The sequence below is a fragment of the Ammospiza nelsoni genome, chromosome 5 (genome assembly GCF_027579445.1).
Source record: "Ammospiza nelsoni isolate bAmmNel1 chromosome 5, bAmmNel1.pri, whole genome shotgun sequence".
NCBI lineage: Eukaryota > Metazoa > Chordata > Aves > Passeriformes > Passerellidae > Ammospiza > Ammospiza nelsoni.
The window spans coordinates 13938131-14226488 of NC_080637.1; the positions used below are offsets into that span (position 1 = coordinate 13938131).

General features: G+C 40.6%; 4 protein-coding genes and 1 long non-coding RNA gene across 8 annotated transcripts; 2 read left to right on the top strand and 3 right to left on the bottom strand.

Annotated features, from left to right (window-relative positions):
• Nucleotides 1–674: 674 nt before the first annotated feature.
• Nucleotides 675–111856, bottom strand: ATXN7L1 (ataxin 7 like 1). 3 transcript variants are annotated; one of them, XM_059472305.1, is made up of 12 exons: nucleotides 111698–111856; nucleotides 111133–111201; nucleotides 76271–76375; nucleotides 33533–33755; nucleotides 25200–25483; nucleotides 20304–20386; nucleotides 19196–19452; nucleotides 16409–16601; nucleotides 13957–14078; nucleotides 10404–11355; nucleotides 6472–6546; nucleotides 675–3318 (listed from the first exon to the last, which is right to left on the bottom strand). In XM_059472305.1, the coding sequence occupies exons 1-12, from the start codon at nucleotides 111810–111812 to the stop codon at nucleotides 3277–3279; spliced, it is 2520 nt and encodes an 839-aa protein (XP_059328288.1). In that variant the 5' UTR covers nucleotides 111813–111856; the 3' UTR covers nucleotides 675–3276. The 3 variants fall into 3 exon arrangements, with proteins under 3 accessions (XP_059328288.1, XP_059328289.1, XP_059328287.1); XM_059472306.1 differs by lacking the exon at nucleotides 675–3318 and adding an exon at nucleotides 3361–3770; XM_059472304.1 differs by lacking the exons at nucleotides 675–3318; nucleotides 6472–6546 and adding an exon at nucleotides 6630–9177.
• A 247-nt stretch (nucleotides 111857–112103) lies between these two features.
• Nucleotides 112104–115177, top strand: LOC132073322 (uncharacterized). Its single transcript, XR_009418495.1, has 3 exons — nucleotides 112104–112239; nucleotides 112475–112614; nucleotides 114798–115177. It is a non-coding gene; the product is annotated as an uncharacterized LOC132073322 (long non-coding RNA).
• Nucleotides 115178–134191: 19014 nt separating this feature from the next.
• CDHR3 (cadherin related family member 3) lies at nucleotides 134192–167924 on the top strand. The gene is made up of 19 exons (XM_059472963.1): nucleotides 134192–134237; nucleotides 137006–137208; nucleotides 141579–141747; nucleotides 144059–144144; nucleotides 145126–145220; nucleotides 145325–145429; nucleotides 149379–149527; nucleotides 150857–151046; nucleotides 151350–151512; nucleotides 152959–153058; nucleotides 153217–153315; nucleotides 153920–154146; nucleotides 155642–155813; nucleotides 157392–157636; nucleotides 160683–160864; nucleotides 162214–162227; nucleotides 163658–163689; nucleotides 164726–164774; nucleotides 167420–167924. The coding sequence occupies exons 1-19, from the start codon at nucleotides 134192–134194 to the stop codon at nucleotides 167647–167649; spliced, it is 2556 nt and encodes an 851-aa protein (XP_059328946.1). The 3' UTR covers nucleotides 167650–167924.
• Nucleotides 167925–180763: 12839 nt separating this feature from the next.
• SYPL1 (synaptophysin like 1) lies at nucleotides 180764–186112 on the bottom strand. The gene is made up of 5 exons (XM_059472464.1): nucleotides 186010–186112; nucleotides 185233–185351; nucleotides 183896–184100; nucleotides 182886–183074; nucleotides 180764–182010 (listed from the first exon to the last, which is right to left on the bottom strand). The coding sequence occupies exons 1-5, from the start codon at nucleotides 186076–186078 to the stop codon at nucleotides 181894–181896; spliced, it is 699 nt and encodes a 232-aa protein (XP_059328447.1). The 5' UTR covers nucleotides 186079–186112; the 3' UTR covers nucleotides 180764–181893.
• A 28223-nt stretch (nucleotides 186113–214335) lies between these two features.
• NAMPT (nicotinamide phosphoribosyltransferase) lies at nucleotides 214336–245515 on the bottom strand. Of its 2 annotated transcripts, XM_059471787.1 has the most exons (12): nucleotides 245367–245515; nucleotides 233221–233377; nucleotides 231843–231946; nucleotides 228942–229070; nucleotides 228328–228486; nucleotides 227863–227999; nucleotides 225832–226057; nucleotides 224586–224705; nucleotides 222080–222097; nucleotides 219237–219377; nucleotides 218956–219090; nucleotides 214336–217248 (listed from the first exon to the last, which is right to left on the bottom strand). In XM_059471787.1, the coding sequence occupies exons 1-12, from the start codon at nucleotides 245424–245426 to the stop codon at nucleotides 217135–217137; spliced, it is 1500 nt and encodes a 499-aa protein (XP_059327770.1). In that variant the 5' UTR covers nucleotides 245427–245515; the 3' UTR covers nucleotides 214336–217134. The 2 variants fall into 2 exon arrangements, with proteins under 2 accessions (XP_059327770.1, XP_059327771.1); XM_059471788.1 differs by lacking the exon at nucleotides 222080–222097.
• Between the last annotated feature and the right edge of the window lie 42843 nt (nucleotides 245516–288358).

Here is a 288358-nt window from a genome sequence, read left to right on the forward strand (position 1 = left end):
ATTGCTTGCTTTTAAAAAAGGTACTGTAATTGTGAGCATCTTCCCTACAGTATCTCCAAGACAGTTTCCAGATACTTCATAAAAGGAGCATGAAAATGCCCATATTTCCCAGATTTGCAGAAGAGGGTGGCTGCAAGAGAAAAAACTGCAATCCTCTCTGCAGAGCTGTCGAGCCAATGAACAATTTAAGTCTCATTTGATCTGTAATTGGAACAGGCTTTGCACAGAACAAGAATCTTAACGCCTAGATAAGAGCTGCGGGTTTAGTATTAATGATGATAAAAAGACTGGTTATAAATTTGTCCTGCCCATTGAAGTGAGAATTCCTAAATCTAGCAGCTGTAACAAAGTTAATTCTTACACTGATAAGGAATGAGAAAATGCATTCAGCTAAGCAAAGGAATTTAAAAATGGTTTATCAGTGCAAAAAACCTCAGTAGCTGATGGCTGCACGTGTCTTGACATGTAAATACAGAAACATTTCAGACATGAATGCCAAAAATAATCCCAGGGCAATTCAGCCCTGTACAGAAAGCTGGGCAGATCTTTTGAACTACTGTGGAATTCTCAGGGCAGGGCATCTGCCAAGTGTATTTCAGCCTCTGGGAAAAGAAAGCAATACACACCATTTTTGCTTTGCAAAAAGAAATAATGACAAACCCCATCTGTTTCTTACAAACATATAAATTATTTTATTTACAAAGCCATGTTACAAAAAAAAATAATAATAAAGCAAAAAACAAAAAATACAATCGCTCACTAGAGAATATCTCCAGGCCCGGTGTTGAACCATGGCAGTATCAATCAGATACATGTTTGTTCTGGTTTTCCTTTTTTAAACTGTAAGCCATAGAATTTACTATTTACACCTACTTTAGACATTTATTCTGCTTACAATTATCACAAGCATGGAATGAATTCTATTTGATACTGCTAATACATAAAGGTGCAGGACAAAGAATGAAAATACTTAGTGTTACAAAATATGGATTGTAGAAAAGAAATTGGCTGTACAAGTATGGCATTTTTTTTCTTAGAATGATTGGACATGCTTTCTTCAAAAGTCTTCTGGAAAAGGTTCTAAAATCTGTAGTAGGAAAGCACAATATAGCAGGTGCAAATTCATTTCTGTGCAACAACAGTTATTTAATATATCCCATGACTGACCAGCTATGCAAAACCCACAGAGTTTTGTTAAAGTGCCATGGGTCAACAGCATAACAAAATATAAGGTGTAAATAGAAAAATTTCTTTTTTTCTTCTTTTTTTTTAAAACAATAGTTCACTGAGAATCAGCAATAATAGAATATGCTGTATAAACTATTCTCTACAAAGGTCGATCAGCACTATTTACAATTGTTACATCGATACAAAAGAAGGCATACAAGTTATCCAAGTCGCTTTTTATGGCTGACGGGCCTATGCATTGCGTATGTGGAACAACCAAAGCTTCTGAGCCTCTATTGCTGGAAACAAATCACAAGGTTTTCAGGCAAATGGGGAAGAAAAAGAACTACAAGTGAATGCTACACTAAGAATGCATTATAGGCTGGTCCAGTTTGTATCCACTTTTTTCCCAAAGGTTTACTTCCATTTCATTTTGCAGGCTAAAATTTCCGATACATTTCATTAAATAATGATTCTTTGATGATGAAAGAACACCACGAGATTTTACTTCGTGCTTAACTTTCCTGAAATGCTGTCAGGTGTAAGCCAGTTGAAAATAAAATTTAAGCAGCATTCAAAGGACAGGCTCCATAATTCAGCTTTCCAATTAAAAGATGCATGGAAACAGCTAAAGCTTCCTAAAACTACAAAATTGCTCCTTCAGTCACTGATTAGCATTATTTCTCAGAAGCAACCACTGAATCTCACAACCACTGTTTTCCCTCAACAACTAGAAATAGCAGTTCATTGATTACAGAGGATGACTTTGTTACTGAGATTTTTAAAATCCTGCAGTTTTATAACTCAAAATAAATTAAAAAAAAATCAACATAGTACTGCTCCTAAAACTGAACAAGACAAAAATTGTGCAAAAATAACAAAGATATGTACACATTTTTCAGTCTGAAGAAATGTACAATAAAAACATAATTCAAAGAACATTTTAAAAATATAAACATTGCTTAAACTTTCCTAAGTTTCATACTGTTTCTGAAACTATACCGGTCAGTTAGCTCTGAAGTATAGCAAAACATAAATTATTACAAAATTAACACTATAAAAATTTATTTTAAGAATATTTCTAAACTTTTTTCAAAGGGTCTAGCCTTGTTTATAATTGCTTAAACATTTTTAGTCTTAAAATTTGCCTTAACCCTTCTTTTTTTAAAAAAGAAAGTAGTAATAATCTCCCTATTTGCAGTCTCTCGCCTTTCCCCAAGATGTAAATAAACCAGCATATAAGTGCACTTTTAACACTGTAGAAATAAAAATTAACTCCTCTGTACTATTGTTCCAGTACCTAGTATTGGCTTCCTGATTATAAAATCTATATTTTATTAAAAAATTATTCAGTAATCCTATAAGAAACACTGTCAGTGCAATTCTATTAATGCAAGCCAATCTGCTCAACTCCTGTCCTCGCAAACCAAAACTGCTCACTGAAGTTATCAAGTGCTGTGTTCTTAAGGGTCTGGAAATCCCTCAAGATATGGGGATTTTACACATTGGGCCCTGATAACAGTAATTACAGTTTGGTGCAAAATTCTGCTATGCATTGATTGAAGTATAGATTCCTTAAGAGCCTGATTCTGGAAGAGGCTGAACACTCAGAGTTCCCACTGAAATTATTAAATGCTGTAGGTACAGAGCACCAATCAGGATTAGTCCCTAAAGTTGCAGTGCCCCAGCTGTTTGCAAATTACTAAGAAATGCACTCAATTTTTATCCATAGGACAAGCTTAAATACAGAATTACTGTAATTTTTATTTAATGAAAAAATTTGGAGAGCCTTTAAATAAATTCAAATCATGGTCTGGATTTTTGTTTTGTTTTGGAATGTCCATTGTGTTCTGGTTAGGAAACAAAGGGAGCATTGCAACGCTAACAGCTTTAAAAGGCATGAAACATAACCAAGCAGAACGCACAGATCAGTGGCAAATACAAGTGGAAAAACTAAACAAATCACTATTACAGTTTTCTGTAAATTTAATTCTCATTAAAACCACAAATTCATAAAAGATTAAATCCATCTGCAGGACATAGAAAAGAAAAACCCTGTGGAGTAGGGCTGCTGAGAGCTAGAGATTATAGGCTGGTTCCTTTTCCTTGTTATGGAAGAGTCCTTATTCTACCAGTCCGGTTTGATGTCTTCTAAAAGAGAAACCAGAGCCAGGTTCAAAATCACACAATGTCTTTTGGTATAAAACACTTCAATAATGTCTGTGGCTGACAGTACTCAAAGCAGGAATTTATTTCAAGTCCCTGAACTAAATTTCCTCCCTGTTTACTGATTACATTAGACCTTTAAGAAAAGGAACTGCTTTGAATAAACGGCATATTTCCTTTTGGGACGGTCTGATCTTAGTAAGCTTTGGTGAATTTCATGTTCATTAACTTGGTTATCATTACAAATAAAGAGCAGCAATTAGACGACAACTCTGAAGAATCTTTTCCTCTACACAGCATGTTTTCATGCACAAGGAATCCTCACACAGCACACACGTTGTCACCTTCCCTTAATAAACTGATCTAGTTATTCAGTATTTAAAAACCACCGCATACTGAGGTCTTGAAGTGTTAACACTTTCAGGCACCTAAAAGCACTATGAAGACAAAAAGACTTGATTAGTTAAAAACCTAGAACAAGAATAAAATCTGGAGAAAACAAACTTTTAATACATACAGGCACAAATAATTTGACTGTAAAACTATCATTCCATTAATTATTTTTAAAGATCAAGTAGTTTTTGTAGGGAGAAGTAGAATTTCTTTTACTAAAGCAACAATAATAGTTGGAAAAACAGGCATGCTTTTATGTATACATTCCCTAATTCAGGTCTCAAAGAGGGGCAGGAATATTCATATTAAACATTAATTGAGAAGAATCTGTTTGAGTTCAGCCTGATGGAGTTTAACACAATGGGATGGAACTGACAGGCCCACAACAATTCTCATCATCCACCAGTCCCACAGGAGAACCCGAGTGAACTTCAACACATGGAGCAAATGACCAAAAGCAGCTACTCCTGTGACATCAGAACAACTACAGGCCACCTTCAGCTCACAGCTCAGTAATGAGAAACACTCAGTTATGGGTGGCAGGTGACTTCCACAGCACTGCCATGTGTCTCTCACTGTCACTGGCTGCTTTGGGAAGCCACAGGAAGCTCTCCCAGCCGGACTGCGCCCGGGCAGTCACAGCACAAACGAGACTGGGGCGTGGGTTGGGTTTACAGCCCAACACAATTTTCCAAAAGCCACATTCATTCTCACCCAGCCACTCAGCCCTGTGGTGAGTTATGGACCCTCTCCCTTCTCTTGAGAACAACAATCCTCTCCCTTTGGCTGCCCCTCTGAGCCAGCAGACAGCTCCGCCAGGCTGCCTGGCCAGGGAACACAGCGGAGGCAGCCCAGAGGAACTGCTCCATATGCACACTGAGCTCAGCAGCTGCAACTCTGCTTCCAACTGCATTGTTATGAGTCTGTTGTTGTGATGTATTCATGAAAACTTGCCAGATTTTTCCAACTATAAACCCTGGTGTATAGCAGAGATTGTCTCTGCCTACAGACCGTGCTTCACTTGGACTCCCTGATTCTCATGGTTATAGTTACACTAACATTCAAAACAGGAGAGCTCAGCTTGCACAGCAATACCTCTACTGACACAGCACATACTTGTAGGTCCACTTATTGTTACCTAACTATTAACACCTTTATAATGAAATATTACAGCATAGTTTAAGGCAGAAATTTTATTTAGGGACTATTCAATTTGCTAGATTGGAGATAAAAGCTGCCAACAAAGCAGCTGAAATTTGACAGTGACAAGCATTTATTAAATAGGGAATCATTACTCATGGTTCCAAATACTAAACACCTGTGTAAGTTTAAAAAAAAAAAGTTTAATAGAATTTAGTATCAACTTGATTTTTTTGTATTTATACTTTGAGCCCCAAATTCAACTACCAAACTGACAAGCATTTTTAATAAGCAAGAATTTGTGGGGCTTAAAACAAGCAAACACTTCTATTTTTGATAAAGTTATGAAAACAGACAGCTGAAAAGCTCTGCAATAATCTCAGTTTACATAGAGCTGACACAAAATTAATGTTTTGTACTCTGAGGTTTTCCCCATGGGATCTAGGCAACAGATCCCAAGAAGTTCTGCTCCTCGGGTAGTGTCTATGTTATACTAACACAGGAGCAAGATGTTAAAACAAAAACAGTTTTGCACTTCAGAACAGTTTGTCACTGGCAGTTGGATGACAGTGTCAGACAGGAAAATGCCACTCCTTAGAAGCATGAAGAAACTTTCCACTTTTTCCCTTCAGAGTAGCTCTTCCATATTTATTTGCATTCAGCAGTGAGAGAGAAAAAAATACTGTTTGGCAGTTCATCTAAAGATATGAGAGATTCAGAGTATTTTGAATGGGCATAAAGTGTGAGTGTGGGTTATCATTATTATTCTTTTCCTGCATCTACACAGCAGAAACTAACAGCACAGCCATTTGGAATAACTATTCATGCATAATTTAGCCAGAATACATAAACAGAATTCTAAGACACTGGCTGTATAGAAAAACCCTCTGGATTACATGTGACTACACCTTGCTGAGGTGGGAAACCTTTTCACACTAAAGAACTTGATATTATATTCTTCATAAAGTACTCAACTTGGGAGAGTCAAATAGTAGGGGCCATATTAAAATAAACCAGGGTATCAGTCCTCCAGACAGATGAGGGCCAGATCAAAAAAGCTGAGTTACAGCATTTATTATCATTATCTAACTCAGAGCCTGTTTAAGAAGAACTCACATTACACATGAGTTAGTTATGCTTTCAGATTAGTTTCTCTGAATAGTCAATTGCCTCATCTTCTCTGTCCTGTTTCTGCTCTCCCTTTGCTGCAACACTTCTGGCCTATTTTTAAATGCTCCTGTGCCAGTCTGGGGACTCTGCTGTGCCATCTTGCTCAGCACGAGAAGTGGGATAGAAAAAACAACAGCGATCTGCTGCTGCTGCTGCTGAGCCTCTATCACCAAAGCAACAGCCAGTGAGCAGCACATGAGCCAACGTGAGCTATAATACAGGTGGTGAAAAACAACCAAAAATGTGTAATTCATAATTCTTGGAGGGGAAAAGAGCTGGAAAAATTATATGAGAGGAGAAATCTATTACTAGCTCACCAAAAGGCAGCTTCTATAAATAACTGGATTCATAAAGAAATTTTGAAGGTTTTATAACATAAAATGTTTCAAAACTGCTTACAGACTACTTAAGTACACTTTTTTAAAAGCAACTTACTTGTCTGTTGTGTACTGGGTTTGATGTACTCGAAGGACTGGATTGTGACAAAGCTACACTGCTATTTTTTCCAATCTGAAAAACATTAATTGAGCAGTATTGAGAGGCATATTTGTCAGTTGAATTCAGATGCTGATGATGGCCTTCCCTTCCCTGTGTAACGTGGTACTAATCATGTTGCATTTGGAACACAGGTATTTTGCTATTGCAAAAGATACACTTCAGATAGAATCACCTTTATCTCTCAGAGCCTGTATAATTTAATAGTCTTAAAAGGCACATAAATACTGTTACAGGTCAGAAAATAACATACAAAACAGTAGCTGAAGGAATATAAAGTGCAACCCCCCACCTCTCTAGACTGAAATACTGGTTTCTCTAGTTACTGGAGTCACTTAGGGCAGCTGCTCCAAGTCATGGGATCCTCCCCAGGAGACCTTCCCCACTCCTGGGGAGCTCAAACCAAGTGGCCAAGCACCACAGCATGCCCTAAATTATTCCATTTTTCCCCCATATATCATTACTCAATAAGTAAGTATTAATCAAAAGAATGAAACTCCAAAGGTTCAAATTTGCATTTGTATCCATTTACTGCATCAGAGAATTTCTTTGGGAATGAGTGTAAACTGTAGTACACATACATACATTTTAGAAGTACTTTGTTATAATGCTACAAATATTCCAACAGCTTGTTTCAATGTTTGTGGGTTCACAGCACTCTGCAAGAGCAGCCTGTCATAGGTTTTTGTACAATGACCTGTAAACATGGTGTAGATATTTCTGTTGTGATACAAGAAGGGTCACAGCTGCTGAGTCACAGCAGTTAGTTCCTCAGGGGTTACAAGACTGATAAAACTGAACCATGGACACCTGTCTGTAAATGGCAGATGACTGCAGTGTGAATAGTTGTTTACAAAGTCACTGACTTCAAGTAACATCATTTTAATCCTTTGATGGAGAGGTAGCAAGGACCTGTCTCCTAAGCAGTGAGAAATGCAGCAGCCAGTTCTTACTGACTTGGGGCTGAGGCATGGGCTGGCAGGGCCTGCACAAGAGCAGCTTTCTCCTTCCCTTCTGCAGCACTGTTGGTTATTCTGCCATTTCAGATTCAGAGTGAAAGGTAGCTTCTCTCCTCCTCTCCAGACCTGCCCTTTCTCACAGAGAGACTGAAACAGTGTTCTCTGCTCACACTCTGTCCAGAATAAATGTTTAAAGTTTTTATTTGCAGCTAGTTTTGAAGGTGCTCCCGTGGTGCGCAAAGATTGAAAGGATGAGTCTTTGCCTGTCCTGCTCCCTTCAGCTTGTTTTGCCTGTCTCAGCTGTTCTCTAGAGGATAACATACCTCAGCTACAAATCTTCACTGAAGATACACAACCTTTTATCTTTCCTGGTCATTCAGAACACTGGGACACATCTGCAAATCTTTCTTCTCTGCATGAACCATTGCAGCATTCATAAACCCCTTCATAATAAATACATGTCCTCCTTTTAAATGGAGAAATAGCCACACAGGCTGAACAGGTACAGCACTCTGAAAGGAAAGAAAGTTTCCCAGATGTCTTGGGTCTTTAATGATGGGAAACACCATTTCAAAAGGATAAGTGGGAGGCCAAAACGCAATTTTTTTTTTTTGCCAGTGTCCTTTAAAAATAAAGTGTACTTCAAAACCCAATGATTAACATTTCCAGTTACTATCTATCCAGTCTAGAGTTGAATTAAATAAGAAAACTCTACCTGAGCCTATCACCTGTTGCTGTGTTCTTAATTTCTTCAATTTCCCCTATTACATGAAGGAACAGGAGTAAGATTTTAAGATTTTTTTTTGGGTGGGATTTTTAATGTAATTGTATTTCTAGAACACATCAAGTCAAACAGCACAGCTTAAAAGGGAATTTAAGTGTTGTATTCTCCAGAGCTTCAATATACACATGTAGAGTATGTAATATTTGACCCATATGCTTAAATGGGTTCAAATTCAATTTATTTTGTATTGCATAGAGTATCTTTGTCACAAAGACAGTTAGCTGCAAGCTAGATTTCTGAAATACAATTAACTCCATTTTACCTCCTATTTTTGAGGAGGTAACATGTTTTAATAGCTGTATCATATTTAATATAATGTTTTAACATGTTTAAATGACTGTATATTGTAACACTCATTACAAATATTTAACCTCTTACTTAAGAAAAAAATACTAGCCAGAATTACATTTTTACAAATATTCAGCAAAGACCTCTGATTGATTTCTTGTGGTTTATTTACTTCTATTGCTGTGCAACATGATGAAATACATCACAAACTGAAACAGGGATGACACACAGGAACAGATTTGACCCCAGGGGAGCTCAGGATTTGAACTCAGAATCTCTGTAAGATTTCCTCACACTGTGCCAGCTACAGACACGGTCTGTGTCCTGGGAAAAGATGATACAATTCATTTCCTATTACCCAAGTTTGCACCAAAGCACCAATTCGTACTTACTTTTTCTTTCCATTAGACACCTTAAACCTCAGGGCAATTTAATCTTTTTGGGGACACATGTTTCAAAATTCAGACTGAGTGACAGAAGGAAGAATTTACAGCAACCTCTGCTGACTTCAGTTACTTGAAGATCAGATTGCAGGACACATTTAAGAGGCTTACAATAGAAAGACAATGCCACTTCCCATTTTAAAAAGCCAAACAAGTAATCTCTGTTGCACCTCTGCTGGAAGTAGAAAAGAGAAAATATACTTGCTAGGCCATTCTTTGAAACATTCATTCTGTCTCCTACAGCAGTTTTAGGATTCTTTTATTCCCTTTTTCCTCTCCCATCTCTGCCACATTACTTATGGATTGCTTTGCCCTTACTATCTTTTCAAAACTCCACTTTTTTTTTAAATGTGCAATATCCTAAGGAAATGAGAGTTTCAGAAACAAAAAAAATCCAAACCAAACTAAACCAAAATTTCCTAAGCTACCTTCTCTGGATTCTCTGAGGTATCCTATTTTCTATGGCTTTGTCTTCCAGATGCCAGGGCCAAGTGTTGTTTTATGTGCACAGCACAGCACTGGACACAGTAGCAGAATGAAACAGTAGATCATTATAAAGATCATATTTAGATCATTATAAAGATCATATTGGCAGCTTTCCCACCAGATCTTACTCCACATATACTTTTGTTCTTGTGTAGCACCACTGAAAGAGGAGCCAAAGCTCTGCTGCTATCAATGAAGGAAGCGTGTGCAAGCTTATCTGCTGCACTGAATTCAGTATTCTGTGAACACAGGAACACTGAAAAAGTAACCAAATATCCCCTAAAGGTCATCCAGTTAAGAACTTAATTTCTTGATTTTTCCAGTTTCAAACAGGGAACACCTCAGACTCTCTCCAGGAGAAAGGTTGATGTGTTTTACATCTTTACATCAGAAGACATATAAAGAGACTAGCATAGCATTAGGAAATTAACCAGCAACAAGTTTGGAAAAAGAAATAAACAGAAATTCTGACTCTCATCTTCCTATTTTCAATAATACAATTTATTTCAGAGAGATGAGAATTAAGAAAAATTTTTTTTCTAAAAATTATTTATCAATTCTGGACATTCAATTTTACTTTCAGAGATACAAATAGGTACTTTAATAATTCAATAAAAAAATCTCATAAAAATATTTTGAGAAAGTATTTATATATATACATATATATATATATGTATATATATATGTATATATATATGTATATATATATATATAAAATTTTTTTAATTCTCAAAACATCTTTCTATGACGGGTACAAAACAAATACAAATATGTTTCTGTATTAACCTAGAAAGTAAGTTGTGTGATGAAAACCCATCTGAAGCAAATGTGGTATTTTCTTTTCAGAATGGATGAAATATTTCAAGGAAGTCAGACATGATCTGCAAAGAAATAACTGGAAGAGTCCCTTACCTGCCGAGAGATGGAGCTGCTTGTAGGATCTGGCACCGCAGAAATAAGGTTGGCAGTGCTCTTTCTATGAACACTATTCATACCAGGCATTTTAGTGATTTTACAGGCTTTGCTACTAGAACTAGAGTTTTTACGTTTTTTTCCTTCTGATTTGTCAAAAGAAAGGGGTAGAGAAGACACTGCGTTGTGTGCTCCCAGGGAGTGGTCCCCTGAGTGGTGCACGAGAGAAGATACAGACAGGTTAGAAGTGTCAATACTGCTCACTACCATGCTCATGTGTTTCACTGAGTCTGCTGAACTACTTGACAGTGAAGTCCGTCCTGAGGGCTCCGATTTGGCACTGAGTGGGCTTGTTCCATTATTGGTATTGTGCACAGACACACTGTTATAGGAGGATGTTGCCTGATAGGAGTTCAACGTTGAACTGGGGTTCAGGACACAGTTCTTTTTGTGGGACCCTGAAAATGAAGATGAGGAAGATGTCTGCAAAGATAATGAGGATGAGGACGACAACGAAGACGACGACTGCGGCTTTTTCTTTTTGTTACTTGAAGACTCATCACTCCGAGATGACAGGTCTTTGACTTTTGAGGATTTGCTGGTTTTTGTTTTGGATGGCTTGTGGGATGGGGAAGGGATGACTGCTGGCACTGGTGACACAGCTGATGGCGCCTTAAAAGTTGAGTCCATGATACTTAGGCTTGCAGCCACGTGAGGGAAAGCTGTGGTGTGTGACATTATGGAATTCGTCTCTGCCGTTGTCACAAAGGCTGCATTTGATAACATGGCTGATGTCATTATGTAAGAAGAAGTGATCCTTGAACTGATAGGTGTTGAAGGAATATACACTGCACTGGGGTTGCTGAAGGGCTGTAAGACTGATGCTGGAAAAGGAGTGGAGACATGTGCTGCTGGAGAAGGCATGGGACTGTCTGCCGCAGGAGGGATTTTCCTAAACAGAAAAAGAAAGGGAAAAAAAGGAGATAAATAAAAAATTCCATCCAAAAAATGCAGATAGGAAATAATTTCCATTAACATATTCAAAAAGGCAAACCTAGTTCATTGTAATTTTGATTCCTATTCTATTCATCACATACAGCAATTAAGTACACAGTATTACAATTTAAACACAGTATTACAAATTTCATTTCCTTTTTCCTTCTCTTATTTTACCAAACAGTTAAAAATGCAAATAAAATGCCCGACAGTGGCACCTATACATATCCTAGTCACTATGTTTCATTAATTACATATATTTTGCTTCAAAGTTCAGATTGTGGAACAGTTTCAATATCAACCTAAACTCATAGGTTAGATTTCATTAAGGCAGTAAATGAGCCAGTCTGGGGGGTTGTGAAGCACTTAATCATTGAGCACAAAGAGGTAAGATCACCTATTTCCAAATGCAGTGCTATTCCCAACAGCTCATTTGAGAGCTGGTTAGGTGGAATTAAACGGGCAAATTATTGATTAATTTTCACTAAGAGTGAAACATTGACAAGATATTAAACAGAGCTTAATAATAAGCTTTATAAACAGCTGAATACTCTTTTGAGAAGAAAGTATAATAATATTACCTGTGAAATCAGTAGGATGTATTCAAATTCCTTTCCATTCAGCCATCACCTATTATTTTACCTAATGTGGTGTTATTGAAGAACCAGACCTTCATAATGTTGCTTGGAAAACTATTATGTGATCTTTTCCAATTATTTAGACTTATATTTAATCCACAGTTTAATCCTATTTCTCTTTTCTAAGAGGCTGTACAGCCCCATAACTCTGCCCTTGTTATCCTCACTACTGACACCTTTCCCATTTTTAAAGGCTTACTCTTGCCCTCACAGAAGTATGATAAAAGAGCAGCCCTGGGTGTGCTGTTTTATCATAAATCAAATCCTAACGACAAGTGTTCTCTCCAGGTATTCCTCCTAAGGAGATTGTTGGACAGAACACAGTTTATGGCACAGTTACACAAGGGATTCCATACAGTCCATGCTGTCAGAAGTGAGGAAATCCTACTGCCTGCCACTTGCAAGGCAACACAGCTGCTTATCAGAGCTGTCCTTCAGGTTCCTTTTAAAGAATGGCCAAAAATTCCTACCCACCTTTGCAAAGTACTTAGAGAGCTAGGGATAAAAGTAGTTTGTTAATGTTAGTTCTGAGAACATGGCCCTGCATCCCTGCACCTCTGGCCACAGCTGCAGAGCTATGGAACAGCAGCCTCACACCCAGCTCTGCCTGGGGAGCACAGGGAAAGGTCAGCCCAGAGGAGGGCTGAGGACAGCAGAGGAATAAAACAGGGGTGAGGCACTGTCAGCCTCCTGTGCTACACAGACAAGTGAGTATGGCTGGGGCTCATTAAAGTATTAGAGATTACATAAACAGCTAAAATTTGGGAAAACTTTTAAAATCAGATTTAGTGGGAGCAGGATAAGGCCTGTTTACTTCTGGTTTCGAATAACTATTATAGAGGTTTGGTTTTCTGTACTAGTTTGTACTAGTGGTGGTATGTATTTTTTCAGATGCCCAAGCATCTTTTCTCCTGACAAACAAAGCCAATAGGTAACAAATTTTAATATTCCTATATAAGGAAACTAAAATATTTTTATTTGTGGAAGGTGACAGACACTAGTTTACAAATTTACAAAGCAGATTGAGCATGATCAGTCTCTGAACAGACATGAAACTGACCCTTTTATGGCAGAACCAACCATTTCCAAACTCCTAGCACAATGGCACCATTATCATTAAGTTACTAGGATAGTCAGACAAGCCAAGCTTTAGTGCTTAAAAATATATATTTAAATAAAAATCAAACCTTGTTTATCTAATGGCTGGCATCCAAAGAATATAACACAGTCCTGATAATAAACAGTGACATGAAACACTGCACTTTAGCATCATTACATTCAAGAAGAATGCATATTCTGTAGCAGAATACCCCCAAAAAATCAATCCTATCTGTCAATTCCATGAACTTTTAATTAATTTTTTTTTAAAGAACTAACATTTATTTTAGAAATGCAGTCTATTTCAATGGCTCTGTGTAGTAAAAGCCTATAGTGCTTGGAACCTGCCTATGTGATAGAGAGGTGCTTCAACAGTGAGTAATAATCAGAATTTTAAGATCCCAAAGGCAGTAAGGGCACTATGGATTAAAAACCTATCATATTCCATCTTACAGACAGATGTGCACCAAGTTCCTTATCTTACAACTCCTGAGTCTTGCACAGCAAAGCCTGAATGGGTGATACAGGGGCATGATAAAGGCATGAAATTCTAAGCAAAAATCTTCATTCTTAGGGACTAGAAAGAGTCCTAAATCTGGCAGAAACTTACATCAGAATAGGAGATTATTCTATTGGGCTGTATATTCCTTAACAGAGAAGAGAAGATTTGTACACAGCTTACTGCTATACCTTAATAGAGGTAATTAAGAGATAATTAATTAAGAGGTAATTTTACAAATGCTGGCCATGGAGTGCTTAATTTAGAAGTTTTACAGAATGAAAAATGTAAATTACCCACCAAGCATAAAAATCCCACTTACTTCCACATCTGTGAGTTCAAGTGTTTTTCTACCATGGAGTTCAGTGCGAATCGAAAATGGTCCCATCTTCTGTCAAAGACATAGTACCCTCTGCCCATTAAGCGACTGCCATATGAACAGAACTGAAAGAAAAGGTATTTCAGTGTTGCTTATAAAAATGTATTTCTACATTATGAAATATTTATTGACTGATCAATAAATCAAATAAATGAAATGCTGTAATATGTATCATTCATATAAAACTTATTTTAAAACGTGGTTTTCATGATCTACAGCAGAGTTTTTTTAAGAATTATGAAATATGGGCATAGTATTTCAGCTTAGTGTAAAGTACATTTCATATTTCATTAAGGAATCAGTGCCAGAGAAAGAGTGTAACTGTTCAGGTACTTTTAGAGAAAAAATTCTTACTGCCTCAGAAAGACAAGTTCCACTGTTCTGGGTGTCTTAAATCTCATAATTCCATGACAGCAATAAAAATATAACTGAAGAGGAAAATAAGTGCAATGGGAACATCTTTAGTATCCACTTAATAAACAAACTTATTTTATACTGACATTTCAGTATAAAAGCAAATTATCATACATGGCATCTGTGCTACAACAGAACATGGGATACACTCTTCACAGTGCATGAAAATCAACTGGAGGAGTAGTATTTTGAGAATTCTGCAGAGCTCAGGAGTACTTGCACCCCTTCCTCTGGAGAGCTTCCTGAAAAGTCCTACTACACTCAGATGTTACAACCAGGAATCTGCTCTTGTTTCAGCTCAGTGTTACTGATCTAAATGATGCAATGCCTGTTTGTAGGAGAGAAACCTGTTAGAAACCATCCTCAAGAAACAAGACAACTCTCCATCATACAAGGGACCCAGTCACAGAAATTCTGGCTGACAGCAGAAGCACTGATGTGGTAGAAGAGCATCAGTTCAAAACACTTGTCAGTTTAATGGACAGCAAGTGGAGACTGCAACTGCATTTAAAGTCTGTTTCATGACAAGGTTAAACAGGTTAATTAAAACCACCACCTCAGTTCACAAACTAGCCTCAGCTCCCAGTGAGCTAAAACTAACATCAAGTACCACCAAGAGGCAATTTAAGTAGCTACTGACTTTCCCCCTGTTTAATTGTTACCACCTGGCCAGGAGAGGGACTTGTAAGGAAAACAGTATTTTTTAATACAAAATTCAGCAATTTAGCATGATCTGGAGGTGATTTACATTATCTTTTCTGACTTCACACTGATACAGACCAAGAACTGGTTTCACTGCCAGTAACTGCTTCAGTTGAGAGATGCTAACATCTCAGAGAACAGATGAGTCAGTGGGCTTGCCTAGAACTAGGATCCTAAACCAAAATGGCTATTGCCAGCCATGCCTCACTGCTGAGGCATGCACAAGAACTGGCTGCACTCAGATTATTTTTTGAATTGTGTGGGCACCCATGCAGTGAAACTTTAGTTTTTAATTCATAGAGAAGCAGCCAGGAATACCAAAGTAGCTTACAATACTAGCAAGGAAACAGGAGGTTTCTGCATATCCCAGTATTACGTGGACTACAGTAATTCACATTTTCTCTGTAAGAACCAATGCAGGATTTTGTCTGACAGTCATTTAATGTTTGGGTCATACTTTTTTTCTGGAGTCTGACAGTAACAAGGTCTCCTTTGCTCTAGGGAATACAAACAATGCTACCAGTTATCACAATGTTTGTTTTATTCTGCATATCATATGGAAAACACGTAAATGTATTCCTTGGCTCAATTTTTATGAGAAACAGCTTCTAAGAGTTTCAAGAGTTCTCCCACTGCTTCTTGGTTTGAACAGCGTAAACAAATTCACACTGCAGAGACAATACCACAAAGCAGCTTTTACTACTTACAATGAATTTTCTCACTAACATAGGAGAAAGACAAAACCAGCTGCTCAAACACATACTTGAGCCACCACCAGAGCCTTTCCATTTTGAGATAAATGAAGCAATAGTTTCTAAATCCACATACACTCACATAAATGACATTTAATTACCGCTTTAAACCAGACTACAAAACTCAATGGAGCACTGTACTAGCCTTCTGCCACCAACTGCAAGGTACAGTTTTGTAGGAACTGCAACCAAGAGAATATCTGCTCATGTCGCATTTAAAGCAATGCAGCTTTCCTCAGTTTAGCAGAACTACACCCAATTTGAGGTCTACCGAGACGACAATCTAAAAAGAGAAATTCTGATTTTCTGCTGTCCATCCCGTCCTACATCAAGGTATCATGTGTACTGACCAGTGGTCTCCTCCTATCTTATCCCATCCTTACCCTTTTCTGTTAAAAGTATTTTTTCTCTTTAGAACAGTTTTCAGAATGTAAGGTCTTCATTCCTTACCTTCTTATTAAATTACTTATTTGTTCTCCTCTCCCTAATTATGCAAGAACAAAGGCATGCCAGAGACTGACACATACCCCAAGAGGTCTGGGATGGTGTCCAGAAAAGTGACAGTCTAATTTCTCAGATTCTTCAGCTCCATCCGCTTCTCCTTCATCACTGGACAATCTGCTTGCGACGTCTCCTCCCATGGAAGGCAGTGGCAGCTCTGGTACATACCCACTGTGGTTTGAAGAACTGGTGCTGTTTATGCTATTTGCAGATGAAGGTCTAGAAGGAGAATATATACATTTAAATCATCAGTGTTCAAAGGCTCTATAAACCTACCTGCTGACATCAAGCATCAAAGCAAATGATGCCAGAAATGATCAATGTAAACAAGGGCAGTAAAAGAACTGAATAGCTGACATTTCATCTTGTCAGAAATGTACTGTGGGGTCGTGTCCTGGTTTGAAAAGGAAGTGAGGTTTTTGGGATGCTGTGGTCAGACCAATAGGTGCTCAGATTTTAATATTGGCACCTGGTGTGGCCACTGAGGACATGGACATACCTCTGAGAACACAGGGGGTTAAAAGCAGAGAACTCCCAGGGGGAAACACAGGAGATCTCAACTGTGTTTCCAGGGGAAGCCTACTGTACAAGAGGGACTCCTCTCCTCTTGATGAACTGGGAATTGATTATCTAGAGGGTGGTGATGGACTGAGATTTGGTGATCTGAGGGGTGGTAAGTGAATTGAGAATCCAAGGTTTTGTACTACTGTGATGTATTGGAAATTTGGTGGGGGGGGAGGAATGTTTTTGGAATGTTTTCATTCTGAGTTCTGTGTGTGTTTCTTTTTATATATAGTTGTAGGTTAATAAAGTTTTTCTTCTTTATTCCTAAGTTGGAGCCTGCTTTGCTCTATTCCTGGTCACATCTCACAGCAGACACCAGGGAGAATGTATTTTCACGGGGGCACTGGCATTGTGCCAGCATCAAACCATGACAGGTTGTCACCAAGTTCGTGTAAACAAAAGCACACTTCTATTGCTTGAAATTTTAAATTTGTCATGAAGTTGGATTTCAGATCATGAGAGACAAAGTATATTTAAAACACAAATAAAAATCAGGTATAAAAAAGTCTTCTTACACTGAACCATTACTCTGCTATTTGATTAATCCCAAGGGTCCAATTACAAAAATCCTACTAAAATCAGTGTACTAAATATAAGAGTGTTTAGCTGACCCCCTCTACAGGTAGATTACTGAGAGCAGTAACAGGGAGAGCTCCTCACAGGATGTAAGTTTTCTTTACCTTTGTCTAAAATGCAATAAAACAAAGAAGGAATATCTTTGCACCACAGGGTATGATGGTGCCTTGCCTTTCAAAAGTGGTTTGAAAACAGATTAGATTAGAAGTGGGGGTGGAAAGGCTTCTCAATTATAGTCTGTACAACCAAGTATGTATTGAGAGCTCTGAGACTGAGGAGATGTCCACAGTGGGCAAAATCTGTAGATGATCTTCTTCAGCCTCATGAGTTCCTGCTCTCAGGACAGAGCAGCCCCCAAGCAGCAGCAGCAGCAGCAGCAGCAGCAGCAGCAGCAGCAGCAGAGCCCCAGGCTCGCTGGCCAACACAGAGGCCACAAGGCTTCCATGGCTGCTCTGAAACGGGCAGGACAGCCCAACAGAGGCACTGCAGCAGAAACAGAAATGCAGACTACACACACAGTGTCTGACTGCTAAAATCCTCCTCCTCCTCGAGTACTGCTACCTCTGCAGTTTCTGCAGCTGACTCTCATGGAATTGCACTCCAGTTTTGCTACTTTGACTGTTACACCTACTGAACCCCATTTCCACCTGTCTGTCTGTGCTGCTCTCTGTGTAAGGTCACTGCTTTTACAAGAATTAGGCAGAGAAGCAACAATTCATCTGTGGGTATTCTTTCACTGTCTTTCACTCAAACCCTACAAAGCCCATCTCTGCCACTGCAGGAATGAAACTGCATTCAGGCCTGGTGGCCACACAGAAAGCATTGGAAACATCTGTCTGACACAGCAAATATAAGAAATATCTCTTTGATACTTCATAAGGACTATCAGAGTAGGAAATAGGGACTATCGTAGTAGGACAGTCCCAAAATGAGCACCCAGTCTTCACGAAGGTTTTTGCAAAGAAATGAATGATGAAAAAATATGAAGATCAAAAAAGCCAACTAATTTAGCCCTATGCACTCCAGCCAAAATTAGTACCAAAAAAATCCCACAAATGAACAAAACATATGGGAAGTTTTCAGAGGATAATTAGAATTCAATAGATCAAATACCTCACACTGTTTTTTGCAAAAGGATGCCTTCAGAAGTTTTCATTGTCCTTCTGAAGAATGTTTTTGTCCTTTCTAAGAAAAATCTTCAAAACAAGGGAAGACATACTATGGATAGTTTCATATCAATAGCTTTAAATCAACACTAAATTACACTGTAATGGGAAAAGTATTTCTGGAGAAAAATTCTATATAAATGTACAGAATTTTACCACTAATACCTACACTGATTCATGTAAACAGACTTTTCTTCTCAGTTGTGACCAAATGAATTGAATATAATCTTTCCTAATTATAACTACCATTTTAGTGAAAAAATGCAGCTAGTCTGAGATTCTGAGCCAAGGGTGGACACTATTCCTTTCCTCATTCCCAATTAGATCACAGGCTACCATGGACAGAGTTCAGCTAACATAAGCTAGCAGAAGTTCTTATATTAGTATGTTTTATTGTGTAATAGCCTAAAGAAGTATTAAATACTTATAAAATGAGCTGTATGAACATCTAAGAAATTTCTTACAGCACCTTCAGAATGCAACATTCCACACTGGAAAACTGCTTACCTTGGAAGTACAGAATTTGGTGGTCTAGATTTTGCAGGAGATGTTACTTTAGATTCTTGCCCAGAGTTCACTGAGGATCCTGACAGAGAGTCTTGTGCTGGTGTGGGCTGGCTCTGATAGCTTTCCCTTGCAGATGGTGGATGCTCTTTGTCTTTTGCAACTTCTTTTTCCCTGGATCGAGCTTTGTGTTCAGCTAGAAGGATGTCAAACTGTTTTTTACGGCCTGGAACTGCTCGTCGATGATTAAGTGAATGAGTCTAAAAATAGGGTGGTTAAAAAGCATTTGTGTGTGCATGACATTGTTTATGAGTCCTCTACACTTCTGATACAGCACTACTCTAAAAGATAAAATCTACTTCAAACAACTTTAGCCACAGTTATGGAAATAAAGCTGCTATTCCACATTATCTTTGATAACTTATAAAGTCATTCTTAAGAAATGCCAACATCAAGGCTAAAATTACTTTTTGCAACAATTTTTATATAATAGAGACTATTGACTTACCTTTTTCAAGATGGAAAATAGAATTGCAGTAATTTAAAGATATTAAGAAAATCATTGTAGCTTTTAACTTACAATGAAAAACTGATTTCATTGGATTGAAAAACATGAATAGATTTTAAAGCAAATTTAGCTGATGATGTCTACTGACAGGCAGCACATACACATACAAATGTTCATTAGAAATGTCTCACATTGCAGCTACTTTTTGATGCAGGAGTTATTACTATCACAAGGGCAGCCTCCAAGTAATTTATTATACAAAAATATGGTAATTTTTTTACTAAAAAGTGACTATACTTTAACATTGTTGCACACATGAACCAAAAAAGAAGCATTTAAAATAACACTTGTGCTTCTACATGAAACGTTAATGCTTTTTGCATAATAAAATGACATGAAAAAAATCTTTTTAGAAATATCAGTGGAATAATGCAGATGCTCTGATTCAAAGAAACAGAATTACACAAAAGAATTACCTGAAGACAGCGCCTGAATACCATACCCATTGTCTGTAAGACAGGAGCAGGTATGACCTCTCAAACTACTGTGGTAGGATTTAAACTACAACAAAGCATCTGATATTTTATCTTCTAAGAAAAATACCTTGCAGGTGAGTGATCTTGTGCAAGGTTTCTTTGTTTCAGGATCCAGTACTCCACAGTGCTTATTTGGGTCAAATTCTCTTTCTGTTTAGTGGGAGAATGGGAAATGAGAAAAAAAATAGATTATTATAGAAGTTGTAAGCAGAGTAGCTTATAATTTTTGCCTGTTAGAATTTGGTTTAAACAGGCTCAACCTGAACCACTGATCCCAACCCCAGCATCCCATAACAGTGCCATGTGCATCACTCATAGAGCTGTGTATTTTTTTGCCCTTGCATGTTTAAAACCATTTAGAGTAGGATTTCAGCCAAAGACTTCATGGAAATTAGTCTGCTTACAGTGGAGTGGCCCAAACAAAGGACAAGCCAATTCCCTGTGACTTCAGTTCCCTCTCTGCCTGCCTCTGAGGCTATAAAATACAGCATTTGCAGCTCTGGCTCCAGAGCTGGGCTAAGACACAAATGGTACCACAAGTGCTTTAAACAACATTTCTCTGACATACTTAGAAACTCTAGAAAACAACCCATAGTTGATTATTGTGGCATTTTAAAAATAAAATTTATCTAAATCTGTCCCCTAAATCTTTATAAAAATCACATCTATGTTAGTTTTTACTTCCCCATGTGAAGGGAGAGATGGAATTTAAAGTTTGCAGAGATTATGAGAAAAGGCATTTACATGAGTTCTACTCATGATTAACATTAAAAGGGCATTAATATTTAATATGCTGTATCTGTAGATTTAATTTCATTAATAATTTACTATTTCTATACCACAGATAGCATCACTTCCCTTAGGTTATGTGAATATAATTTTAGGGTTTGCATTAAAAATTGTAACAAAACTATGGACACACACTTTTTAGTTTATGCCATCAAAATCCTTTACTTTTACCTTCACAGACCTTGACAAATCACGGTGTAATTGGCAGATAGGTTTGCTTCTGTTTGGTAGGGGAATACAAACTATTTGCCAAATCCTGTTTTAACTATACAGTGGTGTTACATTCAGATACAATAAACATCCTGTACTCAAATACAACATTTAATCAGAGGATTTAAAAATTCTTTTAAACAAACAAATGGGAGCTCAGAGGAAAACAGTGATTCACAGCTGTGTTACAATGCTATGACAGCACTACAGCAAGGAGAACAGCTGGAATAAGAAAAGTAAGGAGAAGTAGCTTATGCTGGACAGCAACTAGCCTCCAGATAGCACAATTTCTAGCAGTTTTATGTATTCCGCTATCTAGACTTAAAAAGGCTTATGCAAACATTCAATGGTTATATTATGAACCTATTAGCAGAACCATACAAAAAAGGGAGCTGGGAAAAGACAGCTGGCATAGTTTTTTATTTGTGAAATCTAGAAAGGAACTGAAATATGTTATAGGCAGTTGTAGTTCCTTTGGCATTTACAACACAACAGAAACACAAAAATAGCAGTGTGTGACTCAATATAATAACTATTTTTTTCTACTTAATAGAAGAAAACACATGTTCATGAACTAAAGGAGCTAGTTGTTCGTGGGGTTTGAGTGTAAGATGTTCCCATTACAGTTTCCTGAATGACCCACCTAAAACCTTCAATGCAAATTGAAAAACACAAACTAAGGAGACAAAATGGACTAATAAATATGCCTTCAAATGAAAAGTCCTGAAGACAATTATAAGGCTATGGAATGTGTACTGAAAGTTACCAAGCAAGGACTGTTTTGGACCAACAGGGAAACACTTAAAAAATTGAAAGTGGTCCAGATTGGTACTTGTCAGTAAGTGGCCCAACTGACTAAGACTTGTAGGACTGATTATAGCAAAGTCAGTTATTAGGAAAACATATACAGATAAAAATCAACATAAGGAGTTGTAAGAGGAAAGAGTGGAAGTCTCTGCCATTGACTGAGCAACAAAATAATATTGTTTCCCTGAGAAACAGAAAATACTGAACAAACAGGAAACCACTTCTCCTGGCTGAAGCATTTATGGCTGCTCTGGAGAATCCATGAGCATCTAATTGCCAGCTACAGCCACGCCTGGTTTGGGCAACACACTACATGAAACTTACCACCTTCTTATCAGTAACAAAATGCAGCTTCTGCCCACTGTTAGGAAATGTGGAGTGTGGCAAGGCCCAGAGCCCTGTGCAAAGGCACAGCTTGAGGAAGCTGCTTTTCTGGAATGGATTCCACTTCTTCACGTTCAGTGGACAAAGTGAAGAACATTTGTTATAACCTCACCAAGAGAAGAGCAAGGGCCAAGACTGAACTGTCAGAAACTTCTGTTTGCAACAGAACAGTTTTTCTTGGCATACACTGGGCATCTGCATTCTTTAACATCACCCCAAAGAGAAGAAGAACTAAGGAAGATTTAGGAAAAAAAAAATTTTTTTTGCAGTTGCTACTAGGAAACACTGATCCAATTATGCTGGGCAGCTACAGACTGTCTTTTGTGGTTCCACAAGCTGTTTCCTCTCTCTCAACAAGGACAGTGCTCCTGAAAAGAGGGCAGGTTCATTCATCACACAAACAACCACCAGCTCTCAGCAAAGAAAAAAACCAACTTCTATCACAGTCAGGGAAATGGTGTGAGAGAGAGTAGAGGTTGCTAAAAAGGGAAGGAAACAGATGCAAACTGGCCAAACTTATTAGGGAGCTTCAAAAATTAACGTCTGTACAGCTCAAGGGCAGCAGACTGAGGGAAACCTAAATCCCTTGGCTGCAGTTTCATCCTTTTCATGTGAAATGAATGAAATTATGGGATAACTTAAATAATCATCTCATTGACCTTCCAAGATCTTTTTATCAGCCTTTGCACAGTCCTGTATAATAATGGAGAGAAATACATCACAGTGACACACAATCTACAGGCAATTCATCTCCAGGGCTCTCAGGCCTTCTACGATTTGAATAATCCCTAAATTACTGCATTGCTGCATCAATACTCAAGGCAGTAGGAGTAAGACTGAACAGATCACAAATCTGATCATGACAGAAAAGCTGTAAAAAAAAGCCTCAGTTCTGTGTATTTGTTAACCATATAGAAGTAAACACATGCCTACCCAGGTGCTCAATCAGTCCTGTGCAGAAATTTCCACCGTGTTCCCTAGCCTAGAAGACACTGCAAGTCAGAGCTTAGAGAAAGAACCGTGCCAGAGCCACCTACACAGTAAAGCCAGCAAGCTGTAGGAAGGCCCTACAGAACTGATTCTCCTTTATGAACACATTTCTGCAAGCACTTGCACAAAAATGTACAAATATCACCCGCAGCCCTGCAGTGGTAAATGGCGACATGAGGAAAACCACTAACAGTTTAAATTGCTCAAGAAGGAATTTTGAATTGATTAACTTAATTAGTTAAATTTCGCATCTAACCCATTATGGGTTAAAAGGAAGCAATATTCTAAAATAACTGTAAAATATAGAGAGTTTTTATTAGAATAATATACTGGATCTCAAAAAGCGAAATATAAGGGTTAAAGCCTAATCTTAAGCTACCCTCTTGTAACATTTTTTCATGTTGTGAAAAGTTATAAATGAACAATGGTTGTGTTTTCTTATATGCCACCTTCAACTAGTTAAGAAAGCAATCAGTGTACTGAATCCTTTCAGGCAATGGCATTGTTCCATGCCCCACACAGCCCTAGCAAACACCTCACACTGGTCTGAAATCCAGCCAAGGTAGCAGCACCATAGGCTAACTGCCAAATCTGAGAAAATGAACAAAATAAACCTGATATTCAGGCAAAAAATAGGACACACTCATTAACTGGAAATGAAAGCATTTATCTTGTACAACTTATATTGGTTCATAACTAGTGCACATTTAGAAATCACGTGAACTAACTTGGTGCCAAAGTGACGATCTAATGCGGATCATGCTGCCATTAGCAAAATTAGCCTTTCAGTACACACAAGAAGTTCCTGCCCCAGTCACAAAGTACTGCCAGCTGATGAATAGACCCTGCACAGCTTCTTCAGCTGTAAATTTGAGTCAGTTACTTTTGCTTTAAAAAAACATTAAAATAAGAACCCTCATAACACTTTTTTCCCCTTCATTCAGAGCAAAAATCTGTTTTCTGCTTTCAGGGCTAAATTCTCTCCTTGCTGCCCAGCAGCTGACATGGGTCACCTCTAGGGAACTCCACCGAAAATAATTCTTCCTCCCAGTGGACAACAACCTTTCTAACAGAGCCTCTGCCCTCCCACAGTGTGGTGTTCTGTGCTTTGGTAGCAGGTTTCAACAGGGACCCATATCCTCAAAACTACCCTGCCTAAGGCCATCCAGGGCATTTCCCATTTAATGTCATTTTCTCAACTCCACTGTCCTGTCTTCCTGGGTAAGATAAAGATCCTCCTGCTAGAAACATTGCCACTCATATGGGAATTGCAGAGGGAGGGGGCTGAAAGGAAATGATGGCTTTTAACACTTCCCCAGCATTTCCCATATCTCCTTAAGAATTTCCTCATATCTAAAACTAAAAAAAAAGAGTTTTTAAAAAAATAATGACTTGGAGGATAAACCAATGTCTTAAACCTGTTCAACTTGATCATGACTAAACTAAAGTCACCCAACCAAGGCACATTTCCCTTTGTTGTAAACAGACTCAAATCCCATAATGGCTTAAAGAAGTTTTCTGCCTTTCTGTTTTAATGAATTTACTTCCTTAAAAATTTATTTGGCCTGTTGACCAGTAATTTCAAGCTAAACAGAATGTGTACTTTAAAAATACTTTACACATGCTAAGAGTGTGAAAGCCTTCATTTTCATACATGCAACCCAGCATCTTAGAGCAAAAAAATCAAACCAAACCCAGCATTTTATTAGCTGCATTATGAGCTATAGAAGCATGAACAAAGAAAAACAGACTGCCACAAAAGGTGAATGACAACATCACGTACCTGAAAGTCTTTTGTAAGGCTTGTTACTGCTTTTAGTGCCATTTTGGTGTTTCTTGTCTATTGATGGAGCTACAATTCCTTTGCCGTTCAGAATCTTTTCTGGTGATGGTGGCACTGACTTGGATGTCAAACCAGATTTAACCAAAGTTGGAGCAGGTATGGTGGATGAAGAAGTTGAGGAGGAAGTGATGGTGGTAGTGGTTGCAGAATTCATTTTAACATTGGCACCATCTGCCTTCACTAGGTTAGGAATTTTCTCTAGACTGACTACTGGAACAGGAACACTGCAAGATCAAAGGAAAATATTCATGTGGTATTTTCTGCACCAAAGATTTACAGTTACTTAATCCCTTTCCACAGATACAAAAATTTCAATGCAAGTGACACAGCATCTTAAGACCAGACTAAAATGAAATACTTGGTACCAGTATTGACTATTTTTGTTCAATCAAGCATTTACAAAGCCAGGAATCTTTAAAGCCCAGCAATGAAGAGAATTATGAAAATGAACCTCTGTATTTTTTTTAAGATCCAATCCCCTACTCTTCACAAGCAAAATCAGTATTTGGTACCAAGCAGAACATACTCCTTACAAATACAGTCTCATGCCTTTAACACAAGCACATACCAGATATGTGTATGCTGTACTAAACTCACCATGATAATGAAGCAGTTTGCTAATAATATTAATATTTTTAAACAAACACAAAAATAATTCATTTGCTCAGATGTGTCTAAATGACATACAAGTTCTGGAAACAAGGAGAAAAGAAATTTTAAGCATAGAAATATTTACAGCTGTCCCTTTAAAAGTATTAAAATCCTTGATGACTTGAGCAATACTACAATGTATTTTAATAAAACCTTAGGGACTTAAAAATAAAAATTCTCAATATAGTTATTAACTTAGTTGGCCCTTTTCAAAGTAAAGTTTGCAGTAACTAACTTACTCTAACTTAACTACCACCATTGCATATTTGTGACACCAATAAATACTACCTTCTCAATTTGCCAGCAAAACAGATTGAGACAAATTATTTTCAGCTGCAACAGTATTTTAACATTTCTATCTCCACGAGGAAATATCCAGTGATATTATCTGCTCAACAACTCCAAAACTGGATATCTTGTGACCACCAGTTAATATATAAGTTATATACCCCTCCCTACTGAAACAAACCCAAATAAAAAATATAACATAATGCATGTATGGTTAGGGAAATCCCCCCATTCACAGCTCACACAATTTCAGTCTCTTGTGTCTGAAAAATGGCACCTTTGCTGCACCTTTCTACAGAAGGAATGTTTACAGCTGTGCAGTTTTCACAATCAGAAAAAGATGACTTTGAGATGGCATTCTCCATGGGACACACTTTAGAAACATCAATGCAGGGTTCAAATAACTCAACTCTTGACTTTCCTGAGCTCCTACAAACGTCTGCTTCTCTGTAGCTGCTGAACATGATAAACCTTATTCTAAGAGTATTTTAACATAGGAAAATGTACCAGCATTGATATAAACAATAAGTATACACAACTGTGAGGAAGATTTAGACACCAAGACATCTTCTGGAGCTGAAATTAAATTATATAAAACTCCTGTGTCCTGTGGTACTATAAATGTAGCAGTTAGTCAGAATACAGATGCAACTACAGTAATGTGTAGAGCACTGGCCAGTAATTAAGCAAAAAATGTACCTTATTCACAAAATCAGAAATGAATGCAAACGTAGCTATTGAAAGGGAGGGTTTGATTCTCTCCTTTTTTAAACTGCTCTGAATTTATTAAATGGCAGGCAAAAATTTTAACACCTCAGCAAAGGAATTATTTTGGTTTTGTCCTTAAACAGATGGCAATTACATTATCTGAAAATAGGAGAATTTTACATTAAGTAGTTTTACTATACATAAACTATATAAAAACATATGAGCAAATCTTCCTGCCCAGTTTCTAAGAACTGTCTTAATTCTATATACTGAAATTCAGTGAAAAAAAATTAAGTGTATGATCTGGTTTAATCGTGAAATATTGTTAATACAAATGGAGAGGGTTTCTCTGTTTTGCAGTGTTCAGAATCTCAAATCCTAGGGCACATATGGTTGGATCACTGTAATAATGAAAAATGCCCATGGGAGGGAATATTTTTGCTTCATTTTGTTACAGATCAACAAGTCAGCCTTCATTATGCATTTCACTGTAGTGTAGAAGAGAAAATAAAAATATTCCTGATGCCTTAGTTTTAGCTTTCATATTTTTTAGATTCTGTACTGCCTTAGTGTGTGACTCTGAACTTCATAATAAGCAATAGCAAGTTCTCTTCACAGTTTAATTAGACAAAACAATCCTTTTCTAGCCTGAGAACCAAGGACATCATTGCAGCTTCAGGCCCAAAAAGTATAAAAACCAGCAAACTGGGGAGAGAAATCTGGGGGGATGGGAGTGCATAACCTGAAGCTGTAATTGGACAATTGAGCTCAATATGTAAATGGACCAAAACTTCTAGAAGTGTGAAAACTCATGACCGTTGCCCATTTTGGGTGTAGCCTTGGCTGGGCTTTTGTGCTGCCCAGGGTGTATCCTCTGAAGGCCCTTCAATAAATACCTACTTTATTCCTTTAACTCTGCCTAGCCTCTTTAGGCATCACTCCACTACCTGTGGGTATACACATTCTATAGGATTTCTGGTACTCTATAGTAAATTATTTATGATTTCAGAAGCTACAGATTATAATTTCTCTCTCTTTTACTGCATTGAACGGTGAGGACCTCTAGTTTAGACTTAGCACAACATACAAAGAGTAATTTATTACCAAATGGCAAATTGGAAGGTCCACAGGACCAGTGACTGGAATAAACTATTAAGGTCTTAAAAAGTAAATAAATCACAAATGTTCATATTTATATTTGGTAGTTAGAAATAATTCTTTTCCCAAACAGAGTTTTTTGAGTAAAAATTTGAGGGTTTATTTCAAAGTTTTTTAGAAAAAGAAAAAAACCAGGTTTTTAGTTTTATTTACTGTATTTTAAAAGGAGTTTTCTAACAATAAGATTGTTTTGATTTTTTTAAAAGACAGCTGTTGAAGGGGACAATTAGAAAAGCAACATGCAACAAACATAAAAAGTGAGGAAAAAAATTTATTCAGTAAAGACTTTTTTAGACAAAAGAAACTCTAATAAGAATAGCAGTATCTACCCATCTACCTAACAGGCAATAAAAGCTACTACCAAAGCAAACACATCAGAAACATTCATTATTTCTTCTGCACTAAGAAGGAAATAGGATAACTCTCTCCAGTCAGATAAAAATGCTTTTTGATTCCTTCAGTAAGTGCCAAGTGCCAGTTGAAAAATAATGATTGATTTTTTTCTTTTTACATAAGGGAATCTGCATAATGCAACAATGGGTTACAAAAGAGTTTGAGCAATATTGGGTCTCAGCATATTAACTTTTAATTGAATCTTGTAATCTTAGAGAAGCTAGCTGAGTGCTGCTCTTTCATCCATGCTGAAAACTCAAACCAAGGTGTCTTGGAAGAAATATTAGAAAAGCTAATAAAAATAAACTGATAAACAATAAGTTGACATGATTTTGCTGAGGATCAGATTCTGGCAAACAAATATGGTTTCAGTTTTTGATGAAGTTACCAGTTAAGCTGACAAAGATAACTATGAAAATGTTCCAGTTTTTGAAAGGCATTATAAAACACAAATAAGAATTATTTAAAAGCAAATGTTAAACAATATGAAATTCAAATCTAGTTTTTATAAGATTTATGATTCATTAGGGGTGTTTTGCTAGGGGCATTTTTAGCCATCATTACCAAGTCTGACATGACCAAAAACTTCAATGGACTTGAGAAATAGAGATAAGATTGTTGGTGATAACATGTGCTGATGGAATCAGGATTGACAGGACCTGATTAATGCAGAGATAAAGTTATAAAAAGTAGTATGGAGTGTCTGGTAAAGTTCATTAACTCAAAGACACATTTTAATACCAATGAATGTAAAGTTACACATGAAATAACAAGCTGCTCAGTCTGCAGTGAAATACAGGGAAATAACACACTGGAAAACAGTGACACAAATATTCAGTGGTCACAATGAATAAGGGATATGAGGTTTTATTTTACTGTTGTGCTTATATCAACAATGGGATATGGCAAGTAAGAAATAGTTTTCACATGTCCCTGGTTATACTGATATTGGATTATGGCTTGTAGTGTTGCTGACCAGTGGGACAATACCAGTCTTGATGAATTGGAAAGCAACCAGTAAAGGCTCAAAAATGAGGACTACAAAAAGTGCATGGTCATGACAGGCTTTAGAAGCTCATTCACTTTTCAAATAAGGTAACATTTCCTTCTGTTTTCTTGTGCTTTGTCAGCCAGTTGGACTAGATGAGCATTGTAGGTCCCTTCCAGCATGCAAGAAAAATAACTGTAGTATGTCACAATACTTTTCATACCTGTAGTTCCTCTTACTTCTGTTTTCCTTTCTATTGGCTTTTAAAAATTATTTCTCCTTCCCATTATGTAATTTTGCTGGGTTTATGTTTTGGTCATTTGTAACTATATTAATTCTAAAAGCTCAGCCACTCATCAAACACTTCAAATTTGTGAGAAAAGAAATTCACAAACATTTAAAAACACAAAACATAGCTCTATTCTACATTACTGGAATTGCCTCTAAAATGTACAAAACATTTGTGATTTAATGTTAGATTATATGTCCAAGTTAACCCTGCTGAGTTTTGCTTTCATGCTGCAATAGGAATATCCTTAAATCACAACTATCTTCACTTTCTCAGCCTCAGTATGAAAAATGATATCTCCTTATAAAAATAAAGGCCAAGAGATTATTAAAAAATACTTTGAAAAGTGACATTATAAATTTTAAAGGATTGCCCAGAGGTATACCTTTGATATCCTTTTTCTGTTTACAGAAAGAGTCGGTTTTCTCTGTATTGATGAAAATCACATCATTGCCATCTCATTTTTTTCATTCTCAGAACTTCTGGCAGGCTAAACTTTGTGGAGGGAGGTCAAAGAGATCTGCCTCAGCTGGTTTCTCAGCACTAGCTTACTTCAACACTTTACCCCAATTTCATGCTGCCTTAGGATCATGGACAGGTGGAAATGAACACCCTGTAGTATCACAACACCTAAATCCACCATGGCAGCACCCAGAAGCTGAGCTGGGGCACAGCAAGTGAAGCAGCATCCTTTGGGAAGGTCAGCAATGAGGAAGAGATCTCCCCTCCTTTGGGCAGGTCAGCACTGAGGAAAAGAGCTCCCGACTGTAGGAATTCCTTTTATAACGGGTAAGCATATGAGCTATGCTTACTAATTATGATCACTTGTTCATTACTATTGTTATTTCTACCAATTCTTTGCCCTTTTCTCCCCAGTTTCTACCCTTCTGCTATACCTCTTACCACCTTGACTGCAAGCTGCAGAAAATGATGGCTTGCATTTATCTTGTGCACAGTGCAGTGGTGCTCCAGCTCTGCTCCATCTCTAAGCACTGCTGTATTAATAGCAACCATACAGAGAGATACAGGGGGAAAAAATCAGAACTGACAGATATTTCTGGATGATGTATTCACAATAATACTTTATATTCCAACTACAAGAAGGGAGGTAATAAAACTGCAGCTAAAAAATTAAACAGTTCCAGATCTCTTTTATCTGATCATTCCAATAATGATTTTTAAAGTGTTAGCCGTGAAGCAACCAGAACCTCTGGAGCACATCTTAGAACAACACAGGACATGAACAAGAGAAAGAGCTACTTGGTCAATGGCTAAGATGATGCCTCAACCAAAACTATTACAAATATAACAACACAAGTTGGATCTACATGAAGGCAGGCACAGCAACAGATCTCCTGGGCTATGCTGTTGCAGAGGTGAAATTCTAGCTGTAACAACTAAAATTTAAAGGAGATGCTGTACAAAACAATCTGGCATGCCCAACAAAGGTTGTTCCAGGTCTGAAAAGCAATCACTAAAGTGACATAATTCCTGAAATAAGCTGATTTGACAACTGTCTGGAAGAACTTGGGTCAAATAAATGCTCAGTATGAGATTACAATGTAACAGGCAAAAGCAATGAAGACCTGGAAGCTTCTGAGGATGACAAACCACAACACACTTGGATGCACCATGAATCCTATTTGCATTTTTGAGACAAGTGTTTCTGTGTCAATTGAGTATTTCTTTCTAAAAGCTAAGACAAGAAATTCTATGGCTCGTGCAGCAGCTGAATGGATAACAGAATCTTAAAAAAGAATAAATTTTATTAATAATTTCACCTTAAATCAGATCTGCTGAATATTTTCTAGTATTCTAAATAAATATTATAATCCTCTAATGGAATAGGAACAAACACTTGTCAGCTCTCAGCTGTCAGCTCTCTATAACCTGTGATGATTAGCAGATAGATTTTATTCTTTAACAAGTCATGTAATCTAAGGCACTTAACACTGTATTTTGCAAGAGAATTTTATTGATCTTCACTTCAGACTGTTTGTGATTTGCTATGTGGTAATTACAGTATCTTTAACTACTATATGCCTCATTTTTTCCCAAAACAAAACAAAACTGCAGTATGATCTCCCAGCACGGCTGCAAGAATGATGTAATTCTTGGTACAACTACTGTCATATTCACTGCCAAACAATCAACAGAGCAGTACAACACTTCTGAATGGTTAAATCTACCTTGTCAATAATCATCAGTAAATATTTAGGATGTTACCAAAAAAGGGAAAAGGGATTGGTGGAAATGCTCAGTTATTTTGTTCCCTTCCAGCTTTTACTGACTGCCAGAACGACATCTGTTGCCAGAACGGAAGATATTGTTTATAGATTCAGTGAGTCTGCTGAAATGTGGACATGTAAGTTGCTGTCTGTAACATGATGAAAAATAGGTTTACAGTCAATAGTATTAATACTCTGAAATCCTTTCTGAATTTCTTTTAATTAGACTTATAAAAGAATCCCCCTCTTGTATAAAATTCCCCTCCAACATTCAGAAGAAAAAGTCACCATTCAGTCAATAATATTTGGTTTCAAGTAGTTAATGAGGTTACTGAGACAGGCTATTCTGCTAGTCTAGTTAATGTGTGAGTGTAAAGTCTAACAATCAGATTTCCTATTTTCAGAATTTCATACCATAATTGCTCACAATACTCATTATGCTTGAAAAGATGGTAGGTCCAGATTTATAGAAAGAATAAATTTTTTCCAGGGCAAGGTAAATTCTACAGCTAGGCTGTCTTTGAAATCATGCCAACTTGAGCATGTTTCAGGCAGAAACATGAGTTATGCCTTGAACATAATCTGAGCTTATTCTTTGTCTCATGAGTGAATGCATTGCATTAAATGATTTACTGTTTTAAGGAAGTTCTGTCCAGAAACCCTACCTAAAATCATGACCTTCTTATGCTAGGTAATACATATAAAAGGGAAGGATCTCTAAAGTAAGTAGATAAATCTTAAGAAAAAGGAAGTCTCACTATCTCAAATTTACAGACAGAGAACTGAAGCTGAAGAGACCAAGGCATAACAGAACCAGGAACTCAACCCATATCTCAAGTCACCAACCTAATGGCCTAATCACAAAGCATCTTTCCTGCAGATAATGAAGACAAAACAGTTTCCTAAGGGATAAAATAGTGACCCAGTTCTGCTGTCATTTATATTTTTGCAACTCTGCTGCTATCGTCACAGTCACGGGAGGATGGGCACGGCAGTCTCAAAGCTTGTATGTGTACATATATCACAGTACATGATGTAAGACACCCCCAAAATAGTGACTTTTGCAGCCAGAATCTTCTTGTCATCTTATAAGGCATCAAACATTATCAAAACACAGAATGAACTCCAAAAGCAGCTGCTATTGAAGATAATTGACTATAACCAGTAAGTTTTCATGAACATCAGTTAAGCCAATATTAAGAACTCTGCAAAAATTATCCTGTTAAACTGTTTAAAAGCATCAGTTCTAAGGGCTGATAGTGTAATGGAAGATGAACCTTATAGATAGCAAATTGGGTCAAAACCTCGCTTGCTATATGCATCTTAGAAAAACACATCTGATGGAACATTGAAAAAGTAATTCAGTCCTTCTTGCACTTCCTATATATAATTTCTTTTTCTTCATTAAAAAATATGCCAGTTTCCTCCCTTAGAAATATAGAAGCTTAAACTGTAAACTTAGGTAAAATGAGAATTTGGATTTTTTAAATGATTGTTATAGATATATATATATATAGATATAGATATTCTGAACACCAATATCCTTGGTAACTATTATTTTGGTACTTACCATGGTTTATCCCGTGACACTTTTGAAGGAAAGACTGTGTGCTGTTTGCTACTGGAGGTAAGTAGATTGTCTTTGGGCGTTTTGAATGGCTTTGAGTTGCTGCTGACAGGGTTATGGCCGCTGATACAGGATTTCGGTTTCATCTGTACTAGGGATGTCCTGGAATTACAGGCTGGAGAAGCTGGAGAAGGGGAAGGTTTACACATTGAACTGTGTCTTCGTTCTGTAACAGAAAAGGAATTAATTTTACAATATGTCATAGGTTAACATTAAAAATACAAGTTGGGAAAGAGGAAATTGTTCTTTTCTATGCCAGGTACAATGATTTTCATCACTCCAAAGAACACCAGTTCATTACTGTTGTGAATGTAATCAAATCAAATGATAATTAGACAAAAGTCAGCTTCATAAAACGCTCTGAAAAAAAAAAAGTAAAAAATAGTAAAATAAATGGCAATAATCTATCAGAAAATTTGCATTTGGTGTCCCAAGTCTTTCATGCCAAGAAGAAAGGAGAGTATGTAACAGCTAACACAACTCAGTAAAATGCTCTGTGACAGATATGTGATTGCTCCTAAAATGGTTTATGATGAATTCATCTGACCTGGTTATTGGGCAGTTTACTTTATGACTATCTTGTTTCAATTTTAATGAGAAATTGTAGGAAAACAACAGGAAGACTGGAACGTAGCTCCCAGCCCTGCCAGAGAGGCAGGCTCTGCCTGGTTCACTTGGTTATCTCCAAGCACCATTCAGGGTAAAAAGTTTGGGGCTTTTACCACATAGAGAAAATGGCATGTGCAAAAAACCCAGGAAATTTATGTCTCAGTAACAAATGTGGCATCTGGAGGTCAGCACTGCTCACGCTCACACCAGAGGCCTCTCAAGCACTGCAAAAAAGCAAGGCCTGACTGATCCTGCACAAGACAACCAGGCTTCAGTGAAATTGTTTTGATTGGGTCATTATTAGTATTTTTTAAAATATAAATGTCCTATCCCTCCTATTGTTAAATAAAAAGACTGTTTTGGCCATTCTTTACTAACTATATCTTTCTCCAGGGTAGAAGTGCCAGTGCTTTGCCAGCCGGCTGCACCAGTGTGCAGCAAACAACAGGCGTGTGCTGTGAACTCCAGCACAGCTACAAAATCCTACAAGAGACAGGAGTTGTAAGATTTTTGAGGGGTGCTGTAAACCTTGAACAGTGCTGTTGGCCCCATTTGAGAAGCACCCCTTCCCCAGCCCCAGTGCTCCCTAGCCAAAGGCAGCGGCGGGTGGCACGGAGGGCCTTGGGGAAGAGGAATTTTCCGGTCAGCAGGGCCTGGCTCCTTGGCACTGACTGCAGTGTGCTGGTCCCAGACACCAAGGGCCTGATCACAGCAGGGATCAGATATCAGAAAGGCACCCCAGAACCAACATAGTAAACAAATACAGCGAGCAGAATGTAAGCATAGGCTGAGTACTTCAGACAAGCTGGAGTTTCTCATTCAACATGCAGCAATTTTTCTTTGTCTAAAGCCTTCAGCACTTAACTTGAAGAATCCAAGTGGGTGCTACTCTTTGAGTTGACCACCATCACACAGTCAACCAAGAGCAGGGTAAGGAAACACCAGTGACCTGTACTACATGGGAAGGTTTTGTATTTGCATCATCAACCCTGCACTCGCTAGTTTGATATTTCAAGGACACCTAAGAAAAATTTTCCCACAGAGAATCAAAACATGACAATTTGTCTGGCATCCTCACAAGTAAAAACTTGCCAGTAGCAGAAGGATTCATCCATGATTAACTTGCAATACGCAAATACCTCAAGAACAAAGAGAAATGCTTAAAAAAATTCCAAAATGTTTCTATTAGATCTCAAATGACTGAATAAAGTAAATTTTTATTTAAAATCAAGCATTTCCATATCTTCACATTCACAGCTTTAATTACCAATGCTGGAATTTCCTCCAGATTCTCCGGCAACTGAAGAGCAAAACAGTCTTAATTTTTTTTCAAATACAAAAGAATCTATCCTTACTCCCAAAATGTTTCCTATCATTTGCCACTTCTCACCCTACCACACACTTCAGTGTGCAGCCTCTGCCTTTAAAACTCCTTTGCAGGATGCAGTGGATTTACATTCATTTCACCTCATATTTGTGGTAACACCTGTGTAATCTACACACCGGATTCAGAAATGCATAGTTCCATTCACAAGCTATTTATTTTATTAAATAATAGTTATTGTTTCAAGATTTACCAATCTTCTCAGCACCTATTTAATCAATTTTAAGTAGGCTAATCAAAATTTGCAACTTTCCCATTAATTAAGGATGACTGATGAAAAGGAAATGCTATGCTACCAACAAAATCAAGCTGTATATAAAGTAAAACTTGAGAGAAAACATGTTTTCCACACACATACTATATAAACTTAGGATTAATTACTCCAATTTTCAACACAGCTACTGGTTTTCTTAAACCTGACTGCTTTCTAGTAAACTGTGTCTTCAATATGAGACCTATGGATATGTTTAGAAATTAAATATATTACTCTTATTAAAATTAATCTTCTGGAAAGAAGAATGTTCAAGATACTGACTGGTGGTCATTCTTGTGATCAGAACTGACTGCTATAATTAGCATTTCCTTTTAATTTCTGAAACTCCTCTTTTCCCCCAAAACATGGCTACAGAAAGTCTTCTACCTTTTAGACAGACTCCAATACACATTTGAGACAGATTTTCTTCAAATTTCTTAGAATGGAAATGGAAACTGTGACCTCTGCAAAGTCCTACAGGAGTAAGAATGTAAATAGCCAGTGCCACACAACCAGAGGTGTTCTGAGACACTGCCTGGATGGATAAAATCTGTGCATTTCCTCACAAAAGTTGATGTCACTTCAATGTCAGCAGAAGAAGATGGCAGCAACACCATGCAAGAATGGCAGAGTGGAGAGCTGGAAGAGTAACTCCCTCCAAAGGGGCACAAACTCCTGAGCTGGGCAAGCATGCTTGCAAGAGGCTGTATTTGACAAAGGTGTGAATTCTCAGACAAATCTCAATGGTGAGTGCATAAATTGTAACTAAATATTGGTGTATATTCCTTCTCAAGAACTATCAAGTTGCCTCTTAATTCTTCATTCCTTACAATGTATATGGTAGTCAATCACCCTTAGATACTGGTAATATGTTTCAGAGAAATAATGGGAATATATGACAAAAAAAGGGCTGTCAGCTGTCAAAATCAACTGCTTAAACCAGGGTGGTGGTGGCCTCCTCTGTCAAATTGACTTTCGTGGTCAAATCTGTTTTAAACATTTTTTACTAATTTGTCTGCTCCTATTTTACATATGTAAAAGGAATGACACACAATATCCAAATCTATTATTATACAGCCTATGCAATAAATTAATGTGTGAATAAAAGACATTTGCACATCAAATAGTTGTGATAAAATTAAATATTCACATACTACCATATCAGGAGACAATCAGCTATCTGTGTAACACTTTCTAAGATCATTTGCAGTTCCTGTGTAGACAGATTAGATCTAGTAAAGCAGGTGAACTTGTATTCATACAGCTGTGGACATGGCTGTCCCTATTCACATACACCAGTGATACAGCCAGTGGACATTGATGAAAATAAAGAAGAATGAAAGTTTGTGCCCCTAGAAATGATTAAATGCAGCATGGCAACTAGAAAACCAGTTATCATCACTGGTAAGATACTAACCTAAATTCTGTACACATTTCAGCAATGCTATGAATACTTGCTCCAGTTTAAAAGAGAATTTTTCTGATTCATTTAAATACTTCCAAATGAATGCTTACGTTCCCCATAAATAACAACACATATTCTGTTTTGTTTCTAAATACCAGGTGCTGTCAAATCCAAGAGCACAGGAGCACAATCAAAGTTACAATCCTCTTTATCGCATTAATCTTTCTGCAACCTCTCAGCTTTCTCAGCGTGGCCACTGCAAGCAAGTGACAAGGAACATGTGACTTCTACTGTCAAACAGTTAAGGTATTAATGGCATTAATCTCAGAGGAAAGTTTAACACTCTTACTGAATTACCTCACTTTCCATAGAATCAATTTCAGATCAATATCTTGTCCGAAAGCCTGGTGCTCCATATAGTTCTAAGGGGCATTGCAAACTCTGCATCAGTAGCATTGCAAATGATCTTAAACTATTCCAGGAGATTCTCCATGTCCTATGGAAACATGGATATAGTCCAACTTTCTCAGCCAAATCTGAATTGTTTGTAGATGTGAAGTCCTTATGTTGTTGGAGACCTAACAGTCCAGTCCCTGAATCTCCAGAGCTTCTCTCCTATGCCCTTATACTCCATTTTTAATCCTCCTTCCTGCCTCCAGCACAATGCAACGCCCTGCCTTTCCCCAGATCTCTGCTGCAGCTGCCAAAGTCCTCTAGGTCTGCCTTTAAATCTGTAATTCCACTGGATCCTCTCTGATGGGTCACCAGGGAATACTAGCAGCTGTTTTGCAGGAAACGCCACATCTTCTAATCATAAGCAAAAAAAGCAAAGCAATATAGGGGCAACACAAGCTCCAGAGCCACAAGCACAGCGTGTGGGAAAATGAGGCAAAGCCACATTCTGAGTAGAAAGTCTCTTTTCCAATTTTTGCCTTGACTCTTATATGCAACATCAAGCACTCAGCTCACAGCAAACCTAACAATGACACTACAGCAAATATGATGCCCATAAAACATGTCAAACATTGCAGTTTCCTACCTAAAAAGATCTTTATGTGATCCTGAAACTGTAGATTATCTCTTATCTGGACTAGAAACAAAAACCCATTTCTTAGTATATCCCACCTGCATCCACATTCTCATCCAACATATGCTACTCAAAATGGACCAAATCAAGTGAAAAGTTTTTGCCCCAGTTAGTGCCTTCTCCATCCATATTACAGACAATCATGGAGGAAAAATGTAAGGATATAATTTGAGCATAGAGAAAGATAAGTTTTTCATCTCTCAGTGTTTTTTTTTCTTTTCAGATACTTTAAACAAAAAAGGAAAAAAAAGCCCTTCATGTTGTCAGAAGACAGACACTAAAACTTCGTCAGCACGAGTCATTTTGAAACATTACTCTTGTACAGCATGATTTGACTTCCTGTGTACAAGAGGCCCAAAGTAAAAATCAATTTTAGGTTGACCCATGAAAAACTCAGAGACCCAGTGTTATGGATTATAGCTTGATATTACACTTGGTAAAAACAAACAAAATTCAATTGCTAAAACTCTGATAGGTAAGAAAGTTATTTACTGCTAGTAAACATTTATGGAATAATAAAACTCCTTTTTAACCTTGTATTCATCACAACACTTGAGTTCATGGTCCTTTTACTTGGAATAGCATAAAGTAACTGATCCAACTGCCCTTAAAACAATATGAATACTGTTACTCCCCATTTACAATATTTAAGCAGATGGTAATGAAATTTAGTATCTCATAGTCTTGTTGATGAAGATGTTACTCATAGTAACTCACACTGCCTTAGCACAAATTACAGTTTTTCTATTTACATTATATCCTGAGGTGCTTTGTTGCACAGCGTTTCACTGTGCAAAGTTGAGCAATGTATACTTACAATTTCAATAAATGGTAAATGAAACCGACCACCTTGTACTGATCCCAGTTCAAAGTTTGCAAAAGTACTTGGCATTAATCCTAATAAAACCAAAACAGAAAAAAACCCACACATGCCCGAAAAGCAACAGCCAGCAACCAGAAAATGAACAACCTAGACTCTTGCAGAAATGTGTCATCTTGCAGGAACTGGCAGCTGGTTCATAACAAGAATTCATAAACACCTTGTAAGCAGTTTCATTTTGCAGCCACAGTCTGAAAAAACACTAGCAAAACCCGGTACGTGAGGTTAAACAAAACTAAAATTGTATTTGATGTTAGCAAACTACAGCATAATATTGCAAGATTGAAGGATAACTTTACCAGCTTTTTTGACAAAACACTATTCCAAGTCCAGCTGAAAAAGTTTGGAAATAATATCCACAAACCGTTCCACCCTTCTTGCACTGCGCACTGGAAAGGAAACAGCACAGTCGGTTTCATTTTGATACTTCTTGTAAACTGACAAAGGAAATAAACTGCCAGCTCCAACCCCCGGACTGATCTGCTGCATAAAACACTGCTCAACAATCACAAGCTTCATTCCAGGTCAAATGACATAATTGGGAAATTATCAAGTGCTAAAATAACCACCGTTCCGCTGGTGTTTATTTACAATAAACACAAGCTTCGCTTTCTGACAGAAACCCACTAAAACCATTCTCCATTTCACAAAGTCTACAAGTGAGTAGGATCAGCAAAATTATGCAAAACATCCTGCTAGAAGAAGAAATGTAAACTGAGCCACTTACAGAGAGAAGCAGGCTGCCAACTTAATCTGATTCTACGACGACTGTAAACATGTACTTTTGGAACGTGAAGCGATTCACATTGCCACAGATGCCGTCAGAGGAGCACAGCAGCGTGATTAGGTATTCTGCACACGGGGGGAACTCCGGCAGATGACCTGCCGCAGCAAACACACATCTCTGCTCCCTCACACCAACTGTTTTGACTACAGGCACTTGTTAAGCACCAAGTTTCGGTCCTACCAGTTGGACACCAGAACTGAACCTGTGCCAAGAACAACACGAGCTGAAAACGGCTGCAGGGCTTTTCTTTTTTTTTCTTTTTTAAATAATTGTTGATACAACTCAAGTAACTGTAGAAAGGAACCAAAGTGCAAAATTGAAAGCAGCAAAACCCACAAGTGTACATTTAGAAGAGGACACTGAATTTTTACTTCCTTGAGCCAGGAAAGAAGGAGAGTGTTTGTGTACAACACAGTAGGATGAACTTGATGTTTTCCTGAAAATTCTTTTATTTATGGAGTAATCTGGCATTTGTCAGGATAATTATAAAACACATGAGAAATAATCTCTAGACTATCACTATTTTACATTTACGCAGCCAAATATCTAAAAAATGGCAATATTTCCATAAAGAGCCATACACAGCACTTCCCAGAACACTATTATTCCTCGTAAGTAAAAAGCATGAAGAGAAAGAAGGGTCAAATGGAACTCCAAAAAATGCTTCAAATAGTGCAATTAATTATCCTAAATGTAAACTGAAGCTTCTGGGTACTTGCCTACTTCTTTCATAAGGATTCTGAGATAGAAATATGAAGCTCCAAGGTATCACTGAAGTATCAGACAGACAGAAAAACATCAGAAGTGTGAATACCCCTGTCCTGGTGACAATGTCAGTCTTCACATCATTGAGCAGGAAGACCTAGATTTAACTGTAGTGCCAAGGTCTGTTTCTACAGCTATAAAAGGGGATATTAATGATTTAGAGTATTAACTTGATTAAAAAGGAATTGAAGACTTAAGTAGGAATTCATCATTCCTGTAATGACACAATTCTACACGTGTAACCAGCATTTGCCACCTGACACATTGCTACTGCAGAAAAAATGACAATTTTCATCTCTATATTTCTCAGCTCAGCTAGGCCAAAAATCCCCAGGCAAAAAAGTAGTAACAGAGCAAGTGAATCTTGGGTACACACTTTTGTACCCAAGTGACAGCCTACCAAAGAAAAGCAAGGAAAGCTTAGGCACAAAAATTTCACATTCTGCTGGAGGAGATGCACAGTTAAGTTCAACATGAAACGAGAGCTTGAGCTAAATAACACCTCAAACCTTGTGTCCAGCACCACAAGGACAGCCCTCACCAGCCTTTTGCACGGGTATCTTACTACCTGCTGACCCACATTCCCACTATTTTTGTACTTGGAGGATGGAAATGCATTATCAGCCCTAAACTTAGGAGAGACATATCAGGTGAAATGCTGAAATATTTCTAGCAATAAGCCACAGTACTGTCAAAGGTAAATAGTGCCAACAAATCAGAATTTTGTGGGTGATTTTATATGAGAAAATTTTTATTTCGTTTTATTTATATTGGCTAAATGTACAAATTTATAAACAATAATCTATTCTTTTATTCAAACACCCGACTTAAATAATAAATAAACACTCCAGATTGTTGCAAAATAGAGGAAAATTTAGTATTGTCATTCTCTCATTCTTTGTACCATGTAATAGACCCGTTCCCTCAGGCAGATCTTTCACATTCAAGGTCATCTAATGACACATATTTTTCTTCATTTATACTTATGAGGAAAAATATTTCACTGCATCTCTATTTCCCTCTTTACTTATTTCCCTTAACTATATTTACATAACAATAACAAAATAAAGTAATTTATGTGCATAGTTGCTTTAAGAACCAATTAAATGTTTCCCCTCATCTATCACAAACCAGAAATGTTTAATGTTTCTTTAATGTTTTACTTAATCCAAAAATATATAATGTCATTCCTTTTTACTGTTAAGAAAAGATTACCCATTGCAGAGTGAGATGGGACTAGTGAGGTGGTTTGGAAAAAAAACCAATGCTCTATCATGATTCTGAGAAAACAGGCCAGCAATTTTAGGTGACATACTCTTCACCTGGCTCTGTGAAAAACATGGTACCAGATTTTATTCAATATCAAGATCTCCTACAATTATCTCATTTTATCATTCCATACAAATAACTTCTAGAGAAATAGTAACTTCACTGAAATGAGCCCAAAATAACATCTTTGCAGCGCTTGCATATAAGCTGTTGTTTAAACCTTCTGGCTTTTTCTGTTACTTGGGATCCAAACCCAGCACCTGGTGAATCAATGTGCTCCTTAACAAGTTGTTTTTTAAGCACAGAAATAATGGAATTTTTATTTTCTATAAATTCACAGTAAATTTTTTCTATAAATTCATGGTAAATTGCTCCACCTCTGTTACTCTGAGCTTATCTGCCCCCCAGCAGCCTCATCATTTCATCCTGTACCCACAGCCTTTGTCCCTCTCCCCAAGGGATGAGCTCTGTTTGGTCTGCAGGTAGACATGTGCCAGCTGTCAGTACAGGCTGCAAATGTGCTGCTGCCACATGGAATATTGTTGTCTGGGCCACATTATTTAAGCTGTCTCCTCACACTTGCTGATTTTCAAAAGACTGCTGAAACTTTGAATTTTTGAACCAAACCAGCAAAGAACTAAAAATTCTCAGACAAAACAGAAAATAGATACAATCACATAAGGTTTATTGCTATTATTTTTTTTACTAGTAGCATTATTACAATAATTATAATATTATAGGAAATCCAAGCTAAAATCTACATAGGATTTGTTTTTACTTGGTTCTCTGTGGTTGCCACTCCTCATGGGTATTCCAAGGCATCAAATGAATTCCCTTGGAATATTCTGACATCATTTCAAAATCCAGGGAACCATACAGAGCTAGGGACACTTGTTTTGTTTTTAAAAATTGAATGAGTCGATATTTAAGTTTCAATTTGCTTTATCAAAACCTTCTACAAAAGCAGCATAACTGCTGTCAGTTCAGAGTATTTCCTCATTCCAGACATTTTAGATAAATCAGTTCACTCATCTTTCAAGCATGTTATTTGCCAGAGGTAAGAAAATCTATTATTTAGAATGCTGCATGAATAACCACAAGTGATTACCCCTTAATACACAGCCTCCAAAATCAATGTGGAAAAACAATTCCTGAAGAGGTCACTTGTTCATGTTTCCCTCATTACATACAATAGCTCTTACAAACAAGAAACCAAACTCTTAACCTTCTACTGAAAAAAACTCAAGAGACAACATACCCAAATAAAAAAGTGGGTTTATAGGGCATTTTTATTCTGTTCCTCTCCCTTTAAAAAATTCTTTAGTTCTGTATTTACATACAGCTTCTTAATTCTGAAGTTGGTTTTCACTTTAACTTGCATCATTTATGACTTCTAACTGTGCAAACTAAAGAAACTCAGACCTAACTGCACATGAATGAAATAAATGCAAATTAACCTCTGAAAGTCCAAGTGACAACTACTTCATATTCTGTCTCTTCATGTACCCCTGGATCATTCATCACTGCAATGAACTTCTCATAATACAAATTACTTCTTTTGCATAAACTATTTCTCCATTCATAATTTAATAAATTTACCTTCATTGCTTATGATGAGAGTCTTTTATGTCTACAATATTAAATGTCTGCTATACCTAGATAGATAGATAGATAGATAGATAGATAGATAGATAAGATTTTTTCGTCAGATAGGTGTTTGCTCAGTTTTTTTCAAGTTGAGTTTTCCAAAGTTTGTTGAAGCATGGTCAGTGTTTCAGATGCAGTGTGAAGAAAGGCATTTTCCAAGGTCACACAGCCATTAGAGTGCAGATCTTAATTTAAAGCATTCCAAGTTTATTCACCCCCTGATGTTGCCTCTATTTTAGAACAATGTGGCAGGAATGACACAGGGAGAAGAGACAGGTGATTTCCAGTGCAACTATTTACCAAGGTGCATGAACTGCTGTGACAGCACAGCTGTGCAATTCTGTTTTCCCTTCTCCCACTGCCAATGTCCTGAATAAACTGTCACCCAGTGTGGATGGCTCTAACTTTCCATGGATCTGCCCAGAAGCACATATGTACCATATTTTAGAAAAACTTTTGGAAAAAAAATTGTAGGTGCTCACCAGCTGAAGACACAGGATATTTTTCCTATGAGGCATTCTAATTACTTTCTATAAGCTAATAGAAAAACAATCTTATTAAAGCAAGGCATAACTCAGAACAATTCTTGTGAATTTTAACATGGACAGGAAGCAAAGATGATTTGAAGCAAGTCCATACAAATGAACCAGTTTCACCTGAAGACATTTAACTATTATATATGTAAAAGGATATCTCTGAGAAGAAACATGCAATAAGTATCTTTCCAAGGTATCAAATGTTTCATGTGTGTCAGTCATTTGGTTTGAACCCCAACAGTCAATTGGAGCATATGTAAAACATTAGGATGATTACTTCCTACTAGGACTTAGCTGGATTTTTATATTGCTAGAACCTGGTTTCACCATGCTTGGTGTAACATTTCACTTCAGGTGGGAAGATATGAATAGGACATATGTGTGCCAAGACATGAGAGTAACCCTTGGTCAGCCAAGAAATGACTACAGAGAGTAAGCTTGGAAGCTAACAGGAAGAAGAGAAAACAATTTTAAGACAAGGATTTCAAAGTGCGTTATTTATAGAGTCAACACTCAATTATCCATGGTCAGATTATCTGTACCAGAGATGCAGAAACAAATCAGCTCCAGCTGGGCTCATTAGCAGAGGGGCAGCTCGGTGCAAATGTCCCTACACTTCTAGGGACACTGTGGGTTTAAAAATTACACAGCATCTTTTTTTCAGCATAACAGTGAAGTCCTTCTTTCAATCTAAAGTGAGTCACTTGGGTTGCTTCTGTCTAGCATTCCAAAGGCAAGAGCACTGGGGAAAATGGCAAAGACTTCAGACAAAGGCACTGCCTGGCAGTGTTACCCCCATGCTCTGGGTCCCAAGAAGCTTTGTGAACTCAGGCCCAGCGTCAAGCCCGAGCTGGCCGTGTGCATTCCTGCACTCTGTGTCAGGGCTGCGGCCTCCGGCAGGAGCTGGGTGCAGACAAGCACCAGAGACTGGTGACAAAGCAGGAGCCAGGCATCAGCCAGCATGGCCAACAGCAGGCACCTCAAACACAGCTGGGGTGCCCTCTGTGCAGAGGGACTGAGCTGTGAGATCCCTTGAGATTACCATTTAAACTTAAGTCATTTAAACCAGATATTCTAATGAGGGGAAAATTAAAACAAGTACTTTTCTAACTTCAAGAAAAACCCAGCCATAGCAGTATCAATCCAGCTTGAAGCTGTTTTCCTGGCCACAATGCCAAAAATGTAATTGACAGTGAAATACAAAGGTAGATTTAAAAAAGGGAAGGAAATGGAAAAAATTCAACATGACATTTCTTACCTACCAATTGCTGCCTCTGAATCAGACTATCTGTGTTCTTGCTCAAGGACTGAAACCTTTCTCCATCTGTCAGGAGACAGCAAACTCCAGAAGAGACTATGATCTTCTGGAAGTTGTCCCTTCTCATCAAATTCATGTTCTATAGTTGAAAGAAATCCTACTGTTTAGAGATAATAAAAGATACTTCTAAGTTGGAAGAATTTGAGATTCAATTTGTTTTTTTCCAGCCATGGGATTCACTTCACCAAAGAGACAGGGAAAGGACAACAAGCAGGATACTGGCATGATAAATCTCAGCTATAATCAACTGACTCCAGCTTGATTACAGAGGAGGAACTAAACTCTGTATTTGGCAAATGGATCACAGAGCAAGTCTTTTCTAAAGCTTTTTGCTGAGTCTGACAATTGTTAGCTAGACAGTACAGCAGATTTAACCAGCAATGGCTAACAAGTGAACCAAAACTAACCATGCCTGAGCTATCGTCCCTGGGATTTGCCTACTGTATCTAAGTACTGAGAGAAAAAGCTTTATTTACACTGAACTGCTCAAGTAGTTTCAAATAGCAAGAAACAGAGGATCACTGAGTGCAGGATGAGATAGAAGAAGAGGGTTATCTATCCCATCAGAAGATCATTGTAACACTTGAGGAAATCTGCAGGTCTAAATCTCCAATTTTATTACCCCCCTTCCTTTCCTCCTCCCTAGTCCCAAATTCCTTGACTTTCTAAGTTGCTTAAGGTCTGAATAAAAGTAATTCAAGGAAAAAAAAACCAGTTCAAAAGCACATTCACTATGATAGATATTACTTATGAGAGAACTCTGGCAGTTTTATTTGTTCTTATTTCTCCTTACATTTCAGATCCCTAAATGCCTACTGCATAAAAAGTGATAGCAGGGGCAGTTACCAAAGGTCTGCTGTCTGTCTTTGCTGTTTTGCCTACGGACATGAGGTCTAATCTCAGTATTAGGGACTAAAATATTTTGGAAGGTGTAACATTCAGCAAACAAAACCAGAGAACAGATCTTCTGCTGTGCAGTATTTGCAAGTCTGGTGTATGGTATTTATCTTGGAATACACACTAATGAGGACAGCAGCACAAGCACTACAAGGGAAAAGACTCAATTACTGTAAACAACTGTGAACAAAAGACTCTTAAACATTCAACAATCACATCAACAGAAGGTTTAGAAGTCTTTACCTCTTGTTTACTGTAACAAGATTAGGTCAACACTTCCCTCTGCCTCTTAGCCTCATCAAACTAGGGAAGACCATAAAAACAAAACCACTGCACTAACTCACTCATTCACTGAAAAAACTCACTGCCCTGCTCAAAGCATGGAAAGATACCAAAGTATCTGGGGCCACTGCCACAGTAAAAGTCAGCCTGTAACTTCCAGCTAATCAGCAGCATATCTGTCAAGCACATACATGTGAACCACTCTTACATAAACTTTCTGCTCCCTTACTGCTCCTCCCACTCCAAGATATCAATTCTAGCCAAGAATTTGATTAGCAACAGACTATGAAACACTTTCAGAGAACATCAGAGGTGGCACTTACAAAAGGACAGTGAACTTTTATGGCCTGAAGGCCCCAGAGTCAAGTGTGGCAGCTGTATCAGGCATTGCATGTTACAGCTGCGGTCGTACCATGCATCAAAAAGAGATGCAATTTCTTTTTCTGCTCTTCTTCCCTTTCAAAACATTCCTGGCACACCTCTGGCTTCAATCTGGTGTTAATCCATGGTTGAATTACAGTGTATGGATGGATACCAGGCACATTGTATAACACAACCTTGAGTCTTTTAGCATTTGCTTCCTAGAATAGACTGCTCTTGCCCTGCAAGTACAGTGTGTATTGTTGTCTCCAGATGTAGCCTCATAGAGTCAATATACTTGAAAAGGCCTGCTGAGCCCTCTTTCACAAGCAGTCTTGATTCATCCTTTATCAGGGACCTCTCTCTTTATAGTAATTTTATGCCAGTTAAGGAGTTGCAATTATTACTTACTCTCCCACCCCTTTCTGGCTAACTGTAAAATTATTAAACATCAGAGTTACATGGACTACTTTTGAAGGACTTCTGTCTTCCTCTTTATAATCATCTGTCAAAATCTGGTACATAGTGAGTTTTAAACAAATCATTCTATGCTGGTTTTATATTTTAATTAAATATAACGCAACATTGGTTAGATACCTCGGGACATTTCTCACTTTGCAGAAATCAGAGCTCATTTAACAGCCATAGTATTTTACAGACTTAGACAGACACCTCTATCAGGTAACACTGGTTTCAAGTAAACATGTAGGTTTTGTTTTTTTCCCTGAAAAGTCTAATGAAGTTTTCTAGTTTCACTTAGATTCATAACCATTTAGAAAAATGTAACAGAGATATAGAACGTTCTGGTTTTCTCCTTTTAAGCTCATTAGAACAAATCCATGCACACAGCAAGTAATCCAGCTGTAATTCATACCACAGCATAGCGGAGGTAAAGCAGTAATGCCAACATTAAACCTGATACTATTTAGCCCTTAAAGCTTGCAGGTAATCTCTCTCTTTTCAAGAACTGCACACTGAGAGAAATCAGATATATTTAAAGAAAAATTCAGTATCATGAAAGTTTTAAATAAAATTTAATTTAAATTGAGCTTAGACATCTAGAGCCATACTGAGGCTTCCAAAAGCAAACACTCAGCAACTGCCTTGTTCTTAATTTAAAAAGCTCTATAGAATACATATAAAACATAGCATAAAAAAGTTGACAGCTGTCAATTCAAGAGTCAGCAGTTCCCCACTGGCATATTTTGTTTAAACTGCTTTGGTACCACTGTCATGTTATTAACCAAGTTTAAACTTCTCCGTATATTTCTAAAATACTACCCACTACCAATGTAATCACAGTTTGCATTATTTTTTAACCACATTGCCATATATAACCAAAAATGGCACAACAAAACACAGAACATACAAACACATATTTAAGGGAAAAATCAAGGTGACTTCTTGAAAATATGGGTCTTGCTGAGTTTCTAGTTGCCTGCATGCATTTCTCTTTAATCTTTCTGAGGCTGCAGCAAATAGAGCTTAGTGTCTGCTCTCAAGCTAAAAATCTTTGCAATAATTTGTGTAGATTTGTGCAGATAAAAATAAAAATCACAGACTGTATTAGATTCCAAGACTGTAAGCAACACGAGCTATCATATCTGCACAACAGCATGCTGATATAGTTGGGAAAAAAAGTAAAAATAATCACAGCACAGATAACCAAGGGTCAAAGTTCTGGTTATGCATGAAGTTTCAGTATTGGCACTTCCTGTTCCGAGTCTAAAATACTCATAATTAAATATATTTTTTCCTTCTTTTGCTAAAGTAATGAATTGCTATTCCCTCCTCTCTTTCATATATATATATATATATATACGCACACTTGATTTGCTCACTTACATTACTGTGAGCCATGAGGCCAGTTTTAAGAGCCCTGCGGTGCACCAGAGGCATTGGCACCCTCAGTCCCGCAGGCCAGGGCTGCGCTCGGGCAGCTGCACCAGGCTCAGCGCAGGAGCCGCTCCCGGCGCGGGGCGGGGGCTCGATGCCATCCTCGCACCCCGCACCGCCTCGGCTGCTCCGGACAGCGCAGGTGCTGAGGCAGCCCCTCCACACGGGTCACCTCCCTCCGCACCGCGCAGGGATGTAACGCTGTGCGTGTTTTTCTCCAGCAACAGCTGCGTCCTACAACCTCGTGCGGCTTCTGCACCGGCTTTCTCACGCCGCTCGAGCACAGCAGCGACAAAGCAAGGCAGCATCTGTAGCGACCCTCACTCACATTCAGCCCGCCGCTGCAAAACCCACCAGCGGCGCCTTCCCCTGGCGCGCTGACAGCTTCGCCTGCAGGGCTCCGGGCCGTCCTTCGGCGGGGCCGCCGGGCCGCAGGCGCCGTCAGCGGCCGGGAGGCTGCCGGGAGCGGAGGGCCGGGAGGAGGCGAGCAGCGAGCCGGGAGGGGGAGAGCGGCGGGCCCGGAGCTCCCCCTCCCGGAGCCGCCGCCGCTGCCATCCGTCCTGCTCCGTACGGCCCTACTCACGCGACCAGCAGGGAAAGCCCCAACAGCGAAAGGCCAGGAGCAGCAGAGTTAAATGCAAAACTCGTTTCACACGATTTTTCTCCTGCAAACTCGTCAAACTTCTAATTTAGTTTTGGAAGGCTTAGGGAAAGGCAGTCCTTCGATCAACAGTGCCACAGCTTCAGCCACTGCTGGCAAGGATACACATACCGTCCACATTAACTTGAAATTCTTGTTCTGAACTCCACACAATAATGTATGGTAACTGGTAATAAAAAATTAAGCTTCTGAGGATCTGATTATCTTTGATTTTTACACATTGGAGTACAAGCGGACCAAGCAGATTAAGATCCTGTTACAGTCAGCTGCTGGATAAACACAAAGGTCTTTATCACTTATTTTTCCTCTTACAAGTACTCCATACTCGCAAGTACGCAAATATCAGAGCTATGGTGTCACCACCCAAAATAAAAAGTTCAGTCAACAAGCTTCGCTTCGCTATGGCACAGCTCTGTGTGTTAAAGCATCCCTGTGCCAAACCCTCAGCCAGCTGACTGCTGCTGGAAAAGGTGGGTTCCCCATTAACCAAAAATACTTCCTTTGGCATAACTCTCAAAATTTGGAATGGCAGTATGTTTAATGATACCATTACAAGTAATTTGTTTCAACTATATTTAAATGGTCAGCCATTCAGCTCTTCTCACATACATGCAACTTCTCTTGCAGCCAAGGAGTTGCTGGCTTGTCCACTAAACCCAGCCAAACCCACCAATTTGCAGCAGACCAGCATGAGACCTCAGTTTAAATGCAAATTTATTCTCACAGCTGTGTTCAACATGAAACATACCAACAAATGTTAGCTCACACTGCAAGGTATCATACAATGTTTCAGGATCAAAGTCCATATATTTGAGCACATACACTGAGTGGTGTTCCCCAGGAAGTTGAGTAGAAGTTTTCTACGGAGTGCTGCGTTCCCTGGCTGTGCACCCTCCTGACTATGCAGAGATCCCAGCGGGGCAGGAGCAGGAATGGCCCCAATTTATTCAGGTTTCTGTTTTAATCACAGAATCTGCTGCCTGAGGCCTTGGAAAAAGATGGGGAGTGTGAAAACAGAACCAGAACTCTCAAAGATTACTTACAGTAAGTAAACTCTTCAGAGGGCAGTGTGGATCCTCCTGGCAGTGATTTCTACTGGACAGAAGAGAGAACTGGATTCAAAATATCCTGATCCACTGGACCCAAAGATGGAGCCCAGAAATTTAGTCAACAGATCATTGAATGTGCATAACCAGTAGTCTTCTGGCTTTGTTTGGTTGCTTTGTTTTTATTTAATTTGAACATGGGACTTGTAGTAAAAAATAAGCCCCCATATTTTTGAAGCATAAGCCTAGCTAAACAAAATAGCCCTGAATGCTTCTGGGATTCCTATTTAGGAAATCATTCACTGCAGGTGTACATGCTTCACAGAAGAGGCAATCACTGATGCCAAGGAATAATGAGACACAATAAAATATGAAAGTATAAATAAGCAGAACAAACAATAATAGATATAGAAATAATAGGCAAGTAATATCAACAGGCAAATAAATAAGACAAATAGGTACAATGTTTAAAACTGACTGGGGAAAAAAGCCAGCAAAAAATGTATGCTAGTAAAAAGTTCCAGCTAAGCTGAGAAATAGAAGGTTGAAAGGAACTAGTGGTTGTGTGGTATACCTCCATCACTTTATGGTGAGGACATTACACACTGCTAATACCTATTTGTATATCTCAGATTGGTGCCTGTGGAGCAGCTGTCAAAGCATCTTGTAACACATAATCCTGGGGATCCGCAGGGCTGCAAGGCTGCTATAAAGTGAATGGTGATTGCTGCCCCATGTCAGCTTGTGATAAAGGTCATATCAGAGGTTTTGAACAGCCAGTAAGGCTGATTGAGTGATCATGAAGATTTAGAATATAACACAGGGAGAGTTAACTTCTATAAAGAAACAAAACAACACATCAGAATTTGGAGGCGGTGGGTGGGGAATATGCATAGTAACCATGCAAACTATCTAGCAGAAGTAAATTTAAAGTAATGCTTTCACTATCTGAAAAAAAAAATTACATCTTCTGAAAACCAAGGCTGATGTTAGCTTTTGTTTAAAACAAAATCAGGATCTTGACAGTTTTCTGTACCTTAATATTGGGCATCTCAAGTGATCCAGCAATAAATCACCTAAACCAAATGTTTCAGGAAGTGATAATCAATGCTTTAGTTTTCAATCTAAAATGGGAAATTTTTAATGTTTAAATAGGAAAGGACTTCTACAGTTGCGCTGAAGACCACACACATTCATCTTATAGATTAACTTATGTAAATAATTATCTTTATACAATGCAATACTAACAGAGACAGTTTGTGCTAATTGTCAGACAAGTTCTACATTTAATCATATTGAGAAAATAGTGCACAGGAAATAATTATTTTCTAACTCTAGAATCTTAATACAGAAATTTCTGCACAGAAGCCACAATCTGCAGAAAGGTTAAGAACAAAACTAATCAATAGTTAAAAGAACTATTCATTGTAGGTAATATGGGGAAAGGATTTTTTTTTTGGTGAGGGATCACTTTCTTTGCTCATCTTGCAAGCATTAATTAAGTGGCTATGAAATAAGGAGTAGCTAAGAATGATTCTTTTGTAACCTGTTTTCAGGCTATAAATGTGTTTCTGGTTATAGTAATACTACATATAAAACCATTAATAAAACTGCCTACTTACCAAAGCCTAGATAGAAACATTAACTTGCCTGATGTGAACATGAAGTTAGGATATCAGGGTGTATTTAAGCTTATCTTGAAAAGAAAACATCTGATCTTTGTAGTTAGCTTTGTACTGATGAAATTGGGTTTGTGTCTATTGAAGAAAAAAAGTGATATGCTAGTAGCACTTTATGGTGACTCTTTAATGCTGTGCATCAGAATACTCCCATAGAATTTTCAACATGAGGCCCAAAATTTAAATATTAAGTGCTTTCCTGATTGATACTGGCATTATCAGACAGCTTGCACATTTAAGCTACTTGAACCCAGGAACACTTCTTGGTACTCAGCACACGGAGACCACTTAGTCTGGAATGTGTATTGGGACTAAAACTTCAAAATCCAGAAACAAGAGTCCAATCTGTTGGGAGTGCACATGTTTCTTGCTAAAGTTGAGAGGGCCTAAAACAGTGCTAAAATTAATTTTGTTTCCTTGTACTGCTAGGTAGGTCATCATGCAGGATTTTTTTCCCACCTAGAAACAAGGCTACAGCTTTGGCAATTCAGCACCAGCAAAACCAGAAGAGACTTTAGGCAAAAGACTTTAACCCAGTAAAAGACCAGCATGTATATTTGAGTAGCAGCTGTATGTAGCATTTTGGGTTTTTCTGTATCTGTATGTTAATCTCACTCTGAACTCCAAATCAGTTTTCTTATATTTCAGTACCATGGATATTTCAGCACCAAAGGACAGAAGAGGGGTGTTAGAGAAATGCAAGTGAGAGTGCTTGAGAAAGTCAAAATTGTACTGATTTTGCATGTGGAGATTATTTCAGATGAATCTCTGAACCTCTAGCTGATAATTTCTGCAGACATCTTATCTTAACCACATTTAGCAGAAAAGAAGACAGAGGACCCAGATCGCTATGAATTCCAATTATCCTGACTCAACTCCTCCAACAGATCAAGCACCTGATCCATTTTCAGAACCACACTCTACAAAGCTGTGTTTGTGGCCTGTAAGATAATCCTTTGACTCTTAAAGCATTGCAGACCTTCATAAACAAATCAAACTGTTGTACTGAGGAAGAGTACAAAGCTCTGACTAACAAGAGGCACTTGACAGACACTCAGTTATGCTTACATTACCTTACAGATGAGACTATTGCCTCAGCATCCCAACTTTTCACAGCAGCTCCTCCAGAAACCCCATAGGATTCTGGAGTCTTGTTTAATCTCTTGGAAAAATGAAGAACACTGGTTTACTTGAGGAGCGCCTTAGTCCTGCACAATCCACTCCTAAATCTATAAATTAGACTATTATTTTTGGGAAATCCTAGAAGGACTGACATATATCCATACTCTGAGATAGTGCCTTATTTTTTCTGCTTATCATCTCGCTGTATCAGAATTTGTCCATATTTGAGGCAGGGAACTCCATTCCTTTTCACTTTGATTTCAGTCAGACATGCATGAAGTTTGCTCCATCCTACTCTACAGAGATTAATGACAAACAGGGTTCTCTCCTTTTTCATGACCTATCCAGTCAAGAAGGTGTTGTCCATATAGGTGTCAAAATGTATGCAAATCACAGTTTAGAATCAGCTTCTAGCAGTGTAATAAAAGACAACCTACCCCCTGCTTTCTTAGGACAATACCATCTTTTCAGAAAGTGTTTATTTAATGTCTAGCCCAGGATTTCTTGTTTCTTAGTCAGACCCCCTAGGGGCTCCTAAAGACCAGTCTGTCTTATTAAAGATGAACTATCATAACAACAAAATTAAGAATAAGTTCTGTTTCCATTTTGAGCTGGACACAGCTTTCTTGCTGTAAACCTTCAAACCTAATCTAGACAAGTTGAAGTACCAAGAAGTGATCCCACTGTCTTTCCAAAATATCTAGAGTTAATATTGTGCAATCATGTAAAGCTCAGTCTTTGTTCTCAGTTGCTTATAAATGACTTCAAAGCCTTGGGCACCTCACCAGGGCCATGGGTTCAGCAGTGCCACTGCAGGTGGCTCAGGTACTTCACTTAGGTACACACCATGCTTAGGCTCTTCTAGGATAACCAGTGAAACTAACCAAGGGAACATACATCCCTCCTCCTACACCTAAACCTCAATTCAGCAAGTGAGCTCATGGACACAACACATCTTCAGTACTTCTGTCATACAACTTTTGCCACTGCTCTATGTCTCTAAAAGTTTTTGAGTACTTTAGAATAATATTACTAATTTAATAATGCTAAATGATACAGAAAGAATTAATGAATACAGAAGTAAAATATACAAAAATAGTATTTCTTAAAGGAGCAATGCTGCTGTACCTTGAAGTGGTTTCTGAAGTTTATTACTTTTGTCCTCATATACACACACTGCTTCCTTAAGGTGTTACAGGGTCTCAAATGTATCCTTTAACTTCCTCTAGCAAACAAGAACAAATCTGTCGCTTGATGTGTGCAATGCTGCTCAGGCCTTCATAACCACCTTAGCATTACATCTCTTAGCTGTGAAATTTCACAATCACAGGTACTAGCTGGTAGCTCTTACTGACTTAATTCAACTGATAATAAAGGGTTTATTTCAATTAGTCTCACATTAGAATCAGTGATTTAGATTTAAATTAAATTCACATAATTTTCACGTCCTGTGGGTATGCATGTTTTGACAGTACTGCAAAAACGTGCTGCAAGTTGCATAGAAGTTGATTGAAACCGTCAAACCAGTATTTAATTGCTTGCTGACATGTACCTCAAAAATAGTCCAGAGTGGATTTACCTGAACATACAAAAGCACATGCACAAAACACATTTTCATGACATTTCCATGCATCAAAGAAATACAGGTTTTATTGCTACATTTTTAACTCCTGAATCAAACAACACAGCTTTTGGCTGTCATTTGCTGTATTACCACATGCATCACCTCAGACTTCAAGAACTCTTTTTCCCATATAATGCGTATTATAAAATAATACTTCCAAAATTAAACAAATATTAAAAAGAAGTTTTAAATATAAAAAAGTCCTTACTTTTGTTCTGATCCCCAGCCTCTGGAAATCTGTAACATCTGTGCAGTCTCATTAAATACATTTGCTCAGATAATGTACAAGGAAAGCACTTCATAAGCATTGTGTAAAGTTCACTAAGTTTTTGCAGAAACTTTATGCAATCTGTCATTTCTTCTCTCCTGAATTTGCTGCTGCAGAAAGCAATATTCTGGACATGCAGTCCAGCAGTCCTCACCACTTTTTCTCCACTTAAATCTCATTTTCTCTAATTTTACTTTAATCCTAATCAGTCAGTAAAGTTTTAGGGTTGTCCTCTAGACTTTCTATGTCTTTTAGTAATTTTAACAGGCTTACTTCACACATTAAAACCTACTCTTCACCACATCCCTATTTAGGGCTGTGAATTCCTGCTAGAGAAGAGTGCTTTTGGGAGAAGAAAAAAAAAAAGGCATGTTGCCATCAATTCTTAGATCACAGAATCAGAGAATGGTTTGGGTTGGAAGGACCTTAAAAGTCATCCAGTTCCAACTCACTTGCCATAGGCAGTGACACCTTCCACTAGACCAGACTGCTCAAAGCCCCACCCAACTTGACCTTGAACACTTCCAGGGACGTGTCGCTGTCTCGGCTGTTTTAATGACCTGGAAAGGCCCGGGGTGGCCTTGGACAGCCCGCGCTCCAAAGGACGAAAAGAGGCTTCAGGTGTTTTCTCAGTCTTCAGTGTTTGTTAGTTTTTTATCTAAAAGATTTTCTCTCAGCCCGACAGAGGTCTGCACAGCAAGCCAGCCATGAGCACACTGAGAGCCCCCAGGGCGGTCACTTATCTTTATATTCAAAACTACGTATACGATATTTACCAATTTTCCCCAATACCTTTCACCCTTATTAACCAGTGCACTTTTAGTAAGGACCAATCCCAAAGTGCCACCACCACCACAGAAGATGGAGGCCAAGAAGAAGAAGAAGAAGGACAGGACACGCCCCAATTCCTCCATCTTACTTCTTTAGACCCCCCTGTACAGAAATTCTAAACCCTGTGTCTCACACTCTAATTAACTTATCCCTTCACCATTTACCCCAGTGAAATCCTCCCATCCTCATACAGGTGTCGTCTCCCGTGCAGGATCAAAGTCCAGCCACCAGACACTTCTGGCAACATTCCAGGACTCGCGAGCCCCCCAAGGGTGGTCTCGGTCACTCTGCACATCAGTCCTGAGGTGCTGAGATCCCACAGGGACGGGGCAGCCACAGCTTCTCTAGACAACCTGTGCCAGTGTCTCACTGTATAGAATTTCTTCTAAAAGCTAATTTTAACCAGCCATCTTTCAATTTGAAGCCATTCTCCCCTGTTCTGTCACTACATGATCCTGTAAAAAGTCTCTCTCCAGTTTTCCTGTAGCCCCCCCTTGGTACTAGAAGGTGCTCCAAGGTGTTGCCAGAATCTTCTGTTCTCCAGGCTGAACAACCCCAGCTTTCTCAGTCTGTCTACACAGCAGAGCTGCTTCAGCCTTCTGATCATTCTTTGTGGCCCTTCCTCAACCTGCTGTCCATGCTGCTTTGGATGCAGCCAAGGATATGGCTGGCAATATATCAATCTAGTTATGTCAACAGCCTGTAGGTACCAACTTAAAAAAAAAACAAACCGCAGATCTGAACAGACACAGTCCTGAAAAAGACCACCTTAAGATAAATTCAAATGGTAAATCTTTCATCTTCAAGGTCAGGTGTCCTTTTCAAAATATATGCTTTTAAGATAGCAGTTTAAAGAAGACAGGCAGAGTTGAATGAATAATTAATTGTGGCTGCTGTTCCCTGTGCAAGTGCCACTCAACCATGCATTCTGATCCATGCTTTTGCCTTGCACCATCTCTGGCATTCACCTGCTGCCCTGATGGGTGAGCTTAGCTTGCTAAGCGGAAAACTTACCAAAGAAAGGGGGAAAAATTGCTAAACCACAAATAACTGAATAGCTTCCTCCTATTATTCAATAATAAGTTGAATAGTGTCACAACAGGGTGAGATGAGCAGCAGGGAAGGAAGAGGATCCCTGGGCTGGGTAGGAAGGGTGGGGTGTGAAGAACACACTCTGCCCTCTGCCGCAGGGTGCCTTCAGATCCATTTGGGACACCCTTCCACAGTGACAGTTAACAGAGCTGCAGAAAGGGCACTGATGTCACCAACAGAGACAACATCCCAGAGAGATGATCATGTTTTAAAGCTACTGGAGGTCTTGCTGCTGTTGAAACAAGCTCTTGCTTATTTTAAAAAGACCATGGCTGCCACTAGGTTATCAGTCCTTGCTGTAAAAGAACACTTGCTGCACCTTGTGACCTGTGGCTGCTCTCACAGCTGAGTCACTAACCCATCTTCTCTTCCTCCAGTCTTTACCAATCGAGGCTTAAGAGTTTATTCTCACAAAACATCACTGACCACTGTTCTATTTCAAACAGTGTTATTCTGGGAAACAATAGCAAGTGTGGTAGTCTGGAATCAACTGTGTGATACTTGTACCACACTGACTGGTCGTGGTTAACCTATCTGCCTTCAGTTATGGCAGCAGAGAGTACATGACAAATAAGTAATAACAAGTAACTAATATTTTGAGAAATGTGATGAGGGTTCTGTAAAGAACTGGATAAAAAAATGAGAGAAACTTCACTCACTATCATTGTGTATTGTAAAGAAAAAACAAACCTTATTTTAAAGAACAAAATACTAGAAAAAATTACATCTGCTGAGCCTACTGGACACTGCAGACCTACTTAATTAGTGACTTCTGCATATCTCAGAAACTACTATTAGAAAATTAATACAGAATATGATTAATTTGTCATAACAGTCCTTCATGACTAGAGACTCAACACTATTATAATATTGGTACCTTCCTTGAGAGACTAATACAGCTCATTAAAAAAAAATCTAATCCCGACAATGAAAATTCTCTATATCCTAAACTTTAAAATAAAAGCATTTTGCATATTTCATTTGCCCCAAAGTTTTCAAATAAAATATGAACTAGAAATACAACTGTTGTACTATTTATTTTCTCTCTTAGTTACTCAAGCTACGTTTTTTAGTTAAAATAATTCTTAAAATAAAAGATTGAAGAAGAATAATCTTGCTACATTAAAATTAAGTTCTACATTTAAAAGAAGTTTCACTATACCAAAATTGACAACATGGAATAAATAAAACATAGGTTTCCCATCAAAAGAAAAACCAGGGTGCAAGACAGTGTAAAACTGTTAGTAATCTTCATATGCAGCACATTCAAAGTGATTATTGCATTTCTTACAACACTATATGAATATTTCACACATCAGGAAAAGAAAAACCACGAAAGCAAGAGACACAAGGAAGCCAATCGATGTAAGAACAAATGGATTACAATGTTAAACAAACAAACTGCTACAAGACGAGACCTTTTCTGTAAGTGGCTAATCCACATTAATAAAACCACTACTAAACATCACTGCAGGTAACAATTCACTTTAGATTAATATCACCTAAGCCAAAACATATTTTAATGTAACAGCATGGGTTACATTTTAAAACAGTTTAGTCATTTTAGTCATCAGCACAATCCAATGTTTCTAGGAATGCAAGTCATTTTTATTAGGCAGCCAGCTGCAGACATTGCTGGAACTAAAGTTCCAGAAAAACTGGGAAAATTACCATTCATATGCTTTCAAAAGCTTCCCAAACACATGAATGGAAACTGTGTTTGAAAGGCAGAAGTCAAACAATTTGGAAACCAGATTAAAGGAAATAAGTAGTGATTTATTTGCAGTGTATCTTTTCATTCCACATAAAACTGCTTGTGCTTAGTGACCAAGATTTGCTCCATACTTACAAGAAGATACTACTGCAATGATGTATTATGAAATAATCTTTGAAAAAAAAGAACCAGGAGCAACTGCTTTAAAGAATTACTTTCCTGCACACAGCATCAGGCAGTGATGACTAAGGGGGAGAGGCGCTGCTGGGCCAGCTCAGCCGCACAGTGTGGGGGAGGCACTGCATACCAGGGAACGCTTGCAGGGAATGTGAAGCAGAGACTCTTGTATTGCAGGGAGATAAACGGGGCAGTAAGGCAAATAAAGCTGCTCAGCCTTTCCTCCTGTAGTATTTAAAAAATAGAATTAAAATAAACTGCTAAATTTTAGTGCAATCTTAAGAAAATTCCCTTTATTTCCATATGTAAAGCTAATACTGAATGGGTTTCTTACATATAGATCTCTATACTGTATTCACCTTAAGAAAATTAAGTCCAAGTCTCCATGTCCATTACACATTATTATATGTGCAAAGTCCACATGATAAAATCTTAAATTTTTTAATAATATTGATTCTAAAACTTTCATCATTCATTCTTCCAATCAAACATTTTAGGCCACAGTACAGCCTCCTATACAATAGTTATCATAGCTGTCATTCTTCAATTCGAACAAGTTATTAATTATTAGAGCTTTACCCAGCAACACTTCTCATTAATATTTCTAGATGATGTAAAGAAAATTCTTGTTCTTAGTTAAAAAACCCAGAATTTAAGTTCTTTTAAATAGGTATACTTTTTAAAAAATAACAGTAAAATAGACAATGTTTCAAAAGAATATCTTCAGGTGATCTGAATGAGACACTTAATACATCCCATTGCTGTTTCTAATTGCATAAGAAGGAGAATTAGCTAATGTTATGTTGACCACACTTTATCCTCTCAAACATTAGAGAAGTTACATGGAGGTTCTTGGCAGAAACTTTGTAGACTTGGAATCCTCAAGCCATTTCTCCTAAATAAGATCAGTACACATCCTGCTAAGCAAGGGGATCTCAAAGAACTCAGCTATACCTGCACATAACCTGTGCAGAACCATGGTTCTGCTTCCACTTGGATGGTTCAATTATTTAGGAATAAACTGACATTCCTAAAACTAACCATTAAATGGAATATTTTAAAACCCAAGTGGGACTATCTGTGTGGCTCAGCTGAAGCTGAGCTTTAAAATGAAACATATCAGAAAAATGGGAAAAGCAAAGCCTAACAAGTAAAACTAGCTTAGGTCAACAAGGATGTTGTTTCATCCAGTGTAAATGTCTTATGTGAATCGCACTAAAAAAAGAATCCTACTTGAAAGGGAAAGAAAGAAGAAAAAAAAAAAAGAAGGGTCAGACAGGGTGAAATAGAGCCTTTAAAAGCCTGGAACAATTTGCAACACAAATACTGAGAAGCAAGCAGCTTCCTCTTTGAATGAAGCAAGGGTTTGACCCCTTCCTGTGTCACAAGTCCCCACACTTATTATGCTTTCTACTGGCAGTAAAATAAACATCAATTCTATCAGCTTTACAGACATGTGTGCACCAAAAAAGACACCATATTGTATTCCATCCAGTTTTAGAAGAGATAGAGGATATATTTGAATGAGCATTTTCAGATCTTTGTTGCCTGAACTGCTCCATAACATTACTTGTGATAAAACAGCTCATAACTTACAGCTCATAAATAAATATTAACTTCACTTTTTAAAGCAGATTCTGTAATAACCTAAGAACACAAAATAACTGCTACAAAATTTACAAGAAAAACACATGAAGATAATGGAGAAAATGGTAGCTTGGCAACTCCTGCAACTCCATAGTACACCTTATAATGCTGAGTTAAGCTACACTTTATGTATTAATTTCTTTCATAGACGTAAATGCCCAGGTTAGATCTGCAGCTAGCTGACTGTTACACAGACACCCACAAGTTTCAGATGAATATTTTAATTGAAGCTATGACAATTGTAATACTTTTTCAAAAAATGAAAGTAGCAGTGGACCCCTCAAAGTCCTGTCTGGACAGATCTGAGTGAAGCACAGTTTGCAATCTGCCACAGCTAAAGAAGAAAAGGCTGCAAAGTGCAGGTATGATGTGCTGCTACAGCAGAGACAGGTGTGTTAGATCATACACACATAAAAACACCACCTGTTTTACCTGTTTAACAGTTGATATTATGCAACTCTGACTGCAGAGAGTCAGCTGGCATTTGTATATTCTCTGCCCATTAGTCAGAGTTTTCCAACAGATAATTCTAAGTGTTAAAAAAAATACACTGTATTTTCTTTTTTGTGTAATATGTATGTTTTGGGGAAGAATAAAAAGGTCAGTCTAACTCTAAATTAAACATTTAAGTCTAAAACAACAAAATCAAGACATTAGGCAATTCTAAAATGACATTAAACTAAGTTAAAAATATTTCTGTTTTATAAAATGCAACTATGGAGCATTTATCAATGAAATATAAATAGTTAAAACAAAATCTTGCATTAGATTGGCTGGATTTAAGTGCTCAGTGGAATGAATTTGTTTCTATGGCTTTCCTTTTTAAAGTGTGGTACTTGAAGCTCTATGTATCATTCATTTGAACTTTGTTTCACCTCAGCAATACCATCTTGCTAGAATTGTCACTTTCAAACCCAAGTTAAAATACAAAATTAAACACGAGTTATTTTCTTACTGAGTGCTTCTGGTACAAATGCTTGCAAGAACTTTGTAATTCCTTCACAGAACTGCATCACACGATAAGCAACTGGAAATAAAACTGTCCTAAGGATACTGAGTACCTTGGATCCCTCTGCAGATGAAAGCAAAGCAGAGGCTGAAGTCAGCTTTGCCACATTTCACTGACAAAGATATGACCATGTAAGAAGACAGACAATTTACTCCTTCCTGCCTGCATTTCCAAAATTTACCTTTGTACTTTGACTTTTCACCACACAGAGAACCAACAGGCCACACAAGTTCAAGATGACTGGACATGCTCAAATTAGGGCAGAAGCAAAAATTCAGCTTTGTTCCCTTATGCCTCCCTCTATCTACTCATTCTGAGTGCTAAGAGAATCACCATGAGAAGGCAGGAAAGCACATGGATAAACACTGGCATGAAGTGTTGAAGGAGAACAACCTCAGAGCATGCATAGGCAAGTATTTTCATTTGACCCATGCTAACCATAAGATAAAATCTTTTCAATTGTCTGTTTCTAAGAACTCCTGAATTGGAGGATGGCTGAATAAGTATCACAGTGATCTCAAAACTACTAATGTCTGTGAGACACAGTAGTTCAGTCTATGTGGTTTTGTTTCTCTAATTTATGAAAATAAACTAGAGTGAAAGCTCTGAAGGTAACATGGACTGGATATGCAAATATTCTGACATGTCCCTCTTCCTAGTTACAACAAAGAAACCCCAAAGGCTGCTAAGTGTGTTCCTTGCTGCAGGATTGCCATTGACCTTTCATTCTTGTCCCTTTCCAAATGCAGCCAGGCTAATTTTGAGTTACTTTATTTCCAGTCTGCCAGACAATGTTTATGGAGCAGTAGGGATCTGGGACACATAAGAGAAGAAAGGCCAAAATACTCCAGTTCTTCCCATGGCTGTCTAACAAACACTGGTTGAAGTTTTCATGACTCCCAGGATTCCAAGCTAGAACATGTGAACTCTGATACTGGGATTGTGTGCAACAACCTCAGGCACCTCATCCTTCTGCTTTTGGGAGACAATATAAAGGGGTTTTAGTTTTTTTGTTGTGGTTTGTTTTTTACCCACCTCCCTGCCCCTTTCACCTCTGCAAGAAAAAGACTCTGACCTCAACATGGCAAGACTTAAAGGGCACCTGTAGTATTATCAAGCCATATGTTAGGGGATATTGAACTCAGAGTATGTATACCCCATAGCTCTCTACTGGACCAAATGGACATGAACAATGTCATGGAATTGTAAGGGAATCCTCAACCAAATCACTGCTGGTAACTGCTGCCTGAGCCTTCATCCTGTCCCCAAAATTATTTCATATTCACAACTCATCAGTAGTTATCACTAGACCAGTAAACACAGCAGCTGATATAATATGGCTTTTCCCCCTCAAATATCAATATACAATCCTCTGACTATTTTGTAACTGCCTTTGTTTCTACTTTACAGTCAGCTGCTTTGGCTTGGTTCAGAGAGTGGATTCATATCTAAAATTCTGACAGAATAATAAGTATTTCTAAATACATTTTCTTATTAGAAAGCCATTTACTGCTAGGTCTTTAAACAAGACCAAGCTGGTGAAAGGGAGATGACTACTTCCCTGATTAAAGCACTCACCTTCTTGTCATCTGTCTGAACTTGAACCCAAATCTTCCCCTCTTCATAAAAGATCTCTGACAAGGATAAAGCCTTGTGAAGGGTGTTAAGGAGTTGTTCTCTCTCCATCCTGCTGAAATTATTTCAGCCTTTCATAAACACATTTCCTGAACCACAGTTTGGATGCCAAGTATCTTACTTGTCAAAGTTAGGGATGAATTCCCCCTCTTACTCTGTTCAACTGCTGTTACCTTATGCAAAAGAAAAACACCAAAAGGAAAGAAGAAATAAGTGTGACTATAGCTAGTGTTTTCCAGTAGCAGAAGCCCCCAGTCTGCAGGTAATTCTGTTCCTCTCAATCATTTGCATTCCTTTTCCATACAAAACATGCAACAGGAGAAGCAGGCAAAACCTCACAAGCAGAATTGTTCCACCACACCCTGGCAGATGAGATACCCTAATTGTCATTACCATTTCTTTATGGAAAGGAGAAAAAACACCTATCAACACCAGGCAGCCTGCTTAAGGCTCAATTCAACTCCCCTCAGATTTGGCAAGAAAACTGTTCTAGTCACCCCACTAGTGGCTAAAGGAACAGAAATAATTTTGCAGACTTAGAATTTAATTTCCTCTGGGCTTTTTTTTTCCCAGTGTCTTAAAAGAGATTTTACCTCAGGCCAAGTGCAACACTTTACCTCAGTGGCCATGGAAATTATTTTGGTAAGAAAATGAGAGAAAGATTTGTTACACTCAAGCCATTTTTTAAAACCTCTGTGTTTTATTCTTCAGCATGCTATAGGAAAAATATCCTATTCTTTTACCAATTGTATCTACTCAGGAAGTGGCAATAAGCTACTCCCTAGCAGGTATTACAGAATTAAGGCTACAACTGCATTTGGGGTGCAATGGACAGGTCAGGCAATGTAAGTGAATACATAGAGCAATGCATACACATAGACACTTATGCACAAATAAAACTTTGCTTTGCTTATAGTCATGACAAAAATTATCTTCATGGTCCAGATACCCCAAAGGATTTAGAAAACCCATCTTCAACTGAACTAGTGACTTGACACAAGAGAGACCCAATTGACACAGTCTACTCAAACATGTAAGTGAAATGAGACCGTTTCTTAAAGATACACATTTCTTAAAGATACCTGCTGTTGAGGCAGAATGTTGTTGCAACCCTCACCCAAAGGCTACAGAACTACTAACAGGGCAAGGAAAAGAAGGTAAAAACAATCCTCAAAGAAAGCATTTAGCAATGGCATGCAGCAAGGGCCTGTATTAGTGCCTGAACTACTCAGCATATCCAGAAATGACTGAAAAAATGTGGTGGTTAGTGAGAGAACAAGATCTCTGGTATATAATTATTTAGAGTACTAAAGATGAAAATCAACAGATTGCAGAAAGACTTAATAATGACTAGTGTAATAAAACAGGAAATGAAATTCACTGTAGAGAAATGTAAAGTGACAGACATGGAAGAAGAAAAATATCTTCACTTTATATATGAAATGATGGTCTTTCAATTATAATTACACAATAATGAAACATTGGTCTTGTAACAGTTCTATGAAATTATCATCTCAATGATTTGTGGTGGTCACAGAAGCAAAACAAATGTTAGGCAAGGAATACAGCACATCACACCACTGCTTCCATCCCTTCAAAAATTGTCTAGAAGAGTTAGGCAAGATACAAAAACACATAGGAAAGACACAGGGAGTTTCCACAAGTGACAATTAGACCAATTTGGACTTGTCAAACTGGATGAGTGATGACAGAGGAGGGTTATGGTGTACATTTATTATGGACAGGAAATGATAATTTGTTGCTGGTACAAAAACAAACAAAAAAGTGAGGTATTTCTCCACACAGCGTACACCTAAGTTTTAAGAATCCTTTCCAAGGGACCACATAGCTCTTAAGTTTCTATTAACTTCAAAAAACCCACTGTATCAACAGAGTTGTTTAGCAGCACAGCGACAAATACCAGATTTTTCTTTTCAAGGTGTCCTTTTTTGCTGCACCATTTCTATACTCATTTAACTAAACATGCAGTTCTGCACTGTGCCCTTCCTCACAGACTCATCTGTCTGGTATTCACTATGCCCTTCCTGCCCATGCAAAAATGCTGAAACTTTTACTGCCTGTTTCAGCATTCCTGCTACATACACCTGGTATTAGACAGTGATATAAAGATTTATTTAAACTGCAAACAAATCCTTTGTTGTCCTAGCCAGATTCAAAAGCATTACTTGCACTCACATTTTACACTCTTCATCTATCTAGCATCACAGAATGAGAAACACTTGTTTTCAGACTTGTTAGGACAAGCACAGTACTTCCACAAGATACTTCCACAGAGAAAGCCTAAAGAGCACACAAGGATGCACTGGTCTCCCCAGTTCCTGCAGTCCTGTCTCCATCACATACAAACAATCTATCTGAAATATCTATAATCAATGTAGACTTTTACAGTCTTGTTGGCCAATTTCTGGACCAAGTGTCAGCTTGTACAGATGTATTCCTGCTTCAGTATTTTTGGGTAGAAGTGGCTCTGAAAACAGTCTCCTCCCTCTCAATCCCAACCAACCGAATTAAAAAGTGAAATTACCAATCTCAAATCCAAAACACGAAACTACACTTAATTAAAAAAATTATAAAAAATCAAACTTATCTCGTTACCTAATTAGTAAAGCACAACATTGATGAAATACTCATGAAAAGAATACCTTATAAAACAGAGGGAACAAACTGAAAGGATGTGTACCAAGTAATGACACATTAATGCTTGCCTTAAATACATTTCTCACATGCAATGCTTGCTATTTTATATAAATATGCTATTAGTTATACTTCACTAGTTGTAGAGCAGATGCTAGGCACAATTTCACAGAAACAAGAAGTCTGTCCAAAAAAGCAATTGGAAAAAGATGTTATTTCCCAGAGCACTAGTCAAAGAAAATGTTCCCAGTTTACAGCATCACTAATCTCACAAACATAAAATAGTAATGAGGCAAGTTTTCTAAATTTTATTTAGACATCTTAACAATAGGTAGGTTTCAGTGCAGAAAGCTAAATCAAGTATTTGAAAATTGATCATAATGAAAATATGCACACATTAAAGTGAACCAATAGTCCATCATCATTTGTGCAACATTTTAAACATTTCTTTCTTACTGCATCATGAGTAATATAGTTTTTTAATCTTGCTAAATGAACACAAAAAAAAAGTATTATGAAAACAGAAGCCTACAGTGTGTCTAACCTACCTGCAGTAATAGAGCAAGGTCTAATTCAGTATTTTACATTTTAATGTGACAATTATTACATTAACATCACCAGTTAAAGATAATAGTAACAAGCCATTAAGATAATTATATGAATCACTAAAGGGGTATGAAATGGGAAATACAAGGAGCTTCAGATATATTTGAAATTATGAGAACTTTAACTACAGTATTGTATGCCCACAAATAAAATGTTTTGAATAGATTTGACACTAGTCAGGTACCAATAGGTTGTGTACTATTATTACAATGAAATAAACAGAACTCAATAGTTTCAAACACAGGGATGTGACAAACGTTTGCATACTAGATGAAAAAATAATATTAAAATAAGAAGAAATATTTTTAAAAAATAACAGGTACACAAAACCTAGGATAAATGTTACTACTGAAAACTGTGGGAAAAATAATTTGCAAGCCTTATACTAGTGAGTTTATCACAGCTGAGATCTCCCTCTAACAAAAATAGAAATTTTTTTAAAACACTGAATAAAAAAATATTTCTTCATGAAAAGGCATTTAATGTAACTACTTCCAGCTTGACAAAAAAAAATCAAGCTCTTGAAATACAGCCCAATATTTAATTTAATTGCTCTCCATTGCACACCTATGAACAATACATAAGACTACCCTGTCATCTGCCTGCATGCCAATGGGATTTTTGTATTCCTCACTACACCCCAAGTGGCCTGTAGATGTTAGAAAGGCAACACAAACATTGCTGGAAATGTCTTGGGAGCAGCACTTCCAAACCCTAATAAACTGCCATTCCAGTTTTCTGTCCACTCACCAGTGTCCACAAGAAGGCAGCTGGGGGGGCACAGCTGTATTCTGTATTCTGGGGCCATCCAGCTCCTCCCAGGCCTCCCCAGCTCTGAAGGAAACCCTTGAACACCCAAGCCAAGCTGCAACTCCAGCCCCACCTGCCACCTCACTTGCAGGCTCAGCAACCACAAGTCATGGCACACGAGATGTTCAGCTGCCAGAGAAGACACTACCCCAAAAAAGTGCTACTGCTTATGCAAGGAAAAGCCCAATAATTAATAGACATAAATCAAATTTATGAGCCAGCTTACAGAAAAAGTTAATACCAAGACAGTAAGAAATTACTAGACTTTTCGTTTTTTGCAAGAAAATGCTAAATGATAACACAGTAGAAATGACTACATTCAGAAAATTAAGTAAACCCAAAATATTCAGTCAACTACTAAAAATCATGGTCCATGGGGAGGGCTATATGCAGACATGACTTCTACAGACTTGAAATGGAACTTACAATATTTACTAGTAGCTAATTCAAATGTTAATTACCTTCTGTAAAGGAAACACTACTGTGTATGTGAAGTGAAACACTATTACCAAAAAAATCCTACAACCCACATTAAAAAAATCCACCATAGAGACTTCTTTGTCTAATCACAAGCAGGAAGTACAAAGAGATAACAAAGAGACAAGACTTGCTCTTAACACTTCTGTACTTCTGAATGCAGTGAAGAAGCAATGACTTCTTATTTGGGTATTTGGCAAATTCAGGTTCCACTTCAAATATTCTCTTTTTAGACTACACCACAATTTGATATAAGAATGAATTTGATCTTGCTTATTTTTACTCACCAAAACAGTGACTTAAAAAAACTCTTAATTCTATTATGGACTTTGTCTACGAATAGGACCATAAATTCTTTATAAAATTATTTTTAAAAAGCATTCCTTCTCTAAGATGGAAAGCATCCACCTTACTCAGTAAGACATGCTATGGAAGACTTCAAGCCAAATACTCCCAATTTTAATTTTGTCAGGTTTTTACAGATTATGACAGAAAATTTTCACTAACTTCTCTCCTCTCTCCCACTATCACAATCCCCATTCCTCCACCAATGAGGCAGCCAAAAGACTGATGCACTAAACACAGCTCTGTAAATAATAGTATGTAGGAGATTAAACTTAAGCCTAATGCTACAGTCAACCTTCAACAGCTGAGTTCTATTAATGGACACTCCTTAAATGAAATCCTTATTGGTTACTATTTAAAGCTACAACTCTATTAAAATCTTGACTGAAAGAAATTACATGTGATACATATTGCCCATCACTGCCATGACAACACCACCCAGTTCAACTATGCATGCATCATTTACCACAATTTATCCACACTAAAAAAAACACAAAAGGGTTCACTAATCAAATACTATCAATGACTACACAATGTGAAAGAGATGAGTTAATATATAATGGTAGGGATTATGTGTAAACTAGGCTAGTAAGACTTCCAGTGCACTGAAAAGCCCAGTGCCATTATTATTCTTTCAATCTCCTTCCTATGTGGATTTAAGATCAGCATTGTAAAATTACAGCACAGTCAAGGCACTGTAAAGAACTTAATAGAAAACATCAAGGGAAAAGACAATTAACTGCTGTTTCACTTCAAAGCTTCAATTTCATGCACAGAAATATGGGGAGGGTGTGTAGGTTAGTATGCTGAATAGCAACTGCATACATGTGTGGCATTCTGTTCACTGCTGAATGTTTTCTCCTGTTGAATACTGACTGCTCTCTAATGCACAGTCCTTTGAGATTCAACACTCCAAAGTGTTCCTGCTTTCTCATTCAAAGAATCTTTTGAATGAAGAGATTTTCAACTATTGACACATCCACCTAAGGCCAAATTATCTGTGGGAAGTTGTCAGCTTCCTACTTGCACTACTCATTGACCTTCTAACTCTTCATGTATCATACCTATTTCTATACCTGAACTTCTCTGTTTTAGGCTCTGTCACTGATGATGAATTAGTAACAAGAAAGAAAACAATTTGAGCAAAAGATGATAGTAGAAAATACAAAAAAAGGCAACCCTAGCCAATATTATGCTACTTGATTCTAAGGAAACAGGTTGGCAGGTCTGAACACAGCTCCACTTTTAATCCACATGCTAGACTAAGTAAGGAAAGCACAACAAACTCCTCCAAGCCTTGAGCAGGTCTCAGCACCCTGCCAGGTGAAGACACATTATGTTGCTGTTGTTCTGAACATCAGATGCACATTTTTCAGTCCCATCACAGTCCTTCCCTTTGATCTGGGTGTTACTTTCTACATTCAGGTTCACTTTGTCTGATACATCTCTGCTGCAAAAAGCATGTGTTGTCTTGCTTTAGCCTGGGTTATCCTGGGTGTGTTTTCCTCTCTCAGGAGGTGGAAGGTGAGAGAATAGCTCCCAGGTGGTAAGGTTACTAAAGCCAAATCTCTTGCTTCCTGGACAAGTAAATAGAAGGAAGAAAGGATTTTGTTGTCATTTTTCTTGAATGACATGGTCTTGTCAATATATCTTTCAGTGCAATGATAAAAAAAGCCCAGGACTGTTTGGCAGTCCTGAATGAGCACACTAGCCAATACAGAAGTGACCAACACTCTCACACATGCCAGCAGCTGTGAGGGATTTTTCTTCATTTTTTCATTTGAACCAAGTATTGATTGCCTTTTATGCAGCTAAGTGCTTTTCTGGCCAGACTCTATCAGCAGTTAGAATATAAACAAAGTAAGATTTTGTAACAGAATAAACAAAGCCAGAAATTTGCATTTTTGTACCTGTTCAGAGCCTCAAGAATTGCTGACAGTCTAGAATATGTCACTCCAAGAATATATAAAGAAAAAATGAATTCAAAGAAGTGCTGGCTTAGTTTTGTCTCTTCAAGGGTAATACATGCTTGACCTGGATATGTATGTATTTAACTACTCCAGGAATGGTGCAGAAGATGGCTGGTGACCCCAGTTTCAGTGTCTGTTATTAGGCTGGGTTTGGAAATCTTACAAGGACATGGACATGATAGACCCACATGTACCATTCCAGAAACTACAGCAGAGATTTTCATCACTGACAGAAGACAGAGGTTTTTGCTGCTGGCTGTACTTTTGTCGTGAGAATAAGATTTCTGATAGAAAGACTGTAAAGCCAAAACTTTTTTTGGAAACAAGGGGTTTCCAATTTAGAGCAATGGAAATTAGAGTGTCAGACAAAATCAGTGTATCCTAGGCAGTCACATAAATAAAAATATACATACAAGGTACATAAAACATTCAAATCCATCTTCCTTCTGTTCCTACCCCTACCAAAGGAAAAAATTGAACCCTGTCAGTCTAGCTGCTGCTGTTTCCAGTTTTAAAAAGAAGCCACAGGGATGAGACCAATTTTTATTACTTTAATTCTTTTATGCAGTGAAACCTAAACATGTGACAAGCAGAAAGTTATTTGATCAATAATGATACCATAGAACAAGTTTTGACAAGGCTATGAATAAAGAAAAATGACAGTAACAGGAAAATAACTTAAAATGTCATTGTCCTTTAAGGGCACAAAAGCATCTCTGATAAAAGGTCAAATGCAGGGGATAAAGTATTAACAATTACAAATCCCCAAGAGTTGTATTTAATAAAAAACAAGATACTGAATAATTGAAAATATACAAACAGAATAATCTGTCAAATGTGACACTCACACCTGGATCAAAATCCCTATGCAAGAAAGGTGCCAACTAGTAATGCTCAAGCTAGTGTTAAAAAAGCCAATCATTCTTATTAATACTTCAAGTTCAGCCTTCTAGTCTTTAATCACAGTTCATTAAATTGTAGTGCACTACAGGCACAATGTAAAATAGCTACTCTGAGTAATTCAAAATACATAACCTCTCTCAGGTTTTAATTTATTTTTATTTATATTTATCATAAATAATTATGATATGGAAGGCAAAATAATTTATTTATATTCTTCAGTGCTCCATTACTTTTTAGTTTGCTTTTCTTTTAAATGGCCCTTACACAGCCAAATAGAAGGATAAGAAGGAAATATCCCTTTGCAACTTTCATGAGGACATGAAGATACCAACCCAAGGATATATAACTCAGAAGCCATGAAAACAAAGTGTAGGTTTTTTATTTTTTTTTTAAGGAATAGGAATTTCTACTCCTTAATTGAAACCTGTTAAAAGAACCTTATAGGCAGGCAGGATAGATATCAACAAGCCTCCAGTAAAGAAATCAGCAAAAAAAAAAGAAGTCATTTCTCCTTGATGAAGCAAAATTGATTTCCTCTGTATGCTACAACTTCATCAAATGGGGATCTTAACTATTCAATTCATTAAGAGACCATCCACAGCTTTGGAAACTGTTCCAGAGCATGTGTGCAAGTTCTCTTTGATGGTTATACTGCTGCTGTTGTTTAACCAAACTGCATTTTTAGCTTGGCTAATTCACCTCCTCCCCCATCTCATCCCCTCAACTTTTTATTTTTTTTTTTAACACTTTCCCATCATTAATTAGTTTCCTCACAGTAAAAGTCAAGATGTCTTGACAAGCTCTCTCAAAGTACACTGCTTGATCCTCACTGTGCCAGAGCCACATTTTATGAGAGGTTTTCCTTTTAACTGGGAAAGACCAAAGTTAACAAGACTATTAATGTACAAAACATAAAAATAACAACCAGAACTGTATCTGATGCTCTTAAGTCTAGCAAAGGACAATGCAATATAAGAACATGAAGCTTTAATCTTTCTGTTGCCAAAGAAAAATGGAAATGTCTCCTGGGAAATGCTACAGGGTGCCATCTTCACCAGTATTTAACAATGACACAGAACTGGAGTTAACAGAAGTCAAAGGGACAGAGTTAAGCATACATTGCCAGCTTAAAAGTCTCCTAGAAAACAGATGGATAAAAAACCCTAAACTAACAGCAAGAACATTATCATACTTCAGGATTGTACTATGGCACAATATTTTGATATACCAAGAAGTGATCTTCATTGAAGTTGGCATTTGAAAACAAATTAAAATTTTCTGAAAATCAAAATTACAATTCCTTACATGCCAAGTACACTTAGGAATGCTACAAGCTGCATATCCAGACTGACTTTTTATTTCAAAGTACTTTGTGGAGGAATAAACACAACTATATGTTCATACATTAAAAAAAAAAGTAAATCCAAGATACTGTAAATCCAAACACTGTGGCACTACAAGAAGTTACTCAAAAGAAATAGTTTCAGAAGAAAACACCACAATTTCTACTCTGTTGTTGATGACATTATGATAAACTATTTTATAAGTGCAAAGTAACACCAAACAACCTCAAGAACTTATTTGACTTACATGGTTTATCCAGCAGCCTATAACAGCAAGTCTCTTCCAGGTAGGCTTACATCATATATAAATGAATGGTTTAATACTTACAAATGGATATGCTTATCCTGCAGATGCAAGGATGTGAAACTGCTCTTAAAAACACCTCAGTATTTATCTGACTTATGGGCTGGAACAGACCTGTTACTTTGCAACACCAAGCTCTGTGTTGTGTTCACTACACACACTCTCAAGCCCAGCAATCTAATTAGCCAGATCTCTTCTCTTACCTTCCTGATTTCTACTGCCTAAGGTTCTATGATGCACTGCCTGCCATTAAAGTAGCTTGAACCACAACCAGATTTTTCTTTTTTTCTTCTCGATATTCCAGGAATCAAGCCCTTAAAACAACATCTGCCTCTATAATATTCACAGCCTCACAGAGCCATCAACAAGGATGGCTGCCACATGTCTGAAATCAGAGGCAAATGAAACAGTGGGTCTTCTTACACAGATGCCAGCAAGGGCTCAAGAGAAGTGTTACAAAAACCTCTGCTAAACTAAAGCATTCCAGTGCTGCTCTGAAGCCAAGACCTTCAAGTTACAATGCAGGGAACCTGGAAACATAAAACATGTGCCTGGCATGGACCTCATTTCTTACTGAGAGGATATGGATTGGATCTTACCAGGGATATTAGCAACAAACCACACTTTGTGGGAGATTCTGGGATAGATCTCTACAAGCCCTTGTCAACAGCAATAAAGACTCCGCATGACACAACCTCCAAGAGCCAAAAAACCAGTGGTGCCTTCTAATGCTTCCTCCTTCCATTGTCTGTACTACAGCTTTGAAGCAGCAATTCAATACCTGTGGAATAATGCATTTTGTGGTAAATATGATAGTCTAAAACACCTCAAAGTCTACTGACAGACATGCTTGGCATCACTGAATTTAAAAGCACTCTGCTGCATCCTCTAACTAAAGAAAGTCTGATCCACAAAAATGAATGTGTCTGAAGGTGATAAAACTCGAAATAGAACAGAAAATTAAATATTCCTACTTCACAGAAGAGCTCTGTGCAGCCAGAATCAATGTCTCAAATGAGGCCTTGTCCAGGCCTTTCTTAATGGACTACTGGAATCATAACACATCCAGCAAAAAATTATCCAACCACAAGCAGTTAATGGTTAATGTGTTTTCTATCACGAGATTTCTATAATTTCCTAATCAGACAATGCAACTACAGATCAATTAATAATATCTCTGTGTAGGCCTTTAAATCTTACTCATTTCTAATGAAAATTATAAATTAGTAGATACATTTCACATATATAATATGGAGTATTTTTAACAGAATAAATTTTTAAAAATAAGTTATTAGGTATTTTACAAAAGTTCACGAGACTTTGAAGAGACCTATCTTCTAAAACTTCTTTTATATTTTAGTACATTGCCTTTACTGTTTCTTCTTTAAAAAAAAATAATTTATTTATCTATTTAAAGCCTTTTCACAGGCCTTAAAGTAATATTCCAGTATACCTTTCCTGAAACAAGTCTGACTAGATTAAATACAATCTTCCAGACCTCTGGTCAATTATTTTCAGTATTCTCTGGGGGTTTGTTAACAGTTTTTTTTCCAAGTCTTTATTGACCTTAGGCTCCTAAATCAAGCAATTCATAACTTAACATTCAATCACCCAGTGTAAAAGAATTGCTAGAATGAAGATGAAGGGAATAGTAAGCAAAGTGGAATAATGGAGAAAAGCAGACAGTAACTCATGGGATCTTTGTAGTTTACATGCATTACTCTAACACTGATGGCAATTACTTACAAAGAGCTCAAAAATCCCTTCTAACACAGAGGAATTTACTCCCATCTAGCAGGAGCATTATTCTATGTGCCTACTACTTGAACACAGGACCAGCTCTCACTCTGCTAACCAAACCAGGTTAATGGCCAGGAAAGAGCTCAGCTCTGGAAAGGCACAGCAAGGCCTCCCACAGCTCCTTCTGTCCTGAAGCACATTCTATCCATGCACAAGTTCCATGTTATGTGCCCACAGCCACATGCAGAGAAGCTTTTCTGTTACTGAAACAATCATAAGATACCTGAAGCTGGGCAGAGAGGAACCATACAAGACTGAGGGCAATAAATACATTGTGAAAAAAAATAGCATGATGGCTTGTTAATACACTAAAATCAACACTTGCCCCCACCATTAAATTAATAAGCTTTTTTTCACCCTAGAAAATACTTCTAGCCCTTTTTTCATTCGCTGGATAGAAAGCTGCATTTCACTATAACCATTTTTTCACTGTTATTTCAATCTAGGTCAAAGCTGGTGGCAAGTCCTAGAACTGCCTCCCAAGGTGAAAGCAGTTACTCCTGGTTTGTTGTTAGCAATCTATCCATACAAACACAACCCAGTATTTAGGTAATAATCTTTAAAAGTAAATAAACTATTTTCTGTCCATCCCACTTACTTTTTTCCATTACTGAGTTGCTTTGTTGACAAAAAGACTAAAAGAGGTACAGGATTTGTGAAGCTTACTTGTATTTAGACAAGTAAAATCCAGCTGAGCTATTCTTTTCCTTCATGTATTTAATTGATTCCATCCTCATAGTAGCTGCCTTTCATAATTATGCAACCACCTTCAAATTATTTTGATTAAACTAAATTTTATTAAACCTTATACAAAGCTAGTCCAGTCACCCTTTGCACACCTTAAAAAAATAAAACAACAAAAAAATCACCACAGAAACAAATCACTGGACAAACAACAAATAAACCACTAGATAAGTAATAAATAAACCAGACCTTGGGATCAAGTTTTTCAAAAATAAATTAGTTTGTTAATCAATACTAAAAAATTCTAACTGAAGTAATTCTGCTTTCAAATAGTCAACATAAAAATCATCACCTTGTTGTCATGCTAACTGAGAAATTAATATATGCATGTGCTTCTCAAGACTCTAGAAAAATGTTTATTTAAGAAATGAGCTTCAAAATGCTAATTTTGTACAAAATTTAAACCTTAGGATAAATATAAAAATATACCCTATATATAGATACACATTAATCCCATCAGAAAACAATCCATAACATCCAACTTCTAATTGATGTAGATCAGTATCATAGATCTCAATCTGCAGCTTTGATAAAAGACAATCCAATGTTAGGTCATAATAGTTTTAGCCTAGCTAGTCTCTAGCTAACAGGATTTATTTGTTGTAACATGTTAATTTAGTGTAACAAGTTCAACGTGAAAAGCTCAGCTTCCAGTACAACTAATTCAACTTCCTCTACAGGAAATATGCTTATTTGAAGGCATTGCTGGTATTTTCTGTGGAAAGAACACAAGATAACCACAAAAGTCTATTTGCAATGCCTCTGTTATGATTGTTGCAATGATTCTTACGAGAGCCATACGCCAGTTTGGCACTGTAATTCAGGAAAGAAAACATTCACTTACCGCAGTGTGACTGGAAAACCTGTGGCTTGACTACCTGATTGCAGATATTGCACACTACAAGATAGAAATCATCATGAGCTGGATAATGGCCAAATAAGTGCATATCTGTGGGAAAGTTAAAAATATATACAAGAATTAGAAGTTATGCTTTAAATATCTATTAAGAAAAAAAAAGTTGAAAATACTGTAGGGCCATTACTGTTATATTAATTTACACAAAGCAAATGTATACATTGCTCCATAAGAGCTTCTTACTATGTTAAAGAGATTTTTTTCCCTCTTTTGGGTTTCAAGGTCCTGTACTAATGCTGTGTCTCATCCCTCAGTCTGAGTCAGAACACAGACTGCAACACCTTTTCTTAACATTTACTGCCAAGAAGTGGAATAAGCATTTCTGTACTGGTCAAATGTTGAAACAATAAAGGAATAAATTTTTTAAAATCTCTGCCTAAAGATCCTTACAGAAAACATGCTGCATAGGTTATGTTCTGTGTTACAATATTCTAAGCTTGACTATAAGTTGCTTGAGAAAAGCTTCTGCTTAAAAGCTGGTTATAGTAACCAAGGTCAAGGATCCTACAGCTTCAAATAAAGCCAGGAATGCCATGCCATATGAAATTTCTGGTTCTGTGCAAATCCCCTTCCCTAGTTCTGACACCCTGCTGTTTGCCCCCAACAAATACTGTGGGAAGAGACAAAGTTGGTTAATAAGATATTTCTTGGTGATGGTATGAGGAATTTAATGAAATCCAGACAGGTACAGTCAGATGATGACAGGCACTTGTCCCTCTCAGATGAAACACATAATGCAATACATGCATTCTTAAGCCATTACAAACAGAGTAAAATGGGCTGAAATTACTAACTGAAGTCCTCAGAACTCTAACATTACAAGTGAGGTAACCTGTTCTACTCTTCATTGGTATACCTTAAGAACAAGTACACACACTCATCCACCACAGCTTGGAGGACAGAAACTCAAGTCACTTTTATGCATTTCAGTGGGATCATGTCACCATACCCAGTGTTGCTAATGAATGTGCTGCTGCACTGGTAACCCCATGCCAAGTAGTGGCCCCACAGATCACACTACCTCTCCCATTATAAAAATAAAAATGTAAATTTTGGTGTTACTCAGAAGCATCTGAAATCTGTTACAGAACTTACAAATGGAGGAAAATCAAGAGAACAAACATGTAAAACAGCAGCTGTGATTGATAAACATCAACAACTAAATTCTACTTCTCCAATAAGTCATGTACTTCTGAAAAATAGTGATTTATTTCAAAAACTGACTCAAGCAAGTACCTTAGTTCACTAGTTCTTTACTTAAGCAATTATTTTGGCCCTAGAACTACTTTCATAAATAATTTTGTCCTGGCCTCTGGCATTGTAGGTAACATCACTGTTTATGATAGCAGTGCTTGGCATGATGAAGTGCAAAATGTATTCAGCTCCCAAAAAGCCCAGAGGGAGGGGGCATCACTCTCATGGTAATACAGGCAGTACCACAGGCAGATCCAAAGAGGCTCATTCAAGAATTCTTGGGCACAAACCAGCCCCAACCTACAGGTATTTCATAGTATGATATGATGTGCATTGCTCCTTTATCCACTGAAAACCAAAACTCTTTCTTTCTCTAACTGCTTGTACCAGGCTATGAAATCAATTGTAAGGTTAACCAGACATGACAACTTTTCAGCCTAAATTTAAAAGAATGCTGGTGGTGAGGTATTCTGGTGAAGCCAAAGTTAGGTTCAATCAAATCTTCCTTACTGGTAAAACAGATAAAGAAAACCCTAAGCAGGCACTAAAACAGGCCTTTTAATTCTATTTATTGTTTTAATATGATAATTCAGTGACCATAAAAATTATTTCAAAATGGCAGTTCTTAGCTGGATAGTTTTGATCACAACCTACAGATTTCCCATAACAGCACTGTAAATTCCACAGAAAGGAGTATTTCTTCTGGATATGATTTGACACAAGGTCTCAGCTCAAAAACATATATTAATTACAGTTATGAACTATTTTTTAAATGGTTAAAACATTTCAAAATTATTTTTCTGTCGTTTGAAAGGTACAGTGACAATCTTCTAACAAAAACATAGAGACTTTGCCCTCCACAAACAGAAAAGTTACAACTGTTTTCCAGTTTAAATTCCTTAAGTTCATTTAACCTTCACATGTGTGTATCCTAGCCTTTAAAACATGTCCAGCTTAGAGGTGCCTAAAGCTTGGCTGGGTCTGAGTCTGAGTTTTTATGATTTCTGGCTGCAGGGAGTAACTTATAAAAAACAATAGGTACTAATATTGGCAAAAACCATTCAAGGACATAGGTGGGAAAAGGAAGCAGATTAGTTCACAGGATCACAAAACCATCTATCTTTTCATCAGGCACTGCCAAGGAGGCAGAGCAATGAAGGAAAAGGCCTGTGAGCCTGCTCCACTACCCTGGCAAACACAACTGCACCTAACAGCTGAATTGCACCATTCCAGGTTTTGGATTTTTTCATACTCCATATGGGTTAATATACAAAGAAACTGCACAGACATGTAGGAAGACAAACCAAAATGCTGCTGTGAGATACATAGCATCAAAAGGATGCACAGAAGCAGAGTAAGTGACATCCTGAAGCAGCATTTTGGAAGTTTTTTCATTTTGCAGGTGCCTAGAAGTAGTCCATTGCAAATTTGAGTCTTTTGTATGAAGTTATCAGCTCCCTCAAAAGTGGACTCAAAAGTCCACTTAAAATAATTCAAGAATCTTGAAGACACAAGACTGCAGGTTGAAAATAAGAATCACAGCATACAAATATACTGTTATTATTGAATCACAATAGATAAAGAAACTTAAACACCATCTTTCAGGCTTTTAAGATTCCTTAAAACTCTTACTATGCAGGAGTTTTTAAGAAAAGAAAATTCTTTAAGTTCAAGCACTACCTCTCTTAGTTTATTCATGTTTCCAGATTGGCACTATTTTCATGATTAAATTCATGATTTGTAATGATATAAATTATTTTCCAATTGAAATTGCACAACATATTAATATTGTCTCACTACAAAGTCCAACTGGGGATACACTTTATTAGATGCAATAATACTACAAATACAATCCAGATCAGAGAATAAAGCAAGGAACATTTGAAATTTAAAATAAAGCAGAAAAGATTAACAGCTATATATCTTTTCATACAAGTTTTTCTATTTTTAATAAGAACAGTTCAATGCTACCATGTCCTACTCAAAATAACCAAAACTGAAAGATTATTTTAGACACTGGTATCTTTCTTAGATCAGACTTCAGTCATTTGACAATTTAGACCTTCCGTGTGCAACAAAAAAAGACAATGGCCTCTCCAAACAAAATACTGTCTTCTAAAGGCAATAATCACATCTCCCTGCCTGCTTAGTCAGAAAAAAATCATGATAAGCTTTTCAGAAAAGACTACTTTTGGGGAAGAAAACATATCTCTAAAGTCAGCTCAGGAAAGACTTTTTCATGGGAAGAGGCAAGACCACTGAAAAAGACAGATAATTATTGAATAAGATGAGAGACTATCAAATGCTACTGAAATAATTATCAGGGTACAAAAAGAATAAGGAAGGACAGAAAAGCAAATGTGAACAGTATTTATTTTCTACCAGAAGCTGCCTTTCCTCTAAAAGTGAAAAAAGTGACCACAGCATGCATGACTCACCACACACCGGCCCAGCCCTCCCACAAGGTAAAAGCACTCCCTAGCCCCCATCACAGTCACCTCATTTTACTGGAAGACACTTCCAGCAGATTCAAAGTAGACTCTTGATAGCAAAAAGAAGTGATAACTTATTTTTCAGTAAGGGCCATCCACACATACCTCACTCCTTGCAGTGCTGAATTGTCATCCCCTCAAAATGAACCACAACTGTCACAGCCGTGCCCCTTGATACTATAGTGACAAAAGCCTGCTTGAAAATGAGCTACTGAGCTAACAGCATGCAAAAAGGCCCATATCATGGGAAAGATATTCTATATAGGTGGAAATCTGAGCAGTGAATGCTGCCTGTTCAAAATTACTTTCATAGATCAAAATGTTAAATTATTACTTTGTATATACTTTGCTATAGCACTTGAAAAATGAATACAACTATTGCCTGTAGGTATTATATTACTAACATTTGCAAATAAAAAAGAGAGCTGCAGCCATATGACATAGTTTTGTAAGACATCAATTTGGTGAAATGCGCATTAAGAACACAAATATCATAGAAAAAATAGAAAATGTTGCTTCTGCAAATTGTGGCACAAACACAAAAATGCAGGTGTCAAATAAGACTTTTTATCTTCTCCAATAACACACAGAAAGGAATTATTTTTAGTAACAATCCAAGGCAGATGACTTACATGAAGTTCCTTCTCTATTATTATATAATTCATAATCATTTACATCCCACTGTATAATAAAACACAAGCTAGAAATAATCTAAAACATTCTTCCATTGCAGAATTAAGGTTGTCAAACAGTAAGACCTCACAGTATTGCGTGGGAAATCAAATTTTAATGATGATCGTTTGCTATAAATTATACACACTTTAAACGTTCACTAATATATCAGTTGCTCCACTAAATATACCTACAAAGACTGCTTTTAAAAATATTAGTGATGCTTATGTGCCAAGAGAGAAAAGGGGAGCGAGGAGGGGAAGGGCAAGACTATTCAAGACACACTGCACACTGGTTTAAAATTAAAGAGAAAAGCTAAAAAAAAAAATAGCAATGGCAAAAATGGCAATGGACAAAACCAAAATATATGTGATTCTTCCAGCTCCTGGAGCTACACATTTTTTAACTCTATGTCCAGAATTGTGCCCAGTATTTCCCTCTTGTTCCACAGAAGCAACAAATCTGTACATCATTCAAGAACTGGAGTAAAGTACAAAATCTTTCAGTGCAGTAGATTACTTCTACATTTGAGATTACTTAAAAAACTAAGTAATTTGAATGGTGAATTGAAACTTGAAACTGCAACAATAAAAAGACAATCTTCAGGGCATTATTCAGACAGCAGTTAAACACACTTGCATAGACAGGTTGGTCTTATCATAGAAATAAATGTCACACTCTTTCCATTTAACATGAGCTTATTCTCCCCCGAGTGCAGTTTTCCTTTCTTACACGAAAACCAGTAAGTCACTTCAGTAATTAGTTCGCCAGAATAAATTGCATTTTACCCCTGAAAATGTCAGTCACAGTTGCAAATTAATCACAGAATGATTTAAACTGAAAGAGATTGCTGGATGTCATTTACTCCAAAATCCTGCTGAAATAGTGGCTAACTTCAGGGTCAGAACCACAAAGTAATGCTCAAGATCATTTTCTAATGGAAAAATGCAGGTCATGCAAGTAATCATGAAGTTGAGGACAAAATAAAATTAAAATATACATAACAGAATTAACACAGGACCAAACACAACTGTCATAAGTCCTGACTGATGCCCTTCAGGTGCTAATACAAGGAACTTAAGTTTCTGCATGCTAAAAAGTCAAGTGAGAAAGAAAATCAATGATAAAAAACCAGAAATACTGGCCTTCTCAAGAGCAGCAATAATAAATGAAACATGATCATCATAAAGGGAAAAAAAAGTAGGTAAAAAGCAGCAAATAGACTTAGGTGTCAGTCCGGTAAAGAGTCAGGGTCATGACACCTTTAAACCAGCCCAGTATGGCTGAATGGCATGCTGCCTCCCAGGTTACAGCAATCATGAGGACAGTGGCAGTCCTAAAGAATGCTGGGAATAGTTCATTAATTATAGGGTAAACAACAAATACCAGCCCCAGTGACGCAGAAAGACTTTGTACTCCACGGCCTTATCGAGGCGTTATGAAATGGCACCCAAGATGGAAATGTGCCTTCTATTCCCAAAGAGCCATAATAAAAGAAAAAACAAAAGTTCATAATTGGGAAACAGTGATCTAAAGAAATACTGTGGATTAACCATATCTGCCTATCTTTTGTAACAATCTTGTTTGGAAGGGATTATAAAGTACACTATGCAACACTGACATTACTGTTTTGCATAAGACACTACATACCAATAAAGAGAAGAATGAAATAAGCACTGGAAGATGTGACAATGTTGTTTTTCCATAATTCTGAAGGCTTTTTTGTCATTTATGTAGGCTATTTGCCATCCCAGTTTAAGGTAATTTGGCAATAGAGGACCAGAATTGTGTGGGCTAGCAGATCAACATATCACAAGAATACCGGAAAACACAAAACTCACACATCAAAAAGTATGCTGCATACCTGTGACACCAAAAAATCTCAGTTTTTCATGTCAGTTTAGCAGAGTGAGGACAATAAAACCAATGTTTGTAATTGAAATGGACATCACTCAATTACAAAGTATCTAGTTTTCAGTCAGGTAAATGTAATTGTATAAGAACATGAGGCAACTGTAACAACTCCAGTAACAGCTACAAAATCATTAACTGTTCTTACATTTTTCCTTAATTATTAGATTGTACTTAAGGGAAATTATCTAAAGGAGTTTCTTCCTCAGGAATCTGAATTTTGAACTGGCTTCTATTTTACATAAAACATATTTCATGAATTATAGCAACTACTTATGTAGTTTGTATTATAAAACTGTACAGTCAATACCCAGAAGAAAATCCTGCTACATTGTAAAACAGGATACCAGTTAAACAATCTTAAGATCCAAAGACATAAACAAATGAACAAAAAAAAACCAAAAAAAACAAAGAAAAATCCCAAAACAAAATCAAATTTTCCACAAATCAGTTAACAAATATCCCTCAAAAATCTAGGTGAGCAAAACACAAGGAAGAAAAGACTTTTAATGTGTTCAAAAGCAAGCTAGAAGAGTAATGTAAATGTAAATAGTATTTTCAAACAACAGGTTTACATTTAGATCTGGCTTTTGGGATTTAAGGAGATGTGTGCCACCAAATATCTCTATTTTCCCAACCAGATAAATTTAGTCTAATTAAAGATATCACCTCCAGCTACAAATTTCATCTTGCTTATGTCTGGAAATCTTCAGGACAGCAATAGTATTATCAAATGACAGCAAAAATTAAATTACTGACAGCAAGGAAAAAAGACACATTATTTAAGGATCCAGACCATGTACTCCATATCCAGAAGAAGTGACATTCCATCTATGTAACACACAGCATAACTGTCCCCAGACTCCTGAGTATGGAAAGCATGGCAAAGAGCTGATTAGAGATTTGTAACCCTGCAGATACAGTGGATTTCTCTTGGATCTCACATATATCACTACCAAAAACCTCTGAGTGAGCATGGCTGCACACAGGTGTGCATACAAAGGATAGGGAATGTGCAGGAAAAGCATCAATCTCTAAATTAGAATTCTGATTTCTTAACATCCCACAGGCAGACATAAGGGAGGAAAGGCTGGAAATAATCTTCATTTCTCTCATAATTCAAAATGAACCTCATGCACCCTGACTAGGCAGTCTCCACAAACCACCACAGAGCAACAGAACAATTCTTTCCTTCTCAAATATGTATCAAGAGAAGTCTCACTGCAAATGAGACTTGTCATCACACGCAGTACCCTTCATGGATGATGGCACTAAATTTCAGCTCAGATTGATGGATAACCCTCTGGAATCAGACATTTGACCTTCAGCAACAGTTAGAGGGTTGCACCACATCCATACTTTCTGCAGCAGGTGGACTCTGACAACTTCTATGCTGGGAAAACACACCTTGACACAGGAAGAGATGTCATCTGCAAATTAACTACAGTAACTCACAGAAATACACAGTGTTTCAGCTTCTGATTTTTCTGCATGAAAATGATTAAGCTTTCTGATACATAGCCAAAGAAACTAAACAGGTTTGGAAACACCATGAACATACTGGTCCTGCAGAAGCAGTAAGATGAAGCTCTGCAGATACCAAATGCTGCTTGACAAAGAATCAAAGTAATTTAACAACCCATCTGTAAACTTTACAACAGTACCTTTGTTCCTTAGAGTGAGTCAGAGTGAAAAAAAAAAAGTGGTTTTTCCTTATTTTCCCCCATTTTTCTCATAGCTTCAATGATCCTATGTTAAGTGAACAAATATTAGTGAACTAAAAAATATATTTGAAAGAAAAGTAACTTCTTTGACATTTACTGACATTTTTTTTTGGTATTTTTTTAAGGAAATATTGAATATATCATATTAGGGACTACTAATAGTCATATTAGGGATTACTGAATTTGGAGCAAAAAGAAATGTTTTAAATCCAATTAGTTTGCAATACTTTTACTAATTCCAACTTTTGGAGTGCTAGTAATGAAATACTACAAGGACAGCAGGTTTTATTCTTTCATTTTCTTCAACACACACTAAGAAAAAGTTATCTTTGCAGTAAAATAGTCCTAAGGAGAAAAATCCCATGGCCACAAAAACCCCTTCATTCCTATTTCTTCTGTGCAGACTGCCATGAAGCAGACTTTAATCCTCCAACTGGTGTTTCCTTCATAAACACTCAGCAAGACACAACTGGCACTCACACCCTCGCCTGCAAAGCTGCATTATCTTCTGCACAAGAGTGACTCTGGTTTAAGGCAGTACAACTGGACTGAAGGAGAGAGCTGGCTTAATTCCTGGCTCCCAAACAACATTCTTGCATGACCCTGATTAGATTTTTCTGTGCCTCAGTATCCCATCTCTAAAATCAGGATAATATGCTCTTTGTCTGCCCTGCCTGTTTAGATCGCAGCCTTTCAGTATTCTCTTACTATTTGTGCATACATTGGGACCACAATGGGGCCCTTCATTTTGGCTGGGACCTCACTATGACAAGCAATTAATAAGTTAACTTGCAGAGTGTGTTACAAGCACTGTGTGACAATCTTGACAGAAATTCTCGTTTTTTGATTAAGGACATAAGTTATTAAAGATTAAAGAAAGCCTTATAAAAATGAAATTTTCACACCTTTCTAGGCCACCTCTTTAGTAACATTATTATTATTATTGAAAATAAAATAGCATTTTCAGAAAAATATCTGTCAGAAAATGACCAATTTTTATAGTAGGGAAAACAATGAGTAAATGAGCAAATAAATACTGAGAAAAATAGAATATTTAATTACACCTATGCAATTTTACAAAATGCCAAGTATTTAATTGATCTTCACTGCTCCCTACAACAAGAGCTGAGGACAAGAACATCTTTTAATTTAACTCTCTTCTCACCCAAGATAGCAAGTGTCTGCTCATTCTTAATCAACAGTTGGATTTTAAATGGAAATTCATTGTCTAAACATACTGTCTAAAAGGACACAAATAATTCTTATGCCAACTCTCTGAGATTTTTCTGTATTGCCTCCTACACCTGTAACAGCACCTCTTTTCAGGAATATTGCCTCTCATGTAACTCAACTCCCTGAAGAAAGTTACTTTCAGATAGACTTTCAATAACATCATCTTTTTCCTTCACACAGTTTCAAATGAAATAGATTTAGTTCTCTTTCTTGTAGGCATACAGATCAAACTACTGCTTAAAGTGTTCAGCTGTGGGGTTTTTTCAGTTAGAGGACTTTATGCCAAGGAAAGATACATGAGAAAAAATATAAATGAATAACAGGAGGTGGAAAGACGAATGAGAAACTTCCTAACCAAAATTCAAACATACAAAATATCTACCCCAAGGCCACTTAGATAAAACTGCAAAAAAATTCCTACAAATTGAAGAGCAGCCTATAGTTCCACTATCACACAATTCCAGACAACAGCTCTCATTCTAAGAATTCTGGTCTCAAGGGAATAATTATCTCTGCAAGTGCAGAGATAATCACTCAAATCAGACTTGCACTGTCTGAAAAAGCATATACACATCAGCTCTTACACTGAGATTTATACAGTACAGTTTCATGCACACCACAAACATCTCCCAGGATAGAAATATGCTCCTGCTGGTTCCACATGTTGCCTACAGACAAACAAGTCAGGCAGTGCAGCACTCTGTGCTGGCACAGCAGTCTCATCCTTACTGCAGGAGGTAAAAGCTTTGCTGGACTAACAGAGTCCACAACGAGAGCCTGCTGCACACCTCAGGGAGTGTTCTTACCTCTGAACATGGTCATGAAGGGCTCAGGTCAACACAAGTCTGTATGCCACTAAAGTGTCCATCAAATCTTCAGTATGAACATATTAAAGTTTATATATATACACACTGTATTCAGAGGTATTCTGTTTCCTCCACCTCCTCTTCCTTCCTCCAGAAGTGCTACTACCACTTTCTCCAAGGTACAGGATCAACCACAATTTAAAGCCACAAAAATAAAGCTTTGCAGTTAAAGTGACCACCCTATAAAGGAGCAAACTCTACTAGCAAGACAAGCTCATGAAATCTGCTGCCATTAAATGACAGTAAAAACAAGTTTTTTGTTCCTACATCAAGCAAAAAAAAAAAGGCCAGACACCATGGCCTTTATCAACTAAAGAATGAGCAGAAGAAACTCTACATGTTTTCCTCTGAAATATCAAGATATTTCAGTTCTGAAGACCTCAAAAAAAATTTACAGGGCAAGTCTAAATTAACCTGCCCATCTAGTAGTACTGAAGAAGCAAAAGAAATAAAAAGCAATAACAAACTTACTACTTGTATCTGTCACCAACTTGTTATGTTGCACAGTACCTACTCCTGAGACAAATCATTGGTTTAATATTGTCACTCAAAGGCATACATGCTAATATAATAGAAGCTATTAGTGGGGGCTCTTTCCTTTTAAAGAAAGAAAGAAGCAGTTTATTAGCTCAATCACATTATTGTTGTGTTTCAATTTCTGCTACACTGAATACAGCACAAGTCATATTCTCATCTGCACATATGTAATACCTACTATCTAACAAAACAAAACCCCCAGAATTTTGTTTTTGTGTTCTCAAAAGCTTCTCAAAAGTTTTGGGAAAGCTTCAGATGTCTCTGGAGCCATTTTGCTTGTTTCCTGGACAGGAGAAAAAGGTGGCTTTTGTGAAATAAACTACTCAAAATACGGAAGGATAACAGATTTCCCTAATTTTAATCTTAAACACATGACTACTACAAGGATCTTTCCAGCTCACTGCTCTTCACAACAGTAGATCACCTTCCACTATTTGGCAGCAGCAATGACTTACTAGTTTGTACTTGATTGATACTTCAAGGGGAAAAGTACCACTAAGTAGCATTTCTTCTTCAAATACCACAAAGTAGCATTTCTAAGACTCCAGAAGCCTCTCTCTTTAAAGGAAGATCACTGATGATCAAGGAATAGCAGGCTGAGTTGAGATGTGCTACAAATAAAAACATTTCAGATCCATTTGACCAGGAAGGCAGTGAGTCTCCTTCTCAGAGCAATCCTCAGGTTGCCACTCCTTGCAGCAGGTACACTGCAGCTTCACTGCTGTTGATACCTGACTGAAATTAGGATATGAAAGGCAATTTTACTGGGCTGCTAAGAACATCCTAAGAACACACACAAAGAAAATCTGACCAAGATTAAAGCAAGCTGCTGAAAATGGCTCTGCTCAGTGACTGTCTCAGGCTCCTGGCACAAACGTGCAAGAGGTCGCAACAACCTCTGCTGACAGGACCTGGCTCCTGAGGGATGCTCTCACCTCCACCCAGCTTCTGCATCAATCTCGCCCACCTAACAGCTCACTGACATCAGCAGACCACTTAACACTTCTTATGCTGCAGTCTGATGCCTGTCAACTTTGCTTAGGAGCAATCTCCCTTCCAGCATTATCCTTTTCTGAGGATTTGGGTGTAGAAAAGCAATTGTTCATTTATTTCTGAGGATTGGGGTGCATGGAAGCAGTTACTAGTTTATTTCATCCATATTAAAAGTGTTAATATTTCATCCATATTAAAGTATTAAAAGTGTTGTGCTAGCTCTTCAACAACTAAAAAAATATCAACCAATCAGTTCTGTTTAAAGACTGATTCTTCATGTGTTTAGAATTCACATTTTCTCTTCAAGTCTGCGGTGCCCCCTAGCACTCCATGATTTATCTAATTGTAGGGTCACTGGAACAAGAGGTTTCCTAGATAAAATTCAAGACACAGCTTTTCAGAGACACTCCGTTCTCTGGAACATATCTGGCTTCAAGAGTGCCTTGAATTGACAGAAAAAAAGGAGACAGAGGAGCAAAAATACACTGCCTTGTCTCATGGATTTCAAGCACACTCCAGCATCATAAAGTAATAAAAATTCATCAAGATGTATGGACAGAGAACACTTCTGACACCTTTTCACCAATCCCATTTCACAAAAATATCTTCCACATTATCACAAGGAACAAGCCTAACCCCCATTTATTTAACAGTAAAGGTCCTTGGAGGGCTGTTACTAATTACTGCATAATCCAACAGACAGGACAGTGAACAAGGAAGGAGTCAAACCCTGCACTCCTTCATCCTCTAGAGGAAAGCTTTTAGAAAAAATTCTTCAATTCTTAATGTCTTTCCATGTAGATCAAGAGGAATTATGTACATTTGTAACTTATAATTAAGCACTTCCAAATTTACGAACGAAAAGCATCACACAAGAAAAGAAGTATATCTATTATTATGCACATTTGAATAAATGCTAACAACTCATCTGCAACTTTATGTGATAATTACAATGGCATAAGTGACAGCTAATTCCTATCACAGCATTTCATCTGGAAAAACACCACTGGTATTACTACTTTTCCAAAAGACTGAATTCAACAAACTCCAGCTTCTGAAAAAAAAATCTCAACAGAAATTAGCCTAAATATGGCACAGCAGCCATGTGAGTTGACATCTGTCCACTAAAAATTATTTGCATGTTCTCCAAGTTGCTGACCAGAAGCAAACTCTGGAGCTGCTTGCATGAGCTGAAAGAGGTACATACACATTTTGAGGGGTGCAACAAATCCCAGCACAGGACTGCACTGTGTGTGCTCCTGCAGCACCAGAGCTGTAGAAGGTACCAGCCTCAGGAATCTTGCCAGCAGGTTGGTGAGAGATTAATGTGGTGCATGGATTTAATGAAAGGTAATGAAGGGTAATACAACACCAGACAGAATCATTACTCTAATCAAAAGAGTCTGTGAAATTCTTCGTTAAGGAGTCAGAATACCCGAGTATAGAAAAAACTAACACTAACACCAACTAGCACTAACACTCCACCCAGAACAGCACACAGAATGACCATATACATCTGTAAAGTGCATTTCTGGAGTATCATTCACAAAACCTCCATGTTAGTGATGTGCACTTCAACAATCTTGTCTTGGATAGACATGTGAGCTTTGTTGAACTGTGTATTTGAGTGGCAGACACAACTTGTTAATGTAAACTCCCTGTTAATGAAGCTTCTGTGAATGATCTATCCAACTACTCTGCAATTAAATATCATCCAGGATGATCATAAATATCTTTTCATCATAGAAAGCCTCTGCCTAAGGAGAACTTTTAAGTCCCAAATACACTTTCTTCCAGAGTGTTAAAATACAAAGCACCTTCAAAGCTTCTTAAATTAGTTTCATACCACATTTTGTTATTTTAAGTCTCCATGTTCAAGTGTAGTACATTATTTGATATCTAAAACGCGGTCATTTGAGTCTGTTTAAAACTTGTCTCTCAACTGCAAGCATTAAAGAGTAAAGAGTCCTTGTAGTTTATAAAACTGGACTCTCTTTATTGTGATTATAACCTGTTTCTACAATGCAAAAAGCCTGCAAGAACAGTGAGAAAGGAGAAGCACATCCTCTGAGTAAGTTACTAGGATGCATAGTTACTGCATGGTTACATGATGATACAATAGCTACATGATGATGCAATAGAATTAGGGCAGTTTGGATTGGACACCTTACCTATACATTTCTTTACTGATTTACTTTCTTTACTATCTGAAAAATTATTTTATAGCTTTATTATCCTATCTATATTTGCAATACTTGAAGGATACTTGCAACAGCATTTTACAAACTGCTAAAAATCTTATAATATTACATTTTTTCAACATGGTTTCATGCTAGTGAAAAAGAGTGTTATTTTTCCTTCCTGATTGTATCATCCTAAGCTCTTCATAAACACACATTAAAACTTGCTAATTTCTACTTTGTTATTCTTTCACCATTTAAGTGAAAGCAGTTTCTTTTTCATGCACCAGCTGAATTTTACAGCTAACACTAGCAGAGGCATCACCTATTAAATTCAAGAGCAATACACAAATGCTTTTAGTAGAAAACACAGGCATAACTAAGATTTAACCCTGGATTCAAACTTTTTTGTCTATATCTCCACAGACTTACGGTGTGAATATTGAGTTTCATCTCAGAATTCTACTTTACAGCAAGGAGAATATTGCAACTATTTACCACTTACAGTTTAGATGCTGACCAATTGGCCATTCACAATTAACTTATTTTGATTTTGTATCACCAGGATAGGTACCAGAAATTAACAGATGATTCCCCTTGTCAAAGAAAGAAGAAAAAAAAAGAGAGGGAGCAATCATGAAAAAGAAATTGCAACACCATAAAAATCACTAGCAATCATTCATGCACAGTTAATTATCAAAACATGTCCCAATTCTTATTAAAATAACATACTGAAAGCTAGCTCACAATCACTGTTTACATTCCAAGTGCTTTACAACTGCATGTTTCAATAATCTTACAAGGACTTGTTCCTCTGTGCAAACAGAGCATTACAAAATATCAAACTTGTGGCAAAACTGTTGATGAAACTGTGAATAAAATCACCTCTACTAAAATTTCACCAAAATGATATGCTATACAAAAAAAAAACAAAACCAAAGTATTCCTTCCAGGTGAATATTTTTTCATTGAAAAAAAAAAAAAAAAAGAAAAAAATTCAAATAATACAGCACTATTTTTTCCAGTTCTATTGTCAACTTTATTTCACACACTTGAATTGCATTTCCCTTTATTAAAAGTTACAGAACAAAGTACATTTCAATGACTGGATTACTATGTTATCACCATGACATCTGCATACAAGAATATAAGGATCTCCTCAGGTCACATGCACGGATTTGACTGCATGGCTCTCAGTTACATTCAGAAGACTTCAAGATTTTACAAACTCCAGACTTACACAAAAAGAGGAATGTTCCTATTTTCAAAACAGTCCATATTCTGAAATTTTAAGAAACATTTGGGACATGTAAGGTGAGCGAGATCATTAATGATGGGAGCTATGCCTCTGTTAAAGAAAACTTTGCCCTTTATCTGCCTGTGCAGAGTGCTGAACACACATACCAAAGGAACTGTAAGCAGTCAGTAGCCCAGACACACCAAAACTCGGGACACTTAAGCAAACAAACCCTTAATTATTTACCACACTTCTTGACTCCTTCAAACAGATTCTGATGATTTGCAAGCTCCCATCATCTTCACATTAGGCATATCTGAAGCACTTGCACAAAGCAAATCAGGCAAGAGGTCACAGCACTAGGCAGGACACATCCCCTGAAACTTCAGATGATACAGTCCCACACCCTGCCACCATACCAGCTCCCCTGGCTCCTCCTGCCCATCCTACTCCATGGTAATTTCCACTCACCCTCAGCCCCCTCCAACCTTTCACTTGCTCAAACCCCTCTAATTAAAACAAAGCTATGACCACACACACACAAAAAAAAAAAAAAAAAAAAAAAAAAAAAAAAAGCCAGGAGCAACTCAAAACTGTGTAAAAGAAGAAAGCAAGTTCCTTGCTGCAACATGTCCAACTCCAACTGAATGAACCAACTCCATAGCATAGGAGCACTCTGAGTCAATTTGCTTTCTTAAAAAGAAAATAATTAACTGATACCTATTAAAGAGAAGGCAAGCCTCCTTCAAGCTATGGAACACACAGTAGCATCAAATTGCGACTCTGCCAACTCTTTTGATCTAAACACAAATTCTGAAGAAAAGGAACCCCCCATTTCCAAGTTATCAGAGGTTTCACTACGCAGGTTACTGGAGTGCAGTACACAGACATTCCTGTATACATTGTATACTCCAAGGCAAGCTTTGCCAGTGCTGTCTGACATGAGACCTGGATTTTGCTAAGTACCTACCTTTGGTTGACTGCAAGAACACCAAATTCTAAAAACAATGAAACAAAACAAGAACAATAAGAAATAAAGTACATGTATTCCAATGACAAAATCTCTTCTGTAACACAGTCCTTAAGACAGGCACTTGCTGGAGAGACCAAAAAGCAGTTTTCTCTCCTCAGATAAAGAAAAATTAAAACTTAACTTGACAGCACAAATGTAAAGCTGTGGCTGGTCAGTCTCCAAGTTCGCACATACATACCTGGTCTTCCATCACCTTTCATAAAAATATCAGCGGTAAGGAGGATGTAGCTCCCATGCAGATACAACTAGCTGTGTTGTGTAAATAACAAGATCTATGTCGAAGGTGAATATTGCTGAAAACATGTCATGTTGCAATTATATGCAGCAATTTATTTATTTTTATTCACCTCAGCTTCACACAATCTTCATATGCAGGTGCATTTAACCATAGCACTCCAGCAACACAGCTAGAGATTTATCTTACATGTCTGGAGCTAGTCACTTGGCCTCTCCATGTTCCTCTGTTTCTCCATCTGTGATGCTTCACAGAAAGCTTGAGAGGCTTAATTTATTATGCAGCCTGCCAAGTGCTTTAGAGGAGTATGTTAGTAAAGCATTAAAACTGTTTGTTGGTTCTGAAAGAGTAAATTGTTAACCAAACCGAAATGTAACCAACAATATCCCTAAAAGGTGGCTGCACTTTCAAAATGCAGAAGTATCTTATTTACCTTTATAGAACAAAAGGCTCCATACTTTAGGTATTTTATTACATTAGAGAGATCTGGTTTTCTTCTGAAGCCCCTTTCCATCCATTTACTGTTACACTCCCAGAGGAGGTGATAAGCACAGAGAAGCAAAGCAGTAATGCCAAACCAAAGTGACACGTGCCCAGCCAGACTCACCGTCCAGAGGCCACAGGGAAAGATCTCCACTAAGGAATCAACAATGTTTAACTGACAGCAGATGCCAACTACAGGTTGTCTGTTCAGGGCAGGAAACAGTTCAGATGCTAATAAAGACAAGGGGCAACTGTTCCCAACCAACACCTGCAAGACAATATACTAAATACTGACAGTAAACATATTTAAGCCCTAGACATCTCTCAAACCAGTATATCATGTGAAAGTTTTTTACCTATACCCCAGGTATAGGCTTCTGCTCTTTTGCAATTGTTGTTTTTACTGTAATATCGCTGAAAGAATTCTCAGGAAGCCATTTCTGGCAAGCAAAACAGTTCTCCTAAAATATTGACAATGGACAAAGATTGTCTTAAAATAGCAGCTATATAAAATACAGATACATATCTACCAACTCCCAAACACTAGTTCCATTTATATACTTTTATAGCTAAAACCAGTTAAAGAGGCAGCTGGAACAAAATAAGAAACTCAAAAGAGAAATAAATAAATAACAGTAATTAAAAAAAAATCATTAAAATATGACTAGCTAAATAAGACAAAATCTCAAATGTATCACAGATTAGAACCAGTTTTCATTTAGGCAAAAGAGCCCCAGCACACTGTAAAACAGTTGTAATATTAGATCAAGGAATGTAAGTGATACCTTGAAAGAGGGTAATTTTGAATCACCAGATATTCAACAAAAATCTTGAAACCCAAAAGCAATGATGATTCCAGACAATTTTCTAAATATATGAATGTATGTGTACACATGTGCATATATTTTTAGGAAATCTGCCTGCAGATTTTCAGCATATAGCAACACTCCAGAGCCATCCCTCATCTTAATTCAGCTACCTTTGTTGTGTGCTTTGTCTTTTCCAGACTGCAAATGTATATTTGGACTGCACTTTGCTGCTAGTGTATCCAGCGCACAATTTAAAAGATGGCCTGATGCAGCTCTCAGGATTCTTCACCAGCTCTCTGCATCCTTAAGCTCCCACATCAGCTCAAAGTATTTAAATCACACACTTTCACATCCACACTGCAGAGCCTATCCTGCCTGTAGCATCCTGAGGAGTCACTACAGCAAAAATAACATTTTTCCCTCCTGACAGGTCAGCGTGGCTCTCTCTTAGCAGGTGACTGGCAGTAAGAAAGCAGAGTTTCAGTTCCATCAGATGCACAGAGATGGGCATCTCTTCTGGAGCCAGCACCTGACCTATGTGCCATATCAAGAATATAGTGTTTAGCAAGTTATCAGGCTTCTGCACATTTCAGGACAAGAACTCTTCTGGTATGACTGCTGCCATTTGTCTCTTGCAGAAGCAAGCAGTGACATTTTGGCAAGGGGAGTGGGGAAGAGAGGATGGGCTTTTTTGTAATCAATAGACATCAGATGGAAACACATGGCTCAAGATGCCTTGCCTTTTTTGTAGATAGGACACTGATAAAAAAAGGCAAGAAAATGCCCTGAATAGTTTGGTGCTGTCATGTGCTATGTGAGGTTCTGAAGCTCTGCATCTTACTTCTTCTGAAGCAAGCACAACTTCAGTAAGATGACAGTCCTAATCCATTTAAACTTTGAGACTGTGGCATGACAGTGTAGAGCATGATTTTGTTCAACAAGTACTTTGTTCCTGTAGAAAGCAAATGAGAAGTAAGAACTTTGGTGCTCTTAACTTCTAGCTTGAGTAACAGCCATAAAAGTACCTCACGGGAAGGTGAAGCCTTGAGCTTTCTACAGTACCACTGAGGTTCCATACATTTTAAAGATCCCTATCCAACAGCAACAGTGACACAGATCTGCCTAATACACAGCCCAAGAAACCATTGCCTTGGCTGGACACACCCTGCCAGCAAAGTAACTTTATCTGACTATTTCCTCCAATTTCTAATGAATCTCTCCCTCCTGCAGGGTTTTAAGTCTCCTTCTTGAATTCTTGCTTTCATATTAGAAATTACCCTTTTTAGTGCCTTATGTCAAAGCAAATATCATCTTTTGTTGTCATATTTGCCACAATCTCAAATACAATTTACCTGAATGCAGGTATGGATTAAATGATGCTGGGAAGGGTAAGCAGACCAATCACGTGATTCATCTTAGCATGGTTGTTAATATTCCACAGCCTTGCAGCAGATCCTTACCTAATCCAACATTTGCAGCATAACAGGATACACCTATTGAGGAGACCATGCCAAGGTCCAAGCATTCAGTTCAGCTCACTATACAAGAAACATTAAAGGTGACTCCAAATATAAACTTCTAAACATTTTGTAACTACTCAGCCAAAAACTGATGGTTTAGATACCCACCAAGCTGTGCAACATTGTCACAGGCAACAACAAGGAACTGAGGAAGACCAAATTTCCTGAACTTTTAGAATCTCCTCATGCTATCACTACAAGGTATCATAGGATGTGTGACCCTGTACACTCCCAACCAGAAAAAGCCCACATGAACTTCAAAGTTCACATGGCTCTACAACAGAACGCACACTAACATGTACTTGGAGCAAACTTCATTGTCCAATTCACAGTTTGTTTTACCCTTTCCAACTAATTACTATTCCACAGTATTGAAATTCTTTAGTTTTTGTTGGGTGTGTATGCCCCAAATCCTGATAAAATTTAATATTGCCTATTTTCTTTTTTAGAACATCAATTCATGCTTTCTTTTTTTGGAGTTTTTGGAGGCAGCAATACTGGTAAGGGGATGAGGGTGAAAAATTTATAAACTTAAGATGCAGCACATTTGCTCTTCACTTATTTTGTATACAGTGTTTACAAGAGTTATAGAACTACTGATGTTGGGAAAACCTCTAAAAGCAGGTTAGGTGCTTCCTTTAACCCCACAGACATTTCCCATCTAAGTTCAATCTACCTTATATCAGCACTGATTTGCCTTGCTGTCAGCATAACCGAGATAAACCATGACACTTTCTCTCATACTGGTGATAATTTTACAAAAAAGAGGCAAACTAAATGATACAAGTACCAATATCCTTCAAACAACTCCTACTGACTCTTTTGCAAAATTAGGATAAAATGAGTTCTGATACAATCCATTAGAAATAACAGAGCCTTTTACACTACCACAAAGATTGACCTGCTATATTCTCATAAATCCATGGCCAAGCAGGCAGCACCAGGCAAAACCTGCTGACAAAGATTGTTTTGCTTTGCAAACAAAGTTGAAGAAGGCATTTGGGTCCAGCTGTCAATTACCTGACCTTACAATGAGAAGGCACAAACTACCTGCAATGCTTCTGAAAAGGCCAACAATTACATTGGTAAATGATTAAGTTATGCTTAGAATTAATGACTGGAGGGATATCAGTGGTTTAGATTACCAGAAAAACACAAAGTGAGATTGGAAAGTGTTATTTCCTCTTTTACCTGCTGCTATAAGACAGTCCCTTCTCACTCACCACATTAGAAAGCTTTTTATCTCTCACAGGAACTTATTTTGTTAACAAAAGCAGCAGTAACAACATATGAAATTTTAGAGAGCTAGAACAAAAATCTTCCTTATGGTCTGTACTGACACTCTATGTTAAAACAGGCCACAGAATTTAACCATACCATTTTAGCCTCAATCCCAAGCCTTCTGCATGGCTAAAGCCCTGTGTGCTTCCAGGGAAAGAATCAGGACCTTTTGCAGGTATTTTGTGCAACAGAGTCTACTACAGCCCTTGATAAACTGTTCCTGTTTAATTGTATTGTTAGAAAACTGCATCTTATTTCTAGTCTGAACTGATCTAGTTTCAGCTTTCAGCCACGAGAATCCCCTTAATCTACCTGACAAAGAACCATCTAACTGTCAGATACCTTTGCCCTGACTAAGTACTTATAGACTTATCAGGTAGCCTCTACTGTCTGTTGATAAACTAAATAGATTGAGCTTCTTAAATCTTCCACTCTAAAGCTGATTATCCAGGCCTTAAATTAATGTATCTTTTTTCTGAACTCCTTCCAGTTTTTCCAACACCAGATGTGGAGGTGAGAAATGGGATACAACACTTCAGTAAAGCAGTATAAAATGTAGCAGTATTCACCTCCCTCTACTCTCCCAGTCATGCACTTTCAGCCTCCTTCAAGACCCCTTTGCAAAAGGAGTAACACTGCAATTAACCAACCCTCAAAAGCAATTCTTCCGTCTCTGCTTACATTCTATCTAGTTCTTCCAAATACAAAAAATTCAGAATGGACCATGACCAAGTTCACATGTTCATTGTAAAGAAAAAAATATGTATTTTTAACCCAAATTGCCAAAGCTGCAAGAATGGTGAAACGTATAAATTCAGTGCCTGTATTTTACAAGAGAAAAACTGCAGAGAGAAAGATTATACTGCAATCATGTAATAGTTACCCAATTTAAAGCTCTCTCTTTAAACCACTATTTAATTCAATAAACTGAACATTTCCAGCCTATTTTGCACTATGGCATTCTGATGCTCACTTATATATTCACCTCTTGAGGTGCTGGGTGGTCACAGCAGGTTTTATTCTCAGCAAAATCTGGTGGGCACAACGAAAAATTGCTTCAGGCTAAAGCCAGTGTTCTTCCAGACAAAAGGCAGAGCTGCAGGCTAGTCATGGAGGATTTGCTAATGTTATAAATCTATCCATGTAGTGAAAATTACTTGCCAGTTATAATCTTTAATTATTACTGTATCACCAGCTAGTTCCCCTTTCTATCCTGGATGAAAAAGAAACCCGAGTAAAAGCACAAAGTATCTAGGATGACCATTTTCACAACACAACAAAAAGAAAAATGCCCCAAAAATCCTATTAGAGATTATAAGATCATATCCTCTCATATCTGGTAAAGTCCATGATCTTTACTGGTAGAGTGGATGGGTGCAGAAAAGGTGATGGTAATGTATGCACAGCAAAGGAGCAAGCAATCTAGCTTTTGGAGCAGCAACATCAAATTCTGCCTTTAAGTAATTTAAAAATTATTGAAAGGCACTATACTAGAACATGTGGTGATTTGCTAAAATATGGTGAATTACTGTGGGTTTTTGCTGTAACAAGAGCTGACCTATTCTTTTAAGTGTGGCTTGGGTAACTGTTCTTTGAGAGAAAGATAACCCCAGAATGTATTTTGAAGTAAGTCTGTCCTTACTTTAATGTAAGTAAATGTAAATAAAATTTGGTGTAATGCAAGTAAAGTAATATAAGCAAAATTTGGTGCCAATGGCAGCCATTGACCTTTGAGAAACAATAAACAGAGTGCTAGTCAATAAAGCCTGCCACAATCTGTATAGGGAAAGGTAACATGCTCTGGTATTTTGCTTTTTCTTCCCCCCCCCCGCCTCCCCTCATAAATAAATACATTCTATGTGCCTGTATTCTCTTTGTGATCTAGAAATAAGGCATTTTCCCTTTCCTTCTGAAATTGTTACACAATAACATTCTTCAGTGGGGACTGGATTGCACCCTATCAGTACAGAGTAGGCTTCCAGTGTTCTTTCAGTTAATTCCAGGGCAGGTATGATTAGTCTTTCAGCAGCAGCCATGTTTGCCCATCCTCTTTCAGTGACAAAACATTTCTACACATAGGTGGTAGGACACCATGGGCCTCTTTACAAAGAGAGGTGATCTATAAACATCAGTAATCAACTTGTTTCTTCTTGTGATTCTTCCCATCCACTCACTCCCTCTGCCATTCCTCACATTGACCTGGATCCTATTTCATACCCTTCCGCCGCATATATACACATTGGCCTGATTAGTACTCAAAGCATCTTCCATATAATAATTCTGAACACAGGGAAAGTCTCTCTCATAACCTCACAGTACTAAAATGAGCAAGCTCTTAAAAACACTTGTTCTGTGTATTGTTTTCATAGCACACTATGCTAGCAAACGGTAAGTCAGAAATCTGCCATGGAAAGGCCACATTCAAAGGGGTTCTCCTAAAAAAAAAAATCTAAAATTCAGAGAAATTTGGACACAACAGGCTCATTCTAAGGTTGATAGTTGAGAACAAGAGTCAAAACTGTTTAGAATTTTGCATGCCACTTACCCTCCTAGCCTGCAATATACAAACAAACAGGCAGAAAAGAACTAATACAGAAGAAAGAGTGTAAAAGAATGACAAATGCTGTTGCATACACAATGTGTTAGTCTCTCTTCACTTTTTGCCTAGTAGCAAAACTAGGGCGCTATTCAAGAGAACAGATGAGGCTGAAGCCTAATAATAAAGGCAGTGTTTAAGTATTTGGAGAACAGAGGTCATGTTTAGGGAACAGAGTTAAGAAAGATTAAGATTTATCTTTCAATATTGATGTTATTTTTGCAGTCTGGCAATTACAATCAGTTTTGCCTTTCCAGCTCCGAGACAGTAAGACAATATTAGTAAAACAGGGAGAGTTTATTTTTACAAATGAGCTGCTTTCACTAGAAATCTGTTCTGTAAGCTACTTTCCTCTGTGCTATACTATCAGCTTTAATGCCTCCTTCCTCCACATCAACTAATTATTCTCTACCTCCTTCAAATTCCTCCTTAAAATAGCTTACTGCATGAAATTTTTCAGCATTCATAGACTGATTTTTGTCTTCACAACATACACTACTTATGGTTTTGTCTGAAATGTACTGGAAGCTCTCAGAAATACAGACCATATCTTCCTGTTTCAAAGTTAACACTTATATATGTTACATCATTTGAACACATATATCACACATGCTTAATTACAAGGAATTTAAAAAAACTTAAATGAAAAGCCTACAAGAACTCCCACAGAGAATACACTCTTACCTTCCAGGAAAGTGATAAAAGTTTACAATACCTTTGATTTGCCAAGGAGCTTGGAAAACAAACAGTCAGAATAGTGACAGGTATCTTGAACAGCTGGAAAGAATAATAAATGCCACAAAATAAAATTCGTAGCATTCCCTCCTTGAGCAATGCAGTCAAGAATAATTTTTCTTGATGAGCAAGAAACTCAAAAATATGTAAAGCTGCATTACCTCTTTCAAAATTTAAATACCTAAAAGGCTTGTTAATGTTCACACCCAGTGTGTTGTGAGTTATGAGAGAAGCTGAAGAAAACTTACACCAAGCACAGAATGTTCGAAGACTCTATTAAAAGCACTATACAAACAGCTCACCATAATTTCAAGAGCTGAAACATTTTTTCTCCCATTTCTCCTCATGTTTTTCCATTGCCATGCATCCAGTTTCTTAATATATTTGCTCAAGGTTCTCCAAGTCTTCTAAAAAGCCAAAAATATAGCAAAAGCATGAATACAATCAGAACCACAAAACTTCATATAGAGCACAAAAAAAAGCAACCACCTGAGAGACCCTGAAGAGAAAATCTGAAGATTTTTTTCTTTTCCTGTTTTCTCAGCACCTCTGCATGGTGACGTGTACAAGCTGCTGGGATGACTGAACATTGATAACACACAGGGACATGCAGAAAGTTGCTTGGCAAAGGCAGGCAAGGTAATGAATAAAGCCTTCCAAGTCAAGGAATCAGCTCAATGCTCTGCGCGTGAAGGAACTAATCTCTCCCACAGCATCTTCCTCTTCTTTAAACAGCTGTTTAGATCTACTAAATAGATGTGAAAACCTGAGATTAACTTCTTAGACACTGAATGACATGAATGACAGCCATTCCATCTAACCCCTCTAAAATTACTCTCCTGCTTTCTCAGAGAAAAAAAACAAAAAGTGCTGTATCATAAAGCATGCCTGCCTGTAGCATGTAGACAGGAACAAGCTGCTTTGCCCTGCGAGACAAGCACAAGCCATACACCCATGGTTACTGCAGCACCGTGCCCAAGCTCTCACCCTGATACACCCTGAGCAGTACCACATTACCCGGTGCCCAGTCCACGATAATGCAATCCCATGGCCTTGGCTCAGCTCTGGAAGCAGGAAGCATAAGTCAGTTTCAGTATGTGACAGATCGTGTAGACATAAGAGTACTTATGATGCACTGCAGGAAGGAACAGAACTACTACTTTCATGTCCATCATGCTATGTGATAGATATGACCACACACTCTTCTCTCTCCTTGAAGAGCTTTTTTCTTTTTCTGTGATGATTTTTGCTCTGCTTGCTAATACTAGGTCCTACTCCACCAATCCTGAACTCACTCTTATCTTAAACATCCATTTTCTTTGCTATATTCTCGCCTGTCCTAGAATTTGCAGTGGAAAAGAGAACCAGTCTGAAAATGAGGTTATCGCACATTTTCTCTCTCTCTCTCTCCTGCTGCTTACTAATCTGTGCCATTCCTCCAGTTGAGCTGAACCCACACCTGCAATTTCAGCCTTTTTTCTTCCTACTTTTGACTCACTCCTCAAACCTTTTCTTTTGTATCTATTTCTTTCTCAGCAATAGAATGCAAATATTTATTCCAAGAGAAAGCGAGAAAACATAATAACCATTTCACATTCTCCCTTCCCACTCTCTTTCTCTCCCTTATAGCTCTCCCTTCTTCCTTGTACAATAGATGTAAAACACATCTGTTCCACTCTCTCCTTGGCTCACTCTCATCAGCCCATACCTCACATCTCCTTTCTCCTCCTGCTCTGACAGAACAGCAGAACAGTCAGTCTTTCCTGTGTTTGGAAATCTGCTTCTGACTCCTTGATTCTCTAACCACATTACTCTTCCTGCCCTTCTTTCACATCTAAGCTTATTATGCTCTGTTTCATAATAAATTACACTTTTGTCTCCAACTTCAGCGTGAGTTTCCTTCATCTGACCCTTGCAATACAGTGAAACTATACTCACTAAAATGTCTAAAAATCTTTTACTATTGCAACATCACAACTTCATCATTTCCATCCCCCCTACTCTTGTGTGTTCTTCATAAAAATTAGATGCTTTTCTCCTTTTGAAGCTCTGTTTCTGACTTCCATTACTCTCCCCTCTCCTACTGCCCATCCTTCCTGTACCAATCCCTACACAGAGTACTGGCAGACTTCCTTTGTCTTCTAGCAGGTCTCCACTGAGATGTATCTTTTGCTGCTACTCTTATGTCTGAGAATTTTACATTCAGTTCCTAAGAAGAGTCTCAAATACAGTAGATTTACATCTAAACAAAAAATTTCATTCTATCTGACACCTCTTGCCACTGAGTAACTGTTAGCTTCAGCTCGATACAGCCAGAACAGAATTTAGATCCCACCACTCCTATCCTCTTTTCTGCACCTCCTCTCTTGATCACCCTGGACAGAATAATCAACTTGTCCATCATTCAGATATAAAATACTATGATAAAGTACTATGTCATCTTTGCAGGAGCTTCTCTCTTAAACTGTTCATTCAGGTTACATCCACATCTGAATGATTCTTCCTGGGCATCCCTAGGACAAAGTCTGCTTTAAACATCTTCAGAACTAAAGGTTTGTCTGAGACTTCACCTCACATTAGCTATATTTTCTTATTTTCCATGTTGACAAACATTATCCTGCTTGTTCACACTGTTTCTAAAGTTTCTTCTATATTGTCATACTGTTTTACTCTCTGCGTCCTTCTATGCACAATCCTCCATTCCAAATTTGAATTTTGGGAACAACTCATCTTTGCTTTCCAGGCTCCTCTGTCTCATGTACACTAAACTGGCCACATCCTACTTGCTGTCACACCATTTGCTCACATTTCTAGTTGGTTCACATTGTCAGTATCCATTTACAAAGCTTTCAACAACCAGCCTGTGTTTTCATTCAGGCCAATTTCCACACCTGAGTAAGGATATCTCCTAAACTCTTGCAAAATTACTTCACTGACATCCAAATATCACTTTAAAGCTTTCCTCGCTATGGTTCTAAGAAAGTCACTTTAGTCTAGGCTAAAGTCAACCATCAATCACATTGAGCAATTAAGTGCTTTTGTTTGTCAATATTAAAACTCCTGCTTTGTCACACATTCAAAAATTAGTTCTCTGCTGCACAATTGCACAACACAAGCACACACCCTTCCTCTCCCTTTGCTGGTACCCTGCAGAGTAGCATCTAGTGCCTGATGGGGCTGCTAGGCATTAGGATCATGCAAATAACCATACTGCCTCCCTAGTCAATGCAGTAACAGATCAATTACTTATATTCCTCCAGATCATTGCCCACTGACTATTTCCATTATCAGACCCAAACAAATAAGGGTTTGGCTCTGTCAGTGTTTGCTCTGGTGGCATGGGTCCAACAAACTTTCAGATGTAAATCATCATATCATCCTGTCTCAGTAAGACATAACTAAGAGCAGCTTAAAAAAAAAAACTGAATATGCTATCACTTGATAATCTACCTAATCTGCACAATCACAAGTGGCCAGCCTGAAAGCCACCTCAGGACAGGATACTTATCAGAGATTAAAAAGTGAACACACAAAATGATTTACACTTCTTTAAATCTCTGCTTCCATACTGACCATTTCAGCTCAAAACGATGACAAGCTCAAGTCACCTTATTCTGTTACTGGAGATGTCCAGTCCCATCCTTTTCTTGCTAGAGAAGAGAATTTTGATCCAGCAAACTTCTCAAAAACTACTGATACGACATTAGCAGTGTTTAATCCAAATATCACTGCAAATTCCCAGACTGTGCCTGCCCCCTATGTCTAGTCTCCTGCAGTAGGAAAAGGAAGAGAAAGAATGACTGGACAGAAAACATAAAATACTGTATAATAGAAATAAATATAAACAAAGTAAAGAAGATAAAGAAGATCACATAATCAAACCCCAGGAACTCTTGCCCTTTGCCAGTCATTCTTATGTCTTGATACTACTTCATCAGTCACTTTTCTGTCTCTTCTGCTGAACACCTGCTCCCAGGGGACGGAAAGGGAAGCCAGCCTGACCCCTGTGTACCATGCACAGCTCTGTCACAATACAACTGCTTCCGTTTCACAGATGATTCAGGAGGGGCTGTGGACTAAGTGAAACTGCACTAGACAGATACTGGAACCAGCAGTTCTGCAGAACCTGGAACTTCTGTCAGCAAGCTTTTTGCTACTTCTGGCTGATGCTCTTTCTGATCTGGGAAAATTCCCCTTCTTTTTTTGCCAAACAGCACACACTTTGTAAATACATGAAGACAGAAATCCAGCAGCTGGAAGACCAAATAATTGTAAATTCTAATTACTGTCAAGAAAACAGAGAGAGGAATAGTGTTGGGCTTAAGCACTGTATTATTAATACAACTCAGTAAAATACGAAATGAAATTACTGAATAATAAGCAAAACATTTCAGAAATAGGGAAGACATTTCTATAAGTACAAGACCAAGAGCAATCAGAAAGCTCACTTCCCCAGCAACATCAGTGGCTTTCAGGCACAACTCTTAATAAGCCATACAAAAAGTTATGACAAAATCAGTCCCTTAAAATCAACCATAGAATGGGGCACAGAAGAGAAAAAGAGAAAAATTATTCATGCCATAGTTGCTTTTCCTCTGTTCCATATCAGTTTCAAGTAGCTGTGCTGGATTCTTGGTTCAATTTGAGTCAGCTTAGTCAGCTGCATAGCACTGTGATAAAAAACTGGGCCATTTTTACTCTCATGGCTTCTACCCTTCTCATCCAGCAAGAGAACCATCAAAGACTTTTGCTATAGACTTGCTAATAGACCTCTGTCAAACACCCTTACTGTGTCACGACAGCATTTGCCAAGGGTTTTTTTTGCATGTTAATTACTTCAAGACACTAGCTTCACCTGGCATCCTGCACCATTAACTCCTCAATCAGCTTTTTCAAAGACAAGCTAAACTTCTGCACCAAGCTGAACTTGGAAGACAGAAAGATCCAATAATTTAATCCACGCCCATACAAACCAGTTGCTAGTTATTCCAAAATCACTCTGAATAATGAATAGTCATGGCATTCAGATAAACTTATATTGGAGTTAACTCTTCAAGAAACACTCATAGCAACAATACTATTTTTACTGAAGGTGATCTTTCTTAGTAATGCACGCAGTGACTACCTTTCACTTTGACTATCAGAAACCTATGCTTTCTGCCTACAGGACTCCTGTGATTCACAACTTCAAATGTAATTTGAAATGTTTTCCATAGGATTTTCCACTGCTTTCATCTCATTCATACACCTCAGCCTTGGTTAAATGGCTAGTATTTTTTTTGCCCAAAGGTAAAACAGAACCTGATAATGTCCCTATTTTTAATTAACTAGAAAAAAGGCCTATTTCAAAGAAATTACTCCCTTTCACAGTGGAAATGGTTCAGCTCTCATGTAGTCTCTTTTTAACACATAGAAATCTATATTTCATCTATTACAAACTATTAACTACACACAGAAGCAGATCAACAAGAAGACACACACGTGCTTTTACATCTAAATCAAAATTAGATACACAAAGTCATTTACTTTCTGTAGTGACAGCAGGGCTTGGGGTACCCTCTAGTAAACACATAAATTTCCCTCTTTCTCAAGTCTGGTTATAAATTACAACTAGTAGAAGAAATGTCAGAGACAGATCCTTAGTGACAGTGCTGTCAGTTGACAGGGAATCACACATGGTTTCCCCACACATAATCAAAAAAAGTACCTTAAACAACAGGAGATCTAACCTCTTCAGAACAACTGTTGCACAAATAATGAATTTTATCAAGATATGTGCACCTAGCAAAATCAGATTTTTTTAATGAAGTCATTTACAGTACATCAGTTATTGATACATATTCAAAAACATCAAAATCTTGATTCAAAACACAGAATGTCTGATCAGAGAGCTTTACCATTACTCCACTCCTTTTATCCAGTGTGTGGGTTGAAGAACTAAAGGACAGGTTTCAGAAAATAACTATGTAACTATAAAGATAAACTACAATTCTGACTAAATTTTCTGGGTGCTATCATACATAATGTTTCATTCTTCCTCTGTCATCATTCCTTGAAACACATTAAATGAGGTGACAGCCATAACCAGGAGACATGCCACCCCCTTGCAGAAGCTGTCCATATAAGAAAAAATAAAAATATCAGAGCCAGATATCATATATAGAACTGATCAGTCACTTATACATCAGAATGCACACCAGAATTCAATTCCACTGTAATTTCTCCCCCTAAACAAAGACCCCATGGGGATCTCTGCTTACTGTTCTTATTCCCAGTATAAAGAATGGTAAGAAAAAGTTTCTTACCATTGGCAGGCCACAGTTTTGTGCCCTGCCAATTCTCAGTTCTTTCATTCATCAAGCACCACAGAATATTACATTTGTTTAAAAATCAGCATCTCTGGAAGAGTATTTTAGCTTACAGAGAAGAGAAAGAAAATTATACAACATTCAACCCTCTCCTTTCCCACTGCAAAACCAAAACCAACCCCAAATCACCAACTATGGTGGTCTAAATTCAAGAACTTCACTTCTTTCTTTTGGAGTATGTGTTTACAACCTTGTTGTAATTTTCTTTCCCTCTCAGCCTTTTCTAACTTTCCCTAACACCACAAAAAGGTGGAAGATGAAGGCAGTAAGTAAAATGAGAATGTTTTTATTCTCTTTTGTTTAGTATTTTTATAAAGGAGACAAATAGCAGCACAGGCAAACCACTAATAAACAAAAAATAAATAATAATTAAATAAAAGTTAAGTCCAATCTCTATGCTTACATTAACCAGCTGGTTTTGTCTTCTCTTCTTTCACAATCTCCCCATAATAATTTTAGCTCTCTTCCTCTTGCTTTTCATAAAGTAGAATGTTGTATGTCACATCCTTTTTCCCCCTATAGAAGTGTTCCTTACCACCACCTAACCTCCTTAACTTCTTATTTTTCCAAGAAGAACAATAAGATCATCACAATATTTTTCTGAAGAATTAAAAAAATACTGAAAGCAAGACTAATTAGTATCCCTTTAATTTTGTTCTTATGATTTATCAAAAAACTTTGTCAGATATTTGTGTGGGGAAGTCAAAATAGGAAAAAATATACTGTAAACAATTATCCAATAGATTTAAAATTCCAGTTTCCATGTGCAATCATACAGTAAAATGGTCAAGTTTGGGGTGGAACAATAAAAATCGTGTAACATAAAATCAGAAAAACAATTAGAATTTTTTTACATAACATTCTTAATGTCAAACAATAATGAATCACTATGATTAGTGAAAAGATTATCCAAGACAAAACACACACATCATCAGATTGAAACCTCAATAATACAAACCCACTGAACTGGGAAAGTGAACTTGAGTATGACACAAGTACCCAGACACAGACCTAAATGCCACAGGTCATACTTAACTCTGTTGTAATTCACAAAGATTCAAAGGATATCTTTTGCTCCTTTACAGCCTGTGTTTATCTACAAACACTTATAGCAATCAATGCCTGCACATTACTAAACCAATTATTAATACAAGTCCTGTACATGAAACAAAAAAATCCCATTCTTCTATTATTTTTCAGATATTGTATAAAGTAAAACACAAGCCTCCAAAATTAATCTCTAATCATCTACAGGTTATGGCTCACAATAACAGAACACTGTACGTGCCTCAGGCACACAGTAACTGTGATGTTTTACAGAACACAAACTCTCAAATACTTCTTTTACTATGCCTGCTATCTGCAAGAAAATCTTCAATTCTTCAAATATGCCATTCAACCTTTTAAAATTCAACATAAATTCTAAATGCTGCTCTAATTCTGATAACCCCTCTTTTAGCTAAGCTGGTTGCTTGGTAGTGATTTGTCAGATAAGTTACACAATACTGTTTCTGTTCCCTGATTAGATTAGCAGATAAGTTTTGGGGTTTCTTTTTTGGCACAAACATTTATATTAAAAACTTCTCATTTTCTGTGAACACTTGGAACTTTGTAATCCCCTCTCTACAAATCCACATGCCAGTAAAAGTCAACCATGGACAGAATGCATTTTCTATAGGAAAACTCAGAGTAAGTGTTAGCATGCAAAAAGCAATTCTGTCTAGAAAACTGAACAAACGTTCAGGAAATTTCTCTCCCTCTATGCTGCCTACATTTACACTGCAGAATAAAGGAAAGCAGTGGGCAATACTCCTGTGCCTTTACTTTCACCCCTAAGATGGGGCACAGGGGGCACACAGGCTCAGTGCATCCCTTGCATGACAGAAATGAACAGCACAGTCAGACTGTGAGCCCTCTGCCCAGGGATGCAAGCAGCAACCCCTTGGGCAAGCAGAGACCTGGCAGGCAGTGCTCCTACCCCCACCTCCAGGAAATGCTGCCTCCCACATCCCCTCCTGGCCAGGCCAAGGAAGAAGAGCAGCCCACCACTCTAAACACACACTGTACACAACCAGAAAGGAGGCAGCAAAGCGGGGATGAAGCTAAGTGGAAGCACTTTTCACCACCTAACACCATTGTTTTTCTACAAAACCAAAGTGGAACACCTTGTTGTGGTCTGAAAACCAACATATTCCCACTCTAGCTCCCACCACGCTCTGCACACAGTCTCACTCATCTGAAAAGCCTTCCTGCTAAACTGCTTACAAAGGGATGGCTGCATAAACCTAGTCACATCAACTAAAGATGAGGAAGTGCAGACAAATAATAAGTAAGTGCAGAGAGATCAGGTTTTACACTATCTTTATCAAACAGAACAGTAATTTTTGATACTTAAAATCCTGTCCATCTGTTGCCCCTGGTTACTTGATACAAGTAGGTTACAAGTAACATTTGATTTTTCTAAGACACCACTTACAATCTCCCGGCACCACAGATGCCATTAAAATGTCTACTCAAGTTGGTAAGACTGTAAAAAAAGGAGTTGGGTTTTGTTTTCAGAACTATCATAACCACAACCCTCATCTATGAACGAAGCAGGCAAAAAAATTCAACATGTCACACAACACACGAGCAAGGTCAGAGTAAAAGCACAAGCACATTTCTGCAAATACCTGAGAAATGTTTCTTGCAGACCAATCTAACTCTAAAAATCTTCCCCCACCTTTACCAATAAGGACTGTGGGGCCCAAGGAAGATTCCCAGTGGGTGTTCAGACACACAGATGGGTGTGGTGAAAACACCTGTATTAACAGACTGCCCAAGTGAATACAGTAGAAATATTTCAATACATACTCATTTATTCACACTTCATGAAGTTCTTTCTAGTGATCTAACACAAGTTACTACTTGAAAGCAGTAACATCCCTATGGCTTTTTATTTTCTAAATATAACAGTCAATTTTGGTTTTTTTTACATGGTATTATGACATAAGTACTATAAAAGCCAGTAAGTGCTTTACACCTGTCATGATCATAATGTCAGCAATGACATTACACTTTGTTTGGAAGTTATTTTTCTGCTTAGTGAGTTTAAAAAGAGTTCCTTTGATGGAGTCTCTGACCCCCCCAAAAACCAAACAAGACTAGAACTGATAATTTACACTGAATCTTTCTAAGAAACAATTTGCATATTATGTATAACTGAGGAGTAGAGCTGCTTCAATCTTTATGATCCATGCTTATAACAGGAATTTGTGTTCAAGGACTTCTGTGCACAAAACATTTTATCTCAACAAATTAAGCTCTTTATGAAGGCACAGCTGAAGTAGCAAAATTTTTGTTCAATTATTTTTGAATCAACATTACTGATATATGTACAGAGCCTTGAACCTTTTACCTATAAATAACTTCATGAAAATCTCAGTTCTGCTGCTAGCTTATCTTTGGGCTGACAAAATAAAGAGGTTCAAGCACGTAAGAATCAAGATAGGAACACAATCAAACTTGGCATCTCTGTAAAGGTCTTTCAAAAAGGAAGTTTTATGATATTTTAAATAACTTTAATGCATACTCGGTGTAATTTTATAGTTTATTACACAAATCTACATTACTCATTAATTAATTCTTTTTTCAAGAGCTTGTTTAGAAAACATAAGATTCCTCTGAGCTGCTAAGATGCTCAAAATTGAATGCACATGGAATGACAACTGTAATGTAATGAGAAACTTCATAATATTTCAGAATTTATTTTATGACATTACAGGTAATAGTGGGATTTCTCTCAGCATGGGTAAGTCACACCAAAGTTTCACTATGATGGGATTCTTCATTATGAACTGACTTCCCAAGAAGTATTTCCCAAGACAGAAAGGTTGTGTATGCAAAGCACTTTCTTAACGAAACAGAAACAAAAACAAAGCTACTTGAAAAAGCATCCTGAACTATTTCACTGCTTGCATTAGGTGTTACTTCAACATGATGTTAATGGCACACATCACAAACAAAATGTTTCTCCTCTCATGGCTGACAGAGCTGTGACAGGCCTGGCATACTGGCAAAGAGCACTAACCTGGAGTTTGCCTGTTCACACTGACGGTACCAGAAGAAGTTATGGCCCAAATGACTAATTTTATTTGGTTTTGCACAATATACATGGCTTAGTGTAACCTGATATAATATTTGATGCTGGCTGCTCAGTTGACTGTAGGTCACACTCAGCAGTGCAAACAAAGAATAAAATGTGATTTGAGCTAAAGCGAAAGAACTCAAAGATGGTAACAAACCCTTTCTCACTGCAAGGGAAAACATCTCCACTAAGTTGCTAATAATAATAATAATAATATCAAGTTTAAAGTTTATATGCTTATCTTCACATGAGCAACTGGAATGTTGCACCAAGGGACAGGGTCCACAAAAAAAATCCAATATGGCCACTGATGTGTAGCTGTCTTTTGCCTCAAAATTGTCTCATCTTTTACCACGTCTGTCAGTTGCATGTATGCACCTGTTATACCCTTACTTCAAAAGAAGTTGACACAGTGGCAGACATCTGCCTGTATCCAACCCTGAAACGGTCTTCACAGCAGAGAAATCCATATGCTATCAGACCACCCTGTCAAGGCCAAACCACAGTCATTCACAAGTAACAAGAGACAGACAGGTAGAGAGGTGTGCCAGCACTATCCACTTACCTTCTTTATTAAGCCTCATAACCTCCCTGCTTTTTCCACCCTCCTTTCCAGTCTCTTCCAGATCTACACCTGCAGAAGAGAAGCAGAGTCAGGAAGCGCCGAGGGCCCTGAGGTGTGCATTTATTGTTTGGCGAGGGGAGGAGGAGAGGTGAGGAGGTGAGCAGTGTTTCTATTTGCAACAGCAAAAGCACAATGGTCGGAGCATCTGCCAGGGAGCGGAACCGCCGGGCCCCCCGCGGCAGCACCCTGGGCCCCCCCTCCCCGCCCGCGGCATCCTCCGGCCCCTCCGCGCATCCTCCCCCTCGCCCCCTTCCCCCACCGCGGCGCCGGCCCAGCGCCGCGGGGCAGCGGCACGGCAGGCGCGGCGCGGCGTGCGCCTCCCGCACACATGGCACGGGGGCTCGGCCGAGCGTCAGCTGAGCGCCCGGGGGGGCGGCACCTCCCGGCCCCGGCGGGAGGAGGGAGGGAGGGAGGGGAGCGGAGGGGGGGCGGCCCGGCCGGACCCCGGCCCCGCTCCGGGGGGAGCGGCGTGCGGAGCCGGACCGCGGCCGGTCCCTGCCCTTACTGTGCGGGGGGGCGGCGCCGTGCGCGTGCGGGGGGGCGGCCTCCCGCACCCAGGCGGCCCAGGGCTGGCCCAGGAACGCCTCGGGACTGGGCACGGGCCGCTCCAGGGCCGCCATGGCGCCGCGCCTGCTCCTGCCTCCTTGTTGCTTTTCCCGTTTCCTTCGGCGGCGGCGGCGGCGAGCGAGCGAGCGAGACACGGGATTCGAGAACGCCGCACGTCATCCTCGGGACGTTCCGCCGCCCACACGGGGGTAGTGTCAGCCCCTGCTCCCTATCAGATCGGGCTCCCCGCCGCACAGCGCGCATGCCCGCGTCCCCCGCGCCTGCGCCCCGCGCCGCCGGCACCGGGCCCGCGCCCGCCCCGAGGGGCGCCGGACCCGCGCAGCCCCCGCGCTGCCCCTCCGGCACGGCTCGGCTCGGCTCGGCTCGGCCCGGCGGAGCGGAGCGGAGCGGGACCGGCGGCACTGGAGCCCCGCCGGGAGGGCGCAGCCGCCGGCCGTGTGCGCCTCGGGGCTGCGCGCCCCGCGTCTCGCCGCTCCCGCAGTAAGTGCCTGGGACGGGCTCTCGGTAGCTGCGGCACGGCCCCTCCGCGCTCCAGCGCGGCCGCGGACCGGACCCGGAGTGCGGGGCTGGGGCTCCCCCGCTGCCCTGCTTCCAGCTGCGCTCCTGTGGATCACCTATAGCCACAACCACAGCCATTTTGTTATCCAAATACTGCCTGGTCTGTAGTAGGCTCCGTCTGTTTGCAAATGGGATTTTTCTCGTCTTGGTGTTCTAGGCTACGCTACAGCAGCTCTGAACTCGCATGTCCGGCTTCTCTCAAACCATACCGAGGTTTTCATCTCGCTCTACATAACCTATGGGACGTAAATGCTTTTAATTTAGGATAGTGTCATTTTTGCTTATTTCACCATTGAGGTAAGAATAGAAAATAAGCGTGAACATTTTTATACTCACTATACCTGCTCTGGATTAGGAGTTTCAGCATAAGCCTGTTGCTTCAACTCATACCTCTTAAGCTAAATATACAGGATCCCAGTGAAGGACTTGGTTTTATTTAAGCAGCCTCACATATCCCTCAAGTAGTGGTTTCATGCAGCTCTGCAACCCCGTTAGGGGTGATGTGACTGAAGTCAATGGTCCAACAGACGCTTCTCTCAGTGGTGATGTGAGCTTTGTGTGATCCCATCCTTGTCCTGCATCTTTTCCCAGACACTCGTTCACTTTTTTCTGGTTCAAACCATTGTGAGGCAATACTAAGGCAGAACATGGAATTAATGTGGACTCAAAAAACCAAACCAAGAAACATAGAAACCACAAAAAACCCCAAAACCGAACAAACAAAACCCACCAAAACATTTCAGGCCTGCTCAAAAGCTGGAGCGGTGGCCAGAGGGGCAGGACAGGAGTTGCTGAAGGTATATGGTGCTGCAGTCTAGAATGGATTTAAATAAATTTCCCACAACTTCATTAGGACTAAGCTCTTTATAGTGCTAAAATGGATAAACATTTGGGGCACAGGACAGACACTCTTTGCCTTATGTACACTGTCAACACACTCCACCTCTTCCAAAAAGCAGCTGGAATATGCAAGTCCCGTCCCTAATGCCCAGAGGTGAGCCGAAAAGCTTTCATTCTGTATGGCCTAGCCAGGGTGCCTCCAGTCAAGTGAACATTATCTACAAGAAACTTCAGTAACACTATCAAAGAAGCAGAAAGCTCACCAAAATACCCTTCAAATAAAACCAGGCAATCACAGCAGGCTTGTTAGCAGCCATCATGAAGCAGACATAGGATGCATGATCTTTCATTAACTACATGGGGAATTTCCAGAAGCAGGAAGGGTACTTGTGATGTAATACAAAGCCCTCGCAAGCTATATTTAGGAATATTATGTGCAGTTCTATTCCACCAATTTAAATTTATCTTTCTACCAAAAAAAAGTGTGGACATGGTTATGAGAAGGATCAGAGGACTTAAGATTCTATCATTTGAGGAGAGTTTTACTTAGTCTAACAAAATTCAGCTGGTAGTGAATAAGTTTGATGTTTTTAATTATAAGGACACATAATTCCTTCCACATCAATGAGGAAGAAAAAAAGAATAGACATAAATTGCTTATGCTGAGATTGAAAACTGCCCACTATACTGAAAACCACTTTGGTCAGGAAGAGCAAGATGGAATTCCTTAGGAGGAATGATAAATGACATGAACTTAATAGTCAACCATGTTTGACACTTGTGTTCAAATTCACTGCAAGATAATTGAGCAAATGTCTTGACAGTGGCCAAATAGTCTCATAATTAGAGAAGTTAAACTGCACAGCTTTTACCATAACAGTGGTGTGATTACTGTAGATGTGGATCTGGAGAGAGGATGCAAAAGAAAGGCGTGTGAGCACCCAGGAAATCCCCATCGATGAAAACTGACCTTAGATTTCAGGGCCAAGTGTACAACTAATATTAAACACTACTACAGGATGCACAAGTAGTAAAGCAACTCCTAATCATACAACTGAGAAACAAGGGGAGGGGTAAAGTATTTAATACAAGCTGCCTCAAACCAAGAAAAAAAAAGAAGAAACTTTCCAGCTTTAACACACGGTACTGATCTACATGCTGCTTACCATGACACACTACAGGCAGTCTAGCTTCTTAACAGAAACAGACCATATGAAGGAAAATTAGCATAAAATCAAAGATTCAAGATGTACCAATTCCTTCCTAAAAAGAAACAATCCAGTGACTTACAGTTTAAGAGAAATGTTTCCAAAGCCCACCCGCAAGGAATTTCTCCTTCCTCCTATATTCAAAGGCCACATTATCATTAAACAAATGGTTCCACAATCAGAATCATAGGATCATTTATGTTGGAAAAGACCTTTAGGATTGAGTCCTACCATTAACCCTAATTCCATCAATGAAACATGTCCCTAAATGACACAGCTACACATATGCCCAGCTTTCCTGTGATCAGCATCTTTTGTTTAAAGAGTGTGAGTTCTGTTTTGATTACATCTATGCTGCCTCTATGATCTGCACCAAGAAATAACGCCATCCCTGAGGAAGCCAGCCTTCAATTTGTCTCCTTTGTCTTGTAGGGTGCAAATCCTGAAGCTGCAGAAAAGCATCCTCACTTCTGCACCAGGACTTCTCTCCAAGAACACCTCCTGTTTCACTCCACATTGGTGTCAAATAAACCAGTGTATGTTGCATGAATCACAGCTGTGATTGTGTTCCAGAGCCTTATAGCAAAATGGGAAGAGAGTTGATCACACAGGATTACCTGTGAGTTTTCCCATTGTTGGGAATATATGTGGTGCTGTCTTGTGAATGCAAGCTCGAGCTGCAGCTTTACTGTAGACAGACCATGCAGATGGTTTCTTCTCACCTTCTCCTGGCATCTGCTTCCACAAAATTCATAGAAAGACAAACATATTTAAGACTTTCATTCCTCTTTCAGATTTGTTTTTATTAATCAGTTGGGTCAGAGTTTATGGATGGAGAGGGAAAGAAGTGAGGGAAAGTCACAAACATGGTCACAGAAGACTTTGTTCCTTAGGAAATTAGTAAAAAAACATGCACGTGAAAGTGCAGATTAAACAGCCTCTGTTGTTTTTTTTTTTTTCCACCTGCTCACCAATACAGAAATTTAATTCTTCTATGACCTTGAACAAGTCATTCTGCCACAGAAAAATAATTCAGTCAGGAAAGGTCCTTCTTTCCCTCCCTGGTCCCTCAGGATTCTTTAATTTCAATTGCCAAGCAGAAGCTTCTTTTTTCTATGTGATTTTTCAGAATCCAAGGTAATACAGCCTTGATTTTGTTTGCAGCTTCTAAATACTAGAGTGATCCAATCATAACATGGTATTAAAAAAGTAAACTACTAGCAAATGATGACCTTTAACTAATAAATGGCAAAATACAGATAAAACCTCAACTCTAATCTTTTTAATCCATATATCATTGGTCTTTTAATAAGATGATCCCCAAATGCAAGCTTTTTGTCTGGTAACCAAAAGATAAAAATTATATGATATCTATATCATGTCTGTGATATCTATACCTTCTTACTCTAATTATGTTTAAAGACTTGGGCTTTATAAAAGCACAGTAAAAGTTATGACATTAGAAGACATCCAAAGCTGCATATCAATATTTGGCTTATTTGGAGACCAATCCGACATTTTTATATAATTTTCAGGATCTGAATTTGAAGACATGACAAACTAAAACAGCAATTCTCACTTGTGGCTCTCAGGAACATCATATGTAGTCACCAAGTACAAATAAACAATGACACAATTTAACTTCAATTGTACTGTCACACACTGAGAAAATACCATGAGAGTGCTGAGGGTGCGTGTGTAGTCACAACAACAACAACAACAAAATCATGTATACCTGGCAATACCTGCACCAGATGGCTTTAAACTGACTACAAAAGTATTGTAAAAAGCCAGCTGTATAAGGCCTCAATATCATAACAAGATTATAAACATCTGATGCTTGTAACAAAGTCATGATTTAAGCAGTTTGGCAGGAGATTCATAAATACTTCCCAGGGTCCTGTTGTCCAATGGATTTACCACAACGGTGGTTTTGTCTTATATTGCAGAAATCTTTACATAGCAGACAGTTTTATGAACCCAGGTATCTACTTTGGTGGAAGTGGAGCAGTAAATGAATCACAAGATTTTCTTACAGATAGTCAGTGATGGAGTTTGCATAAGAAAAGCACCAGCAAAGTAGCTGGGTGTCAGTCACAGGGGTGCAGAAATTTTAATCCTTCAGCATTCTGAGGAGTGCAAAACTAGCTTGTGTGTTTACTTGTGTGCAAGCTATGTCTATGATGGACTTTTACACTCATGCTAATTTTAAACCTTTAGATTATCTATTTGCAGTCATCTGTTTGCAGTCTCTCTTTCCACAGTGGATAAATGAAGTTTCTCTTTAATGCTACAGCAACACCTCAGATTAGCAGAGACGTTTGTGTTGACAAGGTACAAAATCCACCAAATGGGTAGTCCTGCATTTCTCCATTAAAGCTGATTCTGAAACTTTTTTTTTAATACAATGTAACATTCTAGTATGCTATGTGATAATTGGAGTAGTTGAAGTCATTAAATAAATTGGATACTTTTAAAAAAGTGCTATATCTAGGTTTCTGCAAAAGGATGTGTACAGGATGCCCATTAAAACAACTCAGGAGTTAGCAAGCCAAGTGTAGAAGCCACTACGAGCCAGTCTCCCTAGAGCCACTCTGGCCAAAAATGTGGTCCCTGTACTATTTCTGATCTCTTTGTAATTTCAGAAGGTGTCTCAAACACTATGTGAGTACCATCATAGCAGACTTCAGCTGGAAAACGGTATTGAATAGACATGTATAGCAGAAAAATCTATTTTTACTGTCCTCTGAAATAACACAAGAAAAAAAGCCTGAATTATGCTTTCGGTTCCATATCCACCAAAGAAACTAGCACTTAAAAAAGAAACAGAAAAAATGGAGAACTGAAAAAGAAATTCAAAGTGAGATACTCTTGTATCCCAACAAAAACATGTTTCTCAAAAAAGGGTTGCAAATTGCTTCACACAAAACAAAGCAATGCTTGAAACACTACAGCAGCTCTAATCAGATGAAATGGGAAATCTAAAGAGAGGTGCACCACACAGGTTTATGAGCAGACAATGCACAATTAGGTAACTTTCTACATTGAACTCTAGAAAGTTTAGAGAAGAAATTATACCAAAAATAAGGCTATGAACTAGCAATGGAAATCAACAGTTACTGCACATTTCAAACCCAAGAGAGTTATGCAAGTACTGTGAAAAAAATTACACTTCCTTTTGCTCCAGTGACTAAACAATTTTTTCTCATGTGTTGGTTGTCATCTAAATGGCATTAACCTACTACTGTAGTGTCTTTTTCCCGAGGATAAGTTTTCTTCTCTACTTTATTACTGTTGCTGGAGTGTTTCTGGTACCAAAGCTGGCCATGGTACCCTTTGTGCAGTGCAGGCATGTATCCTCACTGAACAGGAGGATTTACCAATTGCTTCAGAGAAGCAAAACTATTTTTTTTTTTCTGCAACTGTTTCAGGTTTCAGCCAGGAGCCTCTGAGAATTCAGTTTCTGACCCATGTCAGTTTCCAGGATTTTCTCTCTCGAAAATACTCCCAGTGTCCTGACTTCCACCAAACACCTGACCATCCTCTCTCAGTGCTATAGCATAACCTGTATGAAACATGGATCTCAAATTCCCTTCTTAAAACGCACTACCCTGAGTCCCTGGTCTAACACTTCATCACCTGCTCTTGTGGCAAGAAACAGAGTTAGACGAGGTCAGAGGAGTGCATTCACTGAAGGAGAGTGACGACTAATGCAAATGTTTTGGAAATTGAAAGACATGAATGACAGGTCAAAGAGTACTGGGCAGGCTAAAATTCAGTTTGCTTGTATTGACAGGCACTCAGGAAAGATCACAGACAAATTGTTTTAAAACATCATCACTGCATGTCTCATACTGCTTCTTAAAATTACTAAACATATCTAGCACTGGTGCAGCAAATCCCTTGTATTATACTTACTAAATATTCATCAGTTTTGTTTGTTGCTTTTTTTTTTTTTATTTGAAAGAGGTTTTTTGGTAAATAAAAGTAACAATAATATTCTCAAACGCCATATCCAGATTTTAGAGGAAGGCTCTTAACTAACCATTTGAGACAGAAAGGAAGAAATTTGTAGGAATTCCCTGCATTTTTGAAAGACAGAGTAAAGTTCTTTAGATTTTGTGATATAAAACCTCTTGGGAGTGGAGAAAGTTACCTTGCCTCAGTATGAAGTCTGCTTTCAAATAGCGTGCTGCTTTCCTGTGCTTTGCTCTCCCACAATGCCCGTGTGAATAACCAAGACCACAAAACATGAGTCCCCAAAGATCTTCACACATTTCTCATGAGGTAGGCATAGAAATATTCTTTCATTAAAAATTAAGTTTGCCCTGATGAATAATGTATATTATAACTTTCCATTCACCAGCCACGTTTGCGTGTGTTGGCAGCACACAACAGCAGCTTCCTGCCTTTCCCTTGCATTGGAGCCAACTTTCTCCTGTTCCTTCTCAACAGAGATGCCATATTTGTCCTGTTTGTATCCTTCCTTCTCCCAAATGCTTCCCTTTTCTGAGTTTTGTTCCCACTTTTCTGTCACTTTACCCTACCCCTGCATGGTGTGTTTTCATCTCCTGCCCTGAAATCCCAGTTTGGGGCCTGTTTTTCACTCTCAGCTCATCTCTCACCACTCTCCCACTTGGGCCCAGCTGCCTCACCAGAGGCAACCATGTCTTTTAATACACAGTACCTTGATTTTATCCCCTACTTTGCAGTTAGGAGACTTTCCTCTCCTTTCCCATGTCTCCCTCAGTGAAGGACATGTCCCTCAGTCCTGAGTCACCTCTCCTCCTCCTCCCACCAGTGAGCTGCCTCTTCCATCACAGAGCTGTTTGGAGCTGCCCTCTTTTCCTCTCTAAACAATTCCTCCTGTCTTGGGGCATGTCCCCTCTCCTTCTCCCCTCTCCTCTGCCTCTCCCTGGAAGGTCAGCAGTCCTTCCCAGCCTAACCCTGGCCCTGGCTGGAGCTCCTTGGCCTCAGTGATCTGGCTCCCATCCCACCATTTTCCACAAGTGCTGGAGCCCTGTCTGTGCCCCTCTCTCAGCAGCTCACTGATCCCCACTGTAAAAGGGACTCAGCTCTGGCAGGGCCAGGCACCATGGTGAGTGGGCTGAGGGGAGGCACCCACAGGCTGCCAGAAGATTTCAGCCTGGGAGGGATGGCCTCAGTGTTTGGGAGTCACTTGAGTGTCCTTCAGCCTGGCTGTGAAAGTTTTGAGCCAGCCAGAAAAGAGATTTGAGTGAGAGTCACACTGCTACACCTTTGGTAAGGTCACATTTGGTCCTTGATCAGTGGAGAGCAGAGGGCCCAGCCCACTCACATGGCTCCCCAAGTCCTCTCTCCTCCTAGAGGCTGGCTCCAATCACACCTTGCTCGAGGTTCTGAAATGTTTTGACAGTTGTTATGGTATGTCCTACTTCCAGCTCGTACAGGAAGCAGACGTGTTGAAATCACAGAAGAAAGCAAGCCTGTTCATCTTGTATTTCTGGCTGAAGCTGGAAGTGGAGTGCCAGAAATCAATTGTGTCTCATCTATTATAGAGGGAATTCTCTTGTAGCTCTGTGCATTGTTGTGCTAATTTTGCAAGGAGATTTGTCCTAATAAGATTCCCATTACAACCAGGAAGAGTCAAATGTAGTATTTCTGATAAGCACTGCAAGTTCTGTGCTCAGCCAAAATAGATCTCATAGGCCTTAGCAGGATTGGGGTGTAGTTAGTGATGTGTTTGACACCAAAATGCACCCAAAGTAAAAATTATGTGTGATGTGTAAGCACTGACTTACATGTGTAAACCTCCCATGGCCACCCTGAACTTCTGTCATCAGACTTCACCTGACCTTTTACAAAGGCAATGTGGTTGCAGAGACCTGATGTGGATGGATCTCAGTTACAGTCTCACAGATCAAGTGAATTTTTAAATTAAATCCTCCTCTTGATAAAAATACATTGTCCTTTGCTATTTTTTGGAAACCTGTGGTTTGATGAGTGTTCCTGAGGCACTGTTTCCTTTAAGGAATCCAAGTATAAGCATACTACTAATAATACTTTGGGTTTAAATGGAAACCATAGCTGGTAAAGACAAAAGTTCAGACATCATTAAAAATACCCCATGTTACTTATGAAGGGTGCATCCTTCTGAAATGCCTATGAGCTAAGACTGCAACTTTGCAGGCTCAGATTAAGAGAATCTTTGTACATCTATGGCCATCAAACCTGTTAACTGGCTAATAACATCCAGTGGTACAGATCTGTGCATTTAATCAAATCTTGTTTTGTAGACACTCAGCATGTGACATCTGGTATATGCAAAAGTTACAAGACTGATGAAAAGTGAACAATAGTGGTTTAGGGAAAAATTAACTGAAAATCATTAGTATTTGAGAATCTTGTAATTCAACTTCAGATACTCATTTGATCCAAGATTAACAGAACTGTCTGTTGTTTCCCAAATCTTTTAATTGACAGATAAAAAAGTGCTTTTTCTTTAGGATACAGCAGGCATCTGTGGATTCCCTGTCTGTGTTTAATTCTGCCAAATCATATATAACAATAATAATAGATTATTTGAAAATACCCAAATCTAAACCATTAAGCATGAACTCCTCTTCCTCCCTCTATGGAATTGGTATCTTTTTCTGTGTATACTAAATCTGAGCCCTTAAAAACTTGCATTCATATTGACATTCAAGGATTCTGTAGTAATCTGATAATACAATGCCTGGTTTTCCTTCTGCACTAAGAAGAGTATTGGCACTGCAGCTGCTGGTGACTTCAAAATATTACAGTTGTGGTCTGTGGTACAGGAAAGCTGGCAAAATGAGAATGCTTTATGTATAGCGGGCTGAAAAATTTTGCAGTAAATTATTTGTCTAAGCATATATTGACTGTCAGTTCTCTATAAAAAGAGGTGTCTACTCCTCTGTTTACAGGAGAAGTGGGGCCCTTTTTCTGTGCCCTCACACATCATCATAATTAGCACAATTAATACAACTCACTGAAATCTATTAGTAGCATAAGCAGTGGCATTTTATTGAATTATGTGTTCATGTCACTGTCGAGTTGCACACTTCTGATTATTTCTAAAGTTGTTTGTAAGCAATGGAGCAAAACTTATGCCATGCTCTTATAAAAAAATACAGTGCTAGAGGCTGTATGGAAACAGAGTGAGTTTCAATGGCGACAAGACCTAAGAATTTGAGTGCCTTGGTAAACACAATATACAACAGCAGTACAATAGGAATTGAAATTGAGAGACAAGTCTGCATTGGAGGGGTTAGAATTGGTCTTCTATGGAGAACTTACAGCTGCATAGAGCCATGAACCTGTGTCTTCTGGATTCGTAGAGGGACAACTTGAAGGACATCTCTGGGTTCTGAAAGTGCTCATATGTGGGTGAATTCCTCCATTTATTCAGGGCTTTATGATTTTGCCTATGGAAATTTTTACATCAGCTGACAAAACCCTCTCAGTCTGTCTTTGTCAGTCTGAATCTTAATGTAGCCAACTGTTCTGTTCTGATCTCACACTACATTTGTGGTGTAAGAGTCTAAGAGCATGCTGTGTCAGCTATGGGATTATTGGTCCTAGATTTTGCAAAATTTCCCATACACATTTTTGAAACAACAGCAGATAATTATGAGAATTGGCAGATGCCACAGACATAATTGTTTTCAGCAGCTACAATAGATGTTTTAAAAACATTTACATATTCAAACCTTTAGTTGGTTCAGGGCTAGTGAAATACAATTCTTCCTATTGTCTCCTGCCCTCAGGACATCCTCTAGGGATAGCAACCAGCAGGACCTCTGGTCCCTCTTTCCAGCTGCTTTTCACCTGCCTGGCTCACCTTTTAGGTCACTGCTCCAGGTAATTTGCTGGGCTGCCTCTCTGATCTGCTGCTTCTACAGCTGTCTGGATTTTGCAAAGGCTTCAGAAAAATCATACCTCAAAAGAAGTATTCCATCAAAATGAAACCATGTCTGGAAAGATAGTTGAACTCATCAGTATTTTATTTCAGAAAGTTCTATCAATAAAAAGTTCCATTGGCACCAAAATAATATATGTTAATATTTAAGGCATGATAATTATGTAACTGTCGCTTTCCTTTTCTCCTGTCCTCCTTTCAAACTTAACCTGACCTGACCTGGGATTAAACAATCAGAAGTGTTGTCACCATAACATGTTTTTCTTGCTCAAAGATCACAAGTAGGCTGACCTCAGCACAGAGCAGAAATGGATGGAGTGGCAGAAGGTAAGTGATGGTACACACTTGATCTTGACCTATGCATTTATACCCATGCCCTGCCTGCAGCACATGTGGGCACACATTAGTGAGATGACAAAGTTTTCCTTTTTTCTGTATTCTTTCCCTTCCCTACTCTGTTTACCTAAGCAGCAGGAGTCATCCTAACAGTTGTTAGTGGGAAAAGATACAGAATGTAATACATCTTCTTGTCCCTCAGGAAAGACATTTGGTAAATTTGGAATGAGCATCTAATTCTCTCCAGGATGCTCTGAATGTAAATTCGGAAAGAGGAATTTCTCCAAATAATTATAGTTTAAATGCTGAATTCCAAATATATTTATTTTCTTTGCTTTTATGTTGGCGCGTATTGCACACATGCTGGAAGAGATTTCTTTTTTGTGGTTGCTATGGTAAAAAGCAGTCCCCAGTCCTTTTACTTAAAACCCATGAACTGCAATTAACTGTTTAATGTTGTAACAGACAACAGCTCTAGTAACACCTTAACAGCTTTGAGCATGATACTCCCATCATCTCAGCAGATGGTGATTTTTGGCATTCTGTGTTTTCAGTTTATTCTTCTCCTTTATAGTCCTTGCCATTATATCTTCTAAATGCTTATGGACTAACTTAATTGCAATTTGATTATACTGAGACAGCCCTCAGATCTCAGATCTTTCTGGATTACTGTTAAAGGTGATCAATATATGAAAAATAATTTGTGCGTGTATCCCGTCATCAATTATAACACCACATTTTAAAGTAAGAATCTGTTTCTTCTCATCTGTAACCATAAAAATACAATCTTGAAACATGCTTAGTCTGCATAGGAGCCCTGCATCTGAACAGAAAAGGAGAAATAAATGATTCTTTTGTGAAGGAGTAACTCTGAATGTTTGTCAAGAGTCTGAATTAAATAAGAATTACCGCTTTCAACTAGTTTTACTACAGGGTGTTGCCCTTCATTATTATTTCTATAGAGATGGAGACTGAATTCCTCATGAATTTTGCTCATTGTTTTAAAGATATATGACTAATATAAATGCTTTTAAATAGGGACCTTCAATTAAATTTAGAAAGAAAATCAACTTTGCCAAGACATTATCAAAAGCAATATTGCCTTGTGAAACTGTCTTTCAGCTACTCTTCCTTTTTCTCCCATATAATCACTGTTGTATCCTAGTTTGTAGTTGCAGCTGTATTCCGTCTCTAATTTTGTTTTTCATTTAGAAATAAATTCTTTGGAATTACAATCAGCACTGTTCTCAATGTTGCTCGTTATGTATTTATCAGGCAGAACACTTTAGATGTTTCATTCTGTAATACAGGGCCAAATAAAGTTTTTTAGTACCTTTACCAGCAGTATTAGCATTTCTTCTTTTTTAGGGAAAAAAACCCAAACCAAAAAACAAGAGGGGAAAAGGAAAAGAATCATTTTCCCAAAGTCATAACAAGATAATGCAGTTTCAGGTTTTAAAATATGAATGTCTCATTCACAGCTATTTCCTGGCTGACTCCAGGTTTCTATGATTATTATTTATTCAGGGCTGATAGTGTGCTTGACATTGTGCAAATATAGAAAGAGATATTCATGTGGACTATCTGCCAGGATTTCCTAGTTGTTAGTGGCAGTGTTAGCCTCTTTAAGCAAAAGCTTGAGGCTGTCTCTAAAGCAGAGATGCTTTTCCCTCCTGCCAACAGGCAGTTTCCTACATATGACCGTGGGAAACACTGCTGAAATGCACAAGGCTCTGGAAGGATGGACCCAGTGGAGTTTTATTCAATTAGTACAGCAGCAGTGTGTGGTAGCTCTAACTAATCAAACCTTTAAGACCAGGCATGGTAATTTTAAAAGCAGGAAATCTTGGGGAGAAGTAACTGGGAAGAATTAATCCTTCTGATTTAATACCTAAAGAATCACAGAAAGACTGTTTGCCTGAATACTGCATGGTGTAAAATCCTGTGTCTTCTGTGAAATCCATGAACTGTTTTGTAATTTATTTGTAGGACTTACTGATGGCCTGTGTACTTAATTAACCTGGATAGTGCTGGTGTCCCTCGAGTTGTTGCTGCCTTTGCAGACTCTCCTTTGCCAGGCTGACATCTGCCCCTGGCTTTGTCAGAAACAATATATTCCAAATTTTAGCACTGAAGGCTTTTGTCCAGGACTAATTTCTTAGGTTAGGGACATTAGGGCCAGGGGAAAAAAAAAAGTGAAAAATCTTAGTCTAAATGGGAGGAATGTTTGTCTTTTGCTCGAAATCTGTCTTTGGATTTCCTTTTCAAAGGAGTCACTGAAAAATCTTTCTAAGGATCTTTAGTGGCACTTCCTTGACTTTATCCATGAAAGAGTAGAAGTGCTGTCTGCTGTTTCATAGAGAAAGAATATTTTTGTCATGATCACTTATAAAAACAGTAAAACAACCCAAATCCTACCAACAAAACCAACTTGCAGTGAATGAAAAGGTGGAATGCAAACACTTGTCCTTGTTTTCTTCCTGGATATGCATTTCATGATCTGATTCTTTCTCTCACCCTAGCAGAATGAATGGATGATGACTATAAGCTTATCTCTTTGTCTGAGGTGGTGATACCACCCAAGCTAACACTGAAAGGCCTTCTTAGAGCCACACAAATCATATATAAGAGCCAGTATCTAAAGCTCCACATCCAGAAATGAGCACCTCTGCCACGTCTCATACAGAGGCAGCCAAACCAAAAAGATTTGTAGAAAAAAAAACAAATCTCTGAGGAGCTTGAAAGCTGAAGTGAAATATCTTGAGGTCAATTCAGAACTGCAAAGAAAGTTAAAAATGGATATATCAAATCTGATATATAAATTACAATTCCTGTATTAGTCATATTTGTTATATCCCACATTTTGTTTGGAAAAGAGAAGACAGTGCTCAAATTTCCTTGCCTCTCCACCCACCTCCTTCAAAGTGTTCCCTTTAGCTTTCAAGCAATTTATTTACACTGAGCAAAATGTCTGGTTTGCACTCACAGGAAAAGTTTTAATTAATTCTCATTTTACAAATCCTCCACAATATTTATTCAAAAGATTGGCAAATGCCAGGAAGTTCACCCATCCCTGAAAAAATAAGTTTTGTAAACAAATCTGGCAACAAATTAATTTTAACAGCAGCAATCCTGTTAATCTGTCAAGATGTAGCTTGTTTCTGACATTTGAATAAATTCTTTTTCCTTAAGAATAGAAAATAATTTGCTACAAACAAACCATTTAGCTGGGACATGGTGACTGTCCCTCTGCTATTTCACAGAAAATTTAATTCAACAGAAAAAAGCTAACAGTATAACGTTTAGCACCTTTTTTTTTAATAGAAACAAGGCTAAATTTCTGTAGTCACAACAACAACATCAGGGCCTTCAGGGCCCTTGAAACCCATGCTTGGTGTATCCCACAAACTGCACACCTCTGAACTTAAACAAAGGGTGTGTTTCAGGCCGTATTCCACAGGAATTTTTTTTCCCAGACCCCTATTTCCTGGCCATTTTTTCCTGTCCATATCATCCACTTGCTCAATTCTCATCCAGCCTCAATTAATGGTTCCAGTTCCCTGTGCATCAACAGCAGCACTTGTGCAGGTGCATTGGCCTGAGACAGCCCAGGCTGATGTGACACAACTGAGTGGACAGTGCAGCTTAGTCTGGTTTCATCAAGAAAAATGTCCATGCCCAGAAAAATGTTTTGTGCAAGGAAACAGTCTCAGATGTTTGCAAATACCAGCAAGGCAAAATAGGCAAGCCCTGCCACTTGCCATTAATGTTGATTGAAACAAAAGATCCATTGGTGCTGATGTTCAACTTAAATGGACATCACCCTACTCTGTGTTAAGAATTCATCCAACTGGACTGCTGGGTGTGTGGACATTTTGGGGTGTTCACCTCTTGATTCTTAAAGAGATTTGGCATGTCATCCCACTGCTGCTCCTTAGCACAGGAAAACAATTTGTGACTCTATTTGAAAACCATTTCTAACTCTATTTTACATCACTGCTTCATAAGACTGCATGTCCTGGTGTAAAGGCTCAGCTGGTGCAAATGTCAGTATAGTCCTGGCAGTTTGTACCAGCAGGTAAAATCTGCCATCCATCTTTCCTGACACTTCCCCAGCTCCTTCAAACTTTAAAAGACTGATCCAGATCCCAGTGAAGTCACTGACAGCTTTGTGCTGGATCCAGCAGTATGCAGCCTCTTAAATACAGCAATTAGGATATAGCTAATCTCAGTAATCCTTCCCTGCCTGCCTGGAACACCCAAACTGTCTGAGTCAGGCAAAAGCCTGAGGAAATCAGCTGGATTTGGGTTGAATCTGAAAGGTCAGTCTGTGTCCCCGTGGACTAAGAGGTATGGGGGAGTTCCAGAATTTGCTGCCAGTTTGTTGCTATTTATTTCTGGAAGTTGTTAGCTTAGATTATTTTTTAAGCTAAACTTATGGGGAACTGAGAGGATAAGAGTGAGAGCTTTGGAAAGTCACATTTCTGGGTGCTTTAAAATGTGTTTATACATCCACAACCCTTGCTTTTCAGGTTCCTTTTTAGATGGAATTTTAATTCACATTATGGACACTCAGGAGAACACACATATTCTATTTCTTTTCAAATACCATATTTAAGGACTTTGCCAAATGAACAAATGCAAAGAAAATAACCCTAAAAATCCTGGCAGAGTTTGACATCAGTAACTTTATACAGTACTATTATTGTGAGACACTTTATTATCTAAACAATTCCTCATTTGGAGGAACTTCAGATACACATTTTTTGCAGTGTATTTAAAATCAGTGTAGAAAAGGAAAGAATTTATATTTGATGTAGGGATTTATATGATGACATGAAATAATGGATTTTTAAAATATAAGCACATATACTTATATATATAAAATTAACTTAGCAGCAGCCTCTTGCTTAATTGGCACTCATGTTAAATAAAAGAGAAGGAGTAGTGGGTGTCTAAAACTTTCTCAGGTTGAAAAACAATATTCTTTTATATTATTGACTCTGATTCTCTTTGTGATTTAATCCTTTAATTTACATGGCTGGGGGGCAGAAATAGTGGGAAAGTCACAGCCACAAGCAATAACATGGCAATTAACTCAGAGGTACTGGTGGGACATTTAAGTAATTTTAAGTCAACATTTATAAACATGATGCTGCTGGCTTGAAAATCTGGACATTATTTGCAGCTTTGGAAGATTTGATTACTTAACTGATTTTGATTTTCAAATTGCTTTTGAAATCAACCACTGTTTTGAATCTGCTCCAGATGGGCAATGACTGAAAATTGTTATAATCTGGCATGTATTTGGTGGCGTAGATAAGCGAGTTGATGGCCTCGTTAAAAGTATCTCAAGCATATGTGCTGATTAAAAACCCCCTCATCTCAGGCCCAGCAGGGTTTTGGCTGAAGGGAACTGAGCTGCTCTGCCACCCCTTTTGGGCATGGCAACAGGAGAACTTCCTAAAGCTGCTGCACACAGAGGAGAATGGGAAACGTGTCCCACTGCGCCTGCAGGCCAGCAGGAGCTCCTGTGGGAGCACAAGTGTCCTCACCACCCGAATGAGCATCACACAGCTGAGAGCATGGGCTTTGGAAGGCTAAAAGCGGTATTTATTTTTCCACCAACAGGTCCTCAAAATCATTGACTATCTGGTTAAAAAATGGTCCAGAGAGAGGCACTGAAAGTTCAAAGGCTCTGAACATCAGAACCAGACATCCCAAACCCCCCTTGTTGTCTCTGCAGAGAAACAGATGTTTCAAAAGTACATCACTTCCCATTCTAAATGCAACTGCTAAAATTGGTCACATTAGTTGTGCCCTAGTAGTGCCTCTTTGTTTCCAAAACAAGCCTAAGGTGACCATAGAACAATAACGTATACAGGTCTGTGTTTTAGGCAGGCAGAAAAATCCCATTCTCAACACCATCCCATAATTCTGGCAGCTACTTGCTAAACTGCTATGAGAATATTTTGCACTTTTTTCATAACCTCAGAACAACTGAATAGGGTCTTTCCCCCAAAGTGGTATGACTCAGCTCCCACAACACAGTAATTTTTTTAAAGGAGAAAATGTACCATTTCTAATAACAAGCCTGGCGAAGACACTGACCAAAATGATGTCCCTGGCACATAATATCCCCGGGTTTTAGGATGCTTTGTAACCATTGCCTGCATGAATTAAATGGCTCTTTTCTGTTTAGACAGCTGGATTTCTGTGTGGCACTAGATGGCAATATTCCCTCAGCTCCTGCAATGGTCAGGGGAGCCACACACAGCAAAGGGACACATCCTGACCTTGTTTCCTTGTTGTCACCCATGCAACTCATAATATAACAGCAAGGTTTTATGTGATTAAACTCAATCTGGGCTGCAGGGCTTTTTAAAATCTCTGTGCATTCATCCACCTACCTTTACAGCTTCATAGCTCTCTGTCAAAACATTTATTGGACACTAGGTTTACTGTGTGGGATCTTCTGTTTCATTAAGAAAGCTCTTATGGTCTCAGGCTGTTCTATGATGTCGATGCTAAAATCCACAGGCAAGACATATATACATCTGGAATATTGCACTGGTTTCCTGCTGCCTTTTGTGGATTAATGTGGTGGCAGATTCAGTCAAGTCATTACTCAGATATAATGTTGCCTCATGTCAATTGTAAGTGGATTATTTTTTCCATTCATGTTTGTTCTCATATAAAATCAGCATAATCTAAACTCAGCAACTGTAAAAAAGTAATTCTGTGTCTGTACCCAGATGAATTTAACGCTATCTCTATGTGATATTTCTAAAGGTTTTCTCTAGTCAGCAGAGAACAACAAGGAAAAGGGCCAGCAATGAATAATTCTATCTCCTTTGGGTGATGAAGATTTTTTTTTTGCCTTTGTACCACTTTATCAAGGTCCAGGTCTACTGAAATTGCTCCTTTCAAAACCAGGCTTGTCATTGATTTTTGTGAGACCATGATCATTATAATGATTTTCCAATGATTAAGTTCTCTGAAACAAAAGTGGAGAGTGAAACTTCCCTCCTTACATACCATGTCCATCTTCTGGTCCCCTGGAGAGCCACAGAGCCCAGCTGAAGATCTCAAAGCTCTTGAAACCATAAACAAACAAAACTTCACACTGTTAGGGAGTAGTGAATTATTCTCAATCCTCTTGTTCAAAGGATGGAGGAACTTATGTGGAAAAAGCCATCTATCTCCATGTGAAACTCCCCCACCTGAGCCCTCACCCTGTGCCCTTTTCTGTTAGTTGCACACTTTTCTGTGGGTTGTTTTTTCAAAGTCAATAGGAAATATTTTATGTGTGCTAAAATGCAAGGTTGCTTTTGCAAAAATAATCCAGTAACTTTTGCTGGTAAAACAGGGAAGATTTTTCATGTTTCATAATGCAAAGGTTTTTCATGTTTCATAATGTTTAAGTAATTCTTAATGATAAATAAAATACTTGACTAAATGAAGTGCATCACACTGTGTACATAGAAACCTTAGAGTCTGTGTACCCGTATTTTCCCAGAGCATTCTTTCTTGTTGCCCTTGCATCTTTTGCTATTCACAGCCTGGTTTATATATTTACCAAACAGCTCAGGTGGCCAAACAATTACAATAACAAATATGTAATAGGGAGTGAATGCTGCATCATGAGGTACAAAGTATTGCTGCATGGGTTCAGGCCCTCATCCAATAACCAGTAAATGCAAAAAGAGGACTTCATTGGCATCAACACATTTTTCACTGTATCTTTAATGGCACTAGAACTTAGTTTGGAAGATATTATTAAAATTCAAGGGTTAAACGTATTTGGTATGGACAAGTGACACAATTTTTTGTAGACACCAAATGTTCTATTACACATTATTCATCTCAAATCACAAAACACAGAATACTTGCTGGTAACATCTACTTTTACTTGGGTGAATGAATATTAAAACTTGTTATCACTGACTTCCATGTTTTTTTAAGGCAGAAGAAAATACAGTATTTTTAAGCAGCACAAGAACTTCTTAAAGAGAAAAATATTTAGCAACCATGTGGTTTTTGCAGTCGTGGTGTCTTACAGTTGACATGATTGAGCTTGGGAGTTGGACTAGGACCTCTGTCTTTTCTGGAGTTTCTGTGTGGCTTTGCTGTTGTCACTTGATCTTTACATTGGAGCATTCAAGTACCTCTGGAGCTTTCTTTAATTCGTGTCCTTGTAATCATCTGTCTGCCTCAGACCACACTTTCTAGATAAAGCAGAGGGAATGGGATAGATCAGAAAAATCTCTGCTACCTTAATGCCTTCCATATTCCCAGTGGTCCTAAAATGAGTGCTCAAATTCTTTGTTGCAAAAGACAGACTCAGGATTCCTTCTTCTCTGGCAAATGCTTTCATTTCTTGGGTGTATAGCTGCTGGAGCAATGGGAGGACTTGTTTCCAGCACAGACCAGTGCCTTCTATCATACTCTCATCTGTTGATCTTTTCCTTGGAACCAGGATTCTTTAATCTCTTGAAAGATGTTGCATCTTCCTCATATTCTCCATTTTACCTGCTTGTCCAGAAGACTTTTTTTCAGAAGTACATTTTATTTTGCTCCAAAGAACCCAAATAAAGTTGCAAATTATCTTGAAAACCAGAGAATTACAAAAACTTTTTTTTGTCCTCTTTGTTTGCTCCAAAATTAATCTTCCCTCTATTTTGCCTGAAAACTCCCTAGTTGTATTCTTCCTTGTGTTGCCTTGACCTCTCTTCATCTAGTTGCTTTATATTCCCAGGAAGCTCATTCCTGATCTCCTTAGAGGGTAAATGCTGCTGTTTCTAGACTGGCCAGTGAATTTCTGCCTTGCTCACCTTTTCCTAATTCACCTGTTCCTAACCAGCTCACATGCTTTTCTCTGCTTGATTTTCAACCTCTTCTAGGCTCTCTTTTAATTCTGGCTGCCCTTTCACTTCATGCCTCACAGCCTGGCAGGTGGAATCTGAGAACCACAGGAATCCACTTGGAGGAATATAAGAACTGAGGGATCTGAGGGAAGTAAAGGGACACACTGGAAGTGACCCAAGGAAGAAGAAGGAGTCAGAGCCCTTTCTGCTCTCCCTTACTCCACCCAGATGAGCTGCTCTCCACGCTGCCCCTCCTGCAGGCTTGCTTGGCTCTCCCCTCATCTCCATGGTCACCTTTAGTCTCCTCACAACAGGCTTGAACCATGAGGCTTAACAGGAACTACTTGAAAGCCCTGGAGACATATTTAGAGGGAATGCAGAAATTAACTGCTCTATGGGTATTTACTTAGTACCTGAAACAATTACCCATTGCATTTCCAGGTGAAGTTGGGGACAGGATAGCATTGCAAGCACGTGTGCATTCCTGATGCCTTTCCCATACATGTCTCCTGTAGCTCTCTGCAGTGTTTGTATCATAAATAATGTCTGGTTTATGTTTATGGACTTTGAATCCTTGCTGAAATTAGATCTGTGCACATTGTCAGAAAGAGGATCAAAACAAAGAAGCTGAGAAATATATTTATAAATATAAATACATAAAGATATATATAATACATATAACATATTTAAAATATATTTATATTTATTTAGGAACATAAAAAAGCCACACCAAAACCAAATTCCCCTTCTCCCCACCAAAACCCAGCCTAAGAAGAAAAGAAAGAAAATAAAGGATGAAATTGTGACCTATGAGTTCTGGAGAAGTCTTGTCTCTCCAGAGTATAGGATGGAATCAGTCCTATCCCTCAAAGCAGACCCTAAACAAATTTAGAAATCCTGAAAGACTTTGAAACTTATCCCAGATGTTTCTGTAGTTTTTTCAAGACCTAAAGAAACAGGCTTATAGTGGGATAGGTTACACATTACAACTAAAAGGACGGAATAAAGCTAGCAGCAGTTTAACAGTGTTCTGGGAATTGGTAGAAGATCACTGCACAAGACATCACAGTGTACAAGCCTGATTCATGCCTGTGCACACAGACCTCATCTTTGTGAGGCACCCTGTCACATCAAAAGCTTCTTTGTGAACTCAGGAAATGCATATGAAGGGATGGGCAAAGAGCTGGTAGGCAAAGGGACATGTTAGAATTTTTTGACACTATAAATATATTAACATTATTATCAGCATAACTAGGTCATTTGAGAGTGAGACTTTCCACACACTTTCTTTACTAATGTGAAGTCTAGGCACACATTTCCTGGGACGAAGGAAGATCAGCTTCCTTGGTACTACAGGTTGTGCTCCCAAATGATATTGTGTGGCCACATCCACTTTAAATCATTACAAGGTCCTAGAAGCACTTTAAAATAGATGCAGATTAGCCACAAAATGAGAACTTCTCATGATTCCTCAGATCAGTATCTGATACGCAGGTATGGTTCAGTTCCAATCAACAGGCTTTACTGATGCATCTTTTCCAGCAGAATTCACAGGTACCATACACAGGTACCATAGCCTGAGGTGTGAGTGCAGCAGGCACAGGCAGTGCCTGCCCTGGTGTTAAACTGGCTGCTCATGCTCAGCATGTTCAATTAACAGGCTCATGCTACACAAAACACAGAAGCAAGGGAGAGAACTTTCTGAGCTGCTGTCAGCTTTCAGTGGGACAACCACAGAGGGTCATGCAGAAACATCCAGAGGTGCCAGCTGAGATCACAATTCAGTCAGGTTTCTCCACAGCTGTGTTAAATCTGAATCTCAAAATTCTGCCTCTTAGCAGAGCTGCTAAGTTTGTGTGGAGGTGTTGAGAATCAACTTGATGAATCCCTGAGCAACCTGATTTAATTAAGCCTGCTTTGAGCAGGATGTTTGACTAGGTGACCTCCAGAGGTCCCTTCCAGGCTAAATTATTCTATGAGTGAATTCTAATGCACCTATACTGCACCCAGTTCCAGTATTCATGTCACTTCTCTCCCATGCTCCATGAACTAACACTAGGACTGTCCTTAGTTTAAAAAAAAGAAATTGGCTGTATTGTGAGCTAGCAAGTTAAATTCCTAATCTAAGGGAACCAGTGCACTTCTGTGGGGATCCATGGTGTTCCTGAGACAGCTGCAGCAAAGCTGCATCATGTACAAACCTCATCATGTACACATGCCTCACCTCCAGGTATGTAGTATCTGTGTTCTGAGAGATTCTCTGGTAGTCAGAAAAACAAGAAAACTTCAGGTTCCTGGTTTGGGTAAAAACCATGAGTAATTGATTCTGGTGGGTGAAGAGAGCACCTCATTGCTGGAGTGGTGAAAGCAACATGGTATTTCCAGATTTAAAACGTACTAGATTCTCTTCACAATGCTTCATTGAATAAGATGATTATAGTGGAAGGACAATTAATGACTGTTTCCCCCAGTACAGACCAGGGCTGTGAATGAAGTGTCAGCAAGGAGCAGCTCCCTGACGAGCAAACAAGCTGGTGGTGTTTGGAAACTCCCTTGGAGACACAGGTCCTTTGTTTCATTTCTCACTGCACAACGTGAAAAAGAGGAAGAATTTAGATGGAGCTGATGTAAACTGGGGAAAACATACTGTGATCTTCCTTCAGTTTGCATGCTGGGAACATGAAGGACGGGTCATAAAGACAATGAAGAGCATGCTCCTTTTCCTAATTTTGCTGGGAGTAGTATCTGGTAAGAACATGATTTCATTATGCTGCTAAAATTAGAACACTGTTGGCTGTTATACTTTCTCTAGGGAACTTTATAATACATATTTAGGGATCAGACACAGATGGAAAAAATCAAGCAACAATTATTTTCTGACTGAAATAGACTGGGCTCTGTGGTTACAGCAGTATAATGAAGAGAATATGACTCTTTAATAAAACTCTTTTTTTGGATGAGGCACTTCATTTCTAATAGCCACTGCCCAGTGTGTCAGCACTGGAGTGGGAAAGGAGGTCAGCTCTCCAAGAAACAATAACTGTTGGTTATAGTCCAGCATCGTCCTTTCAGATACTGATAACATTTCTCTTTGATAAAGTAAAACAAGCAATCTAACTGTGCCAAACAGAGAGAAAGTTGTGGAAAATATTCGTAGTATGACATGACTAACTTTGATCAGTATAAATACATGGGAGATTTGCCAATGTGAGTATTTGCACATTAGCAACTTAGCAGATCTTCAAACTGTCTGAAGTCTAGGTGGCACATGAAGCACTGCTGTGCTGCTCAGGGTCATTTTGCTCTCAAGGGGCTGTAAGAGCTCTGCCATCCCTCAGGAGCCTCTCAGTATTCAGTGGTTTTCCCGATGTTCCCAAAACTGTGATTAGGACCCTGCCTGCCACTTTCAGCTTTCTTTGAAAAATAGCATTTTTCTAACCTGCGTGGTAGTGGATAGAGAAAATCTTGACGGTGTTACTCAAGCACACTCTAAAGACTGGAACATCACAGATAAATAAGTCTTAAATATACATAAACTTCTCCAAAACAATCTCATTATTGCTTTGTCTTGGACTCATAATTTGTCAATTATTGTAATTGATAATTCTGATAAATAATGTGTTAAATTGCTACAGAAATATTTTGGTCTGCAAAGTAAAGAGGTAAGCAAGGATTTGTGAATATGGAAGGAGAGTTTTTGTAAAATTGGTTGGAAAAAGAAGAAGCCATTCAGATGTAGCACCTAAAATTTCAGTTAAAATGAAGAGCAAGAAGTTAGAACTTTTGATTTAGAAAGAAAAATTCTGAATAAACAGCCAATGCAATCTTTGGACATAACACAAAAATAGCAACTCCTTTCTACATTTCTAAATACTGTAAATTATTTCATTGCTTGTATAAATGGTTTCCATTAATGAACTGTGGCTTGATAAGTGAACTGAATTCATCAAGTACTGTCCACAGGAGATTACATTTGAAGTTCAGCTCCACTTATGGAAATGTATCTCCAGAAGCCCCTCTCAGCCCAGCCTCATTTGCATGGGTGATTTTTGTTGATGGTGTTTTCCAGAATTTGTAATAACAGTAATAAAAACTTGGTCCTTCGCTGTATCTTGCTCCTGCTGACATAAATCAGTAACAGCTCAGCTGAACTCAGTCCCACCAAGGTGTCAGACTGACCTGTTCAGATTAAATCTTTCAGGCATTTCCCACCTCACAGTGTCCCACATCCCACCCTGTACCTCTACATTATCTCCAGTGTAATTTTTTCCATAAATGCCCAAGTAATCCCAGCTGGATCAGTGACCCAGGAACCTGCAGTATCTGCAGTGTAGGATCATGAGAATCTCCATACAGCTCTAATGGTCTCAGACCGGTTCCTGTAGCAGCTTTTCACCTTGCAACTCTGCAGCAAAAAAAAAAAAAAGGACTTCATGGAGCTTTTGCCACAGTAATTGCTGGTGTATGAAGAGCCTGTCCAGACCCTTGAGTGGACACTATCTGTCTCCCTCTTGGCACAGAGTGTGCAGGAGGTTTGGATGATCACAGTGGGCAGTATCTGTCTCCCTGTTGCCACAATGTGTAGAAGTTTGGCTGAACACAGCCAGCTTTCTTGGAGAGTGTTTTGGATGAGCCAGTGAAGCATCCATCCCCAAGCAAGAGTCGCCCCTGCCATAGTCTGATGTTGAGGTACATTGCTGGTTCAGGGATATGAGATTACTGAAGTGTTGTTTCAGGGCATCAAAAGCAGCCCTGATTTATGTTTTCTTCATAAGATGAAGCACAGCAGGCCTTTGTCAAAAATACCAAAAACTAGAAGCTAAAAGAGAAAGCAAAAGGTTTGGGGAATCCAGAGGTCTGGACAAGTGAGGAGCTTGTGCAAATCTGTGGATGCCTCACCAGCATGTGCAGCTCCCATGCAGTTTTGAACCATAGGGTGCTTTTGTGGGCCTGCATCTTCTCCAAAGACTCCAGGCTGCTCTTCCTTGCTCAAAGCAGGAGACATGACAGTACACCCCTGAAATTGTTATGAAATCACACTACTCAAGAGCCAGGCTTGCCCACAGCTGCTGTAGAAAGAATTAGAAGAGGGAAAATGGAGGAAATAGGTGCTGCAGATAGTGTAGTCCACAAAAAAAAACCACTGCTTCTTTGGTATCTGAGTCTGTGTGATCCAAGGTACTTCATGTAACAGTGAGCAGAGGCAAGAATTAGTACAGGGAGCAAAATGAAAAATAGAAACGTTTTGGGCTTCTTTGCTTCTGTACAAAGACATATATGAAGGCAAATGATGCAGCAAAATAATACTTTGACAATGACCACTCTAGATGACAATACTATAGGGCTGAATTACAGAAAAGATGGATTCTTTTGCCATTAATTCTGGATTTACTACCACATGTCCCCATTCATAGGTAAAAAGAGAGTCAGGACTTTTTGTGTACCTTAATGGCAGCTCTTGACAAAAGCTGTGTATTTGTTAGCTCAAGTAATTTTGCATTCATTTTCCTCTGCAGGAAGAAGATCCCAGTTGCTTCAGGGCTTACCTGCAACAAGCACTGTTGAAGAAAACTCAGCAGCTGGTGTTGCAGTCTATGACTTTAATGTGACTCTTTCTCCATTGGCTTCTGAAGGTGTTGCAATTCTTCCTACCATAGTAAATTCAAATCCACTCACAGAAGCTTTTGACATTGTACCAAAAGGAGGTCTTGAATTCAGGGTGAGTTTTCAGTTTAACTTGAGTAATTTTCAGTTGTAGGCTGATGTTTCCTGGATTACTGAGCACTGACAGTGCACAATGTCTCATCTTTTAATCAGAAAAGAATTTTAAATGCAGACTGTGGTGGTATTCAAAAATGCTGCAATAGATATGACAGATGAATAGCAATAGTAATTATGATTTTTAATTGCATCTAGGAAAAATCACTCATCACAATAATTCCATTAGTTCTGTGATAGAAAAAATGTGATTTTTAGAAAATAAGAGGTGAAGAAGAATGTGGAGGACCTGCTTCTGTTTTGAGGTTTTATCCAAAGTTTTTCAGCTTAATATTTATGAAGTCACTGTGAAATGAAAGTGCCTTAGTTAAACCACATTCAGCTTCTGTTTGGCCACTCTCACCAAGAATTAAAATTAATTTGTTTCACTCCCAAAATAAATGAAACTGAATTAGATCAAAGTAATTTTTAATTCTGAACAAAGGCTGTGACACATGAGGAAGTTATCTTGACGTAGGAGTTATCACCCTTCCACACATCTGTGACCTGTCTCTATCCATTGCATGCTCTTGTCCTGTGGCAAATGCAGAGTAATTTCCATTACTTCAGGCTGATTTTCATTGTTGAATAAATCAGCAAATATTATCTCACATTTGTCACAGGCAATGAGTGTTCAGATGCATGATAACTTGTCATCCCACTGCAACTTGCTTGTGTGTCTGAGCCTGAACAGTGACACTGAAGGGTGGCTTTAATAGATGCAGATAGAAATGGTGCAGAGCCTTAAAAAGGTGATTTGAATATCCTTTTCTGGGTGTTTCCAAGGAAGTTCAGGTTTTCACAGAACTGATACAACAGCTCTTTTCTATTTCTCTTTGCTGGTGATTCTGGGAGAAAATTTGGGAAAGGAAAGGCTGTGGCCCTGGGTTTGATGAGCCTGCAGGGAGCTGCTGTGTCTCCCATGCTCCAGACTCCCAGCAGAGCACAAAGCTCTCTTGTGCCAGCTCTGATGGCTCTTTACTGCTCCCCAGCCAGGTCAGTGAAATGGTTAAAAAACCTCTCACAAAAGCCATCTTTACCTGTGAAGCACAGGGTGGGACTGTACAAATACCTGGACTGGGTCAGCTGAAGAGATCATAGAACCATAGCATTATAGAATATGCTGAGTTGGGAGGGTTCCTTCAGGATTATGAAATCCAGCTCCTGGATCACCCAAGAATCACTCCATGTGCCTGAGAACATTGTCCAATTGCTTCTTTAACTTTGCCAGGCTTGGTGCTGTGACCACTGCCCTGGGAAGCTGTTCCAGTGTCCAGCCACTTTCTGGGTGAAAAACCTTTGCCTGATGTGTAACCTAAACCTCCCCAAACTCTGCTTCATGCTCTTTCCTCCACTCCTGTGTAACAATCAGAAGGAAATGGATACATCCCTTAAAGTGGCTTTGCTGACAGAAAATCCGTAATGTAGGACTCCCTTCCTAAGCTTTATTTTGGCACTTTGAATTAAAGTGATCCCTTCTGCTGCCAAAAAGCCCCTCAGTCCTTTTATACACCTGCTTGGTCCCATCCCATGCCATCCTTATGTTGTGACACGCAAGAATTTATATTGCTGTGTATTGAGTGGGACTGAGAAGTTAATATGGAGGGGAAAAAACAGACAAAAAGTCCCTCTAGGGTTTTTTTCATGGCAAGGATGATGGAGAAATTATTGTTCTAGAACAGTGGAGGGTGACACAAGGATAAAAATGAATGGCCAAAAAAGCTGGAAACTGGAGACAGCTTCTTCCAAAGTGCCAGTTTGTATCCATTGCATACCACAGCCACATTACCAGAATGGCCTGTGAGCCTGTTTGTGTTCTGCTTGAGCTGTTGCTTTTTCCAACATTCCCTAAGTCACTCGGAGGACTAGAACAAAGAGTTTGAGCCAGTGAATATCAGTCATGAAAAAGTCATAAAGCAATCTACATTCAAATTCTGCAAATTAGCAGAGAAGTGCTAATTACAACTTATAAAGCAAGGATAAATACATGGGTGGTTTTAGTTAATTTATTTGATGAGGGTTGTTACTTTTAATTACTTATGCCATGTTGTAGCAGATCTGAACAATATTTCACAAAATGTGATGTGTTCCAAAACTAGACACCTCAGCTCTACCTGCTGCCATGATATCTTTGTTAAGATATAGAAGAAGGCAGTATTTCATGAATGAATTATGAGATTACTAAGTACCTGCTAGAATAGGCTCTTCAGTATTTATGAAGCACATTTAGCTCTGTTGCAGCAGCAGACAGCAATATCACATTTCTTGATATATTTTGAGACTTCTGAGAAAGTAACAATTTCTGAGATCTCAGTTCTGTCCCTTACTCCTCACCTTACTCCTGTTTGAAGGTTCTCAGGAGCAGAAGATGTGTGGAATGTATAAAAACCTGCTGCTGCCTGAAACTGCCTGGGTGCTCTTAGTGGTGCTCTCTGAATATATTGGTGGTGGAGCAGCAAGCAGTGAAATTCTCATGTGGAATGAGGGATAGACATTAGATAGTTTAGGGGTGACTCTAGATCCCCCTTCATGAAGCCTGCAGCTGCTTCAAGTGTGTGCACTCCTGCCTTTATCAGTAAGCTTTGCTCCTACCTGAAGGAAAGGTGAATTCTGGCTCACAGCCTATACCAGTGGCATGCTGTTCCCAAAAAGCTTCAAAAGCAACTTAGAAAGAGGCAATTTAGATTCACATCTTCACTTCTAAGGCATTTATAAAGGAGGGTGGGAGATGTGTATTTAGACACATTTAGTCTGGCTGTAGTTACATCACCAATGAAAATATTTGGCTGTGAATTGGAGGGATAATCTGCAGAACACAAAACTTCTGCTTAGAACTGGACACTTTCAAATGTTGAATTCATTGTATGTGTGTATGGTATTTAGATCTCCATCAAACATTCATTTTGAACATCAAGCTTTCCACTGTTGTGACAAGCTTTTTAGAATGTTCCTTCTGTGTTAGCCTCACTTTTATGGGAAACTTGTATCTGTACAGTAGAAGGAGAGGAGACCATCCAGGACACAGTTATTTTCTCCTGCAGTATTTTAACAAAAAGATCCATGAGGTTCCAGACAGAAGCTGTTTTATGTACCAGAAGGCACAAAACATTTGTGCTTCTCTTCACTCCCCTCCAACTCTTTGTTATTTGTCTCTATTTTGACTTCTGTCTTCTAACTGTGCTGACATCACTTTTGTGTTTGTCCTCTGGCCCACAGCATCTCATCTAAACCCAAGGATTTATTTCATTGTTTTCCTTCTGGAAGCTCTTCAGCCTCCTTTATTCTTCAGTATTGCAAATACACTGACATGCTACTTGTCACATACACTCATGAGCCCCATCAGTTTTCCTTTCTCCAGTTTCACAGCACCCTGCTACTGTGTTCAAGTTTCACAGTTTTTTAGCCACACAAAAAACGGAACTGTCACCTTTTCCTTTCTTGTCCAAGAAAGGGAAAATCTATTGGTTTCAGCAGAGAAGATTGAGGCATACAACTTTCAGCATCCTGCTGTTCCTCTGGACTCATCCTAAATCCAGAATGATTGCACTTTACTTTTTTTCATAGAATAGGTACTTGTGCTAGTACATATTCTGTGTTAAGAGGTAATATGCAGAGCTGGAAGCCTTTGACATAAAGTCTCCAAAACAAAATAGTTTTGCCTTATCAATCTTGCAAAACTCAAGGCCTAGGTTATTTTTTCAATTAGTTCAGCATTTTCCCCAAACAGTTCTGGTGCCTCTTTCAGATAATGTACCCATGAATTTCCTTCTTCTATGATTATCCTGCAAGTCTTCTCCCAGATACACAAGGTAGGTTCTGATAGCTGGTAGACTACATGACTACATGGTCTCCTGCCTCCACACTCTTTATTTCAAGTAAAAGTTCTTCCTCCTCATATTCCTAATTCACAGAAAAAGTGAAGCTGCCCTTGTGTCTTGCAAGGCTTCCTCTGAATTCTGTCTCATCACACCTTGAACAGTCTTGGAGCATGATGTGGAAAGGAAAACACTTGAAACAGACACGTACCTGCAAGATATAGTCCTGAACTTGATGACAAAGCTGTGAGGCAGGGCAGTTTCTTCTGGGCTACCTCCTCTTCACACTGCTCCTCACACAAAGGATCTTTGAGTTACTCCATGAAGCCACACAACATTTTAGTCTCTTTACTCAGTTGCTGTGACATTTTTGCCACTGTTGAGAAATGTGCCAACAAGTACAAGATTATCTTAAACACTCACTCTTTACAGATTTAAAGTGTCCCTTTATTTGTATTCACTCATTTGGACTGTAAATTCTGTTGCATCATGTGCTAATAATAATTTTTATTTTCAGGTTATTACCACTGGAAACCCTGTCCTCGATTATGAAACTATGCCAAAGAGCTTTGATTTGCAGATTTTTGTTGACGATACAACTGGAAGAACTGATCTTAACATATTGACTATTCATGTAACAGATAAAAATGAACATCCTGTGTTTCGAGGAAATATGGCAATTCAAAGTAAGATGATGATAGAATTTGAAAAGAACAATACTTGAAAAGATGACATAAGCTTAAAAAAATTGATCTCATATAGTGCCTGTAGGTATGGTAGTCTAGGCATTTTCCTTTAGGAAAACAAGGGAGAAACAGGACACTGTTTTTATTAGAGCTTTGTTTTACACAAAGAGTTGGTATGCTTCACCTTTGGAAATGCCCTTTTATTTTTCTTGAAGTTTTTTAAAAAATTATTTAACCATTTTGAAGCAGCTGAAGAACTAAAGGAAAAAAATATACCAATAAATGCATATTTTTTAAAATCAGAAAATTGGAGTTTTCTGGGCTTATAACCATTGAGTATGTAGTTAGTTGGAAACTGGACTGATTTGGACAAGCAAGATATTTTTAACAAGTGCATATCATATGTGCAAGAATTTCTGTGGGAAAACCATAAAAACCTTCCTTTGCAGATGTTTTATATTTGCATATTGCATTTACACTTTCACATGAGAAGTAAGTTGGAAATCAGTCTTAAGAATGAGACCTCAGAGCCTGTGATCTATGGTGGTACAAATGGAAAGAGGCAGAGAGTTCTGTCTCCTACATGGGGCAGTTGATGTTAACCAAGTTTACTTTTAGACCAGGGGCAAAGATGCCAGGGGAGGAATGTGCAGCAGCCTTAGGAATGGGGCTGGGAAGCCTGGGCTGCAGCTGTGGCCAGGGCAGGCTTTGCAAGTCGTGCTGTACCTGGTGTGAGTGACACTGCCATTGATAGAAAGGATGGGAAATAAATGTCTTACTCCCTGAGATCTTACCTTGCTTATTTACTAATGAAGAACACCTGCAAAAATTGTACCAGATGCATCAGAATACAATGATTTGTTTATTATGTGTTCATGTGCAGACAGAAAAGTTCAGTTCACTACATAAAATACTGAGAGGCTGTTTGAACACTTTTGCTATTCTAACAGCACTGTATGGCCAAGCATACTTCAATATTCAGTTTAAAAAAATCTGAAAATGCTAAACTGTGATCCCGTTGTGGTAGGTACTCAGAGCTGGCTGCTAGCCCCCAGGTCTGCACTGACCACGCTGGCTGCACTTTTTCCTGGTGCTCAGGGATGTGTTCAGAGCAACCTGCTCATATTCAGCCCTCCTCACTGATGCCTCCTGAGCACAGTGACATCCCTGATTCCATACAATACTTAGTTTGTAAAGCAAATTAGCTTCCCCCAGGGAAGAGGCTGTGTCATCTTCTCGGTGTAGCTGATGTCTTGCATATCATGGGTGCCACTGGAATCTAATAATAATTAAATCTGACACTTGGAGGGATCGACACAGCATGAAACACACTACGTGGGAGCTTGTTACAAATAAAGGCATCAGCTTAACTCTCAGCTAGAGCTGCCATAAATTGGTGAGCACAGATGTCTGATCTGTCTGACTGTGTGGCTTTAGTTAACAGTACCAGCCACAATTAGACACTAATTGCACATTTGCTGTTTATGAAAAAGCATCTCCCTCTCATTAAACTTTGTATTCATGTTGTTGTCCTCTGGGAACAGCTCATTACGCTGCTCTGGGATTCCCACTGCTCTGATGAGGACCAGCAGTCAGTAGGGGTCACAGTGGAAATTAATAGTCCAGAAAGAGCAGATCCAGCAGACACAAAAGGGCATAAAGCAAATTATGTGATCTGAAGATCTGTTGTCCTGTTAATTGCTCTGCCCAAGGAGAGATGAGCCTGTTGCCAGTGGTCCAGTGTGGGATAGCCCAGCTGTGAGAATCCCTGGCATGGAAAGGAATGTACCTTGCACTGAATTATCAGCCTTAGCAAAGCAAGCCTTTAAATCAGTGCAGACCATTTGCTAATTATCTGCCTCACAGGTGTAAAGGAAAAGTAGAAATGAAGAGGAAAGGCTCTGAGCTCTCCTGACAGGGCACTGGGTGTGGTCAGGAAGGGGATGGTGGTGAGGACCTAGTACAGGATTGTATTCTTCCCATCTGCATGGTAAAAACCCCACAGATGTAACCCAAATGCACAATTTACTCCATAACCTGTGAACAACTCAAGATAGGCCATCAGGGAAGATCAGTCTTTGCCTTGGAGGGACAATTCACATTGCAATGGTGGTTGCCTGTTTACAGATATGTAATTGGTTTCTTTTTATCCTTTGAGTATCTGTGAACTTTGTGATGATTTTGGAATTACACTTGTGAAGAGAGAAGAAGCAGCAGGCAGTAATACATCCTGACAGCTTCAGTGCATCAGTCTCTTTGCTGCTGTGCCCTTTGCTTTATTCAGATAACACTTAGTCTTACATCCATGCAGCTGTGATGATCTATGTGCTGGAAGGGACACCTCCAGAACGCATTTACCGAGTTGATGCAGCTGATCCTGAAAACGCAAAACTCAAAGTAAGTTGTATTAAACAAAAAAACTTCAGAGACTGTATAATCTGCTGTGTCTGAAATGTGAATTACCGTCATCTTTCAACAACTTCCTTCCTTATCAGAAACACAGGAAAAGTTTTAATCTGGAAAAAAAGAAGCATTCTCAGTACTAAACTAAGAAAAAGCAGCCTTAATGCTTGGACATGAACTATATTTTAAATTCTCAGCCTTCCAAAATTAAGGGATATTGAAGGCAGAATTTGATATAGTTAATCAGAGACACAGTAAAAATTGTGAATTTAAAATTTAAAAAAGGCTTACAAAATGTTTCTTGTAGATGAGAGTGACTAAAAGTAAGTAAAAATTTTAACCTTCTGTATCACAATTTAAATTCTCTTAAATGAGACAGTAGGGAAATCACAAGGCAAATGAATATCAGGTTTTGGACAATCCCAGGACAAACTGCCACCTACCTTCAGTTATGAAAATGTGTTGGCTGATCTGAAAATACTCTTGGTATTTAGAAAAACTTGTGGAGAAAGATACATTGGTAGCTGGAGGAAAGTAAGTGCATTTAGCTAAGAATTTGCTTTCTTTAGTTTGGCTTTATAAAATACAGTACATTCAAGAACTGAACCTGAAGATGCTGCTTCAATGTTTAGTGTTATTCATTAAAGCAATTAGCTTGAAGTCTGTGCTCAGCCTTTGCCCAGTGAAGCTGAGCTGGTGAGGAGGGAGGCAGCGCTGTGGGGGTTTAGCTCTGCTTTGTGTGTGAAAGCAATGGCAGGGAGTTCCATGTGCCCTCTAACCCCTGACACCTCTGAGGCATAGGAAGCTGCAAATAAAGAAATGCTGTTACACCCTTGGGCAGATCTGCTCAGAGGCTTTTGCAGGTTGTTTTTGTGGTGCTTGACCCTCCGTAACTTTCCCTGTTTTACAATGATAGGAATGAATGGAGAGATGTTTAAAGATAAAAAGACTAATTTCTTGTTCTCTTCATTTCAGTATTCACTGCTCCCTGCAACAGCACCATTCTCAATCAGTGAAAGTGGAGCCATTTTTTCCACAAAAGAATTTGATTATGAGAAAGATCCACATAGGTGAGAATGTATTTTATTCCCATGGCCTATTAGCTTATAGTATCCAGAGAAATGTTTTCTGACATACACAGAATGATTCTTGTTCTGTTTTTCTTATTTAACAGTTACTTCTTAAATATAACAGTGACAGATCCAGATGGACTCAACTCAACTAGAACAGTGAATATAAATATAATTAACATCGATGATGAAAGGCCTTACTTTACCACGTGAGTAAAAATTTTCCATTGCTCTCAAAATGAGGTGTTTTCTCAGGTTTACTGCTTTGGCACCAGTGGGAGGGTTTAACATATGACAACAAAATATGACTGAAAAAAGTATTTTAGTTTTGCTATAATTCCTATTCTTATACTGGACAGCTTTGTCCTGATGTCACTCATTTATTCTTATTTGTATTCTTAATAGTTGAAAGTTTTCCAGGCTCTGTCTTTACACTAAGAACAGCCAAACAAGCTTGTTTTACTTGTTAGCATTTACAGAGGTTAAAGCTATGCAAAGATTCATGGACAAGTTCAGACAAGGAGGTTAATTCACCCGGTGTGAATACAATCATATAGGGTTCTCTCCTTATGCAGGTGGGCATTTCACCATAATTGTGTTTATTCATGCAGAAACGTCTAGACATAAAAAGGTCTCCCTTTTGATCAGTCTTCTCTTCCCAGACACACTTGTAAACAATCCTGGTGATCTTTGAAACATTGTTGTCTCTTACTGTGTCATAAGCAGGAAATTGTGTCATAACACACAAGTCAGAAATAGCTTTTGAAGGTTAATGGAGTCAGGATATATTAAGAATTTAGAAAAATGGGAACAAATATGCATGTGCTACAAGCAGGCTGTTTTGCTCTGGAAAGCACAATGGATGGTTGTTTCTGAAGCAGGAGCTTGACAATTACTACAGCTGATCTGACTATTGTTGATTTATCCATGTCACTTGCATGAGACACTGATGGGATTCAAGGCACTGTCATTGTGTCTCCTGGTTGTGAGACTCTACAAGGTCCCTGCTGAGAATATTTATGATGGTTCTTCTCCTGCCACCTCTGCAACAGTGGAGACAGGATAGCACCTGGGGCCATCATGCCAGGAGGTTCCAGCCACTTGTTTGGAACAATCTTCTGGGTATTGTCTCGACCCAGAGCAAGGCATGGTTCCTGGGCTGAGGCCAATGATCTGGACCTTGGTGGACAAAGGGGTGAAGAATCTGAAGAAACAAAAGAATTAAACTTTAGAAATAGTCATGAATTGTTGTTGCTGTTGCTGTTGATTTTATATTTTTTTGCTACCTACTTAATACTTGAACCTCATGTCTGCAATAAACAACATTAATAACTCATTCCATGTTACTGTACTTCTGCAAGCAGGAGTGATGCCTTGGGAGGCTGCCTAGAACAGAGACTAGGCAGAGTTAAAGGAATAAAGTGGATATTCATTAAAAGGCCTTCAGAGGATACACCTTGGGCAGTACAAGAGCTCAGCCAAGGCTACACCCAAGATGGACAACTGATCATGAGTTTTCACACTTTTAGGGGTTTCATTTCATTTACATATTGGGGTTCATTGTCCAATTACACCTTCAGGTTATGAAGTCCCATCCTCCCAGATTGCTCTCCCCAGTTCCCTGTTTTTTTATCCTTTTGGGGCATGAAGCTGCAATGGTGTCCTTAGTTCTCAAGCTGAAGAAGGATTGTTTTGTCTAATTGAACTGTGAAGAGAACTTGCTAACACTTTATATGAAGTTCAGAGTTATATACTAATGCAGTATCTGGAAAATATGAAAGCTGAAACTTAAGGCATCATAAGGAATCTTCTTCCCAGTGCCAATGTCTGCACATTGTGTTCTAGACTGATTATTCCCTCCTAATGTTGCCATTTTTGTGTATTGATCCTTGTGTCTGGAATGCTAAAAGAGCTCTTTTAAATGTTTATCCACTTGTTTGAATTAGTGAAAACTGCAGTGACTTGAGAATCTGTAACATCTAAGACTTGTAGCACAAAAAGAGTCTGGTATTGGTTTGAATCTTCTCCCTTTTAGATTGGCACTACAGCTCAGTTTGTAAAGAACTTTAGATTAAATTGCACTTGATGATCTATCCTTAATATGCCCATGTATGGTCTGTCCCCTGCTACAATGAGAGCTGCATGCTGGGGCTGAGTACTGCCTGACATAGTAATAATCAGTGCTGGGTAAGAGCTGGGGAAACTCGAGGAGTTAGCAAACCTCCTTTATTTTACCCCAATCATAGCTGTCAATAACAGAGTTTCAAAGAGTCTTTTTAATTGTTCCCATAGTATTTGCAAGCACATCTGGTTTTGGTGTTCACAACACTACATTGACATTCATCCTTTTGAAATTGTTGCTGTTAAAATCAGTGGAAAACTTGTGGAGTCAGGAAAACAAAGGAGAAGACAAGAAAACAAGCATATGCTTCCTTTGCAATTACATGGCAGCGACTAAAAGATCTGCTAGAGCCATCCTGTACAAAGCCACGGCAGGTGGCAGACAGATGGACAGCAGGACACATGCCAGACACAGCTGTGTAGGAAGTGGCCCCAGCTCCTCCCCAGCTGTACTGGTGCTTTGTGCTATGGGGGTGTGCCCAGTAATGCCCCATTTCTTCCCAAAATATCTAGTGGGGATGGGATAACAACCAGGGTGCAGAAGGGTTTGTAGAGCTGTGAGGGTGGAGCTGGGGTGAGTTTGCTGTTCACAGAGAGGTTGGAGTTGGGGTCCCAGTGGGCCTGGGGAGTTTCCTGCCTTGGGCCAACACCACTTAGAGCTGTGGGAGTGAGTGGGATCTGTTTCCTTCTGTGTGACTCTGGAAGCAGCAGGAGAACAAGGAAGGAAGGGACTCAATGCCAAGACCAGAAACTTCATAAATAACTGACACAGTAGGCTTCATAACCTCCTTGTTTTCTTCTGGCTGTAAGTCAGGTGTTTTTACTGGGATAACCCTCTGTGATTTCTCTCCTGTATGCTTGCCTCTTTTCATATGAACTGACAGAACAGTTGAAGACAGCATGTCTCCATAACCATTTTTAAAATTGTGAGTGGAGATCTTGAGACATGGGATCTTCTGTTCTGTCTATGCAATTCTCTGCTCCAATTGCTGAGTGCTCCATGATGTGTGTCTTCAGAGAACAGCAAAGGACTCATGTCTTCCTGTGCTGGGAACTACAGAGCAGGCAATTACCTAAGTGGTAGCATAGCATGTTTTAAAAGTGTAAGAAGTATTTAGTCTTGAAACACACTTCTAATGTTTTTTGAACTCTTGAGGACCTTCAACTCCCTTTGAGTTCTAGAATTAGGAGATGCATGTGAGTTCGTCTGTGCTTCAGTAATATCAATCAGTCATCTGAAATTCCTTGCACCATTTTTGTCCTGGCCCATGCCTATTTTCACATGTGGTACAAGTACTGAAATTGTCCACCTGAGTACCCATATGAACATCAAACTGCCACTACTGTAAGCAATCCTGCACAATTGCCTGCCAGGCCATATTTGACCAATAAAACTCAGTTCATGGGAAATTTGAGAGCTCTGTCATACCAACCAGCACTAGTAGAGAACCATTTTCCCAGTGTAAAATGCATCAGACTGACAGATGCTGCTGGGAGTTTGAGGCATGTTCATCTGTTAGGCACCCAGAAGAGTACTCCTTCCTGCCTTGGCCTACTGCAGCAACAATTCAGTTTTTCTGTAATACTGTTGCCCCCCAGAAGGCTCCGGCACTCATTCCAAAAGATGATTAACTACATTACTTGTAATTGTTGCTTTTCTCTTGCAAAATGAGGGAATTAAAGGAAATGGCTCTTTGAGCTGGTGGCTCTTTAGGGAGATGGATGACATGACTTACTGGCCTCCTACCTGTGCAGCTTCCATGGTCCTGTGAAAGTCAAATTGCTTTTACTGTGGAAAAGTTGCAGAGGAAGAATACTTACTTGTGTGGCTGTGCCATGACCACATGCCAGTTCAGCTACTGCTGCATGTCCATCTGGCAGAACCCATGGATGGATATTTATCCAGACATGCAAATAGCCATCTCTGAGCCCAGCAGCCCAGCCATGGCTCTGCTGCTACACTTGGCTTCTCAGCTAAGTCTGTAATCAGCTGCCCTTACAAAAAAGATGCGTGCTTTGCTGAATTTTATCTTGTAGAAAACAAAGAATATACCGGATTCCAGAGGAGCAAAGCCCAGGCACCAGTGTTGCCAATATGACAGCTAGAGATCCTGATGATGGAGATTCTCCCAGCAGACTTTTCTACAGCATCCAGTCATCTGACAGACGTTTTTCCATAAATTCAGGTCAGACAAACAAAAATGTTTCTTCTGACATCTGAAAAATAAAATAAAAAAAGACTGTCCATCGGAGAAATTATTTTTACCTTAGTTTTAAATAGACTTATTTTATTAAGTGGCTCCCTATAGCAATAAGGAATGCTCAGTCCCTTATAAGAAAGTGCAATTCTTTGGTCAGCTGACCAAGACTTGGTAAGCTACCTTGAAGAAAGTAGACCAAGGGTGACTTCTTGACAAATACTAACTTGTGGCTGGAGGATGATGGTTCCTTGGGTGGAAGTAAGATTGCTGATTTATTTTTAATCTTTGAAGACTGCAGCGACCCTTCTGGGGTTCCTGAAATGTCTGTAGGTAGTTAGACTCTGATGTCCTCCCTCCTGTCTGAAATCCTCTCTAGCACTGAGCTGCACAGCAAATCTACACCTCAAGTTCATTGTTCCATTCATGAGCCTCCTCAGACAAGACCATCCAAAGGAGTCTCTTTCTCATGGTGATTCCATCTTCTTCATGCTCTCTGGGCTCTGTACATCCGTTCCCCAGGGTTTTTTCCTCCAGGGCTGGCATTCAGTGACAGCTTTGCTCCTTGTCTGCTATTGCTTTGGATCTGTTTATCACAGTTGTAAGAAGTGCCACACAACACAGTGCTGTGGGGGATCAGGATGATCCATAAATGCTTTGGATTCCCTATGCCCTTTGGCCTTGTGTTGCCACCTTCCTCCTCATTACACTCCAAAATGAAGAGGATGTGTGCACTGTTCTTTTAACTCCTTTGTGCTTTGGGAATAGTACTGTACCATAAAAATCTTCTATTTTTGACAGAGGCTAACAGAAGTGAAAAAAAGTATTAAGTGAGTGGCTGACCGGGGCACTTGGCACAGTCTGTCACAGCTCTGTTGATCTGTGAGTAGATTTGGACGTGCTGACAGATGCTTGAATGATACCAGTGGAAAGAGAAGCTGTTTCACTAGCTAGGGAGCCAGGACAGCACAGGCATTAGCAGCTTGTTGTCCTTGGTATTCTGTGAATGCACTCAACTCTGGCTTGCACTAGAAGCTTGAGAGCAAGGGAGACCTAAATGCTTCACAAACCCTCTGCTGAGGCCTCCTAGGTGTATTTTTCAGCAATGGTATCTAGCCATTTATCTTACCCAGAATGTTCAGAACCATTTTGCATCACTTAAAAAAGTAACTAAACCCGCCATGATTTGCACAGAACAGAAGGCTTGTTTTTATTCTGCTACCTTTCTGTTGAGCTGCCCTGCCCTCCTGCATGTACACCATGACTGTTTGTTGCTTCCCCCCATGGTGAATGTCTGACTCCTGGCTGCTCTGGCAGCGACTGGAGAGTTGCAGGTGGCCGGGAGGATCGACCGGGATGCGCTTCCGCTGCGGCTCCATCCCAACATCTCCCTGGTGGTGCGGGCGGAGGACAGCCCCAGCAGCGGCCATGCCAGAGAGATGGAGATCACCATTGTTATTGAGGACGTCAATGACAACCCCCCAGAATGCAACCCTTCTGCCTTCAGGTATGGAGTCTGTTCCTGGCCTTGGGGCTGCCTTGCTGCACCCGGCCTGTGTGCAGACGAGGGCACAGCCCCAGACCCACAGCTGGAGGCTCCAGTGGACATTTGTCACCAGCCTGCCCATTGTACAGGGCTGCTGTCCATCACAATGCATGGGTCACTGTCTGGGCTGCTTCCTCCATGGTTGCATATTTAGATCTAGCATTTAATTTAAAAAGTAAATCAATGTTTCGGCCTGTGATATATGAAGAGTTCAAAAGCAGAAACATGAGTTGCTTTGACGGGAAATGTGTTTGTTTTAAACAGGAAAGAAGCAAATGAAAATACTGCTCCTGGGACATTTCATGTTGATCTTAGAAATTACTGTAAAGATATTGATGCTGATCCATCAAACAACCAATTTATTTTCACTGGATTATCTGGTTTTGGAAGCAATAACTTTACTCTGGAGTCCACTGGAAGACTTGTGGTCAGTCATTTGTGTCTTTATGTTAGATTACCCCATTAGAGAAGTCAACTTATGAAATATTAAAAGGGATTTTTTAGATTTATTGTACAAGAAAAAAAATTACTGTAATCCATTTCACAGTAGGTGTGATGTGGAGAATGACTGTTTTGACTGGTTGTGAACTATATACCCCTAGATAGGATGCTTTCTAAGGATTCTACAGAATTTAGTGAACAGAGTGTTTTCTTCAGTTTTAAATAAATGTGCTAGATATGATTAAAAAAAAAATTCTTTTTTAGGGAGTGTGAAGCACCAACTTTGATATGGATAAACAGAGAAATTTGATGCCATTTCATACCCATTTACTCATGACAGATCCTTGCTATTCAGCATGAAGAATTTAAATACTTGAGAAATCTCACGCTCAGTAACTGGTCAGAATCGTAAGATCACTTTGAGTGGCAAATTTTCACAGAAGTGTGGTGGGATTTGCACTTCTGTGATTTTGCATGTCAAAATATGGATTCCTTATGCTGATAGCTGCTGGCAAGCTGGCATTGGCCAGAACCCCACCAGTTCTGGGACATGTGCAATGGTGGTTGTTTTTTTGCTTTAAAAAACCCCCGTGGGCAACTGCAGAAAAAAGGAAACAACAGAAAATAGGCATTCTGTCTAAAAGTCAAGAGTGCTACAGGAGCAGTAAAATGATTTTGTATGGTTTACTTTAATTTTAGAACTGAGGTTTCCTTGTCAATAAGAACGCTCTTAGCTGCTTCATCTGCCAACATAAAAAGCATTTTCCTTCCTGCACAGGATAAGATTGTTGTCAAGCCTTTGATCCCTGTGTATGTGCAATGTAACAGACTGCGCCAAGCAACCTGTTCCTCCAGGAACCTCCCTGAAGATACAGCCAGCAGGGGATGCCTCTGTGCTAGACCCACTGCCCCAAAGTTTATGAGGCTTCCACAGCAAGATAGAGAGCTCAGAAGATTAGGATTTAAATCTCTGTGAGCCACCATTTAGTAACAACTTGGTTCCTGAGAAAACACTCATGGCTAGACCTGATACCTTTTTTTAGTGTCTGCAGGCATGAGCTCAGGTGATAGCTCAAGCTATCACTGTTAGCAATTGCAGATCCTTGTTGAGCCAAGAAAGGGCAGCATAACCAGCCAGCTCATTACACAAGCTTTGCATTGACTAGGCAAAAGGCCAAGACCTTATCATCCAAATTATTAAACTTCCTGCTCTAAAGGGGAAGAAATTTTGTTGGCAGAAATGTGAGCATGTGGAAAAAGCCTGGAATTCAATTCTGGAATTGACTATTAGTCTGTGTTATTCCTATAGAACAGTTCTATATACCCAAGAGGCAAATCATACTTAGAGAATGCTGAAAAGAATAATTGTCATCATGTGTACTGTGACTTAATGTATGGAGATATAAATATGATTATGTTCCTTTCTATTTAGATGACTGGAACTATTGATCTAGAAAACCCAGCTAATCCAGGAGTTGAAGTTTATACTTTGACTGTCAGGGTGCAAGATATTGCCCATCCTAACTACTCAAGCAAGTATCCCTTTTACATTTCTTTTGATAGTTTTCTGTGCTGTAACATCATGGAGAGAGGAATACCATATGTATTTTGAATATATGCATGAGAAAACTTCACAGCCATACTTAACTATGATTTAATCTTCTGATTTAATCTTCTGTTATATTTCCAGATATCATCTACATTTACATCAGGATAAAGCCAGTGAATGAATTTTTTCCAGTCTTCCGTAATTTATCTTATGTATTTAGTGTTTCAGAAATTACTAAAGGTACAGTAAGTAGCACCTAAATGATAGAAACAATGTTGCCATGTTGTTAAATGCCTTTTTGCTCCAAATGAATTTTCATATATGTAGATGAGACAAATGGCTCAAAGTTCCAGTTCAAATAGGGTCTCCACCATGCAACCACCTACTACCCTTAAATAGACTAAACTGGCAAAAACTCCAATTGTACAGATGGAAGCTGAGACAGAGACAAATTCAGCAATTTCACAAGAAATCTGTGGCAGTGCCAGGAACTGAACTCAGATGTCTTGTTTTAGACTGTCTTTCTGCTCGTGCTAAATTAGCCTTTTGGAGGGACTGTGGTGGTGCACAGAAACCTTTACAGACTGACACAGATGAGTGAGGACTCCCTTGGCCCAGCCATGCAGCACTTCTGCTGAGGTTCCCTATACATTCCTGTGTTTTGGCATTTTTTGTTAGCAGCCCGTGTACAGGGGAGCCATAGCACACCACAGGCAAATGGTGCTTATCATACCATTGCTTTATTTTTCTTGGGTGAAAAACTCTAACCAAATCTTTAGTTCAATTTCATCTGTGCCTTGTATTACTTTAAATGTTAATGAATATGGGGGTTTTTGTCTCTAAGTTGGATCCAGCATTGGAAGAGTGCATGCCACAGACAAGGACTGGCCACCCAGTGTCATCACTTACTCCATTGTAGCTGGAGCTGGCACCAGGGATTACACAAATATCTTCTGGATCAGCCCAACGAAAGGAGATGTGAGGATTTTAGCTAGGTTAGACTATGAAACAACTCAGAAACATATTTTCACAGTACAGGCCTCAGACCAACAGAAGTCTACAACAGCATCAGTGAGTAAATCCACTCTACTACTTCACCTTTACCTACATCTTTCTCTCTTCTTCCTAGCAAGAACAGTAAGACACTGGGCAAAGCACTTTCTGTGAAAGGCAAGTGCAACCCTGCCCAATTATATATTACTCAGATGAAAGAGATGTTGTTTACTCAGTCTTGGTTTATTTCTCACAAAAAGGATAAAATAATATTTCAATATTTTTGACTGTGGCGTTCACTTCTCAGACTTCTTTTTCTTATTTTACCTGGACAGTGAAGTTGTTTTCTGTGCCCTAGACAATTTAAGTTATTCTTTATGGCTACAGAGGTACTAGAAAATAGAAAAAGGACAGGGTCTTGAAGCCAGGTAACACAATTTAATTGTAGCCATGCTTAGTGGTAAACTCTTTTTGGAGTCTCTGTAGTGTCCCTTGGCCCTCAAACATACTTTTGATTTTGTTTGTCATTTCTTTCCCTGCAAAGTGTCCAAAGTAATGTGAGAATTGTGTTGCAGAGCTGTTTTCATGGAGTGGTACAGAGAGGATATGGCTTGAATAGCAGGGTTGGTCTTAGTTTTTCTGCCCAGACCTATTTTATTCAGAAGAAAAAGCATAGATGCTATATCCACAAAGGTATTTTACAGTAACTTTTTTCAAGGAATCCCAGTGTCCCTCACAGACAGGCTCCTTTTGACTTCTTTTCACACTTTCTCCCTCATGACTGCTTTACATTTGATTTTTACACATCTCTTGGGGGTGACGCAGGTACTAGGCTTGCTTTTCATTCCAGCCAAGCACCACCCATAGAGCTGCTATCGAGGAGGCATTTAATCTCTTTATCATCTACAATGTTTTAAGATGACAATTAATGAAAACAGCATCAGAAGCTTTTACCAATGTCAAGCTTGTTTGTTGTCTGACAAACTGACATTAGAAAGAAGAACTTTGGGAAGGGTAACCTTTTTCTTTTAGCTAACTTATCCCAGGTGACATAAACACATCTGGTTCTACTCAGGGTGCTCCTACCCATGCAGGAGGCCATTACCAGCATTTCTCTCTCACTGGGAACAGTCTATAAACACTTTTCCTTCCATGGATCATACTTTAAATGGTTATTAAATATGCTAAGAAGCATAACTAATGATTGTGAAGTAAACTGAGAGTTTTGGAAGGGAGTTTAATGATTCTGTGGTACTATTATTATTTCTCATTTTCACTATAACACAATTCAGATTGCTCAAAGAGACATATCAGCTTGAAAAGCCTTCACTTTTGGAAGATGGCTCCGCTTATGGAACCTGTTCCAGAAGAAATGCTGATCACAAGAAGAATTGAAGGACAAATGATCACAGACATTTTCTGGCAGGAGCTAGGCTGGAAGGGGACTTCAGTGCTCTTCAACTGTTGTTCATCAAAAGAACAAAATGGGCAAAAGCAAATAGTTTCTGAAATTAGCAAAATCCGTCCTGGCACACTGAAGCAGCTTCAGCTTGCTATTGCTCTTTTCTTCCAGGTAACTGTGAATGTTTTGGAAGTAAATGATGAAGAACCAGTTTGTTCACCCAATTTCTTCTCACTTCAAATCCCAGTCGATTTAGCTGTTGGGACCAATGTTAATGGCTTCAGGATTGAATGTCAAGATCGTGATTCCGATCCCAGGTCTTTCCGTTACTTCATTAATGAAGGTACTGTGTCACAGTGGGCGAGCTGGGAACAGTGGGAAAAAATACCAAATGCTAACAGTTCACTTGTATTTATAAACAAATATCTAACATAGTTTGTGTGCTAATTTCATGGTGAGCTAGCTGTGATCCACAAGTTCTGCACATCATTACACTGATCCTCTCCACAAGCTGGTTACTGGTGCTACAGGTGCTAGCAGCTAGAACCACTCCCTTGCAAGGCTGCATTGCCTGCCATATTAATTAATAGGCTATTAATTACTCATTTGACAAGAACTTCAGAAGAATGAGCTGGAAAGGTGTGCAGTGTCAAATTTCCCTTCCATTAGAGCTGAGTAAATCTTGAGAAATGATGGAAAGTTCTGTATTTCTGCATGTCTCACCATCACATAGATGGTGGTGCACTGTTCAAAACAACTGCTCCAACCTGCATATCATAGGTCCATGCTGTATGCAATAAACCCTCTTTTTAAAAATCATTCTTTGAACCAAGTGATCAGCTGCATCCACTTGGAGAACTGCAGTGGTGTGGGATGACACTCAGCTTCACAAAAATGGAAACGCTCTCTTGGGGCAATTCCTTCTTTTGTTGCTGAGGTGATTGCTGTGAAGGAAGGAGCAGATTGTCCAGGGGCCAGTAAAAGAGCTGTGAACATCAAAAGAGGGAATCTCTGTCTTACTGCAGTCCCTTGATGCCACAGAAGGAGCTCTGCAGACATGGTATTGACACACGATTCCATACAAATGGCACGGCTGTGTTAGTAAATCAGTGTCTGATCATGGGCCCAGTCTTGGTGGTACAGACCTGAGCTGTGTCATGCATTGGCCTCTGAGTCACAGAGCAGCTCATGGCCCTTTTTGTGCTATAAAACAGGCATGGCCTTCAAGGACATGTCAACTCTTCATCTCTGTGGGGCTGCAAGAGCAAAACCAAAGCACATTTGGTGCCTTTTCAGGGCTCTGATTTCCCGTATATGTGGTCTGTCCATATCCTAACCGCTGGAGCTGGTCTGCCTGCAGCCTGGGCCATGAGCAGCTCTCCAGCTACAATGGACAGAAAGCAAAGGGTGGGGGCCAGCATTTCTGAACTCTCCTCCCTGCCCCATGGTGCTGACAAAGCACTGCAGGGAATTAGTGTTACTGAGCCATTAACTCTCTTCAATGGCCACTGCCTCTGGGCAGATGGAGAATCCTTGGAGAGGGGCTGGAGCAGCACTCCAGGGGCACCCCAGTATTGGAATGAGCTCTGCCACAGGGCAGGGTCCTCACCCCAGCTGGGTGTTGTTGGGTGCTACCCTGGTTGTAAGTTCAGGTCATTCAGGTGACCTCTTGTGTGCCCTGTGGCTCTGAAGTGTTTCCACAGCCTCCTCTCTGCTACGTCCCCATAGCAGGTCTCATTCCAGATTGTAATGCTTTTGTGACTGTGCTGGTTTAAATTATTTTATGTGGTACAAGGAAGATCAAGGAGCCCTTCCTGTCGTTGACATTTCACCACACTTCACCACTTGTTACACACATTTACTTTAATGTGGGATTAAAGTAATTTTTTTTTTTTTGCATTTTGGTGTTACCTTTTTGCAGGCAATGAGAACAGTCATTTCACTTTTTCACCAAGTGCTGGCTCCAACACATCTCGTCTGATTCTTACATCAAGGTTTGACTATGAGAGTGGACTTGATACAAAATGGATTTACAGTCTGCATGTCCACATAACAGATGACAATTTAGTATCTGCCAGGGACAAAACTACACACTTAACTAAAACTGGAACAGTGACCTTAAGCATCAGAGTTATCCCAAACCCAACTACTGTCACAACCACTACGGTAAGTTCACTAAAGCTTATGTCCAGTTCTGCATTTCTTTTAGGGAGTAATCTCCACAGGAGTAAGGAGAAGAGGGTAGATGTATGAAAAAGGAAAGCAAAACCCTGGAGTGCATCTAGTCCTGGGAGGTTCTGAGCCTTTTGCTCTTATGGTGAAGCCAGAGGTGGTTCATGTGCTTAGTGTCATGAAGGATTAGTCCCAGGTACAGAGTCATAACATGTGTTTTGTATTTCAGTTTCTAAAACAAAAAGGGCAGGAAGCCAAAGGACTGGGCATGCTGCCATTACCATACAACTGGAAAGTTAAAGATTTTGGCAGCTTTATTAATAAGAAAAGAGCAGGGATTAACCTTTGCCTGGAACCTTAAAATTACCTCATGCATTTTGCACTACTTCTTTTTTTATTCATAACTATTCACTCCCCCATCTGCCTTGCAGTTTTCTGTGCTTTTTTATCATTGGAGCACATTAATCTGTGGCTATCAGAGTTGAAACAGACAACAACAGCAACAACAACAACAAATCCTCATCATTTAAAAGCGTCCCTTTTCCAGACCTGAGATCACTGTCGTGTAAAACTTGGAGCAGCATGTCAGGAAATGAATCAGTTTTGCACAGCTCAGTGTGTTGCTGCAGTTTCAGCAGATTTCAGACAGCAAATCCAGAGGGGTGGGATGGGTCTTTCCTGAGCTCCACGCCCATGTGATGGTCCATGGCTGAGCTGAGTAAGCCTGCACAACTTTCGGCAGCCCAGGTGGATCTAACCTTGCACATCCTTTGGAGATGTGGGCCTGTGTCCCAGCAATCCTGTTCACTCCTCTGCACAGCCATTCCAGCTGAGCTCCGTCTTACCAGTTCAATTCTGAAGCTGATTTCCCTCAGGCTGGTGCAGGATGTGCAGAAAGCTTGCTTTTGTCTTGTCTGTAGATGTGACACAGCCTGAAGGTACAGACCACTCTGTCTCCATCCTTGTACCAGTCCTGCCTTGCTGCACCACCCTCCATCATCCACTGTCCATCCATTCCCTGCCTGCCTGCAGATGGCATTATCCTCTTCTCTCTTGCATGCAGGAATGAAAGCAGGAATATCCAAGTGAAGTGGTAAAAGAGGCCTTTGCTGTAAAATGGTCTAGATCTTCTGGAGGCTTCTGGTAACTGAGCCAGAACCAAAGGGTCCTGCAAACAGCAGGATCATACCATACAGATCAGACCATACAAATCTGGTTGCTTTGCTCTGAACATGCTTAGCTCCAAATTTTCAGACTGATTAATAACCCTATTCTTATCTAATGATCTTTTGGGAAGGAATAAATGATTTTTTCACTGCCTTCTACTCCCCCAACTTGATGTGGAAATGAAAAGTTAAGCTGAAAAAACTTATTCTGTATTTCTTTCCCATGCTTCACCACAACTACAAACAGTCTCAACCACATACCACAGCATTAAATCTGTCTCCCCAGAGATATCAATCTTCCACTTGCAGGCTATTTTCCAGAAGAGCACTTCCAATACAGCAAATCCTCCCATCACTACTCTTTACATGTGTTCAGTGCTCAGCTCGATGAGTCAGAAACTGGAAAGCTGTTTAGGTAGTGTAGAAAAGAAGCCCCATTACAAAATGTCACTTGTGACTTCAGTCCAGGTGAGGAGAAAGTGGTGGTGGTGATATTATTTGAGCATTTCTCTAAGGATTGCATGTATCTTTTTTTGACAAGACTAAATAGATTATTTTAAAATTTTCCTTAAACTGGAAAGAAATAGATACCCTGCTCAATTTCATACTGAGCGTGATTACAATTGTCTTACAGAAAATTAAAGAAAAACTTCAGTTGGTGATCAAAACTAATAGTACCACACTAGGTAATGAACTAGGTAGAGTGAATGAGTAATTTCTGAAATGTGTGAGAATAGTTTCATGATAGGACCTTAATGAATGAGCTGTTAACACCAAGTGATGTGCCAGCTCCTAGATGTGTCTCCTTACACTCAGGAAGATGTGGGAGATTGCAACTGCTCAGGAAGTGTGGTTTTTCCTTCTGGAACGAGTCACTGGGTAAAAAAGAAGGAGTTCCATTTCTTTTTATACAATAACCCAGTTTCTTAGGGTTCAACTCCTCTTACAAAGCAGTCCGAATGATTACTGCAGTGAAGATGACCTACTTCCAGTTTTGCCTTAGGTAAAAAGAAAACAGTATCTCAGTAATGGCTGTATTCCCTGAACTTGCCCACCCTCCACTGTAAGCATGCTTACAGCCTCTCAGGCAACCTGAGACTCTTAAACCCCACCACTCTCAGAATCTCAGCTGGTCAGAGTGACCCCGAGATACATTAGAAAGTCTCTTTTCCCAGCCCGGCACTTGGAGAAGGAGTCAGAGCTCTTCAATTCTTGGTCCTAAGGTTGTTTATTGTATCTTAGCTATAAAATTCTTTCTCCTGTCCAGCTGAGGTCTGCTCAGCAAGACAGTCAGAGGCACTCTGCCCGCCTCCCGGGCAGTGTTATCTTTATATACTAAAAACTACAGGTACAATATTTACAATTACATTCCAATACCTATCACCTGTGTAAGACAGTGAGCTTCTACTCTAAACCAATCTAAAAGTGCCAACATCACAACAGCAGATGGAGGCCAAGAAGAAGAAGGAGAAAGGCTGGACATGCCAGGATTCCTCCATCTTGCCCCCTGTACCCCCATTCTAAAAACCTCAAAAAGCCTATTCACCCTGTGATAAATTCACTGTCATTCTACTTAAACTTTTGTGGCTTGTAATTCTTCATCTAAAGGTTGGTAATTGTTTTTTCCAAGGGCTAAATCAGAGGCACAGGGGTCTTGGGCTCTGTGCCAAGGTCTCTGACCCCCACAGACAGGGGTTCAAGGAGCTGCCAGGGCAGTCAGCAGGCAGGAGCATGGCACGAGTCCCTGCCTCCCTTCACCTCCCTGTGCCCATCATCTGCCGAGCCCTGGGCCAAGCTGGGCTGCCTCAGCCAGATAAAAGGTGATCTGGTGTCAGCATGCAGCCCTGAGGAACTCTTCTGTCTTGTTTTAAAAGCCTGGCGTGACTGTTGTGACCAGAAGAGAGAACCTGTACTCTCCATCAGCATGGTACGTGCCGTTTGTGGTCACCCTCGGCGCGCTGCTGCTCCTGGGGCTGCTGGGCCACCTGGGGCTCCTGCTGCTGACACGGCTCCGTAGCTGCTGCCCCCCGGCAGGGAAGGCACACAGCACCTCTCTGTGAGTCCCCACATGGCACTCTGGGCAAGCCCCAGCACCCCCTGGCAGTGACAGAGTTAGCCTTTCTGCCATGATAATGTTGTTGCTTTGAATCTTTTCTAGCAGCATGGCTGCACTGCAGTAAATGCTAACACAGCGATATTAATGGGTGGTAATGATATGAACTCAAGGAAATGTGTCCCTGGCATTTTTTTTTCGTGAGTTTAGTAACATTAACATTAGGAGAATGAAGGAGTGGAATTAGCAATTGTAACCTCTAAAGGCAGCTATGCTCATGAGGCTCAGTTGGAGCCTGTGCCAGACTGAGCTGACCACAAATATTCTGGTTTGCATGTGACCCCCTCTCCGAGGGAGCTCCCATCTAGGTAGTAACTGGATGCATTTTTCTCTCTCTTAGCTACAGATCCCAGTGTCCTTTGCAAATATTGGTGTTCATGCCAAATTCATTGTTCTGGCAAAACTTCTGCAGATTTCCTGGAGTTTTACCAAGCCAGTTACAAGGCTCTGGCCCATAAAGCTTACCTCTAAGTGTTCATGCTTGGCAAAAGGCATGGAAGCACCTGGGACCAGCTCTGAGTCACTGTGGGAAGTGGAGAGTTCCCTGCTGGCTCCTTTCTCAGTGGGCTGGAGCCAGACTGCCTCTAAATTGACTTTGTACTTCACAAAACAAAGATAAGCAGGCCTTTAAGTGGCTGGGATTAAAAAAAAAAAAGGATTTCTACAAGTATTCTCAGGATTTTGACATCAATTTGGAAGTTACATTAAATGTAAAGAGCTACTAAATGACTGTGACTATATGCTCAGATCACGTGTGCAAAGCATTAAATGGTTGTGATAAAAATGACAAATGAATCTAAGATACTGCTATTATTTATTAATTGGGCAAATGATTTATTGGGGACTGGGGTCTCAGATCAAAAAGCAATTTCTATATTTTCAAAAACATTTATAACCTTTCAAATATTTTTAAAAGGCATTCTCTGAGCACATCAGACCCAAAGAAAACTGATCTTCCTCCCAGGATGGAACAAAATTACAATATCTGAAAAAATATTTTTCCAGATTATATAAATCCATTATGCCATCATCAACAAGACTTTATTATTTTAAGAGCATCCCTTCTTATAGAGGTGTTAGAGCAATGCTCAGGACTGTTTTCCTGTTTGAGAGCAGCATTAAATGATGCAGGCTTTCTGTGAAAGCAAAATCAGAAACCAAATAAACCAAGCTAATCTCAGAACTCAAGGAAACACATCCTTCTTGCCAAGTGAAAGGGAATTTTTTTTTTTTTTTGGTAGAGAAAACCATGACATTTGTTAGCTACATTCTTAATCTTCTTTTCATTGCAGGATAAATGCTCCAGGTGTGTGCCTCTTTTCTATATCTTAATGTTTAAAAATAAGACCTTGTTTATGATTCTGTGTAAAATCTGTAAAATAATTTCTAGATAGAAATTTGACACAGTAGAAAGTTACTGAGATTAGATAATCCTGGCCAATTATGGGAGGCCTGATTTCATGGCCTTTTTAATCTTTAAATCTATTAACTATTAGGCAAAACCCAAATTCAGAGTAGTCTGGTACTCTGGCATAGATGCTAAAGAATGAGTGTATTTTTCACACACAATTTATATGCTATCTGTTAAAAAATAATCCCAGCCATCTATAGCACCTTCAAGAGTCCTCTCCACTCTAATTCCCTGTTCTCTGATCATTTGCTCCCTTGGCACCATTACTTCACTTATATAAAGATTTATTTTGAAGTATTGCTGCTTTCTAAAATGTTTGCATAACCTAGCAGGGAGATAAATCACACATGGAAAAGCATGTTTTTTTTAAGCAGTCTTGTTCTTTTTAGTCCCATTGCATTTCTGCTAGAAAATACTGCCCATATGGGCTGAGTAGGACTCTGCTTTTGTAATTCCCCTTTCCTCAGTAAGTATCTCCCAGCTGGAAAAAAATGCAGACCTAACAAACCCCACAAAATTAGCTGTTCTCTTGGTTGCCCAATTTGAGACATTTCAGTGTTGGCTGATTTCCAAAAAGTGAGCACTTTTTTCTTTCTGAAAAACTGGTTCCCAAATGCTGGGCAGAAAGGGCCAGACAGAACAGGTTTCCCATCAGTGCTCAGGCTGAGATCCACCTGCAGCAGTTCAGCGTTTTGCACACCTGGCTGGGAAGCCCATTTGTGGCCAGGCACAGCTCTCCACTGAAAGGCCATTAAACAAATTGGCAAGGAGTGAGTGAGAAGAAATCATAGCAACTGGTTGGGTACCATCCACAAATCCGTGCTGCTGAGATGCCCATGGCACTGCTGCTGTATTTGTTTGCATGTGGGATGAGCTAATAGTGTGGTGAATTCACACACAACCAAACTGTTCTCCAATCTGAATTTTACTTGACTGAAAATGCAGCTCTGCCATGTTTTGTCTCCAAGCCGATACTTGACAAAAGCTTTGCAATCACAAGCATTTGTGTAAAACAATAATCTGCATTTCTAGTTCAGATATTCCCAAAGGTGAATTTCTGTATTTGTTCATATTATTTAGAAAGGGAAATTTGTTTAATAAAATTACTATTCATTCATTACTGACTTTTCAAGGCTAGTCTTTTGATTAGTCACTGGCAACTGTGGATTCTCACTCAGCATTTGAAAAGAAATAAGATTCATTTAAGATGTCTCAGCATTTGAGTAGAAAGAATGTCTATTTCTTTGAGGAAATCTTGACTTTAGTGTCTACAGTCACCATCAGAAAATTCTGATTATTAACAATGTGCATTTTCCTTTCTGTAGAAAAGAAGAAGCCTAAGAAAGAAGTAACTGTGGTAAGTACTGCTGGCCTCAAAGGAAGCCCCAGTTTTGCCAGCCCCATCATGCAATATGACCATAGGACCCTTTCTATGAATGGTGTCTGTTTTCCAAAGAGAGCATAAAAATGATAGGCAAGGCAATAATTGCTCTCAAGTGCAAACACTTCACTGTCCCAGCTGGCCTCTGTGTTTGGAAGCAACAAGTGTGTGAGGGATGTTCACCTGCACTGGGGCTCCTTTGCTGCCCAAATGCTGTACGTGGGAGGTCAGACAGGCTGTGCCCACAACAATGACAGGGACACTCACTGCAGAGGTGGGACAAGTGCCCCAGCTTCACTGATGGCAGCAGTGCCCTGCTGAGACTCCACTGACCTGTGGAGCCAACTCTGATCCACCTGAGTGCAACCAGCAAGGTGTGCCAGCACACCCAGGCTGTGAAGAGTTTGCCCTTGATAGCTGTTTGCAGCAAAATGTCATGGATGTTTCCACTGCTGGAGATGCTCCTGGGCCTCAGGGCTCCTTCCTTTTCGCAGACATAATTACATAAAGGCTGCATAATTGTGTAAATAGACAGAATGCTCTCAGGCACATGGTGTGGCTCCTGGAGTGATCCTTTGCAGGTCCAGGAGCTGGACTGGGATGACCCTTGTGGGTCCCTCCCAACTCAGGATATTCTGTGAATCTGTGCAAAGCACTTTGATAAGTGAACTCCCTCTCTCCACATTTTTTAGAGAGGGGATTCCCAAGCCTACTCTGGGTGGAGGAGATCATCTTGTGGTAACACACATGGAGGCATTTAGCATGTCAGAACTTATTAATTCTCCTTTAAATATCTAGTGAGGAAACCCTATACCACAAATGGCTCTTGTTGCCATTGGACTATGGTCCAAAGTATTGCCATTGGACTGGTTTAAAAAAAACAGTCGAAAGGAATGCAATATACAAGCCACATAGATCCACCTCCATCCATGTAAATCACCATTTTCAAGTTACTGCTCCTCTTTCTGATTTAATTCACAGTTTTCATTTTTCATTTTGTGTTTCTTCACAGACAATGACAAAGCTAAACACTATTTTTGATGGAGAAGCCAGGGACCCAGGTAATAAAAAGCAATTAACAGAGGATATGAATATTAGGCTGGAAACAAACTGGATTAGTTGATTTAAATATGGCTTGACATTGATTTTTCATATTTCTAGAATATACTTATAGACCTTGAAAGCACACATCTGAGGGTCAGACTGTTCACAATTCCTCTGCTAAACTGGAATGCATGGATGTGGTATAGAAAGGTGGGAGGGGAGAAGGAATATGTTGCAAGTCTCCTGCTCTGGTGCTGTCATAGCTACATGGTCTCACCCATCTTGTGTCTGGAGAATGGCCAGGAGATAAATGTCACTGCAGAAGTGTTGCCTTCACCTCCTGAACTTCTCCCTGGAGAAGTGGGTGGGTGAGTTACTGGCTCCTGCACAAACCTCCTCCCTTACAGGAACAGTGTGCTGCTGCTGTTTATCCAAGGCTCAGGCATTGCTTGTTGGGGAGAAAAGGGAAGGCCATCAGCTGGCAACAGGCGCCTGGTGACATTATGTGAATTATGTGAACTCTGGGCATATCTGATTAACCAGCTGGGAAAAGCAAAAATAAGGTGAAAGCTACAAACCTCAGGATGAGCTGCTGGGGAGCTCATCCAGCTCCCCGAGTGACAGCCACTGCTCTGCAGCAGGGCTCATTACAGGAAAAATATTTTTACTTTACTGAGGACTGATCTGGCTTACCTCATTCCCCTGAAACACAGCCCCTGCCTGAGCCCCTTACTTTGATTCTTGGCCTGGAATTAGGGTGCCCAGCCCTGTGCCTAATGGCTGAGAGCCCCAGCAGGGAGATGAGGGGCTGGTAAAATGTGACAATCAGACAAAATAAGTTTTTATAAAATAGATCTGAAAATAAGCCTGAAACAATAGGTCTAGAAATCATCCAGAAGAAGGCAGGCTTGTTTCAAGGCTTGGATTCATCTGGCCAATTTCCACCAAAGTGCCTGTAACTTGTGTTTTTTATTAGCTGGCTCAGAGCTGTTGGACGTGTTGAGCTAATGGGAAACACCAGGCATGGAGACTTCAGTACAATTTGGGCAAACAAGTGGGACCCTACTGTGCAATTAAGTCCATCCACAAGGCTGCTCAAGGCTGGTTTGATCCAGGTCCAAGCTCACCTGCTATTTATAAAGAGATCTGGAGGAATGGGCTCCAAAATCCCTGTTTTTTTCCCTGTGTAACTGCATTTGTAATATATTAAACATGAGTAGTCTCTAGGCTGCTGAAAGAGCTGCTTTCCAGTCTTCCTGCAGGACAGCTGGGGCTGCCTTTCTCAACAAACCTGACCATAGTGGACTCCAGGATATCTGAGCCCATCCAAACATTCATCCAGAGACACAGCATTTGTGTCATGCCTGACACAAACATTAAGCTCTAACACAGCTCTGTGGTGACAACAGGGAAAAGTGTGCTCCCCACTCCTCCCCTCTCTTCTCCACAACTCATTGCAAACCCTAGAGGATCAAGGGTTGCTGCTTTGGAAATGAGATTTAATAATCCCCAGCACATCATCTGTTGAATATGATTAAGAGGGATGGTCAGAAGCTGTTCCCTGATCTGGGCTGCTTTAACATGTCTGACTCGTAAGCAGACAGAAAAAATAACATACAAAGAGGTCCAGTTTCATCTTGAGTTGCTCAAATTGTGTTAATATGTCACAAACCATTAATTCTGATACAAACTGCAACATTTAGAAACACGTAACCACTGTTTCTTTCCAAGCCTTAATGGTCTTTTGTTTGTCTTCTATTGTTTGATTACAGAAAGTGCCATTATAGCTTCTGATTCTCTTCGTAGCAAGATATAGTGAGTTAGACTGTGAGGGGGTCACACTGGACACACAGCAATTTTTTCACTTATCTCTAGGTAGCAATGAACTGAAGGAGAAGATATTTTGCTTTTAATGTTCAAGTAGAAATTACCCATAAAACCTGAATAGAGACAGAAGTCTTTCTGACAATGAGAGATAGCCATGTGTGCTAAACAACACAAATTTAACCATATTTTATCTATATGAGAAAATAATGTACTTGTATGAAACACACAGTACTTTCACTCTACTAATGGCAAAGTGGACAGCAAGCCTGGAAGAAAGCATTTTGTGTAAATGGAGAAGGAATGTGTGCAGCCAAGACTCACTGGATCTCCAAATCCTGGGTCAGTACAGATGAACTGACATGGTCTGGAAGATGTATGTGGCATGCTGTGCTCCTAAGCAGGGTTTGCTACCTCTGGTAGGCAACTCTACATGACAAAGTAGGCACAGACATACACAATGGTCTTGCTCAGTATGGCTGAAGATAGAAGTTTTGTCCTTACAGATATGGATGTGTTTGTTAACCCCTGGTAGCTAGAACTTGGATAAATTTATAGGGTGATAAGAAATTGATTTCTTTTGGAGTAGGAATGTTTAAATATCCCTGTTCTCCTAACTGCAAAGACAATTCTTATAGTGACAGAATCTCCTCTTAGCAGCCACTCTGATGCCCAGCTCTCCACAGAAATGAGGATTTCCCTCTCAGGGCTGCCTCCCCAGCTCAGCTGAATTCCAAGAGCTTCACGTTTCCCATTTCAGTTCCATGCTGAGAACTGCCATGTCTTAATCTGATAAGGCAAACATTATTTTAATCTTTTGTCTTTTTGTTCTTTCAAGTTACTGGCAGAGTGTATGAGTTCAATACACGGTCGGGGGCCCGGAGGTGGAAGAGGAGCAATGAGCCCCTTCAGCCAGTGCTGGCTATGCAGGAAATGTCCAGTGCCACAGAAAACAGTGGCCAAGGGGTGGATGGAGCAGAGGCACCAAGCAAAAAAGAGCCTTCAGAGAAGAGGAAAGAGCTGACTGCAGCAACAAAACCAGCTGCCAAGCCCTCAGCAGGGCAATGAGAAACACCAGGCCAAGCTGGGCTGAGATTGCAGAAGAAGAAAGAGGAGTCTGAGGATGGGGGCTTATCCTCACCAGCCCCTTAAGGCAGGAACTGACCTCCTCTCCCAAAATGAACTCCTTTTCTATTAGGCCAGAGTGCATGAGACTCCAAGGCACCTCCCCACTGACACCTGATCTGAACAGCCAAAGAATCAGATGTGACTTTTCTCTCTCTCTCACTGTAAAACAAAAAGTGGCCATAAGGTCTGTAAACCCGACCCAAAGGCAGGATGAATCTGGATGCACCTTTGGCAGGTGCATGTAAGAGCAGGAGAGAAGAAGAGGAAGCAAAGCAGAGCCATGGACAGAAGCATTCAGTGCCCACTGCCTCCTACAGACACTGGTAGCTTCCCCATAGAAAAGTCTGCACCTCTGGCAGGCATGGCCCCATCCTCTGCCTGCCTTTGGGAATGGCAGCACACACAGATGTGAATGGGGTTTCCTGTCCCTGCTGAGCAACTAGGTGAGTGAAAAGCACAGCAGGGTAGAAATGTTTGCTGGTAGAAGCTAAAAATATTTTCTCTTCATTCAGTATTTTATTTCAGCCCTTCCTTGCCCTCCCATCTTGCTGTAGAAAAGTCCATGGCTTGAAAGCAGCTCTGGAGTAGAGAAAACTCACATCTTCTTGTGGCATCTCAGGCTGTCAACACTTTCAGCTTATTTATCTTTTGTAACACTAAGAGCATTCAATATCTTCACCTTTGGTATTTCCTCTGGCACATTTAATACTTTACAGGATCAAGTGGAATATACTCAAAAGAATAATGACAGTAAACACATGGGGTGAAATAATCTTTTCTGAGTGTGAGCATGTATAATGTAAGCGCTGTCTGAAAACCTGATATAAAACAAACAAACCTGACAAGATTTTATAAAATTATTTTAATCTGAAGAAAAGTAATTATAAACGATGACTTAATACTCCATGGCTTGTCTTGGCTTGTTTTCTTTACTGATTGCAAAAAGGTTTTTTGACAGCAAGGGACTGATATCAGGTGGTAAAAGAAAATTTTGGTTTAAGTTGAGCAGTGGCAGTCAATGAAGATTACATTCAGTCTCTCACATACATTGTTTTTGTCATGCAATGAGGGACCTTGATGGAGAAATCCACAGTGAAATCACTGGATCCTACACTTCACAAAAGCAGCTGTCATGGTGCTGTAACTCTTTGCTGTGCTCCAAAGGAGTGGCTTGGCTCAGGAGCAACTTCCCTAACAAACACAAATCATCTTCAGTCAAATGTTGTTTCATTGCACAATCGGAAACCCAGTGTGTAATGAACACCACAATGATACAGACAGGAAAGACTGATTTATACTCCCTGAGCACATTATCACTTCACTGTGTCCATGGCAGTTGTCATAACATTGACCCTACAGCACCAACAAGGGCAGCCACACATTCAGGGCTCCAACCCACCATTGTTTGCATTTTTTAGCTGCAAATGCAGCACATTCAGTTTCTATTCAGGTGGTTTTCCAGTGACATAAAGAAACTCTGCAGGAGCTGGTAGTGCTGTTGGAACTCTGATCTTCCTAGCACTCTGACACCAACCTATCCGTATGCACACCTGGCACCTCCACACATTAGATTTTATTACCTGAAGAAGTTAACCGCATTATTTCCATGATAGGAAGACACACGGCGTTTTGTATTTACTTTCCTGAACATTTCTCTAGGGCATCTGCTTTACTTTCTTGATTATTCTAGCACTACTTCAGTGATTAAGGGACAAATACTTTTTTTTTTTTTAAGGCAAGGGAGAGACAGGCTGTAGTTTCAGCCAGGAAACTGGCAAAGAGGCAGATGAATACTCATCTTTCTTTACTACTGCTCCTGCTGAACAGCACAAATTTATTTCCTTCCTTCTTAGGGAAAAAACCCCAACAGCAGCATAACCTGGCATCACAGCAGGCTCTGAACTCCATGCATGCATACACAATGTCATGGCCAACACTGCTGGTGCCATGGTCTCTCACAGTGGGGCAACAGCTGGGTGAAAAGCAACAGCTCTTGGAGTGGTGCTCTCATCTCTGGTCTCAGAACAGCTGAGGTAAGAGCAGCCATGGATAGAAGAGATGCCAGATCCAAGCACTAACACTGCCCAGAATGCCTGCACCCAGTTGAGGTGGGGTTAGCTGGTGTGCTCAGCACTGCAGGGGCAGGGTTAAGCAAGGTAAAGCATCCTGTGAGTCCCATGCTGCTCCTGCAGGAGGAAACAAGAGTGCTGACCACAAAGCACAGCTTCACCCTTCCTGGTGCAAAGTGCTGATCTCCAGATCCAAATCATTCTTCATCTTGGTCTTTCCTATAAAACCTTATTTTGGACATGCATAGGACTACTTCCCTTGCTTAGGGTCTACAAACAAGATTTTACATGAGCAGTAGCTTCATGCTGAAGCAGCACCATTTTCCTATCATCTGCCCCTACTACTGTAAGTGCTCCTTCCTGTGAAGGAATCAAGAATGAATTCTTGGTCTCACCAAGCCAAAGCACATCCATTCATGTCTCTGGCTTGTCTTTGGTAGGACAAAGCAGAGAAAGTAGAACCGGCTGACCCAGGTGTATACTTGTTACTTACTGTATCAAACAATATGTGAAAAGATACTTTGAATATAAAGAAACATATATTTTTTCATAAAATAGAGATTATGATACACTGTGCAGTACAGCTTTAAATGTTTGAAACCTCTTCTAGTTGTCAGAGGAGCTTTTGTGGTTTTTTTTTTCAGAAGTCTTTTGAGAACACAGAGTCGGTGTCTAGAGCTGCCACTAGATGGACTGAGAGCAAAGATTAAGTGCAGCTCTACACAATAAAAGCATTTGATTATTGGAACAATTAGCCAAGACCATGGGCCCTTTCCATCATTTGAAGCCTTCAGAGGTCAAGAACAGCTGCTGTGTGCTGTAGAGGGTCAGACTAGATGATGAGAACAGCCTCTCTAGTCTTCAACAGCTCTGTTAGTCCCCGTGAACACAGATACAAAGTGTGAACTTTGGTGCCATTTATTTTAGGGTGATGACACTGATCAGCTGAGACTAGAAGAGGAGGAAAGGCACCTGGTGGTTCAGGCAGACTGGCTGGGGGCAACAGTTCCTGACCTACAGCCGCTTATTACATGTTATGCAATAATTTTATCTGATGTCTACAAAAATCAGTGTGAGTTCTGCCACACTTTAGTTGCTATGTCCCCACCTATGACACATCTCTGAAGTGCTTCCAGATCTGTGGATTGACATTGTTCTGAAAGTTTCAAGAGTGATTAGGAAAGAGCACAGGTCACTTTTCCTGGTGGGGTCTAATTCCCCCAGGCAGTTTATGTGTGACCATGTTACTGGGGTTTTTGTTCTTTTCTCCAAAGGCTCTGCTTTCATGCTGGTGTTATAAATAGCACTTGTAATAAACATCAGAAGTCTCAGCTTCTGGCAATGTAACTTCATTTATATCAAGGAACATAAAAATGCTGATACTGCATTTCTTCATGATCTGGAAGAGACCTACACATGAGAACTACTTGAGCTGCAGAGATGGAGAGGGTCTGCCCAGGAGGCTGCCACTTTGTGACAGCTCATAGGAGCAGGAGAGGGTGTTTGGATCCCCTCAGAGAAGGAGGGTCAGACAAGGGAAGCAATCCTTCTCCTCCTGAGCAAAGAATCTGACTGCTAGCTTATGTTATGAGAGCCAGATTGCAACACCATCATGTAACTAACATTTTAACAGCAAGCAGCCACAACTGCACACTGCACATGCCCCAGCTGGTTGGGTGTCTGACACCCCCAGCCACAGCAGGCCCTTTGCAAAGCTCCAGCTGAAAGGCTGAGCACAGACTGGGCCCCACTGGGCTCCATCTGCACGTGCCTTGTCTGAACTAGTCCCTGACAGCTCCCTGTGTTGTCACAGGGGAGAAAGAGACACTAGGGGTGGCTTATTAAAAAGCAGACATTTAGAATAGATCAGATGAGCTGTGCCCTGAAAGCAGCTCTTTCTGTCTGCCTAGATCAGATATCAATGCCTACGGAGTGCACACAGAGGTAAATCAGCTGAGTCTCAGCCCAGGCTGTTCAGGTGAGGGCAGGTCTGTGCCACTGCACCAGTGCCTGAGGAAGCTGAAAACGAGGGAAAAACTGAGCAGGGAGGTCAGTCAGGCTATGCTGCTGTGTGCTCAGGTCCCAGGAGGAGATGGGGCATCAGCCACGCTTTGTCAGTGCTCCAAGGTCTGTTTTCTGGGACCTGTCTTGGGGTAATTCTGCATCTGGAAGCAGATGCCACGAGATGTGCATCACAGTAGCCCAGCAGAAAAGCATGGGCCTGGCCAGGAGATAAAAGAAGTCAAATACAAGCTTCAGCAAGTTTCTGCAGCAGGCTCATTATTGAGTGAGAGACTTGCAAACAAAACAGATGAATGCATCTGACCCTGAATTGTATTCAAGAACTGCAGTTGTTTGGTACCAAACTGTGGGTCAATAGATGCCTGGGATTTCAGCTGGTGAATGACATGGGCAAGGCACAGCTTGGTCTGGCCATGCAGTTGTGCTTCATTTTTAATTCTTGTTTGTGGACACCAGCTGGGGCCATGCAGACTGGAGCAGCAGCTCTGTGTTTGCACAGGATTGGCCCCTCTGTGCCAGCACTGCCTACTGGGCAGCTGTGACAGCTTCCAGAGGCACTGTGTGCATCCCATGCACATGAACCTCACCCAGGGAGGGTTTGCAGCCTGGTCCTGTCCATGTGGGCAGCAGGGCTGGCGGACCCACAGGCTGCTGTATCTGCACATTCAGCAGCACCCTGTGAGGGGACAGGGTGGAAGGACAAGGAGCTGCTGGAGAGGGTCCAGCAAAGGGCAACAAAGACAGTGAGGGGTCTGGAGCATCTCTGTTATGAGGAGAGACCGCAGGCACTGGGCCTGCTTAATCTAGAGAAGACTGAGAGCGGATCTCAACATAAATATCTCAATCATGCCAAGAGGATGTGCCAGACACTTTTCAGTGGTGCCAGGGACAGGATGAGGAGCAATGGCCATAAAAGTGAAACACGAGAAGAACCACAAGGAAGAACTTCTTTACGCTGGGGGTGGGAACACTGAAACAGCTGCCCAGGGCTGTCATGGAGTCTCCCTCTCCAGAGACATTCAAAACCCACCTGGACACGTTCCTGTGTAACCTGATTTTGGTGATCCTGCCTTGGCAAGGGAGTTGGACTAGATGTTCTCCAACAGTCCCTTCCAACGCTATTTTTTCTGTAACAACAGGAGCACCCTGGCCCCATTGGCCCCAGGTGGAGGAGAATCCCCAGCACCCCCCTCTCTGGCCTGGTCCCAGCTCTCTCCAGCCATCTCTCCTCTCCTGCAGGTACGGAAAGCGATGCAGAGAAGGGCTCTGTGCCAGCCGGTCAGCGGCTGCTCAGCTCAAACTCCCTCCAGGCGCTGCTGGCTGAGAGGGAGGCAGGGCATGGAGCGGCTTGAGGCTGGGAAGCGGAGGCGCGGCCTTGCCCCGGGGCAGCCCGGCTGTGGGGAGCCCACAGAGCCCCGCTCCTGCTGCCCGGGCTCCCGCAGCCCCGCTTCTGCTGCCTGGGTTCCCCTCTCCTGCTGCCTGGGCTCCCTCACCCTCCCCGGACTCCCTCAGCCCCTCCAGGCCCGGACTCCCCCTGACGGGAGCAGCCCCGGCGCTGCCCGGCCCCGAGGTGGCACCGAGCGCAGCGCCCGGCCGGGAGGGGCGGCACCGACCCCCGGCTCCTTCGGGCTCTACCCGCACTCCCCCAGCTCCGCACGGGGCCCGAGCCCCGCAGGGTCGGCGACTCAGAGGGTCAAGCAGAAAGAAAAGTGAATTGGAGAAAAACGAGCCCGACCGCCAGGCACCATAGCGATGCAGGCGTATCCGGAAAGAGATGATCCCCTTACAGGATTTATCCGCTGCAGAGGCTCTGGGTCACTCCAGAAACGATCAAATGACCTATTTTCTGTTTGCTTTCAGCTCTTCCCTTTGCCACACTGAACTGAGCCCGTTCCTCGCTGTTTTAGCTGAGACACAGGATGGGTGCTCCTGTACTTCATCACCCACTCTTTTGTAGGCAGGGATGGATGCTCCAGCAGTTCTCTGCACAGACATGAGCTCCAAAGCAGGGAGGAACCATATTCAATCCATTTTCACACTGAATTTCTAAGTGCTCCTCCTTGCAACATCCAGCCTGATCACATCATCCCACTTCATGCAAGCAGTGTAACCACACTGACACCTAGAGAGGAGGCTGAGGTTTCTCTGTTAACTACCAGCACCAGGGCTAGCTGTCTAATACACTTTGAAATGCCCTTAGAGATATGAAAGCTTGCAGCCTGTGGCAGAAACATCTATGAGATTAGACACCGCCACCATTTCAGGGGGAAAAAAAACCAGTTTAGAAATGTGACAGCATTCAAAAACATCAAAATGGACACTAATTTCTGCCCGTGACTTTCTGCCAAAGGGTATTTCCGAGTCACTATACCAAAACACAACAGTATTTGCTTGCTATGAAGTATTAAAAAGCAAGGACTAAAATTCCAGAAATGAAATCTCACCTATTCAGATGCTATCCAGCTATGAAAGTGGCTTTGTTCTGCCAAACACTACCCCAAAAGCCTCCCCAGACATGTGAGCACCCCACTTCAGCCTGACCAGGGAGCTCTGAGTCCCACCAATGTCTAACAGCAGCAAATCCAGCTCAGTGATACATAAATCTCAGTGAAGAATTTCCCAAACTACTTTGCCTGATGCCAGGATGTGTTTTGGCATCCCCCCAACCCCACTGGTGCTGGAGGGGATGAGAGAGAAGGGGGAAGTGGGCAGAGCATTGGTGTCTGTCTGCACAGGGTGGGTGGTGTCCCTGGGACAGCTCACCCATGGCAGGGCACCCTCCAGACCAGCACAGCTGCAGCTTGTACCTCACGCCCTTTTGTCCCCTCCCCACCCCTGGTGCAGTGTGGGAGCCAGCTTGGATGATCAACAAAGAACTAGAATAACAGACATTTCAGGACAGTATTTTAGTGTTGCTCTGTAAGTCAGGACAGGGATTTCCTCATGCACAGCCAGTGCTGAATCACTACCATGCTCTTACATGCTCCTGAGGAGATCCTGCCCCATCACTGAACCAGAAGCTTTTTCCACAGAGTTAAAAGGGCATGAACTTACCCTCTTAACACAATAAAGCAGCAGCCAGCCCCAGGGTGCCTCCAGCCAGAACTTGGCTGCAATCACTCTGCTGGCTCTTCTTGCATGAAAGAATCACTGTCCTTTCAGCTCTGTTAGCTGTAGGTCATGACAGGTGGTTGCAACTGAGTGGTAGCTCAAGAGATTAATCCAGAAGGGACTGATCCTTTCTGCCCATTTTGGGGCACCAGCACATATGCATGGCCAGCAAAACTCCTTCTCTCCAGCCTGCAGGCTTATTGCACTTGCTGTAAATCCATACAAGTAACTGCCCAGCTCAGGGAGAAATAAGTTCATGGTCTCTTGAAGAAGAAAACAGAGATCTTCCAAGTTTGCAGCTGCCCCGCTCTACTTCCAGCAAGAAAATGTTGAAAACTCTGAAGGGCCCACATTTGCCACATAATAAACCAGACAGTCAGTAGAGTTCAAAATTATAATACTTCCTTAATTAAGAGCTTTCAGGGCCTCAGGACAAAAAGGAAATACAGGCCCTTTGGCTTTTTACTTTAGCAAAGCATTTCTCAAATTCATTTCTTGGTCTGTCTTCATTCTCGAGATGCTCTTCAAGGAGCTGAAAGCAAAAAGCCTCCTGTGCCTGCCAGTCCTTTCTCATTACTTTTGATGCACAGTCTCTGTGGAAACTAAAGCTAAAAATAATCATCCTTGTCTCCTCTACTAGCACATACTATTTTATTCTCTAACCATGACTGCTTGATCTACCTGCACTCATGATCTGCTAGGAGGAGACCTTCCCTGTATCATGCCAATTTCTGTATGAGCCCTCTCCAGGGGTACTCCTGATGTTGTGCCTGGGATCATTGCCTGCACACTGTCATAAAGAGGCCTTGCATTCACAGTCATTCCTGGGAACCTCTGAAACCCCAAATTCAGCTCTGGGCTGCTGCAGCTTCAAGGACTCTATCCCCATTTTTCTCCTTTGCACTCATTATGAGAATATTGGGTCCTCTCCTCTTCTGCTGCTGATCAGGGATCTTTGCTGGTCAGCTCACAGTGAAATGTCCAGTTGAATTTCAGGCTGTTTCCATGGTGTAAACAGGAACTGTGCCAGGACAGTAGAAGCACATCATGTCAGTAAAGGGCCCAGAGCCAACAGTGGCCCTTCTAAAGAGAGGGAAAACTCCCAGTGCAAAACTCCTTGTGTAAGAGTAGGTCAAATTCAGTCTCAAGGCATCATAACCTCCTTTTGCTCTGTGCAGACTAGGCTAGGTACCAGAAAAGGGTTTTTTATTAGATCGCCAACATCTGTCCTTTACAGTTTGCCCAGTCTTTTATTTCTTTGCTGGACAGCAATCTTTATGTCACTGCAGGCAGAGACCTCAAGAAGCCACTAATGCCACCCAAATGCCAACTGAAAATCTGAGCAATATAAGAGAATCTACAAAAAACCACTCCTGAGATCTTCCATGCTGCAGCCACCTCTCTGTGGAAGAAGAGATGTGCCATTCCAGTTCATAGATCAGGCACAATATAGAAATAAGCGTTCTCTAGCCATTTTAGAGTGATTATGAAATGAAACCTGAGGATACAATTCCTGTATTAATATGGCTGTTGGGGGAGCAGCTAAAACATTTTGTCCTGTTAGAGCCACTGTAAAAGCAGAAAATAATTTCTCTGATCTGAAAGCTGTTTAAAAAGAAAATACTACAAAGCTTGAAAAGGAGTAGAGTCTAGTGGCTCATAAAGGTAATAGTGAAATATAGTATTTTCAATTCAGAAAAAGGGAAAGAAAAGCCACAGAAGCATAAAGCAGGAGAATCCAGCAGAAGGATTAGCATGCACAGTGCAGCCTTTCACCCCAGAGCAAAGGAGACCTCCAAGGGAACCCAATCATATTAAATGTGAAGCCAAAATTAGATGCTTGCAAAAGCAGATTGGGATGCAAAAATTAAAAATAGCTGCTGTATCTGCAGAAAGTAGTGGAGAATTGGATTTGAAGTCACCAGAGGAAGATGATTTAGGGTATCAAATATAAATGAAAAAATAAAAAGGAGCTAGGAAGATCAACATGTATAACAACAGATAGAATACCATCCTAAGGCAGGGCAGGTGCAGCATGTGAAATGACTACTGCTTTACATGACAAGAAATAACCCAGGGGGTTCAGCTGCTGATCTTAGGCCACAGAAAGCAACAACTTTGGCTCTGAGTGCAGACTACTTTGAACTTCAAGTTAAATTGAAACCAAACAGGTGAATTGATTAAAGATCATGCTAATACCTGTTTTTGCTCAGATTGTGAGTTAAATATCAGCATAGAGCCCCTCCATGACTGCATTAAGTCAAAAGGCTGCACAGACAATTAAGGAGGAAACACAGCTGGCAGCAGTAACATGAAGTCACAAGCCAAGAAAAGACAGAGCAAGATTTATGAATTAATGAGGAGTTGTTCAATTGCTGACAGGATGTAATGGCAAGCACAAACCACTTTGCTGGGCACAGGTACCTGCAAGCAGCAGGTGCAATCTCCTGGCAGCAGCAGCAATCAATCAGATTCCATGGGCCTGATGGATTATGAGAGCCAGCTGTCCAAACACACCCCCACTGTTTGCAACAATCACTGATGTAGCAGAATGAGAGGGAACCTACTTAGAGAGCTAGATAGAAGAACACTCTTATAGAAGAATAACAAGGATATTCTACTGAGCATTATGGGTTTTGTCCAGGAGGTAAGGGGAAAAAAAAAAAAAGAGCCTGAGGAAGCATTCCTGTATCAGCCAAGCAGAACCCACAGTGAAACATTAACTGAAAACATGGATAACTGAGAATAAGATTTCCTCAAAGAAAGACTGAAAGAAAAACACAGTCAGGGTTGGTGCATATTTCCCTAGCCCCTAGGGTGCTTGTCTTGAAACAATGGTCAAACCTCTGACTGTATCCACGTGGCCACAAATTTTAAGGATGGCACAACACAGCTTTACCTTCCCCTAACTCAGAATGAAAGATCCAGACAGGAAGAGTGCTTTTGTGCAGGCAAAATTTTGGAGGTTACAAATAAAAATAAAACGGAAAATTTGTAAAAACACAAGGCTAAAATTTTAATTTCTTCTTCCTGCTCTAAATAGATAGTGTCTGTAGGAAAGAACTGTTTAGAAGGGTACACCTGGATTCACTTGACATGACAGAAAGGAACTGCACATTTGAGTCAGTCTCTAAAATGCAACTAATATACAGAGACTAGATCTTAAACTTGAAGAAAATGCCCTCATTCCCTAATATTTAATGGATGGGGATGCACTCCAATCCTGTACCACTCTTTTAACTAATTATTCAGCTTAGTATTTCAAGGTGATTAAGCAGCAAATTCTTGCTTCTGACTCTGGTCTCTGTGACAACAGTTTTGCTTTAGGCAATACAGCAAATCTGTTAGGAATGAACACACACTAAGTCCTCCCACAAGAATAGAAGTAGATGATCCAGAATATTTGATGTGCTGTCATGACTTGCTCAGGAGTGGGGCCTTTTTGGAAGCATGAGGGACTGTCTTCAGGCAGTTTCCAGGAGTGAGGTTCCCTACAGCTCCCCAGGAGTTTGCAGTAGGGCAGGCAGCCAAACCAGCACAGCATGGCCCCAGCTTTATGTGCTGCTCAGTTCTGGGCAATGGGGGAGAATAAACAGGCTGCAGGTACCCTGTGTCTGTGAGGAGGTGATGAACCCACTGTCGCACAGTCCTTCACATCAAGGTGGCACCTGTCTCCTTTCTCACCTTCAGTGGCAGCTCCACACCCATGCCTTCCACTGCTAGCCAAGTGTGCAGCAGAGCCAGAGCCTTGAGGAATTCACCACCCATTCATTATTTGGCTCCAGTACAATCCATTCTAGCAGTAGTGCTGGCCTGTCAGCCTGTGTTCCAGCCCCAGCCCTGTGCTGCAGATATGTTTGCTGCTGAGGTGACAGGGCCAAAGTGGTACAGACCCCAGAGTGACTCCATTCTGCACTATTGGCATTGGCTCTTGGGGATTTGGCATTGCCAGGCCTCTCTTGGATTGAATTTCCTACTGCTTCTCCTGCAGGCTGGTGGCAAAGCTCTCAGCCAGCACTGTCACCATGCCAGCTCCCACAGCAGGGATGCTCCCAGGAGTCAGTACATGCAGAATATACACAATATACAGCATTGTCACAGAGGCCTGATCCCCAGATCACTGGTCACAGCAGCCTAAATCAATGTATTTGCTTCCTTAAACACCTCCTAATGCTAATGGATTCTATTCTTCACTAAGGAGTTCTCTGTTGTTACCTCATGCTGACCCTCAGCTTTATTTTCCTCCACCATCACCTTACAGCCTTCCTCCCCACTGTGGGTTTCTGATCAAAATCCCCCTCTCCAGCATCACACCAGGGCTCATACAGCACTTGATTTGCTGGGGCTGCTACCAGGATAATTCCTGCAGTATGAGAGGATTTTTATGAGCTTGCTCCACTGATGGCTGCAAGTAAAATTGCTGCCAGCTGACAATTACAAACCTGTAGAGAGCTGGCAGAGATCCAGGCCCTTTGTTGCCTCAGTACAGAGGGATCAAGCACACTGCATCCCCTGATAGCAGTGGTGACTCTTGTGCACTCAAGATAAAGCTGGGAAATCAGACAGCCATCCCCTCCCCTGCCATGAGTAAATAAGACACTGAGTGTTTTGGGGCTGCCAGCACATCATGTTGATATTAATTCAAAGGCAGGGACTGCTCAGCCCTTTGTGGGGGTCCAGGGCAAATGAGAGCAGCTGCTTTCCCCTGCTGCAGGATGCTTCCCATGCCATCCCAGCTGCAGGACTGAGCAGCCATCAAAGCCTGCAGGATTCTGTCAGTCCCTCCCCTCGCAGAGGGAAACCAGCTTTATCCTAATGAGCCAGAACTGCACATGGGGTTACCTTTCCTTTCTTAAAATCTTGCTTACTGTGGATTACATATCACACTTACCTTGGCCTGTTAACAGCAGCCTGGTTCTGCATTTAGCTCTATGGAGCAGACACACACAGAGCCTGAATTTGTACAAAACACAATCCCTTATTTCTGAATGTCTATTTTACCAGCTATAGCCCTGCCTCTTCCATCACCTCATTTTTTGAAGGACAGCACTCTGGGGATGGGACACACTTGTTTGTTCTACAAAAAGCATAAAGGTAAATTTCAGCCTAAGGAAACTAGGGATGTCTTTCTGAGTGAGTATGAAATTTAAGGTTTTTTTGACACAATCAGTGTGCTAAGCTTTCCAGCTGTTTCACTTGTTGACTAGAACTCAGCCATCAATAAGGCATATACTGATCTAATCCATTACAGCTCTGATGTGTGCAAAAATACTCACGGTTATCATTTTACAACTAGGCCACACCATTGACTAACAGGTCTATGTGTGACAGAATAGATAAGCACGTAAGAAATAGACAGTAACATAGTTCTGTTGAAAATATTAAAGGTTAATAAAATCTTTAGCCATATCATCTATAACTTTAAGTCCCAAAGATTGAAAAGTTTAATGTATAATTACCATCTTTTTTCTTAGACAATATGAAAACAAGAGTTTCAGATTTTAGGATGAAATATGTATTTTTAAATAAATAAACCTGCACAGTGATGCAAACAAGTGAAAATTGCCTGTATTACCTCTTCCAAAGGGCAATTCAAATGAAAATCTGGATAACTATAAGTTACAAAAGTCTCTGCTCTGAACAGGCAGAAAGAAGTGCTGAGCAGCAGATGCCTGCAGGAGTGATACATAGCCCTCTTTACCAAAAGCCCACAGGGCCCCAGTGTAAGAGCCCCTCCTGCAGCACAGGTAACTCCTCCAGCCACAGCTAAAGCCCTGCCCCAGAGGCTGCAAAGCCAATGAATGCATCTGCATGCACTGCTGCAGCAGCAAGGATTTCCCAAGGCACATTCCTTCAGCAGCACTCACACCGACTTTATTGCACTCTTTGACACTACAGTTTACTATCAGAAGGTCAATAGCTCTGGCACACCAAACAATTACAATTATATACATACTACTATGTCTATGTTCATCACAAACAGTTTAAACAAACCAAAAAGGACTGAACAGCCTTTGTATTAAGTTTGTTGAAGCATTCTCTCTGGGCAATTCACAGGGAGTCAGACACCTTAATAAAGAAGTTCACATGAGAAGACCCAAATACCATTCCCAATGAATGAGCTGAACATCAATGAAGAATTTGTCATATTCAGACATCTCCCCTTATATCCTTTCATGCACAAACTATGTTCATGCACCTCAGAAGTAACAGAGAGAAGCCTAAGCAGTAGCAGACTATATAAACTTTGATTTGTACAGTATTTGTGAGTGTTTTGGGCCATTATTTTTCCTCCCACCCCCACCTCCATCATCTATTGCTCCCATATAGAAACTCTCATATTAGTGAGACTAGAAGCTATGAACTCATTCAACAAATTGCCTTGTTCAGAGATTGTCCCCAAGCCATTAAACAGTAACAGCATATTAAACATAGGAGTAATGTCCTTCCTGACAGGCTCAGCAGCAGATCTGATACAATGATCTGAAAGGACCATCTGGAAACCTACACATCTTGGCTGCAACTTTGACAGAGCTATGAATTCTACTCAGGTGACTTTTGCAAGGTATCAGTGGCAGGAAGAAAGTAAACTGCATTTTCACCTGCCCTGGGTGAATTTACTTTCCATTTTTCAGAGAAGACTTGGCAGAATTAAACATGATGCTGTAATAACCCAGATAGAGTTGCTTCTCAGCCATGCTTCCTATAAGGCTAATTTAAGAACCAGAAAGGGCTAGCATCCAGATAACCTCTTCATTTTGCTCTTCAAAAACTGCAATACAATGCTGCATAGCCTTGAAAGACAATATATTTCATGATAATTAAACACTTCAGTTGGAGTACCCAAGACCTTCCATCAAACCATAGTACAAAACAGAAGTTTGTATGAATTATCAAGTCATTGCTGAAATGAATCCTAATGGCTCACATCACACTACCAAGAGCATGGAAAGTGGAAGCACTTCAAAATATCAACTTGTTTTTATACCCTTTCAGTTGGACTTTCAGAAATTCTGTTCCATTGGCTGTGCAAGTTGGTGTCCTTGTATATAAGCCAAATATTTCCTGCCCATAAAATCATATTAAGCAAGCCAAACACCTGTAGAGAAAGAAAAAAGGGGGGAATATAATATTATGAAGTCTGTTGTGTTTTATTGGGTTTTGTTTTCCTTTTTTTAAAACAAGCCAGAAAGTCTCTTCAAGGCAAACCAGTAACAAGCACTATCTTTGGCATCCCTTTCATTTGGACAAGACATTCCCAAACTCCTCAGAGTAAGAGAAGCTATTTTAGCTTTTTAACAGAGCTCTTTGTAGGCCAGATAGTCAAACTTACTCCATACTTTGCACAGAATTAGACAAATTCTTTTCACTAAGCACCCCCACACATGCACTCTCATACCAAATGACTGATTATTATTAGGCCAATGAATAACAGCCTGAGTTTTGAAAGGTAGGATTCATTAGGAAGATCACACAATAAGCCTAATTTGCTCTGATATGAAGTGTTCTTTGTATGAACATGAGCTTCATACCATTATGTTTCAAGGAACCTCAATCTGATGCATAAAAATGCTCACAGTTGAGTAAAAAGCTAGGTTCAGCACTAGCACAGCATTTCCTCTTTACTTATATCAGTCATCAAGCCACTTGGGTGGCTCAGTAAGATATTTTAAGTTGCTCTGGGCTAAAAGCATAAATAGACACTCAAATGTGTCTAGAAATGCTGCATGTAACAGCTCTAGAGGCAGATCCTGCAAGATGTTTCTCTTCGTTTCCTTCAGAAAAAAACTTGTTCCCTCCAAGAAATTATTTGCCCAGTGTTTTACCACAGAAATAACAGACCTGAATGACAAATAACCCATAAAGAAATCTTAACACAGAGCAACACATGCAATCAGTAGAACAGAGCTCTCAGGTGCCATTTTTTGTTTCCCAGCACATTTGTTGTACCCATGTGGTGGAAGGCATACATACCACTGACACATTCAGGATTCCCATGCGGGTCACAGAAAGAAAATGGCAAGTTGTTCCTGGTGCATTGCAAGACTCAATTCCTGGAACAATGCTGGCTCCTGTGGACACCTTGATGTCAGCAAGCGCCTTTGCCCAAACAAAAGTACTGACCAGCCACAGGAAGGCTATCAAGACACTGATTGCCAAGTCCTACACAAGAGAAATACTCATTAACAGGTTAAAAATTCAGGCCTATACATGAGAGCAAGGCAGTGACAGTATCAGTTATATCACCAAGATAACTGGATCAGTGATAATAATCATAAGCAAATTTAGTCATTAACAATGTTATAGTTACAACTCAGTGTTGATAACCTGCTACAAAACAATGTGTTTGTGCTTGATAGATGCAAAAGACAATCTTAACCTAAGAAAGCTGTTTCTAAAATCAGATGCCTAGCACCTATTTTATGAGAATTTAAGCCAAAGTTCAGTAAAGTGAGGTTGATGGGATAGAGGCAGAGGATTTAAATCTGGGTGGCTGATAGGCTAAAGTTTGGTTAGAAAAGTCATTGAGTCCATTTTCAAGCATGTTACGAAATTTCTCATTCAGAGCTTCAATACTGAAGGTGACTAAAACTCACAATGTAACTATTTTCCTCTGCCAATTGCAGCAGGTCCTCTATACAGAGAAAAATTTCAGATTAACAGAGGAGGTCTCAGCTATGGAACAATATACTCAATTGCATGATACTAAAGAAAAGTCATGGTGAAGATACTGTTCACCTGAAAAAGTGAAAGTTCATTCCACTGCTTCAATAACTGCATAAAGTGTGATGTCATGGATGGCCAAGAGCTTTGGGCCCCTTTTCTGCTAAAGTGCTGCAGGGATCAGTCTGAGATACTTGTGCTCACACTCCATTTAACTTTTGTAACTACTGGATATTCACCAATTATTCTTGCATTACCAATAGTTCTCATCCCTTTGCAGCTTCAAAGTCAAGCCATGAAAATATCTCAGTATTACTTACAGTTATTGGAAACTTGTTATTGTGCTGATACACATGGTTATATCCAATATATACCACAAGGGCAGTAAGACAGTAGAGGAACACCAATGATGCCAGTGCAACAAAGAACTGTGCAGAAGAGGAGAAGTCACCCTTGAGGCAGACATCAGTCCAGGTGCCACCACAGCCTTTTGGGTCCGGTGCACTAAATACAGCAGCATTCAACCTGTGAAATTATAGCCATGTACTCAGAGTTTGCTACACAGTGGGAGCTTCATTTGCTTCATTGTTTATACTTCATTAATTATACTCCATGCTTCAGCATTCTGATTGTATAAGTTTACTCTGAAAGATACACTATAGATACGCAAATAATCAGTTATGCAACACAAATATTTGTCAAGCTCTCTAAAGATTGTATCTAGTTCTGCACAAAGATATACAACAGTACCTTCAGGAGAAGGCCCTTAATTGCATTTTTAGAGCAGTTGAACAAAATTTCCTGATTTGGAAGCAGACTCAGCAACATTACTTGGCAGTTAAACAAGGTGGACTTAGAGGCATTATAGCTACAAAACTCACAAGCACTGAAGCTGAATAAAAAAAGCTGTGTGACTACCATTGATCACCCTGTGACCAGCACAGAATTATTTGAGATCCTCTCTCCCCTCCAAATGCTGGGTTTTGTGACCAAATTCTGTACTGTTACTGGCTGTCCATTGAATCAATTTCTATATTTATTTATGTTATTACATTTATTGAACACATATGGAACACCAACCCTGCACTCCCTGTAGTTGTGCAGCTGCAAGAACTGAGAGGAATCCTTCTTCCTCCTGCTCCAGGAAAGGAGCTTGTCTCTACAAGAGCACCACAATGACACTGAAGTATTTAGGTTTTTTGTGCCCAACAGCCTCACCAAGATAATGCTGGAATAAACTGAAAAGAGTTTTCCATTCAGCCTCTGAACAAAAATAGGATAATGGCACATTCAAAATAATCTTATCTGGACCTCCAAAGCAGCTACCAAATTGATGAAGAATTAGGCTGTTAAAATGGATTGTGGTTTTTGTCTTACTAATTACCTTCTGTAGCATTCATGCACTGCTAGACTGGAGCTTAAGATAGAATAATACAGAGCATAACAGCCTACTGCCATTTCTAACTACTTCTTTCTATAAGGTACTAACAAATACAGTGCTTTGAATGACTTCAACTAAATATTTTATTGCTGCTACAGAGCAAGCCAAAAGTTTCACATCTTCACTTTACAGTAAGAACACATTCACAAGGAGGCAGATAGGGAAAAGGGGAATAAAAAGCAATTATCAAGTAATAACTGAAGAGCTAATGCTCACCTGAATGGATAAGAAAAAGCAGCTGTAACTGTTTTGTTTACCACACCCTCACAGGAAACTAGAAGAGCAGTTTCACCTCGAAAGCCTCCACATGTGGCAAAAACAAAGATGGCAAGAACCTGTAGGAATTAATACACAGACACATTAGTGCACACCACTAGAGCTCAAAGGAAGCAAACTCAACATTTAGCTGAAATAGCTAGAGACAAGAAATAGCAACAAAGTTAGCAAAGCTGAAGTATGAAGTGATGTCAGGAAGAAAATGTCAAGTTTCTAAAATCCAAAAGCATAAGCAAAACTGCTAACCAAAGCCCATTTAAGAGTGCCTTCTGTATAATTTATTTTCAGTTGCACAGAAAATTTTTTGGGGTTTGTACTTTGTTGGTTTTTTTTTTTTTTTTGGTATGCTAACAGCCAGCATAGTATTTCTTGCTGGTGATACAGGAAATATTTTTACAAGTCTTGCATATCCACAACTATGAATTCAAACAGAAAGTACATGCTCAGAGTATCACATATCAACTTGACTCTCTAAATAACTTTTGTCACTTTTTACCACACTCTTTTCTCACAATCCAGACCTTAAATCAACAATCACGTAATTACCACATCAAGTTTATGTATCTGCAGTTCAAGGGCACGGCTGAGGAGCAGCCCAGTGCTGGACGCTCAGCAGCAGCAACCTGGGGCAGGGTCTGTCAGCCCGGGGGCTCACACCTGCCCAGGGGTACCCACACCAGGGACAGCAGAGGAAACAATCCCCCCAGCTCCACTCACCCATTCAAGAACCTTAACAAAGCCCAGAGGCTCCAGGAGCATGCTGATGTCTATCCTCAAGCCCACCATCCTGGGAGAGACCAAGGCAGCCAGCAGGAACCAAGACCAGCCAACTACTGCAGCATCCCTGGCATGTCCCTATAAGGGCAGCCCTTGCCACACCCCTCACCTGAAGGTGGGCATGGACCCACCCACAGGTACCCAGCTGGGGCTCCTCAGCCCCATGGACCCACGCACAGGACCCAGGTGGGGCTCCTCAGCCCCATGGACCCACCCACAGGTACCCAGCTGGGGCTCTTCAGCCTGGGGAAATGGTGCAGGGGCTGTCACTAGGGGGGACAGCACTGGCCATTTTGTGCAATGAGGCAGCAGTGACTTCTTCCTCAGCTCCTTCCTCTTCCTCTCTCGCACCCAGCACACTTTGGACAGTTACACGTGCTGTCCCTTGAGCTTGATGATTTGATGGCAAATGAAGCTCAGGCACCTGACAGTCTATGTGCTTGCCAAAATCTCATTGACTGCCTTTGGCTATTTTAGTTTAATTGTCTATGTGCTTGCCAAGATCTCATTTACTGCCTTTCACTATTTAAGCTTTAATTCTGTTTGTTTTCTGTGACTGCACTTTGTTGCTGGTATGTTAACCATCAGTAAAAGTGAAGAGCTAAAGCTCATGGTGAAGAAGGTTTGAGGATGTCAGAGGGGCTGCCCTCTTCCCTCTTCTCTGGCCAGTGACCATGGATAGCCAAGGTGGCCATGGGCACAGCACTCATTGCCAGTTTCCTGGCTCTGATTCAAGATCCTGTAGGAATTTCTTCTGGGATTACTGGGGGCCTTTGAGGAGCACCAGAATGTCAGGTGCTGCTCTTGGGAAGGAGTGGCTACAGGAGGCTGAGGCTGCTTCTAGCAGGATCCAGCTGATCTGGCAGTTTATAGCAAGATCTGCCAAAGGCCCTGGCTCCCAGCTAAGTGCCATTATTGCTGCCAGGCAGCCTTGCAGAAGGGGCTGAGGAGATGCCAAGGGAAGAGCTGGCTTTGGGTCCAGCTCCTGGCTGTAGTTAGAGGCTGCAGCAGCTTGTGCCAAAGGGGGCCTGCAGCCTCCACAGGGCAGCAGAGGCGTGCTCAGCTGTGGTGGTGATGGTATGCTGAGGGTCTCAGTCCCAGAACTGCCAGGATCAGCTCTGATCAGCTCTCCCTTGGCTCAGATGGAGCTGCTGAGGGGCTGCAGCTCTCCAGTCCTGGGGCTGACAAGCTGAGGTGCTGTCACAGACATGTTTTATGAAAAATCCTTTCCTTAGGATTTTTTCACCTGAGAAGCTGAGAGGCCTCAGGAACAAAATGTAAACAATGGTTATCTGCTGCTGTGGAATGCAACAGGTGCATCTGTGATTGGTTCATGTTGTTGTTTCTAATTAATGGCCAATCACAGTCCAGCTGTCTCAGACTGTCTTGGTCAGTCACAGGATTTTGTTATCATTCCATTCTTCTTCTTCCTTGCTAGCCTTCTGATGAAATCCTTTCTTCTATACTTTTAGTATAGTTCTAATATAGTTTTAATATAATATATATCATAAAATAATAAATCAAGCCTTCTGAAACCTGGAGTCAAGATTCTCCTCTTGGGGCCCCTGTGAGCACCAGCACAAGGTGCTCTGTGGGGCTGGAACCAGCAGGTGAGGAAGGACTGCTCAGGCTGGGGAGTCTGGGGGCTTGGCTGAGTTTGCTGTGTAACACATGCTCCTGCTGTGGATAAGCCATGGGAGGCCAGCCAAGGGTGGGAATACAGGAGAAGTTTCCAGGCTGGGAACTACCTGTGGGAATGGAAACAAAGCCAGTGCTCAGCTGGCCTGGGGCTGCACTGCTGCACTGCCTGAGTGGCTGCAGGCTCTGCCATGCTCACACAATTCAAGGAGATATTTTTCTGTGCAACGACCAGAGAGGTGCTGACATCTGCCTGCTGCTGCAGATCCTGAGGCAGTACAAGCTAAAGCTGTGGAAAGGATGGCTCTTTCATTTCTTTAGCTGCTTTGGTAAATAGCACATGAATCTCCCAGAAAACCCAGACCAGCAGTGCTGAGGGTTCAAGCCACCTTGGTTAGCTTCTCTGCCTGCACAGCCTGTGCCTTTAAGGAGTAAAACAGGAGTATAAAACCAGGGATAAACCAAGGTGAAATGTCTATTTGCTCATCTTCTTGGCATCCTCCATGCCAAATAAAATCTGTTCCATAAAGAAGTGGCATATACAGTCTTAGTTCAGCCTAAATGAACCAAGTAACTCTGTCCTCTCATCCAACGTGCCTCTGTAATTTTTTGTCTTCCTTCTTTTGCATTAAGCAATGTATGTCCCTAAAATTTGTACAGACATTGGTTTGATTACTCTGCTTTTCCACTTGTAAGTTAATTAAAACTATTTCATTATTTAAAGCATTTTTCAAAAAGGCTCTCAGTCCTGATTTCTATGCTTTTTCTTCCTCAAGCCTTCTCAGATGTCCAGTATGGATGTACTCTGATCTATATACAATGTTCAAGCTGTGGGCTCATTAATTCAAAATTGGAAAGGCTCTTAATTTTTCACTCCATATAACTTATCCTTTCCCTGAGTTTAAAAGTATTTTGGAGCATTTCTGCTTGTGTATTTTATTCCAAAGTGATACCAAACATTTTAAATACAGGTGGTTCTTCCAAATGGCTAATATCATAACCTGAAAGGAACTCTGGATCAAGTCTCTGCAGGGAAAGGTTTAGGCAAAAAGACTCTGTATTTGCAAGGAGCACTAAAAAACTTCACAATTAAAAAAAAAAAAAAAAAGTATTTTGATTGCAAAATCAGCTTTGCTTAGAGAAAAAGTGACCAAAATATAAAAAATTACAGAGAAAAAAAAAAAAAAAGAGAGAAAGGGACAAAAAAAAAAAAAAAAGATTAAGCAAGAACAGCCAGTATTGCACTCTGTATTTGGGAAAAAGCAGGACAGTATTAATATGCTAATTATGTAATAAATCCTTTCCACTCCAGCAGGACTCAGGGGAGTGCTGAGTCACATCTGCTAAAGCTTCTATATCAGCTGTCAATACCCAGCAGCCCCAGTTTGGCCAGGGCTGATAAGGGAGTTCAGTTAATATGGACAATGATTGAGGGTCATCTCTGAAACCCTGGGATCCACATGTCTGACTGCTATGGCAGTACTGGCCCATCCATTTATCTCTGTTCCTAGGAACAGAGGTTGGGGGACTGGTGCAGAACCCTCTTGACAGAGAATTAAATCAGAACAATGCAGTTAATATCAAGCTGCATGGTCACTTGGGAGTCAGGTTTTGCTGATTAGCCAATGCTTAAGCTGATCAAAAGACTGGGCTGATTGATAATATTTGACTCTGTAATGTAGTTTCAGGTTCTGTGGGGTATTTGGCCCATTATTTGATGACTCTAGAAGGATATAAAACTCATGCAATCACTGATTTAATTAGAAAACAGGTATCTAAATTAGCTTTAACTGAAAATCAATATTATTATATTATTAGTGAAAAAAAAAATTGTTTCTCAGAATACTGAGTCCCATCCCTTGGGGGTTAAAAAAGGACAAATCCTGTGGCATCTATGTGTCTGCTCTCATGGTGTCTGACAAAGCTGTGGGAGAAACCAGCGGGATTCCTGGATTCCTGGCTGTCCCAGATGTGTGTGCAACAGAGACAGCAAAGTGAGGAGAGAGGGGCTTCCCCTGAACCATTGTGCAACAGTCTAGTTTAATAATGCCATGGAAGATTAATTCAAACTACCTGGATGATTAGGAGTCACAGAGAGCTCACTTTCTAGGACTGAAAGAACTTGGGTGGCTTAGCAAAATGAAGATAACTAACAGGTATTACTGCTGGCCTACAAGGGAGTACACACAGGGAAGGCAGAGATTTATACAAAGAGACAGTTTTATCAAAAGGATCCTGCATGTAATCAAAGAATACAATTTATATTAAACATAAAGTGTGAGATTCTGAGAATATCTTCCAACAGAAGACAAACACTGTAAATTGTTTTATAGGGAATTCAGAATATTTGCAATATTGTTGTTTGTGATAGCAGTGTTAAAAACCCATCAAGTGGAACTTGATGGTTCATTGTGTTCTTTGCCCATCCAATCCCCTACACAGTCCAAACAAGGATTAATTCAGGGAAGTCCTGAGCTCTGTGTTTGCAGATAAAGCAAAGTGGGTGATTAAATTAATACTTATCTGTCAGGAGAGGAACCATTGCCCAGGACTGCTCTGTCCCCAGCACTGTCTATTCAGCAGGGCTGGAAACACCAGGTGAAGAAAGTGCTTTTCTTTCTCCCATAGTAAATAAAACTTGCCACATAACTGTCTGCAGATAGTTCCTTGTCATGTAATAATCTGCATTTTCTTAGTTACCTGTATGTTTTCAAGTACATGCATAATTCTATTTGCTTGTACACTCTGATGCTTTAAATCTTTTCTCTTTAGACCTGTAAGTATATTTATTATTCAGTTTATTTCTCATTGGCTCTCTAACAACATTAAGTTAGATTGTTCCTTTTCCCTGGCTTCTGTAGCACACCTCTGTCTTTACTGCAAAACTTTGGAAATCACTGTTCAATGTGTTTGATCTTTGCTGAAAGTCCTTGAGACATATTTCACCCCATGTGCCAGTCATCTTTCACATCCAAGCAGGTTTTAAGTTCTGTGGCTAATACAAGTTAGATTTCACAAGATATTGTACCATTAAAAAAAAAATCTAGTAATTTTACACTGTCTCTTTTTCATTTACTCATATCAGCTTAGTTATTTCTGAACTATTATTGGTATCCTTGCTGCCTTAAATTTAAATTTTCTACTACTGCACGTGGGAAAATTCTTGCTATTCTCCTGGATACCTGTAGAAGAGCCGGGTGGTTGTGTCCCCTACTCCCCACATTTCTGAGCACATTTCCAAAGGGCAGGAGGGCACACAGCCCTGCCCAGAGAGGCAGTGGCTCCTCTGGAAGGTGATTCTGAGCAGAAGTTTCTTACAGCTGCCCTTGCCTCCCAGTCAATGTGATTTACACTGGGCATCACAGTTCACAATCCTGTGGTTTAATTTCCATAGTTTATCACTCCATAGGTGTTGGTTGGGTGCCATGGGACTCCCCTGGGCAGTGGGCTGGGGTGTGCCTTGCTCTCCAAGCACTCCTGGGAAAACTGTGGCTGAAGAGAGAGTTCTAGAAGACATAAATTAGCTACAAAGGACCAAGAATATGATGTATGCAGCTGGAATAACAATTCTAAATTGTACTGTAGAGCTGTGAATCTTCAGGCAGGATTGATACGGCTGCTTTTTGGAAGGGTTTGTCTGGGAATTTGGAAGGGTTGGTCTGGGAATTTGGAAGGGTTGGGAGTTTGGAAGGGTTGGTCTGGTTTGGAAGGGTTTGGGAGTTTGGAAGGGTTGGTCTGGTTTGGAAGGGTTTGGGAATTAATTTGGAAGGGTTGGTCTGGTTTGGAAGAGTTTGTCTGGGAATTTGTAAAGGTTTCTCCGGTTGTAAGGGTTTGTCGGGGCGGCTGCGGGGCTGTGCAGAGTCCTGTTCTACCATCTAGTGGCGCCTTGAGACAGTGCACACCGTGGAAACGGCTCATTTTCAGGATAACTCTTGATTAATTTAATAAATTATTACCAATTTATGTTTGTCATCTCTGAAAGACAACAGAATTTCCTGGGTGAAGGCAAGCCATGAGTGCCGGGGATGCTGATTCCCACACGGTGGAAAGGGGGTAGAAAACATTCTGTGCTGCAGCCAGACCTCTTAAATTCAGTGTGGATCACCAGCAGCATCTCTGAATATACACTGGTCTCACTGTGTTTAGTACTGCACGTGGTCTGTACCTTACAGCAAAGCACAACTCTGTATGCCACTATTAATATACTTTTTGATCAATCTAGAAATCTTCATTTCCTTCTTTTCCTTCTCTTCATTTCTTGACAGTAATCTCCGAGAACTAACCCAGTAAATTAAGTTTTGACCATACCATGCCACTTTAGGCAATATCTGCCTCTAATGCTTCAGCCAGCCTCTGGGTTTTGTGGTGTTTTATGTTTCACTTGTTTGGCACTGACAGCTAAATAAACATGCTCCACCCATGGCTGCACTTTTTTCTGCACAAGGTCATACTGTCATGCATTTGAATTGATCAGGACAAAAACTAAACCCATAAATATGGGGGGTTTTTGTGCCAAATGGGTGTAAAAAGCTTGTGCATGCACAAAGCAGAAGGTGCTTTGAAGGAACGTCCCAGGAACATCTGAACACAAAGAGTAGAATTCTGCTCCCAGCAGAAAACCCTTTCTGTCCCAGCAGAAAGCAGGACAAAATGCCTTTGGAGCTCCCAAAAGTATCAAACTGGGCTCCTGAACTGCACTCAGGGTCAGCTCAGGGCCTGGTGCAGCACACTGACCCTCAGCACTACAGAAACTTTAAAATGTGCCCACTTATTTGATGGATGGATAAAACACAGCATCCACCCTGATTGCTGACCTAATGCTGCCATGCTGCTGTGAAGCAAATGCTGCTAGAAAATTGTTTGCATTTTTAACCAAACCTCATTCAAACTTTATGTATAATTAATTATACAGCTGAGCTGAATGCATTACTTTTTTTTCCTTCTTTATTTTCCTTGAAGTTTCCAGATTTTCCAAGTGTTGACAAAGTATGTGCTAATGACATCATTATGAAGTTCTGTTGTTTACTGTTTTCTTCAACAAGTAGTAATTTTATTGACTTTGGCAGAGAGAGTGGTGTTTTGCATGATTTCAATAGATTTTGTTACACAGAGGCATAATATAAACCAAGATGTTCCAGAATAAACAAGACTATTACTACCAGATGGAAATAGTTGTGAAGCATTATTGGACTTGAAAAAACAAAAACATTTTAGGAAAAACATTCTAGGAGTCAGCTTAATCATTTTGAAAACAATATCTAAGTCTAAAGTGCTGTTTTTGGAGGAAACAATGGAAGGATATAAATAGTAATTATTTCAGATATTGCTACTTTATCATCTATGCACATATTTAGAATATGAGAGTCTTTAAAATACTTGCCAACACACTTGAGCTAATGTTGTAATTTGAATCTGAAATGAGATATTTCTCATTATAACACAAATCAAGGCAGCTAAAACTCAAAAGTCAGTCTGGCAGCAAACTTACTGAACTTAGGGACAGGAGATGTTGGCTGGCCTTATTTGTAGAGCTGGTCAATTGGTTAATTGTGATTTTCAGATGAATTTGAAATTTATCCTGGTAACAATAGCTTATGCAATCAGTGGATAATGACCCCTGGCAAATGACAGGTTTATAACTCAAATCCAGGTCATGGACATCAGGCCACAAAATAAAAATTAATCTGTTTAACAGTACAAGTATTTCTTATTCTAAATGGTGAGAAAGGAAGTCTGTGGAGTTGGGTGGAATAACTATACAGGAATGCAGATGGTCAAACAGGTAATATTTGTCTGCCAAATGAGACACAATAGATATTGTTACAGAGTCTGTTTGGAAATTGAAAGCAATGAAATGCACTGAGTAGATAATATATTTCAGATCATAAATTGCAAAAATACATAAAGGTTAAATAAAATGCAAACAGCTATGAGAAGTAAAGTGAAAACTGAAACAGAGGATGCAAGAAAATTAAAATGTTGCTTTGTAGTTAATTCAGTTATTATCTGATTCGGCTAAATTCTCTAGAATTTGAAACAGAAGCCCATGTAAATGAAAAAGCCTTTCTTAATGTCATTAAATGCAAATGCTACTCAGTTCATAAATCCTTAGTCTAAAAGTTCATGGTCCTTCAAATGCAAGGGTGAGCTCTCTTTTGGTGCAAGCCAAGAATTTGGCCAAGATCATGTTCAGGTAGAAAAAGCAAACTGCACTTTTGGCACTGCAGTTTGGCAGCTGCATGTTTAACATCTTTCCTCAAGACTGCTTCAGCACCCGACATTTAGCAGAAACAAATCAAGCAGGCACACAGTGATCCTGGCCTTTTCTTGCTGCTCTGAGTCAGGGAATAAATTGGGCCACTACTGGTACCTGCCTGTCACACTGTAGGGTTCAATAGGAGCATGACCTCTGGCAGGAAAACTGAGCAAAGGGATATTGCAATGTTGGCAAATTATCCTAGGAAAGCAATATCACAGGGAAAACAAAAGGAAAAAAAAATCTCCTTTATGTGACCTGACAAGTCCAGATTTTCAAGTACGTGGGCTGTAAAAAGTTGAGCCTTATAGAAAGAATTTAAAAGTCATGTATGAGTTGCTTTAAGACTTTTAAATTTTCAAAAAAGTTTTCTTAACTTTCTAGACCTTTTTAATGCAGCATGTACCAGTATGAATGCAGAGTAAAACGTAACAGAAAATGCAGCAGAAAACCTTCATTTCCTAAGATGTTTCAGCTGCAGTAACTGAGATGTGGCCAGGGGCCCTCCTGAGCTCTGAGCCAGCTGCCATGGTGTTCTGTGACTTTCTGCTCATAAAGCCCCAGTCTCCAAACCATGGTGGCTCTGTGTGCTGGTTGTAACTACCCCTGGACCACTGTCACTCCTGAAAGGTGCCTGGGAATTATTTGGCAGCATGTCTGCATGGCCAGTTCCTGCCCTGGAGTCCCTCACCGATTTGCTGACTGACAGCAGCCAAGGGCAGGTGGCTCCCTTGCCACTCTTGAATTTTCCTCATACCAAAGCAGCATTTTTGTGGGAGGGCTGGAACACTCATAGAAGGAGGAGTTGCCTGGGATTTTCTTCTCATTCCCTCTTGCAGAGACTCCCATTGCTCTCCCACCTCTCCAGGCACTTGAGTGCTTGTGTCAGTGCTTGCAAGCCTGATTTCTCCCTCCCGCCATCACCTCCCTCCTTCACACCGCCTCCGTTTCTCACAGGGCTCTCTCGTGCTAATCAGTCCTGGGGGATCCTCCTGGGATGGGAGATGGAAGGCAGCAGGAGGCTGCTCCAAATCCATTTTATTGTAAGCATCCTGCTGTACAAGCCATTTCACCAGCCATTCATCATGCTCATCAACGAGCCCTTTGCTCAGAGAAAATCTTGAAGAACAGAAAGCTGAGCAGGAAGATCTGTGTTTCTCAATTATGTGGTTACTCTGGGGTCGTACATACCTGCTGGTGCCACTGCAGTGTGGCAGTAGTGCCAGTCCAGCCTGTCAGCAGTGCCCAGCTGTGCTGGGGGAGGCACCCGAGTGCTGCCACCTCCTTGTGTGACCGGGAAACTCAAACACGAACCCAGGAGGGGGTTCCAGGCACTACCGCAGCTCGTGTTTCAGTGCTGGAAAAGCTGTGCTTTGACAAGCTTCCCGGGGATTTTCCAGGAGCTGGTTTCATCAGTCCTGTGGTAGTCTGTCACCCCAGGCAGCGTTTGGGAACATGAAGATGCAACAACCTCTGAGGGGCCAGGCAGCAAACCGAGAGGCTGTCCCAGCTGGGCTGGCTCTGCAAAGCCATAAATCCGTTTGTATTTCCTCCCTTCATCCCTTCTGCACTGAGCACACACCAAATTCTTGGCTGTTCATATTGCCTAAAACTTCTACCTTCTCCATGCTCTCCTGTTAACATCCAAAACAGACACTGTGGATTTTTTAGGACCTTCTTCAAACAGGTATATATATATAGGCTTGGCATGAAATATATGTGCACATAATCTGCATTAAGATATGAACTTCAAGCACCTGTTTAAAATCAATATTGTTCATAGAAGGCAGAATTTAGGCCTTAAATGTTTTCACAAAACCTTCTGTAAGATAGATTTGATTTTTTTTCATTAAGTTGCTATAAATTCATTAAGTTGCTATAAAAATAAAAAATGGAATAGCAAATGGACTCCATCACCAAATCATGTGTGTCACATCTCATTTAAGGCTGGGACAAAAACTTCCCTACTTTTAGGTACCTTTCCCCCAGTTTTGAGCACTGCCAGACGGTGTGGGCATACACAGGCAATATAAATTTTAAATTTCCCATACCACACTTCTTCTTGCACTCATGGTACATAACTGACGAGGTGTTGAGATGACCCTGAGGTGTTAGAAAGTCTCTTTTTCCCAGCCCTGAGACTGAAGAAGAAGACAGGATTCCTTGGTTCTGGTTCTCAAGGTTGTTTATTCGTTCTTATCAAAGACATTGTCTTTCTGACCCACTGAGGTTTGTCCAGCAGGTTGGTTTGTGGCACACTGACTGCCTTCAGGGGCAATTGTTAGTTTTTATACTAAAAACTACTATTGTACTTTATTTACAATAATTTTCCAATACCTATCCCCTATGTTAGGCAGTCTGTCTCTACTCTAAACCAATCCATAAGTGCCACCATCACAGCAGAAGATGGAGGACAAGAAGAAGCAGGAGGAAGGACAGGAAACGCCCAAATTCCTCCATCTTGCCTCTTGGACCCCCATTCTAAATCCCAAAATTCTACATTTTCACCCAGTGATTCATTCTACTATCATTCTACTCAAACTCTTGCGGCTTGTAACTCTTTGCATAAAGTTGGTAATGGTTTCCATGGGTTAAAATGCAAGGCACAGGTGTTTTTGACTCTGTGCCAAGGTCTCTGAGCCCCTTGCCAGGGTCTCGAGTCCTCCAGGGCAGCCAGAGGAATTTCCTGGGTTCCGACACACAATTACTCTGTAACCTCCTTTTTAGCCTCCTTTTGCAAATGCTATCGCCAAGTGAGAGGGTGTAATAGCTTGGCACAAGATTCAAGGGGTGCTGGGAATGTCCTTGCTGAACTGTGATTGAATGTCAGCAAGCTGTGGGAACCCAGGAATTCCTCTGGCTGCCCTGGGGGGACTTGAACCCCTGTCTGCGGGGGTCAGAGACCTTGGCACAGAGCCCAAGACCCCTGTGCCTTTGATTTAGCCCTTGGAAAAAACAATTACCAACCTTTAGATGAAGGATTACAAGCCACAAAAGTTTAAGTAGAATGACAGTGAATTTATCACAGGTGAAAAATAGATTTTTTGGGGTTTTTAGAATGGGGGTTCAGGGGGCAAGATGGAGGAATCTGGGCATGTCCAGCCTTTCTCCTTCTTCTTCTTGGCCTCCATCTTCTGCTGTGATGTTGGCACTTTTAGATTGGTTTAGAGTAGAAGCTCACTGTCTTACACAGGTGATAGGTATTGGAAAGAAATTGTAAATATTGTACCTGTAGTTTTTAGTATAAAAAGATAACACTGCCCCGGGGCAGGCAGAGTGCCTGGACTGTCCTGCTGAGCAAACGTCGGCAGGACAGGAGGAAGAATTTTATATATAAGGAACAATAAGAGACTGAGAAATTAAGAGCTCTGACTCCTTCTTTGAGCGCCAGGCTGGGAAAAGAGACTTTCTCACTTATCTAGGGGTCACTCTCAGCAGCAGGTCGGTTCATGGCACACTGACTGCCTTCAGGGGCAATTGTTAGTTTTTATACTAAAAACTACGTTCACATTATTTACAATAATTTTCCAATACCTATCACCTATGTTAGACAGTCTCTCTATTCTAATCCAATCCATAAGTGCCACCATCGCAGCAGAAGATGGAGGACAAGAAGAAGCAGGAGGGAGGAAGGACAGGACACACCCAGATCCCTCCATCTTGCCTCCTGAACCCCCATTCTAAAACCCCAAAATTCTACATTTTCACCCGGTGATGAATTCACCGAGTGCCAGCCATTTGCTGAGACTGTTTATTCCCTTCGGAGCGCTTTACTCGCAGTTAAGCTGTTTGAATACCAGCGCAGGCTCCCTCCCGAGGGCAGGCCGCGCTCCCGGGGCCGCGCCCGGGGCCTGCAGCGCCGCTCGGTCCCTGCCCCGCGTCCCCCTCACCCACAGCACCCGGGAGCCCCGGTCCGAAGAGCCCGGCACCCCTGGCAGCCAGCCCGCCTGTGATTTTCCAGCCGCACGTGTTCAGCGACGGCCGCCGTCGGCTTTGGCAGATGCAAGGAAAACATTTTGTAAACCTGGAAAATTCCCAGTGCTCGCACTCTGTCTGACTGGTGTCCACCGGCAGCTCCAGACTGAGCAGCCAAGGAACATAAGCCACAGGATGGAGCCCTAGAAAGGAAAGAAGAAGTGCAAGGAGGGAAGGAGAAAAAAAGCAAGAAGCAATTTGCCCCCTCTTCACAAAACTATTCAAGATTTAACAGTAGTCTTCAAAATGATGCTGTTTTTAAGCTCTGCATTTAAAATTCAGGCGCTTGATATAGCTGAGATCCCTTTGATTTGTTTTTTGATCCATGACCTTTTGGAGGTCACATTTGCCAGCTTTTCTCCACAGTCTCAATGACTAAACCCCTGCTTTTCATTGTTGTGAAAGCTGAGATCCTCACATAATCATATGACTCCTGAAGCTGGAGATAGCAGTACACCGAGTTCCAGGGGACCAGCCATCAGAATGCTGGCAACGCTGCAAAATTTCCCTGGAGGACTCATCCTGCTGTGCTTAATGTCCCAAAAATAATGTACAAAGTCTCAGATGAGATGAAGGAGCAATCTAAAGGGCACATTCAGCCCTTTGCAATTAACCAGCAAAGTCCATAGATCACGCCCCTCTCAAGCAGGACCTGTCCATCTAGGTAATGCTGACATTCATGTTGACCTCAGGGCTGGATTGAATTTCCCTCAAGGTGCACTCAGAACAGCCAACAGCTCTCTTGGGGACTGCAAAAGTGAATGGAAACAAAATCTCTGATCTAGAAAAGGTTTTAGGGTTTGTGTTTTCCGTTTTTGTTCTTTTTCTTTTCCTTCTTATAGATCACTTAATCACCCAAAACCTCTCAGGCGTTGACCAAAAACTCTACCTAATTTAGGAAGCATCTTTTGGATTAAGGAAATGGTGTGATATATACAGAGAATAAAAAGGTATGAAATATTTTTATTTAGAGACAAGACTCCACTTTTACATGTTTTCTGTTCAAATGCTCTAGTTTTTCCACTGTGGAAGCACGTTTTATTCTGAAATGTTCCTTATTTAATATGGAGAATAAATTCTTACCTGATCAGACACAAAACATATCATTTTGGATCTGACAGAACCTTTCAGCTGTGTGTGATAAAAATGAGGTTTATTTCAACTGCCACATTAAGAAAATCAATCCTTGGCACTTGTCTCAAACACTCTGACAAAGCTAAAAATTGCCCAGAAGCCTGTGGGGAGCCAGGGTGGGAGCAGAACCCCTGGACACATGGAATCATTAAATGGATTTGCTTTGGGCAAAGGAGGTGACAGTGCACCCAGCTCTGCCTCCTGCCCCAGGGGGACCTCGCTGAAAGCAGGGATTGTGCAAAAGCTTGGGGGGAGCAGGGGCTGCCCATGGATTGTGCAAGCAGCTGGCAGAGCGTTTTTCTGTATTTCTGTATTTTTCTGTATTAGTGTGAAACACCCCAATGCGCTTGCCCATAGCCCTCTCACGGACATCAGAGGCACTGCACCCAAGCGGGATGATTTTAGGATGCTGGTTAACCCTTTTGTCTTATTATAAGAATTATTACTGCTGAAAAGAGAAAAATAAGAGCAGACAGTATCTGAGATTTTTTTCCTCCGTTCTTTACACAGCCAGACAGAAGGTTTCATTCTCTCCTGGGTTCTGGAGCAAGTTTGGGCTGGAAGATGTGCCAAGGTGTCATGGTTTAACCTCAGGCAGCAATTAAGCCCCACATGGCCATTTGCTCACCTCCCACTCTTTCATTAGGATGAAGAAGAGAATCTTAAAAAAGTAGAGCCTGTGAGTTAAAAACACTTTAATAATTGAAATAAAGTAAATTATAATAAATATATTAGCAGAACCAATTGTAACAGAAAAGAGAGGTAGAGAGAAAGGAATACAATCCAAGGGAAAATCCATGTGATGCCCAATACAATTCTCACCTCCTGCTGACCAATGTCTCTCCCATCCCTGAGCAGTGATTGGCTCCTCCCAGCCAAGTTCCCCTGTTTACAGACTGGGCATGGCATCCCGTGGCATGGAATGTCCCTTTGTCATTTGGGTCAGCTGTCCTGGCCATGCTCCTCCTGGTTTCTGGTGCACCTGCTCATGGCACAGCATGAGACACTGAGAGTCCTTGACTTAGGGGTCAGCTCTACTGAGCAACAGCTGAAAAATCAGTGTGATACCAACATTATTCCCAGACTAAATCCCAAACACAGCACTGTACCAGCTACTGAGTAAAAAAATGAACTCTATCCCAGCCAAAAGCAGGACCAGGTTGACAGCTCTGGGAGAAGGGGGTATATGCTGGGAGAATAGTCTTAGGCTATTCCAAAAGTAAAAAAACCTCTGTCTTGGCTACACACTTCTGGAGAAGGCTTTGGCACAGGTACTGAGGGAGCTCCTTGTGCCAGGCTTTACCCCTGTGATGTTTTCCCAGTGCCTTTCCAGTGGCAGGGGATGGGGAAGAGTCCCAGCTCAGGGTGGGGTGACTTGCCTGGCTTTGGTTCAGCACAAAAATAAAATGCTGAGTGATGGAACACGCTCAGACAGGAAATCACTTATTTCCCTGTGCAACTGCTATGACAGCAATGTTGATATTGGATCTTCCCTAGCTGAAAGAAAAAATAGGGCCTGATTTCAGTACAGATGAGTCAATGCCTCACTCTGCAAGCTGGTTTTCTACAGCCCCTGTGCAGAGTATCAACCACACAAGCTGCCAGAGGTGGATGGTTGTACATTTATTTTCCTTTATCTACAAGATGCATAGCCCTGAGTAAGGAAAAAAACAGACATTTAATTTTGTTTGGTTGTACCCAGTAAGAAACAATGAAAGATTTTCCAATTGCACTTGAGGTACTTTCATTTCTATTGCCCTTGAGACAGAGATTTATATCCTGTCACTTGAGAAAATCTGCTTGCACTTTTAAATCCTGTGATGTCTTTGGGGAAGAGGCTAATAGTCTTCAGTGACAAAAAAATCTCCTCTGGTCATTTCATGTGGGAAAGCTTTGAATTTCCTGACACCCGTGTTGCAATTTTCACTGCAGTCATGATTCCTCTGAAAAAGATGCTATGAGCTCTGCTCAGCCCACTGGCCAAAAGAGCAAATCTCATCTTGGCAGATATGGATTTGTTTCTTTTTTTTCCCCTCACAATTTGCTCTTCCCGTGTTGCCAAGAACAGAAAAGACAGAAAGAGCAATTGTTTCATCTATCTTTTCCCCAGTGCTGCAGGTGGTTCTCAGCTTTGGAACAAAGTGGGAACAGGGAGTATTTGAGAAGTCATGCGGCAGCAATTGACTGTAGGGCAAAATCAGTGCTCCCCATCAAACCAGCTCAGCCTCATGTGCATACCCAGATGTTCTGTTTCCAAATGTTACATTTTGCTCTAGCTCCATTTATAGCTGTCAGTGCCAACCTGAGCTCTGTGTTCTACCAGCAAATATTTCAACTTGATTTACACATTAACAAGCTCGGGTTAATTAACTTCCTTTAAAACGTGTGGAAAAGGAGACTTGCACCAAGTTAGGGAATCCCTGTGAAATGGCACATGAGAGTCTGAGAATGAGGTACAGATGGCACTAATGTCACTCTGTGTCTGATTTGTAGTGATTTATATGAGAGCAGGGTCAGGGACAGCCACCCTATGGGTTTTCAGTCCCAGGACAACAAAGCCTGGGGGCTGAGATGATGCCAGCTGTGCTTGCCACGTGCCTTGGACTCGCTCCCTGGGTTTGTTTGGCAGCTGCTTTCCAGATCCCTGCCTTGCTCACAGAAGCAAAGGATGGCAGAGCTGCAGCACCCCAGCTCCTCCAGAGCTTCCTATTTTTGTTTTAAAAGTAGTTTCTCCTTGGGAAAAAAAAAATCGTATTTGTTGCTTTTTGTCTACATGGTATCTCCTTGTCCTTTTCTTGAACCCCTCCCAGCCATACCTGCACGCACACATTAAGCCCATACATGCCACAGTGGCCTCACCAGATCGATGGTCAGTGGCCAAGCTGTACTGGCTTGTTTTCCAGGGGTTCTTGTCCTGGTAGCTCCCTGCCAGCACTGGGAGCCTCATGAAATCCCTCCCTAGGACCGTGCCCAACACATGTGTGCATCCTGCCACTAAGGCAAGCCATGGAAAAATTGTTTGTTGTGATGGTGTTCACAGGGGTCTGAGGATGAGGAAAGAGATGAGGGTCTGACTCCAGGTTTCAGAAGGCTTGATTTATTATTTTATGATATATATTATATTAAAACTATACTAAAAGAATAGAAGAAAGGATTTAATCAGAAGGCTAGCTAAGAATGGAAAAAGAAGGAATGAATAACAAAGGCTTGTGTCTTGGACAGAGAGTCCAAGCCAGCTGACTGTGATTGGCCATGAATTAGAAACAACCACATGAGACCAATCACAGATGCACCTGTTGCATTCCACAGCAGCAGATAATCATTGTTTGCATTTTGTTCCTGAGGCCTCTCAGCTTCTCAGGAGAAAAAACCCTAAGGAAAGGATTTTTCAGAAAATATCATGGCTACAGTATCCCCATAGAGCTGGGGGAGGTCACAGCAGCCAGGGGCTGCCTGAGTTGCAGGATGGGTGTCTCCTGGAGCAGAGGCACAGCCACACATTTCTCACCCACCACCAGCTAATTCATCTTAGCCTGAGCACACAAAGTTGCTGAGCAAGACTGAGACATGCATCGACCTTCCCCTGCCTGAAATCACTCCTTTGGAGGTTTAAAGTCCATCTGCTCTCATTAAAAAGAATTACAATCAGTGCGAGATCAGCAGTCACCCTGCAGCCGGTAGACAAGTGGCATGGTGACTGACGTGTGTGACGCACGGACTGTCCTGTGCACTGTGCCGTCCCTGGTGCTGCCACATTGTCTTCAGGGAACCCCATGGTGAGGATGAGGGTGGCAGTGTCCCTGCCAGCTGGGGGGCAGCTGCTCAGCCTGGGAGCATAGAGGGAGAGACACATTATCCCCTACTCTCCCAACAAGAAGTGTCCCAGCTAAGAAATTTCCTTGGACCATAGTGGGATGTGGGGAAAGTGCTCACAGAATCAGATGGCTCTTCCTGTAACAGAGGCTGAAGATGCTGAGATAGATTGATACTGGCTTCTCCCAAAGCTCACAATCCCATCACACAGTGGCAAGTTTTACCAGCAGCTTTGCTCCAACACACTGCTGAGCACAGCCATGAAGGCGTTCTGGTGTCACCCTTAAGTCAAAACACACAAATGGGCTCTTGTGTCCATGGGAGTGCTCCAGCAGATCCCAGCCTCCAGGAAGCAGCACCAGCCTCACAATGAACCCACTGCTGGGCATGAAGGCTTTGCACCTTTGAAGAGGTGCAGGATGGATATACCTATCCATCTGTCCACAGAGGTGAGGACATCCTCCCATTTTCTTGTCCTTTGTGGAGGAAAAATGCAATCTTTCACTCCAGGAGATGCCAGCTCTCTCTTTAGGCAAAATGCAGTTCTAGATCCTAACTAGAGTGTTCCTATGTGGGTGTCTACCTAATTTCTTTTATGATAGTAGAGGTTATAAATAATTTCCCTGTACAAGACCTTACAGTCCTGTTAAGAGAAAAGAGGCAAGAGGCAAAGCTGGGTGTGATACATCCTGCCACTGAGTACCCTCAGCAAGCCCAGCACTGGTTTCTTGTGTCTGAAATCTAAAGCAGCTCAGCCCGAAGCTGTTACCCTGGGGCTGGTTTAAAATCAGCATTTTTAATGCTAGTTTGATTGTCAAAACAAATCTACTAAATAAATGGTTAAAGATGGTCCTCAAAAGAAACCAGTTTCACCCAACGTCAGAGGAGGTCAGAAAGATGGACAGGAATAGGAGGAGGACACTGGGCTGTGGTGTGAGTTCAGCGCACAGATACCTGTTAATTAGTTTAAAATGTCCACTAGAAGGGAACTAGGAATTGCATGATCCAATAAGTAGTTAAATATCTATTAAAGCCATCCCTGACTGATGATCTTTGAGCTTGTACTTGATTTACTCCAAAAGCTCCAGGCACTTTTATTTTTTATGGCAATGAATGTTTTATGATGCTTGAATCACCTGTTTCATTGAGCAAGGTTCCAGTTTTCTCTGGAGCACAGGCATTAAACTTCCACTCACAGCCTGGTCTACACCTGCCTGAGGCTTTCCAGGGCAGCTTTACCTGGGGGTGAGTGAACTTTCCACTGCCCAGAAAGGCACATCTCAAAGCTGTTGTGATGATCACAATGTGTCTTGGAGTAGGTCAGTTTAAACATTTTGGATTTAAATTATGCAAAAATAGTTCATTTTAATTTAAATTGCATTTATTTTTTTCTGCTTTTTAAGTTCTAATTTTTAAAATTCTACCTGTAGATAAACTTTTTATAAATAAAATTTTATAAATTTTATTGAAGGCTTATGCTGACAAATTGAGCCTTTCAGCAGTTCAAAAATTTTCTAAGTAGCTATCAAATGGGCAGATTCACTTAAACCAAGCCTTCCTGCAAACTGGCATTTTTTAAGGAAAAATATGTTTGACAGAAGAAATTCCAGTCCTCTTCAGCCAAATTATAATCTCTATAAAAAATGTAGTAAAGGAGCTTAAAACTCCTGTGGCTGAGCTGGTGAACGTGGAGCTGTGGAAACACCAAACTGCCAAGGCTGAGCTGTTTCTCACTGAAAGCCAGAGGTGGCCGTGAGGCTGCTTGGGAGCTCCTCCCCTGCCCTGTGGCTCCATGAGGGGTTTTTGGGTCATTGTTCAGACATCACTCATGGAAGTCCTGCCAAAGCTCTCAACATGCAAAAATGAGCTGGAACTTGGGGGTGTGCAAAGGTGAAATTCAGCTTTTCTGGCCCCAGGTTTGCCCTTGTGTTTCCAGAGCCAGAGTTTCATGCTGGCTGGAAGCCCTGCTGCTCTGCCAAGGTCTGAAGGTCATCAGGAGTGGGGTGTGAGCCAAGTCCACACGTCCTGCTGTGGGGCAGTCCCTGTGAGGACAGACAGACACTGTGAGTGAGTGTCCCCACACTGGGCAGAGGGGATGGTGGTGCTGGTGGTGCTGCTGGCCACTGCTGCAGGGACTGGTGGAGGGTGGCTGATGTGGTTCAGGTTTGCTGGGGAAGGAGAATAAGCTGCTTTTTATAAGGCCTGTTGCAGTGGGAGATTGTTTATGCCATGAGAGAGGTGGGTGCATGTCCATACCTTGCCCATGGGGGAGAAAAGGGAGAACTCAGGCTGCTACCAGGAAATCACATCTACAATGAGAAACAATTGCTGGGTGGAGCAGGGGGCTAAGACTGAGAGCAAGGTGCCAGGAGGAGGGCCTGGAGCTGTGGCTGGCAGCCCCTCATTCCAACCCCTGCCCTGCCAGGGCTGTGCCATGTACAGGCAGCCCCAGTGCATCACCTCCTCTGAGCCTGGCTCTGGGGCAAAAGGATGACTCTGTTTAATACATGTTAAAATTCTGCCATCCGTGCAGAAATCAACAGTTTTAGCACAGTGTGGGTGGTATTGAGGGAATCCTGCAGTCTTGACATATAATTAAATCTATGGTTTATCTCTCAGTCAATTAATTATTGCATCCTTATTCAATGAATGAACAGCAGCACTCAGGGTCACAGTCTGTGCTGTGAGATAAGAAATGCACTAAAGGCCCACTGCAGTGCCCCAGGGAAGCAGGACAGGGGCAGGAGATGCTCAAGATGCCCCTTTGGAGGCCAGGCTGCTCATGGTGCCCAGCTGGCAGACATGGGTGCTGTAGCCACCCTGTGTGGACACTGGGAATGGTGCAGGACCTGCAGGACATGGAAATGTGCTGTGAGACCCCTTGCGCTGAATCCACCGAGTCACCAAAGGGCACATGCAGGAGTTGTATTTGTGGCTTTAAGCAAGAGGCTGTTTGCTTGTAAATGGGGCTGGGAGAGCCCAGCCAGGCCCACAGGCAGACTGCCTGCCTACATGGAAGCTGTTGGTCAGCTCACTGGAGGCTGTCTGGACTTTTCCTGGCTGTGTGCTCATTCTCCTGCATCCTGGTAGAACTCTAGAGGGCATTTCTCAGACTGCAGCAGATGCCCTGCACTGATGATGCTCCAGGAGGTAAGCTGTTCAGAAAATGAGTATTAATTACTGGGCACACAGGGTCTGCTCAGGCCCTCACTGGAAGCTGAGGGTGGGTGCTCCTCCCACTCACTCTGTTCCTAGCAGAAAAATCCCAAGTCACAAACAACTGAAAATAGCAAAATGATCTCATAGATCAGTTGCTAAAAATACAGAGAGTCTACTTACAAACACTGTGGCTGTGTGGTGTGTTATTCATGCAGCAGAGAAAGACATCAGGGAATCCCGGATTCTTCCACTTTTGAAATTAGTTTTCCTTCCAGGTGTTGCTGTTGCCCATTTCTGAGCAGCACCAAGCTGACACTGAGAGGATCTTATCTGGAAGGAAGTGCCAATGAATGAGGCAGGAATACAGAGTGCCTTCCATGGGCCACGGGCTGTGCCACACCTGCCCATCAGCCAGGGCTGTGCTCTCCTTTTGGAGCCTGAACCGACCTTTGGATTGGGCTGATCTGGGAGTGGAATCACCCCAGGGGCTGCTGGGCTGCAGGGACAGAGGCTCCTCCTGAGAGCATCTGGGTGGCAGCTGCTGATGGAAAGGATGTGCTGCAGCTTCCTTCCTCTCCTTCCTCTCCTTCCTCTCCTTCCTCTCCTTCCTCTCCTTCCTCTCCTTCCTCTCCTTCCTCTCCTTCCTCTCCTTCCTCTCCTTCCTCTCCTTCCTCTCCTTCCTCTCCTTCCTCTCCTTCCTCTCCTTCCTCTCCTTCCTCTCCTTCCTCTCCTTCCTCTCCTTCCTCTCCTTCCTCTCCTTCCTCTCCTTCCTCTCCTTCCTCTCCTTCCTCTCCTTCCTCTCCTTCCTCTCCTTCCTCTCCTTCCTTCCTTCCTTCCTTCCTTCCTTCCTTCCTTCCTTCCTTCCTTCCTTCCTTCCTTCCTTCCTTCCTTCCTTCCTTCCTTCCTTCCTTCCTTCCTTCCTTCCTTCCTTCCTTCCTTCCTTCCTTCCTTCCCTCCCTCCCTGCCCTTGGACAGGTGTGATAGTAAAGGCAAAGTGTATTTCAGTAAGCTATAGCCAAGATTTTAGGAGCTGATAGGTCTCCAGTGAAAGCTATACAGGAAAGCTGAGCAGGATACACAAAGCTGTGCTCATCCCTCTGGCTTTTCTTAGATGCAGACAAAGGGATCTGGCATTCCCTATAGCTGCACAACGTTGTTTTGCTTTGTGTCTGTCCTGCACAGGTGGACACCAGCCCAGGCACAGCTCTCTGCTACCCCATGGATCCCATAGGCCCCAGGAGGCTGCTCATGGAGGCTGCAGTGGGTATCTGGGTATTTCTGCAGAAAATGAACACTACTGACTCTGAGCAAGCAAGCAGGGCTGGAGGAACCAGGCAGGTACCCAGGGCAGGCCCTGGGAGGTGTATTGTGGTGTGTTGTTCTGATGCACTCTAGGCAATCCCTAAATGCAGCACACACTTGGATTTGAGCTGCTCTAAAGCTGCACAGGCTCCTCTCCCAGAGAGGTTTGTTGAGCCACCATGGGCTGTCAGGTCCTGGCTGGACCATCCCAGGCTCCTGGGATGGCTGACAAAAGAGGCCTGGGCTGTCCCCAGGTCATCCTGCTCCTCCTGTGACTTTACCCAGCCAGTGCACAGATCCCACTTCTCCTCTGGGGCTGCGTTTTCTGCTGCAAATATTCCCAACACATTCTCTACCTAATGACATTATTTTTCATCATTAGGTATTGCAGTAGAAACAAGGATTTGGCCAGAAGCAGGTCCTGTTTAAAGCTAAAAGGAGGAGATCCCAAGTGGAGAAAGAAGATTCTCTCTAACACTGCAATTCAGAGCATTTTGCTGGCTGGTAGTAAAAAGGGAATGAAACTGGGTTGGTGTTTTTTCTTTTGTTATTTTATTTTTCCAGGTCTGTTGAATAAAGCAAACCATCATAATGCAATGTTAATTCCTCCAAGGCATTAGTACAATACTGAATTTGGTTTTGAAAACTCAAATAATATATAACTACCAGGTAATTAACTATGTGGTTTAAAAACTAGTTGTTTCATTGATCTCAAAATATTGATCATCGCAGGTCACCAATGAGCAAGACCACATGTAGCAGTGATGCCACAGGACTGGGATCTCTTTGCCACAATTCTTTTGCTCAGTGGTGACCTAGACAATGACATAAACCTTCCATTGATAAAGTCAGGGCTAATAAAGAGGGGCAAAGACAGGTTATTGTTATGACTTGCCTGATCACAGTCCCACAACATCCACTGGCAGGTAGCCAAATGCCAACTTACACAACTCCAGAGACAGACATGCAGTGTCTTGGCAAGGAGCAATTCAGAGCCAGAGCTGGGAGTAACCACAGATTATCATTTCAGCTTAAGCTGCCAGTCAGCTGGTGGCTGAAAGGCTGCTTACACAACCCTTTGATGTATGAAATGAAGTTATCAGAAAGAAGCAGAGCAAGCATGATCCAGGTACACAGAGTTTGTGAAAGATCATAGTCCATGAACAATCACTAATAGAATGTCCTTAGTATTTATGGATGTTTCCTTCTATAGTTAGAATATATACACATCTGTAAACATCTGTCTATTCACATATATAAAGATTTGCATCCTTGTGTGTAGAAACTGTACATATGTGTATGTGATCCCTATACAATGAGTGTTATATAAAATATCAACTGCCAGGGCTCACTTGATGCTCAACAAACAGGACAGAGGCACCCACATTGGAACTACTGCTTCCAATACATCCTTGTTTCAAGTATAGAGGTGACCAGGTTTATACATCTATCTTTTTGGGACATGAAGATGATGCCTGTGGTTTTCAAACAAATGGCTCTTCACTCAAAAATGTTCTGGAATCTGGTTTAATCCTGAGTCCCTTGCTGAAGAGAATTCGTTTTAGAGTCCAAGGATGAGCCCTGTGCAAACTAGGATGTCGCAGACATTTCTTCACAGAAATCCTTTCTTTCGGATTTCTGCGTCTTCTGGAGGCCAGAGGCCTCAGAAGACAAGGTAAACTATTATTATCAGATGCTGTGGAATGAAACAGGGACACCTTGATTGGCTCATTTTCTATGTTTATAATTAAGGGCCAATCACCAGTGCAAGCTAGGGGACTGAGTCCTTGAACACAACTTTGTTATAGATTCTTTCTATCGAGTCCTAGCCTAGCCTAGCTGCTCTGCAAACCTCTCTCTATATTCTATTAGTATAGTTATAATGTATTCTATATAATATATAATAAATCCAGCCTTCTGATTCAAGAAACAAGATTCACCATCTCTCTCTCACCAGCTGCGACCCACTCAGGCGCAGTAATACTAGGATATCTCTGCCTCTAGCCCACAGTGCTTGGAGGGGCTGTCTCTGTTTTTATGTCCAGCTTTCCTGCTCATGCAAGTCCCTGAGAGGCATCATCAGGTGAAGCCTCCCATAAGTTGGTCTGTCCCTTGATAATTGTCCCTTTTTAAATTCAAACCTGAAGAACAGATTTGTCCCAATGGCTCAGTGCTTTTCTTATCCCAAGGTCCCCCACTGCAGAATCCTGTGCCATTCACCATCAAGCACTGTCCTGCAAAAGGAAAAAGACAGCATGAGAACAAGAATCCATTTCACAAAATTCCCTGAGCTGTCTGGAGTTGGATTTTCCAATTTTTCAAAAGACTTTTGATCTTGTGGACAAAGGCACAGTAAGACTAAGGGAGAAATTACAGTAGAAAGAATGAATTTAAGCTCCTGGGGGAGATTCTGATTGATAAATGCAAGAGGAAGTTACCTTCTTTGAAGTCCTTTGAAGGAGTCAATAGATGTGTGGATATAACCTTCTTTAATTTAAAAAAGGCATCCAACAAGATTTATTATAAAGTTTTCAAGGAAGCTAAGAAGTTTTGAGACACGAGGAGAGGTCCTTACATGTTCACAACATTGATCAAAGAAAATAATAGGAAGTTACTCAACTTTCTCAGAGAGTGAAACTCCACTTGGTGATCTGTGCTGGAGCTCCTGCTGCTTTTCATGTTAAACAATGTAGAGAAGGGTGGGTAAGGAGGTGACAGCTTGCTGGAGGTGCTGAGTCATGCACAGCAATAAAGGTGGGAGCTGATTGTGAAGAATTGCAAAAGGACTTTATGAAACACTGTGAATGCAAATTAAAATAGGACATGAAGTTTGGCATAAACCAATGTGCACAGGAGAAAATAATACTAACCTTGCAAAAAGTGACATCCTGTGATTCATCTACTACCTCTTAAATAGAAAGTCCTGGTGTTATAAAAATAGCTTAATAAAAATGTCAGTACAGAGTGCAGAAGCACTAATACCAAAGCAAACCAAACCAAACCCTGGCAAGTCAAATGCCAGGCAAGAACAGAGTGTGACACAGAGATTTATGCCATCGTAGGAAAATTACACATGGGTGATTGATGGTAGTGGGATTTCCCAAATTCCATGTGTGTTAAGAGAATAGTGGATAGAGAAAGCCATTTGGGAAAGAACCAGAGGCCTTGGCTGACTTGCCTCAATTGCCTTGTCTCTGCTGTGATGTTATAGCAACCACTGACAGCACTTGTGTCTAATCAATTGATTTGGGTAGGAATTATTATTTACAATCATACCACAAGCCCCAAAGTCACTCCCTCCTCTTGTGCTGGGTTACAGCACACCACATGTGTGTATATGGGTTCTTGTCTCAAAATGCCTTTGGGCAGGACTCTGTTGTAACAGAGAAGAAAAGACTGAAACTCTTCCCAGGTCTTGCCTAATCCACAATGGGCTGTGAAAGACAGACCAGGGATTAACCATGTGTGCTCTCTCCAAAGATAAGAGCCATGGGAAGTCTGCACAGCTACAGCCAGGGCTGGACCTGAATTAGGCTCAGCAAACCCAGCTTTGGTGGTCGGGATGGCAGTGGGACAGGTTATTTCATGTAGTGTTGGACTTTCCCAGCAGACACAAGACCCAGGATTGTGGTCTCCATGAACTCAAGAACTTTATCTTGCTACTCCATGTGCCAGTGCAGCCCCTGTCTGATGGGATAACCTATGGCTAACCCACATGGGACATGGGTGAGACTGGACTGTCAAGAAGCACCTGCAGAAACCAAGCTAAAGTGCTTGAGTATCCAGCAGTGATTCATTAATGACTATTAAAGTTCTAAATATATGTTTTCATGTAAAAGTATAGGGCTTTTACATGGAAACTAATTTTCAGGAGAATATATCCTTATTTTTGCCAGATTCATGTCTGTTAACATTTTCATAGTCACAACTTCGACACAAAAGGTAACAAAGGGTCACCTCTCTCTGATCTTAATGCATGAATCTACTTGCTTTAATTTGAAGGTGTCATGATTGCAAAACCTTGTACAGAGGTGAAATAATTCTTGTTATCTTCTGGAGATTTACAGTGGCAATAAAAACAAATAATGGTCCTCAAGCAGCAGTGCTGGAGGTGAGGCTGCAAAACCCTCAGTGTGGGGGAGGAACAGGAGCTTTGTGAAGTTTGTCACTGGCACTTGGTCTAAGTAGATGCAAGATACAAAGCTTGAAAAATGGATTAAGGTTAGAGTGGGGCACATGAACAGACCACTGCTTTGTAATCACAGGGGCCTGGCAACATTTTGTTTTGGTTGAACAGACTCAATGTTTTCACAGCAGATTACAGGACAGACTTGAACCTGCTCAGCTGAGGCAGAAAGGGCAGGGAGGCTCCCCCACTAGAGGGAGATTAGTTGTCATGCTCTGAGTGACCTTTCTGTGACTTACAGACATATCTCTACCTAAAGCCATCTCACACAGATTATCCTCTTAAATTGCTGGGCTATGTCATCCTTCTGACACATCCAACAACGAGCTGCAATTCCTCATGCTTAAAATAGGGTGACACCTTTTGGAATAGGGAAAACTTCCTTGAAAGGGAAGAGCACACCAGCCTTGTTCTTTACCAGGAAGCTGAGGAAAGCATGTCCCAAAGGCTGAAGAACAGCTCATTTCTTCTCCTGTTTGCAGGCAAGGGAATTAAGCTTGAGGTTGAAGTTCTCCCCTTTACCTTACAAGAGATAAAGTTGAGTCCATGCAGTTTGTTTGACATGTGTACTACTTATAGAAATATTTTGATGATGAGTACTCAGACATTATAAAACAAGTTTCCTAGCAGAGATGATTTGGAAGCTTTAAATAGCTACATTAATAACCAAAATTAATGACAAAGAAGTAAAAATGTCCAGCCCTCAGAACCTTCCCTGCATCCATTATCTACCCACTTGAATTTCTTAAGCACTGTAATTATATGAAGATGCTGAAGCCATTTTCAGCAATTTATAATTACCTGGCTATATGCAGTATGATTACTTGACATGAGCATTGGATCAACTACCAAGAATCAGATCCTCAGATCTAACAAGTTATCAATGAAGCATAAATATATATACTAAAAATTAGAGTATGCTCATGCAAATTTATCTAGTGATCCTGTGAAATATCTTGGATTGATTTCTATATGAACTGCTGGGAAAAAAAGGAGCTATACAACCCAAATTTACTGATTTTTTTTTCCAATGGTAAAATTTGCCGTTGAACAGAGAAGAGTTGAGTAAGAGGGAAGTAAAAACCTTGCTAGGGGCACAATGGCTCCTTATCTGTCCTTAAAAGACCTCTGCTCCAGCCAGAAGCAGAAGAGAAAACTGCCATTCTGATGCCAGGAAACCTCACCATAACTTGAAAATTCTAGAAGTTCTGTTCAAAAAGCAATTAGGAGTACTCATGCAAAGATTAGCAAGAAAATTATATGGAACAAAATATGTTACTTGAGAAGAATCCTGCTGACTTCACTCCTGTATCTTCTGGATTGCTCTGGATTGTATTACACCAGACATCAGGGTACCTTTCAACAAAATATGGTGCCACAGTAAGTACTTTTTGGAAATACTCTATTGCTAAGTGCTTTTCAGGCCTTTGGATTAATTAAAACCAACTGTCTTTCTGTGAAGGGGGTTTTAAAATCATTCCCAAGATCAGCTGTGCTGCTAGTAAAACAGGAAACCCCCCCAAGAACATAACATTCATGGTTAGCAACTGGGATTTAGTAGGCATGACTTTACAAAGCATCTCTAATCTCATTATTTCCTTATCACCTGGTAATTTAGAAGGCATGTGGTTCTCCACATAAGGCCACATTCATCAGGTTTAAGAGGATGATCTCTCACTCAGATGTTTACAAATCTGATGGAGATGTGCACCTACAGGACCCTGATGGGACCCTCATGCAGAGATGCAATTACCATCACACCAATGCAGCCTCACAGCCCCTGCCTCAAGCAGCTCAGCTCAGTTACAATTTTAATTGTTATAGTAGGATTATATATAGGAGGACATAAATAATGCAGCTCTTCCTGTGAATCCCTTGCCTTCTGCACAGGCCAAGGCCTGGAATTTCCCTGCAGCTGACCTGGGAGCCACCACCACCCGCTCAGGGCTGACAGGAGTGAGGAGATGGCAGTGCTGGAGCTCCTGGGCTTTAACTCCATGCAAAGGAGGCAGAGGAGCCCTGGCACTTGGGCTGTGCATGCTCTCTGTAAATCCTGGAACAGAACCTTTAAATTCAAGCATTATTGTGGGCTGTAAGAGCCCCTTTGTACAGCACAGCAAGAGCTGCAGGGAGCAGCAACAAATGGCGACAGCATCACAGGAGGTGCCTTATCTGTCCCGACTGACACATCCCTGCTGGTACCATACCTGCTGCAACTTGAAGTCATGCAGGAGTTAAAGTGTAACTTCTGGTTACAGAAATCCTGTCCAAAGGACCCTCTCTGCTACAGAGCTGAGGTTATTTTTGACAGTACTGCAGCAAACTGAAGGATGCAACACTGATGGTTAATTTGCCTTTAGACAAGCATTCTAGTGATTTTAAAGCTGAAATAATGAAACTTCATTTGAGAAAGGATTATGTCAAATATAGAGGATAATCTCTTATATCAAATTCAAAGCCAAGTGCTTTACTTTTCAACACAGACAAAATGAAGCATGGATGTACTGACACACACACAAAAAAAAAAAAAAAAGGAAAAAACCCAGAAACCAAACCAAATCCCCAAAACCACACACATACCCACACCCCAAACAAGAAAAAAAGAGCTGTTTGCTTTCTCTTCCCTAGAGCTGAGCTGGCTGCAAATGTAAGCCCAGCTGTCTGTGAGGAGCTGAGCATCTCTCCTTAAAGGAATGCAGCACCAGCACAGCCCTGCTCTGGCCTGGCTTTGGCAACAAAGAGCACAGGATGACATCTCTGGTGCCCAGCATCAGAACTTGAAGACACAGTCAGATGGCTCTGATTTTCACTGCCAGAACTAAACTTTATTTCCATGTGTATTACATACTGGTATTTGATGCCAAGTACATTAAAATTACTTTAACAGAGGATTTAAGTGAGGAATTCTTCACTAAACAAGAAGGAATGTAAAAACCTATAAGAAAAGAACTGTTTTAAGCTTTGTTTTGATTTTGGCAAACCAAACAGTTTAAGTACTCTTCTTTTCTCTCCTCAGATCTTTCAAAGTACCAAAAAAGTATCTTTTTTTTTTTTATAATCATGCAGCTGAAGAAAAAAAATAGTTTTACAAAATCCATTTCTTACGCTAAATATGGTTACAAATCAGAGTATTAAACACAAAATACCCAATTCCTATTTTTAAATACAAATACTGTATTATATTATGAAATGGGGATAATTAAAATATATCAATGACTACAAATCTAGTAATTTAAAGCAAACAAACATGCTGTTTGCTTTCATGTGGAAGAATTAGGATATTGTATGGTTCAAGCACTGCAGTAATTTCTGTCAACTCCTTGATGCCCAGAATGTCAAACTGCCAAACACAAAGAGACAAGTGTTCAGGTCTGAATAGCACCAGGTGTTTTTCTTTCCCCCCCTCCCCTTTTAAAGTTATTAACATTTAATAAAATGAGTGACATTACAACTTTCTCAAAGTGACATGCACAAGTAGAGAATTTGCTTTGAGTTTCCAACTAAATAAGCTGAAAAGTTTTAGACAATACTGAACAATTACAATGTATTTCATGGAACACATGAAGACAGTGCTTCCACAGTATATCCTCAGTTCTCAAGTACAAAAATATCAGTTACGGGTAGTCAATAGTTATCAAAATTTTTATTGGTACAGAATGAAAGCAGCATTTACTTTATTGTTTTTTAAACCATACATCATAAAATTCCCTAGTACACATGTGGAGGAGTGAAATAGGCTCTGTACTATTTACCTGCTACTGATCCTAAGGCCAGATTCAAAATCTTTCTGGGCCAAAACCAAACAATATAATTAATAGCTAAGGGAAGGCAGTTCCTCAGTGTGAAAGGTCAGCATTTAGTTTTACTAAAACACTATTCTTGAAACAATACATCACTTAAATGTATAATTACATACACTACAAGTGAAAAACAGGTTTTATTAACAAGAACTATTGAGACTGGGCATAAACATCTTAACCACAAACCCTGGAAATATTATGAATGCCTTGATGTGGCCCTTTTTGGTGAGAGAGTAAGAACAATGAAGTATGGCTTTTCAATCTTCCTTTAAAAGCATGTTTTATAAAATTTTGTAGGCTTAAATTATCTTAGGCCTTCCTTAACATTTTCCAGTAACACCATCTACTAATTAGAAGCATTAATTACATCAGTATATTAAGCAATTGGCTGATAGCTGATCACCAGCAGAACAGGAACTGTTTGCTTTTGCTGTTGTATTTTTGTCTTTAAGGGAGGTACTTTTCTAGTGAGAGCCATCCTACAGTACTATCAAATATTTCAGAGGTTACTACATAGCTTCTCAAATAAAATCCTCAACAGTTTCATTTTCCAGCAGATACTTATATCAAGCATATGCAGAGAGCAAATACAATCATGTGCAGACAGTTCAAATGTATCTCTCAAACAAATTGTTTTACAGTTACCCTCTGCAAAATAAAAGCCCCTCCTCACCCCAAACAGATGGGTGAGAAGGGGAAACAGGTCTGCCATTCATGTAGGAGTTTGGCTAGCATAGTTTTATTAAAGTTGTTAACAAAAATAGTTAAACATTTTTACAATTTAACATCCAGTCTGACAAAAGGCAAATCAATGAAAAAAATACAAAAAAGTAAAAAAGTGCACTACCCAGTCCAGTATTTTGCTTTAAATTCATGTCACTTACAGTATATGAAAAATAAACCCAGAAGTGTAATTACTTTAAAATACACCGCTTCCGTATCTCAGTATTTTACACATATATTCTATAGTGGAAGAGGAGATCTCTTAAAAACTTTACTCTTAAAATATTGAGGTGCATATACCAAGTGGGATAGACTTGGCAAGTTAAGTTGCAGTAGAGAATCCTTTCAAATTTGGCATTTCACTTACACACCTTACTGTGCCAGCAAGGTCAGTAATACCTAAACCTTCTAGAAAGAACAGTAATTTTGTTTAATGCAGATTTACTAATACAGACAACTACAAGAAATGGTGAGGTCAGCAACTCTATGGGATCTTAAGGAGATACGAGTCCTGATTTAGTTGTCAAATGGAACAATGTCACAACAAACTTTTAAGGCCATGTTTTATTTGCTGATTAATGGACAAAAGGCAATGGATTCCCCCCCCACTGAATATTTTCTTGAAAGTCTGTGCTCATAAAAATTATGAAAAGTTGGAAAGACTTAATTATTGAAACTTTAAATATATTTTACACAATCTTGTTTGTACAAAAATACAAGTTAAATATAAACATAAAGCAATCATGATAATTTTATGTAAATCCATTTTGTGATATTCTGTTATATATAAAAAAGTTTCGCAGCTCTGTCTCATTTGTGAAAAGATCAATACCAGATTGAATCACTACTGGCAAAGGGCCCTAAAAAGCACACTTCAGCATTAAATATGTTTTACAAGGTAAGTACCATTTCCTGATTTCATCTTCTAAAGACTGGCAAAAGATAGGGCAGTATGTCCATAAACCAACAAATAATTTGGCTACAATGTCATAAAACACAAACACACAAATCTGTACAATAAACCAGTAGCTATGCAGTACGAACTAGTTACACACACATACACAGACATGGAATGGAACTCAGTGAGATGCTGATTGTAATTCACTGTTCTTCAGCCTGGCATTCTGTCTGACTTCATCAAATGAATATGACTTCGTTACCTTTCCATTCTTAAATACTGTGTGAAGCAGGTCCTGCAAGAAACACCGCTGTTTTAGCAAGAGTGATTTGGCAAACAGGTTACACAAACTCCAAAGCAAGCACACAAACCCAGCCTGATAAGGCTGGAACTTTAGACTGTCAAGGTACTAAATCTTTACAGCTTTTCCTGACACCTTTCACTAATGTTTACACAGAAGAAAGGGCTTGGGTCATCCTGTGCACAGACAGCAGCTTTGTGCTCCCTGGTCTCTTGAGTGTGGTATCTGTACCTGGCCAAAGCAAAATACACACTAAATACACATTGCTAGAGCAGTTTGTAAGAAAGGTGACACACAACCAAATACAAGCCAATTATAGAGGTTTAAATGCAGTATTTTTTAACTCTAGGAAAAAATTAAATCTTTCTTCACTGTGCCTTTTATTCATATATTTTGTAAAACAGCATATCAGGACAGGCTGGCACACAGCACACACTGCAAGGGCAACAAGCACAGCTGGCAACAAAAGTCAGCACAGCAGCAACACTGAGCAGTCCCTGCACTGGGTGACCTACTGCAAGGACCTGTGGCTTTAGAGAAATGGGCACACAGAAGGGGACATTTCCCTGTCATTTCCAGGGAGCCCCAGAGCTGGCACCACACCAACGACCCTCTCTAATTTCCTGGGACCAAAACATTTTAATTATCATTTCACCTGACAAAAATGAAGGGACAACATATTGCCTAATTTCAGAGCCCAAGTCTTGCAGTTTGTGTTGAAGAGATTTCTCACCATTAGGTCCTTCCCTCTCTACATATATATCAATGTTCATAATTAACATATGTAAAGGAATATGTGCATAGAAAAAAGTTACAAATTTATATAAGATCTTTGTGCCCAGAGCATATCTTCAGTGTGTGTAAGTCAGGTTTTCTTCATCTTGAGATTTTTCAGAGATCCAAGTTTTAGGCTTACAGTTATGTAAAGCAGTGTGCCTGGTAAGTACCCTCTGCCTAGTAGTACAAAAACAGCTTCTGTATACCAGAAAACTTTCAACTTCTAAAAGCAGAAGTGCAATTTGACAGCTTATTTTCAGTCCTCTTAACTTGGGAAGAGACTCAACATGTAATTTAGTGATTCACTATTGGACACTGAAACACAAGACATATCAAACTGAAAGCCTGAGACTGGCATAAAGTTTGTACTTATTTCATGGAAACAGCATTCCATTTTACAATTGTAAAGAATTCACAGGGAAACCGAATTCCTGAATCTTTAAAAACTGTGGAATTACTCTGCGTACAGAGCATTAATTCCTGAAGGAACTATTTTAAAAACATCTCAGTGGGGAAGTAGAAACACATTTTAATTACAGCTGTAACTAAAGTTACACTCTTGCTAAAGCAGTTACAGCTGTTCCATCTTCACCAAGGGTCACTACTCAAATTGTGCAATATTGGCCAAACAAAACTACCTGGCCAGTATATATTAGGCAACATTGAGATTTTAGTTTTGAGGATAAGTGGTAATGTTCTCATGTTTCTGAAGACAAAAAAAAAAACCCCAAAGATTTGTAATTGTAAAGCCTGCATTCTACTGTCATTCTAACATTCTGCTGTTACCAAATTTGGTACTGAGGTCATTTTAAGGTAATAAAATGGGAATTGAACAAAATGACAGATCAGAAATAAATTCCGAAATTAAGCTATAACCTGCTTTTTCTCAGTGTATTTTTGCATGAAGATGTTGAAAATTCCTACCTGTCCATACTCTTCAAGATCCCCCTTGCCTTCCTCCAGTGTCACATACTCCCCAGCTGGTGTCCTATGCAACGACAGCCGTCCTTTCTTTGACCTTTTGTTGGGATCGGCTACAGGATCTTTGAAGACATTTATCTAAAATGAAGAGGATTTTTTTAGGAGGAAAGGGCTTTGTGGGACCTAATGCAGATGCTGGTAATGTAACAGGAAATGTCAAACAGGTTTTCAAATGGGGAGGCCTCTCCAGAAAGCAGAGGGGTAGAAGCTGTGCACAGACATACCCCAAGGCCGTTGGTCACCACGTAACTACATTTGAAGGAACAGTTTAAGAGGTCTCTGGTTAGTTTCTGCAACAAAGCTCCACCAGATCCAAAGGCAATATTCTCAATACTCCATTTATTCTTCTTCATTCCCTCCACAATCTAATAAAAAAAAAAAAGAAAATTATGATGGAGTACACTTTTAGGCCATGCCATTTTCCCATAAAAATATACTACTTAAGCAAGATGCTTTTACAGACAATTAAGCCAACTAACATTCAGTTTCCAGAAGATGTATGCAATAATTTGGTCAATGCTTGGGACACTGTTTGCATTTTTATTTACAGCTCCAGTGTGGAACTGGAAAGCTTTTGTTGTAGCACAATTACCAGGCCAGCACATATTCTTCCCAAACTAAGGTGGCACAGTGATGCAATGCCCAGAAAAACAGAGCTCTAAAGAAAATAAAAAACTCCATGGGAGTATTTCAGAGCCTTCCAATTTCTCAGAATTATGGAAAGACCTGGAAGCAGAGGCTGTATCCTGAAACAATGCAGCCATCATGCTCTACTCCAGAAAGTTACTCCCTCTCTGACCAATGACTTGAACAGAGCAATTCTCTTGAAAATCTCATTGAACTTGCTGATCTTACTCTAGACAAAGATGGGAAATGAAAACACATCAAACTGCCCACAGAGTTTGCTTTGCCACCTTCTCCAGCAGGTACAGATCAATGTGATCTGCACTCTGTCAAGAGTGGGGGTAAAAGTTACTGTACATTCCCCTCCACCCTGATTCTACCCTGACAAATGTGACATCCTCTAGCCTGGAGTAATGGGTGCTCATTTAGTCATGCTCATAAAGGGCCAACATTTGTTTCCCTGACCTGTTACTCTTATGACAGCCTGAAATGATGGCTATAGCCCCAGAACAGGAGTTCAAACTCTCTTCTTCTAACATTTTACTATCAAAAACAGGTGAGAAGACCAGAGTGGGTGAGACAGCAAAGGACCATCCATCTAGAAACACAGGAAGGTGAGAAGCAGAATGGAAGAACATATTCTATGGGGGAAAATGCAGAGTTTCAAAATTCAGCATAGTCAGAAATCTGGTAATATTTTGGACAATCTTAGAGTCTGCATCAAGAAGAAATTCCAGAGTAACACTGAACAGGACTGCTTCAGGAGCTACTGATGTCAAGCTGCTTTTTTAAAAGACAGCAAAGGCTCATCAGAGGGGAGAAAAAATGGAAAACACAATTCCAATTTCAGACTGTAACAAACTGGTATTGTAAACAAAAGAGCACACCAGTATTTTGTTTATGCACTCAGTCACATGCAGACTCTTCACAGACACTCTCAGACTGAATGCCAACAGGACACGTGGACAGCAGAGCCATCACCTTCCCAGGACATGCTGGGAACACCTTCCCACTACCCTCCTGTCACAGATTTCCCCAGGAGAAATCTTATCAGTGAGTTTCCACCATTCCAATGGTACCAACTCACTCAGCCTCACTCGGCAAGTCAAGCAAAATTCATCTCAAGCTCTACCTCCATGACTTCTAAGAGAAGTTCTCTTCTTAAGAGAACCCTTTGAAAGCTTTGCATCCTGAACAAATGCCCTCTTAAATACATGACAGTCCTGTGGATTTTAGTAGTAGACATCATACACTCTCAGTGACCAAGAGCAAAAGGAATCTTTATTTTCAGGTAATTAGACTCTCCTGGAAGAAGTTAAAAGAGGCACTCAGGGAAGATAAACAATTGCAATTAATTAAATTCTCCTTTAAGTACCTCAAAGTAACTAAAGCTGACAAAGGACAGGTAAGAAATGGTATTTTATATACCTTCTACTTGAGAACAATGCCCAGTGGAGCCATAAGAAATTATATTTAACTGGGTCTGGATATGGACTCTACTTATCTGTGCTGTCTTTTAAAGAGTAAATACAGGTGAACTCCCCATGGTTCTGTCCAGACCCTGAGCAAGCCAGAAGCCACGTGAGCTGCTGGCCAAGCCTGAGCCAGTGTGCCCTGCCCACCTCACTGTGCAGTTGTAAAGGCAGGAATGATACTGAGCTCACCTGAACACACCTGCAAGATAACAACTACCTGTACAAACAACATCCTACACCAAGGCACGTGGTGCTGAGGCTCCATGCTAATTGATACCTGCAGGTCAACAGATGTTAGTGCAACAACAGCAGAGCTGGGCTGTGGCTGCTTAACCCTCGTGCCTGGGTGAGAAGAAATGTGAATCCCCTTGCAGCTCCTGTTCCTGCTCTCATTTACAGATGGTTTGTTCACCTCATGCTACAGGCACAACTCCTCACTTACTCTGGGTGAAGAACTGGCTTCTAGCTTTCTACTCCCTCAAGGGACTTCCTTACTCTGTCTGGATTTCCCTTCCCCTCCTCACCAGACAAAGATCAATCTAAGCTGAAAGCCAGCTCTGACTGTACCAGTGATCCACAGCCAAGGCCCAGATATTCTTATTACTTCCTTAGTTATGGAGAAGAAATGGCAAACAGCAGTGGTAGTAGGGAAGAAGAAAAGGGACAGATCTGAAACAACTGAAGGCTTCCCCAAAGGAAAACAACACAGAAGAATTTTTTGCTTCACACTTTCAAACCTATACAGGAAGAACAATTCAGGTGTCAAGGTTTTCACAAGCTTCCTCTGACCATTATGAGCATGACTAATACATGAACTGTGACTCCAGATTAGAGGATTAATTTTGTATAAATTTTAAAGACATCTGGAAATTGAATGTTCAAAGAAAATCCTTTGAAAGTGTGGAGTTAGCAGATTGGAATGATTTTAAAAAGTGAAAATGCAAAGAAAGCCAAAAAAGTTTCCTTACCTGTTCTACCAGCATCCCCTATTAAAACAAAGAATTTTAAAATCCAGTTTATACTCTGAGTTGTTTTCTACATTGTTGTTTCAGCTACTTTGGATAGCTAAATCAGACTATTGGTCATTACCCATTTTAGACTTCCCTACTGTACCCATTACTTTTCATCTGATCTGTAACAATAAATCATGCCTAGAATTGAAAGCTACAAGAGGGGGGAAAAAAGATGGCCACAGTGATACATTTGTATTTGCTCATGTAAACTCCTTTTGCAAAAGAATCAATTATACTTCAGTGTTGGTTTGGTTTTGGTGGGTTGTTTTATTTTGGGTTTTGGTTGTTGTTTTAGGGATTTTTTAAAATGTTATGCTATTATACAATCTTCTAAAAGTCAGCATGGTAAAACCTGGGGTTTGCTGACATAAAAGGATGAAGATATTCATAATATTTAAATAAAACCAAAATTAGGTTGCAATATCATGGTCATTTTGCTCCAACCTAATTTGCTACTGTCAAATAAAAAAATGTCACTTTCCTTCCTGCCCACTTCTCCCAGCTCAAAACAAGGTTGTCTTCTTCTGTATAGTGCTGGTGAGTATTGGCCCCTTTCTGGGGTACAATTTAATTCACTAAACCACAAAAGTGATCCCCTTTTGGCTGAGTTGGTTTGCTGCTACACGTGGGGTCTAAATTGCTTTAAAGACTAGTGGTTCAATGACATGAGGCACAGCAAGATTTGAGTCAGGAAGAAATGAGAAGATGCCACTGGGCAGCAGTGACCTGTGTGCTCTGTATGTCTTGGGGAACTGGATCTTCTGCTCTCTTATTGCATGTTACAGGTAGGTGTTTCATAATCAATTACAGCTTCATAAAGAAAATATATCAACAGGCAGATCACCTGAACAAAGGATTGCTTATTCTCCTCCCATTCTCTCCCATTAGCTGTTGCAATTGTTTTATTGCTGTATTTAGAACTTAGAGAGCAGAGCATTTTTCACTCTAGTGCAAACATTTAAAAATACTTGCTTTAATATTTAATTAGAATTGATGCCATAGGACATCCTTGAATTTTGTCCAGTATAACTTAGAAAAAGCAACCAGGGTTCCTTACAAGAAAGAATAGTCCAGTTTCTGTCCTCTCACAACTCATGAAAATCTCAGCCATAACATACTTGCCTAAGACAGCCATGAGCCCTGTTAGTTTGTTGTTCAGAACAAGCAGAAATGCTTTTCTTCTGTGTGGGTTTTGCTCTCTTTGACAGTGTCTTCCCCTGTTATCTAATGATTACACTCTGTTTCCAGCTATTAACCCCTCATGATTGTGTTATGTCAAGCATATTAGCATAGTTGTACATTCTCAAAAAGCCACATGGGACAAAAAAATAGAATAGAATTTACTTTAAAGGCCATTGGAGGGGGAAGAAAACCTGCAGAGCATGACTGCACTCCAGCTGGTCTATCAGATTACAATCTCAGTATTAACTGCTCTCTAGGGATCCCAGTGACAAATCTCAGTTCTGTCATTGAGGTTCACATTATGTGCCCACATTAGACATGCAGATGGCTTCAGACTAACTAAAACCCAAAACTGAACTCTTGCTCATAATTTTGAGAAGCAGCAAAAGTCAGCTTTGTTGAGAAAAACCTAAAGATGTGTCAGTCTAGAAAGCTAAGACAAATGTCAATAAATTCAAGTAAAATTAATCTTAATTCCACTTATTTCTGGTTTTGAACTCTAATACAGCTGAAGATGAAAGACTCAGGACAAACCAGACAAAGTCAAATCCTCTTCCTCTTCCATGCCCTTTGTCATCTGTAGTTACTGCAGTCTACACCTTTATAGCCATATTGTATTGCCTGGTATCTACCTCTACTCAATAGTGGTGAATTTATGACTTCTTTCAAGCATGCAGAATTTACTAAATAATTTATGTCTCAGTAAAATTGCAATTTTGACTCAGACTATAGCCTAACCTTTTACACATATTTCCAGGCTTCTCAACTAATCCTTAGTCCACTAGTTGCTCAATCAAGGAATTTGCTTTCCTTACCCTAGGTTTTAAAAAGTTTCCTTCAAAACTACACCTTCAATATGTGAGGATAAGCAGACTTCAGATACATAACTAATGAGCCAAAGCAGTTAATTACTGCTGCAGCACAGTGATCATGCAGTGTGCCTTAGACATCAATGAAATGACCAAACACTGCCACATTCTGATCTGAATGAGACCTGACAAGCATGATGAAAGCAAACAAAAGGAGAGACAGTGGAAAGAGAAGGCTTACAACAGGGGGATTAGAAAATGCCTTTTAGGGGGTTTTATGCATCTTAATAATTTCCTGTGGAGTATTAATGAATTTGTTTTATGCATTATGATATCACTGCCAGTGTCTGGAATGAAGGGCAGGGGTGGGGTCAGCAGTCTCTGCTGCAACCTCTGACTAGTTGTAACAGAGTCCAGATTAAATATCAACCTTATCAGTGTCACCCTGACACATGAATAGGATCTCCTACCTCTTGCAATGTGTTGATATCCACCCCATCCCCTTGAATAACTCTGAGATATGGCGGCAACAACTTATAGCCTTTTGAATTCTCTGTAATGGGAAACCTCTTCCCCAAGATCTCCAACACCTATTGAAAAGTGGAAAGAAGATAGTTCAAAATTAAAATAAAAATCTGCCATTCCAATAAAGAAAGAAATTTCCACACTTGAGTCATGCTTTTTCTAAAAAATTAATTTAAGTACATCAATATACCCACAAAAACATGCTCTAAATCTATCCACACACACACAAAAAGCATGCCAGCCATTGTGGTGCAAGCCCTTAAAGCAGTCACAGACAATATGGTCTTTAAGAAGTTGCACCCAAGAGCTAATCAGAACCATGCTTCCACCCTTTCTCCTTTTGCCTTCCCTTAAGACGGTGGATGAGAGTTTCAGTTTTTTATGATTTCGTAAGCCACAAATAGTTTAAATGAAACACTTCAGCTAGGAGATTTTCTTATCAGCTCTGATAAAGATAATTCAGAGTTCCTATTTGTGATATGCCACTTACCCCAAAGAGAAAAAAAAAGTGTTGAATCTCTATAGATCTAATTTGATAGAGTACCAATGTAACTAACAACTGCCCCAAACTTGTTACTTGGACAGTGCTGACAGTTACTCAAATTCAGAGGTATCAACAGCTTTTATTATGAAAATGAAACAATCATTATGCTTTCTAAAGAGCAATAAGGCAAGAAACATTTTTCAGTGTGGATTCTGCCACTGACTTAAATGCACATCTTATTAAAGAGAGAAGAGGGCTACACATGTATTTATAGCACAAAATAGTGAATTACATTAAGATGGCATGCCAAGATACCTAAACTTAGCAGTAAGAATTGTTATTGACCTGGCATTAACTAGCACTGAAGTGGTTTCCCATTGCATTTGTTAAGTGATAAAAGCTTCTCTTTATAAAAGCATTCCAACATCACTACATCAGCAGAACTGGTAGCTTGCAAAAAGCTTCAAGAACCACATGCAAGAATGGGATTGATGAAAAACAGGAAATTATTTGGACTGCAAAAGAGTGTCCATATATATATACTGAGGTGAAGTAAACATTTACATATTTCATAGGTCCCAATCAGCCAGCAAATACATGCAATGAATACCAAGTTAGAGCCTTATACATTTGCTAGCCAGTCATTACAAAAACCCAAACAATTGCCCTCCCAGTCTTGTACAGAAACGGCTTCAAGAAAGGATTACCTTTAGAACAGTGTCAAGGGGATTCCCAGAATCTGGTCTAATAATAAGTGGTGCCTCTGGACTTCGGGCTTCAATTATATGCCTTAGGTCATCACCCCATATTTTTTCACAAGCATTGTAAATGTCATAGCTGTCACTAACCACAGATACAGGCACTGAAGAAAACTGTGTTACTATATGTTCAAAAGCATCTTTTTCATGATCTTTTCCCCAAGCTGTTATGGTACTGCAAAGGTAATTGAAAAACTCACATTAGAATTGCATTTACATGTTATTCTGTATTTCCTACCAGCAACAGTTCAGGGCAATGATAAGCAGTATGATTACATGACAGCAGAAACTATGTGCTTATCAGCTCTGTGTTGCATGGATTATAAATACACCATATACTAAATCAACAGACTTCATTCAGACAGTTAGGGAACCACAGAGGCAAGAACAGAACATCTGCTCTGACAACTTCATGCTACAAAACGAGAAATTGAGAATGAAGCACCTCACCATGTGTTAGAAAAATCTAAAGAAGGAAACAGAATTTATTGTCTTTTTTAACAGCGATATAAAACAAATATTCTCATTTATACAAACAGTCCTCCAGAGGAATCTGAGAACATTACCCTTGGTACAAGGCCACAGGAGAGCACATAAACCAGAGCTGCTGAGAGCAGTAGTAAATTACTGAATGCAGTTGATCTGCAGTAGCTGCTCAGACCAGCTGACATAATTGACTTCAGTAACTTATGTGCAAAGACCTAAAAATGCTCTCATGCACAACATAAGAGTCAGTGGGCATTGAATTTTTACCTTAAAATTCCAGCATTATCTGCTGTGTGGCCAAGTCTCAGATCATGACAGCAGGGAGACAGACAAACTTTATTTCACAGAGGCTGGTGCAGTCTCAGAAGAGCCCTATGACATGCCAGGGCAAGCACCATGCTCACAACACCACCCTGTATTGGAGGTTGTGGAACAGTAAAACAATTCTGTAAAAATTTGGGCCTCTTGTATGAGACCCTTTTTGTATTAACTTGGAGAGGGTGACTGCAGTCACATTTGGTGGTGCAAACTTTAGGCAGGGCAGTTTAAGCTCTCTGGTCTAATGCCACCACTTTAATATCCTGGGCAAAAGACACTTGATCTTGACTCCATGTGTTTCTTACTTTCCTTACAAAAAATGTTATAGTAGTTTTGCTCTTCAGAAATTTCAGACAAAAACTGTCACATCAATTGGTCAGGCAGGAGTTCTAGAGCAGCACTACAGCAATGGTACAAAAGTTTTATGAAGCAGTGCTGCTTTAAAGGTGCTCACTACCCTACAAGGGCTATTCATGTAAGCCTTTCTTGCAACCCTAAGTGAATAACAACTATTTAAAAGCAATAGTAAATATTTAACTGGGTTTCATGCTCACTGTGAAACACACAACCAACCTTGTTTTATATTCTCATTTCAGTGCGTAGACATGCAACTGAAATTCAAGGATTCGCATTCACTCCCAACCTTGTACAGGACATGGATTTGAAAAAAAGTAAGAGCTCTCTCTGAAATGTTTGAGATCAGTTTCCTTACACTTAAAAGCTCATTCACCATTCTTAGTGATACAGCAAGGATTTACCATTACAAGTTACACTGATGGGAAGCTTGAGAGCAACTGCCTCTTCTAGAGGGAGAACACGAACAGTGAGAGTCCAGAACTGCAACTCAGAGTTTGTCAATTTATGATTTTATATTTAAAACAAAATTTGACGTTCATAATTTGAATCCTCAGTATCTGTGGACTATAAACATTCAAGCTTATTCTAAAGAGACATTGATAAGAAAGAGTTAAAAACATTTAAAATATATTTATAGCTAAGAGCAACCATGCTACTTATGTTCCCCTAGAACATAGAGAGGCACCAGTACAGAACTGCAGCTTCTACAGCTGGATCAGTCATGGCTAATACTGTATGTATTTTTGGATTCAAAGAGGGGTAAGAAAATAATTACATTTTGTTAAGCTATTCTTAGAAAGGTTTAGACTAGTATCTTACCTGTGTTCAGCAGCTGGAACAGAATATCCTGGAACTGGATCTTTTGTACCATAGTACTTTTTAATTAATGCAATTCCTGCTACAGTGTCTGTTCCTTTGAAGTTCACCAAGTGAGCTGAAGCTCCTATTCCTGCAGTCTGAAGAGGATTCAACTGTGAGTTTCCATGCCAGATACAGAAGGCTCCAGTCATCACCCAGCACTAGTTTGTAACAGCAAGACTGACTCAATTCCCACTTCACCAATATTCCCTTCATTCACTTACACTGGGAAGACAGAAAACCTCTCCCAGTCCAGTGCTCACAGTTCAGACATTGTACCCAAACCCTCCACACTTAGCCCACACACAGTGCTCTGTGCATTCACAATTTCAGGGCAGAACAGGCTCACAGAGGTTAACAGGCATCTACAATTCGTCATAGCTAGGAACAATCAGACTTTTCCAATTGTCAGACAAGCAGTTTTACCTCTTGTGAAGAAACTCCTCTGTAGCCAAAGTCATGCAGTTTATATTCCAGTCCTTCCAAGCTGCCTGAAGTCTCCAGCAAATATTTGGCCAAAATCTTTTTCTGCTCTCTAGAGTTTGTAGCCACTGTGATTGGGTACCACGACTGCACAAGAATTGTCTAAAACAAAATCCATCATATTAGTTGCATATTTGTTTAGAGCTTGACAATGCCCAGCTGGCATTTATTCAGGCACAAAAAGGTCTATTTATTTTCATTCCCTGTTCAGAAAGTACTGATGCCTCCAACAGTTTGCTTTAGGGCTTAAGTAATTAGCCTTTACAAGGTAGGCAAGGCATTGACCTTCTCAGGAGTTATCACTAGCAAACCACAGACACACAGCTCCCCCATCCTCCTTTTTTATGGATAAAAGTACTGCTGTGAACTTCCTGTACAATTATTATGATCCCTTGCCAGGTGGGGGAAAAAGGTCTGTGTAAGATGACTACAGAGAAGAATTAAAATAGAAAATGAAAGTTGCCAGAGATTTCCCATAAAGCAATACAGGATTAAGCCTTTAATTAAAGTGCATTATTATTTACTTAGAAAAAAGGTGTAAAATTTCCAAAACTTACCTCAATCCAATTTGTGAGCCAGTAGCACTCTGGATCTGTGTTTTCTACTGTGAAAAGAACATTTCCTCTGGGAATTACAGAGCCCTCAGGAACAGCCTTTATTTCTATGGGAAGATGGCCATCATATTTCTGTGTAAGGAACAGTAATGTTGTTAGACAACAGGAAAGGTGAGGACCTACAGCTCTTTTATTTAACTGCAATGGATAAAAGGCTATGAATGAATAAAAGCTTTCTTCTTAATTTCTTTAAACTCTAAAAATAAACCCACTAGTCCAAATAAATTAAAAAATCCTTATTTATCAAAAAAGGACAAAAATCATGTAACTTAAAACCAAGTCTCTTTATCAAAACAAACTATGGTTATCAGTTGTATTCCTTGAGCAAATTGTGCCAGAAAAGCCTAAGCATTCTTTAAAAATAACTAAGTTCTACCCAAAGAATGAGAAATACTTATTATTCATTTTCTTCAATGCTTTGACATGTAGCAAGCTAAAAAAATTTTAGCTACTATTCATATTTTTTAAAAATTCACTAGTTTTGCTTAGTATGAATGTCTGCTTTGTTCATTTATTACAGCAGGATCCATTTAATAACTATTTTAGAGAATATTTTCATCTTAATTACTTAAACTTCTTAAACATGAAGTCTTACACTGGAGTGTCACTCCTTTGTCAGTCTTTTATCCCCAAAGCACTAAACATTGTGTAAAATATATCTTTTGAAAAAGAGTAACCTGCAAATAGCAACTCCAGAAGACTAATTGTAACTTTCTGAAAGAGCTCTGCAAGCTGTACTGGTAATACTGAAAATGTTTTGGATGGTAATATATTTTGACAGAAAGTTTCCCATGAGATATCCTGTTAAAGGCAACAAAAATTGCATCAATTCAGAGAAATTACAGATTCATAAGTAGCACCAAAACATATTCTCCAGTACTTAACAGACACCAGAAATCTCTTCTATCTTACAGTTAAAAAGTTTATTGAAAAATGTGATAACCTGAAGCAAACTGTGTTTATGTACCACACAGGGCCTAGTTGCCAAATTTGAAGATAATAGATTAATGAAAGATAACAAAGCCTTCAAAAAGGTTCAAAATAATTTATTCATGATTCAATAAAGGCAAAAGTATAGTTAAATGAAAAAAAGAATGAAAATATTTCAAAGCTGCTGTAGCTGTTGATTTTGCCCATGGAAAAAATGATATGATCATGCCATGGCTCTGTATGATCGCCCTTTGCCAAAATTTTGGATAGACTTGACTTGTACAACTCAGGACTTCCATCTCTATCACTCCTCACTGATTCCTGCCAACTTCCACCCTTTACACCTGCCCATTGTTCTCCAGGAAATCCTTTTCTTTCTTCCAGCCCTTCACCCTATCAGTATTTACCCATTCATTTACTCTCAAGTACAAACTGAGAGGTGAACATTTCAAATCCATCCTGGCACTTCCCTCCCACAGCCACTGCACCCTCCACTTTCCCCACCTCACCTGAGGCACTGAGCTAGGGAGCAACAGTGGCAGCTGTGTGAACAAACACTGGAATTCAGGGAGCAGGAATTCTGTGCACACACACAGACTCAAAGAGTACCTACACTTCCAGTTTGAGAGCCACCAGCACATGAGATCCAGACAAGAAAATCATGTTTGGGTTTTTATATATATAAATACACACCCACACTTTTAATAAGAAAACCTGACAAAGGAATAAACATACACAGAAGGTATGCAAGAATGTTTATTTTGACTAGAACAAAAGTTGAATGGACTTAGTCAAGCCACATTACAACTCAGTGAGGACAGACATTCAGAATTAAAATTCTGTTTATCCAAAGAGGGATCAAGCTTACTTTAACACAGATGAAAGCAGTTCACAATGTACAATGTAGCTTAAACACAAATATGGATTGAATTCAAATTTGTAGTTATTTGAAGTGGATGCAAGTCCTCTACAAACCTCTCCATAACTCTCTCTTAGAAAACTGTGCGCTTATTTGCCTTGTTGCCATTTGCAACACTTAGTTGAAAGTCACTCTTCTCTTGCACACCTATGGTCCACCCCAGTGGCAGGATGACATCAGATATAGTAACAAAGACATGCCACCATAAAAGTACATACAGTTAGGGTATCCAGGAAAATATAAATGCAGAAGACTAAAAAAGGGGCTTTCAAATGCCAAAAATATTCACTCACCAAAACCCACAATGAAACTAAGCATTTAATTACTCAGCAGAGATTAGTACAGCTCTGATGAATGCTATTAGTCTGAATCTGCTGCTTTTACAGAGAAGAGATGTCTGCAATTACTTAAGTCTAACACTCTTTTAAACAAAAGGGGAAAGGATAATTGTGAAAAGACTAAAGTTGAAATGTTTTGTGTGTCATAAGTGCTCAAGCCTTGTATTTTATAATAAAATTCAATATTCATATCTCTGAAAAATTTACAAAACAACTGAACAAAACATGCATTTTCTTGAACTATTTATACACCCAAGAAGTTGCAATGCTTTCTGCATTAGAGTAAACACTGTAATGACTAGTTAGAGAGAGAAATGTAAATGATGCAGGCAAGCACTGAGTGCTGTATCACACATGGAGAGCTGCCAACAAGCCCCCACTCACTCACCCACAGGAGCTGGCTGGCAGCAGCCATAAATCCTTATTACCTGCAAAGCCGCATTTGGCATCTGAAAGGATGGAAATTACTTTTCTCTAAGGAATTACAATTACATGATTATTCTTTGACAGCTGCTACTCCCTGTACACTAAACATGAAAAGCTAAATTTATCCAGTCTTCACTATCAAGATTAAAAGAAGAGACTGCCATATTTATTCTACTGTTGATTCAGAAATCCTTCACAATGATCTCCAACTATTTTTGCCATTTTTTTTACCTCTAGAATATAGTTCCATCCCTTTTCATTGAAGACATCATCTTGAAAATGCTCCCTATATACTTCTTTGGCTTCCTTGATTTTCTCTTTGGTCACCACTTTACCTGGAGTTTCAGAAAGAGATTAAAGCTTCAAAACTTGCAATATTTATCAGCTGATAAAATAAATAACAAAAGGTTCAGGCACAGCAAAGTTACTTTGCCTTCAACAAAGATATGAAGGAAACTTCAAATGCAGAATGTTTAAACCAAACTTTAATTTACTATACAGATTAGAAAGCTCAAGAAACCATGAGGGTAAAATACACTTGTGGTTTGCAGATGACTCAGGAAAATTCTGAGATCGTTACTCTTTTATGACGGTCAAAAACCAGTCAAGAGGTTGAACAGCAGTGCTTTTCACAGAGGAATGTGTTGATTGTGCAAGCTGGTACATGCAGCAAGGACATATCCAGCACAAGGGTTAAGCTGTGCCATTCCAGAGGGAATCCCCATGGAGGGACTTTGCAACCAACCTTTGACTGACCACTTGTGCTTGGAACCAGCAGACTAACAACATTACTTGAATAAACACGCTGCTGGTGTAGGGCCAGTCATCCACCTTAGAGAACAACCCTCAGATTGCTAAGGACAAAAGAAACAAAATTATCGACTGTTTTGACTAAAATGAAATTTCAGTCTTTGGTGGAATTGGCAGAGATGTTTATTAGATCAAGACAAAACCACAAGATGTATGACTAAAGTTTTCCTTTACAGCTTGGCAGAAGGCAACATGCACTCAGGTCAGAACAGGTGATATTTGTACATAAGGCAAAAAAAATCTTGAACAGCACCAAGGAATTTTCAGATGTTACTCCTAAAATTATCAGTATAAAAATCACTTTCATATGTAGCTGCCATACTCAACGATCTAAGCTGAGGGCCATTCAAAATTTAAGGAAAATTAAAATTTAAGGAAATTTGAAACCGTTATTGGTTTACACAGTAAACAAACCAGCAAATACAAAAACGAAGTTAATGCTCAAAATGCAAAATGTATTTTCCATCAAATCTTCTCTCTGCTTGTGACTATGCACAGCTTTGGTCTCTCTATTCATTCCAATTTTGCCCACTGAAGTTGCAAAATGAACACCTTCTCATTTTTAATATACCATTGGCATAAATAAAGGCAGTAGAGAAGTGTCTGGATTAACAAGTTAGTACCAATTTATGAGGGTGGATAACTTTTTTCACAATCACATAAATAAGGTATTATGCATGTCACTACTTATGGTGTATCAGGATAACCTGGAATTGTTTCAACTGTAAGGCTACAAACTTGAGAAAAAGTTAGAACATTTAATTAGAGAAAAGGTTTTACTGGAATTTAAGACAGTTACCTTTTAAATATTTATTCAGAATGTACTGCAAGCCATAAAAAACTGTTTCTTCATATTTCAGTTTCTTTAATTTGGAATTTTCAGTCTTCTTTTCACGACATTCAAAGTAGGAATATACCTTGCTTGTGTTAGGTGGATATTGCTTGTAGTGTGTAACCTACATCAAGAAAAAATTCAGTAAGAACTCAAAACATCACTACAAAGCACAACAGAAATCATATTTGTATATTAAAGCTTAAAAGTAACTCCCAGCTCTTCTGAGCTGTGATTATTTATCCATTCACATTCTACACAAGTATTTACAGAATTTCCAGGTTTTTAAACACTCTCAATTTTCAGTTCCAAGGACTGTCTTCCCTCTGTTATCCCTTGCTTCTTTACCAAGTCTCCTTTTCCTGAGGTTAACCTCCCCCTCCCCTGGTGACTTGGCTTTGATTGACTGGGAAAGGCACTGGCTGGGGTTTTAGGAGCAGCAATGTGCCCAGTCAGTTTTTGATCCACCACACTTTGGCCAAGCCTAATAGCTACAGGAAGCACAAAATTCCATGCCACTACCAAACACCTGCTTCAATCTGACTTCAGTTTTGCAGGCCACCATCCCACAGCTCAGATAAACCCACCCAGAACGAAGAAGGCAGTGGCAATGGCCTTTACCCAAGTGTCCCATTCCCCATGAGCAGAGTGGGTCTCTCAAACTCTGGTTACACCAAAGCCAGTTCACAAACCTGTTACTGTCAGTAAAGCTGCTAAAATCTACCTGAGGTTTATGCCTCCCTACAAAGCCAAATGGGCTTTTTTTTCAAAATTTGAAAAAGTTCACATAAAGGAAGCATGAGAAGTTGCTGCCTGTGTGTATTACGTAGAAACTGGCCATAAAACACACAATGTTATGCTGAATTCAATGATTACAGCTTTTCAGAGCTGATAATAAATTTAGCCAGAAATTTACTTTGATTAATAACAGCATTTGAAACAAGTACACTCTAAACACCTAAAACCTTAAGCCTGCAAAATTTCATCTCCTAATGTGTAAAAAGCAAAGTCCATGCAAAATCCTTAATTCCATACTGAACAAAAAGAATACACAATGACAGAAACTTGGCACTATCAATGTTTAAATTACAGAACACACAAATCAAGGTAAAGTACCCCCAAAGTTGAAGGTATCAAGAGTTTTCTTAAATTATGATGGGAAGTCTAAACAAGTCTATACATTCCATAAGGAAAAACTGTTCCTACAACTGAGAAAGCAGCACTGTACATCAGAACAAAATTCAAATGGTTGGAAAATCCTGTGTGAATTTTTTTCAAACTCCCATATTTACAGGTTAGAGTATCAATTCTTTATATGTTTCTTACTGTTACTTACTCAAAATAAATTTTAAAACTTCTGTTTCTAATACCACAAGGAATTGGAAAAGGGATAGTTTAACTGTTTCTTCCTTCTTGTCCTGATTTTTTAAATGTATCCCCAACATTCTCAAAGAAAAATATTTGAAGGATGCTTTACCTGTATTCCTCAAACTGTATGTTAAAGGATTTTAAAATTACAGTTTCACTTCTCCTCTCAAATGTCGTTTAAATTGAGTATTTGACTCAGATTAGACAATGAACTACTCAACTGAATTTCTGGTTCTTCTATACCAGCACAAGGCTGTTATGGCTGTGTTTCCAATACTGCAAGGAAACATTCAAGGAAGGTCAATTTAAAGATCATTCCATTGTCTTTGCTTGTATGAGGTTTACAAGGCCAATCAAATAAAACCCAAGCTTGTCATTGCATGTTTTCTGCCCTCCCTTCAAACAAAGCATGGCACCACAGGCATTTGATGGAGCACAAACATCTTCTGTTACAATTCCACAGCCACTCAAAAGCAGAATGCCTAAGAGTAGCAATGTTAGATCCAAAGACAAAACCTGGCTTTCAGATTTAGTTCTAGCTATTAATAAATGTCTTGCTTCACAAATTATAACATGCCCTTTCTAGTTCTGTGCAGAACTTCCAAGAAATACATCACACTGCCAGCTCAAAGAAAACTCTCTGCATATCATCACATTTAAAAGAAAACAAAATCCCTGCACAAAACAAAACACACACACACCATCCTCTCTTCTTTACTATGGAGTAGACAAAAATAGGCTCAATTTGACTCCATGTCTTTCTATTGAGTGGGTATATGAACACACATACATATTGTGTATTAAATTGTATTAAATGCACTCTGAGAAAAAGATCCTGTAACAAATCCTTAGAATGGTCATGCACTGTAAAGACACAGAGTGGGAACTCCTCCCCTCCCACTGGTGCCACCAAGATAAACTACAGCAACCTCATGAAAAATTCTGCTCAGTTTTACAACTGGTACTGGACTTTTGAGTTTGTGATTTCAGAGCAAAGGCTCAACACAGCAGCTGCAAGTCCCAGGACCAGCGGCAAGTACAGCACATGTCCCAGGACCAATCCTCCACATGAATATCTCAGTTCCTTGTGGCAAGCTCCAGAGCAAAGCAAAGCAATGCTGCTGTACTCATCACAACAGTTCAAACAATGAAAACTATACCTGCATGAGATGGGATACTCAGGTTTCCTTAAAAAGTTTATACAACTTACCAACTATGGGCAAGTTACTGAAGCCAACACCTACATTGTAATGAAAATCTGTGTAATCTTCCACTCACATCTTTAAAATATATTAGACTTTGACAGTTCAAAGGCATCTCCTCCTGCTATATGTTTCTCTCTATCAAAATGGTTACAGGCCCAAATTAACTTAGGGCGCACAGTGCACCCACTGAGCTGGTGCCACCTTTTCTTATTGCATTAAAGTACATTCTTTTAGGGACTTATTCTAGCTCTGCTTTAAAGCATGATCACAAAACACTGTGCTCTGGCTGCAAAGCAGAACTTGAGAGCTGCAATCAGGATGAAATGCCAACAGATTTATCCTCTATATTGCATACCTGGGGACACAGCTCCTCCTGACTACCTTGCTGACAGCTTCAACCTAAAAAAAATGCCACTCAAGTTTCTCAAACATTGCATCACAGGTTTAGCTATCTTTTCTGACATAAGATTAGATCCTAACCTGAAAATACATACTAGCTAGTGTCCAGAAGATAGTTACTCCTAGGGATTAAAACATATATGAAAGTTTAGTGTTTGACAGAAATATAATTTTATTAAGTTGCTGTAAGTACTTGAAGGAGATAAGGAAGCGTGATTTGCAAGTCACACGTGTAGTATTCAATTATATTCTTCACACATTAAAATCTATTTAAACAGTGAAAATACACATCCCTGGCAATTAAAATATTTACATCTGAGCAAACCTTACAGCTGTAATTTTTAAGATACTTCTTTTGACATTCCACAAAGTTGTTAGCTTTACCCACAAATCTGAGACACCCTTTTAAATATTACTAAATATTTAAAGGCACAATCACAATCTTAAAAGTACCACACTTCCCAACCACTGGCTACTTGAAGGGGGCTTATAAAAAAGATGTGGACACACTTTTTAGCAAGGCCTGCAGCAACAGGACAAGGAGTGGTTTTAAACTAAAGGAGGGTAGATTCAGACTAGATATAGTAATTGTTTTGTGATGAAGTTAGTGAAACACTGGAGCAGGTTGCTCAGAGAGCTGACAGATGACCCATCCCTGGAAACTCTCAAGGTCAGGCTGGATGAGGCTTTGAGCAAACTGGTCTAGTTGGAGATGTCCCTGCTCACTGCAAAGGGGCTGGACTAGATGCCTTTGAAGGTCCCTTTCAACCCAAAGCATTCTTTGATTCTGTTATATAGGCGTGTAAGAAGTTAAGCACAAGACCTACAACCCCTGCTGAATTATCTGGCCATCTTTTTGCTCCCAAGCCCTCAGACAGGGCACCATACTGATCAGGAATATCTGCCCACAAGATGTCACAGAAGCTGACTGTATTAGCTGTCATTTCTGGGCTTCTATGTGGGGGAATAATGCCCATCTGCCACAGTGGTGGTCAGGAGGCTTGGCATGCAGTGAAATGCCTGGTGGTGCAAAAAAAAGTGTGGAAAAAAGGTCAAGGTCCAGGAGTGGGAACAGTTCACAGAAGACACAAAGAATGCAATTGAAAATAAAACAAATCAACAAGAAAAAACCTGACACAACACTAAAAGGCCCTTGGACAATGAAAACTGTGCTTCAAAAAATGCCTGATCTTTGTTGTCTGATGAAGACTTGCATCTTTCTGTATCCTAAAGGACAGTAGAAACAACAACCAGAGGCAATGTACAATATTTGATATTAAATTTTATGTGACTTGAGAGATTAAGGCAGTATTGATAACTCTACGCTTTCAGTTAGGGGATGACAGAAGCAGGACTTGTACAGATGAGCTCTTGATAAGTAGCAGTGACTATAAAGTCAGTAGGAAATCCCTTCTCTTCAGGAAGAAAAAAAACCCCAACCAACAAACAGAAAAGCAAACAAAAGCCTCTACTGGGATTAAGAGACCCTTACAAGAAAACAACTCTCCAAAGTATCTTCAAAGGCCTTTTGATGTTTAGTTCAAAGGCTGCGGTTTAGGTTTTGTCTATAAAACATTTGACAAACAGCTTTGGCACTACAACCTACAAGATTATGTACTATGACTGAAATGGAGCACTTTTATTCCAGTTGTGATAACTCCTTGTTTAATTTAATGCAAATAAAGGTATATTCTGCACAAAGAATACTTTCAACAAGGATTACATCTATTTAATTAAATCAAGTTTTTTTGAGGAAAAAAACATGAACCACAAATAGCATTTAGATCATAAAAAAACTACCCCAAACATTAAGAGTTAAATTTCAAGAAAAAGGAATTAATGGGTATTCAACACAAAATAGGGATGACTGAAGTAAATGCTGCATTTTTCTAAACTAGATAAGAAGATACTTGACATAAAGACATAAATATTCGTGCAATCTACAAACTTTGTTGTACAGGATATTGTGACAAATTTACTTTAAAAGGTTATTTAGGCCTATGTAATTCAACTACTTGAAAACGTGGGAAAAACACATAGGACATGAGAAGTCAGGTGTGGCCAAAATCTCCACTGGTGGTAATTCCTGATGCTCCCCTAGGTCAGATGCCAACATGAACCACCAGAAAGATGCTTCCAAGCCCTGTCTACAGTGGAGAAAGCAAACCCCCAAACATTTACCCAGCAGGATCTTGCCTGTACTGTAACTCTCATGTGACAAGATGATACCAGTTCAAGTGAGACAGTATTTGAACTTTCTGGAGCTATTTTGGAAAATCCTTAGTGCTAAATGAGTACAGAACAACCTGGCCACTGCACCCATGGTGCCACACAGCCACAACAATGAAGACTCAGAGGGACAGGTGGCAGATAAAGCAGAAGAAGCATGGCCTGGACTCGGGGCCACTTGGCCAGGACACTGCAGGTCTGCAGCACAGGGGCCAAAGCACAGGCTGGGCACTGCACTGCAAGTGACATTTGGGGGTCCTCACCTCCACTGCCTTACCCAACTTCAGTGCAGTGGTACTGCTGGTATTTACACCAGGGAGACTTCTGCAAAGACCCCAAGACCTCCTATTTACAAACATTATGGAAAGAGGCCATGGATGCAATACTGCTTTACCTAAACCCTTAGAAAATTTAGCCAACAGAGCAGCTAAAAGCAAAGTTTGCCAACAATCTACATGGAAAACAGCATTATTAGCAACATAAGGAGATGAAACAGGACTTAGGAGCAAAGGGACTGCTCTATCAGATATACCTCACTGAGATGAGACAATTAACAGCAGTGATAAGGCATTGTGACCCTCTTCAGGAAAAAACCCAACACAACTGTGACTAACAGTTATATTCAACAGGGATGCTTTGGCAGCATTCAAGCAATCACAGAAGGAATCCACACCACAACAGTGGAAATGAAAACCAGACCAAAAGCCAGTATGGTTAAATGATAAATTTATTTGAACAAGAGAGGAAATGCCAGGAGAATCAATCTTTATTAATTCAAGAGAAAGGGCATCCAACAGCAGCAGGTAAAGTGCAAGACATTCTTAAGTGAGTTAAAAAAAATCTAAGAGTCAAGTAGAATCTCACTATTTTGATTACATGTGCTTCAAATTACCAGAAGGGAAAGAAAAAGCCTTAGAGAGACTCCAAGCCCCTGATTAGAATGCACAGGATTGAGACAATGTTCAAGAACCAAACTGAGGACATTGGGAGATATCAGCTCATAAGAGATGAGAGAGATAAGCTAACGGAGGTTATGACTGAATGATGACCTTGTACCACTTCTAACGTCTCCATATTTGAGTTCATCCATCATTTCTTATGTGTGTATTGAAAAATAAGAGGACCAGAGGTGAGGAAAAAGAAGTTGAGACCAGTCAGTACTATGAAAAATAAGGAAAGCACATGCAAGCAACTGAATTCATATGGAAGCTGCACATTACAGCAGAGATGCTGTACATGACCAGGTCCACATTCATTTAAAGCACAAGGTTAATTGTAAGCACTAGAACTGAATGTGTTCTAAATTTCTCAGACAAAACACAGAGCTTAAAAACAGCCACACTTTGCAGTTGATTGCTTTACCACTAAAGACTTTTATGGTTTTTGCTGTGGTTTAACCCCAACTGGCAACCAAACCCCAAATGCCACTCATTCACTCCTCCTAGTGAGACAGGGGAGAGAATCCAAGTGTAGAAGTGGAAAACTCATGGGTTGGGATAAAGACAGTTTAACAGGGAAAGCAAAACTTCTCTGCATGTAGGCAAAGCAGAACAGGGAATTCACTCATCACTTCCCACGGGCAGGCAGGTGTTCAGGCATTCCCAGAAAAGCAGGGCTCCAGCCTGTGTAGCATTTACTGGGTAAGACAAATGCCACTACTCCAAACATTCCCCCCTTTACTCCTTCTTCCCCCAGCTTTATTCACTAAGCATGATGTCATGTGGTATGGAATATCCCTTGGGTCAGCTGGGGTCAGCTGTCCTGGTGTCCCCTCCCAGCTCCCTCCTTGCTGGTGGGATGGTGTATGGGGCAGAAAAGGCCTTCACTCTCTGCAGGCACTACTCAGCAAAATCAAAAATATCCCTGAATTATCAGAATTGTTTTCAGCCCAAATCCAAACCACAGCCTCATACCAGCTACTAGGAAGAAAATTACCTCAGTCAAGCCAGCAGTTTTATATCCAAGACTATCACAAAAGAGATGACAAAATGCCTTATGTTTACTGTCTACACATCTGTCACTAGTCTGCTGTACTACTGCACACGCTGTGGTAAGTCTCCCGCTCCTTAATGAAAAAGGAAAAACATTTACTTTTCAACAATGAAAGCTGCAGTGGTTCTAGAAGGGCTACTTCCCACTAATTTAAAAATTATCTGAATACTGTACAGTTGCAGTGCTCCTTTCGAGCAATGGTGTCTTGGGGTTTGTAACAGGACCATGTGACTGCAAATGAAAACTTGGAAAATAACGAAGCTAGACAGTGTGAAGATTGTGTCTTACAAGGAGTGCTGAGCCAGACGCTTCCGATGCTTTGCACTGGCAGAATTACAGGAGATAACACTCACACTCCCACCACAAGATTTTAATTAAGAAAAAAAAATATATGGGCTGTTGCACAGAGTATTTTGCAGTCATTACGTACTAGTCAAATCCAGTAGGCTAAAGAGTACTCATGTTTCTTCCTCACATACCTCTAGTCTTCTAAATAAAGAATACACAGGCTGTCAGAGCCTAGAATAAACACACACTCACGTGAAGGGCTTCAGAACTCAGTGCTCTCCTACATCCACACAGAGTAAAAAGTCATCTGAAGTGACAAATACTTAAAATTCAACATGTAAGGCATACAAAATTAAAACATACATTTTGGGTTTCCTTGAGGCATCCAGAAAGAAATTAATTCTGAAACAGATCTCATTTACAGTCCAGATAGCAAGTCAGCTCCTCCTAAGAGGTAATTGCATGGCAGCTTATTATAACTATCAGCTTAATTATGAAACATGCCAAGCAACAGTACCAGATCTAATTGGAAAAAGCAAAATAAGCTATTATTACTGCAGCAAACAAGGGTCAGTCAACAGCAGCTCGTGGCCCATCCAACCCAGGCCTGGCCTGTCCCAGTCACAGCTGTCCTCCCACTGAACAGCACAGCTCTGCCAAGCTGATCCTCTCAACACAGTTTCAGACTACCTATAGTCTGCAATATTTCTTGCCTGTGCAGAAATAAACAAATATAGGCTAAACAGAGCACTGGGAATCAGAGAGAAAGAAAATGCAGAGGAGGTGTGTCAGCAATGTCAGACAAATGAGGCACTGAGGGCAAGGACCCTTCCACTGGGGAAGGGCAGAGAGTGAACAGAACCCCACTGTCTCAGAGGGACAAGACTGCTATAGAATATTGTATAATGTATGTACAGCTAGCTGTATAGATGGAGCTGTATAAATTGTACCTTGCTGCACACAGAAGACTAAGACATCAGGCAACAGAAACAGCGATTTTCAAGGAGCCAGCTGATATCCCCTCACTTGCAGTTTTCCATCAACAAGGATTTTAACTTTAAATACTTCCTCTTCTCAGTAATACCAAATCACCAGTAGAAAACTTCACTAATAGAAATGCCATTGGTCTAGTGCACATGAAGATATTGAGGTTCCCCAGATAACACTGCACTGATGAATCTCTTGAGAGTCTCATGATCAGAAGAATTAAAAGGACTGCTGTTGCTTATCAGCATGTTGCACACACACTATACCAAATGCCCATGCCCAGACTCTGAGGGGATGGCATAAAATTCCCAGCATACAGGAGGAATTATACTTTTGGGGCATTTGTAAAAGCTTAAGAACACAGAATAAAGTACACAGGAAGAAGAATCTAAGTGATGTAAAAACATTTATCTTGTTATTGGGTTTAGAGATAAACTGTATAATTTGAAGCCCAGCCTCAAAATCCTGGAGCACTTGTACAATTGAGTAAGCTCCAGTCTATAAGAGAAGGTCAGTTCTGGAACCAGTGCATATTCACCTACTGGAACTACTCCTGTCTAGGAATATTCACTTTACTACTAGCAATCAGCATGATACTCAGCATTTTTCAAAAACACTTGAAAGATTTTGAAACTGAGTATTTAATAATCTCCATTGTTTAAGAGGAAATGTCCTATGATGCACATGCAGACAGGAAAATAGTGTAGGAGGAGGGGAGGCTGGATAGGCTCTCAACAGACAAACCTCTGCCTACTGAATTACTTTGTTTCTGAAACTGTATAGGCACTAAACCAGCAATGAGTTGTTTTTTCATCCCAAATTGCAGCAACACAGAACTGGGACACTGGAGCTACTACTCAAACTAACAAGTTGTGACACAACCCTGAGATGCCACAATTTTTTTATTGATGGACAACTGCCTAAGCTGGGGTTGTACCACTCACTATGGTCTGCATACCTTATGGTGTTTATGGTATTTAAACCTGTATGGCTTAAATACCATACAGGTGTTTATTTCTAGGTGATTTTTGTCACCAACATTAGCTTGTATGGACTGGCATCTACTGCAATTAGATCACCATGTAAACTTCTGAGCTGATCCATGTTTTTTCTCAGTGTAAATGTTATGTACAGACAGTTCTGCATACACAAACAGATGCTACAGTTGTGGATACAGCAGAACTGTCTAACCAAATTAAAAATAAAGAAAAAATTTCCCAATCAACTCTCACTGTTGTTTTAATTGCTAATAGGAGTGTTTGGTAACTCCTGTAAAAAGCTTGACATTACAAACTACGAGATATTTTAGTGCAGTTTTACTGCAAGTGCTCTCACTAAGTGAGTTTCATTGATTGGGAAATGCCAGTATCATCCAGGGAGCAGATAAGTGATGTTTGCTCATATTACCTAACAAGATAAAAGCAGCTACTTGTTTAAGCATTGTTCAGAGACACTGCATTTCCTAAGATTTGGAAAAAAGCATATGGAAAGAGAGACAATTTGTATAGCCCTAACAAAGCAACTGAGAGGCCAACTGTTCTAAATATAATACAAAATGCTCCTAAGCTGCCACAGAAAACCTCATCCAAATTCGGTTTTTAACTGGGAAAAAAACCCAAAAAACACCTCAGGCCTTTATTTGACCTCTTTAAGACTTCTACCACTCCTGGAATGTTACCAAGTCATACTATGAAACAGCAAACAAAACAGAAGCAAACTGGTTTTATGTCACTCCAGTGTGCTGAACTGGAAGGGACCAGTGTGCCACCAATCCTTGAGCACACCCAGAGAATTTAGAAAAAGTAGTGTGCAAATTACATTTGAAGTAGATACTGTTTTAAACCAGGCCTGCAGTATTTAATGTGATTAGTCTCAGACATGGAAGAAAAATGCATCTTCCATATTTGAATAAGTTAGACAACAAACACTTAAACCTGGTTCATAAAGAGCACTGTAGTCAGACTGCACCCGGAATGGAGGCAGCTTTGCAAGCCCTCAGTTGCAGCATCAGGATGCCCTGATTGAGCTGCTCCAACATTTATCAGCATCTCCCAAAACTCCTTCCCACAAACACCAACAATAGCTGTTAACTTTCTTTATGTCTTGATGCAACTTATAGTAATGACAATAATAATGAAAATAATAGTAATAGCAATAATAATATCACAAGTCAGCAACTACTGAGGTTTGTACTTTAGTAGTTACTCAGTAACAAGACCTGGTCACAACACAGCTTGTTGTGATCTTGTTGTTTGCTTTCTCAATTCCTCCATCCAGAAGTACCCTCATCCCTGAAAACTCATCCCAGCATCGCAACGCTCAAAGAGCTAAAACACAATAAATGCTTTACAACGACAACCAGGACTGTTACTGTAGTTTTGTTTACAAGAACCTCGTGGACACTGCAACGCAGCTGCTGAAGGAAATAAGCGATCCCTGCAGCCTCGGAGAGGCCGGGCACACGTGTCCAGCCCGGCGGGGGAGTCACACGGGGGCTGTGCCCAGAGCCTGGATGCTGAGCGCTTCTATGAGCGCGGCACAGGGGCAGCTCCGGCCCGGGCACACTGGCTGCGAGGCACGGCCGGGGCAGGGAGCTCCGGCCCGGACACACTGGCTGCGAGGCACGGCCGGGGCACAGAGCTCCGGACCGGGCACACTGGCTGAGAGGCACGGCCGGGGCAGGGAGCTCCGGACCGGGCACACTGGCTGCGAGGCACGGCCGGGGCACAGAGCTCCGGACCGGGCACACTGGCTGCGAGGCACGGCCGGGGCACAGAGCTCCGGACCGGGCACACTGGCTGCGAGGCACGGCCGGGGCACAGAGCTCCGGCCCGGGCACACTGGCTGCGAGGCACGGCAGGCGCTGCCGGGGCACAGAGCACCGGCGCGGGGCGCGGACAGGGCGCCTGCACTTTGTCACCGCTGTCAGCCCCGCTATTTCCAGGAAACGAAGGGAGGGCCGTGCGTGCGCCTCTCCGCTCTAACCTCCACCTTGCCGAGCCAATGTGACACCGCAGTGCCCGGAGCTAAGCACGGGGCTAGCGAACACGGATTTTGCGCCAGCCGGTTCCCGGGGCGCGCTGCATCGCCGCCAGGCGCACGGCCGCGGGCAGGAGCGGAGCACAGCGGGAGGGACGCGGCGCGGGAGAGGGAAGGAGCGGCTGCCCCGCGGCAGCGCCGTGCGTGCCCTCCGCGACCCCGGCCGGGGCGGGGGGCGGGCAGCCCGGCGGGGCCGGACGATGCTCGGGGCCGGGCGGCCCCCGCCTCCCGCGTGCCCGCCATGGCCGCCCCCCGCGCCCAGAGGCGGCGGGATGGCGGCGCCCACCCCGCCCGCTTTCACTTTCTTTTCTGGCCCCGCCGCCGCCCCCCGGCTGCGCGGCCCCCGGCACCCCGCGGGCAGCGGCTCGGGGCTGCCGGGGGCGAGAGGGGCAGCCCCAGCCAGGCCTGCGCCGTCTCCCCCGCACCGCCCGGGTGAGGCCGGGCACCCTCACTGGCGTCCCGGGGGATCTCACAGCCCCGGCCACGCGGGCAGGGGCCGGTGGCGGCGGGACCGGCCTGGCTCGGCGCCCCGCGGACGGCGCGCACCGGCGGGTCCGGTGTCCGCAGAGGTGACCCCCTCTCTCCCGCGCGGCTGTCCGTGCCCACCTTGTAGGAGTCGGTGGCGAGGAGGATGTTGAACTCGGCTCCCGCCGCAGCGCACTCCATGTCGCCGAGCCCCGGGAGGCGCCGCCGCCCGCACGGACAGAACCGGGCTCCGCCGCCACCGCTGGCGTTTTGAGCGGGGGGAGCACGGAGGGAGGGGGCGGGGCGGAAACAGGGGATCGCGGCCTGGGCGGGCGCGAGCGGGGACGCTGATTGGTTGGACCGCTCGGCCACAGAGGGCGGTTCCCTGACGTTACGGCAAGGGGGGCGGGGCCTGGGCGCCGCGGGGGCTCCGATTGGTCCCGCCGCCGGCCGGTGCAGGGGGAGGGGCGGGCGGGGAGCGTCCCGCGCCGCACGTTCTCTTTCATTGGATTTGGGCGGGGCCGGCCCGGTGACGTCACCGCGCGGCCGGCGGGCGCCCTCTGGCTGTAGCAAGCGGCGCGCGCTCGGCTGAACGGGCGGCGGGGCTGAGGCGGGCGGGGGCGGCGCGCATGCGCGGTGGGGTCCCGGTTTCGGTTCTCGGCAGCCGCCGTTCCGGGAAAGGGGAGGCGGCACCGGCACCAACCGGGCCCAGGGGGACCCCCGCCCGCACCCGCACCTGCACCCGGCCGGGCCGAGCTCCTGGGCAGCCGCTGCGCCCTGCGGTTCCTTTTACCAGCGCCTGGGGCTGATGCCCGTGTGGGGAGGGACCTGCCCGCCTTCCCGAGCAGCCCAATCGCCATCCACCCCCACTGCCCACGCTCGGCACCGGCTGCCTCGGTGGAAGAGCGTGACACTTTTTGACAGAAATACTTCCGAGCATTCTTTACAGTTGCTGTCGATCGGGGATTACATATAAAATTACACCTGCTTTCCAAACAACTTACCTTGTTGTTCAATCATAAACATATCCAAAAATTGTATGTTGTATCCATAACATCCCTGTGAGCTACATTAATTTGATTACTCTTGTGAGTCCTTGTTGACCTCAGCATGCTCTTGTTTTATGCCATTCCATGAGAGAAAAGCACCAGTTTTATATATATAAATATATATAAATATAAATACCTTGCCCAGAGAGGCTGTGGGGTTTCCCTTGCTGGAGATATCCAGGAACCATCCAGTCACAATCCTGTGCCATGTGCCAGCTCCAGGCTGACCCTGCCTGAGCAGGGAGCCTGGACCAGATGCCCACTGTGGTCCCTTCCAGCTCTACCCATTCTGTGATCCTGGAAACTACTTTCATTTGCTTTCTCTGGAGGGAAAGGGTTTCCCTACAACAGGGAAAGGTCTGTGAAGAAGTTGGAAACATTAATTGACTCCATATATCAGGAGTTTAATGTATTCTTCCCTCTGCCATCTTGTTTGAGTTCTGTTTTTCACCAAAATATAAAATTAGCAGTGGCAATTGCTGTTATTGCTATCAGCACCATGAACTTGCAACTAATTCTTGTCTTGGATGTTCCACTTGCTTTTGTTCAGTCTCGTGGACACAGAACTATCTTCTTACCATAACTTCCCCATCAGAGCAAAAAAAATTGAAATGTCCATTTTCTTTCTAAGGTTTCTCTGTAGCTCTTCCCCTTTTATCTCTGCTTGTTTGTTGCTGCATAGACAACCCAGTCTGCTGTCTTCCACTAGCAAGACTGATCTAAAAGTGCTGGCGAGTTTAGAAAGCTGCTGTACCTTTTCCACATCCTCCTTAAATAAAAAAATTATTTTTCTGAAATTGTCCAGACTTAACCCTTCCTTAGTTCCTTCTGAGGATTCCTTTTGTGGAGTGTCCCATCAATGTGGCAACATGGTCATGTGATAATTTGAAATTATCTTTATATGCAAATCTCCCATGTTTTGTCACAAAATTTTCTTCTGTGGTGTCACATCAGGACTTTGTCCCTTAACACATCCTTTGTCTGTGTTATTGTTCCATATCTTTTTTAAGGTGAAATCTCTCTGCATGCAAGGGACAAAGCCTATTTTTTTAAAATTCTGCTTTAATATAAAGCTGATTAGTAAAAAGCAAAAGTTATTTTATCAGATCAAACTTTTATCTAAACCTTGGCAAGAAATTGGAAAAGTCAGAAAAATACTGCAGGTTTTTTGGTTTTTGTTTTTAAATGGCATTTCTCACTACAGAATTCTGCTGATATATCTTCAAGCCTTCAGTAGAATAATTAATGATTATTTGCTCAGACAGAATTTTTGTCAGCATCTTGTTTCCCCTCCTGCTGGCTCTTTCTGGCACCTTATATTGTGCCAGATCTTGAATAATGGTTTAATTTAGCTCATTTGAACATATCTTAAGCTGTATCTATAATGAAATATTGTAAAGTTAGGGCATTTAGAGTATTAATAGAAAATGGTACTATGCTAAACAGAACTATGTTAAATCACTATTGGCTGGCGAGGAGAACATATTTTAAGTTTGGAAAAAATTAAATACAACGCTTGCAGCTGTAGGTGGTGGGAGTACCGTCACAATGTTGAAGGAGAAATAATCCTGGGAAACTCAAATACTTGATTTCTGTGCTGTATCTGTCCTCTACTATCTGTAAAACTGGCTTTGGACTGTTCAACTGGCTTGTTGAAATCAGGAATTGTAACATATATGGGGCTTAACTTCTCCCTCCAGAAGGAACCACACCAAGAAATGATGTTCTTCAATTTCAATGTGAGCTCAGCTAAATTGTTTCTGATACCATTTACCTACAGACTGAGGTGAGGTTGTTCAACAGTTATCTTCCAACATTTTCCTTTAGCATGTGAGAGATTTTTAGTATTACTTGTTTAGATATTTTAATAAACAAAGCTCTAAGGGTAGCTTTAATAAAGTCATATTAATCCAGGGATGTATTTTGTTCCTCAGGGATTTCTGATAATAAATGATGCTCTGTGTAGCAGAATTGTGCACTCAGCATTTTATGTATATAAAGTCCATAATGTGGTGCTGTATCTGGAGGAGAGCTATCTTGTAAATATGTCCTCAGGCTGATGTCTTAGGAAGTATGCAAGGACAGTCAAATTAAGATGGATATGACACCATATCCTTTCTTCACTCACTACTGCAAAACTTGATATTTGTTTAATCTATCATTGAGAGTCCTGTCACCACTGCATAGAGGATTGCTGTGACTGGAATTTCTGCACACACCATGATTATGTTCAGGGCATGAATTTTCCTCTCTGTTTCTGGTTGTTTTGGTTGTTACTTCTGAGCCTGAACAAATCCCCTGTGCTCCCTTTATTTGGGTGATAATTCCAAGGCATATTGACAGATTGAATGTCAACATTGTTTCTTAATGCAGTTGTTTTTCTTTTCAGATATGCTGGCAAAAGGGCAGAATTTTAAATGTGCTTCTTGGTGCTTTAGTTACTTGTGGTAGTGTTTAAACTTACAATTTTTGCAGCAGGTCCCTTGGTGCCTGATGGCCAGGCTGGTGCAGCTGGAGTTTATCAGGTATCTGTCACTTGCCACCTTGCTGCATTCAGTTCTTTGCTGTGAAGCTGTAAGGAAAACAGAGTGGAACCTGTGGACTCTTTCTTCCTCCAAGGCTATACTCCTTTTATCCTTTCTAAAGCTTCCCATCCTACACCATTCTGCAACATCTAGTTGTGTTCTTGTACTGTTCTTTCACCTTGGATACCTGGCTGGGACTCCAGAATAAATCAGTTCATAATTTATTAAAGTCATCTAAGCAGATTTTAATGTGCTTAAGAATTTAATTCTCTTTGATAAACCATGTCCATCAATAGTTCTGTTAAATAGTATCCCAATCACAAGGAATCACAAAGTATTTTATTTTCCATAGAAGTGAATAAATATTTCTGGCCTTCACATATTTTTCCATTTTTTGGCCTTCTGAGCGTGACTCACTGCAAGTCAGCTTTTCTCTTTTCTTTAAAAGTTCTTAAGAACGACATCTAGCCCTCAGGTCAGTTCTCTGGAAGCCAATGCCTATATTTCTGCTGGCACTTGGATTGGTAGACTTCCAGACATGCTGTGAGCCTTCTTGCCTTGACTTTTGGAAGAGGCAGATTTTAGATTATGGGGATGGCTTTGTATCACACCACATAAATTGTTGTTTCTTGGTATGCATTTCATAACCAGTACTGAGGTGTTTGCATGTTCTGCAAAGAGTAAGTGAAGTTCAGTCCCTTCATTGCTCACAGTATTGTAAAGCTGAGGTAGCTTGAAATTGCTGTCACACAGGTGGGTGAAATGCCACAGGACATGCTAAAATGATTGTTACAAATATGCATTACTGGTTCTGAATTGGCACTGTGGATCCAGCACAATATACCAGTTTTGGGTGTACTGAGGTGCCCTCTACCAAGAGACACTCAGGTGGACCTGCCATCTCTTTTGTCCATGCTGGGGTCTCCTCAGGAGCTGGGTGACAAGTGAATGTTGCTCATGGGTGTTTGAGTGCATCTGTCCAGCATCAGCTTGCATCAAGAAGCATCCTCCTGAGCAGGAGCTTGCTAATTCCAATGGGGATTTATAAAGTTAACAGTGCAAGTCTTGCATTTCTGGATTTTCTTGGTTTTGTGCTGTGGCTCAGATATCCAGTTGTATGGAGCTGGCTTGGGTTAATAAAGCTGTTTCTTTATGTCCCAGGACATATAAAAGTGGCAAAACCACTTCCTGAACTGACACCAAGCACTGTGTAATGTGGTTTGTGCAGTGCTGTACCTGAGCCAATAAACTCTGTAATTGTAACCTCTGAGCTGGACTGTGTCCCTGACACAATGTGCAACTAAAATAAGCCTCTGCAGCTGGTCAAGTGATGGCTGTGGGGTGTGGGATGCAGTGCAGGAAGGGAGCTGACAGGAATATTAGATTCAATCACCTGTACTTTGTCCACATACCGAGATTCCCAAACATCCAAACAGCTGAAGTTTTTTTCCCTTTGAATCAAATCAGCACAAAGTAGTTTCTCTGCCTCCCAAACCAACTACCCTCCACTTCATAAGAGTGGTGAGTATCAGCTTGGTCAAATAGAGTTCATAAGAATGAATGCCTCTGGCTTTTATAGGAAAAATAATGAAATATTTCCAACACATTCATTTCAGAATTCAGATATACTTCTAAATTGTTTCTTCAGCAGTGTTTGGCCAATGCAGAATTTGTGATGTTCTGTCACAGTGTGAAGATTTTATTGCTGTTTATCTAGAGTTAAGTTTATAATTTAATCAATGTTTACTGCTCTGGAGTAAATGCTGAATCCTCTGGAGCTGAGACCATTTCTAGTTATGTATTTGTTTATCACCTGATGTGTGAGAGCCCCTGCACTGACACAGCTACAGCAGCAACCACAGTGTCTGCAGAGCATAATTGAGCTTTATGTGGTGGAGGGATCAGAGGCCTGGAGCTAAATGGATTGACTTTTGTTTTGTATTTCACAATACGCAGTGTGTATTGGACTGTGGGACAGACACACTTGTGTGTCCAGGTGAAAATACAAGGTTTCAACACTTCTGCAGCACATGTGAATTTCAACTGAGCTGCCACGGTTATGTCTGAGGATCAAATGCCACCTGTCCAGTTTATAAATACAGAAGATGACTTTCTAATGATTCAGGTCTCCATTTTCATTCTAGCAAGCTGAAGGGTCTATTTTCTTCGTTTGATTCATGCCTTCTGTGAAAGAGAAAAAAAACCAAAACCAAAATCCAAAAAACAGAACTCCCTAGAAACACCAATTTTCCAGAGTTTCTTTTTCTGAGGAGTAGACAGCATGGAAGATTATACATATTTACTGATTGCCCAGTTTTGTAATATTCTTGCTGACTTTGTAGAACACCTGAAGCAAAACAAGATAAACCAACACATTTGTAAAAAGCAGTAGAGGGACAGACAGTGGGCATTTTGCTACAACACATCAGTTAGAGGAGTTACGGTTTCACAGTTTGTGACATCAGCCACTGTCCTCACATGAACTTCTGCCTTGAACTGTGTTTTTCTCTGCTCAAACACTTTCTAGTTCAGCCTGATCCTGTAAAATGCAGTGGCATTCTAGTGAGCTGCCAGTGACTTTAGTACACTCAGGATCTTGTGCACTGTGTCTTTAAAGAGAAGGGGAGAAAGAAATTGAATAATTTATTTATGCTCACTAAAAGAATTGTATGGAGGGCAAGCTCTACTATACAGACAGTGTTCTGACCAAAAAAATATCACAAGGTTACAAAATTTGTTGCACTACAGTTTTAAAGAAATGTGATTTTTTTCCCCTGTGTCCTTTTTCAAAAGGAACTGTGAGGTTTATGAGGGAAATACCTTGCTCCTGTTGTTCCTGGGGAGAGTGAATATAAAATGATAGGGATTGGACAGAGCCCCAGGCATTGTCCATTCTCATAACAGTGCATGACAGATTACAGTTTGACTGGGAGACAAATCAAGACCATTTCAGTCAGCAAGGGTGTTTGTAGCGTGGCTGGGGCTGTGGTGCTGCATAAGGATGCAGTGCTGTTCTGCTAAGTCATCCCAGCTGCAGGTGAGGAATCCCAGCACACAGATGCAGGATCATTTCTGCTCCTTCAGAGCTGCTGCACAGAAACTGCTGCTGGACTGAGCCATTCCTTGGGCTCCTTCTGTGCAGAGGGTGAAATACAATTGTCTAGGAGAATACCTTTAAAAACAGGGACATCCTCATGGAAATGTACAGGTTTGTATTTTATTGCTTCTTAAAGTAAAAATGAAGGGAAAAGATTTGTCTTTAGAATATTAGTCTAAGCTGATAACAGGCAAAAACTGCCTTGGGTGCTTAAATTTAGGATGCTAGCAGTCTGTTGAATTGAGCAGGATTAAAATTGGTGTGTTTGGTGAGTGAGTGCAAAAATGATGAAATTGTGTCTAAGTAAACTAATTTTCAGAGCTGGAAGTCTTTCTCTTTGATGTCTCAAACATAAATAATCTCTGAAAACAAGTTGCTGGTCTTTTGTGAAGTGGTCTTACACAATATTTGCACTGCGCAGGTCACTGTTGTTCCCAAGATCTCAGTGGGCTGATTTACAGGAAATGCAGCGTCACTGGAGCAGTGGACACTCTCCTAGAGCACTGCCCTGCAGTCCTTACAATGTAGATGAGGTGTAGGTTTATTCTTGGCCTTTTTGCAGAGCCAGTGCACCCTCAATGCTGCCTACAGAGCCCAGCCTGGCTGGCAGCAGGGGCTGGGCCGCAGAGTGGGAGCCCCTGCACCACCCTCTGCTCTGGGGCTGCTGCTTAAACACGTGGGCAATCTTCTGCTCCTGCTGTCCACATGGGAAAAGATTGCAGCTGCATTTTGTGAAGAGCTTAATCCCATTAGTGTGCAAGGAGCATGGCCTAGAAATGTGCTGAGGATGTAAGCAGAGGAAGGAAGGGGCTGAGGAGAGGCAGGCGCTGGAGCAGTCGAGCACACACAGAGGCACCGACAGGCATCGAGGGCTCCCTGGGCTAAACAAGGCACCTGCTCTGCTGCACAGAATTTTCTGTGAATGCTGCATTTGGATTTAGCTCTTTTTATTTCTATTAAATTCTCCTCTGTGTTGGAATGCGTGAAATAGAAACCTCTCTGAGTCCCTCAGAGAGAAAAAGGAATGCAGAGTTTGAATTAGAACCTCTAGAGAAGCTGAAATATAAAGCTACACAGATATGAACTAGAAGTGTAAGTTTTAGTTTTAAGTAAAGAGAACTATATCTTAAATGCCTTAAGAGACTGTGTTAGCTAGTAAAAGGCCCTAAAGGCCAGTAGTGTTATAGATACAGATTATAATACTGGCTTTTTGCAAATATTAAAATGGATTTTATATGTGTAATGTAAAGTAACTTGATTGTAAAGATATAGTTTTTATTTCTCTTGTTAATTAAGCTTAGACATAGTAGTAAAATAGCTGATATAAGTATGCTTGTGCTAAATGCCTGCTTGGATGGGATAGCATCCAATGAACATATGAAGAAGATATCTGCTGATATGTGAACTATCAGCACGCACTGTCTGAAGACAGTGTGGACCAAGGCCCAAAAATTGGAGGTGAGAATGGACTATAACTACAACCAAAGAATACACATGCTCTAAAAAGGCAGATCCAAGGAGGAGCCCTGCTAAACAATTCTAGGAACATGTAAACTAGTTTGGGAAGGAAGTTTACTATGCATGAGGATCTATGAATGTGCAATAGGCTGATGTAATGAAAAGGTATTTAAGGGGTATCCCCAAAGATAACAGTGTGCTCTTGGCTGAGTGCCCAGATGCACCCAGCTGTAATAACCTTTGCTCTATGCTCCTTGTCTCCTACTGTCATTTATTAAACCTTTTACATTTTCACAGGAGAGTGAATGTGTTTTTCACAGTAGTGTTACCTTTCACAAAATTAGTTCCAGACATAATGAAATCTAGCAGAACATTGCTTGTATTTCTAGATAGAGCAGCTAGAACCATTTGTGTAAATAGATAAAATTATATGTGTAGATCTTGTGTAAGAACTGACACTACTTTCAAACATTAGAATCAAGCCAGGGTAGGTTTAGGAAGAATGTTTTAGAATCTTGCTTTTAGCTGATTGGATAATTTAGGAATAAAATCCCTGTATTTTTCTAGGGCAGTGCTCTAGGAGAGTGTCCACTGCTCCAGAGACTCTGCATTTCCTGTAAATCAATCCACAGAGATCTTGGGCAAAGAAGAAGAGGAAGGAAGAAGAAAAAGGTGTGGGAACTCAGGACTTTGTGCCCGAAAGCTTTTGGCATGGACTTTAATACTCTGAACTCCTTGCCTTCAAGACTGATGTATGCATGCAATAAACAACTTTACTACAACCAACAACTGCTCTTGTCTCTTTGAAGACCCAAGGCCCATGAAAAACTCTACAACTTTACTCACAGTTGTCGTAATTCTTATTTAGTGCTTTGTAATTAAACATGAAATGGAAACTGTAGATTGGAGCCTACTGTGGCAGGACGAGGCAGGAATGAACTTTATACCTCAATTTCAGTACAGATCAGAATTATGCATACATTTAAAAAAAACATATTATCTTAAATTATGAGGCTGAGGAGTAGAAGGAAGAGCTGCCTGTGCCTATTGGGGAGAGAGAGGGCAGACATTCTATGTGACAGCTTGTGCTGCATCAGGAATCAACGTGGGCTCCCAGTTTGAGCTATTTGATTTGGATTGCACCTACCTAACAGATACCTGTAGGGTCTGGCTCTGCCCTTTCACTGTGGTGACATTTGGAGAGTTTGCCAATGTGATAAGTTGCAATGAGCTGAATTACAGCATGGCCCCTGCACACAACGTTTCCTCTTGCCCCCCAAGATTTGCCAAGCTCTCTGACTTCAGTTCCTGACTGCAGTCTAATTTCTTTATCAGAGTTCTCAAGAAATGAACCAAGTATTGAAACACATCCTTGAAATTCACAGTTGTTTTTAGCTTGTCCTTTCTCTGGACTGTTAGCAAGGTATCTTTTATATTTTTCTCTCTGAAATCTGATGCTGAGATCTCAAAGTTAGTGGAAATAGGAGTGAGATTTTAGATGGCTTATTTTTAGAGGTATGATTTTTGTGTCAAAACAGTACTGAAATTGGGATAAAACAATAGTCATATCTAAGTATTACTTCTTAAACAGGAATATGAGATAATCTTCAAGGAAAAAAAAAGCTGGCATTTATCTTATCACGTAGCAATTAATAATCATTCCACAAATATTTGGGGAAATATGTGGGCCAGTGAACTCACTGAGATAAGTAGGTTGTGTCAAATCCTTGGTGTCAGATAAAATGTGAACTTTTCCACAGCCCTTGTTAATTTTACAATATCGAACCACTGCCTTCCTTATGTTTTCATTTTCCATTCAGTTTGTCTTTCTGTTTACTGGATCTATTTTACTGCTGCTGGCAGGAGTTTCTATCTTCTTGCTGGGGAATCAGAAGTTATCTGATTTATTTTTCCTGTACAGATACCTCCTCCAGTGTTTTACATAGTAATGTGTCCTCTCTCTATAAACTGATCATAGTAGTGAAAATTAATGCATATTTCTGTTAAGAGGATTTGTGTCCCTTTATTAGTGTCTATGTATTATCCAGTCACCTAACCTATACTGTCACAAAGATCTGCTATTTTATTCCAATTAAAAGATTTAAATGTAGAAGACTTTTGAGATTTAAAGAACAACTAACTGATAAATGTTGTGCAATATTTACTAATCCCAAAGGTCTTCTTTACAGAGAGAATGGAAATCCAACACTGGAAATTTGAGGAGGAAATGTCTGACTGTGTAGTTAAAGCAACAGTGTTCTGTTTAATGCTGAAATACTAAAGAGCCAAAACTTTTCCTCACAAAGGGAAACATTCTGAGGACAGTGAGGGTCAACTAACTAGTGTCACTGTCATATTTAATGAAAAATCCCTTTGCCAGGATTTTTCTCCTGAGAAGCCTCAGAAAAGAAATGTAAACAATAATTATCTGATTGCTTGGAAAGTGCTTTGGAGGTTGCTTATCAACAGGCACATCTTTGATTGGTTCCATGTGAATTGTGTTGACTTAATGAACCAATCCAGTCCAGCTGTGTTGGACTTTCTGAGTCTGTCACAGGTTTTTTATTATCATTCTTGTCTAACCTTCTGATGTATTCTTTCTCTTTCTTTAGTATAGTTTTAGAATATGATTATAATATAATATAAAATAACATAACATAATATCAGCCTTCTGAGGCTTTGGAGTCAATTCTCATCTCTGACCTCATCCTGGGGATCCTCACAACTCTGCAACAATTGGTGACCACAAACTAGCATGAAGCAATGAAGAAGAGTGGAAGTGAAATTAAAGACTGAAAATGTCCAGAAGATAACAGCAAGGAATGTACATGTAGAAGAAATAGTCAGACATCCTTCTTTGTGCAAATGGTGCTGGAGTCATCTTCTGTGCCCTTCCTGTGAGTCATGGCTGCAGACAGATTTTATGGGGTTCCACCAGAGCAGGAAATCCACAGAGGAATTGTGTCCCAATTCTTGTGTTGAGTCACCCCATGGCCCAGTGTTGTTCTGGCTGTGTTACCCATTCAGCATCTCTTCTGTCCCATCAGCTTCCCTGGAGCTGGGGTTGTTTAATGTGGCATGCAAGGCACGGTTAGGGCAAGGAGGGCAGCTGTGAACTTCCATACATCCACATCACTCTCAGAGCTCCAGATCAGTCTGGAGGTGGTATGGCTCCAGATTCAGACCTGGGAGTGAGAGGGTATTCCTTGATAGAATGGTAGTCTCTAAAAACATAATGTTATTTTTAGCTGGTAAGAGAAGAGATGCACCAAGGGAAAAAGCTGAGCTGAAATCTTGGCAAATCCTGATTTGATTTCTTTTTCAACCATTTCCTGTTGAATCTTAAGCTATTAAACCATGTGATAATTCATAGAGCTGTCCAGGTTGGAACAGCCCTTGAAAGAGCTCTAGCTTGAGTCTGGCCTGCTGCTCAAAGCAGGTCAGTGAAGATTTCAGACAGTATTTTTCAGGACTTTGTTGTGTAAGGTCTTGAAAATTTCCAAGAACACAAGTTTTCCAGTGTCTCTAGAGAATTTGTTCCTGTGATTAGTTTTCCCCCTAGTGGTTTCTCCCCACCCTTATATTCAGCTGCATCCTTCCTCAGGCACTGGATGGCTGCTGTGAGGTGCTCCCTAAACTCCTCTTCAGGTACACAGGGCATGTGTGATCTGATCATACTGGGTGAGTCTAGATTTGTCAGGAGGCACTTGCCTCAATTGTCTTCCAAGGAGAAGACAGTTCTCCTTTGCTCCCTCTCTAGGCACAGCAGCCCAGGGAACCTTGCTGGTAAAGAATGAGGCAGAGGAGTGTGTTTGAAAAGCCATGGTCAGGCAAACTCCCTGGTGACTGGGAAAAGGGGAACATTGCTCTTGATTTTTAAAAAGGGAAGAAAACAAGACCCAGGAGCTACAGTGAGCTCATCTTTGTGCCTGGGAAGGTCCTGGAGCAGATCCTCATGGAAAAAATGTTCAGGCACACACCAGGCAAGGAGGTGATCTGAGACAGCTAGCACAGCTTCACTAAGGGCAAATCCTGCCTGAGCCATCTGGTCAATCTGGAATCTTTGGAGACAATGGTTGCAGGGCTTTAGTGGCAGAGCACTAAATAAAGCTGGGTCATCCATACCTTTGGGGTTATCTGGAATCCTGAGCATGCTCTAGCCAAAAAAAAAAAAAAAAAAAAAAAGAGTTGGAAACAAACAAGTTGAGGTTTTATTTTAGCTTCTCTTTCCAATAAGAAACTCTTTATAGTCTATATGTATTCATGAGATGTGTTATTTTTAGCTACTCACTCTTTCCTACTTGTTAAGTCAGAAAATTCCCCAAACACTTGCTCAGATGATGCAGCATTTTTGCTCAGATAATGCAGGTGTTGGGAAGCCAGGCACCAGTGGTCCCTGCCACCACAAATGAGATTATAGAAGATCCTGCAGCCTATGCCAACAGTGAAGAAATGTATCTAGAGTGTGGTACATGAATCCCTTTTTCCCCTTTACTGTGCACAGGCAGAACCTCTTCATGACTCTTATTTATGAGTGAGCTGATTGAAGGATCCACCAGAGGAGCAAATGCAGATTGCAACTGCAGGTGTCCCCCTTGAAGGGCACTGCAAGCCATGCAAATTCCTTTCAGCAATTTCTGCAGTCACTATTTCATCTCATTGTTGACTTCAGGTGAAAGCAATTCAGAGCAGTTCTGGTTCAGGAGGTGAGCTCCTGATGGTGGGACAAGTCTGGACAAGCAACACATGCTGAACCCCGTGTCTACACAGATATTCCTGTGCACTTTTTGAGTCTGTACATTTGTCATAAGGGGGCAAGATGTACCAATACTGCTGTGGATATTTCTGCAAATGCTGCTGTGATTTATTAATATATAGAAGACTTTTGAGAAATTTCTGGTCTTCAGCTGAGTTATTTAGAAAAACACAGTGAATTGCTGCTTAGATTTAACATGCTTAATTAGAGTGCCTAGGGGAAACCTGGACTTCATTTAGCATTTTCTGAGCAACACCTATCAGTTAACACAGAAGCAGCACAACTGAAGTGCTTTAATCTTCTGCTCCAATCTGCGTGGCTCTGCCTGGCAGTCAGTGGCAGTGATGTAAGTAAAGATGCCCTAATTTTTATGCTAGAGTATAAGCTTTTACCCACTTCATACATGTTGAATATTTACAACTTAACTGTGTGAATTAAGGAGAGTCAAATTACGTGGGCCTTATTTCACTCCCTGTTATGTTGATATAAAAGGGACATAAACACACCAAAATCAATGGTGGCTACTGCAATGTAAAACAGGTGTAATGCTTACAGAAACAGGCAAATTTAAGCTGAAATGTTCTTCTGTTCTGGTTTAAGTAAAATAGATAATCAGGTGTGAACTCTGATTCGGCAGAAGCAAGAGACTTCATTAGCACAACATCCAAATGCCTTTTTTTCCTGATCCTTGTCCAGTTTAGTTAAATCATAACAATTAAATCCTTCAAAGACCAATAAAGATCTGTATCATTAATAAAATTATTTTAAAACATTTGATAAAATCAGATTTTCAAATAATGAATAAAATTACTGTATGTTATATTATTGTGACTGAATATCAAACCAATATCAAGGCTGTCATGTTTAATCTGATAAAACTCACCAGGACTGGGTCTCTCAGTATTAAAACCACTATCAGAAGGAGCAGTATAATCTTATCTTCTATGGACTAGACAGTGGACAAGATGAAATGTATATTCTGTTATTCAGTTGATTGTATTTTTACTTTACAAGTATCAATCACTGATTATTTATGTCATTATCAGAAGGTCTTGCATTACAAAATGAAAAGCACCATGTTGTTACTGTCAGCGTTATTGCCACTGCATTTATTCTCTGTACATGGGGAAAACAATACAGCACTGTCTTCCACATGCCCCCCTTCTTCATTTTCCAGAACCTTCTGAGATATAGTGTCCCACCTCTTTCCTCCACTAACCTTGCCAGGCCACGCTGGCATGCTCAAGAGTCCAAGCAATCAGCAGCAGCAGCTTTCCAATGGTATGCTGAAAGAAGGGAGAAAGGCTGAAGGAATAGGTAAAACAAAGCAAGACAGGAGCCTCTTAATTCTCTACATGAATGAGTTATGGCATGCACAGACAATTGTGAGTCAGCATGAGAACAGTGTATGCTGGAGATAACTTCCACTAAAAGCCATGAGAACTTACCCTTCCTGTCCCTACCCAAACACAGAATCCATGCTGTGGCACCAGGACCATGGGAATGGGGCACAAACTGCAACAGCAATGAGAACTCCACAAAATTTTGATCATTTTAGAATAATTCAGGTTAGAAAGGACCTCAGGGGGCCTCAGAGTCATCTATGGGATCAGACTGTGTCCCTCAGGGCTGTATCCAGTTGAGTCTTGAAATCCTCAGGGGATGGAGGCTCCACAACTTCTCTGGACAATCTGCTCTAATGCGTGATTGTTGGGAATTTCTTCATGATGAAGAAACTTTTATCAAGGTCCAGATCTGGTACACCTTTTTAAATTTCAATCTGAGCCCATTATCTTTTGCTCTTCTGCCATGGCTCATTTAGACCCTTCTCTCCTCCAGGGTATAGAATCCCAGCCTCTCTAAATGTACCATGTGCAGCAGCTCCTTGATCCTCCTGAACCTCCTCCTCATTAGACATTAAGTAAAATCTGCACCAGACCTTGTTCAGCACCTGCCTTGTAACAGGAGTGCAATCAATGTACTGAGGGAGTACTCCTTGTACTCCTCAGGTACTAAACAGAGAAGCATTTACATAAGGTTGGGCACTCAGTCTCTTACAGATTTGTTGGAGATGATGGAGATAAGGGCTCCATCTGCACTAGTGTTAATTATTCTTTTATAGCAGGATATTTCTTGCATGCAGCCATGAAAATGCTTTGTTTCCTCTGTGAATGCAGAGGTTCAGACCCCTTGAAGCTGTGGTGTGACAGCCTTGTCAGCTAGCAGCCCACAGCTCACAGCTTCTTAACTCACTCTGGAAAAGTGCAGTCTCAGAGTAATTAAACAGACAGCTGCAGCCCCTCACAGGCTGCACTCACACATTGCCCTTTGCTGCTTCCAAGGCTGTCCAGAGGAATACAGTAACTCACATGGACTTTAGCCTAGTCTGTAGGCATGCACTGAAATTAAACAACCCTTCAGTTTCCAGGTTTTACACAACTAATGATGTGCAATGAAAATGTGACTGGGGACTTTAAAGCCAAAAGAAGGTTTAAGGAAAATAAGAAAAAAAAGGGAGTGCACAGGGAATGAAGAAGACAGTCTCTATTTAAAATTATCTTATGCCATTTTATCTATCAACATTTACACAGAAATGCTTAATCAGATTAGATTTTATACAACTACTCTCAAAATAGTTGGATATATTCCAGGTATATATGTGCTGAAACTCCTGCCAGCAAAGAATGTGTTGTCAGAGATCACCTTCATACATCCTCAAGGAATCTCCATTACCCTGGCCTTGGGACAAGTTGTGCAGCAAAACTTAGCTGTTAAATATCTGAGTGCTGCTTTCATCTGGTGTCTGAGAGGGACAGTTAAAAGTTAAGCATCTTTAAAGGAATTTGAGAAAACAGACATTCCTCACTTGACACAGTGTATTTCAGTTTAATGTATCTGACAGACAAAAGGTACACATGGTGTGACAGTAGTTACCCTGGGGTAAACATCAGTAATCTGTGAGTCCCTCTGAGAAATCTTTGGGGTGTGATTGTAGAAGTTTGTAACTATCTGGAGTAGTGGGATCCATATACTATATGCATAAAATATATTTTAAATACAGACATTTAAAAATTATTCTCCTATCTGTACCTGAAATAAATTACACATAGGAATTCAGTGGAGCTACTATTGCCATAATAGCAAAAAAGGGTCTAGCAAGTGGCAGGTTAACTGACCTCTGTGTTTTATTTCTGCCTGATAAGGGGGCACAACTTGTGCTAATGATGACATTTTCACAGTCTGCAGCATCTGATATTACAGTGAAATGTATCTATGACTCAAACCCTCTGGCACAGTACATCACTTCAGCTTTACACGTAATGTTTCCAATGTTTCACTTTCGCATTGATATTTATTCTTTTGTCCAGGATGTATCACTCAGACATCCTGTGTGTGATTAAGGGGATCTTTGGCCATCACATCTGCTGACAGCAGAACTGACTGCCTTAGCAATTGTGTAATACTACAATTTTATTTCCACTTTTTATTTACTCAAAGTAGGATTAGGGATCAGCATTAAAATAAGTGCCTGGCTACTGCAAGCAGTATTCCCTGAGAAGCTGCCATGGTTTTCTTCATTTAAAAGCATATTCTGAAAAAAATGTTTAGAGTTCACAGTGCACTTATTCTGGACAGCAATATGTGAGAGTATTTGAGGGCTTTATAACTGCTACCAGAGTTGACATCATTCTTTATAAATTTAGATAAATACAAAAAAATCTGTAAGAGATTATTTAGATCAATGAAGTGATTTAATTATAGCAATCATTGTACCTTCATATACAACAGCGTTGGTGTGAAAAACAATCAGGTGAGAGAACTCCCAAGTCAGCCAGCAGAAGGAAGAAGGATGGAATCCCCTCAAATGTCCCAGCTTTGCAGGCTGCCCCTACTCACTTAAACCTCTCTTAATCCTTACCCAAAATGGACACAGCTGGAGCAGACCCCAACAGCTCTTACATGACACAAGGAGACTGTTTTCCCAGCTCAGAGAGTAACTACACAGAGAAGTTGCTTGAGACACTTTATGTAAGCTTCAGCGGTCCCAGATTTCTGTTTAAAGAGGGTGGCAGCTACATCAGTCTGACTGTGGGCTTTGATATCCAATCTGCAATTTTGACAGATTCCCTGTTATACACACACAGACACACATGGCAACACCAGCACTGAAACTCATCCTAAAGTGAGAATGCTCCTCCACAGGCATCAGGCTGGCAGGTTTGCTCCTTGCAATGCTCTCTGAGACATGGACAGACACACAGCCTCTTTTCAGATCCCCTTCATTTGTCAGCATAAACAAAAAAATTATCTCTGATAATATTTGGCTCTACCTCTAAGATGTTTACTGCAGTTTCTAATTGAAGTGAGCCTGCTTGTTCTAGGCAGGTGACCCTCATGTCCATGATTTTGGGGATGTGCTGGGCTGCTGAGCTGTGCATCTTTCCCACGGAGTGCTAGAGAGGCATTTTAGTAACCTTTCCTCACACAGGCCAATGTTGCAGAGATACTCATTGAGAGAATGTTTGTTCAAAGTAAATTTTGCTGTTCTGTGCCAACAGGAGTCCCCCCATTGAAGTGGCTGTACGAGTGCTTGGCTGCAAGCCATGGTGACCGTCCTGGTGACCATCCATCCTTGTCACCATATTGCTGCACTGGGCAGGTGTCACCAGGCTTCGTGTGTCACTGGTTTGCAGTGCTGGCCTCTCTGGGGTGAGCCCATGCCTTGCTGCCTGCCAAAAATTAATCCAGCCTGCCCTGAAATGAGTGGAAACCATCTGGTGAGAAAACACATCCATGAGTGAGCTGTGCCAGAGCAGGGACAGCAACAGGGACAGGGGGAGAGCAGCACAGGCCATGGTGTGCAGGGTGGTGGAAGCCCCTGCTCAGGGTGTCACAAAGGGCAGCACAGCAGAAACAGATGCAGGGGCAGCAGAAATGTCTGCTCTGCTTCCACCCATCCCATTGCCAGGGAGCTGTGATGGAACAATTGTGACTGCAGAAAAAATAAAGAAGTTGAAACTGGGAAGGAGGAAGGGTGGAGTTTCTTATTAAGTATCTGGCTGTTTGTGCTCCTTTTTCTCTTAATATCCAAATTGGGTATCAGAAGCTTGTGTGGTCTGGGAATAAATGAAGCAAAAAAACCCAATTCTGAACAGTTTTGTCTGTGACAACTACATACAAAACTGGTTTAAATATCCTAACTGTGTACAAAACACTGTCCAACATGAGTATTTTTTTGCATCTGCAGGAACAGTTTGTACTGACTACTTGCAAATGTCATATCTGTGTACAACTTGATCCCTTCTGCAACTGCTACAGCAACAGAATCTCATGAGAATGCCAGGGACAATGCACCCACAATGTTAATCATCACATAAACATTTATGTGGAAGCCCAGGGTTCTGGGAATATTTCTGTCTGCTCTGGGGTGCCCTGACCCCCAGGGGAGCACCGACTTTGACTCTCATTCCTGGAGAAAGTTTCCTAAACTTCAAGATAGACTAGAATCCACTAAACTGTGAAGTAGATTATAGAGAGTAGTGTAGGTCTATCACTTAAGTAAAAAATTTAGGTTTGGGGATTTTTTGTGTGTTGTGGAAGGAAGCAAGATAGAAGGCACAAGGTGTCATCCTGAGTTTCTTCTTCATGCTTCTTCTTCCTCCTTCTTCATGAGTTTGGGTAGCACTTTGTAATTGGGTGGGAAAATCTGCATTGTGGGCTCTTTGGGATCAGTTATTAAGTTAAAAGGGGAAATAATCTAGGTGTCAGTTCTTAATGGATATTTAGCTTTAAAACCTTGTAACAACAAATTGTTAGCCATTTTTGAGGTGCTTTTCCACTGTACTGAGCCTAGTGTGAACAACGTACAAAACTTTAAATAAAATAGTAATAAACAAAAACCTAAAGACCAAAACAATCCAATGCGTCTCTCTTTCCTAACACAAAACCACTCCAGGAGGGTCTCCCCTGACAGGGAGCCCCCTAAAAAAGCCCAGCCTAAGTCCCAGAAGTCGGGGGACTCAGTACCCCAACACATTTAGATATACAAAGGAGATGAGCTGCAGCAGGAGCTACCTGGGGGAATATGTTGAACTGTCAAAAATTCCTCCCCAGAGAAGTCCTGAGTGTTGATTACTTAGTCATGGATGTGTTGAGGAGTTCAGACCTGTTTTTAAGGCAATCTCTTGTCTCAAAGCAGCTTTGCTATCTCATCTGTGCTGATGACAAGCTGGGATGCTCCTGGACTACCCAGGGAATTCATTGATTCAGTGCACAGGGTGTGCAGAGCCCTGATAGCCACCTTGCCACACCTATAGCTATGGGACAGACTTGAGTTTCATACTGGGAACTTACTCTGACAGCTCCTGCCACTGCAAGAAGTTGTCCTTGTTGTGGGATTTGGAAATCTCTGTTCTTGAATTACTAATCTAAGAAATTAATTCAAATTGAACACACTTCCAATTCATTCTGGATCATACAACTTCCCCTGAAAAATTGTAATATTTTCCCAAGTAATAAATCAGTGTTTGCTCTTAAGCTTTTATTTACCCAAACCTATGAAACAGTTATGCTGTTTTAAGGGAATCACTGGCCTCTGTCACATTTGTCGCAAGACAGCCTTGATGAGTTGTAATTAGGTGTGCATTATTATGGCAATCGTTACATTAACTTTAGGCTTTTCTTCATCTAAGAATTAGTAGATTTCACTGTTTGAATGTTTTTATGCACTGGAGCAAAATCAGCCAAAGCTGAAAGGGAAAACAAAGTGGCCTTACAAAGCCTCTGGGTATCACAGTCTGTTAAATTCTTTTGCAGAGGTAAATGGGTATTGCCTCATGGCTCTGTTTGTTCTGCTCTCCATGTTCCTAGAGACACTTATCTTTCCAAAGTGCTGTTTTGCCCCAATCCCAAGAATTGAGCAGGCCTGCCCCAGACCTGCCACATGGGACACTGAGCTGCTGAGGTCCTCCAAGCTCTGCTAGACCATGGTGTCCAGAATCAGTAGTTTTAATACAGGCTTGGAGAAAGACAATGGATTTGTCAATAGTTGCTTCAGGGAAACATTTCTGTTATCACAGTACCTTGTGCAATCTCCCTTTCCCATGATAAGGAGGAAAAGACTGCCCAAGGGAGGCATCTCTGTGGTGGTGTCCACAGCAGGTTTAGCCTATGTTTTACCAAATAAACAGCTCTCAAATAGATGCAGGAGTGCTGAATTGGAGGATAATGTGACAGGGCATGTTTCAATACAGAAAAGAGAAGCACAGCCACTCCCAGCAACCCCAACATTAGAGCTGCAGCAGCTCAGAGGTGCCTTGAAGGGGTGTCCTGCTAGCCAGCGGGTCAGCAGCTGCTGCGACACCACATCTGGTCTCCTCAAGCTAGGGAGGGAGAAAGAGGAAACAATATTACTGAGAAAAGAGGTTTGAAACAGTAAGAGAAGTGTTTGGTAATAGCCTGAGGTCAGGGCATCTGGGGTTTTCACTTCTGGTTTGGGTTTTTAGGAATGAAGAACCGTAATGCCCTCTGTGTGTGAGTGAATAGTGCCCAGCTGAGTGTGGCTTCACTCCCAGCTGAACTCCTGTGAAATTCTGATGGATGAATGATATACAATTTAATAGCTCATTGGGAGAATGGAGTGCTGCACTGTTTAGTTTAGACCAGCAATAACCCTGAGCAAATCAGTACCATCTGCTCTCAACTTGGAGATCTCCTGATAAGCATAAAATAAAATAAATGCTAAAGTTTTCAGGAAATAACAGCTACCCCCAGAGTTGTCAGGCTAGCACCATATGTCAGTCTTCCCTTCTAGCAATGGCCCCAGAGCTGTGCCCATCATTACTCAGAAGTGACAAGGTCTGGATCTCAGGCCTGAAATGTTCTCACCCACAGCTTTGGTGTTCCAGCAAAAACAGAACAAGAATTTTGCCATGCTATTAAATTATGTTCAGCCTTGCTAACCTCTGGTGACAAATGGCTCCATCTGAATATAATGCTGCCAGCCTCTTTGCATCTATTTGAAAAATAGTTATAACATGTCTTAAGGACCTGTCAGGAAAAGAGCTACAGCATTTTTATGCAGGATAACTCCCTGAGGAAGCAGGGTGAAATGGAACCACCTCAAAGCTTACAGCAGGAAAAAGCATTAGAGACAGTCCAGTGGGAGATGGGCCCCAGAAGGGCTCAGGGACCCACAGCAAGCAAAGAGACTTTGTTTCTGTCACACAGCCATGCCTGCTGAGGGGTGACAAGCCTGTGGAACTGAATCAGGAGCAGGAACAATGAAATGGCTTGGAAGAAACTAATTACTTATTTTTCAAATGTAGTTACACCCTCTCCCTTACAAGTAAACAGGAGCTGGAGCCAGCCCATGCTGCAGGACACAGAAACTGTGGTGGCAGTGCTGTGTTGAGACGTGGGCTGGTGGTCAGTGGGAATGGGAGCTCAGTATGGGCTGACCTGCCCTGACAGGAGGCAGGATCATGGAAGCAGCTGGGCACCACAGGAACTGAGAGGTATTTTTGTGAACTCAGTGGTATTTTGTGTCTGCAGGTTACACTGACCATGAGCTGTGTCCTCTCCTGGAGCCCTGGGAAATCACAGTCAGGGTTAGGAGTCCATAAGGGTTACACGCAAGTTTTTGGGCCTTTGGACCCAAAGATAGAAATAAATTTAATATTGTTTTAATTCATCAAGCTAGAGACACTTCATACTTTTCCTTTACAGCAACTCATGGTTTCTCAACACCCTGTTGAGGTTCATGCTCCACCTGCTCACTTAGGTAGTTTGAACATAAAATGTGGTGTCTCTTCTAAATACACGTCCTTGCACAAAAGCAAGCTCAAGGCTTGTTCCCTGACTCTCCCAGAATCTGTCTGCAGGCTGACACTGCTCCTGGCAGCACCTGGGAAACAGAGGGATGTGAGCTGCCATCTCCAGATGTGCTTCTGGCTGGCTAGAGCCTGCCCTGGCTGCGTGGACCACGTGCCCACAGATCTCCCAGCCAGCACAGCCTTTCCCACATTGTCATTCCTGGTATCCTTCACCAAGCCAAGATGAATGGTGAGGATGATGCATGTTCCAACTGGGAAGGGAGGAGGAATCTGGGAATAAAAGGGTGTTTTTTAATGTGCAACCCTGCTCAGACACAGCAATCTGTGCTCAAAGAGGGTATGACATGCTTGTTATTGCAGAATAAATATAATGCAAAGAGGGATTTTCCCACCAGTAGTCCAATTTTAGATTTTTTTCCTGCACTGTAGGCAGACAGATTTTATGTGAGAATGAATATTTGTCTCCATGTGATATGGGAAAAAAAGTTGATTTAATCTTAATATAATCCCAGTTCCTTGTCAGGGATCAGTTTCAAGCACAGGCACTGGGTTTAGCTGCATGGAGTTCCTGAGTGCCTCCTGATATTCAATAAATCCCTCCATACTGGGCTCAGCACATCAGCAGGGATCCAGTTGGGTTTTACTTCACGCCCCAAGAGATGCCCTTTCAAAGCACACCTTCCTAAAGATGAACTTCTCATTCAGCATTCTACTATTTCAGTGATCAGACCCCTAAAGTTACATACAACCTTGACATATCTGACACTCAGAATCTATCACAATCTACCAGAGTCTGCCAGTCAGATCTGGGGTTGTGTGATGGATGGGAAAGGTGCAGAGGCAGAGATGGCAGAGGGAGGAGCAGCAGCAGTGGTTTGACAGATGATGTGAGGAAAATCACTGCCCTGCAGCTATGCAGGATTCTCTTCCATGGGAATGAAGGTGTTTATCCCAAAGCAATCCTGAATGTAAAACCTGGGTATGGAACATTACTCATTGAGTTTTTGGGAGAGCATTCAGACTACCTTGACTCAATCCCACAATTAAGTTAAAAAGAATAAAGTCATACAATATCCACTGGACTTTACTGAAGATACTCTTGTTTCTTTTTTCTGAGAGTTTGTAGACAACACTTAACACTTTCCTGAAGCTGAGGCTACATTTCTGCAAGTAGAAAACCCCCTGTTCTCTGGCCTGGATCACTCCTGGCATGATTCAGCCTGCCCATACAGCCAAACTCTCCTCTTGCCAAATCACATCCAAACAGCCTGCAAGGACCCAGGCTCCTGCCAGCCCATGCTTTACAGCCTGCCCAGACCTCACCCATGCTCACCCTCAGGGATCTTCCTGATGATTTAGTTGCTGATCACGAGCTGGAGCTCAGGTGTCTGTTCTGGCTCCATTTTGCTCTGGGCTTTAGACTAAAGCCCCAGGTGTTGCATGGAGAAGGCTGCTCTGGTTTGAAAGAAGGTGGTGTGAGTGTTGGGGTGCCATGGGGTGGGCTGCCCCCTCTGTGCTCCAGCTGGAATAACAGGCAGGGAAAGCTGCCTTTGGAGCACCATCACTGCCCCTAGAGTACAGTAGGATGGCAGAGGTTTCCTGGCATAAATGTGTGCACTGGGAAAATGATTTATGTCAGGAAGGGTTTTCCAGGGAGGAAGAGGAAGGATGTGCTGGAGCTGAGAGCTTTCTCAATAAAGGCAGAATTGCCCTGAGCTGGACTTCTGGATTTTTACAGGAATTTAGGGAATCATAAGAGAAGATGTGTGCATGATGGTGGCAGTACCCCAGCTCAAGTGACTGCACAGACATGCTCCTTCGGCTGGGCAGAGCAGGGACGAGGGAGAGAGGAAGGAGAAAGTGAAGGCACTAGATTGTGCAAGGTGCTGAAGGTATCTGTAAAGGAGTCTGGAGCAGGACAGGATGGTAAGAGGCAGTGTCAGGTTTCAGGAAAGGCAAAAGAAAAGGGTAGCCCAAAGGTAATTACTATTTCATCCCCCAACAAAACTTCCGCTCCTTATCTCTGAGTCAAGACGTACTTCTCCCCTCCCTGTCCTGCCCCACTGCTGTCTGCCATTTTTGACTCTTCCTCATCTTCCTCCTCCCCTCACCCAGGCCCTGTGCACTGCCTCTGTATGTGTTGAACATTTACTGATTGTGTGAGGGCACATTGCCAAGAGTGGGGTCTGTAGCCTCCACTAGAACCCACCCAAGCCTTATTTCACTGTTGGTCAGTGTGTGTGCCATGGATGACAGCAGTGCCCTGCAAGAGGATACACAAAGCTGGAAGGTCACTGTGCCTGAGCAATGGCCCCAGCTGGGACTCCCCAAAGTGCCTTCACGTTTGCAGAGACAAGAGTTTGGCAACTTGTGCTGAGTGTGAAAAGGAGCAGGCAGGGGTCAGTTGCAAGGTCTTGACACTTTGGACATCCTGTGGTGTCATTTGTGAGAGAAGTAGTGGGAATCCCTTGTACAACCATGTGCTTCAGACCTCCACTGGGTTTGAGCAAAGCAGATTTTTTGAAATGACATAAGATAAAGAGCAATGTCAAAACAAATGGGAAGTGTTGAGCATTTTGCGAAGCACTCCCACCAGTGTCATCACCCTTGCTGAGTTCCTTTAGCAGCTGCATGCACCCAGTCCCTGCTCTCCCAGCTTCTCAGAAAGACCTTACTGATTATAGAGGTACAAGGACAGAAGCCTGCCAAGAGGGTCTTTTTGCCTCATTTTGCAAACCCAGCTTTCAAAATTATTTGTAACCACCTTTTAGAGTGTGCAGGAGCTGTGATTAGCACTCCAGCCAGGTAGGCTCAGATGAGGGAAGGAAAGCCTTGGGGCCAAGGGCAGCCTATGAATGAACATATTTCCCAAACACCAAGATTTGTTTTATCACAGCAAGGTTGTGAATTGACATAATTCCCCTTCCAGCACAGAGATGTCTCAAAGGCACACAATGGGTTTGTAGCAGAAAGTGTTTCTGCTTGCCCATCTGGGCTCCAGTGCCTGAGAGGGGATTTGGCTAACCCTGAGCATGATGCCATCTGCCAGAGCCATCCATTTCTCCTTTGCTATCTGTGTAATACTCCTTTTATGGACCCACAGCAAATGGCAGACCGCCTGCATGTTTTATCTTTTAAAAAGCACCCCCAACTTGTCTGGCTCTGAAATGCAGGATTAGTTGAGAAAAGTTTTCTTCTGGGCACAGTGTTATTTTTTTTAATGACTGAAGCTGAAGTCATACACAGACCCACACCTGTATTTAAATTATATTGAGGGCATGAATAGCTTATGCAAGAGCACATGTGACTGATTGTGTATCTTTTTATAAGCTCAAAGTTTGTTTTATTTCAGTGCCAGAAACTCACAGTGGAGTTTAGGATGCCATTGTGCTAGATGCTGCATGGATATGATGAGGGAAAGCCATTTTACATTGAAATACAGCTTGAAATCCAAGGACTGCCTGTAGCTAGGAGTGCCAGTGATTATTTCCACTTGGTTAAAATGATTTTGCCTCTCTTTTGAGAGTATCTCTCTTCATATTGCAGTGCCAGTCTCATCTCAGATTTTCCAGTCTCCAGAGGGAGATGAAGTGTGTTATTTGTCATGCTGAAGGGAACATGAACTGCATTTCAGCCAAAAGGGCTATTTGAGGGAAATGACACCACCAATACACTCTTTGCTGCAGAACAGGCAAACTCACATTGCTGCTTGAAATTAAGAGTGAAGCATCTCAAATCACCCACATTCCTAAGATGGGAGAAACAGCCAAGTCCTGGTTTCTTGCACATGTTTTGCTTGGATCTGTGAGTGAGGACTGTTTTTTAGAGTGTTTCCTCTAGAGCTAGACAGAGTTTTGTTTGAAATATCAGTGCTTTCAGATATAAATCTTACATTCATCACAGCTGATGAATGTAACTGATTCACTTGCTGTGACCAATGGGATAGCAAATGATGAATGTTTAATGGAGAGCACTCCACAATTGGTCAAGGTGACTGCAAAATATTTAATGTTCTATTGCAATCAAAGTGTTTGGGAACATTGTATTTGTTTTTTCTCCCATTCCTTGTGGTGCACGTCATGGGAGTCTCTGTCTGGGCCTTGACCATGGCTTTGGCAGCTCTGATTGTGGTACAGCTTCTCCAGTTATGGCCTTGAATGCCAGCAGAATATATATAAATTTGGGATTTCTTTGAAGGGAAGGAGGGGAACCAATGATAGCTGCAAAACCATTTTATTTTATGTCTTTTTAAATGGTGGTAATTGTACCTGTACACATGAACTATTTATGTTTATTAAAATGACTTTATCAGAACAGCAGCTTAAGCAAACTTCAGCCATGTGAGCAGAACGATCAGGGTCCTGATGAGGCTGTATTTGGGGAATACTTCCACCATTCAGAGAGGCCTGCCAAAGAAATTTCACAGCTCTGGAATTGTTTGCCAGCAGCTCATCTGCCTACTCACGTTATTTTGCTCTCCACAGTCCATTCCTCTGTACTTCCACTTTGTGTCCCTGCCTGCCCAGTGCTTTCCAGAAGTCAGACAACTTCATGGTGAGGGAGAAAGACTCTGTGCTTGCAAGGGAATGGCTCCACTGAGCAAGCCCCAGTGAGTAGTGAGGATATTGTGCAGCCAAGGAGCTGAGCTGCCTCTGCCTGCTGAGCAGATGTTATGATATAACTCCCTCTGCCTTGCTACTTACTTATTAAGCTGTGTTTTGAATCCTGTGGCTTAGACCAGAGACAATATTTTCTGGAGTCTGTTGACTTAGCAAGTAACAAGAAGGTTGGCAAGCTACCAGGACAAGTTGAACAAAAAGGTGATTTTCATTCTCCAAAGGCTGCTGAGCTCCCTGCTGATAAGGTGCCAAGTGCTTCCTAGCTCATAGATCTGAACTCCAAATTCACAGGCCTCCTGAGGAATTTAGGAGACACTGTTAAGCCTCTTAAATCCCCCTGATGTTTCTAACAACAGCTTAGATTTTATCACTAATAAAAGAAAACTCACAGTTTCTCTGGATTTAGTCCATCTTATCTCAATAGCTGAAAGAGAGCTTGGCTAAAAGGATAAAGTTTTTTTTTTTTTAATCTATCAATGTATTCTCCTTGCTTCAGTCCAAAATCAGAGAGTGCTCTGAGGCACTCCTGACTGCCTGTTCTGGAGTGATTCAGAGCCACTGCTCTGGCACTGTGCAGCTCCTGTCCCAGAGCAGGGCAGCAGTGTGTGTGTTAGAAACTCATCTCCACCAGCTGGCTTAACCTGCATCAGGAAAGTGCCCTGCTCATGGGGCAAAGAGAAAGTTATGGGGAAGATTGTCTCAGGCAAACTTTCCCCAAACCTACTGTAAAATTAACTTGAAAGGGGTTTGTACATGGCATTCTGAGCAGGATTTGACCAATATAAAAAGCAGCCATAACTGATAATGAGGAATCTCAAGAATGGTTTTTCAAACAACACACTGTGATCAGATCAATTCATACAAATGGAAGCAGAATCTTGTGGGCCACAGGAGAGTTTTAATTTGTGGATTTACAGATATTTTCTAGTATTTCTTCCCTAGTTAGAAAGGGGAAAAAACACAGTCATAAAGGACAACAGAAAACCACACTTCCATTTGGGATTTTGTTTTGCTTTTATTTTTAGAAGTCTGACCGACCTCAAATGTTTTAAGCAAAATGTTTCCATGAATATTTTAGGAGCACTGCTTTTTGCTACTGTCAAATCCAGCTGTGCTTCAGGAACTGCAGAGTCATAGGCACCTCTTGCTCTAAAGGAATAGAGCAGGATTTCATTCCTAGTCTGAGGAACTGAGCAAACAGGCTGGATAACTTATTCTAGCAGCAGTTGGGTAGACAATTTAGGTGATACATAAAGATTACCACATGCAGGAATGGCACGAGGTAAGGCTCTACTAGAGTGCTTGCTGGATTCCAGTGTTTCCAACTCTGGTACATTTATATATGGATTATACACTTTTGTGTCCTTGGCATGTATTCACATGCACACATGTGAGTTTAGAGACACACACACTGCTGCCTGCTGTATTTCTTCTATGTAATAAGGATATTTACTTTCTTTGTCTTTGTGCTGGTGTTGTTACAGGTTGAATACATGAATTTTTTGTTGATGTCAAGGCAGCAGGGAACTTTTTCCAAATTTCCTTTCTTCTGCTGACCTGTCAGCTGGATACCTATTGCAACCACAATACCTTCCTCAGATACCATCCTTGAAAGCTGTGCTGTAGCAATTTTACCATCAAGTTATTTACACACAATTGCTAGTATTGAACAGATGAGCTTTAAAGGATTATCAGAATGCCTATAAAAGCATATGCGCTGAAATTCAGTTGATTTTGTAAGCTCTCTTGGGAAATCTTTTGCAATTAGAGTAAACCCAACTGACTCCTGATAAAGCCTTTCCAGCCTTTTGGTCCTAAGGAGATCACCCAGACCTTCAATGCTGCAGAAAGGGTACAGTCAGTGCTACTTGCAGTTTGAGCTGGATGTAGCTGTTTAAACCTGCAAAATCTAATTGTGAGACCAAAAGAGTAGGGTGGCAATTACACAGTTCATGGCAGTCTGGGTTGACCACTGGATGCTGTAGTTGTACAAAATACAGTTTTGCACAGTTTTCAACAGCAAGCCCATTCAGAAAATGCTTCATTTTCAACTGATGTTACTTTGAAGATGGTTATGAACACTTTCTTCAATCCCTGCTACTGCTCCAGGTGGAATCTGTTCCCCAGCATGAACAGAGCTTTTACCTACAGCAGTAGCAAAAGTTGTATGAAGGTGTGTACATGCAGAAGCAGTTCCAGATCCAATTTCCATTAGGGCTCAAGGACTCACTTGCACTAAGCCAGTTTTGGAACAAAGGCCCTGCCAAACTCCCACGAAGACTACAAACACAGGATTGTTTTACTTCATGCACCTAAGTAGCCTCTACAAGCCAAAAGAATTAATTGCACAGGCTTAAGATCGCCATATACACACATAGTCTGCTGGTCTAGGGCCATACAGGGGCTGGTAACTTGATTATGTATTCATACTTGATATAAACATTCAGGAAATCAGACACCTTCTGATCAAGGTCATTTTTCCTGGTGTAGAAGTGTGCCATACAATCTCTTTCCTGACCTTACAAAGCTCAGTATAGCTCAGTACCAAAAGGAGTCTGGCTTCTCACCCTGGTCTTGAGGGCTTCTTGAAGCAGGGGCCTGAGTGTGGCCCCTGATTTCTAATTCTCAGAAGAGAAGTGTTTCAGAGTGCTTTTAAGTCAAATTTTACTATTTTTCTGTTCATGCACTGAAATGGCTGAGTCCAAAGCCATATAATACAGGCATGCACATATTCCTCATTATATTTTCAAATAAATGTCATTCAAAAGTATGCATATGGCAAAACTGGAGAATAATGCATAAGTAACAATCATTACATAATGATTTAATCCAGTGATCCATCATCGATTGTAGCACATGTAGCAAAGTGCTTGGGTTTTCAATTAATATAACTGAGATAAAACACCTCAGAGCAGTGCTCTTGACATTTGATCAGTGCCATGTTTTGAGTTTCTGGAGAAGCCTTAAAGGTTAGTGCTATATTTCATCCTTCCAAGCTCTGCATTTGAAAGCTGAGTCCCACGAAACATCACCTGGTGCCAAGGAAAGGCTGTAGTTTTAAAAATCATATTCTGGTATAAACTGTGCAGAAGTTTCAGTCAGAATCTCCTTTGCAGAAAAAAATCATTGTCTTGTTCAAGAATGGCTTAAATCAAATGAAGTATTTTTGAAGATGAGGAGAGGAGAGGAGAGGAGAGGAGAGGAGAGGAGAGGAGAGGAGAGGAGAGGAGAGGAGAGGAGAGGAGAGGAGAGGAGAGGAGAGGAGAGGAGAGGAGAGGAGAGGAGAGGAGAGGAGAGGAGAGGAGAGGAGAGGAGAGGAGAGGAGAGGAGAGGAGAGGAGAGGAGAGGAGAGGAGAGGAGAGGAGAGGAGAGGAGAGGAGAGGAGAGGAGAGGAGAGGAGAGGAGAGGAGAGGAGAGGAGAGGAGAGGAGAGGGGGAATGTATAAGCCCCAGATTAGAATCTGGCCTCCAAAAGCACAAATGAAGAGAAATCCAACCAGGCAGGACAGAAGGTGAGGTAAAAGATCATAAAGAAAATTTTCAACCCACAATAACATAGGCTGAGAAGTAGAGAAGCAAAACCAAAACAAAACCAAGACAAAACAAACAAAACACACACAAAACCCCCCAACAAACAAAACCCCAAAACAACAAAGAAAAACAAACCCAAAAACCCCAAGGAGATTTAGCATCCCCTGGAGGGATCTCACGGGCTGAGTCAAAATATCTGGAGGAGACAGAGACTGGAGGGATAGTAGCTGGAGGGATGTAGGAGACATGTGGATGAAGGGATAGCTGGTTTAAGGCAGTTCCTGGGCACTGGGCCAGAGAGGAACCCTCCTGTGGACCTTGTGTGCACTGTCAGCCCAGCACCAACCTGGCTGCAGAGGGCAGGATGATGGCATGGCTGTGAGGGATGTGCCCTTCTCCACAGCCTGAGCTGGCCTGGGAACAGAGCCTTGAGAACAGCACCAAAGTGCAAACAAGCAAACCTGGTCTGCATCCTGGGAAGGGCTAAAAAAGGGGATTGTGGTGAACACCTGCTGCAGCTGTGGGGTGACTCCTGCCCCAAGCTGGAAGAAACATAGGAGAAGCAGAACAGAAATATCACTTTGGTGATACCTTTAACAGGAAGGCTGAGTCCCTGGCACTAGAACTGAGTCTTGTGAAATGACAGTGGGAGGATGTGTGTGCAAGCATCATTTCTGGTGAAATACTGGGGCAAAGGGCTCAGTAAGAGCTGAAGTCTAAGCTGCTGACAACTGATGGCAAGCCATGTGCTGGCTGGAAACAACAAACTGTCCTACAGGCAACTGTGGTGACTCCTTAGATGAAGCAGTCCTTGTCCTAAAATGCTGTCCTTCATGGATTAGAAGAGCAAAATACATATGTAGAAATACTAAAAATACCTGTGCCTCCCTCATGCCTGCCTGACAAAAGGACATCTCCAGCAGGTGCACCTATGCAGCAGGCACAGGTCTAGCAGAGAAGACTCTGTGCTTGCAGTGTTCATCCTCACACAGCAAGAGACAGTTAAAAATAGCTTGTACTACACAAACCTCTTAAAACAAGTCAAGGAGGACTTACAAAACCATCTCAGGTGCCTTTTTAAAACATGCAGCTGTGTATGCCTTGTTTTCCTGTCTTTAAACAAGTCAAGAAGGGATTGGTGGACATAATTTGTAGTGTGGCTATAAGATAGAAAACAAAGCATCAGAATGGCCCCCAAACCCATGATTTTTAACTCTGCTTCTAGGGTGGGTTCTGATGAAACAGTAGAGATTATTTATTTTGTGAGATAAAACTTTACCAATTTGATTGCCATCATGTAGTCAATAAATCAAGACACGGTTCTCATGAAGTTTACATGTAATGGATGTTGGGATTTTTTCAAACACAGTATAAAAGCCTTTGAAGAATAACTCCTGGATTTCATAGAATTGCATTGCAGAAGTGACTCTTGCACCCTGCTAAAGAAATTCAAAACAAGAAATGGGAGTAACATATATATTTATGAAGATTTAATAGTCTGAGCTGGGAAAGGAAATACTGCTGTATTTGAACACAGAGCCATAATGAAATAATAAAGAAGCAAGAAGCCTGTAGAAGCAGCTTGCATTTCTCAGTGAACCAGACTCTTAATGTCCATGCCCTTTGAAAGAAGAGTTTCAAGCAATACTGATGACATCTGGTTTGTTCTCATTCCTGAACCTTCTTGCCTGTAACAGCACAGAATAATCAGAAATTCCTTGTGCTCTTGGCTGCTTGCTTTTAAATTAGCATTCCAAGTCAAAATAGAGTTAAACACAGTCACACAGACTGGCAGATTTTTAGTTTTTTGCTCTTCAGTCTAAAATTCTTCAAAGCCTTGGTCTTCTCAAAGGAATAAATAAAAACAAAAAGTGAGCTTGAAGTGCTAGCAGAGATAGTCCTTGCAGAGGAGAAAGGTCCTGTGCCTGGACTGCTTGTGCAAATCTAGTCCCAAGGTTAGTTTTCAGTGCAAGGAAACCTTGAGATCTCATCACACCAGAAATGAGTGTGATGAGATCCCACAGCACCAGGTTAAGGTGCTGTGCATAGAAAGGACAGGATCGAGCAGCTCACAAGGACTGCTGACAGCTTTGCACTGGGCAGAATGAGAAGCTTTCATGCCTGAGCTATCAGCTGGGTGTCCTTTAGCAGCTCTGGATTCACACCAGGCTGAAGGTGAAATGTGATGGCCATGTGCACAGAGGCTGTACCCTCATTCTTGTAGACTCTCTCCTCATACTCACACATACATATATGTGAGTATGCATACATATACTTGTATAAATACACTGCATTTCTTCATAATTACATTGTTTTCATTCAATATATAGTATATGCAGTCTACAGTCTATATGCCTTTTATCTACAGCTCCCCCTGTGAGCATGAGTGTCTGTACACACACACACACACACACACACACACACACACACAGCATTATTTCATTTTCCAGTCATACTGGAGTTTCCATGGTCTCACAGGAAGGACACAGTAATGCAGCCAGATCTTGTTTGTGCTGTGCAGAACTGCACACAATCTTCTCAAGAAATGCTTGTTTACAATTTGTCAAGTAAATTGTTATGTACAAGGCTGCAAGTAGCAGCAGACAGTGATTTGGCAACCTTGGGTTGGAGCAGGTGATAATGACACAGCTTTGACTTAAAGCAGTTCCTGAGGTGTGAGATGCTCCAAAGATTAGAGCATCACGTTGTTTCCAGCGAAATGAGATGGGAGCATGATGCAACCCACTCTGCCAGAGGATGAAGCAAAGGAGTGGGTGTTCCTTGGCTACTGGCAGTGGGGGCTGCGCTGATGGCTGCTGCTGTGTGCTGGAGCAGGAGTTCAGCACATACAGAGCCACATTTGCCAGCCAGCCCTGGGTGCTGTCACTGCCTGCTGGATCTGGTCTCTGGTGAGATTCCCATCAAAAAATCACAGTTGGCAGAGTTCCTCACGCTGAGTGGAGATGACCCTATGCCAGTTTATGGCCCTCAGCAGTGAGGTTCCAAGCAACCCTTCGTCCCAGCTCCACAGCACAGGTGGTTTCCTGCATATTTACCAGTCACTATTCCCTCTGCAATTCCACGACACAGGCTTGGAGGTTGCAATAGTGTTCACAAAGACAAATAAAGAATAGGATTCCATAGTTTATAGATGATATGTTTTAAATACACCATAAAAGTCTGTTCTGTTGCTCAGGTACACACTGAGAGGCACAGAGCCAGCAGCTGTGACACAGCAGCACCACAAGCACTGGATCTCCTCCTCAATGAGGAGTTCATTGGCTGCCCTACAGTCACTGGCACAAACTGAGCTCCTGCATAACATGCACCAACATTGAACACTGTACAGCATGAAAACATACAGAATTCAAACTTGGAGTTTCAGATTTGCATAGGTCTGAGCTGTATGATTGCCTCTAACCATCAGGCCAGGAAGAACAATGAAGGTAATTGGCTTGAGTTTTTACCCAATTCCCTCAAATTAGTCCTTGATTCAGTTCCAGTATCTATAGTTGAATTTGAGGATATCCTTCAGAGAACATTGACTGGAAACTTCTCCAGGGATGGCAAATGCATGACAAACATCAGCTTCATTGGTGAAAATATTATTTCTTTCTTAAACCTATCTATCAACTCGAAATGCAGAAAGTTGTTGTATCTTTACCTGTAACATCAAAACCCTTATAAAGGGTTTTGTAGACCATTTAGAGAAGAAGATATCCTGTAAGAGGTTGTTCAGGCCTTCAGACAGTATTGGTCTATGCAGAAATTTCTCTGATTTTTTTTAATGTCTCTCTTGGAATGTGAAGTTCAGGACTGGAGAGCACATTCCAGCTGCACCCACGCCAAATGCAGAGGCAGGAAACCTCACAGAGGTCCTGCTCAGTGACAAGCAGGGGACTGCATTCAAGAACAGCATTGACCTCAACATCATATTACAATGATGAGGTCATTGGGTACTGATTATCTATCAGTAAATCCTAATCTCTTCCAGAATTACAGCTCTTTTTAGGCAAACATGATTTGTGGTTTTTCATTCCTAGATATGTTGTATTATATTTTACCAAACTGGAATACCTATTATTTGCTTGTGCCAGTATTTTTAACCAATGCCCTCAACATTGTCAAGAACAACTGTTTTCTTCTTGATTTCTCCTGAAAAGACAAAGATCAAGTGTTAATTTTGTCTTATCTTTTATCTCAGTCTGAATACAAGTTAAGATTAAGCAAGCTTCCTTACACAAATCTAAGTGTATTTCTCTAACATCATGTTTATCAACAAAACTTCTCAAACTAATCCAAAGTTACTTGTAAAATTCAAATGTAATCTATTTAATAAACCTAGGTTGCACAACACTAATTCTATTATCTTAGGACTGGGTGTCCTTGGGTCTTCTCTGACTCTGCAACTCCACCAGGCCTGAAATAGAAATATAGTCAAGTCCAGAGCAAAAGCAGTCAAATTCTGTATAAGCTGCCAGAAAATCATCAGCTTGGGCTGTTCTAATAAGCAGGGTGTGGGAGCCCAACCAGGCAGTGGTGCTGCAAAAGTCTCAGGAAAAGTAATTCGCTTGTGATTTTTCTGGGGTAATGTCTCTTTGAAACAGAGCTAATTTCCTGAAGAAACTGCCTTCGCTGGGGCCTGGCAAGGAGGATGAGGTGACCAGCTAAACCCTTCACCTGCACAGCACAGCACAGATGATCATGGAATTGCTGGGACAGGGTGCCATGGTCCTTGCCCAAAAGCTCTAATCAGGCCACTGGTGATGACAGACCAGAGCCCCAGCAGGCTCATGCCTTCAGTCAAGCTAAGGGATGTCATGTAGAGGCTGTCCACAGTGCCAGGCATGGTCTTGGCATGGGCATCCCTGGAGCAGAGAAGCTCTGTGAAAGGTTGTGATGTTGGAGGTGAGCTACAGGGTCATTCCTAATGAAGGCCACTCCTTGGCCTATGGTGAGAACAGTGAGGGTTGCATGTGCATCCAAAATGGGCTTTATGTTCACTTTACATAATGAAATGTTATGATCTTTTTGGTGTCCAGTTTGTGGATACTTGCCTTGTCCATGCCTTTCTCTAATACTGTAGGCGCCTTTCTCCAGATAAGCTCTGATGTTGCCTGGGCATTTGCTGGGGCTGTGCAGCCCCAGGAAAGGCCCTGCTGGCCAATTTTTCCAACAGGTTGCAGTGGATGAGACAAGGCTGTCAGCCCACCAGGGACCCTTCCACCACTGCCTGCTCAGTGCCACACAGATCAACCCAAGCTCCTACACATTGCAGCCAGGCTGGGAAAGCTTGTCCTTTACTCTGCTGCCCCAGGAAAATGTGATGGAGGGCATTTGGCCAACACCTCTTCCCCCCAATAACCCTTCTGCTGTTTTGTCTGTACCAACAGGTGGCTTTGCTGGATAAAATGCTCAGGGTAAAACACAATTCCATCAACCCTGCCGTGCACGGGAGTGACCTGGGCCACAAGCAGAAGCAGCCCCTTGTGCTCTCCCCTCTTCCCATGGGAGAGCTCAGCTGCCTCCCCCCTGTGCTCCTCCCCTGCCATAACCCAGCCCAACTCCTGCATCCAGAGTTTTGTGGAAGACACTACCTCCTTTGATCTGCTGATCTTTGATCATCTAATATAACTAAAGATCCTGAATTAATGCTGCTGTTGTCTCACAGGGAGCCCAAGTTCCAGATATTCTGTTTGGTGTGCTGTTGAGATCTCTGATAGCAGCATTTTTGTGACTAGTTAAACAGCAACTGTATGTGGAGAGCAGGGTTGAGGGGAAGGTGACTGTAGTCCCTGTTGCAAGGATTTGGCTAATTATAGAGGAGCACCTCCTCTGCTGATGTGAATTGTCACAGCTCTGCTGGAAAGCACAAGCCATGAAAATTCACATCAGCTGAAGACACTTCCCATCAGCTGAGAATTTGCTGCACCTTTGTCTCTCTAATATAAATATTTATGTGGATGGATTTTGCTCCACTTTGCAATTTGACAGTCTATGAAATTCCTACAGCTTCAGGCCCCCTCCTCACCCCTCGATAGCTCTTATAGGTAGTATTATAAACAGAGCTATTGCCTGACACTAGGATTTTTATTTGAATCTTGATTCCACCACAGGCAGATCATATTACTATTGGCAATAGTTAAAATGCTTCTGAATTGCCTTTGTTATCCTTGTGGATGCAAGATGCACAGATTCATTGTGAAGCATTAAGAGATCCACAAAAGAACATACATTGCAAGTAGAAATCTTTCCTATGTCTTGCTTACTGTCTTTAATGGAGCACACAAATGAACCTGTTATGTTTTTAGGGCACTGGCTGCTTAAGGCTGAGAGATCATGGTGGATATTTAAAGAGAGAACAGAAAGAAATGGATCACTATTTTTCCAGACATTTTCTGAGGAAGTGCTTGTAAGCATGGATGGAGGAGTAGAGACATGGCATCACAGACCAAGTCAGCTGGAGGAGTACCTCTGCTCAATACCAGGCACACAAATATTGGAGTTTAAATTTTTTGAGGCCTCCAGCTGCACCCCCAGGCAAGGCTGGGGCTGGCCCAGGCTGTCAGAAGGAGCTTCTCAGTGCCCATGTCACAGAAAAGATGCAGACGTGGCTCCAGCCCACGCTGGCTGTATCCAGTATTCACACAACACATCTAGAATGTACCAAAGGCATCGTGTCTCATTAAATGCAGAAATGCTGAACACCAACCTCTTTTACCTAAGGCAAACAGGGTAAATTGAATTCCCTCATGTCCCAAAAGAGGATTTGAAAGCATGTCTTTCAGGAGCCATGTGCTGGCAGCTTATGGTTGTACCCTTGTGCTGAAGCTGTCTGCTAGCATAAAAATGGGTATCAGACATCCCAGGTATGTCAGAGAAACAAGGACACAAGTAGCAGGCACTGGTCTGGTAGTCATTGAGCTCCTCCAGGCAGAAGAGTCCCATTTTCTTTTCTATATTGCCCAGGCTGTCCCTCCATGGTAGCCTACCAAGCCTTGGGATAAAGGAGTAAGAATGGGGAGAAAGTCTCAACCCTCTTCTCCCCCTGGGCAGGCATTTGGACTGGGTCTGGCCAGGATAGAGTCAGCTTTCCCCAGAGCAGCCTGTATGGTGCTGTGTTTTGATCTGCAGCTAAGCCAGTGTTTCAGCTATTGCTGAAAATTCTTGCACAGCATCAAGGCTTTCTCATTTCTGCACTCTGCTTTCCCCCAGTGCGTAGGACGGCAGTGGGCATGGAGCTGGGAGGGCACACTGCTGGGACAGCTGGTCTGAACTGGTCAAAAGGATATTCCAGGCTGTGTAACATCATGCCAACAACAAAACTGGGGGAGGAAGAAGGGGATATTTCAGGTTTCTAAAGGTGCTGTTGCTCAGTGAGTGGCTTGACATTGGCCTGTTTGTGGGAGAGGGTGAGTGATTTACTTTGCATTACCTGTGGGGGTTTTTATCTTGTTCCTTCACTTATTAAATTGCCTTGATTTCAGTCCACAAGTTTTCTTACTTTTGTTTTCCATATTGGAAAGGAACACATTTTTATGCTGGGGTCTGTGGAGTAATGAGAAATATTTTCAAGCACAGGAAAGGACACTTCCAAAGAACAGAAGAACTAAGAGATAGCAAGGCAAGGTCTATGGAAATATGATACATTCAAAGCACCATCTAAATTTCCTAAAAAGAAATGACAATGGTATGCATTAAATATAAGCCAGCACAATGTAGGAGAGAAAAACAGTGCACAATAGTTCAATTTACTGAAAAAAAGCATGAAGGCTCAATTTTTATTCTCTTTTTCAATGTAATTGTAGAAAGAGAAAATTTATTTTCCTGTGAGAAAAAAACCCCAAACACATTAATGATTCCTTCTTTTCAAAAGGGAGCAGGAGAATGCAGTGTGACAGGCATAAATGTGTGTAATGTCTAAGAATTCTAACTTGAAAGATTTCAAAGCAGTGACAACTCAAAACTCACACTAGTAGTAAAATCACATTTCTAAGATGCTGAGTATAATTGGATTCATATTTAGATTTCAATTAAATTATGACACCAGAGAAACCATTCAGTCAAGAATATCAGTACTTGCCAAGGACAACAACTTGTTTGTCTCATGTAAACATTATCATTCTTCCTTAATGGGGGCAGGGAGGCAGGGGTGGTCTGGTGCAAAAGGTGCTAGTGTGAAATCTAGGTTCAATTCTTCATAGCTGTCCTCTGTGCAGAGTCCTCCTTTGTCCAGACAAGCCCCTAAGCTGCAGGACACAAAAAGCCTTTTCTGACCTAACTCCCACCAGAATTGCAGTGAGGCACAGGCAGAGTCGGGTGCTCCTCACCTGGGCACTGAGGAGCTGCCTATCCTCACTCCTCGGTGTTTCCACCTTGGCTAAGCTGCTGGGAAGGCCAGTGCCATGAAAACCAAGAGTACTTTGGACAGCTGTGAGTTAATCTGAGAGGCTCCTGCTGCTGACATGCCCGGCAGCTACAAGAGCCAAACCGTCAGCCCTTGGTTAGACAGCAACCCTGGTATCCCAAGTCACTGGTTACCTCCAGGGGGTTCCAGCAGTGATGGCTCTGGAAGAGAAGGACTGGAGCCACTAAAGCTCACGAGATGACAGGTGACAAACAGCTGAGGCTCCTCAGCACAATCACAGCCAGAAAATAGGGTGTCAGCATTTTCTTATTCATTCAGATAAAATCAGGTTGGACTGGAGCAGATGCCAGGAAATCAGCTGATCCAACCTCCTGCCCAGTTGCCCTTATAGCACTTCTGAAGAAAAGCTACAGAACATTTTCTTAAATAACTTCCAGGGATGAACATGCTTTTGTAGGAAGCTCAGTGTGGGCAAGGTGTTTAAAGTGTTGCAGGGAACAAGGGATCAGGAGTGTGGTTAACTCATGCCCAAGGTGAAGGGGAGATCAACCATTTCAGCTCCCAGGGATGCCCCAGTCGCTGACCCACAGCAACACGTGACACGTCAGAAGTTCAGCAGTGCAGAGGCAAGCTATGGAGGCATAATACAAAGTCAGGCAACATGTCACACAAGGGCATTCTAGAAAATAAAAAAAAAAAAAAAAGCGGGACTGGGTTGTAGTTGCAGTCCTGCAATCTTGAGCAGCTCACCCCTGTGCTTCAGTTTCCACATCTCCAAACCAAGGCAAGTAGCATCTGCCTACTTCAACATGGACATCTGCCATCATCATTGCAAAGAGCTAAGAGTAATTTCATGTCATTAATGTTGTCTGATTCTGTGTTATCCTCAATATCTACGGATGTGGAAAGATAAGCTCACAGCCAAAAAAACTTTTTTTAATATGCTGAATGGCCCTATGTAATGGGTGAAACAGCAGCATCTGCTTAACTCACCCTCAACCTTCAGAGAGTGTAAGCTGAGCTTTCCTTGTGCAGCATGAAATTGTGGTTCAGTATCGACCACCAATCCCTCAGGGAGCCAATACAGTCCCTGCCTCAGCTTGTTAATGAAAGTTGGAACATAGAAACAGCTTCACATGGCTTCACCTCCTGCTCTTCCTCAGTGACCAAGAAAAATACCTGCCTGACTTTACTGGTAAAACATTTTCTACCACTGCTGACAGCCACAAAAGGCTTTTCTCCTTGAATTATAATTGTAATGTATTATTCAAGCAGTTAAGCAATGGAGAAAGAGCTAGAAACCTGCAAGAAACCAAAGAGAGCCCTACACAGAATCCACATAACTTTGCATTTTTTTTTTCTTCAAAATTATAAAAGAAGTGGCCTAGCCAGTAGGGTTGGCCAAATTTAAAATATGATATTAAATGACACAGCCATGAAATAACTGGGTTTGCATAATGGTTTTTTATAAATTTTCAAAACATGGATGATTTTTCCAAATGTTAGCCACGGCTTATTTTTTCTCATGGCTAAACTCTAACTCCTTAGGAAGGCTGTTCCACCAAAATATTGGATGTTTCACAGGCAAACACACATCTGGGAGGCTGTGGACTATTTTATATTTATGGGCTCAGACAGATGTGGGATCCCTGTGTGACAAATTTAAGCCAACAGATGTGGGATCCTCGTGTGACAAATTTAAGCCTTCTGATAATAGGCTTCACATTTTTTGGCTACTTACCTTGTACCAGTGGGATTTAACAGGCTGCAGGTTGAAAGCTGCTGATTTAAATATCAATCAAATTAATTCTGCAGAAGGATTTGTCATATTGTGAGAGAAAGAGCTCAGCCCCTGCAGATGCAGGGAGGAGGGGAGTGAAGGATTAACTTGTGTAGTTATGGGGTGGTTATGGGAGGCTTGTTAGCAGGATTTCTTGTTTCACAGACCTTCTGGGATGCAAGGCTGAGGAATCGCAAGACCCCAAGAATGAGGACTGGACCAGGTAGCCCCAGCCACACAACAACCACCCTGCATTGAGCCTTCCTCTGTCCAGGGATTACACCTGAGCTCAGTGGCCACAGGTAGAATTCCCATGTCCCCTGTAGACCAGCGTCATTCTGGCCATGACTGCACACCTCTGCACCTCTCCTCTGGTGTGTCCTCCTCAGTTGCCCTCTCCCTGCCTCTTGTTCTGGGCACTTTTCCCCTGTCAGAGTGTGAGGAGACGCAGCCTAATCTGCATCCAGTCCCAGCTTAACTCTGGCTCCACAAACAAGCCTGCAGTTAGAACGTCATCTGGGATGACAAATGTGATGTACTGAACATCATTCCCCCATACCACCCCTCTGATTTTGTAGACTCTTGGTCTGGGCTGTAACTTTGGGGCAAGTACCAGGTTAGACGCCTGTCCAGGGGCATGCTCTGTATGTGAGGATGGTTTCCAGAAATGAGCTAAAGCAAGTGGCATCCTTGTCCCAAAAAGTGGGACCAGCTGGATTTACGCTGGGGCTGCCAAGCAGGAGGTGCAGCATGAATGTCCAGTGGTATATCTTGTGGGCTTTGACACCAGGGTGCAGCATGTGAGCAACTTCAGGAGAGACCTTCCCTGGACTGCAGGTCAAAAACACATATTACAGGTTAAGGGCAGGCCATAGGGTTTGTCTGTTCTTCTCTCTGTGTTCCTGTTTCTGCAACTTTTTCTTACATGGTATATTTCTCAGAGTCCTACGTTGCATGCCACAAAAATTTGGGACTGCACAAAGTTATCAGTCTGCAAGTGGGAATTGTATCTGAAAAAAAAATTGCCCATAGACCCACGTTCTACAGACCATAAGGCAGCTTAGGAAGCACCAGGCTGCAATATTTGGTTGTTGCACAAATTCCAGGAAAGCGTTCCATGAACTAGATACCTTTGGGATTAGCCTATTACAAGTCCTTTCATTGAGGCATGTGATATAAAGCCTGATTTTAGGGTCAGAAGCTTTCAATGTAAGCTGAACATGCAACATTGTGCAAGAGGATGTACAAGGGAAAGTAGCAAACTTCATTGTCAGATACTGAGAAGTCTTTTGCTGTCCCTTTAACCTGGAAAGTTTTACTTCTGGTTTTGGAATTGTTGCTCAGATCATCTCAAAGACTTCACTAATTTTCTGTGAGCTTTGGTCCTGTAAATATTAACTGCTGTCAATTTGTTTGATGTGCCTGTTGCTGCTTAAGGGTCTGAGTATTTCCAATCTTTACCTAAATAATGCAGTGTGACTTTTGTTTGGGAGGAGCCACTGAGAACATTTCAGTTCCTGCATGATATGAATCACAAGTGAAACCAGAATATGTGTGGCTGGAGTTAGTTGTATAACAACAGAGGTGCATTACACAAGTGCCCAATCCTCTGCTGAAGTCAAGCTGGGGACTTGTAAATCAGGAGACAATACTAGCAATGATGGGATGGTCAACAGGTTGTTGTCAGACCTTGCTTACTCATTGACTAAAAAGAGTTGCCAAACTGGTGCTGTGTTCTTCCCTTCATCTCAGGCCCTGATTCAGCTGTGGTACAAAGACAAGAACAGGGCTCCAGGTTGTTTTGTTTCACTGTTTGCTGAGGGTAGTGGCTGGCTGTGGGACAGGGCAGCATGCAGCCATGGCTCCTCAGGGAAGTGCCATTGAATCACATCCAACACAATCCTTCACCACGGCCACAAACCCTTCCTGGAGGCACTGTCAGGTCAGGCTTGCCTAACTCCAGGAGAGGCTGCTCCTCCTCAGACCCCCAAGGCAGTGCTCCCTGCTGTTGGCTGTGTCAGGCTCTGGGATCCCATCTGGGGGACAGCCTGCCCACCAGTGCACCCTCACCACCTCCCTGCACACCAGGGCTGTGGCACTGAGCCCTGCTGCAGGGCACAGGGACAGCTCAGCCCATGCCAGATGTGCTCTGGGCAAATGTCAGGGCTGGAGGCAGAAGCTCTGGGCACAGCAGTGGGAGCCCTTGAGAAGCTCCCTGCTCCCACATTAGAGCCCCACTCAGGCTGCAAGCACCACAGCCAAAGCTTTCATCTGGCGGCTCTGAGGGACAGTTCAAAACACTGTTTTCTTTTAGGTCATGTCAGCACAGGTTTCTGTGACTCATGAGCACTTCCTCCCTGAGTCTGAGGTAAGAAATTATTATTGGCAATTTATAGAAGGGAGCTGCAGTTTTGGGGTGGCAGCACTTTGCTGCATGCCTAGGGCAGGAGCCCACCCAGCTGCACATGCAAGATACATGGATACAGCTCCTTGCTGCTGGGGCTGGGCACATCCTCTGCTGTGTTTCCTTTGGGATGAAGTACTTGGAGGCTTTCATTCGTCCCTTGTCACCTCCTGCTGCTGTATGATGCTCAGAGTTTCTATTTTAAGCAGAAGCAGTCCAAATGAATATGTCACAGTTAAGGTGACTCACGCCTCAAGAACACATTCCTCCAGATTTATAATCTGATTTTTGAAGCCTGAGCAGCCCTACTGCACACTCCAGGCATGCCTGAGTAACTTGTAATAACCCTCTGTAGAGGTTAAGACAACTTTGTTCAAAGGTATTTCTTTCAGAACAAGAAAAGTAAAATTGCCCTGGTAAGAGACATGAGAGCATTGATCAAGGAGGGGCAATGCTGCTTTCTGCAAGTGGAGACATTGCAGAGCACTGAACTGAGGCATTTGTGTTTTGCAAGTGCCAGCCCATCAAACACAGTGCCCCAAGACAAACACCACCTTCTACCCCCACTACGGGTTTGGGTCCCCATGAACTTCTCAATGTCTCCTTCCACATTGCCATCTTCTACCCAGCTTGCACTGAAAGGACAGGAAAAACTCTGCAGGTGCATCCATCAGGTGCTCTGGGAGGTCACTGCTTTAGCCCTGCCATGTGTA

Excerpts from the sequence above, each read along its gene's own strand:
- CDHR3 (XM_059472963.1), top strand. The coding sequence starts at position 134,192 with ATGAAGAGCATGCTCCTTTTCCTAATTTTGCTGGGAGTAGTATCTG. Across the intron at positions 154,147-155,641 it reads AGAAGTCTACAACAGCATCA|GTAACTGTGAATGTTTTGGA; the intron begins GTGAGTAAATCC and ends CTTTTCTTCCAG. Across the intron at positions 155,814-157,391 it reads CCGTTACTTCATTAATGAAG|GCAATGAGAACAGTCATTTC; the intron begins GTACTGTGTCAC and ends ACCTTTTTGCAG.
- NAMPT (XM_059471787.1), bottom strand. The coding sequence starts at position 245,426 with ATGGAGTGCGCTGCGGCGGGAGCCGAGTTCAACATCCTCCTCGCCACC. Across the intron at positions 228,487-228,941 it reads GGCTCACAAATTGGATTGAG|ACAATTCTTGTGCAGTCGTG; the intron begins GTAAGTTTTGGA and ends ATTTTGTTTTAG. Across the intron at positions 224,706-225,831 it reads CCCTTGACACTGTTCTAAAG|GTGTTGGAGATCTTGGGGAA; the intron begins GTAATCCTTTCT and ends ACTTTTCAATAG.
- ATXN7L1 (XM_059472304.1), bottom strand. The coding sequence starts at position 111,812 with ATGGCGGCCCTGGAGCGGCCCGTGCCCAGTCCCGAGGCGTTCCTGGGC. Across the intron at positions 76,376-111,132 it reads TATGAGGCTTAATAAAGAAG|ATATGCACTTATTTGGCCAT; the intron begins GTAAGTGGATAG and ends ACTTTCCCACAG. Across the intron at positions 16,602-19,195 it reads CCAAATTCTGTACTTCCAAG|ACCTTCATCTGCAAATAGCA; the intron begins GTAAGCAGTTTT and ends TTCTCCTTCTAG.
- SYPL1 (XM_059472464.1), bottom strand. The coding sequence starts at position 186,078 with ATGGTGGGCTTGAGGATAGACATCAGCATGCTCCTGGAGCCTCTGGGC. Across the intron at positions 185,352-186,009 it reads TTGTTAAGGTTCTTGAATGG|GTTCTTGCCATCTTTGTTTT; the intron begins GTGAGTGGAGCT and ends TAATTCCTACAG. Across the intron at positions 184,101-185,232 it reads GCTTTTTCTTATCCATTCAG|GTTGAATGCTGCTGTATTTA; the intron begins GTGAGCATTAGC and ends ATAATTTCACAG.